This window comes from Mobula birostris, chromosome 7, assembly GCF_030028105.1.
Source record: "Mobula birostris isolate sMobBir1 chromosome 7, sMobBir1.hap1, whole genome shotgun sequence".
Lineage (NCBI taxonomy): Eukaryota > Metazoa > Chordata > Chondrichthyes > Myliobatiformes > Myliobatidae > Mobula > Mobula birostris.
The window spans coordinates 90,888,750-91,177,107 of record NC_092376.1 but is presented as its reverse complement, the minus strand read 5'-3'; positions in this window follow the sequence as shown (position 1 = coordinate 91,177,107).

Sequence of the window (288,358 nt, the reverse complement as noted above, 5' to 3'; positions counted from 1 at the left end):
GAAGCATCTCGGCCCGAAACGTCGACTGTGCCTCTTCCTAGAGACGCTGCCTGGCCTGATGCGTCCACCAGCAACTTTGATGCGTGACAGTTGTAAAATATCGGTTCTGTTATCTGCATGGTGAATTATTTTGCACGACATTAAATTCTATACTTGGTGTAACATCGGGGCCTGAGCTGTGCACCATACTCTGTGTGCTTTCTAGCCAAAATCATACGGAATAGGAGATATGGATTTCATGGCCTTGGAACCTATCTAGCCCTTCATTGAGATTACAGCTGAACTGATCTTCAACAGAGTTTCAATTTCTCCACTGATCCCAACAACCTTCATATATCAAGCAACTCAGTATTGGAAAATAGAAATCTACAACACATTAGAGGCACAATGTTGTGTCAACCATGTAACCAACTCTAGAAACGGCCCAGAATTTCCCTACCACGTAGCCCTCTATTTTCTAAGCTCCCATCTAAGAGTTTCTTAAAAGACCCTATCATATCCACCTCTATCACTGTCACTGGCAGTGCATTCCACGTACCCACCAAAACTAACATCTAACATCCCCTCTGTACTTACGATGTACTTCCAAGCTCCTTGAAACTATGCCTCCTTGTGTTAGCCGTTTCAGCCCTGAGAAAAAGCCTCTGGCTATCTACACGATCAATGACTCTCATCATCTTGTACATTATTCAATAGACATAATGACTCAGATGCACAGATCTCCATGAGAGACAGCAAAGAAACCCTTAGGAAGAAGAAATATCCCCTCAGCTTAGTTCAACATGACTATGTCACCTAGTCATACAGCAGATTTCTTCACTAGGGAAACACCTTTACAGTATCTATCCAATCGAACACCCAGAGATCTGTTTCAATTATATCACCCCAGTTGTTGGTGTTGTTTCGTATGGCAAGTGTTTTTCTCTTCACACTCATGATGAGGTGTTGTCCGGGAGGGGCAGATGTGAGTCTGTCTGTTCGGGAGCTGGGTTGGGTCAATCTTTTTCATCATCTTATACACTTCGATCAGGTCACTTCTTATTCTCTGTCACTCCAAGGAGAGAAGGCCAAGTTCACTCATCCTATTCTCATAAGGCATGCTCCCCAATCCAGACAACATCCTTGTAAATCTCCTCTGCACTCTCTTGATAGTATCCACATCCTTCCTGTAATGAGGTGACCAGAACCAAACACAGTACTCCAAATGGGGTCTGACTAGGGTTTTGTATAGCTGTAACATCACCTCACGGTTCTTGAACTCAATCCCACAGCTGATGAAGGCCAACACACCATATGCCTTCTTAATACACTGTCAACCTGCACAGCAGCTTTGAGTGTCCAATGGACGTGGATCCCAAGATCTTGCTGATCATTCACACTGCCAAGAGTCTTAGCATTAATATTATATTCTGTCTTCATATTTGACATCCCAAAGTGAACCACTTCATGCTTATCTGGGTTGAATTCCATCTGCTACTTCTCAGCCCAGTTCTGCATCCTATTGTTGTCCCGCTGTAACCTCTGACAAACCTCCAGACTATCCACAATACCTCCAACTTTTGTATCATCAGTAAACTTACTAACCCACCCCTCAACTTCCTCATCCAAGTCATTTATAAAAATCACAAAGAGAAGGGATCCCAGAACAGATCCCTGAGGCACACCTCTGCTCACCAACCTCCATGCAGAATACAAACCATCTATAACCACCCTTTGACTTCTGTGAGCAAACCAATTCTGGATCCACAAAGCAAGATCTCCTTGGATCTCATGCCTCATTACTTTCTGAATGAGCCTCGCATGGGGAATCTTATCAAATGTCTTACTGAAATCCATATACACTACATCCACTGCTCTACCTTCATCAGTGTGTTTTGTTACATCCTGAAAGAATTCAATTAGGCTTGTAAGGCACGACCTGCCCTTGACAAAACCATGCTGACTATCCCTAATCAGACCATATCTCTCCAAATGTTCATAAATTCTGCCTCTCAGGATCTTCTCCAACAACTTGTCCACCATGAAGACTCACTGGTCTGTAATTTCCTGGGTCATCTCTACTCCCTTTCTTGAACAAGGAAACAACATTTGCAACCTTCCAATCCTCTGGAATCTCTCCTGTCCCCATTGATGATGCAAAGATCATCGCCAGAGGGTCAGCAATCTCCTCCCTCGCCTCCTACGGCAGCCTGGGGTACATCTCATCCAGACCCTGGGGATATTAGAGGAAGGTCTTTTTACTCAGAGAGTGGTTGGTGCGTGGAATGCACTGCCTGAGTCAGTGGTGGAGGCAGATACACCAGTGAAGTTTAAGAGACTACTAGACAGGTATATGGAGGAATTTAAGGTGGGGGCTTATATAGGAGTCAGGGTTTGAGGGTCAGCACAACATTGTGGGCCGAAGGGCCTGTACTGTGCTGTACTATTCTATGTTCTATGTTGAAGTATTCATTAAGTACCTCCACTACCCCCTTTGACTCCATACACATTTTCACTCTCACTCCTGATTGGTCCTGTTCTCACACAGCTCATCCTCTTGCTCATCACATACTTGTAGAATGCTTTGGGGTTTTCCTGAATCCTGCTTGCCAAGGCCTTCTCATGGCCCCTTCCAGCTCTCCTAATTTCATTCTTGAGCTCCTTCCTGGCACTCTTGTAATTTTCTAGAGCTCTAACAGTACCTAGTTTCTTGAACCATTCATAAGCTTTTCTTTTCTTCTTAACTAGATTTCCTACATACTTTCTACACCATGTTCTTTCACCCTACCATCTTTTCCCTGCCTTAATGAAACATTCCCATGCAGAACTCCATGCAAATTTCCCCCTACCCCAATTAATTTTTTCCCCAAATTGTCTGTTTCTATACCTCTCCAGCGCTATGGTAAAGGAGATAGAGTTGTGATCACAACGTCCAAAATGCTCTCCCACCAAGAGATCTGACACGTGACAGGTTCATTTCCCAATATCAGATCAAGTACAGGGTCTCCTCTAGTTGGCTTATCTACGTATTGTGACAGGAAACCTTCCTGAACACACATAACAAACTCTACCCATCTAAACCCTTTGTTCTAAGGAAATGCCAGTCAATATTTGGAAAGTTAAAATCTCCCTTCACAACAACCCTATTCTGATTGCACCATTCTGGAATCTGCCTCCCTATCTGCTCCTCAATGTCTCTGTTACTTTTGGGGAGTCAATAAAAAATAACCAGTAGAGTTATTGCCCTCTTCCTGTTTCTGACTTCCACCCACACTGACTCAGTAGACAATCCCTCCATGACTTCATCTTTTTCTGCAGCCATGATACTATCCCTGATTAGCAATGCCATGCCCCCACCTCTTTTGCCTCCCTCCCTGTCCCTTTTGAAACACCTAAAACCCAGCATACTCAGAAGCCATTCCTGCCGTGAGCATCCAAGTCTTTGTATTAGCCACAATATCATAGTTCCAATATCACAGTACAATAGTCTTTGTTTTATTATTTCATACATTGTTATTGCACAGTATTGCACACTGGTAAATTATTATTGAGAACATTATTATTCTGATTTATTATGAGTTAATATTATTATCATTATTATACTTATTATTATTTATTATTTTTGCTGTATGTTTTAAATGTTGCTGCTGTAATGAAATTATTTCCCAGTCGGAAACAATAAAGTACTTATTCTTATTACTATTATTATTACTCTCCTGTTATTACAACCTCAGAGAAAAAAAACTCTAGCAAATTTGCAAACCATGAGTTTTCTTTCATAAACTCATATTGATTCTTCTTAATAATGTTTTCCTAGGTGTCATGTTGGTTTCAATGGATTCATTTTCTGTAACTTCATGCTGCTGACCAGCTTTGGTAACCCATCCCCATAGATCTGCAGGTAGCATTTCCACGCATCCTGCTGCTGCTGTCCTTAGTGGTGTTGAGGGGCTGGATTTGGGAGCAGTTGTAGTAGCTGCTATGTGTTTAGGAAATGGTACACGTTTCAACCACTGAGCATCAGTGGTGGAGGGTCTGCATGTTGATGGAGGCAAATGAGGTTCAGTGAACCAGGTTGCTTTGCCTGGATGGCGTTGAGCTTTCTGAAAATCATTGGCTCTGCAGTAATCTAGCAAGTGGGGAGCATTCCATCACAGTTTTGTCTTTATCTTCAAAGGCCTTCCATGTTAGGAGGTGAGACATAAACAATAGAGCACATCATTCATTTCACGACTGGTATCTGTCTAATATACTTGTAGTTCACTTTTTTTATCCTCTATTCTCCTACTGGAACTTTTTAAATCATTTCAACTGACAATGTGTTGCATAAAAATGGCTGCCTTTGGAAGCCATTTGTGGAAAGCATGGTTACATTTCTCCATTTCAATTACCAGAAAAATATCAACTGAAGGAATAGTTGGTACTCCTCATCATTAAACTCACTGTAAAGTGAAATATTAAAAATGTTTAGCATACTTTTATTGATTAGATAAAATGAAAACCTATGAAATAAGGATGGCTTCTGAAAGTAATTCCTGGTTAACCGTCAGATTTTTGGACATTGTGAGGTTTAGTCACTGTGTTCCCAGAGCTTTGCATGCCATGGGGTTGAGACTTTCAGTAGACTCACACTTTCAGACGCAGGAGGAAGATCTCATGCCATGGGGTTGACACTCTCAGTAGTCTCCCACTTCTAGATGCAGGACAAAGATCACATGCCATGAGATTGACACTTTCAGTAGTCTCACACTTCCAGATGCAGGGGGAAGATCACATGGCATGGGTCTGACACCCACAGTAGTCTCACACTTCTAGATGCAGGATGAAGATCACATGGCATGGGGCTGAGACTTTCAGTAGTCTCACACTTCCAGATGCAGGATGAAGATCACATGCCATGGGGTTGACACTCTCAGTAGTCTCACACTTCCAGATGCAGGATGAAGATCACATGCCATGGGGTTGACACTCTCAGTACTCTCACACTTCCAGACGCAGGGGGAAGATCACATGACATGGGGTTGACACTCTCAGTAGTCTCACACTTCCAGATGTAGGAAGAAGATCACATGCTGTGCCTTTAGTAGAATGAACAGCAACAGCTGGTGCAAAAGCTTGCTAGATTTTCCATGAATAAGCAAACATTGAATATACTGAGCAACACAAACCAAATGATGGAGGAACTCAACAAGTCAGGCAGTACCTATGGAGGGAAATAAACAGTTGACTTTGGGCAAGTGAGGTCATATTACAGCATATGAGCTCAATATATTTGAAAACAATTTTAAATTTCTCTCACAACGTTACTACACATTAATAAAATTCCCCTCTACTGCTGGAAGTGGAGAAGGTGGAAGTAAACCATTAACCTGAACACAAAGCCTGTGAGTTAAAAGTCACTTTCAATGGATGCAATATAATAGTATTATGAAAGTCAGAACACGTCAACTGATCATGGCTCAAACATCTGAACATTCTCAGCATGTTTTATTTATTTATTCATTCTCTCTTAATATTAAAATTAACATTTAGCAGAAATTATTATCTGTTAAAATATGGTGTGAAATTCCTGGGATTCATCAAAACCCTAGGACAGCTGTTTTAAATTGCTAAATGTTCACAGTCTTGAGAACATGAATAAAAATATGCAAATATGATTCTGAACATAATAAATTAACCAGCTTGTAGATTTTTATGATGCAAACAATATCACCGGTCTGCCAGTTTTCTGCTTCCTGTTTAGCAAATCACCATTTGGCCTCAATTGAGGACTTTATGGGGTGAAATCTCAGAACTGTGCATTCAGATCTTCTTTCAAAGAAAGGCATGGGTGACAGTGTTCACTTTTCTGTAGCATATTCCTGATCGGAAGGGCTCCACAATTAATGCTCCAATTTGTAAATATAGCCTTACAGAATATACCACCAAGCAAAATTTTAAGGGCTGGAGCTACATGTCTGCATTCGAAGATGGAATGTCAATGGGTTGAAATTCAGTTATTCCGGCTATAACTGATCTCATCACAAACCTGTTAGCTCAGTCCTAAAATAAATACAGAACATTCTGGAAATATGCAGCAGGCCAAGTAATATCCACAGAGAATGGAATTTTAAAAGACGGTAAGCAAACATAATTTCATGAAAACATTTTGTGGATGAGGATATAAGAATGGTTTTTGTGAACCACCAAGTAGAACATTAACAATAGCCAACATGACAAAACCTGCAGATGCGGGAAATCCAAAGTAACACACATAAGATGCTAGGGGAACTCAGCAGGCCAGGCAACATCTATGGAAAAGAATAAACAGGCAATGTTTCAGGTCAAGACTCTTCATCAGGACTTGATGAAGGATCTCGGCCTGAAACGTTGACAGTTTACTTTTTTCCATTGATGCTACCTGGCTTGCTGAGTTCCTTCAGCATTTTAACAGAATGACCATAAGACATAAATGCAGAATTAGGCCATCGGGACCATTGAGTCTGCTCTGCCATTCCTGGAGTTATCATCGTTAACCTCCTCTAGACTCTCTCCAATGACAACACATCATTTCTGAGATATGGGGGCCAAAAACTGTTAACGATAAGCGAAGCGTGGCCTGACTAGTGTCTTATAAAGGTTCAGCATTATCTCCTTGCTTTAATATTCTAGTTCCCTTGAAATAAATGCCAACATTGCATTTGCTTTCTTTACCAGACTCAACCTGTAAATTAACCTCCTGGGAGTCTTGCATGAGGATTCCTAAGTCCCTCTGTACCTTCTGATGTTTGAATCTTCTTCCCATTCAGATAATAGTCTGCACTATTGTTCCTTTTATCAAAGTGAATTACCATGCATTTCCCAACACTGTATTCCATCTGCCACTTTTTTGTCCATTCTTCCAATTTGCCTAAGTCCTGCTGCAATCACATTGCTTCCTCAGCCCTACCTAACTCTCCACCTATCTTCATATCATCCACAAACTTTGCCACAAAGCCATCAATTCCATTATCTAAACCACTGACAAACAATGTTTAAGTAGTGGTCCCAATACTGCCCCCAAGGAGCACCACTATTCAGTGGCAGCCAACCAGAAAGGGTCTCCTTTATTTCTACTTGCTGTCTTCTGCCTGTCATCCATTCCTCTATCCATGCCAGTATCTTTCCTGTAATGGCATAGGATTTTATCTCGTTAAGCAGCCTCATGTGTGGCACCTTATCAAATGCCTTTTGAAAATCCAAGTAAATGATATCTACTACATATTCACTCTGCTTGTTACTTTCTCAAAGTACTCTAACAGATTTATCAGGCAAGATTTCCCTTTACTGAAACCATAATGACTTTGACTTATTTTATCATCATACTCCTAGTATCTCAAAACCTCATCCTTAATAATAGACTCCAACACTTTCCCCACCACTGAGGTTAGGCTAACTGACCTTTCCTTTCCTTTCCTTTGCCTTCCTCTCTTCTTAAAGAGTGGAGTGACAATTGTAATTTTCCAGTCCTCCAGGACCATGCCAGAGTCTAGTGATTCTTGAAAGATCATGACCAATGCATTCATTCTCTCTTCAGCAACCTCTCTCAGGACTCCAGGATGTAGTCCATCTGGCCCAAGTGACTTATCCACCCTAAGACCTTTGAGTTTCCCTCGCACTTTTTCCTTTGTAATAGCAATGGTACTCACTCTCGCTCCCTAACACTCTCAGACCTCTGGCACACTGCCAGTGTCTTCTAGAGTGAAGATTGATGCAAAGTACCCATTATGTTCATCTCCTATTTCTTTGTCCCCATTACTACCTCACCAGCATCATTTTCCAGTGGTCCAATATCAACTCTCATCTCCCTTTTACTTTTTACATAACTGAAAAAAAACTTTTGGTATCCTGCTTTATATTATTGGCTAGTCTGCCTTCATTTTTCATTTTTTCCCTTCTTATAGCTTTTTAGTTGCCATTTGTTGGATTTTAAAAGTTTCCCAATCATCCAACTTCCCACTCACTTTTGCTACCTTATATGCCTTCTCTTGGTTTTTATGTAGTCCTTGACTTCCTTTGTCAGCCACGGTTTCCTTCCACTTCCATCTGAGAACTTCTTCTGTGGGACATATCTATCCTGTGCCTTATGAACTTCAGCCACCTCTGCTCTGCCATCATTCCCGCCAGTATCCCCCTCCAATCCACCTGGACAAGCTCCTCTCTCATGCCTCTATAATTCCCTTTATTCCATTGCGATACTGATTCATGCGAGTTAATGCTTCTCCCTCTCAAGTTGCAGTATGAATTCAATCATATTATGATCAATGCCTCAGATTTCTTTAAATTAAGCTCCCTAATAAGATCTAGGTTAGTACACAACACGCAATTTAAGATAGCCTTTCCCGAGTAGGCACAAGCACAAGCTGCTCTAAAAAACCATTTTCTAGGCAGTCAGTTCATGGAGATATTTAGAAATGAAAGTGATATTGTTAGCAAACACGTGTACTGTGGCTGTATAAGAGAGCCCAATGTGGGATCAGTAAGTGTAATGGCAATGCTTGGTTGACGTTTGTTGAGAGTTTGGATTCTGATGCAGAGTTCTGGATGGACAGTGAGAATGGGAGCTAGCCAGAAGAACAATGAAATTGTTAATGATTAATGTAACTGCATGAGTCTTGTCTCATTTATTACAAACTTTCAAACCAGGAAAATACATTTACTCTGAAAATCTACTTCACTTGCTTAATTGTTAATAGAACTAATAAGAATAATTCTTGGATAACTCAATGAGAACCTACCTTGTGTGGCATTTATCTTTATCTTACATTGTGGTATACCCTAACTTGAGAAGTGGAAGGTTGTGCATTTTCATGAATGTTGACTATTGTGGGAAACCTAGGGGAGCTGTGACTCTTTGGTGTCTGTCTGTGTACCTCAGTACCGTGGTAATCTGATCCATCTGGCTGCAGGGCAGTAACAAGTGTCGTATCAAGCGTGACAGATTAATGGTCATTGAATGGGAGTACATTTTCAAGGAGCCAATGCTTCTTGACCAACAAAGAAGCATTGTTGGTCAAAAGAAAGATCCTACATTTTTATATCAGGAAGTTCCATTACACTTGCAGCCAAAAGGTTGTTCCTTAACCGATGGGGAAAGCAAATCTGTCAATTACCATCAAGTGAGGAGTCACAAGGTTCTTAGCTGAACTTTCTGTTCTCAGCCTTAGGCTCTCCAAAGCCATTATACATCATACTTCACGTTAGAGGGCTCGTTCAGAGTGACTTGTTCTTTGCAATATTTTTGATACAGAGCTGAATGTAGCATCCGATGCGCTGGTCATCATTGCTGATATCCCTAATGTGCTGACATCTATAGGAATGGACCAAATGCCTTCACTTAGAGAAAGAGCTTTCAATTACTGAATATAGAGATCATCGCAGATTGTAACCAGAATACTCTGATTAGTGCTTAGTTTCCTGGTAGCTTCTATGATCTCTTCACACTTGGTGAGCATGCAGTAACAGTATACTTCCAGCAGCCAATACTGCCTGAGTGATTTTGGTAATGATCCACTTGCATGCATTTTGACGCCTTTTCCTTTTCCCATTGCTCCAGGTAATCATCAATATAAGAATGCTATCAATCTAAAAATGACATTTGAATGTCTTTATGAGACTGAAGGTGCATCCAGCTGATGTGCAGGCTTTTTTGCAGTATGCATTATCTGGTAAACAGAAGACAAAGCTAATTCCTAAGGAAGATCAGCCAGCTGATCTGCTTTCTGAATGTCAGAAACCTCAAGAGAACCAACCATCAAGAGGTACAGAGGGGATGTCAGAGGTAAGTTTTTTATGCAGAGAGTGGTGCATGGAATGGGCTGCAGGCAATGGTGGTGGAGGTGGATACGATAGGGTCTTATAAGAGACTCTTGGATAGGTACATGGAGCTTAGAAAAATAGAGGGCTATGGGTAACATTAGGTAATTTCTAAAGTAAGTACATGTTTGGCACAGCATTGTGGGCCGAAAGGCCTGTATAGTGCTGTAGTTTTTCTATGTTTCTATGCTTTCTAAGTGTGGGGGGGGGTTAACAAAAGTTCCTAGTGGAATAGAACATCAATCTAAGTAATTGTGTTCTCTGTTTAGTCACTCTGTCTGTTTATCTTGCTATCCACATCAAATTTATAAACACCAGCACAGTGCATCAAGAAACAACTGTTCATTGTTGACCAGGAATTTTTCACTGATTACTTAAGTCAAACTGACAATGCTTTATAAAAGTTCAGACCCTTATGCATATTGATGATGAGGTATCATTGATGCTCTTCAGTGTAAAATTAATTTCCTGTAGAAAAATCTGTCATATACTTCGAGGATTGGTCATTTATGCACAAAGAATATGAAGCTATTAAAGTCATAAAGGTTTTAGCTGAAAGTCCAATTTATTTTATTATGAGGCCTTAAACTGTCCGTAATTTACCCTGGCAGCAAACTTTCAAACAACCAGAAAATTAATTGGGAAAGAAGGTGATATTTCAGGACACAATCAAAAGAATCATCTAATTCATTCTGAAACTTTAGTTATATTCATAGGAAATGAAAATGCAAATGATTTTACCAAGTCTATTTACATTCATTGTTTTAATACCATGCCCTTGTCCGCCTTGTATTCTTCACATTCTATCTATCACCACATTTGCAGAACAAAGGCTACAACTTCATTGTATTTTCTTTATACATACTGGTGCTGAAACAATCATTCTTGTATGGGCATTGTTTCCATCAATTTTTTTAAAGCTCAGAATACTCTTCTGATCTGCATTCAATCAATGCCATAACAATTTCTATGGATCCCACTCTTCTTTTCGGTCTGGTGAATGAACACAGTATTTGCCACTCATATTTAATGCTGCTGTTAAAATTTATTAAGGGGATGTAGATAATGATTTCTTCATGTGACCAAACATAACTCTGAAAATTTTTACTGTGGGGAACATTCGCTATTAAAGTTCATGAGAGGCATCACTGCTGTACCTTTCAGCAGATTTAATTAGCTGCAATGTCATGGATTTGATCCCGCTGCCCAAGCTCAACACATATATGGCCTACGTGCTTATTTGCATTAGTTATTTCAGGTACAAGCATGGCTGAACCGATTCTCCATATGCAGCAGCTGTCCCACAAGTCGAGTGGGATAAGGACAGAGATCAGGCTTCAAGTAGATTCTCCTGAGGTTTATGTCCCTGGTCTCCCCAGAGACAAAACCTTTTGATGTCCAAATGTTTTGAATCTCTTAAGAACTTCCATGAGAGTCATTAACATTTAAAAACTGTAGGAATGAACTTAAGTGATATAAAAACTAAAATATATTTAAAAATTATAAATATTAGAAATTATTTAATACACCAAGATCAAATAAAGGAGAGTAAATGAAGCTACTGCACTTATCCTTTACCAGAATGTTGCTGACCCCAATTAAATGAATGAGATTTTGTCTTTTGAACAGGCAATGGATTCTGAACTCAGTGGTGAGTTCAATGAGAGGTGACAGTCAGATGTGTGGCCACTGATTTCCAAAGCTTTCCAATTTCCACATTTCAATGCACAGGTGTGAAAATCAGTGTAGAGATGAACAGAGAATGGAAACAAGCCACTTGTTCTCCAGGGAAACCACTAGCTAAAGACAAGCATGGTCCATCCTAATATCTCAGCTGAAAGATGCCGCCTCTGACATTCTGAAAGAACTACATTAAAAAGGCAGGTGAGATTAAGCACATAAATCTCAGGATACCTATTTTATAACATAGTTTCATTGTACATTCACTTCTTCAGTTTTCTCCTTCTCAGTAATGGTAACATTGGCAGATTCATTGGAAATACACATAAGCAGGGTTTCAGCTGAACTTCCACCTAAATTGTGGCAGTGGAATAAGTAATTTTCCAACCATATGATTCAAATCCCGTGCGTCAATTTATGAAACTAAATTCATTATATTTGAACTAGCAATGGGAATGATAAGACATTGTTGTAAAAATCCAACTAGTCCAGTAATCTCTTACAAGAGATGGTCTTTCTTCCCTATCTAGTCTCGACTACATATTGATTGTGGTACCTCTGATGTTAACGCTACTTCTTTCTGTGATTCTATTTGGCCTGCTGAGTATCCCAACAATTACTTTTTTTAAAATTTCAGATTCCAGCATTTTCAGTATTTCACTTACTGGAAGAGATGCAAGGACTTGTCAATGCCATTCACATGCTGACAATAATCTCAGAAAAAAGGATTAGGATGGTAATTCCAAAATTAAAATCAGAAAAATCATGAGAAATTCAGATTAATGGGCCTTATTAAAATAATGAATGGAAGTAAACGTTAACATTGTGTTGATGCTTTCTCAGATTTTCCATAAGACTAAATAATGTGCATCTAAAATGTAAATTGGACTCAACAAATAAAAACAATGACAGTTTACATATGCTACCTATAAAAATACAATTTGTGTTAATGTCTACTTCCATTCATTATTTTAATAAGACCCATTAGTCTGAATGTTCTCATGATTTTCTGATTTTAATTTTCTCTTTACTCTGACAATGGCAATAGGACAGAAATGATTGTTGTGTATAGAAATTCTGATGAAGTTATTATGTGTGAAGTTGATTTTTGAAAAGCCCAAAATGTGCTTTTAGTCTGCAGTCTTTCTATTGTCCACTATCTGCTTTGCATGGAGCCAACTTTTTATTTTAGTCTGCTAAAGAAATATCTTTACTGACACGCAACACTCCGATTGCCATGGCAGGTTTATTCAGAGTTAATAACAAAGGAAAACTAGCAGATTTCTTTAATAAAAATTTTCCCAATACTAATTATTTAATAATTCCAAGATCATTCAGACAACTCATAAAGCACCAACACAGATTAGCTGCACTGAGTGTTTAGTAATTTCAGTGTAAGAGAAATCTAACTGAATGCATTTTCGAAGATGGATTAACATGCCTGCATTAAGCTTCTGTCTGTATATTATAGAACCCATTACTCCGAACTAGGCTGATAATATGCCAACATGAACATAACGCAAATGAGCTTCATGTAAGAAGCCAAGAAAATGTCAGGTTGAAAGTAACTGGCAAACTGTTGCTTTGTTCACAATATACAGGGTTTACAAAAGGAGCTCTGAAGTAAAATGTAAACATGGTCATTTGATGGAAAACGATCAAGACAAACTGATTACAGGAATTAAAATAACAATAGCATTGAAACTGAAATCATGAACATTAATGTTTGTATTTTAATACTGTAAGCTGGTATCAAATTCATCTCTGTTACTTCTGTAGAAATGTAATTTTATTTAAAAGAAATAGTTAATATTTCAATTTAAATAGCAAGGAGGACAAAATGATGAAGATGCGTTATATGACAGAGGTTAATACCCCAGTCTTATAGGTTCATTTCTGAACCAATGTACTGTACATTCTGATTGGAATAATTATTTCTAGTGAAGTTTCATATGGATTACAACAGAAACTAGACAGATATAAACATTTGGAAGTATTCATTCTACCTTCTCCTCTGGAAATATGTATTTATTAGGTGTCTCACTTTGACAGAAGAACCATGCACTTGTATACGGACTTATCAAATTTCAAGTGTACTGTACCCATACGTACTCCCAGTCCACCAACCCCAGGAAGAGATTGAAATATTCAGGTGAATGCAGAAGGTGAAGGATGGCTCATTGCTGCCTACCTGCCTTTTTAATCACCGAAGGAATCCCTCTGCTGCCAGTGTGGTCTGTCTTTGTGACCGGGGGTTGGCCTTTGTGTTCGAGTGGTGTCTCTCTCTTTTGATAATGTCAGAGGATGTCACCAGGGTTCTGTGTTTACAGATTTGGACTGTGGACTATGGACTTTTTCAGTCTTATGGTTTTTTATATTCTATTTTTTACACCTGTTCTTCCTCGTCTTTTTGTGCAGGGGAGGGGGATTTAGGTGGGTGGGGGAGGTGTTGATGTTCTTGTTGCCTTTTGAAAGTTTTTTGTGCAGGGGAGTTTGGGGTTTTGATGATCATGTTGTCATTTTTTTTGTGTGTGGGGAGGGGGCTTGCTGTTTTTCTTTGAACTGATTTCCATGCTTTTTCTTTGCTTTGCGGCTATCCGGAGAAGTCAAATCTCAGAGTTGTATACTGCATACATGCTTTAATAATAAATGAACCATTGAATTAAATCACCCAGATGAAGGAACAGTGAAAAACTGAATTTGACTCAAAATATACTTTCCAGATTTTTTCATAAGTCAAAGAAACTCATCTAACTTTGTTTGACCTGTGGGACTGCACTTCATCTGTCCCAATCAGCATGAGCCCTGCCCTTTCAGTGAAACAGCATTTACAAAAAGCAGCACCTTGTGAACTTCATGGATCTAGCTTTCTACAGAAGTAAAATAAGACCATGAGACCATAAGATATAAGAGCAGAATTAGGCCATTTGGCTCATCGAGCCTGCTCCACCATTTCATCCTAGGTGGTCTGTTTTACCTCTCAGTCCCAAAAGAGTCAGAATCACAGAGAAGTACAGCACAGAATCAGGCCATTTGGTCCATCTAGCCATGCCCAAGCCATTTAAACTGCCTATTCCCAATGACTTGCACCAGCACCAGGCCCCTCCATATCCCTACTAGCTATGTACCAATCCAACCTTCTCTTAAATGTTGAAATCGAGCTTGCATGCACCACTTGTGCTGGCAGCTTATTTCACACTCTCACCACCCTCTGAGTGAAGAAGTTTCCCCTCAAGTTCCCTTTAAACTTCTCACCTTTCACCCTTAACCCATGACCTCAGTGGAACAAGCCTGCTTGCATTTACCCTATCTATAACCCTCATAAATTTGTATATCTCTATCAAATCTCCTCTCAACCCCCGCATTCAAAAGAATGCAGTCCTAACCTATTCAATCTTTCCATATAACTCAGATCCTCCAGCAACATCTTGTAAATTTTTTCTGCACTCTTTCAACCTTATTTACATCTTTCCTGTGGGTAGATGACCAAAACTGGACATAATACAAGTCCACCTTCACTAATCCGACTACCTGTAATCTGGTTTCTTCGATAATCCGTACTGATTTCAAATTTTCCGTACCACCGTACCAATCTACTGCGCATTGTTTTGGTTGCACTAGATCGGTTCACGTGTTGGCTCACTCTTGTAAGCACAGACAGGCGATTCTTGCTTGTTTTCCTGTATTTATTAATATCATTTGCGTGAGGCGCACCCACCCGTCTCATCCGCCAGTGGCAGGGGAGCTGGCGTGTACTGGGTCAGTCCGCCTTCTCGCCCACCTGCGGCTGGCAGTCGCGCACTGCCCTCCGGTGTCACCCGGCCAGCGCTCCATTCTCTTCTGCCTACGACATCAGATCAGACATGGTGACCCGCTGAATTTAAGCATATTGCTAAGTGGAGGAAAAGGAACTAACGAGGATTCCCTTTGTAACTGCGAGTGAAGAGGGAAGAGCCCAGTGCCGAATCCCCGGCCGCCTGGCAGTCGCGTGAAATGTGGCGTATAGAAAACCTCACTTGAGTGCTGGTAGAGGGTGTGCTTCATTTTTTGCTGGCGGGGAGGGGGGATCGTTGCTCCCTGCCGCTTATACGCAGGAGGGAGGGGAGTGGCAGGGGAGCTTAGGGGTTCTAACATTTAACTGTCATTTATTATTTGGGGCACTCCTCTGTTTTCGTAGATGGTTGCGGAGAAAAAGCATTTCAGTATGTATATTGTATACATTTCTCTGACATTAAATGAACCTTTGAATCCTTTGATACTTTAAAGGTATGATGAGGCGGTTAGCTATTGCTTAATGTGATCTTTCTGTAATTCGGCATTTTCACTAATCCAGCATTCCTCAGGTTGCAATGGTGCCAGATTATAGAAGGTCGACCTGTACTCCAAATTAGGCCTCATTAATGCCTTTTACAAGTTCAACATAAAATCCCATCTTCTATACTCAATACAGACATGAGGAAACCTGCAGATACTGGAAATTCAAGCAACACACACAAAAAATGCATTTTTTGTGTATGTTGCTTCAATACTCAATACATTGATTTATGAAGGCCAATGTGGCAAAAGCTTTCTTTATGACAATATCTATCCATGACACCACTTTCAATGAAACTCCTACCTTCTCCTTTACCCCTTCATGCCCTGACCAGTCAAGAATCTATCAACCTCTGCCTTAAACGTATGTAAAGACATGGCCTCCATGGCTGCTTTTGGCAATGAATTCCACAGATTCACTACTCTCTGGCTAAAGATAATCTTCCTCAACTCTGTTAAAAATGATGTCCCTCTATTCTGAGGCTGTGTCCTCTCCTCCTAGACTCTCCCACCATAAGAAACATCCTCTCTACATCCGCTCTATCAAGGCCTTTCACCATTCCATAGGTTTCAATTAGGTCAGCCCTCATTCCTCTAAATTCTAGTGAATATAGGCCCAGAGCCATCAAACACTCTTCATGTGAAAAACTGTTCAATCGTGGAATAATTTTTGAGAACCTCCTTTGAACCTTCTTCAGTGTCAGCACTGGTCTAATGGTCCAATGTCTCACCTGGATCTGCCTTGCCACCTAACCTAAAAATTCTATCAGCTGGTGATGAAAAGGTGTTATGCACATTTAAAATTGAATTATTATCCTCTGTGTCACCAAGTTTTTTGATGCATCAAGAAAGTATGTTTCTATCTTTAGTTCCTTACCATAGGGTCACTGAGTTATACAGTATCTTATGTTATGTACAGGTTGTCTTTATAGTCGTGACATAACTATATAGATATGATCTTTATCACTTGATCCAACCACTTCAGGTGATCACGAAAATCCATTGGAAGCCATTTCTGTATTTCAATTTAACCACTGAATGTCATGGTTGGATTAAGGTCAAGCTTCCTGTTTCTGCAGCCCTACTTTATGATCTGTATGGATGTAGTTTTAACTTTCAATTTTCTCTCAAGTTCTATTACAAAAGTTTGAGGTTTCTCAGTTTTGAGGAAGGTTCTAGATTACCGTCAGCTTATGGTAGATATTGAGTGGGATTTAATTGGTTAAAATGAACAAAGGAGGATTTTGTCTTATTCAGTGGCAAATTTAGTGGTATATTGAATGTGTCAGATCATTTATTTCTTTCTTCAGACGAGGAACAAGAAAATCTCATCAAATAATCGTATAGCATGAGAAATGGGACTAGAAATACTTTGTAGCCAAATAAGGCATATTTTAGGGAGCAGTATATCTACAGAAGCAGACAGGATTTTAAAGGTAACAGGTTTCAAATCTGAAATGATATGGTAAATCAAAAAGTGGAGAAGAGGTGAGAGTTAGCTAAGTACTTATTAATAATTAATAATCAGTAGCGAAGAGTAAATTGGACCAGGTTAGAGATCAGAAAAATGATTTTGAAATCTACGTGGCATTGAGAGTACACATGGAGTAATCCAACACCTAAGGAATTTCATTTGGCTGGAGACTGTCAGCATGAAGTCAAATCCTGGAGAACTGCTGACTGGTACATTAACTGGCAACTGTAAATTATCCCCAGTGAAGACAATAGAATCCTGGTAGAGCTGATTGGCATGGGAAAGAGAGAATAGGACACCTGGAAATAAACTGGATTTCTCTGAGTGCTGGTATGGACAATGGAATGAATGGTCTCACTTTATGCCTTAAGAAAATATGAAATAATAAATATAGCATGAGAAATGGAAAACTATGTCCCTTCTGATTACCATTATGGAAACATTAGTGCAGAATGAGAGATTCTGTAAACACCATCTTGCATGCACCTGCTAGGTGAGGTGAGCTGGGCAGAATGATTCCAGTTCAAGAATTGACTTGGGGACAAGGTGGCATCTGAATAATGATTGCAGGAGGGATAGTTGGGAATTCAAACTTTGGATCTGAATGTAAAAATTTTGAAGATTTGATTGTTTCATCCAGGGGTGATAATGGTCAGTTGTGGTGGTGAGAAATGTGGGCAAGTGTAGGGATAAGGGATATAGTGACTTTGACAGGGTTGATAATATCATGTGGCATCGGAATAAAGGGGAAATAGTGGGATGGTGGGGCTCAAGAGAATGAGTAGGCTGGGCTTTGGTCATGTTGGAGACAGCGATCAGAAAAATCACTAAACTAAGGCCAACAAATTGCTTGAAGGGCACATGATCAGGGGCCCAAACAATAACAGCTACAGCAGCCTGCAGTGAGAAAAATACTTGTAGTTGGACCGACCTGAGAAAGCTTTGGTTCTAAGAAAGACTTGGAGTTGGCCTTCACTAACAAAGAAGCAGCTATTTGATATTCACAAGACTGAGACTAAACATAGAAAATTGCATGACCTTAATGCAAGGGTTCTGCCATGAACTCTTTGGACAAACAAAGAGCATCAGGCCTCAGGAGGGAACGTAAACATTCTCTTGAGCATTGGTAGACTGTGGTTTGGCAGGGAATTTTTTAGATCTTGAACTGGCTGCGAGGATCCAAGTTCCTAAGTTACTGCTGAACCAGCCACTCACTGCTGCTGTCCTGGACGAGAGATCATTGGGACCTGGACAAATTTCTTAACTTCTGTTTGCCTCAAGTTAGCAATTGGTATGCATGAGGAGACAATTCAGTTCCATCTTATTCACTCCCCAGATGTTCCTCTAACCCTTGGTTACTTTCCCATAATCCGTGTACTAATTGGTCTTCTGGTACCATTCAGATTTGATCAAATCTCTACCGGAATATTTGTCTTCCTAAAGATTCTGAGAGACCAGTTTGAGTTTCTGAGATGTCAGCCCAAATTTCCAAGATGGCAGCACAACTTTCCAAGATACCTGCTGTGGATTATGCCCAGTGTTTGTTTGTAAGTCTTGAGTTACCTTCCAGCTCCTCAGAACTGGATTCTAAGCCAACCGAGTTGTCTAGAGTGCCTCCAGAACATTTGGACTTGCTGGAGTATTTAGCAAGCAGAGAGGCACAATGCTTCTTCCACATAGAGACTTTGGTTGCACTATTGTCTTGCTACCAGGTACTTGTCCTCCTGCGGAATACCATAGGACCATAACACATAGGAACAATATTAGGCCATTCAGCCTAATGAGTCTGCTCTGCCATTCCATCATAGCTAATCCCAGATCCCACTCAACCTCATACACCTTCCTTCTCACCATATCCTTTGATTCTCTGACCAATCAAGAAACGATCAACTTCTGCCTTAAATATACCCACAGACCTAGCCTCCTCTGTTGTTGCATGAATGAAATCGCTGGAGAAAATTACTGGTAGATACAAAGCAGCTTCTTTATTTGACAAAACAAGGTATAGCAGGCATCATATGGAGACACTCTCCGTGGAAATGTCTCCTGGCCCAATGTGGGGCTTGATATTTATTTGCAAAACAAAAAGGACAATTCCATATTTACAAAGTATAGACAATGCTTTCTTTTGAAACTACATACAAACTTCACACCTTCTGATTTGCATCCATCTCATAGACTCCAGCAGCATCTGGACTGGGATCCACAGCTTTTAGGAAATGCATTGTCCCAAACTGAATCCACAATACATTATCAAGGAACAGAAGACTGGTAGCCAAAGCCATTTGTTAAATGTAGATGACCTAAACCTAAAAATCACTCTAACAGTCCCTCCTCTTGACCCTCCTGGACAAAAATAAATTTGTATCAGGAAAGGCCAACCTAGGAGGATATACTCAAATAGGGCAGCAAAAAGGCCCTGCCTCAAAATTCCCTCCCCCAATCTTGTGTGCCTCGATATCTACCCGAGCTTTCCCTAATTGCTACCTACGAAATATTAAGCAGAGAGGTTGTTCCATAAATTTGAACAAGTGTTTAGACATCTGGCTTCTCTCGTGTGCCTGTCGGCTCTTTCCCTGCAGGCTGACTGCAGCTTAATCACATTCCTTTGTCTTCACCCCTTCATACTCTGGTCACTGAAACTCTCCTTCCAGGAGCACCCACAGACCCTTTCATTGATGTACAGGAAGGAGTTGGGGTAATCTCTATGCCAATGACTGCAAGGTCCTCTCCCCAGTAGCACCTCCTTCCGAACTGTCCAGTCAATCACTGGCATGGCTGCTGAAAATGCCCAGCTCCTCGTTCAAACTGAAGGTGATTGCCTTCAGATGCCCTGTGCAATCTGAAATGCCATCGAAGTTGTGGAACTTGCTGTCTCTACTTTAACTTTAAAAAGGTCCCTCCCCATTTATTTTCTGATATCTTTTCTATTCTATGCTATGAAACAAATCATCTCCTTTCAGCAACCAGCCTTCATTACAGAGTGCTGTCATCATCACACTTCAGCAGGCTATTCACGGTTTTCCAACATGTTCTCAGTGTCTTCTGCCACGATCTCTGGGTTTTCTGCCTTTGTGTTTTCTCCGGGTATGTTTTCATCAACTGTGTTCAGGTCTGGCATGGCCGGCTGTTGTTCCTCTCTTAGGTTCTCTGTAATTACATGGTTACTGGGTACACTTGGTTCTCCACTCTGTCTGTGTGAGCAACAAGAGGGTGAGTTGTATGCTTTAACCTGAGCCAAGTGTTTCCACTCGCCGAGTCTATACACAGACACACGTATCATTTGTTAAGAGTACCGTCTGTGGTCCTATCCAGCTGGGGGCAAACCCTGGCCTTTCCGGCAGCACCCTCACCATAACTTGGTCACAGGGCTGTGGAAGGACTGTCCCCTTTCCCCCTGGTTCTCTCTGATCAGCGATTCGCTGTTGTTGTTCCGCTCGATCCTTTAACACTTTAAGTTGGTTACAGAGGTCTTTCACACACTGTGTCATTCTATCCCTGTAAGCCCCAGGCTCCCCACAACCCCTAATTACCCCATCATTAATTCAGAGGGGCTGTGGCCCAACATGTGATTCGAGGTTGCATGCAATCATCAGGATTCCTGGTAATACATCAACCCTTGTCTTTCCTGTCTCAGCTATAGCTTTGGCTAAGGTGTTCATGATTGTTCGGTTCATCCTTTCTATCATCCCTGAACTCTGGGGGTGGTAGGGTACGTGGAACTGTTGTCGAATCCCTCGCAGTCGGCACATTTCCTTCATCATTTTCCCCGGGAAATGTGTTCCCTGATTTGAATCCACTTGAACTGGGGTTCCCCACCTTGGGAGGATTTCCTGAACTAGAATCTGTTCAGTGGTGCTGGTGGTGCCGGAAAAGCCTCTCCCCACCCGGTGAAGTGATCCATAATTACTTGACAGTAGCTTCCCCCCCGTCGCCACTTGCTTTTAGGTTGGGACTGCATGAAATCCATCTGGATATCTTCCCAGGATCCCCTCAGCTGAGGCTGATTTGCCAGCTGTAGCTTTCTGCCTTTACCAGGGTTATGCTGGGCACAAATGATACAACGGCGGCAGAATTTCTCAACATCCCCGCCCATCCCTGGCCACCACCAGTCCTGCTGGAGGGTCATGAATATGTTCTGCCTCCCCTGATCCATCACCCCATGATACCTTCAGCAGTATCTGCCTAATGCGTGGTGGTGCCACAACTCCTTCCTCTCCGCCTGACCAGCTCCCATCTGGTCCTTCCTTTCTTCACCATTTCTCCTTCTCTTCTGCCTCCAGCTCTTCATATAATTTTACTAAACTGCCTTCTGTCCTTTCTTCCTGCACACTTGCAATTTCAATTGCCTCTTGTTCCTCTGCTGCCTTATTCGCAGTAATGTCTGCCCTCAGAGGGACTGGAAAAACAGGCCAGTCAGGATTGTTACAAGGCTCGCCACTATGGGATGCAATCTTGGCATGGTCTTAAGGGCTTGTGTCTACCCCACACTGCTGGGAACTGCTGGCTCCAGTCTCTAATGATCGGGGCAGCTGCGACTATGCTAACCAGGTTATGTATTCTATTGGTTGTATGTGTTTGCTGCCCCGAACTTGTCCATATTATTTCTCTCTTTCCCGAAACTATAACGGCCCCTACTTCCCTTAGGATGTCTATTCCTCATTATTTGGACAGACCCAGAAATACACTGGAAGCTGCACACCCCCAATTTGTAGTACTTGTGACTTGCTTCCTTAAGTTGAGTCTCGAGTTTACTTTGTGCCTGGCTCTTTTGTCTGAAGATCTTGCTACCGGCACAAGAGGTAGAGCTGCAGTGATCCTGATTTGATCTTGTCCTCCAGTGCAGTATGTGTGGAGTTAGGGCAGTATAGTGGCACAGCTGATAGAGAAAGGCACCTTGGCATATCTAGTACAGTCATTGTCTCACAGTGCTGGCAACACAGGTTCATTGTTTGCTTGGGTGCTTTCTGTGTGGAGTTTGCATGTTCTCGTTGTGATCATGTGGGTTTTCTCGGAGTGATCTGGGGTTTCCTCACAAAACCCAAAGATATCTGAGCTTGTCAGTTAATTGACTACTCCAAACTGCCCCGGTGTGTAGGTTAGTGATAGAATCTGGCGGGGGGTGGTAGGGAAAAATAAACTGGGATTTAATGTAGGATTAATGCTATCCACTGGTCGATGGTTGTTACAGAAGGTGGGCTGGATGGCTTTTTCACTCTCTGATATTTACACATACCCCTGTAACCTCATGGAATTCCTCCAGGGGCTTCAGTTTTCCACTAAATTCCAAAGGCATCCTGGTTTCTCGACTAACTGGCTTTCTCTTGCGTCAGGTGAATCAGGGTGAATTGGTGGGCATGTCAGGGAAAATCATTTACAGGAAATCACTGGGGAAGTGGGAATGTCTTGAAAGCCAGCAAAGATGTGAGATTGCAAATGGCCTCCAACTGTTTAGTTAGAAAACCCAAGGCCCAATTGTCTTTATCTGACAGGTTATCTGTTTGATTTTTTTTGTGTTTTCACAATAGGTCATGCACCATGAAAGAACTTATTGACATGTTAACGTGCCATGCTTTGTTAAAATCACATTTCTAGTGCCTGGTATCACTGGCATAGTTAATGTGTATCATTGTAATATTACAAAACTATGGGGCAAATTCATCTCCCTAACAAAGTTCAAAGTAAATTTATTATCAAAGCACATACATGTCACCATATACAATCCGGAGATTCCTTTTCTAGCGGGCATACTGACTAATTCCATAGAACAAAAACTATAATAGAATCAATTAAACGCTACACCAATGTGCGTTCAGCCACTGTGCAAATGATAAAAAATTGTGCAAATACAAAAAAAAGAAATAATAATAATAAATAAATAAGCAATAAATATCGAGAACATGAGATGAAGAGTCTTTGGCAGTGAATCCATCAGTTGTAGGAACAATTCAATGATGGGACTAGTGAAGTTGTGAATTTATCTTCTGATTCAAGTACCTGATGGTTCAGGGATAGTAACTGTTCCTGAACCTGGTAGTGAGAGTCCCGAGATTCCTGTACCTTCTTCCTGAAGACAGCGGTGGGAAGAGAGCATGACCTGGGTGGTGAGTGTCCCTGATGGTGGATGCTGCTTTCGTGTGAGGATGTGCTCATGTGGATGTGCTTAATGGTGGGAGGGCTTTTGCTCATAATCGACTGGGTCATATCCACTACTTTTTGCATGATTTTCCATTCAAGGACGTTGGTGTTTCCATACCAGGATATGATGCAACCAGTCAGTATACTCTTCACTGCACATCTATAGGAGTTTGTTAAAGTTTTAGATGTCATCTTCACAAACTCTTTAGGAAAATAGAGGTGCTGCTGTGCTTTCTTTGCAATTGTACTTACCTGCTGGACCCAGGACAGGTCCTCTGAAATAATAACACCAAGGAAATTAAAGTTGCTGACCCTCTCCACCTCTGATTCTCTGATGAAGACTCACGGGCCTCTGGTTTCCTTCACCTGAAGTCAATAGTCAGCTCCTTGGTCTCGCTGGTGTCACTCCGGCACTCAAACAGATTCAACAAGGTATTCAAATTTTAAAAGTGCAGCATTATCAGGAATCTCTCCTCCCTCTTTTTTTAAATAAACAAAGGCCAATTGAAATAAGAAATAAAATAAACCTGGAAGTCACTCGAAGCAGCTGTGATCCTCTGATAATCAACGCGATATTCTCTTGGTTATTGTCTGAAAATATTAACTCTCCAGAGATTTTCCCTCTCCACAGTTATTATGACATATTTTCTTCTGCATTGCTCTTTCACTATACTAATTTCTCAATACTATCAGAAAGACTACTTTTCCTCTTTCCAAACAATAAGTACTGGCAAAATGTACAAGCCTTCAGCTACATTTCGTGTTACATGGATATTATATGAAAAAGAAGTGACATTATCTCTCCAGGAAAAAATTCCATGCAACTGTAGTTTCCTCCTTTATAATTTATTGTGATCATGTACCCTCATGAGGAGGGAGGTAGCCTTGAATCAACTCCATAATTTAACAGTCAAGGCTGCTGAAGCAAACAGCATAAATGGATTCAAGGTCAATTTGGAGCTACATGTCATTGTTTCCACTGGTACACACAGGACCCTGGAAAAAAAATGTGTATCGATTTCCATTTGCTACTTACTCAGTTTCCACCAGCTCTAAATCTCAGATTATTAGCTTGGCCTTGAAGTTTAATATGATTTAGAAATCCGGAGATGTGGCTCAAGAGATCTTCACCTCAGTGCTTATAAGCATTATATCTCGAGGGTATACTTCAAACGTCATCATTTAAAGTTTTAAAAAACACAATAATTTCCTGTTTTTTTTAAATTTGACTTTGCTATTTCCCAAGGGCTGAAATCCAATGAAATATAGAGAAGGATTAGCCTCAAGGTGACCTGTCTTTCCAGAGAGATTTACCAAAGTATCATCTTAAAGAGGTAAGCCATGCAAAAATGGAATAGCCCCACAATACCCCAGATCAGGCCCTCAGCCACAGACACAAAACTTATAACATACAACACTATGGAATGGTACAATCCCTTCAGCACATGTTATCGGGCCGATCTTTCAATCTACTTTAAGATCAATGGAACCGCGTCCTCCTGCACGGCCCTCCATTTTGTTGTCATTGATGTGCCTGTCCAAGAGTTTCTGAAATGTCCCTAATGTATCTGCCTCTACCACCATCCCTGGCAACCATGGTTCCATGCACTCACTAATTTGTGTAAAAATAGCTCCAACCCCGCCCCCCCCCCCAATGCTTTCCTCCAATTACCTTAAAATGATGCCCCCTCCCGCAATATTATCTATTTGCTCTGTCAGGTTAATCACTCACTTACTGAAACCCATCACTCGTGCTGGGGCAGAGGCTGCTGACAGCAGCTTACCAGAGCCCTCTGTCCTGGGCCTGAATGTCAAATTGCCCCCAGGTGTAGCCCATCCTTCTTCTCTCAGGTCTTTGGAGATTTTATTGGTATTTCTGTAGCTCTGGGTTTTTATGGGATGGGGTTGACGGGTTTGGGACATGGAAAATCTTCTGTTATAATGAAAAAAGCAGACATTCCAAGATGTATGAACATAAGGATAGAACAGGAGCATGTCATGTAGCCCTTCAAGGCCATGTATTCATGAGGTAAGACTAAACCTGGATCATGAGTCCAAGCGACGCCCAGAACAGATACAGGCTGTCCAGGCCACCAAGTCCATGGATAAACCTCTGGGTGCTGACGCAGTGCATCCTTGGACATTGTGATAAGCTAGAGACAAAGTTGTAGAGGTCCTTGTGGAGATAATTTCTTCATCGCTAGCCACTGATGAACTTCCCAAGGACTGAAATATTCTTATACAGTTGACTAAGTCCTTGGTGAGGCTGCATGTGGAGTACTGTGTACAGCTTTCATTACCTTGTTATAGAGAGGGTGTTTTTTTAGCTCTGACCAGTGATCAAACTGGACATCAGAGAGGATTTTGAGCGGATGGGAATTCAGTCAGGTCCACTGACAAGTAGAAAGCGCTGTGGCAGATTGGTGTTTCAGACTGATGAGCAGGAACAAATTAAAGGAAGGCAGGGGCAAGTGCAACAGCCACGGGTGGGGTGGACGGAGTCAGAGTGGTGAGGCTTCAGGCAGAGAAGGCAAAGAGGAAAAGCTCTAGGTAAAGTTGCTTTATGCCTTCCCTTCTTTCCCTATGCTTAGTTAGGACAATAGAGATGTCACGCAAGATTGTTGAATGCTCCTTTTGCGGGATGTGGGAAGGCAGGGAGACCTCCAGTGTCCCTGATGACTACAACAGTGAGAAATGCCTCCAGCTGCAGCTCTAACAATCCAGGTAAGGGAGTTGGAACTGGAACTGGATGAACTCTGGATCATTCAGGGGGCTGAAGCGGTGATAGAGAGGACATATAGACAGGTAGTTGCACCCAAGGTGCAGGACACAGGAAACTGGGTGACAGTCAGCAAGGGCAAATGGGTTAAGGAGCCAGTGCAGAGCTCCCCTGTGGCCATCCCCTTCAATAGCAGGTATATCACTTTGGATGACACTGCCGACTGGATGACCTAACAGAGGAAAGTTACGGTGGTCGGGTCTCTGGCACTGAGTCTACCTCTGTGACTCAGAAGGGAAGGGGAGAGAAACGGTACACTGTGGTGATTAGGGGGATTTGTTAATTAGGGGAACAGACAGGTGGTTCTATGGGCGAGAACGCGATTCCCGGATGGTATGTTGCCTCCCAGGTGCCAGGGTCTGGGACAGCTCGGATCGAGTCCTCAGCGTTCTTAAGTGGCAGGGTGAACAGCCAGAGTTCATGGTCCATGTCGGTATCAATGACGTGGGTAGGATGAGTGGCGAGGTTCTGCATCGGGAGTTCAGGGAGTTAGGTGCTATGTTAATGGGCTGGATCTCCAGGGTGGTGATTTCAGGATTGCTACACATGGTAATGAGGCCAGAAATGGGAAGACTACACAGTTTAACAAGTTGCTAAGGAGTTGGTGTAGGATGAAGTGTATAAAATCTATGGTTCATTGGGCTCTTTTCCAGGGAAGGTGGAACCTGTACAGAAGGGACAGTTTGTACCTGAACTGGAGGAGGGCTAATATCCCAGCAGGAAGGTTTGTTAATGCTGCACAGTAGAGTTTAAACTAAAGCTTCAGGAAGATAGGAACGAGAGTGCCAGGACAGTTAGTGGAGGCAGATGTTGGTAAGACCTCAAAGTCAGGAATCAAAAGTTTGACATTGGTCCGACTGGTGTCCTGAGCTGCGTATATTTCAATACAAGAAGTATCGTAGGAAAGGCGGATGAGCTCTGGGCATGGATCAACACCTGGAATTATGATGTTGTAGCAATCAGTGAGACTTGGTTGCAAGAGGAGCAGGATTTGCAGCTCAGTATTCAGGGATCCGTAGTTTCAGACGTGACAGAGTGGCAGGGATTAAAGGAGGTGAGGTGGCGTTACTAGTCAGGGAAAATGTCATGACAGTACTCCGTCAGGACAGACTGGATAACGCAACCAGTGAGGAGTTATGGGTGGAAATGAGAAATAAAAAAGCTACAACTGTAGCGGTGTGCTACACACAGCGCTAAAATAACCACACGGAGTCGGTGATTCAGAGTTACGATGAAAGAGATTTATTCAAACTTCGCGGCCTGCTTTAAAGCCTTCCCGTTCCCGCCCTCCCTGGGGCAGGACTGCTGTGGGGAATGCATATTCCCAGACCCTTTCCGCGCGCGGGATTTTCCCCCTGCTGGTGAAGATGACCTGGTACCCTTTTTGGGGCCGGCCCTCTGCCTGCACGCGCTGTTGTGAGCCGGTTCGTGTGTGCTAGAAAGTGGATCGCCATATAACCCACCCTCTCCCCCAGAACCGGCGATAGCTCCCCCAATGTCCACAGTCTGGATCGGCCTCTGTTTGGGTGGTCTGCCCCTGCGCCGCGGTGCCTGAGCCTGGACCGGCTGTGCCAAGTCCACATGGGCCAGTTTGAGTCGGTCCACCGTGAAACCTCCTCTCTCCCCCCAGTGTCCAGCACGAATGTGGACCCGTTCTTCCTGATCACCTTAAACGGCCCCTTGTAGGGCCGCTGTAGCGGTGCCCGGTGTCCGCCCCGTCGTACAAAAAGAAACTTACAGTTCTGCAGGTCTTTGGGTACGCAGGTCGGGCTCTGTCCATGCTGTGAAGTGGGTATGGGGGCCAGGTTACCGAGCCTCTCACGTAGTCTGTCCAGGACTGCTGCGGGTTCTTCCTCTTGCTCCCTTGGGGCCAGTATGAACTCTCCTGGGACGACCAGGGGCGCGCCTTACACCAACTCGGCCGACGAGGTGTGCAGATCTTCCTTGGGTGCCGTGCGGATTCCGAGCAGGACCCAGGGAGGCTCGTTCACCCAGTTAGGCCCCTCCAGGCGGGCCATGAGAGCCGATTTCAGGTGATGGTGGAAGCGCTCCACTAGTCCGTTCAACTGTGGGTGGTAGGCAGTTGTGTGGTGTAGCTGAGATCCTAATAGGTTGGCCATAGCCGACCACAGGCTGGAGGTGAACTGGGCGCCCCTGTCGGAGGTAATGTGGGCCGGTACCCCGAAGCCGGCTACCCAGGTTGCGATCAGTGCTCGGGCGCAGGATTCGGAGGTGGCGTCGGTGAGCAGGACTGCCTCTGGCCATCTGGTGAACCGGTCTATCATAGTTAGGAGGTACCGCGCTCCTCACGACACTGGCAGGGGCCCCACGATATCCACATGGATGTGGTCGAACCTCCGGCGGGTGGGTGCAAACCGCTGCGGCGGAGCCTTGGTATGCCGCTGCACCTTGGCCGTTTGGCACTGCATGCACGTTTTGGCCCATTCACTGACCTGTTTACGAAGTCCATGCCACACGAACCTGTTGGAGACCAGCCGGACGGTTGTCCTGATGGAGGGGTGCGCTAAGTTGTGAATGGATTCGAAAACTCGCCGGCGCTAGGCTGCTGGGACGACAGGGCAGGGTTGGCCGGTAGCTACGTCACATAGTAGGGTCCTCTCACCTGGGCCTACAGGGAGGTCTTGGAGCTGCAAACCGGAGACTGCAGTCCTGTAACTAGGGATCTCATCGTCTGCCTGCTGTGCCTCTGCCAGCGCTGCATAGTCCACCCCCTGGGACAGGGCCTGTATGGTAGGTCTGGATAGTGCATCCGCCACGACGTTATCCTTTCCCGAGACATGCCGGATGTCCATGGTGTACTCGGAGATGTAGGACAAATGTCGCTGCTGGCTGGACGACCAGGGGTTGGACACCTTCATGAACGCAAAGGTAAGCGGTTTGTGGTCTGTGAACGCAGTGAAGGACCTACCTTCTAAGAAGTACCTGAAATGCCGGATTGCCAGGTATAGTGTCAATAGCTCCCGGTCGAAAGCATTGTATTTGAGTTCAGGTGGTCGTAGGTGTTTGCTGAAGAACGCCGGGGGTTGCCAGTGACCCTCGATGAGTTGTTCCAGCACTCCACCGACTGCTGTGTTGGATGCGTCCACCGTGCGGGCAATAGGAACGTCCGTTCTGGGGTGCACTAGCATCGCGGCGTTTGCTAAGGCTTCTTTGGTTTTAACGAAAGCGGTTGCGGCCTCTTCGTTCCAGGTAATGTCCTTGCCCTTACCCGACATCAGAGTGAACAGGGGGCACATGGTTCGGGCTGCTGAGGGGAGGAAACGGTGGTAGAAATTCACCATACCCACAAATTCCTGCAGGCCTTTGATTGTGTTGGGTCGGGGGAAGTGGCGGACCGCGTCTACCTTGGCGGGCAGAGGGGTTGCCCCGTCTTTAGTAATCCTGTGGCCCAGGAAGTCGATGGTGTTGAGTCCAAACTGGCATTTGGCTGGGTTGATTGGAAGGCTGAATTCGCTCAGGCGGGAGTAGAGCTGGTGGAGGTGGGACAGATGCTCCTGCCGACTACTGCTGGCTATGAGGATGTTGTCCAAGTAGATGAATGCAAAGTCCAGGTCGCGTCCCACCACGTCCATTAGCCGCTGGAAAGTCTGTGTGGCATTCTTTAGACCAAACGGCATTCGGAGGAATTCGAAAAGTCCGAACGGGGTGATAAGTGCTGTTTTGGGGATGTCGTCCGGATGTACCGGGATTTGATGGTATCCCTGGACGAGGTCTACCTTGGAAAAGATCCTTGCGCTGTGTAGATTTGCTGCAAAGTCTTGAATGTGCGGCACAGGGTAGCAGTCCGGCGTTGTAGCCTCGTTCAGTCTGCGGTAGTCACCGCATGGTCTGCAGCCCCCCGTTGCCTTGGGCACCATATGCAGGGGGGAGGCCCATGGGTTGTCGGACCGTCGTATGATCCCCAATTCCTCCATCTTCTTGAACTCCTCCTTCACCAGTTGGAGCTTGTCCGGGGAAAGCCTTCGGGCACGGGCGTGGAGGGGTGGTCCCTGGGTCGGGATGTGGTGCTGTACTCCGTGTCTGGGCATGGCTGCCGTGAATTGCGGTGTCAGTACTGATGGGAAATCCGCCAGGACCCTGGTGAATTCATCGTCGGGCAGCGTGATGGAGTCCAGGTGTGGGGCTGGCAACTGTGCTTCACCCAGGGAGAATGTTTGAAAAGTCTTGGCGTGGACTAATTGCTTCCCTTGCAGGTCGACCAGCAGGCTGTGGGCTCGTAGAAAATCCGCCCCCAGGAGTGGTTGGGCCACGGCGGCCAGTGTGAAGTCCCACGTGAACCGGCTGGAGCTGAACTGTAGCCGCACCGTGCGTTCATAGGTTCGTATTGTGCTGCCATTTGCTGCCGTCAGGGTGGGTTCCTGTTCTCTGTTGCGGGTGTCATGACTCGTTGGAGGTAAGACGCTGATCTCCGCTCTGGTTTCGACCAAAAAGCGGCGTCCTGACTGCTTGTCCCAGACGTACAGGAGGCTGCCTTGATGGCCAGCTGCCGTAGCCATCAGCGGCGGCTGGGCCTTGGCTTTTCCGGGGAATTTGCAGGGTGGTCTGCAGCGGCAGGCCTCTGTGCCCCACCGCTGGAGGTAGAAACACCATTGCTCGTTGGGCTCCTCACTCCCATCGCCGGGTTTTGTAGGCTCTGCTGCCGGGCCTGGTCTGGTCTGTCGTTGGGTACGCGGCTTGGTGATCTGTGCGATGGATGCCCCTCTCTCTTTCCTGACATTCCACAGCACATCTGCTCAGGCCGCCACCTCCCGGGGGTTGCTGAAATCTGCGTCGGACAGCAGCAGGCATATGTCCTCCAGCAGTTGCTCTAGGAATGCCTGCTCAAACATGAGGCAGGGTTTCTTTCCTTCAGCCAGGGCCAGCATCTTGTTCATTAATGCTGACGGCGGCCTGTCTCCCAAACCATCCAGGTGCATTAAGTGGCGTGCTCGTTCATGCCATTAGAGTCCGAAAGTCCTTATGAGCAGGGCTTTAAATGCTGTGTATTTGGCTGCTGGTTGCCAGTGGTGTTCCACAGGGGCCGTGTTGGGGCCGCTTCTTCTTACATTGTACATCAACAATTTGGATTATGGAATAGATGGCTTTGTGGCTAAATTTGCTGATGATACGAAGATAGGTGGAGGGGCCAGTAGTGCTGAGTAAATGGAGAGTCTGCAGAGAGACTTGGATAGATTGGAAGAATGGGCAGAGAAGTGGCAAATGAAATACAATGTTGGAAAGTGTATGGTTATGCACTTTGGCAGAAAAAATAAATGGGCAGACTATTATTTAAATGGGGAAAGAATTCAAGGTTCTGAAATGCAACGGGACTTGGGAGTCCTCGTACAAGATACCCTTAAAGTTAACCTTCAGGTTGAGTCAGTAGTGAAGAAGGCGAATGCAATGTTGGCATTCATTTCTAGAGGAATAGAGTATAGGAGCAGGTATGTGATGTTGAGGCTCTATAAGGTGCTGGTGAGACCTCACTTGGAGTACTGTGGGCATTTTTGGTCTCCTTATTGAAGAAAGGATGTGCTGACGTTGGAGAGGGTACAGAGAAGATTCACTAGAATGATTCGGGGAATGAGAGGGTTATCACATGAGGAACTTTTTTCCGCTCTTGGACTGTATTGCTTGGAGTTAGAAGAATGAGGGGAGACCTCATAGAAACATTTCGAATGTTGAAAGGCATGGACAGAGTGGATGTGGCAAAGTTGTTTCCCATGATGGGGGAGTCTAGTACAAGAGGGCATGACTTAAGGATTGAAGAGCGCCCATTCAGAACAGAAATGTGAAGAAATTTTTTTAGTCAGAGGGTGATGAATCTATGGAATTTGTTGCCACGGGCAGCAGTGGAGGCCAAGTCATTTTAGGCAGAGGTTGATATGTATCTGAGTAGCCAGGGCATCAAAGGTTGTGCTGAGAAGGCGGGGGAGTGGGACTTAAAGGGAGAATGGATCAGCTCATGATAAAATGGCGGAGCAGACTCGATGGGCCGAATGGCCGACTTCTGCTCCTTTGTCTTATGGTCTTATGGTCTTATGGTATTTGCCGTCCTCTGGGGGCAACTGTATAAACTCCTCAACTTGTGCAGCTGTCTCCTGGTCGAGGGAGCTCAGCACATAGTAGTAGCGAGTGGACTCCGAGGTTATCTGCCGAATGTGGAATTGAGCTTCTGCTTGTTCAAAACACAGACGGGGTCGCAGCGGCCAAAAGCTTGGCAGTTTTAATGAAACTGCGTGAACAGATGCGGCGTCGGTCATCTCTGGTCCATATATCATTTGGGCCTTCAGGGTCACCAATTGTAGCGGTGTGCTACACACAGCGATAAAATAACCACACGGAGTCGGTGAGTTAGAGTTGCGATGAAAGAGATTTATTCAAACTTCGCGGCCTGCTTTAAAGCCTTCCCGTTCCCACCCTCCCTAGGCAGGATTGCTGTGGGGAATGCATATTCCCAGATCCTTTCCACGCGCAGGATTTCCCCCTGCTGGTGAAGATGGCCTGGCGCCCTTTTTGGGGCCGACCCTCTGCCTGCACGCGCTGTTTCATGAGCTGGTTCGTGTGTGCCAGAAAGTGGGTCGCCACACAACCACATTAATGGGGCTGTATTACAGACCACCCGACTGTCCTCGGGATTTTGAAGAACAAATTTGTAGAGAGATTCCAGACTGCTGCAAGAAACACAAGGTTGTTATAGTAGGAGATTTTAATTTTCCATATATTGACTGGGACTCCCATACTGTCAAAGGACTAGCTGGGATAGAGTTTGTCAAATGTGTTCAGGAAAGTTTCCTTAATCAGTATATTGATGTTCCAATGAGAGAGCATGAGGTACTGAATCTGCTATTAGGGAATGAGATAGGGCAGGTGATAGAAGTTTGTATAGGGGAACACTTTGAATCCAATTAACACAATGCCATTAGTTTCAAAGTGAAAATGCAAAAAGATTTGTCTGGTTGACGGGTTGAGATTCTAAATTGGAGGAAAGTTAATTTTGATGGTATCAGAAATGATCTGGAAAGTGTGGATTGGGACAGGCTGTTTTCTGGCAAATGTGCACTGGGTAAGTAGGAGGCCTTCAAAAACAAAATTTTGAGAATACAACGCTTGTAACATGGCTGTCAGAATAAAAGGTAAAGATAACAAATGTAGGAAAACCTGATTTTCATGAGATATTGAGGCCCTGGTTAAGACAAAAAAGAGGTGCATAGCAGGTATGAACAGAAAGGAGCAAATGAGGTGCTTATGGAGTACAAGAAATGCAAGAGAACACTTCAGAAAGAAATCAGAAGGGCTAAAGGAAGGCATGAGGTTGCTCCAGCAGACAAGGTGAAGGAGAATCCTAAGGGATTCTGCAGGTATGTTAAGAGCAAAATGATTGCAAGGAACAAAATTGATCCTCTGGAAGATCAGAATGGTAATCCATGTGTGGAGCCAAAAAAAGGATTGGGGAGATCTGAAATGAACTCTATGCATATTTAATCAAGAGTTGGACACAGAGTCTATAGAAGTGAGACAAAATGGCATCAACTTCTTGAACCCTGTACAGATTACAGAGGAGGAGATGTTGCAACCCTGAGGCAAATCAAAATGGGTAAATCCCATGGGCCTGAAGACGAGTTTCCTTGGACCCTATGGGAGGCAAGTGCAGAAACTGCAGGGGCACTAGCAGAGATATTTAAATCATCCTTAGCAACAGGTAACAGAGGATTAGACAATAGCCAATGTTCTTCCACTGTTTAAAAAGGCTCAAAATATAAACGAGGAAATTATAGGCTGGTGAGTCTGGCATCAGCTGTGGGAAGGTTATTGGAAGATATTCTAAGGGACTGGAAATATAAATATTTGGATTGACATGGACTGGTTAAGATTGTCAGCATAGATTTGTGAGTGATAAGTCATATCTAACCATTCTATAAGATTTTTGAGGAAGTTACCAGGAAAATGGATAAAGGCAAGGCAGAGGATGTTGTCTACATGGACTTTAGTAAGGCATTTGACAAGGTCCCGCATGGGAGGCTGGTCAATAAGGTTCAGTCACTCAGCATTCAGGATGAGGTAGTAAATTGGATTAGACATTGGCTTTGTAGGAGAAGCCAGAGAGGGATAGTAGAGAGTTGCCTCTCTGACTGGAGGCCTGTGACTAGTGGTGTGCCACAGGGATCGATACTGGGTCCTTTATTGTTTGTCATCTATATCAATGACCTGGAAGATAAATATAGTCAACTAGATCTGCAAGTTTTCAGATAACAAAGATAAGTGGTGTAGTGGACAGTGAGGAAGGCTATCATGACTTGTAGAGGGATCTACATCAGCTGGAAAAATTGGCTGAAGATGACAGATGGAATTTAATGCTGACATGTGTGATCTTTTGCATTTCGGTAAGACCAACTAGGGTAGGTCTTATACAATGAATGGCAGGGCACCGAGGAGTGCGGTAGAACAAAAGGTGGACTTCATAAATCAATGTACTGAGTACAGGAGATGGGAGGTACTGTTGAAGATGCATAATGTGCTGGCAAGGCCTAATTTGGAGTATTGTGTGCAGTTTTGGTTACCTACCTACAGGAAAGACTACAATTGCAACCCATTCACCAGGACTTGTACACCAACTTCACTGTTTGCAACCAGATCCATGCAGACCAACACTGGTGTGTCAATAGTCTCAGATACTCCAACATCTGCTTCCGCAAACTCCAGTTTCAGTGACAAGCAACCCTCATATGGGTACTGATCAGTACTAAAACCCCAAATCTAAAGGGCATTGAGTGGTATCAATGATAAATGCATCAATAACCAACTGGAAAAGGATCTAAAGAGCAAAATAACTTGAGAACCTGTGTCAAGTACAGCTCTATCAGAAAAACCTTGAATCCCTATGGATACATCAGAGCTTGGTTCACTAAACCTTAAAGAACAGTGTTTTGCAGTTTAGCACTTTCCTTGATACACGGATTGGAATGTATCTTCTCCGAGATGCCAGCCCTTTCCTTTACTGTAGTTTTGATTCTTTTCTTCTCTGTTTGATAAGAAATAGGAGCAGGAGTAGGCCATCCAATTAACCTCTGAATTACATTTTGAAGATTTTCCTGTCCCTCACAGTCTCGCTTGAAATGTCCATCTTCTCCACAGTTGTAATAGAAAATACCAGTTGCCTCTTTAGTCAAGAGACTCTTTTCAGCAGCAATCCTTTATGTCTTAAGTCCTGCAGGTGGGTGAGGTTTCCCAGTGGACATGTCACATTTAGCTGATCCGTTAGCAGACATACTAATGGTCAATTCAGCTTGAAAGCTTTTCACCTCATTCCTTAAAAGCTCTATCAGGGGCCACTTTAACAGCAGAGGCTATTACTGAAGATACTACAGAGCGTTTGGAAATGTTACGCTTCTCAATCATGTTTTCCTCCTCTGTAACTTGTCTGTGTAACTCGGAAAAAGATGTCGGAGGGTGCATCTTGTGGGTCATTTGAATACATAGAGCAATCATGTCATGTGACAATGCACCGCTCACAACTTGCTCCATCCTCGAGCAATTTCTCTCAGACAGCTGAATGCCCCCTTTGTGGCACAAACAATGCAGCCGTTTCTCCAACGCGAAAAGGTAGGTATAAAGCTTCTTCCTTTCTTCTGGAATGTGTATCTAAACTTCATCATAAGATCAGCAGAACTTCCAAAAAGTATCTTCCAGAGCTTTCAAGTAATTAGCTAACGTGGCTAATGTTTGTTTTTTTCCTTTAGGAACCTCACTACATCAGCCAACAGACCCTTTGAACTTCCTACCTGTCTCTGCTTTTTCATATCATCTGAGCACTGCCACTCATCAGTAACTGAGATGTCTGCTCAGCCCAAGCCTCATATTCTTCTTCCCCACTGGGCGTGGCTTGACTCCAAAGAGCACTCCCAGTCTACGATGACTTTGTTTCTCTGCAGGTACACTGGTATTTATCAACCAGTGATGTAACAGCTGAAACCAACTCAGAATTCACTAAAGGACTCACCAGACCTTTCACATCAGACAACTCTTTCTCCTCACTTCACAGAAATGAGAACAATGTGTCTTTAAAGTCTTCACTTTCAGCATCATTCCCCTCTTCTCTAAAAATGCCCATGGCCCCACCTCTCCAGGTGCCCCTATCTTATCAGGTAGCACAACCTTCAGCTACATCATTGGTATCCTGGGCTAACACAACATTCTTACCCACTGGTTGGTCAAAATGCCATTCAATTGGTGTAACTTTCCCCAATACATTACTACTCAGCACTCTGAGTAGCAGTTCATCTGGAATTATAATATCCACCATGCTCTGAACAGAAGCAAGTCTTGTGGATAACTGCTTGGCATCGCACCAAACCTTAATCCCTGCAGCATTAATAATAAAGTACCTTAATTACAGTACACCGCACTTTCCCCAAACAGTACTTAAACAAACAATAAACCACTTAATCAATCCTTAAACTGCACTGACACAACATCCGAAATCCTGGATGAACCCCCACAAATGCAACCCTCTCACTGGGGCTCATACACCAACTCAGGAGTGAGAAAGCTACCTTTTATAAGCAATATACGTCTAAGGTTGGCATGATTTGGGGTTCAATTACAGGAAAGTCTGGATGTTACAACTAAGGAATGTAGGTTGTAGTGAATGTTGTGTAAACACTGCCCACACAGAGTTATCAGTAGCCCAGAATGACAGATCCTACACCAGTATAAAATTATAAAGAAACTATATTTATCAATTTTTCAGCTTCAAAAAACATTTACAGAAAAAGAAAAAAGGGACCATTTACAGTTAAACCAGTCCAATGTGCACATAAACATTGGCGCTCATTCAGGAGTAGTCGGGGCTGTATCTGTTTACTCACACACTGGGTCATGGTCTGCATGAAAGCACCCACCACATTCCGAACTTCTTTCCAAGACTATCTCCAGTGAACTGGCTCTCTCTCAGGAATATTGGCCATTCCTCCTTGGAGCCATTCATCTGCACAAAGCACTTCTTGCAATGTGGAGTCTCCTTCCATTGGCATTCTACAGCATCTGCTCTTGTGCCCTGTTCTGCAGCTCCTGCCAAGAGACTCCAAACCAGACTACCTTCTTTCAGAAAACTCTTCCCCACAGTGCTCTAGAAACTTTTCTCACATCCCACAATCCTGATTGGCTGACACATGTTCCTAAGTTTGACAACAGAACTCCTATCTTTAGCCAAAGCTAAAATATTCTACCAACTTTTACAAAAAGCTGCTAATATAAACCTACCTCACACCATAGCAGTAGAAATATTAACCACTACACAAGCTGAAAAATGACAGAGAAAATTTACAAGGATGTTGCTGGGTCTGGAAAACCTCAGTTATAAGTAAAGAATGAATAGTTTTGAACTGTATTCTGTAGAACGTAGAAAATTACGAGGGGTATAGATAGGGTTCAGTAAATGCAAGCAGGCTTCTTCCACTGAGGTTGGGTGGTACTACAATCAGAGGTCATCGGTTAAAGATGAAAGGTGAGAGGTTTAAGGGGAGCACGAGGGTAAACTTCTTCACTTAGAGGGTCATGAGAGGGTGAAATGAGCTGCCAGAACAAGTGGCGCGTGCAAGCGCAATTTCAACATTTAAAGCAGTTTGGATAGGTGCCTGGATGATAGCGGCATGCAGATTTATGGTCCCACTCTAGGTTAATGGAAGGAGACATCCACTTGGCATGGACTAGATGGTTCGGAGGGTCTGTTTTTGTGCTGTACTTCTCGATGGCTCTATGACTCCATGGTTAAGCTGGAAAGTATGCAGACAAGATTTACACAGATGTTGCAAGGAATAAAGGACCTGAGTCATAGAGAAGGGTTGGTCAGGATAGGTCTTTATTCCATGGAATATAGGAGAATAAGGGTCAACCATATTGATGTATTTAAAATTACGAGAAGCAGAGATAAGGAGGATGGTAACAGTATTTTCCCCAGGGTAGGGGTATCCAAAATTATGGTGAGAAGAGAAAGAGTTTAAGGGGAACTTTTTTACCCAGAGAGTGTTGAGTGCACCAAATGAGCTATCAGAGGAAGTCATTGAGGCAGGTACAATAGTAACATTTGAGAAGCACTGGATAGATACATGTGGGTGTGGAGCTTACAAGGGTATGGGCCAAATATAGCTGAACTCGCTGTCTGACTCTATGGTCAGCATGGACTATTGAGCTGAAGAGCCTGAAATCATGCTCTATAATTCAATGATTTGTAACTTTCCATGTGATTAAATTTTCATCCTATTCCAAAGCAAATTATTCTATAATCATCAGAGAAAAAGGTAACATCCAGTGCTTCTCTAATGTTACTATTGTACCTGCCTCAACACTTGTCCACCAGATAGCAAATCTGATTCCTCCATAAAAGATGCAAAACATAGAGTGGTGCTGCGGGGGAGGAGTGTGTGTGGTCGACAGCTCACCTCAGCATTCCTGGCAGACAGCACTACTTATTGCTCTTATTTTAAAATGCTTTTGTGGGATTATGGTGGGATGTTCAGGTTCATTTACTGTGACATTTTAGCTCCAGTCCTACAGTTGTTCACTGTGTGGTTGCTGGTCACCCTGACTGTAACCAGGGTGTGAAATAATCACCTTCCCCTCTCTATGTGACTGGGTTGGTTCTCACCGAGCGATGGCACTCTGTCTGTTATTGTGCTTCTCGCAATAAAACCAGCAGTTGAAATAAATGAGCTCTTCTCATTTCTCAAATGCTTGCCACATTGATGTCAGGAGTGGGATTAGAAATTGACGGCAAGATTGAAGAGCTATGACGTTAGATGGATTGCCTTAAGACCTGGGGAATATTGACAGACCGAGTGGTAATGCCTCCTCCGCATCCCCAGGGCTGGGCTCCCAAGGATGGGACAGCAACCCAGAGGAAGAACAATGTGCCTTCCCAGGGAACCCCAATGAGGTGAGCGTACCCTGGGGACACAGTGGAGTGCATCACCTGCCTCCCCTACAGCCTGTGTCGCTGAAGCCATGGGAGGATGGGCAATGAGGCAGGCACTACCAAAGACGCCGGAGAATGAGGAAGACCAATGGGGCCCCAGCAATTAATGCCACAAGATCCACCACGAAGCACCCCAGATACAATGGTATTGGCCACCTGGAGCCTTACCTGGCACAAGTCAAACTTGCCTCATAGCATAACCCCATTGAGATGGCAGAGAACTTTGCCCTGGTGCTGGAGGAGATGCCCTATGGGCCCTCTGCAACTGAACACTGGCTGAGCAGTGGCACTGGAGTGGCGTTTTGGGCAGAGGCCATTGGAGGAAGCAACGAGGGAAGAACAGGGCAGCAAATGGCACTGTGTGGGAGAAAGTCTGAGGGTATTTGTGGCAGATCTCTGTCACTGTGCTCAGCATAGCTACCCCATTTCCCTCCGCGGACCAGGAAGAGCTTGCCCTCCACACCTTTGTAAAGGTGCTGATGGCAGAGTGCCTTTGGCCGCACACTTCCTTGACATCACCATCATCGACCATCATCGCTGGCTGAGGTGCTGGCAGAAGGGACAACCACACAGCGAGCCCGGGCTTATGTCACCGAGGGCAGAAGAGGAAATTGTGCTGGCCCGGGTGAGGATAGCTGAGCATGGGATGATGGCAGGAGTGGGCACAGGTCTCCGCCCTGGATGCAGAGACCAAAACCCTACAGTCTCAGTACGCAGCGGGCAACTTTCCAAGAGTGACAGCCATCTCCTGCAACTGGTCTCAGAAGAGGCCAGGTCGCCAGTCGAGGATGCCAATGCAGGAATACCTGGTGAGCGCCCCTAGTATAGATCTACTTCCCCACCTAGAAGAAGGGGCTATCCCACAAGCTTGGAAATCACTGGAAGAGAGGTGCTCGACTGCATCTGCTGTACAGTATACCGGGTGCGGTTGCCTGAGTGGCTGAAGGCAGTCTTGCTGCACCAGGATTGGCCGGCACTGTATCGGCCTTCGGCCAGTTCTGACCCAGTGAGGCTGAAGGAAGAAAGTAACACTCCGGGTGCCCTGCCTCTTGCCTCTCCTGTGGGGAGCTACAGACACCCCCACCCCCAGCGCCCAAGAAGGCGGCATTAATCACCACCAGAACTTTTGGACCGTGTTGTAGACTCTGGGGTTGCTGGGAATGGCTGCCCCCTCAGGTGGGGGCAGAGTGGCACTCTGAGGGCATAGTTGGCAGCTCACCCCAGCATTCCTAGTGGCTAGTGCTACTTACTGGTCTTGTTTTAAAGTGCATTTGTGGAATTATGGTGGGAAGTTCAAGTCCGTTTAATGTTACATTTTAGCCTGGGTTATAATTGTTCATTTGTGTGTTTGTGGTTCATCCTGACTGTAACCAGGGTGTGTAATAATCACCTCCCCTGTCGGTATGTGACTGGGTTGGTTCTCACCGAGTGATGGTGCTTTGTCTGTTATAGTGCTTGTCACAATAAAAATGGCTGTTTAGATAAATTAGATCTTCTTGTCTGTCATCGTGGACTGAATTCTCGCCAGAATATGGCTGTATATGTTTGTACAACTTGCAGGCTCCAGAAAGTATTCTCTGCATTCTTTTTCCAAGTAATACAATGAAAATTTATCACAATTTGTATCTTGTTTGACTTAGCAGAATAGTCAGTGTAATTCTAGCATTTAAATGAAAGCAGAACATACACTGTGCATATAAAAGTGAACCACCCCTGCACATATCGAGAGCTCACAATCGCGAACAATGATTTGTCAGACAGGGTAAGAAAGGGTTTTGAGATATGAAAACAATTAATTCCTGGGAAGCTGCACTATTTGAATTTGCTAGCTAAACTTGCCTTGCATGCTTTTATTTGCTTTGGAAAGATCAAGTTATTCAGTCAAAAGAAACATTATCAAGTATCCAGAGTGATGAATGAAACCATGGTGTTGCACATAATCCATTCTGTTAGGTAAGAGTGCTTTAAGACATCTGCTCTTGACTTTTCTCAGGAGATAATTTCACTCTTTCTAGTATTTCAGTGACTGAGCATGAATGAAATGAGAAAGAAATTGAAGATCAGTTTTGATTGACATTCCCTCTTCTAATTCTGCTCAGCATTGCTAGCTAAAATTAATGACAGACAATTAATTTGTATTTGGCTTGAAGTTATATTACCACTGCTTCCAGAAATAGTCAAATGCATGAGATCCATTTTTATGTGAGTCTTTAGCTAGCAGCTGGTTTCATGAAGACTGTTTGTTCAGATGTTTGCCTTTTTGATGGTTTGTTCCATACGACGAGCTTGCACTATTTGCCTGACACAGGGCATTATTTGCAGTGATTTAGTTTCATTCCTAAAACAAATTATTGGTTGCATTTCTGAAATCCAGTGTGGCTTTCTTGAGAGGGCATCTTTAGCTTAAACAGTTGAAAAGTTCTGCATTGTTTACTTGCTGGCTGATAAGAAAATATTCATGTTAAGTGCTTGAAAATTACAATCCAGTTCACATTTAGACAAAACTGAGCTGAAAGATCAATAGAAAAGGATTTTCCCATCTTGCTGAAATAAAAAATTGTAGCACCTTACATATTTCTGACACTTTGCTTTCCCTCTGCCCATACACCACACCCACCCCTCCCCCACCATCTCCATCCACCTCTGGGTGTCCACTGCCACAGTCCAGTCCTTGGCTTTGAAATCAGTCTCTGGTTCGAGGTTGTAAATGAGACTGACAACTTGATCCTGTGTTTAAAGGTGTTCAATAACAGAAAAACCTATTTGGAGATAGATATTGTGGCATGCATTTGGTTCATAATAACAGACAAGGAAGCTCGTTAACAACCATTTTATTACGATAGACACAAAACAGACTGGACATTATGACCCAGACAGTGAACCCAACCAGTCTCAAACAGATGGGGGAGGTGACTGGTTACAGTCAGGGTGACCCACAAATACACAAGCAAATAACTGTATAACCCAAGCTAAAATGTAACCATAAATTAACTGGAACTACCCCCATAATCACACAAAAGGATTTTAACACAAGAACAATAAACAGTGCTCGTCATTACAAATGCAGGTGCGGGCTGTCGACCACACTCTGCTCCCCCAAAGCATAACACTGCCCTCAGCCATCCCTGCAACCCCAGAGTCCATAGCTAAGTACAAAAACCCTGGCGGGCGTCGACACTGCCGCCTGTTTGTGTGAGGCAAGAGACAGGGCACCCGGAGTGTCACTTCCTTCCTTCAGCCTCGCTGGGTTAGCGGTGGCCAAGGGCTGGCACTGTGTCCGTCAATCCCAGTGCAGCACAATTGCCTTCCACCACTCAGGCAACCGCACACAATATACACCATCGAAGATGCAGTCGAGCACTTCTCCTGGTCCCAGCCCCTACCAGAGGCTTCCCAGCCGGAGGGAATAATCCCTTCTCCTGGGAGGGGCTGTAGACCCATTCTGGGGCCCCCACCATGTACGGCTGCATTGGTACCCTAGACTGGTGGTCCAGCCCCTTCTGGGATTTGCAAACGTCACAGCGGTGTACAAACAGCTCTACGTCCGGCCTGAACCCAGGCCAGCAGAAGCGTTCACACAGCCTGCCCAACGTCTTTGCAACTCCAAGATGTCCGGCCCCCGCCAGCCCGTGCACTGATCGTAGCACTGTGGCGCAGTGCCTCCGGGAAACCATCAGACAACTACCACCGCTGGAACAGCATCCCGCGTGGAACTCCAGTGTTGCCCATGGTGAATACAGGGCCTTGGTCTTTTGGTCCGGGGGGGGACCTCTGCCCACTCCAGCCGTCGTCCCACACTCAGCCATTCCCTCACCCGGGTCAGCACAGGATCGCTCACCTGTTTGCTGTGCAGCTGCTGGTCCGTGGTATGGACATGGTCAATGGCTGTCACCAGAAGGGCTGTTACCATCACTTGCCCGTGGTTCAGCTCTGTTGCATTGGGCCGCTGCCAGGTATGTTGCACTGCCGCGGGCCACTGTAAAACCGGTGGTGGTTGCTGCCTCTGGTGCGACAGCTTCCTGGAGCTGCCTGGCTGGAGAGTCACGCTGAGATAGAGTGTTGCCCCCGACACATCCACGTGGGCCGCCCAGTGGGACAGCAGGTCCAGGCCAAGGATGCAGGACTCTCGGATGTCGGTGCGCCACACCTCGTGTTCCACTGCGTTTCTCCCCACTGTGATGTGCAGCCTCCTCTTCCCTCGCATTGCCGCACAGTCGCCAGTTGGACTGCCATCGTTCTTCACCCAGGCGGGGATGGCTCGTCTGTATTGGGGAAAACACCGGGATGGATGATGGTGATGGTTGACCCCGTGTCCACCAACGCCCGGCATCTGATCCCCTCCACCATGCAGTCGACGTATAAGCCTTGCTCTTCACCCAAACGGCCCACCCGGAGGGGTGACAACGGACGTATTCTGCTGGAGGACTTGGGCGGCGCTGCCCAATTGGCATCTGATGCCCTCCACCACAGTCCACGTATAAGCTTTGCTCTTCACCCAAACGGCCCACCCGGAGGGGCGACAATGGAGGGATTCACCCGGCGGGGCAACATTGGAGGAATTCACCCGAAGGGACGACCACAGCAGACGGATTCACCCGGAGCGGCCACAACAGACGCATTTACCCGGAGGGGCGACAATGGAGGGATTCACCCGGAGGGGCATCAACAGACAGATACACCCGGAGGGGCGACAATGGAGGGATTCACCCGGAGGGGCATCAGCAGACAGATACACCCGGAGGGGCGACAATGGAGGGATTCACCCGGAGGGGCATCAACAGACAGATACACCCAGAGGGGCGACAATGGAGGGATTCACCCGGCGGGGCAACATTGGAGGAATTCACCCGAAGGGACGACAGCAGACGGATTCACCCGGAGCGGCGACAACAGACGCATTTACCCGGAGGGGCGACAATGGAGGGATTCACCCGGACGGGAGACAACGGAGGGATTTACCCGGAGCGGTGACAATGGAGGGATTCTGCTGGAGGACTTGGGCAGCGCTGCCCGCTCGGCGTTTCGCAATGGCTGCTCTGAGCTGTGGTGTGGTGCCGGTGCAGGTGCGGGGCAATCCTGGGTCAAATGACCTGCCTCACTGAACTGGTAGCAGAGAATGTTTCGTGGCCCCATGGCTAGATCAGCGCGGCACTGGTCGAACCTGTCTCACAGGCTCTTCTGCAGTCTGTGGCAAAGCATTCCACAGATTCACTACTTTTCAGCTCAAAAAATTCCTCCTTACCTCTGTTGTAAAAGGTCGCCCCTCAATTTTAAGGCTGTGCCTCTAGCTCTAGATACTCCCACCATAGAAAACATCCTCTCCACATCCACCCTATCTAGACCTTTCAACATTTGGTATGTTTCATTGAGATCCCTCCGCGCATTGTTCTAAATTCCAGTGAGTACAGGCCCAAGGCTGCCAAACACTCCTCATATGGGGCTCAAAACTGTTGACAATACTCCAAGTGCGGCCTGACTAGTGCCTTATAAGGCCTTAGCATTTTCCCCTTGCTTTTATATTCTATTCCTCTTGAAATAAGAGCTAACATTGCATTTACCTTCTGTACCACAGGTTCAAACTGTAAATTAAACTTCTGGGAGTCTTGCATGAGGACTCCCAAATCCCTCTGCATCTCTAATGTTTGAATTATCTCCTCATTTAGATAATAGTTTGCATTATTGTTCCTTTTACCAAAATGCATTATCATACATATCCCAACACTATACTCCATCTGCCACTTTTTGCCCATTCTTCCAATTTGTCTAAGTCCTGCTGCAATCACATTGATTCCTCAGCACTACCTAACCTTCCACCTATCTTTGCATCATCTGCAAACTTTGCCACAAACCGAGCAATTCCATTATCTAAATCATTGACAAACAATGTGAAAAGTAGCAGTCCCAATACTGACCCTTGAGGAACAGCACTAGTCACAAGCAGCCAACCAGAAAAAGCCCCATTTATTCCCACTTTCTGTCTCCTGTCTGTCAGCCATTTCTCTATCCATGCCATTATCTTTCCTGTAATGCCTTAGGATTTTATCTTGTTAAGCAGCCTCATGTGAAGCACCTTATCAAACGCCTTCTGAAAACCCAAGTAAATGACATCCACTGCCTCTCCTTTGTCCATCCTGCTTGTTACTTCCTCAAAGAACTCTAACAAATTTGACAGGTAAGATTTCCCTTTACAGAAACCATGCTGACTTTGACCTATTTTATCATTAGTCTCCAAGTACCACAAAACCTCATCCTTAATAATAGACTTCAACACCTTCTCAACCACTGAGGTTTGATTAACTGTCCGATAACTTCCTTTATTTTGCCTTCCTCCCTTATTAAAAAGTGGAGTGACATCTGCAATCTTCCGGTCCTTCAGGACCATGCCAGAATCAAGTGATTTTTGAAAGATCATAACCAATGTATCCATTATCTCTTCAGCAACCTCTCTCAGGCCTCTGGGATGCAGCCCAACTGGCCCAGGTGACTTATCCACCTTAAGACCTCTGAGTTTGCCTAGCACTTTTTCTTTCATAATAGTGTTACATACCCCGTAACTGGGTTGTCAAACCAGCAGAAATGGATCACTCAGTTGGAGTCTGGATTACTAGAACTAAGAAAGTTTTATTAAAGAAACAAGCAACACAGTACTCTAATCAAAAGGATAATAAATGCAACAGTTCAGCAATGATAAACACACATGTACACAGAATTAGGATAACAGGATCAATCAAGCTCTATCGTTGTCTAGGGGTAAATGACCAGTTTCAAAGTGACGCAAAGTTCAGTTCAATTTAGTTCAGTTCAGTTCGCAGTAATCGCTGCTGTGGGAGATGGACAGTGTGGGGGAAGGAGAGAGAGAGCAAAACGAAAGAATATTCAACACAGCTTCCACACAGACCTTCGCAGTCAGCTTTCGGGCGAGTCCTTTGTGATGTCATCTGAGGTCACCGACCGTGACCCCTCCGTTTCCAGATACAACTGTTTCCCTGCAGTGAACCTGGCACCCAGGCAAGGGTGGACACACACCAGGTTCCCGCCGATCGTGCCTTTCCACCCTGTGCGTTTATGGCCCGGTACTTTCCACCGACTTGTGAGAGACGCACCGCTTCCAGGGTCTTGTTACCTCGGGTGTCGTGTGTGTGTCCTGCCTTAGCAAACCTGTCCCTTTTTATCCCCCTGCTGGGGTATCGCCTGTCCATCACTTCAAACAGTTCAGGGTTCAAAGGGGGAGCCGCTCTTGCCAGCTCTCCTTCCTTCATTAACATCTCCAAATGCTGCTCCATTGTTTTCCTTATCTCTCTCCTCCTGAAGACAGGTGGCAGACCAACTGCTGATCCCACCAGTGCCGGCACAGGACAGCTAACATCTTAATCTATGTGTATTCTTGTCACACTTCCCCCCTTTAAGGATTTTTACCGGGGGTAAAAATTACAAACATGAATACATTATTTGGTACACACACAAATATACATCTTTATCAGCTATTTGGCTAATACAGCGAGTTTGAAGTTGCCAACACCTGACAGACAGTCAGCCATCACATTCCTGTTCCTTTTATATGTTATTAATAATCCCTTAGACCAGGCTCCAACTTAGCAAACTTCATAGTGGCCAAAAACACTGATGAATTGCGATCAATATAACCTCTCATTTGGTTTTGTTCCTGACCACAATAACAAAGGTCGTCCCATTCCGACTTAGTTTTCTCTCGCAAGGGCTTAGTAGGAGGGGGAGGGGTAGTGACCGCAGAGTTATTGCAAAACTTCCTACAGTACCCCACCATCTCCAAGACTCTTCTGAGGGCCCTCTTGTCTGTCGGGGTTGGGAGGTCAGCGATAGCCTGCACTTTAGCTTGCATAGCTGCCAGCTGCCCCTGTGTCACCACAATTCCCAGGTAAGTGACCCTCGTGTGGCCGAACTCATTTTTTTCAAGGTTCACTATCAAGCTGGCTTCAGACAGCCGTATTACATTGCCAATACACACCTCTGTGTTCGCCAGCCCTTTTGTCACTGAATTACTCATTCTATATGATGTTGCTCGCTAGGCTACCCTAGTGTAACAGACACCACCCAACGTCCCAGTTCTTTGCATCGCTTCGGGACAATCAAACACACATGTGCGAGTCGTTTAATTACTTCTCCTAAAGAGTCGCTTTGTTCGGGAATTAAGGGAGAGACTTTATCAGCAGAACTGGCCAAAACAATAGCCTTCTCCCATCTGGTCGATACCATACTCATCTTTTCAAAATGTTTTCTTTCTCTTATCGGGGGGACCCTAGCTTCATTGATTTCCGCGCTAACACCGACTAGGTTTGTTAGCATATCAAAAGCCTGTGACCGTCTCAGTTCGCGTCGGCCATAATCAATAACATCCTTCCTCCTGTGTAGCCAGTAAACCTCTTTCATGATTCCACCAACTGTTCCCTCCAGTACCGCAAAATGTCCACCGGGGGGTACCTTGTGGGCCAGGTTAAAAACCTCATCCCCATAACTCTTTTGAACCACCCCCCATTCCTCATCTGCGGGCACGGTATTTGGTCTCCCTTGCTTCCTTAGCACTTCCTCCTCCACCAAAACCATCAGCCCCTTGTCTCGCTCCTGCGCCTGTACAAATTCCTTCCTGGCTAATGCTAAGTCTGTCTCAGCTCCCTCACTACCTTCTGTTTCACTACACTCCTTCTTTTCACTTTCTACCCCCTTCTCGTACAAGGCTGGCAGAAACGTCTCAGCTAAATTTACTACCGCAGTCCCGTGATGAACCTGTGAGTCCATGGGCGGGGCCTCAATGCTGGCAGGCTGACCTGTCAATCTCACTGCTTCGAACACGATTCCCACGGCGAGGTCATTACCGAGCAAGACTTCCACGCCTTTCATTGGTAATTCGGGCCTCACCCCGATCGTGACTAGTCCAGAGGCCAGGTTGCTTTGTAAGTGTATCTGGTGCAAAGGGACTGACTCTGTCCCTTCCCCAACACCTTTGACCTTTACCTCCCCAGTCTGGGTCTCTGAGCTAAACTCTAATACACTCTTCAGTATCAGTGACTGACATGCTCCTGCGTCTCTCCAGATCTGCACTGGAACTGGTTTTAACCCCTCCTTCACCGACACCAATCCGGCCGAGATAAACCTCTCGCGCCCTTCCTGAACTTTGGCAGACCTGTCCTGTCCTAGCGGTTCGTTTACCAGCTCGATACAGCCAGTCAAAATCGCTGGTTTCCCTTTTCCCGTCTCCTTCTTTGGGGCAAAGCACCTGGACGCAAAGTGTCTGACTTTCCCGCAATTATAACAGACAACCCCAGGAGACTTCCTACCAGACTGCTTCCGGTCTACCTTATCCTTCTCACTAGTCCCCAGCTTACTTTCTGACTTTTCTGGCGGACTCTCCCCGCCATCCTGACTACCCTTCTGGTAGCCTTTACTCGGGCCAAACTTCATTTTATGCGTCAACGCATACTCATCCACTAACTTAGCAGTTGCGGCTAATGTGGCTGCCTCTTTCTTATCTAGGTAGGGTCTCATACCCTCGGGGACACAACCTTTAAACTGCTCAATCAGGATCAGCTGTAGCAGTCTGTCATAATCCCCCTCTACCCCCTTCGAGGCGCACCAACGCTCACAATATGTCTGCATCTCACGGGTAAACTCTAAACACGTGCGGTCCCACTGCTTCCCCGCATTCCGGAACCTCTGCCGATATGCCTTCGGGACCAACTCATAAATCCTGAGGATGGCCTCTTTCACCACCTCATACCTCTGGGCATCTTCTGCGGACAAGCTGAGTAAGCTTCTTGGGCTTTCCCTTTCAGTACACTCTGAAGCAAAACAGTCGACTTATCCCTCGGCCAGTCCTGACTTATAGCCACTTTTTCGAAATGGAGAAAGTACTGATCCACGTCGGTATCGTCAAATGGGGGAACCAGCCTAACCTCCTGGGTCACCCGGAACCCTCCGCCTTAGTTCAGCATGGGCCCCTGCTCTGCCCTTATCTTTAATTTCTCCAGCTCGAATTCCCTTTCCCTCTGTTTCTCCTCTCGCTCCAGCTGTCTCTTTCTCTCTCTCTCCTGCCTTTCTAACTGTTTCTCTTTCTCCCGCTTTTCTAACTGCTTCTCTTCGTGTTCTAACTGCCGTACCCGGAACTCATGCTCGAGTCTCAGTTTTTCAAGCTGCACCTGTACCGTGTCTCCAGCAGATTTTTCAATAGACACCACCCCCAGCTTGCCTTGGGGAAACACATCTTTTGATACGTAGTGCTCTACAATAGCTCTGTGTATCTCCTCTCTCCTCATTGTCGACTTCCCCTTAGCAAGATTCAACCGTTTGGCCACAGCTATCAATTCCGATTTCCTGGCATCCTCTAATGCCTCCAAGGTCGGCGCCTTTATAATCTCCTCAGCCTCCATTTCTGCTGTTTGTCTTTTCTTTCTTTCGGGAATTTTGACCCAATCAATTTACTCCATCCCAAATTTAACTTTCAAAATCCCGGACGAGCCCCCACTTATGTTATGTACCCCGTAACTGGGTTGCCAAACCAGCAGGAATGGATCACTCAGTTGGAGTCTGGATTACTAGAACTAAGAAAGGTTTATTAAAGAAACAAACAACACAGTACTCTAATCAAAAGGATAATGAATGCAACAGTTCAGCAATGATAAACATACATGTACACAGAATTAAGATAACAGGATCAATCAAGCTCTGTCGTTGTCTAGGGGTAAATGACCAATTTCAAAGTGACGCAAAGTTCAGTTCAACTTAGTTCAGTTCAGTTCGCAGTAGTCGCTGCCGTGTCGATAGACAGTGGGGGGAAGGAGAGAGAGAGAAAAACGAATGAATATTCAAACGGCTTCCACACAGACCTTCGCAGTCAGCTTTCGGGTGAGTCCTTTGTGATGTCATCTGAGGTCACTGACCGTGACCCCTCCATTTCCAGATATGACCGTTTCCCTGCGGTGAACCCAGCACCCAGGCAAGGGTGGACACACACCAGGTTCCCGCCGATCGTGCCTTTCCACCCTGTGCATTTATGGCCCGGTACTTCCCACTGACTTGTGAGAGACGCACCGCTTCCAGGGTCTTGTTACCTCGGGTGTCGTGTGTGTGTCCTGCCTTAGCGAACCTGTCCCTTTTTATCCCCCTGCTGGGGTATCGCCTGTCCATCACTTCAAACAGTTCAGGGTTCAAAGGGGGAGCCGCTCTTGCCAGCTCTCCTTCCTTCATTGACATCTCCAAATGCTGCTCCATTGTTTTCCTTATCTCTCTCTCTCCTGAAGACAGGTGGCAGACCAACTACTGATCCCACTGGTGCCAGCACAGGACAGCTAACATCTTAATCTATGTGTATTCTTGTCACAATAGCAATGGCACTGACTCCTGCTCCCTCACACTTATGGACCTTTGGCACACTGCGAGACTTCCACAGTGAAGACTGATGCAAAGTACACATTAAGTTCATCTACCATTTCTTTGTCCCCCATTACTGCCTCACCAGCATCATTTCCCAGTGGTCCAATATCAATTCTCACCTCCCTTTTACTCTTTATATAACTGAATGAAACTTTCAGCATCCTGCTTTATATTATTGGCTTGTTTGCCCTCATATTTCTTCTGATGGTTTTTTAGTTGCTTTTTGTTGGATTTTAAAGGTTTTGTAATCGGCCAATTTCCCACTCACTTTTGCTACCTTTTATGCTCTTTCCTTTCTTCTTCTTCTGTGGGACATATCTATCCTTCATCTTGTGAACTAATCCCAGAAACTTCAGCCATCTTTGCTCAGCGGTCACGCCTGCCAGTATCCACCTCCAATCCACCTGGGCAAGCTCCTCTCTCGTGCCTCTATAATTCCCTTTATTCCATTGCAATACTGACACATGTGAATTATGCTTCTCCCTCTCAAATTGCAGTATGAATTCAATCATATTATGATCACTGCCTCCTAAGGGTTCCCTGATGTTAAGCTCCCTAATAAAATCTGGGTTAATAAACACCCAATCTAAGCTAGCCTTTCCCTGAGTAGGCTGAAGCACAATCTGCTCTAAAGAGCCATCTCATAGGCACTCAACAAATTCTCTCTCTTGCAATCCAATACCAACCTAATGTTTCCAATCCTTTTGCATATTGATCACTGGGTGCTTTCGAGGCAGAGTTTTAGAATGATAAGTGGGTTAAGTGCTGGGTGAGTGGGGCCAGTAAGAGATAAAAAGAATCAGCCATGGTCGAATGGCAGAGTTGACTCGGTGGGTCAAATAAGCAAATTATGCTCCTTTGCCTTATGGTCTTGACATGTAATTTTCTGAAAAGGTAGCTAAGATTACCTTGCATTCCCAATACAATAGTGAAAATCAGTAAGCTGTTTGTCTTCACCAGAAGTTCTTCCTTTCTTTTGTGCATTGAGTGTGCTCCCTCTCTCTGGGTTTCTATCCCCTCATTCTGAAACGGGAAAATGAACAAACTTATGAGGAACTGTAAACGACAAATCAATACAGAGAGTGGGATCAGATACCTGATCAGATAGATGTAGCTCTGTAAACTGCAGTATGATGCTGGGTCTAGCTTCATATGGAAAAAGGTATGTGGAAGTGGCACTAGGTAATTAAGATGCATCAAGCAATGAATCAAGGAGAAAGCTTTATTTACTCACATCTAACCATGCCTTCTCATGGCTGCAGCAGATTTCTTCCTCCCAATGCTGAGAAGGAGTCAAAGGTCACCATCCAAAGTCTCTCCCCATGACCATTCCTCAAAGAAGTATCTGAAGTGAGGTGTAGTCTTTGAACAGCTTGAGACCAGGGCGAGTAATGTGGAAGAATATTACCACACACTTAATTTCCGTCCATAGAAACAACAATATATGTCCTGGAACTTGAAATAAATTGAAACAAAATGAAGAGAATAGCTTTTAGTTACTTACACAAAAATGATTTGTTTTAAAAGTAAATTCTGGGATCTATTGGGAAAAAAACTTTCAATGAATATAATCAAAATAACAGAAGCATCTTCTCTTGAACAGACAAACTGGGCATTCATCTAATTTGCATCGTAGGAGATTCCTTTTTGTGTATAATTTGCATTATGTAGGAGTTCTCCACATAAGTTTGTGACATTGTATAAGAATAAATCATCCATTGAACATGTACTTAAGGGCCAATTCTTTTTCTCTTGTATTGAGTGTGAATAGATGCATATAATGTGGGGTTGACCTGATGGCAAATAATGATAAAATTAGCAATATAAGCCAAATAAGATCAAGAACATGAATTAAGTGGGAAAACAGTGTTTCACATAGGTGCAAAGTGAAGGGCATCGCCACCTCAGGACTTCAGTTACACTGTCAAATTGAACAAGCCTCAATATTTTGGGCATGCTAAACCATCTGCTGAGCTAGCAGCAACCAAATGGCCAGAATTCCACGCCAAACTGTCACACCTATGGCCTTTTGATCGTCAATAATTTTTAAAAAGTCTTTAAAAATTCCGTTTAGAACCAAAAGAAGCCAACCTGGCTTTAGTGAGAATGAGATTTCACAGATTAGAAACATGGAAGAAAGCTAAAAAAAAGGTGGGACACAGCTGTCTCGAGGCTCCATAGATCTGGATGTTACACTAACATCTGGCACTGCCTTTGTGGAACTTGGACATTGGTTCTGTGACTTTATAGGATCCTCCCAGAGGTCTTGATTTGTTCCATTTTGCAAGTTGCTTCTGGTACTGGGAGCCGGAGTAATGGTGCTGAGGATGAGGTAGACGGTTTACAAACAGAGTGTAGTGAGCAAGGACAGGCTGATGACTGGGCAACATTGCAGTCAACAGGATGAGTTGCAATGTAAAAGGCGAACAAAATTGAAAAGAGTGAATACAGGACTGAAGGTGTTATATTTCAAATGCACACAGATCATGACTGAAAGAAGAAGACTATAGCTGGAACTGAACATCCGAGGATAATAATAAAGGCATCCGTTAGTCTTGCGAGACCATGGATCTGCGCCTGGAAAGTCTTCACTCTCCAGGGCGCAGGCCTGGGCAAGGTTGTATGGAAGACCAGCAGTTGCCCATGCTGCAGGTCTCCCCTCTCCACGACACTGATGTTGTCCAAGGGAAAGGCATTAGGACCCATACAGCTTGGCACCAGTGTCGTCAGAGAGCACTGTGTGATTAAGTGCCTTGCTCAAAGACACAACACGCTGCCTCGGCTGGGGCTCGAGCTCACATCCTTCAGATCACTAGTCGAATTCCTTAACTACTTGGCTACGTGGATATACATTGTATCAAAAGGACAAGCAGGTAGACCGAGGGCATGGTATGGATCTGTTGGGTAAAATATGAAAACAAATCATTAGAAAGAGGTGACATAGGGTCAGAAAGTGTTGAATTGTTGTGGATAGAGCTAAGGAACTGCAAGGGTGCAAAGATCCTGATAGGATTTATGTAGATTTCCCAAACACTAGTGGCGATATGGTCTACAAATTACAAGGGGAGATAGAAAATGCATGTCAAAAGGGCAATGTTGCAAGAGTCATGGGGGATTTCAAAATGGAGGTAGATTGGGAAAATCAGGGTGGTGCTGGATTCCAAGAGGGGGAGCTTCTAGAATGCCTTCACAATGGCTTTTTAGAGCAGCTCGTGGTTGAGTCCATTAGGGGATCAGCTATTCTGGATGGGTGTTGTGCAACGAATTGGAATTGATTCGAGAACTGAAGGTAAAAGAACCCTTAGGGGAAAGAGATTATAATATCATCAAATTCACCCTGAAATTTGAGAAGGAGAAGCTTAAGCCAGATGCATCAGTATTGCAGTGGAATAAATGGAATTACAGAGGCATGAGAGAGGAATTGGCCAGAATTGATTGGAAAAGAACACTGGCAGGGATGATGGCAGAGCAGCAATGGCTGGAGTTTCTGGAAGCAATTTGGAAGCACAGGTTATATACATCCCATAGAGGTATAAGTATTCTAAAGACAAGATGATATAATCATAGCTAAGAGGAGAAGTCAAAACCACCGTAAAACCAATGTAAGGGCATAAAATAGAGCAGAAATTAGTGGGATGTTAGAGGATTGGGAAGCTTTTAAAAAACAACAGAAGGCAACTTAAAAAAACACCAAGAAGGCAAATATGAAATATAAAGTAAGCTGGCCAATAATATTAAAGAGGATACCAAAAATTTATTCAGATACGTGGTGTAAAAGAGAGGCAAGAATGGATATCAGTCCAGTGTAAACAATGCTGGAGAGATAGTAACGGGGGACAAGGAAATGGCAGACTTTGCATCAGTCTTCACTGTGGAAGACACTAGCAGTTTAGTGGAAGTTCCAGAGTGTCAAGAACCATGAAGGATGTGAAGTTGCCATTACTAGGCAGAAGGTTCTTAGGAAACTGAAAGGTCTGAAGGTAGATAAGTCACCTGGACCAGATGGTGTACACCCCAGGGTTCTGAAAGAGGATGCTGAAGAGGTTGTGGAGATCTTTATAGCATCACTATATTTAGCCTGTGCTGGGACTGCTTCTTTTGACATTATATGTTAATGACCTGGATAATGGAATTGATGGCTTTGTCGCAAAGTTTGTGAATGGTACGGAGATAGGTGGAGGGGCAGGTACTTTTGAGGAAATAGAGAGGCGACAGAAAGACTTGGACAGATTTGCAGAATGGGCAAAGAAGTGGCAGATAGAATATAGTGTCGGGAAGTGTATTGTTGTGCATCTTGGTAGAAGAAATGAAAGTGACTATTTTGTAAGCGGAGAATAAAATCAAAAATCTGAGGTGCAAAGGAATTTGGGAGTCCTTGTGCAGGATTCTTTAAAGGTTAATTTGCAAGTTGTTTCAGAGATGAGGAGTTCAAATACTATATTAGTGTTTATTTCAAGAGGACTAGAATATAAAAGCAAGGATGTACTGTTGAGGTTTTATAAGGCACTGGTGAAACCTCACTTAGAGTATTGTGAGCAGTTTTGGGCTCCTTATCTCAAAAAGGATGTGCTGAATCTGGAGAGAGTTCAAAGGAGGTTCATGAAAATGATTCTGCTATTGAACAACTTGTCATTTGAAGTGCGTCTGATGGCTCTGGGCCTATATTCACTGGAGTTCAGAAGAATGAGGGGTGACCTAACTGAAACCTGTCGAATGGTGAAAGGCCTTGATAGAATGGATGTGGAGTAGATGTAAAGAGAATGGTTCCTCTGGTGCAAGAGTCTTCAACCAGAGCATACAGCCTCAGAATAGAGGAGCGTCCTTTTAGACAGAGATGAAGAGGAATTTCTTTACCCAGAGAGTGATGAACCTGTGGAATTTATCTTCATATATATTCAAGGCAGAGGTTGCTATATTCTTCATTGGTCAGCGCATGAAGGGATACAGGGCGAAGGCAGGAGACTGGGGCTGAGGGGGAAAATGAATCAGCCATGATGAACTGGCCAAGTAGATGTGACGGGCCAAATGGCCTAATTCTGCTCTTATATCTTATGGTCATCGTCTTCCTATGGTATTTGTAGGTGGCCAATAAACAGGGAGAATTAATGGGGATGCAAGAGGAAAGAGTAGAATTAGTACAAATGAGTCCTTGATGCTTGGCATGGAACCAGTGAGCTGATGGGCCTGATTCCATTCTATATAACTTAATGACTTAAAGTGAGATTCAAAAAGCCATAGAATAGATAGATTGCATTTATCCAAACATTGGATAATTAACTGTAAACAGAAAGCTTTTAGAAATAATGTAAAAGAAATCACACTGTACTTTATTTCTGAACAATTGAACATTGTCATTTAGATGCCTTTGTCACAATTTTCTAAATCACGGCAATGATCAGTGTAATTTCAATTATGAAGTTACATGAAGTAGTAAATATTTAAACAATATTTATAATAATTTGCAGAGTGGTTTGAGCTATGCTTGCTGGTAAAAAGTGTGAATGTATCCTCCATTTGGTTTTGTGTGCAACAGTCCACTTTCACTAAATTATTTCAGAAAATTGTCAAACCAACAATGACTTGACACTCCACAAATTGTTTCACATGATATTCAGTCCCACCATTGTCCCGTTGAGTGGTGCAACTGTTTTGATTTATATTTATATTCAAATTTCCATTAGTTACCTTAGTCTGTTGTAGATTTTGCTGCAAAAAGTAAAGTTTGGTATTTGCACTAAGGTTGCAGTGAGTGCTTTAATACAGAGACTCATCAAAGGTCAGTGACACCCACACACTGTTTCAAAGTAAGGGCTTACTCAAAAACCCAGGGGAATATAACAGGATAATTTGCCCCCTTTACCCAGGAGTTTCAGGTTATCCAAATATGTGACCACTTTTTCTGGAATTTGTTACATAAATATTATCTGGAAATCCTTCTGAGACCAAAGAAGTGGATAAAATGTTGATTAAAGTAATTAAAAGATTAAGTTTCAAACCAGCACCTCACACATTTAAAATTACCTAATAAAATTAGAAACAAGTGTTTAGGATTTGGATTTCATTCATCCATTTCTGGGGCACTGGAGCAGCTCACAAGGCTCTTCAGACTAGGGCAGGTGAAATTTCTTAAAAGTGTGTGCCAAAATTTGCTGATGACACAAAGGTTGGGGGTGTTGTGGATAGTGTGGAGAGCTGTCAGAGGTTCCAACGGGACATTGATATGATGAAAAATGGCGCTGAGAAGTGGCAAATGGAGTTCAACCCAGATAAGTGTGAGGTGGTTTATTTTGTTAGATCAAATATGATTGCATAATATAGTATTAATGGTGAGACTCTTGGCAGTGTGGAGGATCAGAGAAATCTTGGGGTCTGAGCCCACAGGATATTCAAAAGCTGATATGCAGGTTGACTCTGTGGTTAAGAAGGCATACAGTGCATTGGCCTTCATCAACCATGGGATTGAGTTTAAGAGCCAAGAGGTAATGTTACAGCTGTATAGGACCCTGGTCAGACCCCACTTGGAGTACTGTGCTCAGTTCTGGTCGCCTCACTATAGGAAGGATGTGGAAACTATAGAAAGGATGCAGAGGAGATTTACAAGAATGTTGCCTGGATTGGGGAGCATGCCTCATGAGAATAGGTTGAGTGAACTCAGCCTTTTCTCCTTGGAGCGATGGAGAACGAGAGGTGACCTGATAGAGGTGTATAAGATAATGAGAGGCATTGATCGTGTGGATAGTCAGAGGCTTTTCCCCAGGACTGAAATGGCTAGCACAAGAGGGCACAGTTTTAAGGTGCTTAGAAGTAGGTACAGAGATGTCAGGGGTAAGTTTTTTACGCTGAGTGGTCAGTACGTGGAATGTGCTGCCAGCGACAGTTGTGGAGGTGGATACGAACGGGTCTTTTAAGAGATTCCTGGATAGGTACATGGAGCTTAGAAAAACAGAGGGTAACCGTAGGAAATTTCTAAAGTAAGTACATGTTCAGCACAGCTTTGTGGGTCGAAGGGCTTGTATTGTGCTGTAGGTTTTCTATGTTTTTTTTCTAAAATTGCTGTTAAACTGAAAGAAAAACTATTTTATGACCATAGGAACATAGGACATAAGAGCAGAATCAAGCCATTTGTCTCATCGTGTCTGTTCCACCATTCCATTATGGCTGAATGATTATCCTGCTCAACCCATTCTCCCACTTCTCCTCACAACCTTTGACATGCTTACGAACATTAACCAACAGTGAAAAAGGATCTGGCGCATTCCCAACATATATGATGAATAAACTCTTCTCAGGTTTCGAACTGGCTACAGGTATCAATTTTAACCGATGTTTCAATGACAAACTCTGCTATCTTCATCAGGGATGATGCCTAGGTATGTCTAGTCTGGCAGTCCTTGTCATCTATCCCTCCTGATTGGTTAGTCCTCATCCAGTCAGGTTTCCACTGACCAACCTTGTTTACCATTAAATTCCTGTTCTTAATTAGAGAGAGACCTTTGTCTTTGTTAAAATTCTATGTCTCTAGTTCTGTTTCAATGACTTCCTTCCCCAGGTGGTCCCAAAAGCCATTAATCTGGCACAGTAGTTTTGTGCCATCAAAGTCAATCCTATAGCCATTGCCAATACAATGTTCTGCTATTGCTGATTTCTCCGGGTAACCCAAACGGATACACCTCCTGTGTTCCTTGATGCGGGTCTCCTCTGTACATCCCATTTGGCTGATAGACGCTGCTCCGTATTCACAGGGAATGCTGTAAACACCAGCCGACCTGAGTCCCAGGTCATCTTTGACCCACGAAAGCTGTAACTTGAGCTTCCTTATGGGTGTGTGGGTGGTATTAATCCGGTATTTCTTCACGATCCTGCAATCTTCCATGAAACTACAGAGATATAGGAAAAGCATGCCTTGACAACACTTTCATCCTCATTGTTAGGTTCTCTGGTTTTTCCATTGGCACTTTTAAGAGCTCGATTGATTTCCTTCATAGGAGGCATGGTGGAAAATGACACCTCAAAGTACAGGAGGTGTGTCAATTTGCGTTACCCAGAGAAATCGGCAATAGCAGAATATTCCATTTGCAATGGCCATAGGATTGGCTTAAATGGCACAAACTACTGTGCTGTGCCAATGCTTTTGGGACAACCTGACGAAGGAAGCCATTGAAATAAAATGAGAGGAAAAGAACTTCAACAAAGGTGAAGTTCTTGCACTAAGAAAGAACTGGAATTCGATTGTAAATAAGGTGGGACAGCAGAAACCTGATTGGATGAGGACTAATCATAAACAAGAGAAGATCTGCAGATGCTGGAAGGTCTTGATGAAGGGTCTCGAACAAAAACATTGACTGTACTCTTTCCGTAGATGCTGCCTGGTCTGTTGAGATGCAGAGTTTTGTAAGTGTTGTTGGATGAGGACTGACCAATCAGAAGGGACGGATGAAGGGGAATGTTAATACCATCACAAACAAGAGGGAATCGGCTGATGATGGAAATCCAAGCAACACACACAAAATGCTGGGGGAACTCAGCAGGCCAGGCAGCATCAATGGAAAAGAGTACAGTCGGCGTTTTGGGCCGAAACTCTTTGGCAGAACTGGAGAAAAGAAGCTGAGGAGTAGATTTAAAAGGTGGGGAGTGGGGTGTTGAGAGGAGGCAGAAACACAAGGTGATGGGTGAAACCGGGAGGGGGAGGGATGAAGTGAAGAGCTGGGAAGTTGATTGGTGAAAGAGATACAGGGCTGGAGAATGGAGAGTCTGATAGGAGAGGAGAGAAAGCCACAGGAGAAAGAAAAGGGTGGAGGAGCACCAGAGGGAAGCAATGGGAGGGCAAGAAGATAAGATGAGAGAGGGAAATACACGGGAAATGGTAGGGCATTGAAGAATGTTGCAGAACAGAGAGATCTAGGAATAATAGTGCATAGTTCCCTGAAGGTGAAATCTCATGTGGATAGGGTGATGAAGAAAGCTTTTGGTATGCTGACCTTTATAAATCAGAGCATTGAGTATAGGAGTAGGGATATAATGTTGAAATTGTACAAGGCCAGATTTGGAGTATTGTGTACAGTTCTGGTCACCAAATTATAGGAAAGGTGTCAACAAAATTGAGAGAGTACAGAGAAGATTTACTAGAATGTTACCTGGGTTTCATCACCTAAGTTACAGAGAAAGGTTGAACAAGTTGGGTCTTTATTCTTTGGTACGTAGAAGGTTGAGGGGGGACTTGATAGCGGTATTTAAAATTATGAGAGGGCTAGATAGGGTTGACTTGGATAGGCTTTTTCCATTGAGAGTGGGGAAGATTCAAATAAGAGGACATGAGTTGAGAGTTAAAGGGCAAAAGTTTAGTGGTAACATGAGGGGGAACTTCTTTACTCAGAGAGTGGTAACTGTGTGGAACGAGCTTCCAGCAGAAGTGGTTGAGGCAGGTTCAATGTTGTCATTTAAAGTTAAATTGGATAGATATATGGGCAGGAAAGGAATGGAAGGTTATGGGCTGTGTGTAGTCGGTGGGACTAGGTGAGGGTAAGAATTCAGCATGGACTAGAAGGACTGAGATGGCCTGTTTCCGTGCTGTAATTGTTATATGGTTATATGGAAATAGGGATGGGAAATGGTGAAGGAGAGGGGGTGTTTGGGGGCATTACCGGAAGTTTGAGAAATCGATGTTCATGCCATCAGGTTGCCTCTTGTGATGCTGAATAGATGATTACAAACATAAGAATTAGGAGGATGTACTCTTGTTTCACAAGCTTGTTCCAACGTTGAATAGGAACATCACTGATCTGATTGAAACCTCAATTCTGGATTCCCTTTTATCTTTGATAATCTACTGTTCCCTTGTCAACTATCTACTGAAAACAGTCAGCTATTGTGCTTCCACTGCACTTCTAAAGACCTGTGACCACCTGTCAGACAAAAAGAATTGACTCCTCTAGCTTACCCTTATTCTTATCCTGTCCTCCACCCTTTGTATTCTCACTCTTTAACATTCTTTATTTTTAGACATATGCGCATTTACTCTTGCTAACCACCTCATTAACCCTCTGTAATCTATCTCCACGGCCAGCCTGGCCTTAACTTATATAACCATATAACAATTACAGCACGGAAACAGGCCATATTGGCCCTTCTAGTCCATGCCGAACTCTAACTCTCACCTAGTCCCACCGACCTGCACTCAGCCCATAACCCTCCATTCCTTTCCTGCCCATAAGTCTATCCAATTTAACTTTAAATGACAACATTGAACCTGCCTCAACCACTTCTGCTGGAAGCTCGTTCCACACAGCTACCACTCTCTGAGTAAAGAATTTCCCCCTCATGTTACCCCTAAACTTTTGTCCTTTAACTCTCAACTCATGTCCTCTTGTTTGAATCTTCCTCACTCTCAATGGAAAAAGCCTATCCAAGTCAACTCTATCTAGCCCCCTCATAATTTTAAATACCGCTATCAAGTCCCCCCTCAACCTTCTACGCACCAAAGAATAAAGACCCAACTTGTTCAACCTTTCTCTGTAACTTAGGTGATGAAACCCAGGTAAAATTCTAGTAAATCTTCTCTGTACTCTCTCAATTTTGTTGACATCTTTCCTATAATTTGGTGACCAGAACTGTACACAATACTCCAAATCTGGCCTTGTACAATTTCAACATTATATCCCTACCCCTATACTCAATGCTCTGATTTATAAAGGTCAGCATACCAAAAGCTTTCTTCACCACCCTATCCACATGAGATTTCACCTTCAGGGAACTATGTACTATTATTTCTAGATCTCTCTGTTCTGCAACATTCTTCAATGCCCTACCATTTCCCATGTATTTCCCTCTCTCATCTTATCTTCTTGCCCTCCCATTGCTTCCCTCTGGTGCTCCTCCAGCCTTTTCTTTCTCCTGTGGCTTTCTCTCCTCTCCTATCAGACTCTCCCTTCTCCAGCCCTGTATTTCTTTCACCAATCAACTTCCCAGCTCCTCACTTCACCCCTCCCGCTCCCGGTTTCACCCATCACCTTGTGTTTCTGCCTCCTCGCAACACCCCCCCCCCTCACCTTTTAAATCTATTCCTCAGCTTTTTTTCTCCAGTTCTGCCAAAGAGTTTCGGTCCAAAATGCCGACTGTACTCTTTTCCATTGATGCTACCTGGCCTGCTGAGTTCCCCCAGCATTTCTCAGAGCTACTCTCATTGTTCAAGCCAGGCCTGCACGACCACCTCTGCATTGAAACAAAGTTACTTCCTCTTTCAAAAACAAGAGAAAATGTACGGATGTGGGAAATCGGAGCAACACACACAAGGTGCTGCAGGAACTCAGGCCAGGCAGCGTCTATGGAAAAGAGTACGGGCGACATTTCGGGCTGAGACCCTTCAGCAGGACCGGAGAAAAAAAACGAGGAGCCAGAAGGTGGGGGGAGGGGAGAAAGGAACACAAGATGATGGGTGAAAGTGGGAGAGGGAGGGATGAAGTAAAGAGCTAGGAAGTTGATTGGTGAAAGAGATACAGGGCTGGAGAAGGTGGAATCTAATAGGAGAGGACAGAAGGCCATGGATGAAAGAAAAGGGGGAGGAACACCAGAGGGAGGTGTTGGGCAGGTAAGGAGATGAGGTGAGAGATGGAAATGGGAAAGGGGAAAGCTGAAGTGGAGGGGGGGGGGCATTTCCAGAAGTTTGAGGAATCGATGTTCATGCCCATCAGGTTGGAGGCAACCCAGATGGAATATAAGGTGTTGCTTCTCCAACCTGAGTGTGGCCTCCTGCCACATTACAAATGACATTTTTTGAGCCCTGCCCCACATAAAATATTGTGTTGGTCACAGTAAACAGAAGATTAGACACTAGCCAAGGGGTGCTTATTTCACAGGATGCCTGTAGCCAGTGGTGGTTCTGAGGGGTGTCTATTTCATAGTGGTGATTCTGAGGGGTATCTGTTTCACAGTGGTGATTCTGAGGGGTGTCTATTTCACAGTGGTGATTCTGAGGGGTGTCTGTTTCACAGTGGTGATTCTGAAGGATCAATGTTGTGACATTAGTTGTTGGTGACAAGTTCAAATGATTTGGATGACAGCACATTCCAGTCACCCACTACTATGTTAAAAAAAATCTTGTCTCACAAATCTCCTGTGAACTTATCCCCTTTCACATTATGTGCATGTCCTCTATATTAATCTCAGGAAAAAGATATAGGTTGCCTGATAATCTTTTAAACTTCTATCAGATAACCCTCTGAGTGTTGTGCCATTCTGATGACTGCATTATAGGAAGCAAGTTGCAATTTTAGAGAGGGTGCAGCAGACCTTCAGCAGGATGTTGCATGAATTAGTATAATCTATAAGAGACATAGATAAATTCGACCAATTCTTTCTCTTAGGGTAGAATTGTCAAATACTCAAGGACAGAGGATTAATGTAAGAGGAGGAAAGTTTAAAGGAGGTTTATGAAGCAAGTTTTTCTTTCCACAGAGAGTTGTACATGGGATTAGTTAGATTGGCATCTCAGTCCGCACAGATGTGGGGACCTGAGGAGTCTGTTCCTGTACCACGTTGTTCAATTCTGTATCCACCATCATGACCGTGTTCCCGGTCCACACCTCAGCCAGTGGGGTCTTTGTTTGCAGACGAACTCTCCGACTGACTGTAATTGAAGGGAAGCAGTGAAGCTCTTACATCTGCAGCACCTGAGAGGAATTCAGAACAAAATTACTCCAAGGTCAAATTCATGTGGCTCAATTAAATAAAATGTTTTCCACTTTGATTTTCCACTTTCATTTATGATTTCTTATAAAAATGAATTTTACACATCTGATTACTCGATACAAAAGATAAAATTAAACAGCTAAACAAAAAATAATTTAGAAAATGTAATTAGGTTTTGAATTGAGGAATGAAAGGTTGAAAAATATTTTATCAAATTTAAATGATCACATAAGTCATTTACACATTCTATTGTTCACTGTCGTATAAAAGACTTTGTGTGACCAGGATTGCAATAGTAAACAAAACCCATAAAGCAACTTCTATCTCATTCATTTTCACTGATTAATTGACATTTAATATGGGTATTAAAAAATCCATCATTTTCATTCCTCACAAATCATTATGTGCTGTTTCGAAAACGTTTAAAGAGAATAAGTCTATCATCGGGTAATTGCCACAAAGGAATTAAAGACATTTCATAGAACTGGTATAATAATATTAATAAAAGGCCAATCTTATTTTGTCAAAGGCCTCCAAGGGGAGAAAAAAAAGATATTTCAGCTAATCTTATTAGGTTTGGACAAGTGTGTCAGCCAAGTAACGTTGATCAAGTGCAGAAAAGTAACATTGATCAAGTGCATGAAGGATCCAGGGCTTCCCCAGCATAAATGACAAATAAGCTCTTCTCGGGTTTCCAGCTGGGTACAGGTTTTGATTATAACCAACGTTTCAATGACAAACTCTACCATCTTCTTCAGAAACCCTGGGGAAATAGGTGGTAGCAGAACATTGCATTTGCAATGGTCATAAGATTGAATTTGATACACAAACTACCTTGTTTGACACAGAAACAATGGCTTTTGGGACTGCCTGGTGAAGGAAACCATTGAAATAAAATTAAAGGAAAAGAATTTTAACAAAGATGAATGTCTTGCTCTAAATAAGAACAAGAATTCAATTGTAAACAAGGTGGGTGAGTGGAACCTAAATAGATGAGGACCAACCAATTTATACGGGGGGGGGGGTATAAATGCCACCAGATCAGACATGCCCAGGTATCATTCCTGATGAAGATGACTGAGTTTGTCATCAAAATGTTGGTTGTACTCGATACCTGTACTCAGCTAGAAGCCCAAGAAGAGTTTATTCAACATTATCATGATAAACATATTACAGTTGCAATCTTCAGTCAATACTTAGCAACTTTCATATTGCCACAGAAGCTCAGCGTACACTAAGTACAGTAAATAAAATCAGTTGGAGACACATGGTCATATTTATGGATGTCAGAAAGGTGAGAAGTCTCTCTCTGTGTCTGATTCCGAATCCGAGAACTTTGGCTACTGTTTCTCATTTTTGATGAATATGACACTTCCCTTTCAGAGTAGTCACGGCTGTGGTTTCCTTTTATCAGAGCCTTTTCATCTGTATAACTTTCAAATGCCCAGTGAAAAGTCTTGTGATCACCTTACATGCCCCTTTTCTCAATTTTGGTGTATATCTTTATAAAGATATCCATTGAGAGGTTAATATATTATCTTGTCAGTTTCCAAACATATCTCTTAAGAGGCTTCCCAATATGAGCCAACACTCTGCTCCTTTCATTGATAGCAACTGTGTATCAGCTGTCCTTGCAATTTCAAAACCAATTGCTGCTTTTAAGTTACATTTATGAGCAGTTTTTATGCTGGTTTTGTATAAATGGCTACTTTATTATCCACTGTCTACGGCTCATTACTTCCAAACACTGTTCAGGGAACAGTGTTAGCTTTTCATTCAGGTTGCTGTCACACATTTAACAGTGAAGAAAGCATTGAAAATGAAGGTATACCTCTTTTATATTCCAGCAGGGGTCTTACCACCTGGTTTTGTATTATTTGCTAGTTTACACTTGTATTCTCTTTCCTCACTTTTTATAACTTCTTTAGTCATTATTTAGTTATCATTTCATTTGGTCATCAGGATGAAAGGCCTCAGCCCAAAACATCAGCTTAGTATTTCCTTCATTACATACTGCTTGACCTGTTGAGTTCCCTCAGCATTCTGTGTGCGCTCTCAAGATCTCCACATCTGCAGAAACTCTTGCGCTTTCATCATCATTTGCTGGTTTCTAAAATAATTTCCAGTCCTTTGTCCTACAATTGATCTTTGTAACATTTTGCTCTGATTTGATATCATCCTTAACTTCTTTACTTTGCCACAAATGGTGCAAACTTCACCTAAAGTCTTTTTATTTCACTGCATGCACATTCATGTCTTTAAAAAATATTTCCTTCGCATCTGGCATTGCCAATCTTACTTTTTAATCTATTCCCCCAGTCTACTTTATGCAATTCTGACCACAAGTTACCTGATTGCCTTTTGGACATGTTTCTGACATTCGAACTGAATTTGAAATTGTACCATGATTTGATCATTTTTTCCTGAGGAATTCTGCACCATGAGATTATTTACGACTCCGGTCTCATTAAGTAATGCGGAAGTTGGCAGAAGTTTCAGAGCCTCCGTGTCTGGCACATAATTTTCCGAAACTTCTGCCACCACCAACAGGATCCCACCACCAAGCACACTCAGGTTGGAGGAACACCTTGTACTCTGTTTGGGTAGTCTCCAACCTGATGGCATGAACATCGATTTCTCAAACTTCTGGTAATGCCCTCCACCCCCTCACCATCTTCCTTCCTCTTTTCCCTCTCTCACCTTAATTCCCTGCCCACCCATCTCCTCTCTCTGGTGCTCCCCTCTTTTTCTTTCTTCCATGGCCTTCTGTCCCTTTCACTAATCAACTTCCCAGCTCTTTATTTCATCTCTCTCCCCGCCAGGTTTCACCTATCACCTGGCGCTTCTCTCTCCCCTCCCCCCGCCTTTAAAATCTACTCCTCAGTTTTTTTCTCCAGTCCTGCCGAAGGGTTTCGGCCCAAAACGTCGATTGTACTTTTTTCCATAGATGCTGCTTGGCCTGCTGAATTCCTTAATTTTGTTTACCTCTGTCAAGGATACCTCCATCTGATCTCCCCTCACTGTTCTATGCCAGTGGTCCCCAACCACCAGGCCACGGACCAGGACGGGGCCACAAAGCATGTGCTACTGGGCTGCGGGCCATGAGGAAACAAAATGATTTGGCAATATGAAATGATATAAGTCAGCTGCACCTTTCCTCATTCCCTGCCACGCCCACTGTTGAACTTTAACACATGCGAGGTCATTAGGGACGAGGTCATCAGTGACCCAAGACATGCAAAGGAATGGGTCCGTGACCCATTTGTGAATATTTCCAGTGAATCTTCCATGTCAGCATGGGAAAAAGATCAACTTCTCGAACTTGCAAATGATGGTGGGCTGAAAAGTATGTTTGACATAACATCTCTGCAAGGACATCTCCTTTGTCCTGGAATGAAAAGCCTCATCCTGAGAGCAGATGCGACAGAGACAGAGGAATTGCAAGAAGGGGGTGCCCTCATTTCACGCACATCTGCTCTCACCCCATCCTCCCACCACCTCACTAGGAATAGGGTTCCCCTTGTCCTCACCTACCACCCCACCAGCCTCCGAATCCAACATATAATTCTCCGTAACTTCCGCCACCTCCAACGGGATCCCACCACCAGGCACATCTTTCCCTCCGCCCCCTCTGCTTTCTGCAGGGATTTCTCCCTACGTGACTCCCTTGTCCATTCATCCCCCCCATCCCTCCCAACAATCTCCCTCCTGGCACTTATCCTTGTAAGCGGAACAAGTGCTACACATGCCCTTACACTCCCTCCCTCGCTACCATTCAGGGCCTCAGACAGTCCTTCCAGGTGAGCCGACACTTCACCTGTGAGTCGGCTGGGGTGATACACTGCGTCCGGTTCTCCCGATGTGGCTTTCTATATATTGGCAAGACACGACGCAGACTGGGGGACTGTTTCGCTGAACACCTACGCTCTGTCCGCCAGAGAAAGCAAGATCTCCCAGTGGCCACACATTTTAATTTCAGGTCCCATTCCCATTCTGATATATCTATCCACGGCCTCCTCTACTGTAAAGATGAAGCCACACTCAGGTTGGAGGAACGACACCTTATATTCTGTCTGGGTAGCCTCCAACCTGATGGCATGAACATTCACTTCTCTAACTTCCGTTAATGCCCCACCTCCCCCTCATACCCCATCCATTATATATTTATTTTATATATATATGTATTCTTTTTCTCTCTCTGCTTTTTCTCCCTCTGTCCCTCTCACTATACTCCTTGCCCATCCTCTGGGCTTCCCCCCTCCCCCTTCCTTTCTCTCTTGGCCTCCGGTCCCATGATCCTCTCATATCCCTTTTGCTAATCAACTGTCCAGCTCTTGGCTCCATCCCTCCCCCTCCTGTCTTCTCCTATCAATTTGGATCTCCCCCTACCCCTCCCACTTTCAAATCTCTTACTAGCTCTTCTTTCAGTTAGTCCTGACGAAGGGTCTCGGCCAGAAACGTCGACTGTACCTCTTCCTAGAGATGCTGCCTGATCTGCTGTGTTCACCAGCAACTTTTATGTGTGTTGCTCGAAATTCCAGCATGTGCAGATTTCCTCGTGTTTGCGAGAAGCTAATCAATTTGCTTGTTTATTTCTGCTTTTTTTTCTTAAAGATGTGCTATGTGCACTCCGGCCACTGCTGTACCGCTGCATTCTTTGCAGTAATGTATCGGCCCACGGCCCGGAGCTTTGGGACCACTGTTATAATTGACTTATCACTACGTTCATGCGAGGAAAATATGCGCTGTGTATTTAATATTAAATTTGTTAGATAAACCCCTTTAGAAACGAAATTGAGTGTATTAGCCACTGATAAGTGACTTATAATTGACTTATCACCCATATTCTGGTCATGATTAACACCACCCCGCCCCCCCCCCCCCGGGTCGGCTGGTCCACAAGAATATTGTCAATATTAAACAGGTCCGCGGTGCAAAAAAGTCTGGAGACCCCCTGTTTTATGCTGTAGAGAATCAAGCCTTAACCTATTCAACCTGTCCCTATAACTCAGGCCTCAAATCCTGACAAGATCCTTGTAAATTTACTCTGCACTCTTTCAATCTTTCTGACATCATTCCTGTAGGTAGGGAACTAAAACTGCACAATGCTTCAAATTAGGTCTCTCTAATATCTTATATAACTTCAACAGAACACTCCAACTCTGGTACTCAGTACTAAATGACTTATGAAGGCCAATGTGCCAAAAGCTTTCTTTACAACCTTGTGATGATTTTTCCAATGAATTATGGATCTGTATTCCCAGATCCCGCTGTTTTACTGCACTCCTCAGTGCCCGACCATTCACCGTGTAACTTCTTCCCTGGTTTGTCCTCCCAGAATGCAACACCACACATTTTTCTGCATTAAATTCCATCTGCCTTCTTATCAGCCCATTTTTCCAGCTGGTCCAGATCCCACTGCAAGCTTTGATAGCCTTCCTTGTTGTCTACTACTTCCCTAATCTTGGTTTCATCCACAGATTTGCCGATCCAGTTCAACACATCATCATCCAGATCTTTGATATAGATATTGATATAGATGACAAACAACAATGGACTCAGCACTGACCCCTGTGGACACACCATGAGTCACAGACCTTTAGTCAGATATTCAACCATCTACTACCATTCTGTCTTCTCCTGTGAAGCCAATGTCTAATCCAATTATTACCCCATCTTGAATGCCACATGAATGAACCTTCTTGACCAAACTCCCATACGGAATGTTATCAAAGGTTTTGCTAAAGTCCTTGTAGACAACATCCAGTCTTGCATTCATCACCTTTCCAGGTAACTTCCTTGAAAACTCAATAAGATTGGCCCCAGAATCCTGTGAGCAACACTTTATGAAGGGAACTGGCAAATCTCACAAAGAGTGGATTTTTTTAATACACCTACAGTATATCTATAGTGATGATTGCATTTCTTTGTGATAGATCCAGCTTTGGAAATTTTGTAGCTAAGACTTAATGAGGGGAAGATTAAAGTTAGCCTCCAGAGCTACGTAGGTGAAAGAGCTTTTGTAAGCATTTCTCCCATTAAATTTCATTGAATTCAAACATTTTAAAATGTGACTTATTTTAGTCTCTCTCTCTCTGGCTATCCATCCCATAGGATGATGATGATGCCTTTCAGTCAGTTAGTGGGGTTTGATATGTGCGTCTTGGAGTGGCTGTACAAGCCGCTCCTTGACAGGTACTGCTTGCCACATGGCAGGTGAGGCCTGGAGGGGCAGCAGGGGCAGAAGCTCTGTTGTGGCGCTTCCTGTGCCTTTCCTCTGTTGCCTCGTTGAGCTTGTTCTCAGCAGCATCCACACCTTTTCTGATGGCGTCCCTCCACTGTGAGTGATCTTGAGCCAGATCCTCCCATGTTGATGGGGCAATGTCAGCTTTCTTGAGGTTCCTGTGCAGAATGTCCTTGTACCATAGTCGTTGGCCTCCTCGTTTTTGGGTACCACTGGACAGTTGGCTGTGCAAGATGTCCTTGGGCAGTCTTCCATCAGGCATTCTGATAACATGTCCTGCCCAGCGCAGTTCAGCTGAGATCACCAAGGTTGAAACTGCTGGCATTCTGGCTCGAGAGAGGACCTCAGTATTGGAGACCTTGTCTCACTAGGTGATCTTCATCAGAGAGCGTAGATGACCATGTCTCACATCCGTATAACAAGGTTGATATGACAACGGCCCTGTATACCTTGCCAAACTGACGTTCTGTAACCAAACTCCATCTTTCAGCTCACCAAAGACAAACAGGCTTTTCTGGTTCTTGACTCAATCTCTACATCCAGAGAAGCTGAGGATGTCATTATACAGCCCAGGTAGCAAAACTTGCTGACAGCACTGAGACGAGTATCATCAATGAGGACAGTTGGTTCTTCGTAGCTTGAGCCAGCAGCCAGTTCGTACAGAACTTCCATCTTTTTCAAGCTGATTGTCAGTCAGAAGCTTTTGGCTGCACTGCCAAAGCAACTGGTGATCTCCAATAAGTCTTCGAGAGAGTGGGCAACCAGTGCACAGTCATCAGCAAACTGTAGCTCATGCGCCACAATGTCCCTGACTTTTGTTTTTGCTCTCAATCTTGCAAGGTTGAGGAGCCCGCCATCAGCCCTTGTTTGTAGGAAGACCCCTGACTTCAGGTCTGATGTGGCATCCTGAGGAACAGTAGTGAAGAATAGTCCAAGCAGAGTAGGAGCCAGAACACAACCCTGTTTTACGCAGTTGCTGATGGAAAATGGGTCTGACAACTCACCACACTTGTTGACGTGGTCTTCCATGCCTTCGTGGAACTGACGGATGATGTTGGTTAGGTGTGGGGGGCAACCGAATTTTGGTAGGAACTTCCACAGGCCACCTCTATCAACAGAGTCAAAAGCTTTGGTTAGATCAAATGTGACATAGAGACTTCTCTGCTGCTCAACACATTTCACTTGAAGCTGCCTCAGTGAAAAGATGATGTCCACTGTACTACAGCCTGTTCGAAAACCACACCGGCTTTCTGGAAAGATGTTGTCACTGATGTTGAACACCAACATCAGTGACAACACTGATATTTTATTACGGTTATATTGTCAGAATAACTGCATATTTAAGTGAAAACACAAAGAAAATGATGGACTTTAAATTACAAGCTGAGGACAACAGCTCAATGTTGCTTGGCTGCAGGAAGCCACGTACTCACAATTCTTTCATCTGCAAACTCCCACCCTACCTGAAGCAGATCTTCCAGCAACAATCTGGTCCACAAAACTACTTCTGAAATGATGGCAAATCAAGACTGAGCACATCAATCCCTTTTGTGTTCATGTCCTGAAAAGGGAGGCTGAGCAGCCAAAAGTCATGGTACATATTAGTACCAACAACATAGGTAGAAAGAGGGAGGAGGTCCTCAAAAGAGAATACAGGGAATTAAGAAGGAAGCTGAGAAGCAGGACCTCAAAGGTTGTTGTCTGTGCCATGTGACAGTGAGGACAGGAATAGAATGAGGTGGCAGATAAATGTGTGGCTGAAGAACTGGAGCAGGGGGCAGGGATTCAGATTTCTGGATCTTTGGGACCTCTCCTAGGGCAGGTGTGACCTGGACAAAAGGGATGGGTTGCACTTGAATCCAAGGGAGACCAATATTCTTGCAGATAGGTTTACTAGAGCTGTTGGGAATGGTTTAAACTAATATGGCAGGGGGATGGGAACCAGTATGACAGAACTGAGGATGAGCCAGCAGGTTTACAGGTAGATGTAACATGAATGTAAGGAAGGTCAAGCCAATGATTGGGTACAACTACAGACAGAGCAAAGAGTTAAATTGTAGCACAGAGGCAAAATTCAAAAGGGCAAAGAATGGAGAACTGAAGGTGCTGTATTTAAATGTGCATTGTATTTGTAATAAGGTGGATGAACTTGTGGTCGGTATTGCGTTGTGGACATCACTGAGAAGCGGCTGAAGGAAGGGAGCTTAACATCAAAGGATATACTTCATATTGAAAGGACGGGCAGGAAGACATGGATGGTGTTGTGGCTCTATTGGTAAGAGGTGGAGTTACACCTTCAGAAAGAGGTGACATAGGGTTGAATCTTTGTGGGTGGAGTTAAAGGAAAAAAAAATATAAGAATCATACATAGGCCTCCAAATAGTAGCCAAGATGTGGGGTTGAGATTGCAAAGGGAACTGGAAAAGGCATGTAATAAGGGTAATGGCACAATTGTAATGGGGGACTTCAATATGCAACGAGATTGGGAAAATCAGATTAGTATCAGATTGCATGAGAGGAAATTTGTTGAATCCATATGAGATAGCTCTTTAGAGCAGCTTGTACTTGAGCTTACTTGGGGAAAGGTTATCTTAGATTGAGTGTTGTGTAATAACCCGGAGATTATTAGGGTACTTAACGTAAAGGAACCCTTAGGAGGCAGTGATCATAATTTGATTGAATTCATACTGCAATTTGAGAGGGAGAAGCATAACCCACATTAGATTAGATTATGAGGACACTCAGTCCTCGTTAATTGTCATTTAGAAATGCATGCATTAAAAAATGATACAATGTTCCTCCAGAATAATATCATAAGAAAAACAGGACAAACCAAGACTAAAACCAATAAAACCACATAATTATGACATATAGTTACAACAGTGCAAAGCAATACCATGATTTGATAAAAAACAAACCATGGGTACGATAAAAGAAAGTCTCAAAGTCCCGATCGACTTATTATCTAACGCAGGTGGCAGAAGGGAGAAACTTTCCCTGCCATGAGCCTCCAAGTGCCGCCAACTTGCCGATGCATTGGAAGCACCTGACCGCAGCCGACTCTGAGTCCGTCCGAAAACTTCGAGCCTCTGACCAGCCCCTCCGATACAGCCTCTCCAAGCACCATCCTCTGCTGAGCGCTTCAACCCTGCCCTGGCCGCTGAGCAACAAGCAAAGCCGAGGACTTGGGGCCTTCCCCTCCGGAGATTCTGGACCACACAGCAGCAGTGAAGCAGGCATTTCAAAAGTTTCACCAGATGTTCCTCTGTGCTCTCACGTCTGTCTCTATTAAATCAGGATTGTGCATGGCACCTTACTTGACAAATAACAGACATCACCACCGGAGTAGCCACTGCGAGCTGCATCATGTTGCTATCTTCTCCTCCCTCCCTCCCTCCTCTTCTCCTCACATGTATCAGTATCACAATGGAATAAAAGGAGTTTCAGAGACATGAGAGAGGAGCCTGCACAGGTGGATTGGAGGGGGAATACTGGCGTGGATGATGGCAGAGCGGAGATGGCTGAAATTTCTGGGAATTGTTCCAATGAGCAGGATAGATATGTCCCACAGAAGAAGTTCTCAAATAGCAGTGGTAGGCAACCATGGCTGACAAGGGAAGTTAGGGACTGAATAAAAGCTAAGAAAAGGGAATATAAGGAAGCAAAAGTGATTCGCAAGTTGGATGACTGGAAAGCTTTTAAAATCCAACAAAAGTCAACTAAAAAAGCTATAAGAAGGGAAAAGATTAAACATGAGGGCAAACTAGCCAATAATATAAAGAAGGATACTAAAAGTTTTTTCAGCCATATGAAGAGTAAAAGGGAGGTGAGAGTTGATATTTGACCACTGGAAAATGATGCTGGTGAGGTAGTAATGGGGGACAAAGAAATGGCAGATGAACTTAATGGGTACTTTGCATCGGTCTTAACTGTAAAAGGCACTAACAGTGTGCCAGAGGTCCGACAGTGTCAGGGAGCAGGCGTGAGTGCCATTGCTATTACAAAAGGAAAATGTGCTAGGCAAACTCAATGGTCTTAATGTGGATAAATCACGTGGACCAGATGGACTACATCCCAGAGTCCTGAGAGAGGTTTCTGAAGAGAAAACGGATGCATTGGTCATGATCTTTCAAGAATCACTTGATTCTGGCATGGTCCTGGAAGATTGGAAAATTGAAAATGTCACCCCACTCTTTAAGAAGGGATGAAAGCAAAAAAAAGGAAATTATAGGCCAGTCAGCCTAACCTCAGTGGTTGAGAAAGTGTTGGAGTCTATTATTAAGGATGAGGTTTCGGGGTACTTAGAGACTAATGATAAAATAAGTCAAAGTCAGCATGGTTTTGTGAAGGGAAATTTTGCCTGGTAGATCTGTTAGAGTTCTTCGAGGAAGTAACAAGCAGGGTGGACATAAAAGAGATAGTGTGTGTCATTCACTTGGATTTTCAGAAGACATTTGATTAGGTGCCAACATGAGTCTGCTTAACAAGATAAAATCCTATGGTATTACAGGAAAGATACTGGCATGGATAGCAGAATAGCTAACAAGCAGGAGGCAGTCAGTGGGAATAAAGGGGGCCTTTTTAGTTGGCTGCTAGTGACTACTGGTGTTCTCCAGGTCAGTATTGGGACTGCTACTGTTTCTCAATGGTTTGGAAAATGGAATTGATGGCTTTGTGGCAAAGTTTGCAGATGATTCAAAAATAGGTGGAGGGATAGGTAGTGCTGAGGAAGCAATTTGACTGCAGCAAGACTTAGACAAGTTGGAAGAATGGGCAAAAAAATGGCAGATAGAATACAGTGTTGGGAAATGTATGATAGTGCATTTTGGTAAAGGAACAAATGTGCAGACTATTATCTAAATGGGGAGAAGGTTCAAACATCAGAGGTGCAGAGGGACTTGGGAGTCCTCGTGCAAGACTCCCTGAAGTTTAATTTACAGGTTGAGTCTGGGTAAGGAAAACAAATGCAATGTTCGATCTTGTTTCAAGGGGAATAGAATATAAAAGCAAGGAAATAATGCTGAGGCCTTATTAGACACTAGTCAGGCCACACTTGGATTATTGTCAGCAGTTTTGGGCCCTACATCTGTGAAAGGATGTGTTGACATTGGAGATAGTCCAGAGGAGGTTCAGGAGGATGATTCTGAGAATGAAGGGGTTAACATATGAGGAGCGTTTGGCAACTTTGGGCCTGTATCCACTGGAATTTAAAAGAATGTGGAGAGATCTCATTAAAACCTACCGAATGTTGAAAGGACTAGATAAGGTGGATGTGGAGAGGATGTTTCCTATGGTGGGGTATCCAGAACTAGAGGGAAAAGTCTCAGAATTGAGGGTTGACCTTTTAAAACAGAGATAAGGAGGATTCTTTTCAGCTAGTGAGTAGTGAATCTGTGAAATGCTTTGCTATAGACTGTGGTGGAAGCCAGGTCTATAGTACATTTAAAGCAGAAGTTGATATTTTCCTGATCAGTCAGAACATCAAAGGTTATGGTGAGGAAGCTGGAGTATGGGTTTGAGTGGGATCTGGGATCAACCATGATGGAATGGTGGAACAGAGTTGAGGGGCTGAATGGCCTAATTCTGCCTCTATGTCTTATGGTCTTATGGAGGTCATTCTCCTTGTGTGATGAAGTAAGACAAGAGGGACACTGAAACAACAACCTGGTGGAGACTGGTTGTGGAAATGGAAAACTGTTGAATTTGTTGATCACTCAGATGAACCAAAAGTGCAAATAATTTCCATATATTTATTACCTGCAACTCTGGAGCACCGACAATCATTCCACAGTCAAAAGTCACATAGATCACATTTCTTCCCCATTCTGATGTTTGGGCTGAACAACAACTGAGATTCTTGACCAAGCCTACATGCTTTTGTGCATTGAGCTGCTGCCATGTGATTGCAGGTGTATTTAATAAAGTTGCCACTGAGTGTATAATTCCAGTTTGACCATATTTGAAAAAATAACAAAACCTATTGAAGCTAAGCAAGAGAGTATATCAGGCACTATGTAGCAGGTTTGAATGGCTAACTGTTCCCTGTTGCAATTCGAATTGGGTTTAGAAGGCAATGTGTCCATTGAAGATGAGGTGTTATTCCAATGCATACAGTTACAGTACAGGGTGCTGTGGAGAGATGGGTAGGAGAGGAGGTGGGTTGGAGAATAAAGTAGCAGGCATCTGGAAACTCAAGCTGTGGACTGAGTGTTGATGTGACACAAAGTGATTGTCCAAGCTGGATTTAGTTCCTCAATTGGGAAGTTACAATGAATCACAGCTTCATCTGAAAAGATAGTTTGTGTCCCTTCATGATGGCAAGGGAAGAGGTGAAGGGGAAAGAGTTGCATCTGCTGAGTTTCCACGCAAGTAACTTTCTGCTTCTTACTGAATATTAAACACTCCAAGTTGAGGTAGTTGATTTTTCATCATTTGGCCTCAGCTTTACTTATCCTATTTAAATAGCGTGGTCTGCTGGGCACATCACTTGGCTCTCCATTTACACATACAAACCCAGCAGCACAATGCACGAGTAACTACCTCCGTTAATCCACTTGGAGGGATATTTCATTTGTTCTATTCATCTTTCCCCCAACTAAACTATCTTGTTTTCTCTCTTTCCCACTTCTGATGGAGGGTCCCAGGATCATTAGTGTTGTTTTCAAAACTACTGTCTGACCTGCTGAATGCTTCCAGCCGTTTATGTTTTCATATATGTTATGTCTTAGCTTGGACAAAGCTATACGTAATGAAGTACACTTCATGAAACCAGAACTGAAAATACACTTTTGTGTTATGGTAGAGAACTTTAGAAAGAGAAACACAAGCTCGAGGGAAACAACTTAAACTGCCATGTCTTTTACTGACCTGCAGCTCCATTCATCACCTGCTCCGATTAACTCTGGGCAATTTTGGATTATGTATGAAATGGGTTTTTTTTGCACTACCTTACTTTCCCTTTTCTATTTTTTATTTATGATTTATAATTTAAATTTTTTATATTTACTATCGATTTGTACTCCAGGGAGCACAAAGAGCAGAATCAAATATCGCTGTGATGATTGTACGCTGTAGTATCAATTGTTTGGCGACAATAAAGTATAAAGTATAAAAGTATAAATTATAACTGTAAGATTTGTCAGTTCATTATACTTTACAGCCTACTCCCAGAGTATAAACAAGCATTATCCAGTATGATTACTTTCATTCACTTTCTCTTCCTCTAATTCTGGAAGTATGAACTAACCATGCTAGGTGTTTGATTGCCCAACTCTTCAGTAAAGTTCATACAAGTCTCCACACTTCAGTGACACACTGCAGACTAAAGCAATGTTCAGCGAACCTTGAAAACATTTAAAAATTGCATATGATGACTGTAACTGCACTGTGAACGGAGAAGTGATCAAGTCTACAGCAGGATAAATTCAATTTTTTGGGGAAGATAACCAAACAAAGGTGGGAACGAGTTCAAGCAATATTGAAATTACCAGAGCAGACCAAGTGAATAATCTTTCAATAATACTGAAGGGCTACACTGAAGGATCAGGTAAACGGTGTTAGGCACAGGGTACTTTTTTTTGTCACTAAATTTTAGTTGTAACAATTGTTGTCTCTGTTACTCATCTCACTTCAGTGACGAGGAATGAAGGAGTCGACTCAAAGCACCAGTGACTATGTAGTCACTAGATGGAAAGCTGTGAATGTATTATTCAGAATATAAAATGCGTAAGGATTTGGAAAATCATTTAATGGTGCCTAAAGCAACATATTATTGGCCATCGTTACATATTCAAAGGCAAAATTAATCAATAACTATTATCTTATTAAAATACCACAAATGCTGTGAAAATGTTCTGATTATCTGTAAAATCGGAGCCTAACGTAAACCTGTCAGCATCCTATTCCGAGATACCGATCAACACATAGGGATTGGAAAAGCTGTCCGAGGCTTGCTTGTGCAATTAGTCACCGTCACAGATTTACAAAGTACAGAAGTAGGCCCCATGTCCCACCACCTGGACAGATTTACACATCTAATCAAATTCCATTTGGCCACATTATATCTGTGCCCTATGTTTGCCCACTAAATTGTCCGTATAAATGTCTTGGCGCAACAACATGTTACAGTCTTTCACCATTCAAGTGAAAACCTGATCTTCTGTTTTTTTCCCTTCCAATGAGAATGACCTTGCATTTACCAACTGTTATGAAATGCATCCAACCATGCTAGCTTCTGGAATTTCAATGCTCCATCTCTCTGGAGCATGGATAGCTGGATTCAGGACCATCCTGTGAACTGGCTACCATGTTTTGATGCCCGGAATTCAGTATCTAAGGAGGACCTGAATCAGTGCTGAATCGTAAGCTCATCTTGGGTTATCATCTTGTTTAGTGCTTGTTTCTCATTTCAGTCTCTTACCGCGCCTCGATCCTAACCTTGGATACTCCAGCACTTGGGTCAAACCATCCTTGTAAAGGTCTCTCATCACAGTGTTATTGAGCATACATGGACCCAGTGAGGTATCAGAGTCTTTCGTCTGCTGTGACCAGCCGTAGCAAAAGGATTTCTAGACAGAAACAGGAGGAAATATGCAGATGCTGGAATTCCAAGCAACACACATCAAAGTTGCTGGTGAATACAGCAGGCCAGGCAGCATCTCTAGGAAGAGGTACAGTCAACGTTTCCGGCCGAGACCCTTCGTCAGGACTAACTGAAGGAAGAGCTATTAAGAGATTTGAAAGTGCGAGGGGGAGGGGGAGATCCAAAATGATAGGAGAAGGCAGGAGGGGGAGGGATGGAGCCAAGAGCTGGACAGTTGATTGGCAAAGGGGATATGAAGAGGATCATGGGACGGGAGGCCAAGGGAGAAAGAAAGGGTGAGGGGGGAAGCCCAGAGGATGGGCAAGGAGTATAGTGAGAGGGACAGAGGGAGAAAAAAGAGAGAGAGTAACCATGTAATTACAGAGAACCTAAGAAAGGAACACCAGCCGGCCATGCCAGACCTGACCAAAGCTGATGAAAACATACCCAGAGGATATGTGAAGGCAGAAGACACTGAGAGCGTGGCAGAAACCCAGGAATAGTGTGAAGAGTGATAGTGATGGTACTCTGTAATGAAAGCTGGTTGCTGAAGGTAGATGATTGGTTGAACAGCATAGAACAGAAAGATATTGGAAAATAGAAGGGAAGGGATTTAAGCTGAAGCAGAGACAGCAAGTTCTACAACTTTGATGGCATGACAGACCAAGGAAGATCACACACAGCATCAGAAGACAATCACCCCCAGTCTGAATAAGGATTGAATACAAATGAGCTGGGCCCTTTTAGCAGTCAGGCCAGTGATCGACTGGACAGTTCGAAAGAAGGTGTCACCAGGGAGAGGTCCTTGCAGTCGTTGACATGGAGACCACCCCAACCCCTTCCTGTACAACGATGAGAGTGTCTGTGGGACCTCATGCACTTACTTTGCTGGTGTCCCTGGAAAGCGCGTTTTTGCAACCAGAGAATGAAGGGGTGAAGACGAGGAATGTGATTAAGCTGCAATTGGCCAGCGGGGGAAGAACCAACAGGCATACGAATGACGACACATTTCCTAAGACTGTTCAAATTTCTGGAGCAATCTCTCTGCTTATATTTTGTAGACATCAATTTTGAAGATACTGCTCAACCGGCTCAAGGTCATCTCAGAAGATGTGCTTCCTGAAAGCCAGTGTGGCTTTAGGGCTGGAAGAGCAACCACTGACATGATTTTTACTTTGAGGCAACTCCAGGAGAAGACGGCAGAACAGCAGCAGCCATTGTACATTGCCTTTGTTGATTTCTCACAGGCATTTGATACGGTGGACAGAGAAACACTCTGGGAAGTGCTCAAAACTTATAGCTGTCCAGATAGGCTGGTTACGATGTTCAGGTTGTTTCATGAGAACATGTCTGGCAAAGTATCTATCGGAGGGGATGTCAACAAAGCCTTCACCATCAACCTCGGGGTAAAACAGGGATGCATTCTTGCTCCAACTTTGTTCACACTATATCTTGCTGCCGTTTTGAAAATAATGGACCGTAATTTGGACAAAGGTGTGTACATCAGGACTCACTCAGATGAAAAATTGTTCATCCTGTCAAGACTCAAAGCCTCGACCAAATCAAAAGAGATTTGTGTCAGAGAGCTTCTGTATGCAGACCACTCAGCCCTGATTGCTACTGATGTTAATATGATTCAAGAAATTGTAGATTGTTTCTCGTTTGCTGCCACTCTTTTTGGCCTAAGAATCAATGTCTCTAAAACCGAACTTCTGTACCGGCCTCCTCCTCTGTGCAGTCCCAGGGAGACCCAACCACCAGTCATATTGGTCAATGAGGTAGCGCTGAAATGCTCTGACATGCTTAGGAAGTGCTGTGACCAACAACAGCTTTTCAGATCTGGAAATTGAGAGGAAAATTCAATCAGCTACAAAAGTCTTTTGTGCTTTGCGGAAGCGACTTTGGTCTTGCTACGACATTAAAGTGGCAACCACAGTCAAAGTGTATAACAGAGCTGTTTTACCATCTCTGCTTTATTCAACTGGAACAATGACATTGTATCGGAAGCACATCAAGTAATTGACCAAGACACAACACAGGCATTTACGCCAAATATTACACATCAAGTGGCAAGAGAGGGTACCAGGTGTGGAGGTGCTCAAACATGCTGGGACAGTCAGCATAGAATCGCTCATTGCAGCTTCTCAGCTGCGTTGGACCGGTCATGTCACAAGAATGAGCGATGATCGTTTACCCAAAGCTGTTTTCTATGGCGAACTACATGAAGGAAAGAGGAAGCATGGTGGTCAGAAGCTGTGCTACAAAGATGTGCTCAAGCTCCATCTGAAGAACACTGACACGAATGTCATCACCTGGGAGAAAGATGCTTTGGACAGAAGAAGTTGGCACTGCATTGTCAAGAAGTCAATCCCAACTATCGAGGAGAAAAGGCAGAAGAAATATAAGGCAGGTCATGAACGCCAGTCAAATCACAAATTCAAGCGATGTGGGAGCCAGTGCCGATCCAGTGCTGGTCTTGTGGCCCATAAACATGCCTGCAGAGACTAAACTCTCAGCACAGTCAACACCGAAATTGATGGACAGCTGAAGAAGAAGTAGATATCAATTGGAGATGATAGGGTAGATGTAGAGGAACATAATGTAATTAGTTGTGGGCGGGGGGTGAATTCTGAGTCGGGGCATTTTTGCTGCCCTGTTCAAGAAGATCCTCTGAGGTGGCCTTTCCTGGTACAAATTTATTTCTGTCCTGGTGGGCCAAAAGGAGGGACTGTTAGAGTGTGACGAGAATACACATAGATTAAGATGTTAGCTGTCCTGTGCTGGCACCAGTGGGATCAGCAGTTGGTCTGCCACCTGTCTTCAGGAGAAAGAGAGATAAGGAAAACAATGGAGCAGCATTTGGAGATGTTAATGAAGGGACGGGAGAGAGTAACGGAAGGAGAGAGCTGTCAAGATCCGCTCCCCCTTTGAACCCTGAACTGTTTGAAGTGATGGACAGGCGATACCCCAGCAGGGGGATAAAAAGGGACAGTTTCGCTAAGGCAAGACACACACGACACCCCGAGGTAACGAGACCCTGGAAGCGGTGCGTCTCCCACAAGTCGGTGGGAGGTTTTGGAGGGCTTGGTCGCGGGACCAAGCCATAGACGCACAGGGTGGAAAGGTACGCTCGGTGGGAACCTGGAGTGTGTCCGCCCTTGCCTGGGTGCCAGGTTTACCTCAGAGAAACGATCGTATCTGGAAACGGAGGGGGTCACGGTCGGTGACCTCAGAAGACATCACAAAGGGCTCGCCTGAAAGCTGACTGCGAAGAATATCGAAGGTCTGTGTGGAAGCCGTTTGAATATTCATTCGTTTTTGCTGTCTCTCTCCTTCCCCCCACTGTCCATCTCCCACGGCAGTGATTACGGCGAACTGAACTGAACTCAATTGAACTGAACTTTGCGTCACTTTGAAACTGGTCATTTACCCCTAGACAACGATAGAGCTTGATTGATCCTGTTATCCTAATTCTGTGTATCTGTGTGTTTATCATTGCTGAACTGTTGCATTTATTATCCTTTTGATTAGAGTACTGTGTTGCTTGTTTCTTTAATAAAACTTTCTTAGTTCTAGTAATCCAGACTCCAACTGAGTGATCCATTTCTGCTGGTTTGGCAACCCAGTTACGGGGTACGTAACATAAGTGGGGGCTCGTCTGGGATTTTGAACGCTAAATTTGGGACGGAGAAAATTGATTGGGTTAAAATTCCCGAAAGAAAGAAAAGACAAACAGCAGAAATGGAGATTGAGGAATTTATAAAGGCGCCGACCTTGGAGGCATTAGAGGATGCCAGGAAAGCGGAATTGGCAGCTGTGGCCAAACGGTTGAATCTTGTTAAGAGAAATCGACAATGAGGAGAGAGGAGATACACAGAGCTATCGTAGAGCACTATGTATCTAAAGGTGTGTTTCCCCAAGGGGAGCTGGAGGTGCTGTCTATTGAAAAACCTGCTGGAGACGCGGTACAGGTGCAGCTTGAAAAACTGAGACTCGAGCACGAGTTCCGGGTGCGGCAGTTAGAACACAAACACGAAGAGAAACAGTTAGAAAGGCAGGAGAGAGAGTTAGAAAGGCAGGAGAGAGAGAGAGACAGTTGAAGCGAGAAGAGAGGCAGTTGGAGAAACAGAGGGAAAGGGAATTTGAGCTGGAGAAGTTAAAGATAAGGGCAGAGCAGGGGCCCGTGCCGAACCAAGGTGGAGGTTTCCAGGCGACCCAAGAGGTTAGGCTGGTTCCCCCATTTGACGATACCGATGTGGATCGGTACTTTCTCCATTTCGAAAAAGTTGCTACAAGTCAGGACTGGCCGAGGGGTAAGTGGGCTGTTTTGCTTCAGAGTGTACTGAAAGGGAAAGCCCAAGAAGCTTACTCAGCTTTGTCCGCGGAAGATGCCCAGAGGTATGAGGTGGTGAAAGAGGCCATCCTCAGGATTTATGAGTTGGTCTCGGAGGCATACCGGCAGAGGTTCCGGAATGCGAGGAAGCAGTGGGACCGCATGTATTTAGAGTTTGCCCGTGAGATGCAGACATATTGTGAGCGTTGGTGCGCCTCGAAGGGGGTAGAGGGGGATTATGACAGACTGCTACAGCTGATCCTGATTGAGCAGTTTAAAGGTTGTGTCCCTGAGGGTATGAGACCCTACCTAGATGAGAAAGAGTCAGCCACGTTAGCCGCAACTGCTAAGTTAGCGGATGAGTATGCGTTGACGCATAAAATGAAGTTTGCCCCAAGTAAAGGCTACCAGAAGGGTAGTCAGGACGGCGGGGAGAGTCCGCCAGAAAAGTCAGAAAGTAAGCCGGGGACTAGTGAGAAGGATAAGGTAGACCGGGTAGTCTGGTAGGAAGTCTCCTGGGATCGTCTGTTATAATTGCGGGAAAGTCGGACACTTTGCGTCCAGGTACTTTGTCCCAAAGAAGGAGACGGGAAAAGGAAAAACGGCGATTTTGACTGGCTGTATCGAGCTGGTAAACGAACCGCTAGGAGAGAAAAGGTCTGCCAAAGTTCAGGAAGGGTGCGAGAGGTTTATCTCGGCCGGATTGGTGTCAGTAAAGGAGGGAGTAAACCCAGTTCCAGTGCAGATCTGGAGAGACACGGGAGCGTGTCAGTCATTGATATTGAAGAGTGTATCAGAGTTTAGCTCAGAGACCCAGACTGGGGAGGTTAAGGTCAAAGGTATTGGGGAGGGGACAGAGGCAGTCCCTTTGCACCAGATACACCTACAAAGCAACCTGGTCTCTGGACTAGTGACGATCGGGGTGAGGCCCGAATTACCGATGAAAGGCGTGGAGGTCTTGCTCAGTAATGACCTCGCGGGGGGAATCATGTTCCCAGCAGTGAGATTGACAGGTCAGCCTGCCAGCATTGAGGCCCCGCCCATGGATTCACAGGTTCATCCCGGGACTGCCGAAGTAAATTTAGCTGAGACGGTTCTGCCAGCCTTGTACGAGAAAGGGGTGGAAAGTGAAAAGAAGGAGTGTAGTGAGACAAGAGGTAGTGAGGGAGCTGAGACAGACTTAGCATTAGCCAGGAAAGAATTTGTGCAGGCGCAGGAGCGAGACAAGGGGCTGAAGGTTTTGGTGGAAACAGCTCTCTCTGATGCAGAATTAAGAAGGGAGCCAGTAGGCTATTGTGTGGAGGAGGAAGTGCTAAGGAGAAAGGGAGACCAAGTACTGTACCCGCAGATGAGGAATGGGGGGTGGTGCAAAAGAGTTATGGGGATGAGATTTTTAACCTGGTCCACAAGGTACCCCCCGGTGGACATTTTGAGGTGCTTGAGGAAACAGCTGGTGGAATCATGAAAGAGGTTTACCGGCTGCACAGGAGGAAGGATGTTATTGATTATGGCAGACGTGAACTGAGACGGTCACAGGCTTTTGATATGCTAATAAATCTAGTCGGTGTTAGCGCGGAAAGCAATGAAGCTAGGGTCCCCCTGATAAGAAAAAAAAACATTTTGAAAAGATGAGTATGGTATCGACCAGATGGGAGAAGGCTATTGTTTTGGCCAGTTCTGCTGATAAGGTCTCTCCCTTAATCCCCGAACAAAGCGACTCTTTAGGAGAAGTAATTAAACGACTTGCACACGTGCGTTTGATTGTCCTGAGGCAATGCAAAGAACTGGGACGTTGGGTGGTGATTGTTACGCTAGGATAGCCTAGTGAGCAACAGCCCTATAGAATGAGTAATCCAGTGACGAAAGGGCTGACGAACACAGAGGTGTGTATTGGCGATGTAATATGGCTGTCTGAAGCCAGCTTGATAGTGAACCTTGAAAAAAATGAGTTTGGCCACACGAAGGTCACTTATCTGGGAATTGTGGTGACACAGGGGCAGCTGGCAGCGATGCAAGCTAAGGTGCGGGCTATCTCTGACATCCCAACCCCGACAGACAAGAGGGCCCTCAGAAGGCTCTTGGAGATGGTGGAGTACTGTAGGAAGTTTTGCAATAACTCTGCGGTTACTACCCCTCCCCCTCCTACTAAGCTTTTGCGAGAGAAAACTAAGCTGGAATGGGACGACCCTTGTTATTGTGGTCCGAGACGAAACCCAATGAGAGGTTACATTGATCGCAATTCATCAGTGTTTTTGGCCACTATGAAGTTTGCTAAGTTGGAGCCTGGTCTAAGGGATTACTAATAACACATATAAAAGGAACAGAAAATGTGATTACTGACTGTCTGTCAGGTGTTGGCAACTTAAAATTCGCTGTATTAGCCAAATAGCTGATAAAGATGTATATTTGTGTGTATCAAATAATGAATTCATGTTTGTAATTTTTACCCAGGTAAAAATCCTTAAAGGTGAAAGGTGTGACGAGAATACACATAGATTAAGATGTTAGCTGTCCTGTGCTGGCACCAGTGGGATCAACAGTTGGTCTGCCACCTGTCTTCAGGAGAGAGAGATAAGGAAAACAATGGAGCAGCATTTGGAGATGTTAATGAAGGGACGGGAGAGAATAACGGAAGGAGAGAGCTGTCAAGATCCGCTCCCCCTTTGAACCCTGAACTGTTTGAAGTGATGGACAGGCGATACCCCAGCAGGGGGATAAAAAGGGACAGTTTCGCTAAGGCAAGACACACACGACACCCCGAGGTAACGAGACCCTGGAAGTGGTGCGTCTCCCACAAGTCGGTGGGAGGTTTTGGAGGGCTTGGTCGCGGGACCAAGCCATAGACGCACAGGGTGGAAAGGTACGCTCAGCGGGAACCTGGTGTGTGTCCCCCCTTGCCTGGGTGCCAGGTTTACCGCAGAGAAACGATCGTATCTGGAAACGGAGGGGTCACGGTCGGTGACCTCAGAAGACATCACAAAGGGCTCGCCCGAAAGCTGACTGCGAAGAATATCAAAGGTCTGTGTGGAAGCCGTTTGAATATTCATTCGTTTTTGCTGTCTCTCTCCTTCCCCCCACTGTCCATCTCCCACGGCAGTGATTACTGCGAACTGAACTGAACTCAATTGAACTGAACTTTGCGTCACTTTGAAACTGGTCATTTACTCCTAGACAACGATAGAGCTTGATTGATGCTGTTATCTTAATTCTGTGTACCTGTGTGTTTATCATTGCTGAATTGTTGCATTTATTATCCTTTTGATTAGAGTACTGTGTTGCTTGTTTCTTTAATAAAACTTTCTTAGTTCTAGTAATCCAGACTCCAACTGAGTGATCCATTTCTGCTGGTTTGGCGACCCAGTTACGGGGTACGTAACAAGAGTGATTTTTGGGTTTAGGACATATACATTTAGCAATTGACTTTGGCTACCAGTCATCACATCTGAATATGTATTGTGGATTTAATTTAGAGAGCAGCTCTGAACAACAGATTCCCAAAAGCTGTGAATCCCAGACCAGACAATGTTGATTAACATTCATATGGATGTCTGTGGTGTGCATGTGAACCAGGAGGTGTGAAGTTCGTGTGCAGTATCAAAGAAAGCATTGTCCATCATTGCTACACACATCAAAGTTGCTGGTGAACGCACTAGGCCAGGCAGCATCTGAAGGAAGTGCAGTCGACGTTTCAGGCCGAGACCCTTTGTCAGGACTAACTGAAGGAAGAATGACACGTCCCATTCTGACATGTCCCACATCCCATTCCCATTCTTCATGTCACACATTTTAATTCCACATCCCATTCCCATTCTGACATGTCTATCCACGGCCTCCTCTACTGTAAAGATGAAGCCACACTCAGGTTGGAGGAACAACACCTTATATTCCGTCTGGGTAGCCTCCAACCTGATGGCATGAACATCGACTTCTCTAACTTCCGCTAAGGCCCCACTTCTCCCTCGTACCCCATCTGTTACTTATTTTTATGCACACATTCTTTCTCTCGCTCTCCTTTTTCTCCCTCTGTCCCTCTGAAGATACCTCTTGCCCATCCTCTGGGCCCCCCCCCCTTGTCTTTCTTCCCAGACCTCCTGTCCCATGATCCTCTCGTATCCCCTTTTGCCTATCACCTGTCCAGCTCTTGGCTCCATCCCTCCCCCTCCTGTCTTCTCCTATCATTTTGGATCTCCCCCTCCCCCTCCAACTTTCAAATCCCTTACTCACTCTTCCTTCAGTTAGTCCTGACGAAGGGTCTCGGCCTGAAACGTCAACTGCACCTCTTCCTACAGATGCTGCCTGGCCTGCTGCGTTCACCAGCAACTTTGATGTGTGTTGCTTGAATTTCCAGCATCTGCAGAATTCTTGTTGTTTGTGTCCATCATTGCTTATCACATACAATATCGAGCCCCACACTGGGCAGCCAAACCTTTCAACCTTTCAGCCAAATATGATGCCTTCTGTGCCTTGTGTTGTCAGATAAAGAAGCTGCTTCGTGCCTACTGGTACTTTTCTCTGGTGACTTTATTCATTCAACAACAGAGGGTAAATTTTTTTGGAATCTCATGTGGTTGGCGAAGTCTAAGTTAACCAATCGTCCCATATGGGTGAAGGATGAAAATGACTGTGGCCTGCTGACTGTTGGCACAGTAGCATAGTGATTAGCACAACACTTTAAAGTACCAGAGAGCTGAGTTCAATTTCCCCAGCCCTCCTGTATGGAGTTTGTATGTTCTCCCTGTGACCATGTCTGTTTCCTCCAGGTGCTCCAGTTTCCTCCTGTACCGGTTGGTAGGTTAATTGGTCATTGTAAATTATCTCGTGATTAAGGTAGTGCCAAATTGGGAGTGGCTTGAAGGGCTGCATCTCAACAAATAAATAAGTAGAAATCATTATCAAGAAATGCCCTATTGAACCTGGATGTCATTCTGTACACAGGTGGCTCCTCGACAATAGATGGAGAGTTCGTATAGTTGTTTGTGAAGCCTAAATATTGACATCAGGAAGCATGGCTCCTGGTACCTCTGCACGTCAGACAGAACTGAGAGCCCTGACTGAAGCCTGTAAGGTGGCAGAAGGAGGATCCGGTAATATCTGTATGGATTCTCAGTGTGCTTTTGGAGATGTTCACAACTTTGGACACTTATGGAAGCCAAGGGGATTTCTTACAGCTGTCAGGAATACTAGTGAAGAATCGTCAGCTCGGACATACATTTGCCGTCAGAAGTGGCCGTATTAAAATGCAAAAAATGAATTTGATAGATGGGCATGGGAATACATGCACAGATGGAAGTGCAAAACAGGCAGCATGGGAAGGGGTAAAAGAAGTAAAGGGGGCAAAAGAAATAAAAAGGGTAAAAGAATGAAAAGAAATACAGAGAACACATGAAGTGAACTAAGCAACTCAAGCTATGGACTGACTTTTAATTCTTTATCACAGACAAGCATACAAAATATTAGAGAAATGCAATCACTAGCTGTAAAGAATTAAAGTGGTTCTGAGTGGAGAATGATGCTGAATTAAACGGTGCTGGAGCGCGGCAATATGGTCTTAATCATAGACGAATAGCTACAACCACATTGTTTACATACCTGGTACAGCAGATACACTCACTAGGACGTTTTGGAGTGAGCAAATTTGATCAATAGATTTTCTCAGTGGTGGTGGAATCCAAAGGATAGGACAAAAGCTCGACAAACATTGGCAGTCCTGATCTCAGAGATGCTGATATATGTACAGTAATATAGCAAACACTTCAGTTAACTACTGTGTGAAATTAACCCAAACTGTACTTCCCATAAGGTTTCTGCTGCTTGGAATGATCCAACAGATGGAAGATGCTCCCTGATTCCTGGTAAATGGGTTCTGAATAAAAAAAGGATACTTTTGCAGCCACTAGGTGCTTGACGGGGAGGTCCTTATCAAATGTTGTTACTTACTAACTCAGCAATTATAATAGAAGTTAACAGTAAGTCAATACACGTTAACCACTGCAGGCTAGCTAAGGAGTTGTCTGATAGGGTCTGAAGTTAATCTGTTAGTAATCTCTGATTCAGTGCCTACACTGGTGGGCTTCAGTGAACAAATCTCTAACTAGTCAGAAGCCATCAAACGTAGTTGATTCTTACTGGGCATTCAGTTTATTCTGATATAATTTATTATATTTTTACCAATTTTTAAAAATTTAACAAGTTTTCTGCCTCTGAATTTTCAGATGTAATGATTCAGATGCAATATAAACTGTGATTTAGAATCAAAGTATGGAAATGTTGGATTGGGCTGTAGAATTGTTATTTTTCTTGTAGTTTAACTCTTATGCTTGCTGTATTTTTATATAAGATCATCTATACACGTGCAATTGTTCAGTGAGTTTTTCAGTGGTCACAGTTGCCTCTATGGCTTCAGTATGGGTATCACATTATTTGAATCTGTCTAATTAATTGGTTGACTGCTATCTGTTGTAATTTCAATGGAATCTGTGGTCTGGTATAAGAGGTCTGGTCTAAGACAGCGAGACCACATTTGTTCCTTCTCTTTCCACAGTTACTCTTTCTCTACTCTTTGCTTGGTCTTTTGTTTTTCCCTCTTCAGCTCTCATCACACTTCTCCCCTCATTTCCCCTGTTCTTATAACGTTTAATAAATTAATCGGAAACAACAAGTTTTATGTCTCATTCATAAATTCTGAATTTTGAATTGCAAATGCACCAGGATACAACACCAATACAGGGAAACAGAGATTTTATTCATTAATGCATCATCATTATCATCAACAAATAAAACTTTTCAGCAAGTTGAATTTCAGGTAATAATCTAGAACTCATGACAGAGCAAGACAGTTTCTGAAATCCAGTGAGCTCCCATGGTAGGTTACACATAATGATATAGTTTATTGTGACCATGTAAAATGGAATGTTATTGATGTATTATTTCACAGACAATTAAACATAAAGATCATTAATTGAGTTTACATTAACAAGTGTCTTTTTTTGATGAAGGAGACTTCTACAAGTATCCAACTGAGCCAACAATACATTACTGCAGGAACAAATGAATGAGGTTTTCTTTTTCCTTGTATTTACATCACCATAAAAGCAGTGGCTGAAGTGGATCTGAACCGTTCACCAAACTGAAATGTATTTCTATAGTTTTCAGGACCCAAGTGACATTCTCATTCTGAATTCTCCTGTTTTGTGTCAGGTAGAGTAGACCTGTACTGTAAGCATGATAGAATTGATTCTGAGAAATTCAATTGCATATTATTGTTTTGTTCAGTTCTTTGCAATAGAAAGAAGTTGGTATTTTTACAGACTGAAGTACAGAACCTTTCTCCGGACACATGTATCACTTCTGAAATTTTACCAATTGGTTGTGAGAGTGAGTCAATTCTCACGCTTTGTTATAATTTCCACTTCAGATGTGCTTTGGGTGACATCAGTGTCATTCAGCATTTTTTTTACTGCATTTTAGGGTAATTTAGACAATCTCATCTGAGGAACAACTATTATTAGACCTTCCCAAGACAGTCTGATCTTCTCAGCCCACTGCTTGGCGAGGACATACGATAGGTAAATCAACTAATTATTTTGCATACCTGGTGGGCAATGCCCTCCAAGCCTCAGTATCCATAATACCCCAAGACCTTGTCCCCATTCACTGTGCACAAGCCTTTCAGTCATTCAAGACCAAAACCTGAGCAGCTATACCCCTGACCCCAAACATAGAATCATAGAGTCATACAACACAAACCCTGCAGCTAACCATACCCATACTGATCATCTATTAGCAGTCTCCTTTGTCTGTCCTCTGTCATTAACCTAAGTCATAATAGCTGGTAACACATACAAGATGCTAGAGGAACTCTGCAGGCCAGGCAGCATCAGCGGAAAAGAGTACAGTAGATGTTTCGGGCCGAGACCCTTCAGCAGGAGTAGTTGGTTTCTGTTTGATATAGGAACTCTAACTTTTGAATCTCAACAATGCTCTCAGCTGACTGAGATGAATATCACACTCTCTGGACAAAACATAGCTTTTATAACAGCAGGTAACACGGAGCTTTCACAGACCTGATCATTTGCAATCTGTCTTAATGTTAACCTCCTCTTGAACTATTCCTAACATTATGTTAAATCTTGGAACTATGAATATTTTTGCTAATAATTCTTGAGGATTTATCATGGCTGACATTAAATGCAAACAAAATCCTTTAATTAGTGTTAATTTGAATATCACTAAATTCTTCCACAAACGTATACTTTGCAGGCTCATTCATCTGATCTCATATTAATCCTTTTGTCATATGTTACAAGTTTAAGAATAACATTCATTAACTTAGTATTTCATTGTTACTGAATTAATGATGAACTGTGAACAGAATAGCTCTCATATATTGGCTTTAATGTTTCTGAAATCTTTTGATATATGGGGTATCATTTATCTAATTGTAAAGCTTAATTATGGCATTACACTGACTTATCCATTTGTGTCTTCTAATACTGTTAAGATTTTGCAGATATTTATCTTTATATATTTATGTGATGGAATAAACATGCAATTTTTAAAGATTTCGAGAACATTTAGTACTCAATGAGCTGACAAGTGTCTACAAACACAGCAGCACATAATGCTTCTTCAAAACACAAATGTCCACTGGTGACCATGAGAATTCCCACTTTATTTACTGGTGCAGGAGATACTGCAATGGCAACAAAGTTGAGTGTTAATTGCACCAAGGCTTACTCATTCATTGAGCACTTGTGTAAAAATCAATTCCACTGAATCAAGGAAAAGATGACGGATAATTTTCATCGCTGAATATTGCATCTTCTGATTTTTTGTATTGATGTGACACTGTGGAATAAATCAGAACTCTAATGTAAAATGCCTAGGAGTCAAAATTGCAACAAATAAACACAATGGGCTGAACTTCTGTATCTGGCAACTTGAACTTTATGGTGAAGGCATCCAGATCCCTCATGGCTTGGTTAGAAATGACAAGGATCTAAGGGAGGCATCAATCATATGGGAGTCTTGGATCAAGTTGTCAAATCCCTTTTACTCCTGCAAAACTGCTGAAGAATTCTGGCATCCAGCTAAGTTACACAGGCTTCTCAGTGATCGGTCAAACTGGTTAATATCTGTATTTCACACTGAGGAACATTCCAAGATTCACGACGTATTATACATAAATCAAACAAATAATCATTTTAAATATATAGTAGAATCTGGAAAACTGAGAGAAAACCTCAAAATTTCTCAGTAACATGCAAAAACAATTAAAATACAGGATCCACTGTGGCATAGCCTTGTGTATTCAGAGTTGGCTTGCTCAAAGAGGACAGGGGATCAATGGGTCTTAATCTTGCTGGAGGTTGGTGATGAGTGGTGTTCCACAGGGATCCATACTGGAACCTCTACAGTTTGTGATATTTACAAATGACTTGGTTGAAAATGTGGATGGGCAAGTTAGTAAGTTTGCAAGTGATGAGCGTAGGATGTTGCCAAAGGATGCAGTGAGATCAGTTTGCAGACATGGCAGATGGAACTTAAGCCAGCAAGAGTGAAATATTACACTTTAGGATATCAAGTATAAAGGAAAGTTCACAGATAATGGCAACAACCTTAACAGTGCTGATGTAGAGGGGGACTTTGGGGTTCAAGTCCAGAACTCCCTGAAAGTGGCACACAAGTATTAGGTGAAATCAGGTTTGTGGGTTCGGTGAGTGTAGATGGAAGACACTCGCTACTGGTAAGCAAGTTAACTATTTACTTACAGGACAAGACAGATACTAAACATTCAGTAAACCCTTCAAGTTACATCCAGTTACCAATACTTTTCTAAAGCGTGTGTTCAGGCCCGATTACACTACAGCGCACTTCCACTGTCCCACAGCACCAGTCGCACGGCAGTCCGTCAGTGTCCCAGAGCAAAAAGTCTGGTCCTTTCAGTACGCTACATACATACTCTGCCGATGACAGCTAATGATGTCATGTATTTCAGAAATTGTTTGTAATTTGGAAATCTTTTATACGTTTGTATGATAGAAATCCTCTGTGAGTTATAAATGTGTTTTAAGAATGTTGTTTAAATTTGAAACGTTTATCACTGAAAATAAACTAACTGTGTTTAAATGACTTTATTAGCTGGAAGTATCTCCTCCTTAGTCGGGTGGTATGGGTAGCTAAACTCACCCATGGACGATAAAGAGAGGAATGAACTAGTCTTCACGGTCAGCCCACCATGGTCGCTCTTCAAGTCAGAGACTGGAATGATGAGGGGATAGAACAGAGTAGGATGCAGTTAGACAGGCCGAACACCCTATGTTCTGAAAGAGGAGCAGACAATTCAATGCCAAATTATAACATCATTCAAGTCAATAAACAAGCGGAGCAGACAGTGAAAATTAAAATTGTAGGCTTACATAGAAATGAAGTCCAGTCCCCAATTTATAAAGTTCCCATACAGATACACAGGATTAAACAAACAGTAGAATTAGTTGTAAAGTTTTTGTACCACGAAGAAGGCGGAGCTTAGGAGGGTTAATGGCACCTAATGGTGACTCCATTGTTTGCTTCTTCAGAAACAGCTCTATTTCTATCTTTAATATCTCTATTCTTCCCTTTCAGGGTTCTTTTGAAGACCCTGACCTGGAATTACATGCTGACTTCGGTTCTTTGCTGGAATGGGACCCACTCTCTGGGTTCCATAACTGGCTGTTGTTCAGCCAAAGGTTCGTCCTAAGAGTCTGGCTCAAATTCAGAAGCCTAGGATCTCAGGACTCTGGAAATGGGCAGATTGAGGGTCAGTGTCATGACAGGACACCCGTATGTCATCAGAAGAGTTGGGATATCTGCTGTGTGCCGAGAGACCCAGGATCTTTGTGATCTTCAGGCACAAAGCTTGAAAAACGCGATGTAACAGACTTTTAACATCCTAAACCAGTGAGTTGTTTGTTATGTCTCCATGCTCACTGTGAAAATGGAGACGTCTCTTTCTCCCTTATTAGGGAGAGGGAGAATCTGCGGTATGTTGAATATTGGGTGAAATGCAAAGTCTTTGGGGTAACTGCAAGTCTGTGTCTTTGCTGTTGCTTTGCTCACGCTTGAGTGCTCGGTGGTGGGTGCCGTGCTTGCTTTTTGGCAGTGGGGGGAGGGGGATTGTTGATTGCTGCTGCTTACGCGCAGGAGGGAGGGGAGCGTGGGGGACTTTGGGGTTCTAACATTTAACTGTTGTTCATTCTTTGGGGCACTCCTCTGTTTTTGTGGATGGTCGTGAAGAAAAAGCATTTCAGGATGTATATTGTATACATTTCTCTGACATTAAATTGTACCTTTGAAACTTTTGAACCTCTGATACCAGTTTACCTCAGATTGTAATAAACTAGCACTTTTAATAGGAACACTGGATACTTCCTGTTAGGTTCATACACTAATCAAACCACAACCGATGCAACTGCACTGGATGAGTAAGATTTACATATTCAGAAACAGTTGGACTATCATCAGAACCAAATGGAAACATTCAGTATAACTACCTGAATGACTGTGGAGTGCTTGATGTTGAGCCAACTACATTAAGGTGCAATCCTTTCCCACACCAGAAACAGTGGCACATTCCTGGCCATAGAGGAAAGTAAATCTACAGGAAACTGTAGACTTCCAATACAAACAAGGTGTTTTGATAAAAGAACCTTCTCGATTTAACTCTCCCATGTTCAGCGTAGCAAACGCTGATGGATAATGGTAATTGATCATTGACTACATTGTCCTGAATAAACACACAGAACCTAGTTCTGCCCAGCAACAGGCATTACAACAAATGCTGCAAGGATTGACTCATAGAAACTATAGACCTTGCATAGATCTGGTGAATGGCATAGAGTCCCACTCAATTCTTGAAACACGTTTAAAGCACCCAATAGCTCGGGTTGTCAGTGGACCAGACTGTCACAAGGTTTACGGAATAGCCCACAGATATTTGTTGCATATTCAGACTCTACAGGAAGAGCAAGCATTTGTGTATATACTGCACAGCTGACACAATGGATAAGCATTTAACACAGAGACCCTCATTAAAAAGTTGACAGACATAGGTAATGTAATCAACATTAACAAATCTCAACTCTGTCATACAGAAGTAAATTTCCTAGATATGACAATTAGTGATCAGAGATGTGATTTACCCTTGAATTTAAACAGGAAGTCACTTAAGTAGGATTTCCAAAGACCCTAAAAGCCTTACCCTAAACCTTACGCTAGAGCTTTCATATCTGACTATGCTCAGTCATTAAAATCACTATTGGACAGATGTACACTAAAAAATGAAAAACCTTTTGCTTTTACCCCAGAAGTTTATAAGGTACGAGAGAAATTGATGAATACAATTCTGCAAGCAAAACTCCTCCATACAAGAAGCAAATACACAAAGAAACAAATACTCCTCCACACAAAAAACTCAACAAAATCTCTTCTGCGAATTTGTGCTTCTCCAAAATTTTCTGTAGCCATCTGTTATAATAAGGGAGAAGAAATGCAAGCCCCCATACACTATGTCCTATATAGCTTCACCCCTCAGAACAGATATTTGCTGCCTTACTGTGGTATTCCATACACTTATTGCAATAAGACCACTGCAAGGGAACTAACCAATTATTATAGAAACAGATTTTGCATTTTTGAAAAATGATAACAAATTACTAGACCACCTTCAATTTACCTACTGACACAACCAATCGACAGATGACGCAATAGCCACGGCTCTACACACCGTCCTTACACATCTGGAAAAGAGAGATGCTTATGTGAGAATGCTGTTTCTGAACTACTGTTCAGCATTCAACACCATAATTCTATCCAGGCTCGATAAGAAGCTCAGAGCCTTCGTTCTTCCTTGTGTGGCTGGATCCTGGACTTCCTGTCAGATCGCCGGCAAGTTGTAAGAGTGGGTTCCCTCACCTCTGGCCCTCAAAACAGGTGCCCCTCAGGGCTGTGTCCAAAGCCCTCTCCTTTACTCTCTGTATACCCATGACCATGTTGTCACCCACAGCTCCAAACTGCTAATTAGATTTGCTGACAACACTACACTGATGGGTCTGATCTCAAATAATAATGAGGCAGCCTACAGGGAGGAAGTCATCATGCTGACACAGTGGTGACAAGAAAACAGCCTCTCCCTCACTGTCGCAAAAACAAAGGAGCTGGTTGCAGACTACAGGAGGAATGGAGGCAGGCTAACCTCTATTGACATGATCTGGGATTAAGAGGGTGAACAGCTTTAAGTTCCTTGGCATACACATCACCGAGAATCTTGAGTGGTCTGTACATACCGGCTGTGTGGTGAAAAAGCCACAACAGTGCCTCTTTCATCTCAGATGTTAAAGGAGTTTGGTATGACCCCCCCCAAATCCCAAGGACTTTCTATAGGGGCACAAATGAGAGCCTCCTGACTGGCTGTATCACTGCCTGGTATGGGACCTTAATCACAGGACTCTGCAGAGAGTGGTGCGGACAGCAGTGCATCTGTAGATGTGAAGTTCCCACTATTCAGGACATTTACAAGGACAGGTGTGTAAAAAGGGCCTGAAGGATCATTGGGGACCCGAGTCACCCCAACCACGAACTGTTCCAGCTGTTACCATCCAGGAAATGGTACCGCAGCATAAAAGCCAGGGCCAACAGGCTCTGGGACGGCTTCTTCCACCAGGCTGTCAAACTGTTTAATTCATGCTGACACACTGTATTTCTATGTTATATTGACTGTCCTGTTGTACATAATATTTATTATAAATTACTATAATTGCACATTGCAATTTAGACAGAGGCGCAACATAAAGATTTTTACTCCTCATGTACTTGAAGGATGTAAGAAATAAAGTCAATTCAATTCAATTTAATTCAATTCAATTCAAATTACCAGCAAATGAATGGAGAGCTACCATAGATATGGGAAATAGCAAACAGTTTTACAAACCCGTACCTTAAAGTGGGAATCCTTTCTGAGTGTTGTGACTTACAATCCTTAACTTTCATGGAAGACACAGAATCATGACCCAATGTTGCACAACATCCTTCAGAGCATGATTCTCAAATATGGTCTGTGATGGATCAGCAATGAAAATCCAGAAAGATGAATCCACTCAGCAACAGGCAGGAACAGGGATTAACATGAAAAAAATATTGGAACCATGAGTTGCTATCCCATCCTTTTGGGGATCATACAGCTCAATCTGCAGAAGCTCAAACCCTGGAATTACTGTAAATTCAAAACAACTAAATACTACAGAACCAATCTTGAGATGTACTGACTTTAATTACGTTAGGAATTGTAGAAATAGATCTTCCCATCTGGTCAAGTACCAGATGGAGAACACAGAGAGGTTTACAATGTTGGATAATGATGTTTTTAATCCAAGATTATTTCAGAAGTCAGGAAGGAGTCACAAAACTTGTTGCTTCATGATCATTTTATTCAACATGAACCAAAGAAAATCAAGAAATGGATTGTAACAAGAGCAGAGGCTAGTAGCAGAAGGGAGAAAGAAAAAAAAGATGGAGCACCTCTTTGTATACTACAAAGAAAAGAAAAAAAAACATTAAAATTTGCAGATAAAAGTCAACCAATCAGAGCCCTTACTGACATAATACAGCACTAAAGCTCTCAGAACTTCCTAGAATCATAAAAATGTAGCCATATGTGTACTGAATGCACTGTTTAGCAATATGCAAATGTATACTAAACAACTGTATGTACATACTGTGACCACAAGGAAACATACTAAACAGCTGTATATACATATTTTTATAAAATAAAAGCAGATAATTAATTATTAAATGGCAAAGAAAATAAAAATTAAACAGCTGTATCCAACAAACCCCCTTTGGTTCTAAATCACATGTTCAGAATCGTTACATCTGACAATTCGGAGCCAGTAAAACGTGTTAGCTGTGTTACGTATAAAATAATAAAAAAACTATTTAAATTATGAAAATATCGAAGGGTGTATATTCTTTAAAGTATTCATGGGATTAGGTCTTGGATAGGCAGATTAGTAGGCACACTTTCATGATGACCCTTATAGAGAAAGAAAAATACGAGTGTGAGTATCAGTACTCATTGGAAAAATGGAAATTTGGCAAAAACATGACAACAAATGACATTAGAATAAACAATAAAATGTCCAACAGTTGTCGACTTGCTTGAAGTCTTCTGGCTGGTTAGTGATTTGCTCACTGTAGCCAAGCAGTGTAAGCACTGGGTCAAGAAGTCACTAAAATGAGAACATCTGTAGACTCTGGAAATCCAAGCAACAAACACACAGTGCTGGAGGAACTCAGCAGGTCAGGCAGCAACTATGGAAAAGAATAAATAGTTGACATTCCGGGCTGAGACACTTCATCAGGACTGGGAAAAAAAGGATGAGGTTAGAGCAAGAAGGTGGGGGGAGGAGAGGAAGAAGTACAACGTGAATCTCGTAGAATTTTTTGAGGATGTAACTAGTAGAGTGGATAGGGGAGAACCAGTAGATGTAGTATATTTGGATTTTCAAAAGGCTTTTGACAAGGTCCCACACAGGAGATTAGTGTGAAAACTTAAAGCACATGGTATTGGGAGTATGGTATTGATGTGGACAGAGAATTAGTTGGCAGACAGGAAACAAAGAGTGGGAATAAATGGGACCTTTTCAGAATGGCAGGCAGTGACTAGTGGGGTACCGCAAGGCTCAGTGAAGAGAACCCCAGTTGTTTACAATATATATCAATGACTTAGATGAGGGAAGTAAATGCAGCATCTCCAAGTTTGCGGATGACACGAAGCTGGGCGGCAGTGTTAGCTGTGAGGAGGATGCTAAGAGGATGCAGGGTGACTTGGATAGGTTAGGTGAGTGGGCAAATTCATGGCAGATGCAATTTAATGTGGATAAATGTGAGGTTATCCACTTTGGCGGCAAAAACAGGAAAACAGATTATTATCTGAATGGTGGCCGATTAGGAAAAAGGGAGATGCAACGAGACCTGGGTGTCATTATACACCAGTCATTGAAAGTGGGCATGCAGGTATAGCAGGCAGTGAAAAAGGCGAATGGTATGCTGGCATTCATAGCAAGAGGATTCAAGTACAGGAGCAGGGAGGTACTACTGCAGTTGTACAAGGCCTTGGTGAGACCACACCTGGAGTATCGTGCCCAGTTTTGGTTCCCTAATCTGAGGAAAGACATTCTTGCCATAGAGGGAGTACAAAGAAGGTTCACCAGTTGATTTCTGGGATGGCAGGACTTTCATATGATGAAAGACTGGATCGACTAGGCTTATATTTGCTGGAATTTAGAAGATTGAGGGGGGATCTTATTGAAACATATAAAATCCTAAAGGGATTGGACAGGCTAGATGCAGGAATATTGTTCCCGATGTTGCGGAAGTCCAGAACGAGGGGTCACAGTTTGAGTTTAAAGGGGAAGCCTTTTAGGACTGAGATGAGGAAAAACTTCTTCACCCAGAGAGTGGTGAGTCTGTGGAATTCTCTGCCACAGGAAACAGTTGAGGCCAGTTCATTGGCTATATTTAAGAGGTAGTTAGATATGGCCCTTGTGGCTGAAGGGATCAGGGGGTATGGAGAGAAGGTAGGTACCGTGTTCTGAGTTGGATGATCAGCCATAATCATACTGAATGGCGGTGCAGGCTCGAAGGGCTGAGTGGCCTACTCCTGCACCTATTTTCTATGTTTCTATGATAAGTGATTGATGAAACTGGGAGAGGGGGCGGTGTGAAATAACAAGCTGGGAAGGTGATAGGTGAAAGAGATAAAGGGCTGGAGAAGGGGGAATCTGACAGAAGAGGGTAGAAGAGTATGGAAAGAATGGAAGACAGAGGAACACCAGAGGGAGGTGATGGGCAGGTATGGAGATCAGGTGAGAGAGGGAATGGGAATGGTAATGGTGAGGGGGGTCATGATTACTGAAAGTTCGGGAAATCGATGTTCATGCCGTCAGTTTGGAGGCTACCCAGACAGAATTTAGGGTGTTGCTCCTTTAACCTGAGTGTGACTTTATCATGACCTGTCAGAATAGGAATGAGAAGTAGAATTGAAGTGGGTGGCCACTAGGAGATCCCACTTTTTCTGGCAGACAGAACGTAGGTGCTTGGCGAAGTGGCCTCCCAATCTACATAGCATCTCATCGATATACAGGAGGCCACACCAGGAGCACTGGTTACAGTGCCATACCTCAGACTCACATGTTTCACTTGCAAAGATAAGATCCAGGAGGGAGATCATTGGGGAGGAATGATTGGACAAGGGAGTCATGTAGGGAGAGATCCCTGTGGAAAGCGGAAAGTGGGCAGTGGGTGAGAGAAGGGAGAGATGTGCTTGGTGGTGGAATCCCATGGGAGGTGGCAGAAGTTATGGAGTATTATGTGCTGGGTGTGGAGGCTACTGGGGTGGCAGGTAATTGGGGTAGATTTTCTGCTGCTCCAGGATCTATTCTCTGGCATGTCATGCTTCTTTCAAATGTTGGTCAAGCTTGTGCGCTGAACTTTGGATTCCACTACTGCTGGAAGAAACTATCAATCACCTTATACTGCCATGGTCCGGTCCGTGAAGTCCACATTCCGGATCATGGCCTGGTCTATCGATCCTTGTTCCAGGTTTTCCTATTTTCTCCCTTGTTCCATTAGGTGACTTAATTGAGGCACCTGATTCTTGTTATGGGCTGGCACATAAATGCCTCTCAAACCAAGGATTCCCTGCTGGACTGTTCCCTTCCCTCTCCCTTCCTTCTGAAACCTTCACCAGTATCCCCGTCAAGTTCAACCGCTGGAGTGAGACCAGAGCCTTGCCACACCAAGACAAGGAACTATCTATTGTTGAGTTAGGAACTGTCTCGTTGTATCCCATGTTTAGTGTCCGTGTCTAAGATGAGTCCTGGCCCTACGTCCTGTTCCCAAGGAGGGGTTCTGGCTCTGTGTTCTGTGTTCCTGTGCTCCAAGACCAAGTCCAGGAGTTCTGTTCCAGTGCCGTCCAAATCTGAGCTTTGTGTCCTCATCTAGTTCCGGTCCCTCGCCCAGCCCAGGAGTCCCTCACCCAGTCCTGTGCTGGAGATTCCTCGTCCTGTGCTAGGGTAGCTCATCCTGTCCTGTAGCCACGTCCTGTCCTTGCGAAGATCCTAGTCCCGAGTCCTAACCTAGGCCCTGGTTCTGGTTCCAAGTCAAGACCCAGGTACCGGGTCCTTGTCCAGGCTATGGTTCCGGAGGTCTGCGTTCCTAGTCCAGGCTCCTCATTCCTCGTTCCCCATCCAGGTCCCGTGTTTCTCGTCCAAGTCCTAGCCCAGGCCCTGAATCCTAGTCTTGTCCAGGACCTGTGTCAATGTCCAGCGTCATTTCTTCCTTACTCACCTTGCTATCTTGATAAACCTAGTCCTGTTCCTAGAACTTCAGTGTCTGTGTCTTGCATTTGGGTCTGCTCTCATCGCCCCCCTCCCCCTTGTAACATATGCACTCCATTATGTTCTGGGGAGTGTATCTGCTGTACCAGATTCGGAAGCAATGTAGTTGGAGCTACTAGTCTATGACTACTGCCGTATCTCCATACTCCATCATAGTTTAATTTGGCACCATGGAAAGCACTGAGCTTGCATCACTTAAATATCTTGTATATTTAAAAGGGAGAAAGTAAAGTCTGACGTAGCAGTATTTCAGTGGAGTAAAGGCATGAGAGAGGAACTGGCCAATGAAAATTGGAAAGAGATGCTTTCAGGGATGACAGCAGAGCTGCAATTGCGTGCGTTTCTGGGAAAAATGAGGAAGGTGCAGGACATGTGTATCCCAAAAACAAAGAAATACTCAAATGGCAAAATGGTACAACCATGTCTGACATGGAAAGTCAAAGCTAATGTAAAAGCAAAAGAGAGGGCACACAACAAAGCAAAAATTAGCAAGCAGATAGAGGATTGGAAAGCTTTTAAAAATCGACAGAGAGAGTCTAAAAGAATCGTTAGAAGGTGTGGTGTTCTCGTGCAGTGTGTTGAAACTCTGACTAAACACTAAGTTAAGCCAGAGCCAATGAAGACAGAATCGTAGTAAGGTTAACCATTTACTGTTCACTCTTCCACATTAACATCGTATGGTGAAAACTGTTGATAAAAAAATACAAACATATACAAACATAAGCGTCTGTTTCATTCTGGAGACTACGCGTGCTCTCTTCTTTTAGCAAGTGTCTCCAGCCGCCCTGAGTAGCGGGCGAGGGGGGGTCCCATCAAACCGCCGCCGGGCTCGAGCCCACCCTGCATTTGAAATTGAAAAGCCGACACGCGCGCCACCCAAACCGCCGTTTCCTTAACAGAAACCGCGTTAATATTTTTACTTCAAATACTTTCATAGGAACTTACGGCGTTGCTTCTATAATGTTTCTTTATGGGTAGACACGGAGTTCTTCATGATCATGCTGCACGCATGGCACCCACCTTTCCCCTTGCCGAGCCAGAGGTTACATATAAGACACGGTGAAACCAGAGGTGACGTCATCACATGCTGCAATATACCATAGACAATAAATTTACCTTTGTTATACTGTAACTTAATTATCAACCTTTAACTTTAACTAGAAAATAGTCACAAACAAAACATTTAAAACATAGACCCAACAAAGCCACATAAATGCCTTAAGGGCAACACAGGAGAAAAAAGATGAAATATGAAAGCAGACTAGCAAACAATATCAAGGTGGATAGTAAAAGCTTTTTCAGATATGTAAAATATAAAAGAGAGATGTGAGTGGATATAAGACCGCGAAAAAATGAGGCCAGAGGAATAATAATGGGACAAGGAGATGGCAGATGAACTAAATGAGTATTTTGCATCAGTCTTCACCGTGGAAGACACTAGCAGTGTGCCAAATATTGAAGGGTGTGAGGGAAGAGAAGTGATTGCAGTTACCATTACAAGGGAGAAGGTGCTCAGAAAGCTGCAAGATTTAAAGGTACATTAGTCACACAGACCAGATAAACTGCAACCTATTGTTCTGAAAGAGGTAGCGGTAGAGATGTGAAGGATTTAGTAATGATCTTGTCAAAGATTGTGGAGGCATTAGAAATGATCTTTCAGAAGTCATTGGACTCTGGTATGGTGCCAGAGGACTTGAAAACTGCAAATGTCACTCTTCTCCTTAAGAAAGGAGGAAGACAGCAGAAAAGAAATTATAAACCAGTTAGCCTGAACTCAGTGGTTGGGAAAATGTTGGAGTTGATTGTAAAGGATGAGGTTATGATAATAATAATAAGCATTTTATTGATCCTGAGTAGAAAATCCTTTTGTTACAGCAGCAACATTTAAAAACACACTTAGCAGTGTGCAAACTTAACTAATAGTAAAGTACTGAATAATAATATACACAATAAAAATTTACCAATATGCAATAATTTGTAATACTATGCAATAATAATGCATGAAATAATAAAACAGAGACTATTGTACTATGAAGTATGTTCTCCTGTCGCACAGAGATGAACTGTTGCATATGCTTATTGCATTTGGCACTTGGTATTATGGAGTACTTGGTGACACAGGACAAGATAGGATAAAGTCAGTATTGTTTCTTTCAGAGAAAATCCTACCTCATGAACCTGCTGGAATTCTTTGAGGAGATTACAAGTAGGATAGATAAAGGGGATGTAGTGGATGTTGTATATTTGGACTTTCAGAAGGCCTTTGACAAGATGCCACACATGAGGGTGCTTACCAACTTAAGAGCCCATGGTCTTACAGGAAATTTACTGGCATAGTTAGAGCATTGGCTGATTGATCCACAGGGGTTGGTGTTGGGACCGTTTCTTTTTATGCTGTATATTATTTGATTTAGATGATAGAATGGATGGCTCTGTTGCCAAGTTTAGAAATGATATGAAGATTAGTGGAGGGGCAAATAGTGTTGAGGAAACAGGTAGGCTGAAGAAGGACTTAGGCAGATTCAGGAAATGGGTAAAAAATTTGGCAAATGAAATGCAATGTTGAAATATGCATGGATATGCACTTTGGTAGTAGAAATAAATGTGTGGCGTCATGTACCCCGTCACGGGTGAAAGAACCAGCAGAAATTGAAAACACTTTGGAGTACGGTATTGCTATTAACTAATGATATTTATTAGTAACTACGCAATACAGTAATATAAATGCAGATAAATCTAACAGATTAGCAATGAGTATATATAAGTAAGTGTGGAATATATAGGAAAACCGAGCTTATTCAAGTCTAGAGGTAAATAGATAGTCTTACGATAAAGAGTAAAGTTCAGTTCAGTTCAGTTCATGGTATTGAATTGAGTAGTGATGGAGAGAGGGAGGGAGAGATTTGAGTCTTCAGATGAGCTGATGCCATTGATCTTCCCGTTGTCCTGTGAAATCCTTTAAAAGTCACTGACTGCAACTTCAAAAAAGGGGAACATTCTTCAGTGCTGGAATCATCAACCCAGGCAAGGATTGGACACATGGACAACTCCCCACCGGCCACTCCCTTTTCTCACTGCAAGAGCCACTGATCGATCCTCCAAAAACCCACTTTTCCTGTGGGCACAACAAAGCTCATTCAGTGTCCAAAACATGTATTGCAGGTCTATTATCTGACCTCCTATTTATTTCACCATACTGAGTACCAACTGTCATTCAAATAACTCCTCCCTTCTCTGTATGTGTAAGGATGCACTAGCAGGTTATGTCCTTGGGAAGTATAAACACGCTCCAGAGAAACCATGACATCAATTATCCATCAAATAACCCCGCCCTCAGTCACCATAGCACTTACGAGCTGCGCGTTGTCCTCTCTCTCCGAACTCAGCAGAAATCCAAAAGTTAGTATCAGTTCTTTCTTGTGCCTTGAAGTGACAGTCAACAGGAAATATGAACCTTAGGCGTTCATAACACCATCTCAAAGCAGTCTTCGTCTCCCTCTCTCTCTTAGAAACAAGATGTAGGTGTTAAATAACTCTCTCTCTCTCTTTTCAAAAGCACAGTTCATAGGGGTACTTCAGGACCCCGTCACACCCCCTTTCTTCAGAAATTTTTTTTTTTACGAAGGCAAATTTTTTTTAGCTTAAATGTAAAATACAGAGTTTGAAACAATACATGTGTGATCATCAGATGACAGAGTAAAAACATGTACAATTTCCAACTTACCATCTGGATAAACAACCAGCTATAATATTGTCAATATCTTTCACATGTTTGATTGTCAGGTCATATGCTTGCAATATCAGACTCCAATTTAAAACCTTCTATTCTTATCCTTCATCTCAGTTAGAAACATCAACAGATTGTGAGCCGTGTAAACCACAAGTGGTCTCTGGGCAGGACAAATATAGACTTCAAAATGTTGTAAAGTCAGAATAGGTGCTATAATTCCTTTTCAATAGTTGAATAATTTTTCTGGTGCCCATTAAATTTCTTTGAGAAATAAGCTGCTGGATGCTCAATGTCATCCACACCCTTCTGTAACAGTACTGCCCCAGCAGCTTCGTCACTAGTGTTTGTTGCTATCGAGAATGGCTTGGAAAAATCAGGTGCTTTGAGCACAGGATGATAACACAGGATTGTTTTCAGACATTCAACTGCCTTCTGGCAAAGATCATTCCATACAAATCTTTCACTTTTCCCTAAGAGTTTTGTTAGGGGGAGAGCGATGTCAGCAAAGCTCTTACAAAACTTACGATAATACCAAACCATTCCTAAAAACCTTCTGAAAGCTTCCTTGGAAGCTCAGCAATAGCTCAAACCTTGGCCTCTCCAGGAGCCAAGTAGCCCTGGCCTACCACATAGCCGAGATATGTAATGTTGGCATGGTCAAACTAACTTTTAGCGAGGTTCACAGTAAGATTTGTCTTGGAATGTCTGTCAAACAGTTTTTCAACTGCTGTAATATGCTCTTCCCATGTGTCATTCCAGACCACTAAATCATTGATATAAGCCCCTGTATTTTCTAAACCTCTAATCACAGAATTGATCTTTCCTTGAAATGTCCCTGGAGCATTTTTCATCCCGAAGGGCAAAACATTGTATTAATACAGTTCAGACGGTATCACAAATGCTGATATCTCTATAGCCCTCTCTGTCAAAGGAACACCCCAGTATCCTTTCAACAGGTCAATCTTTGTAAGGTATTTAGCCTTCCCCACTCTATTAATGCAGTCATCCATCCTCTTTCCTTGTTCTTTCTTGTTTCCAATTTCTTGTTCAACCTTTTTACTTTTCTCAAAGTTCACTCTGTAAAGATACTGTTTTTATGGGCTGGGCTGAATTTATAATGACGTGATGCACTGCACCTGTGCACCATTTCCAAATGTCAGAAAATAAATCTCCATGCTTGTCAATTAGTCCTTTCACTTGTTTTTGCGCTGTAGGGTCCAACTGATGGACCTTATCAGTAATATTTTTGAAAAGAATGGAATTCTGACATCTTAGTGATACCAGATTCAGTGGGTAAACATGCTTCTTCACCCCATTATCAGATTCCACGACTACAATTTTTTTTATAACAATTCTCCCAGGTGCCATCCTAGCAAACAAGTGTTTTACTTTAATTTGAACATTCTGTAAACTCTCCTCTGCAAGGTCACAAATCTTATTAAATCTTTTCCAGAATTTTAAAACATGATTACGCACACTGACACATGTTTCCAAATCAGACCATGTTTCTCTGAGTAGGGTCAAAGGTCCTTTTGGCCTGTAACCGATCACAGGTTCCAACAGACTACCTGCCAATGATTTTTGAATTGAATCTCCAAAAAAAAAAATAAGAGTAGGGGAACCCCTTCATCCCAGTTTTTCGTATTTTTCACACAATATATTTTAATCATGGTCTTAAAAGTGGAGTTGAACTGTTCCAAGGATCCCTTGGACTCTGTGTGATATGCAGATGATATCATGTGCTTAGCTTCCAATTTTCTAAATATCCGCTGGAATGTTCTTGAAGTGAAGTTACGACCCTGGTCAAATTGAATTTCTTTGGGCAGACCTACCAGTGTGAAAAACCTACTGAGTGCTTTTACCATAGTCTTGGTCTTGACGTTTTCAAAAGACACGGCTTCAGGGAACCTAGACACAGCACACATAATTGTTAGCACATACTGATAACCAGCTGCAGTGTTTGGCAATGAGCCTACACAATCTACGATGACCCTAGAAAAAGGTTCACCAAAAGCAGGTATCGGTTTAAGTTGTGCTACCTGAATAACCTGATTACATTACCCCTCAACTTGACAGGTATGGCAAGTCCTGTAAAAATTCACATCTTTTCTTAAACTAGGCCAGTAACATTCCTTCATAATCCTGTTCATTGTCTTTCTCACTCCATAATGACCACCTAAAGGCATACTGTGAGCCATATTTAAAATTTCAGCCCTGTAAACTTTCGGAACCACCACGTGATGTTCAATAACCCAGTCCTCACTTGCACACACAGTGGCTGGTCTGCACTTCCTCATCAATGCCCCATCTTTAAGGTAATATCCCACTGACTTTCTCTGAACCTCTTCTCCTGTGAGAGCTATCTCCTTCAAAGCCTCCATTTCAGAATCTCGCTTCTGTTCCTCAAAAATTCCTTCCTCAATAAGGACAAACCTTTCTCATATACCTTACTCTCATCAGCTTTACTACCGTATAAGTCCTGCTGAAATCTGGAATGTAGAAAAGTCTGTGACACATCATCATAATTTAAACCTCTGGTTTTGCTATCATGGGCCTCAGCAGACTTCCTAAACATGCTTCGAGTATCTGCGCATGGGGGATGAACATCAGTCTTTCTGTGTGGTTCTTTAGCAACAGCTTTGCTCGTCAGTTGAATTGTTAAGTCACCCTTATCTTGGAGAGCTGACAACCTTCCCACATTGTTTACTAAACTTAGCACCATCACTAGACTTATAAGAATCACGTATATATTGTGGAAGAGGCCAAACAACCCATTCATCCGATTCCTATGACCTTCACTTCGACGTATCTCTCTAGCAACTCCTACCGATAATCCCTCCTGGTCACAACAACACTCTAAGTTTTGTCTCTCAAAACCCCAAACTTGAACAACATCACCATGAATAACATCATAACCTTGCAGGTGTTTACCTCCAAATGTTAAAATTCAACACAGTAGCACATCCTTCCTCAACAGGCCGTTGACCTACAAGCAGGGTCAAAGATCACGCAACCAATCCAACCTTTCCCAGCACTTTACTCAAAAGTCCAGGAACAGCACTTTTCCCCTTATTTTCAGTAAAACTTACCTCACCAATTTTCACCTTATCACTAACTTTTAGCTCACTGTCTAATACAAATGACTGAGAATCCTCACTTTCCACTGGTACCAGGGTTAACCCCTTATTCACTGAACCAAGATCATCTGACACAAAAAGCTGCATTTCTTTCCAACTAACCTCAGACCTTGACTGAGGTTCAACACAATGTTCAGAACCCTGTGGATTCACAGGTACTTCAACAACCTGAACACAGGCAATCGGGACAGCTGCCTCTTCTGGGCTGTCATCACTTGTCCCAGTTTCAAATTCAAGGTTACCCCGAACCTCCCAGCTATTCTCCGGCAAACTCTTGTCTGGAGTAAACTCAAGATAGTGGGTTAAAACAACTTTGTTTGCTTTCTTAGCAGACCCCTGCAGGGTGTCGGCATCCTCTGCATTCAGTTATACCCTTACATCATCAGGAACACAACTTTTAATTCATCAATCACAACAAGCCCTTCACTAAACCTGTCAGCTGCCACATCTCCCTTTTAAACTGTCTCTGTCTTTCTGCCTCTTCTCTCCATTTTGCTGCCTCTTCTCTCTATTTTTCTGCTTCTGTTCTCTGTTTTGCTGCCTCTCTAGCCTCATGGATCCTCTGCCTTTCTGCTTCATCAGCCTCCAGCTGTTTTAATCTCAATTGCAATTGCAACTGAACCTCAGGTACCTTACCTTCTGCAAATAACTCTAATGCCTCCTCATCAAATGTTTCCTTATCTATATAATGCTGGGCTATTATCGTCGGCATCTGAGCTTTCCTCATCTTAGTGGTCACCTTTAGTCTTAACTTTTGAGCAATTCCCAACAGCACATCCCTGTTAGCATCGTTCAATGCCTCAGGGGTTGGTTCTGCCACAAACTTATTAATCTCAAACTCCATTTCTGCTGATATTCCGCACAACCAAATCAAAAGGGATTTTCCCCAATCAATTCAAACAAGCCTCCCAAACAATTTGTTCATATGACGGACGCAGGCCCCAATTTTGTCATGTAGCCCGTGATGGGTTAAAGAACCAGCAGAAATAAAAAACACTTTGGAGTCCAATATTGCTATTAACTAATGATATTTATTAGTAACTATGCAATACAGTAATATAAATGCAGATAAATCAAACGGATTAGCAAGTGTGGAATATATAGGAAAACCAAGCTTCTTCAAGTCTAGGGGTAAATAGATAGTCTTACGATAAAGAGTAAAGTTCAGTTCAGTTCATGGTATTGAGTTGAGTAGTGCTGGAGAGAGAGAGAGAGAGAGAGATTTGAGTCTTCAGATGAACTGACACCGTCAATCTTCCCGTTGTCCTCCGAAATCCTTTAAAAGTCACCGACTGTGTCTTCAACAAAGGGGACCATTCTTCAGTGGTGGAATCATCAACCCAGGCAAGGATTGGACACATGGAAAACTCCCCACTGGTCACTCCCTTTTCTCATTGCAAGAGCCACTGATCGATCTGCCTGATCGATCCTCCAAAAACCCACTTTCCCTGTGGGAACAACAAAGCTCATTCGGTGTGCAAAACATGTGTTACAGGTATATTATCTGACCTCCTATTTATCTCACCATACTGAGCACCAACTGTCATTCAAATAACTTCTCCCTTCTCTGTCTGTGTAAGAATGCACTAGCAGGCCATGTCCTTGGGAAGTATAAACACGCTCCAGAGAAACCATAATATCGATTATCTATCAAATAACGCCACCCTCGGTCACCATAGCGACTTACGAGCTGCTCTGTGTCCTCTCTCTCCAAACTCAGCAGAAATCCAAAAGTTAGTATCAGTTCTTTCTTGTGCCTTAAAGTGACAGTCCACAGGAAATATGAACCTTCGGGGTTCATAACACCATCTCAAAGCAGTCTTCGTCTCTTTCTCTCTCTTTCTTTCTCTCTCTCTTAGAAACAAGGTGTCAGTATTAAACAACTCTCTCTCTCTCTTTTCAAAAGCACAGTTCATCGGGGTAATTCAGGACCCCTTACAGTAGACTATTGTCTTAATCGGAAAAAATCCAAAAATCTGAGATACAAAGGGATTTAGGAGTCCTTCTGCAGAACACCTTAACGGTTAAATTGCAAGTTGAGTCAGTGCTGAGGAAGGCAAATTCTGTGTTAGCATTCATTTCAAGAGGTCTAGAATACAAGAGCCAGGATGTGATGCTGAGGCTTTATAAGGCACTGATGAGGCTTGACCTTCAGTATTGTGGCCAGTTTTGGATTCCTCATCTTAAAAAAAGGTGTGCTGGCATTGGAGAGGGTCCAGAGAAGGTTCACAAGGATAATTCCAGGAATGAAAGTGTTATTATATGAAGAATGGTTGATGGCTCTGGACCTGTATTCACTGGAATTTATAAGTATGAGGGAATGGTTTCATTGAAACATTTCAAATGTTGAAAGGCTAAGACAGAGTAGATGTGAAAAGGATGTTTCCCATGATGGGGGAGTCTAGGACTAGAGGGCAAGGTTTGGGATAAAGGGGCATCCATTTAAAATAGAGATGTGGAGAAATTCCTTTTGCCAGAGAGTGGTGAATCTGTGGAATTTATTACCAATGGGCAGCAGTGGAGGCCAGATCGTTGGGTGTAATTAAGGCAGAGGTTGATAGATTCTTGATTGGACATGACATCAAAGGTTATGGAGTGAAGGCCTGGGAGTGGCGCAGACGTGGAGGTAAAAAGTATCAGCCATGATTGAATGGTAGAGCAGCCAAATGACCTAATTCTTCTCATATGTCTGATGGTCTTATATTCATCCGTGATTCAGAGTTCAACTACGTTTCCATAATTCCAGTCATCAGATTCACTGCATGTGTTCTCCTTTACCCTTTCCATGCTGCCCTTTCTGCAAAATCATCTGTGAATGCATGTCCAAACTTTTCCATTGTAGTCACTTTGGAATGGCTTTTTATATTTTAATACAGTGTTACGTACCCCGTAACTAGGTTGCCAAACCAGCAGAAATGGGCCACTAGTTGAAGTCTGGATTACTGGAAGCTATTAAAGTTTTATTAAAGAAATAAGTAACACAGAACTCTAATCGTACGGATATAAACGCAACAGGTTAGCAATGATAAAACACACATATGCACAGAGCTAGGGTAATAGGAATCAATCAAGCTCTATCGCAGTCTAGGGGTAAAATGATCAGTCTTAAGTGACACAGAGTTCAGTTCAGCTTAGTACAGTTCGCAGCAATCGCTGTTGTGCCGTTGGAGGGAGAGAGAGAGAGAGAGAGAGAGAGAGATATGCAAATCTGATTCAGCAGACCTTTGATGGTCTTCGCAGTTAGCTTTCGGGCGAACCCTTTTATGTCTTCTGTGGTCACCGCTGTGACCCCTCCGTTCCGGATACGACTGTTCTTCCGCGGTGAACCCAGCACCCAGGCAAGGGCGGACACACACACCAGATTCCCGCCAATCATCCCTTTTCACCTGTCAGTCTATGGTCGGTTCCCTTGAACCAGACCTCCAGCACTCACCAACTTGTGGGGGCACACCGCTCTTCCAGGGTCTCGTTATCTCGTGATCTCGTGGTGCGTGTCATGCCTTAGCGAACCTGTTCTTTTTATCCCCCTGCTGGGGTATCGCCTGTCCATCAAACTTCAAACAGTTCAGGTTCAAAGCAACTGGTCTGTCAATATTCTGAGAAGTGTCTCTGTCTCATTAATCTCTCTCTTCTCTCTTATTAGCATTTTGAATGTTTCTCCATTGTCTCCCTTATCTCTCTCTCATTAGCATCAGTCTTCTGATAACTTGGTTTTTCGTCACAACAGTAACTTCTGGTGGTAGTTGTACTAGTTTGTCATTCTTGATTGGGGATCTTACATCTGTAGGAAATCCCCTTTGTCTCCATGATTTTTTTAAAATCATGCACAACTCTAAAAGCATATCGGGAATGAGTGTACATATTAGCTCATCTTCTATCTGCCAAATTACAAGCTTCAATCAGAGCTTTTAATTCTGCTTGTTACTCAGAGTTACCAGGAGCCATGGTTCTTGATGCCAGCACTTCCATTCCGGAAATAACGTCCCATCCCTTCTTGATCATTGAGGAGCCGTCCATGTACAGTATCAGATCTGGGTTCAGTTATAGCATTTCTTCGTAATAACTTTCATCTTCATGGCATGCTGTTGTTCTTGCACACCATGCAGATGATGTGCTATTGCAGAGATCCTCCGAAAACATTTCCAAAGTCCTTAGTACTTTGACAGATCACATGCAATCAAGACCGTGGGGATTAACCTAATAAAGTATAGGGCTCAACTACTACTGTTCATTTTCTAGGAATACAATGGATTAAGGGAGATAAGATAATTCCCAATAAGGTCAGAAATAAGATCCCAGATATAAGACCATAAGAACAAAAGACATAGGAGCAGAATTAGGCTATTTGGCCCATTGTGTCTGCTCTGCCATTTCATCAAGGCTGATCCTTTTATCCCCTCCCATGTAACCCCCTATGACAGAACAATAAATCCAATGCTTTGTTAGCCTTTTGGGATACTGGCAGCATCACATATCCCATTTGACTATTCTTTCCAACGCCTGTAGCTGTGAGCAGAAAGAAATTTAGTTTTGCATGGGGCCCTGAGCAACAGTCAGCTTTCGAGGCTGCAAAGGAAGCTGCCGCCATGGACTTTCCCCTGTGTTCTTGTCGAATAGGCCTCTCCTTTGAACTGCAAATTTCTGTTAAAGATAATGTGGTTATCTGGAGCTTCTGGCAGTATGGAAGAAAGATATGCCTCTGGGTTTCTGGTCCCGAAAGCTTCCTGATGCTGCTACCAGATGCACTGCGTTTGAGAAATAAAATCATGCTTGTTTGGGCTTTAGTGGAGACTAAAATACAAATGGGGTTTCTCTCATTTCCCACTGCCCTAACCTTCTCTTTATGGAATGAGTACTCACAGAAACACTCTTCCATTATGTAGGGCATGCACAATGCAGTTCAATTGTCAAGTGGAAGTGGTATATTTCTGAACGAGCATCAAAGGGAAAGGGAGCAGATAGAATAGGTAAAATACATGAATTGGTGGCTGAGTCCACTTCACCCACGCCTGCAGCTAGCATTACCTTTGATCTTCTGGCTCCTGTATGGCAGCAACAGGCCTGGTTCCCCGGTGGCTCTGCAATATAGAACAGGCCTGGTTCCCCGGTGGCTCTGCAATATAGAACATAGAACATAGAAATCTACAGCACATTACAGGCCCTACGGCCCACAGTGTTGTGTCGACCATGTTATCTACTCTAGAAACTACTTAGAGTTTCCCTCCCGCATAGCCCTCTATTTTTCTAAGCTCCATATACCCATCTAAGAGTCTCCTAAAAGACCCTATTGTATCTGCCTCTAGAATTTCTCTGAGGCCCAGAGCTGAACACAGTGCTATTGGTCTGGTTGCTGCTGCCTTGCCCAGATAGATCATCCCCCGCAGCAGTATCCAAAGGGGTATAGCTGTGGCTGAGGGGAATGGCCACAGGGGGACTCTGCACTGACTTCCTTCACCTTTACCTCTCGGTGTTCACTCATCTACTCCCCGAATTCTGCACTCTGGGTGTAACCACCTGCTCAAAAGTTGTATCTATTAAATGCTCTGCCTCCGGGATGATCCTAAGTTCATCCAACTCCATTTCCAGCTCCTTAATGCGGTCTTTCATGAGCTGGAGTTGGCTGCATTTCCTGCAGGTGTAATCATCGGGAAGACTATCACGTTCCATGAATTCCCACATCTTGCAGGAGAAGCATTCCACTGCCATATCTGCCGTCCTGCCTGCACTGTACAATGGGCAACCAAGAGCAAATTGTCTAACCTATGTCTTTGGCCTCAGTCTCTTTTCGTCAAAGCCTTCTCTCACCGCTGGCCTACTCCCAACAATGGCCACCCCGCTTGCCTTATCTGTAGTTTTATTTAACTAGCAGTGCTCTGCTCCCAAAGCTGATTGGATCTCTGGAATGTCTGAATGCCTACGAAGCTCTACTTTTATATAAGATTTGCTGACCTGTGGTGACCCACTTTCTAGCACGCACGAACCAGCTCACAACAACATGCGCAGGCAGAGGGCCGGCCCCAAAAAGGGCACCAGGCTATCTTCACCAGCAGGGGGAAAATCCCGCGCGCGGAAAGAGTCTGGGAATATGCATTCCCCACAGCAGTCCCGCCCAGGGAGGGCGGAAATGGGAAGGCTTTAAAGTAGGCTGCGATGTTTGAATAAATCTCTTTCATCACAACTACAACTCATCGACTCTGTGTGGTTATTCTAGTGCTGTGTGTAGCACACCGCTACAGCCCTGTGAATAACCTCCTCCAAGTGTTCTGCTCCCAATACTGATTGGATCTCTGGAATATCCAAACACATGCAAAGCTCTCTTTTTATACAAGATTCGCAGACCTGCAAGTAACCTCCTCAAAGTGCTCTGCTCCCAATGTTGATTGGACCTCTGGAATGATGGCCGTCATTATTGGAAGTCTGTTGCCTTTAACCCTATCACCTAACACGTTCTGAAGAAGAAAGGCCCTGATTCTGATTCTGATGGCTCGAGTCTATATGCAGAGTTGTAGCAATGTATGAAACCGAAGAAGCCCGTATTTTTACAGATTCTTGGGCTGTTGCTAATGGATGTTGTCTGGTTGCCCCGATCGAACCAGCAGTCTTATACTGTTATGGGTCATCCCTTATGGAGAGCAGGTTATGGAAGGACATTTGGTGCAGATAATCACATGTTACCACTACAGTTTACCATGTCAATGCCCATTTGAAAGATGATTTGCTGATGACAACATTGCTGACAAACTTGCTTGTGTTCAAACAGTGACATCTAGCGCTAAACCTCAAATGCCTTTATTGTCACTCGCTCAGTGACGAACAGTGTTCTGCAGTGTTCACTGTTCGAACCACTTCTCTTTTTTGTTGCATATCAATGATTTACATGACAGAATTGATGACTTTGTGACCAATTTTGTGAATGATACAAAGACAGGTAGAGGGTCTCCTGGAGGGTGTTGAGGAAGCAGGGAGTCTACAAGTGGACAGACAGATTCAGAGAATGGACAAAGAAGTGTCAGATGGAATGCAGTGTCGGGAGGTGTATGGTCACGCACTTTGGTAGAAGGAATAACAGCACAGACTATTTTATAAATGGAGAGAAAATTCAAAAATCCAAAGTGCAAAGGGACCTGGAAGTCTTCGTGCAGGATTCCTTAAAGATTAACTTGCAGCTTGAGTGAGGTGAGGAAGGCAAATGTGATGTTAGCATTTTTTTTGAGGGGACTAGAATAGTTAAAAATAGGGATGCAATGTTGAGGCTTTATAAGGCACCAGTGAGGCCTTACTTGGAGTATAGTGAGCAGTTTGAGCCTCTTATCTAAGAAAGCATGTGCTGACATTGGAGAGTGTTCAAAAGAGGTTCACAAAAAATGATTCCAGGAATGAATGGCTTACCATATGAGGAGTGTTTGATGTCTCTGGGCCTGTACTCACTGGCATTTAGAAGAATGACGGGGATCTCATTGAAACCTACTGAATATTGAAATGCCGAGACAGAGTTGGCATAGAGAGGATGTCTCCTATAGTGGGGCAGTCTAGGACAAGAGGCCGCTACCTCAAAATAGAGGAACGTCCATTAAGAATGGAGATGAGGAGGAATTTTGTTAGCCAGAGGTTTGTGAATCTGTGGCATTCATTGCCACAGGTGGCTATGGAGGTCAAGTCATTGGGTGTATTGAAAATGAAGGTTAATAGATTCTTGATAAGTCAGGGCATGAAAGATTACAGGGAGAATGCAGGAGAATGGGGTTGAGAAATAAATGGTTGAGACTCACTGAATGGCGCAATTCTACTCATGCCTTATTTGAATGTGTTTGCTATTCACTTACTCTTTGGGTACAGCATCCTGTATGTGGTACTGGTACATTGCAACAAGTCGGACCACTAGGCCTACCAATACTACTATTTATGTTATAAGACAATCTATGTATTTCATTGACAAAATCTCCTGGTCTGACACAACAGATTGGGTAGACCTTGCTCAGTTAAAGTTTTCTGGGAAAACACAAAAGTTGGGAAGATGAGTCACCTCTTCTCAGTCAGGCCCAATGCTTCCGATGTAAAAGGGGAAAGGGCCTGGACAACTACACCCAGAGACTAGAATCACTAAAATAGGAAAAGACTTCTACAGACAGAACAATTGGTATTAAAATGTCAAGCTGCAGCATACCAGTGGAGGTTCACTGTCATCACCAATCTCTATGCCCTGACATCTTCTTTCTGGGTGTTCCAAATGAAAAGTACAGGCCAAATCCTGAATAGGAGAACTGTATGCTTCCTTACCTATATAAATGTACCACTTCCATGCATATTATTATATTGTGAAATTATATTGCTGATGATTATAATTTTCTATAACTAAAATGTAAGATTAGCAATCCTAAGGCAAAAGATGATAGCAATACACTTTCAGTAACTTGTTTACAAGACTCATTTTCAGTAAACCAGAATAAAATCATGCACAGCATCCAAAGAAATGCACAGTCTTCAGCTCAGTGAAAGACAGTGCTAACCTGATGAGCTAAGATAATGATCCAAACTTGCATCAAGGAAATGACAAGAACAGTTTGTGAGGAAGAAGATCGTAAAAATGGACTAACATGGACATTAATGCATAATTTTCGTGCATTTATGGAAAGAGTATAATGGTGACAATCCTTCAAGTTTCAGAAATGTGAGCAGCTGAGATTAAGAAAATAAATACTCTTTAGAGTACATTGAGAAATACTCAGTGAGTTTTTTTTGAATATCGGATCAAGGAGAGCTATTCTAGCACTAGTAACCTGCAGGAACAGTTGTTGGAGTAATAGTCTGCTCCCAAGAGGAGGCTTGGCAGGAGTCTGATCTCAAAACTGATATTCAGAGGTTAGAAATCTACATTTAACAAGAGGGGTGTATGATGGATATACATTGAGGAGGATAAACAGGAGAGTGAGCTCGGCTTGGAAGATTGGGTGGTTACAGTATAACCTTCCTTTAGTGCGGGTACTCATAGCTATATATATCAGTTAGGGACTAAAATTTTCATCTGAGCTTGGAACTTAGCAATCTCAATACCATCGCAATACAATGGGACAAGGTTAGTTGGAATGGACTACTCCTTCCCGGCTTCTCCCAAAATAGAAGCCGGACAATGTTCCTGAACAGTCATGTTCTTCTTCGTTAGAGGGCATTGGTAACAGCTTCACCCAGTTTGGTTTGGCACCATTATGCAGGTCCAACAGTCCAAAGCATAGATGTGGTTTGTATATTCTTATGCCATACATAGGAACGTGCTGTAGGTTCTCACACTGACCACTATCATCAGGATCCACAACTTTGTCGTGCTGTAATGCTGGAAGAGACACACGCTCACTCCCACCTGGTTAGTCGTGGAGTGCTTAGACTGGCTATCACCTGATTAAACTTAAGTTTAAATTTCATTCAACCATACACATGAATATAGCTGTGCGAACCAGTGTCCCTGTACCAACAATCATGCACAGCACATACAATTACAATAGCAGTACAACATACAGTTACAAAACATAAAATAGCGCAGGTCTCTGAGTGTAATGGCCTGTAGATTGATGGTACATGGGATGCTGTTCTCGAGCCATGTTTCAACAAGAACAAGTATACAACAGTTCATCATGGGCTGTGGGCTGAGTGCAGGTCGGTGGGACTAGGTGAGAATAAGAGTTCGGCACAGACTAGAGGGGCCGAGATGGCCTGTTTCCGTGCTGTAATTGTTATATGATTATAGCATCACACACTAGTGCTGCTGCAGATGGAAGCAATCTAGCTTGTCTTCCACCAAGTGAACCCTGGAGGGCAGCCTGCAGTCCAGCTGTGCCACACTGCCTCGGGCATCTTCTCCCCTCAGTGGCTCCAAAAGGTGACCCTGAGGCATGGGAACTTTGTCCCTGCAACAGCTGAGGCTATGCAGCTGTTGACGCCTTCCTTTTTGGGTGACTGTAGCAGATAACACGATACACAGCAACTCGTAACTCACTGATCTGGTAGGCCTGCAGTGCTTGATGTTCCTAATATCGAGCAGTGTCTTGTGATCAGAAAAGTTTGTAAAGGACGAACAATTACACCTTTGCTTGGACACAGAGGGGCTGCTGCGGCTGACTGTGCCACAACCTTACCAGAAACTGGGTTCTCTCAAAAATGCCACCCATCTTGCATTCTTCAGAACAGATATCACAATCTCCGCCCTGCTCTGGTGGACCCTGTGGGAATGGTACACAAACACAGATCTTTTCCGATTCCTCCTCCACCTCCACCTCTTCCACCTTTGGAGAATCTGAGACTGCCATGTGCATTGGGGACGCTGCCAAGCCGACCAGTCAGGAGTTCAGCTTGTCCATTGCCTGCCACAGCACACTGAAAGGTGCAGGTGTGGATCAATAATTTTCAACAGCCTGTCCATCTGCCCGATCAGTCCTGCAGCCTGTTGGTAGAATGGGATGTAGAACATCCATAAAATGCTGCACTCACCAGCCCATTCCTGGAGTTTGGCTCCTGTAAAATGTGAGCCATAATCCAAATGGATCTTGCAGGAGTCCCATACATGGATGACAAATGCTGCAGGGGTTTATTGTGCTTTCCTAGTCAGCATGGCCACATAGCACCACCACTAGGATCCTGGAATATGTGTCTGCCATTGTGAGCACAGATCATTTCTTGTTTTGTGGCAGCGGCGGCCCTCACATAACCTATTTTCCATATTGACCATGTTTCATCTGATGTGTCCTGAGGGACCTATTGGCCAAACCCTGGGCTGAACCTGTTGACATGTAGGGCAGCTCACAGCCACTGTCCAGGCCTCTTCAAGTGTCAATGCCGCCCTTGAGCTTCTGCCCATCTCCTTGTTCCTTCACCACCACCCCCCCAGGTACACACTCGTCTGATGTGCCCATACCACCAGACACCTGTGGTCCGCCTCTTGGTAAAGCACTGGCCGCCACAATCTGTGTTGCTTGAACAACAACAGTATGTCCTCCTCAGTGTCCCGAGAGGTGTGGGTATCAATCTACATGGTAGACTGTAATGGTGTGTCGATGCCCATCCTCCCAGGTGTGTTCTCAATTGCAGTGGCCCCAGAGGGGTTGCCCATGCACCTGCCAGTACTACTCCATGTCTATGAGACATCTACACTGCCATGCTATTAGCCACTGCCCAGGCACCTCTGTTCTCCAATTGATGTGTCCCAAGGGACCCACTGGCCAACCCCGGGCTTAACTTGCTGGCATGTAGGGCAGCTCACAGCTGCTGTCCGGGACTCTTCAAATGCCAATGTCTCATAGAATAAAAATATCTTACTCTCATTTGGAAGGTTCTAATGAGATTGGAATGTTGAACAGGTTCTGTAAAAATGGTGTACGGGGTTTCTTCTTTGTTAGGTTAAAATTAAAATGGCCTCTTTGTTATATTAATCTTTTAAGCTGCTGCGTATGTGAATGAAAATGTCTTCTATATTATGTTAAATGCTGAGAAGGTCTCGAGCTAGCAGTTTGCTTGGGTTATAACAGATAGCAGATGCACTATCAGCCAGTGGGTGAGCAGTAAAGATGTCAGGAAAGACAGGCAGGTGATGGGGCAAATTTGTAGCCATTGGGATAAGTTGCAGTGCAATAAAGTTGCAGTGAAATCAAAGCAAAAAGTATCAAATACTGGTCTTAAGGTGTTATACTTAAATGCACGCAGCATAAGGAATAAGGTGGATGATCTTGTTGTACAGCTACAGATTGGCAGGTATGATATTGTGGCCATCACTGAGACCTGGCTAAAGGATGCATGTCTCTGGGAGCTGAATGTCCAAGGATACACGGTGTATCGGAAGGATAGGAAGGTAAACAGAGGGAGAGGCGTGGCTTTATTGGTAGGAAATGATATTAAATCATTAGAAAGAGGTGATATAGGATCGGAAGGTGCAGAATCTTTATGAGTTGGGCTAAGAAATAGCAGGGGTAAAAGGACCCTGATGGCAGTTAGTTATAGGCCTCCAAACAGCTGCAGTGATGTGGACTACAAATTACAACTGGAAATAGAAAAGACTTGTCAGAAGGGCAGTGTTATGATAATTGTGGGGGATTTTAACATGGGAGTAGATTGCAAAAATCAGGTCAGCACTGGATCTAAAGAGAGAGAATTTGTAGAATGTCTGTGAAATGGCTTCTTAGAACAGCTTGTTGTTGAGCCCACTAGGGGATCAGCTGTACTGGATTGGGTATTGTGTAATGAACCGGAGGTGATTAGAGAGATTGAGGTGAAGGAACCCTTAGGAGGCAGTGATCATAACATGATTGAGTTCACTGTGAAGTTTGAAAAAGAGAAGCCGAAATCTGATGTGTCGGTATTTCAGTGGAGTAAAGGAAATTACAGTGGCATGAGAGAGGAACTGGCCAAAGTTGACTGGAAACGGGCACTGGCAGGAAAGACAGCAGAGCAACAGTGGCTGGAGTTTATGCGAGTAATGAGGAAGGTGCAAGACAGGTATATTCCAAAGAAGAAGAAATTTTCGAGTGGAAGAAGGATTCAATTGTGGTTGACAAGAGAAGTCGAAGCCAAAGTTAAAGCAAAAGAGAGGGCATACAAGGAAGCAAAAATTAGTGGGAAGACAGAGGATTGGGAGGTTTTTAAAACCTTACAGAAGGAAACCAAGAAGGTCATTAAGAGAGAAAAGATTAACTATGAAAGGAAGCCAGCAAATAAAGTCAAAGAGGATACTAAAAGATTTTTCAAGTATATAAAGAGTAAAAGACTGGTGAGAGTAGATATAGGACCGATAGAAAATGATGCTGGAGAAATTGTAATGGGAGATAAGGAGATGGCAGAGGAACTGAATGAGTATTTTACATCAGTCTTCACTGAGGAAGACATCAGCAGTATACTCAAGGGTGACAGGAAAGAGAAGTGTGCGCAGTCACAATTACGACAAAGAAAGTACTCAGGAAGCTGAATAGTCTAAAGGTAGATAAATCTCCCGGACCAGATGGAATGCACCCTCGTGTTCTGAAGGAAGTAGCTGTGGAGATTGCGGAGGCATTAGCGATGATCTTTCAAAAGTCGATAGATTCTGGCATGGTTCTGGAAGACTGGAAGATTGCAAATTTCACTCCGCTGTTTAAGAAGGGGGCAAGGAAGCAAAAAGGAAATTATAGACCTGTTAGCTTAACATCAGTGGTTGGGAAGTTGTTGGAGTTGATTGTCAAGGATGAGGTTACAGAGTACCTGGAGGCATATGACAAGATAGGCGGAACTCAGCATGGATTCCTTAAAGGAAAATGCTGCCTGACAAACCTATTACAATTTTTTGAGGAAGTTACCAGTAGGCTAGACAAGGGAGATGCAGTGGATGTTGTATATTTGGATTTTCAGAAGGCAATTGACAAGGTGCCACACATGAGGCTACTTAACAAGATAAGAGCCCATGGAATTACGGGAAAGTTACATATGTATTCTGGTTGGCTGCCGGTTACCAGTGGTGTTCCACAGGGATCAGTGTTGGGGCCGCTTCTTTTTACGTTATACATCAATGATTTGGATTATGGAATAGATGGCTTTGTGGCTAAGTTTGCTGATGATACGAAGATAGGTGGAGGGGCCGGTAGTGCTGAGGAAACAGAGAGTCTGCAGAGAGACTTGGATAGATTGGAAAAATGGGCAGAGAAGTGGCAAATGAAGTACAATGTTGGAAAGTGTATGGTTATACACTTTGGCAGAAAAAATAAACGGGCAGATTATTATTTAAGTGGGGAAAGAATTCAATGTTCTGAGATGCAACGGGACTTGGGAGTCCTCGTACAGGATACCTTTAAAGTTAACTTCCAGGTTGAGTCAGTAGTGAAGAAGGCGAATGCAATGTTGGCATTCATTTCTAGAGGAATAGAGTATAGGAGCAGGGATGTGATGTTGAGGCTCTATAAAGTGCTGGTGAGACCTCACTTGGAGTACTGTGGGCAGTTTTGGTCTCCTTATTTAAGAAAAGATGTGCTGACATTGGAGAGGGTACAGAGAAGATTCACTAGAATGATTCCGGGAATGAGAGGGTTAACATATGAGGAACGCTTGTCCGTTCTTGGACTGTATTCCTTGGAGTTTAGAAGAATGAGGGGAGACCTCATAGAAACATTTTGAATGTTAAAAGGCATTTTGAAAAGGGCGTACGAGTTGGCTGAGGCAGCAGCCACCAAGCAGAACCAGCGGAATAAAAGGAGGTATAATCAGAAGGTAAAGTTTGTCCAGCTATTGCCAGGAGACCGAGTCCTTATCCGGAATTTAGGACTACAGGGTAAGCACGAGTTGGCAGACCGTTGGGCACCCACCCCCTATGTGGTGGAGAGTCAGATGCCGAATCTCCCGGTTTACCGGGTGAGACCTAAGGGCGGGCAGGGGCCTGTCAAGGTACTCCATCGGAACCACCTGTTGCCTCTGGGTCGAGAGGTGAAGATGGACCCAGAGCCCGAATGGGAGTTTACAGCTAGTACGAGGACTCTGCGAGGGCACGGGGCGCAGGAAGAGCCCACTGCGAAGAAAACGGGGCCGGTCCCCACCTCGAGAAGGGATACGTCATTGGAAGATGATGATTCGGACGTGTGGAACCTGCTTTCGTTCGCTGATTCCCCGGTGCCGGGAGAAGAGACTCCTGGCCCTTCCATCACTGAGTCAGGGGAACCGAGGGAGGGTGTTGCAGAGCCGCCTGTATTACAGCCGGGATTGGGGGAGGAGAGGGTGGAGGCAGAACCCGAGCCAGAGGGCTCACAGGGGCAGAGGGATCCCGGTGAAGGGGAAGGTCCATCAGATAGGCTCGAGGGGTCAACTGGGGTGTCTGAACAGGGAGAGACAGCAGAGGAAGTCCAGAGGCCTCAGAGGAGTAGGCATCCCCAGGAAAGACTCACTTATATAGCGCCGGGAGAGCAGGGTGTGATCTCTACTGCCCTGCAAAGTTATGTCACTGCGTTATGCACCTGGGTTGGGTTTTGTGTGTTACAAGGAGCACCGGTGAACTCTGTTAACGTCATGAGGGCATAACTTTTTGAGGTGGGGGGAGAGTGTACGGGGTCTTTCTTTTGTTACATTTAAAATGGCGATTTTGTTATGTTAATCTGTGGAATGCGGCTTTGTTGTGTTTTAACGCTGCAGAGAGTTTGCGCTAACAGTTTGTTTTACTTTAAATGAGATAACCAGGTTCTATTAGCCAATGGATGGTTATGTATCGTTTTGTTTTCGGATGCCATGCTGTATGATATGACTGTGGACTGATTTTTGGCGGGGAGTCGGAGGAGAGACGAGGAGGATGGCGGACGTGCGGAGAGGCTCCGGTCGATCACTCTGGGTGGTCCCGAGCCGTGGGTCGACGGAAATCGGGTGGTCGTCTGACGTCGAACTGAGCTCCAATGGTAGCGCGCGAAGAACTTGGACTTTGATAAGTGTTGGCGCCTTTTTTTTTCATTACTTTCCTCTCTGTATCGAATGCATATTAATGTCATAGAATTAGTAATATCTATAAAGTGTATGTGTTAAAATTTACTGGGTGTGCTGGCTGATGATTGATGTTTGTGATTGATTCGGGCGACGATTGACCCTGAGGGGAGTGTTGAAGCAGGTGCTGGGCAGGATTTCCCCTAGACATTCACGAGCCAATATAACGGAACGTTACACACTATTTAAATATTTGTTTTTACAATATTTCTGCTTGTAACCTACAGTAATTTTTTTAATGTACTGATGGTACTACTGCTGCAAAACCAGAAATTTCACAACATATGCCTGTGATATTAAACCTGATTCTGAATTTTGATGTACTGTTTAACACTGTATTGCTAAGCAAAACGACAAATTTCATTTCACATGGCATGATAACAAACCTGATTCAAAGTTCAAAGTTCAGCTCTGAGATTCATCTCCTTACAGGCAGCCACAAAACAAAGAAGACCAACAGAAGAAAAAGCCCGTTAAAAAAAAGACCATCTAACACCCAATGTGCAGAAAACAAATTTGTGCAAACAATAAAAGTAAGCAAATAACATTCAGAACTGTAGTTCATGAAGGTGAGTCCACAGACATAAACTCAGTCACAGCCAATCCAGGAGCTTGTTATTTGCAGGACAATGTCTCAGTTCAATGCAAAAACAAATAAATCTCACTGAACAGTGAGCCGAACACTGGCCCTGTTACGTACCAACAGCAATAGATCACACATTGAGACAGGTTTTAATGTTAAAACCACTATCTTTATTAGTATCTATTAAAATATAAGAAATTAAACAAAATAAACAGAAGTTAACAGTGTTATGTGTGTGTGTGGCTCGTAAAATGTCAAGCTTAGGAACAGTTCTTAAAGTCTTAAGATGGCAAAGTAGAAAAGTCCAGTAAACCACGGAATAGATGAGGGAAGAGATTTGTAAATCCACGTTAAAATGTTGAGAGAAGGTGATTACGAAGAATTCCACAGGTTCCACGCTAGGAAAACAAAGTAACAGTGGCTGATGGTCTTGTCCGTTGAGTCGTTCTGAAATCCACATAGAAACATCACAAGGTGACAGTCACAGAATATACCTCCGCACAAGTGGTTACCACAGAACACACTCGAATCCAGGTAAGGGTTAACAAAAGTGGTTTCTACAGGAAATTCCAACAAAAATCCACGTAAGGATTATACGAAGTGACAGTCACACATCCAGTGTGCATTATGCACCGTTACTCAACTCAGTCCTTTGCACATGGGAAAGTATCAGACTGTATTGTCTGATATTGTAGCGAGCTGAAGTCCTGACAGCCTGCTCTCTCTCTCTCTCCTTACTCCAGAAAAATCCCAGCAGTCCATCGCAGCTTGTTTTGCTGACATAGAAACATAGAAAATAGGTGCAGGAGTAGGCCATTCGGCTCTTCGCCATTCAGTATGATCATGGCTGATCATCCAACTCAGAACCCTGCACCAGCCTTCCCCCCATACCCCCCGATCCCTTTAGCCACAAGGGCCATATCTAACTCCCTCTTAAATATAGCCAATGAACTGGCCTCAACTGTTTCCTGTGGCAGAGAATTCCACAGATTCACCACTCTCTGTGTGAAGAAGTTTTTCCAAATCTCGGTCCTAAAAGGCTTCCCCTTTATCCTCAAACTGTGACCCCTCGTTCTGGACTTCCCCAACATCGGGAACAATCTTCCTGCATCTATCCTGTCCAATCCCTTTAGGATTTTATACATTTCAATAAGATCCCCCCTCAATCTTCTAAATTCCAACGAGTATAAGCCTAGTTGATCCAGTCTTTCATCATATGAAAGTCCTGCCATCCCAGGAATCAATCTGGTGAACCTTCTTTCTACTCCCTCTATGGCAAGGATGTCTTCCCTCAGATTAGGGGACCAAAACTGCACACAATACTCCAGGTGTGGTCTCACCAAGGTCTTGTACAACTGCAGTAGTACCTCCCTGCTCCTGTACTCGAATCCTCTCGCTATAAATGCCAGCATACCATTCGCCTTTTTCACCGCCTGCTGTACCTGCATGCCCACTTTCAATGACTGGTGTATAATGACACCCAGGTCTCGTTTCACCTCCCCTTTTCTTAATCGGCTACCATTCAGATAATAATCTGTTTTCCTGTTCTTGCCACCAAAGTGGATAACCTCACATTTATCCACATTAAGTTGCATCTGCCATGAATTTGCCCACCCACCTAACCTATCCAAGTCACCCTGCATCCTCTGAGCATCCTCCTCACAGCTAACACTGCCGCCCAACTTTGTGTCATTGGCAAACTTGGAGATGTTGCATTTAATTCCCTCATCTTAGTCATTAATATATATTGTAAACAACTGGGGTCCCAGCACTGAGCCTTGTGGTACCCCACTAGTCACTGCCTGCCATTCTGAAAAGGTCCCGTTTATTCCCACTCCTTGATTCCTGTCTGCCAACCAATTCTCTATCCACATCAATACCTTACCCCCAATACTGTGTGCTTTAAGTTTGCACACTAATCTCCTGTGTGGGACCTTGTCAAAAGCCTTTTGAAAATCCAAATATACCACATCCACTGGTTCTCCCCTATCCACTCTACTAGTTATATCCTCAAAAAATTCTATGAGATTTGTCAGACATGGTTTTCATTTCACAAATCCATGCTGACTTTGTCCGATGATTTCACTGCTTTCCAAATGTGCTGTTATCACAACTTTGATAACTGACTCTAACATTTTTCCCACCACCGATGTTAGGCTAACTGGTCTATAATTCCCCTGTTTCTCTCTCCCTCCTTTTTTAAAAAGTGGGGTTACATTAGCCACCCTCCAATCCTCAGGAACTAGTCCAGAATCTAAAGAGTTTTGAAAAATTATCACTAATGCATCCACTATTTCTTGGGCTACTTCCTTAAGCATTCTGGGATGTAGACCATCTGGCCCTGGGGATTTATCTGCCTTTAATCCCTTCAATTTACCTAACACCACTTCCCTACTAACATGTATTTCCCTCAGTTCCTCCATCTCACTGTACCCTCTGTCCCCTACTATTTCCGGAAGATTATTCATGTCCTCCTTAGTGAAGACAGAACCAAAGTAGTTATTCAATTGGTCTGCCACGTCCTTGCTCCACATAATCAATTCGCCTATTTCTGTCTGTAGGGGACCTATATTTGTCTTAATCAATCTTTTTCTTTTACAGTCAGTTTTTATGTTCCCTGCCAGTTTTCTCTCATAATATTTTTTCTCTTTCCTAATTAAGCCCTTTGCCCTCCTCTGCTGGACTCTAAATTTCTCCCAATCCTCAGGTGAGCCACTTTTTCTGGCTAATTTGCATGCTTCTTCTTTGAAATTGATACTATCCCTAATTTCCCTTGTCAGCCACGGGTGCACTACCTTCCCTGATTTATTCTTTTGCCAAACTGGGATGAACAATTGTTGTAGTTCATCCATGAGATCCTTAAATGCTTGCCATTGCACATCCATCGTCAACCCTTTAAGTGTCATTTGTCAGTTTATCTTAGCTAATTCACGTCTTATACCTTCAAAGTTACCCCTCTTTAAGTTCAGAACCTTTGTTTCTGAATTAACTATGTCACTCTCCATCTTAATGAAGAATTCCACCATATTATCCTCACTGTTACCCAAGGGGCCTCTCACGACAAGATTGCTAATTAACCCTTCCTCATTGCTCATAGTCCCACCTCATCCAGGTTTTAAAGTGACAGCCAAAGTAAACGAAACCATGGTCAAGTAACAACCCCACTACCCTAATGTTTCCAAACTGGCCTGGCACTTAAATCAGTAAAGCATCAGCTTGTTACCCACTCTCAGGCCTGATCCTGTCACCTTGATTCAGCCTGCACATTCACTGCAAACATCCTGCACCTATGAGATTTCATTTCACACCACAAAAATGCCAGGTCCTACAGGTGAATCAAAAGTTCGCCTCCAAAATGGAAGTTAAAGACTATTGATTGCAGACCATTTTCAATAAAGTGTGTGATTAATAAGCTAGTTCAATCACAATCAAAAGAAAATCTGCAGTTTTGCTTGCTCCCAGCAAGCCGTCACTGTGCTTCACCAGTGCCTTCATAAACCAGAACCGGACTCCGATCCTGATTCTGAATTGTTACGTCTTTGCACTGTACTTGTCCTGCAAACCAACACACTTCATAGCATATAAATCAGTGACGCTAAACCTGATTCTGGTCCTGCAAGTATGGAAAAAAATAAACCAATCTAAATCCAAACCAGGTTTAATGTCACCAACATAGATAATGAAACTTGTTAACTTTGCAGCAGCAGTACAATACAATACATGAATATAGAGGGAAAAACAGTGAATCAAAGTGAGTACATATATATTGAATAGTTTAATAAGTAGTACAAGCATAGAAATAAAATAGTAGTGAGGTCGTGTCATGGGTTCAATACCCATTCAGAAATCGGATGGCAGAGGGGAAGGAGCTGTTCCTGAATCATTGAGTGTGTCTCTTCAGGCTTTTGAATTCCAAAGTCAGGTATCTATTAGACTAAAAAGCCCTAATAAAAGAAATGTCAATTGGCATTAAGGATAAGGTATTCAATGGCTGAAGTCATACCTCCCACACAGGAAATTAGTTGTATTTGTTGAAACTGAATCATTTCCTGACATCCGCATTTTGACGGAGAAACTTGCAAAGGTGAATGAGAGCCTAGCACGCAAAATGGCCACACAAAATGAATTTGATAGAACTATTGCAATTTTTCTGCAATCAGCTTCAATCACAACAGTGAGAAATGTCCTCAACAGATCCCTATCGTACAGTTTCAAATAACACCTCTATCAGGGATTTTTTGATTCTTCAAAATATGACTTCAGTTTGTAGTGTTGCGTTGTAATAAAGTATATACTGTAGATAAGAAAAAAAAGAAACTCAATCTTTTCTGCCTAGGATATCACCACAGAAGTGTCTCATGGCCATGGCCAAGGCCCAAATATCACCTGTACCTTCCTTCTATCACAGAGTTATGAGTGTGGATGTTTGCCGGTGATTGCTGACTGTTCAGTTTCATTCACAACTCCTTATCAATTGGAGCAGTCAATACAAGCATTCAACATAGGGAACTTTCAGGAATGGTTTGATAAGGATCAATAAGATCCAATTAGATCCAATATCCATGATGTCACACAATGACCATCTGCAAAGAGAGCTGAGTTCTCCTTGGCATTTAAATCCCACCTTTAAAATCCCAGTGGTCACCATTGTTTGGAAAGTTAACTGGATCAGCCAGGCAAACACAACAGCTTCATGAGAAGTTAGAGGGTAGGTACCTCCACTGAGCAACACACCTGCATATACCACAAACCTCTCGTCCTTCTACAGTTGAGTACTCCATCAAGAACATGATACAAATTCTGCATTTATCTGGTTGAATTCAGTACAAGTATCTCTCAAAAAAAACTTGGTATTATCCAGGACAAAGAAAGTCGTCTCAGTCGCACCTTTTCCTCATCCTAAACATACATGTTCTTCACCACGATGCACAGTAGTAAATGCTCTTCATCATTGATGCACAGTAGTACCTGTTCTTCATCATGATGCACAGTAATACATGCTCTTCATCATGATACACAGTAGTACATGCTCTTACACTACACTTACTCAGCTAATCTTGCCTGACAGAACCTTCCAAACCCTGTGACATCTACTGGCAAGAAGAGTAAGAGCTACAGGCATGGAGGAATATTTAACCTGCAGTTACCTCTTCAAATCTCACATCATCATGATTTGAAAATATTTTGCTCATCCCTTATCAACACTGAATTTAAACCCTGAAATCCTTGATCAAATAGCATTTTAATGTGTACCTAAAACACTGCCACTTTTCAGTAAGATGCCTCACAAATGACTCCAACTACATTTATGTTGGGCAGTTAAATCTGGCCTTGAGTTATAGAGTTACATCACAAAGACAGGCCCTAGTATCTTGTCCATTGCTTCCTGAGCTAGTTCGATCTGGCGCACATCCCAAAATCATTCCTATCTATTAACATGTTCAAGTTCATTTAAATGTTGTAATTGAGCACATCTGTATCATTTCCTCTGGCTGCTTGTTCCATATATCCAGCAACAAATTGTCTCCTTATATCCTTATCCTCTACTTTAAACATATGCCTTTTAGTTTTAAGTTCCCCAATGCTGACAAAAGGACTATGACCATCCAACTAATCTACATTCTTCAAGAATTTATAAGCCTCTAAAAAAGTGACCAGTTAACATCCTTTACTCAAGGAAAATGGTACCAGCCTATCCAGTCTTTCCAGTAACTCAGCAACATCCCCACGAGTCCATCTTGCACTCTCTTTGGCTTAATTTATTCTTCTGATAGTAAGTGGACCAGAACTGCACAGAACGTTTCAGATGTGGTCTCACCATTGAGTTGTACAACTGCAAACCTATGAAGAAGGGGACAATGGGTGGGACTGAAGAGTTGTTCATGCAGTGCTGTAACCATTCTATGATCAGAGGAACATAGTAGCAATTTTTTTGCTTATATCCTAGTGAATTGTCCGTGTATTCTAACAATCAAATAATCTCATACAAATTTGCAGCAACTTCCAGTCGACTTGAAGCATGCATTACTGATTGTCAAAAATTTATAGAAACATAAAATGGTTACAGCGAAGACATCGTTGGCAGATCTCCATTTGCAACCTTTCTAGATAAGCAATGAGGGATCTGCAGAATTCCTGCACCTATGGTATCTGTCTCATAATAAGAACGCTGTATTTCCTGAGGAGACCGAGGTCCTTTAACATCTGTCGGACGATGCTGAGGATGTTCTACGAGTCTGTGGTGGCCAGTGCTATCATGTTTGCTGTTGTGTGCTGGGGTAGCAGGCTGAGGGTAGCAGACACCAACAGAATCAACAAACTCATTCGTAAGGCCAGTGATGTTGTGGGGATGGAACTGGACTCTCTGACGGTGGTGTCTGAAAAGAGGATGCTGTCCAAGTTGCATGCCATCTTGGACAATGTCTCCCATCCACTACATAATGTACTGGTTGGGCACAGGAGTACATTCAGCCAGAGACTCATTCCTCTGAGATGCAACACTGAGCGTCATAGGAAGTCATTCCTGCCTGTGGACATCAAACTTTACAACTCCTCCCTTGGAGGGTCAGACACCCTGAGCCAATAGGCTGGTCCTGGACTTATTTCCTGGCATAATTTACATATTACTGTTTAATTATTTATGGTTTTTTTACTATTTAATTATTTATGGTGCAACTGTAACGAAAACCAATTTCCCCCAGGATCAATAAGGTGTGACTATAACTATGACTATGAACCTTGCTGCTGTGCTTAAGATCATTTGTAAAGATATTGCCTGTCTACTCTATCTATGCCTCTCATAATCTTATAAACCTTTATCAAATCTCCCCTCAGCCACCACCGCTCTAGAGAAAACAACCCAAGTTTGTCCAACCATTCATGATAGAATGTGCCCTCTAATCCAGACAGTATCCTGGTAAACCGTTCTGCACCCTCTCCACTGTCTCAACATGCTTCCTATAGTGGGGCAACCAGTACTGTGTGCAATCCTCCACAGGTAGCCTAGCTAGAGTTTTACAAAGCTGCAACACAACTTCCTGAATTTTGAACTCATTGCCTCAACTCATAAGAGTAAGCTTGCCATATGCCTTCTTAACCATCCTATCAACATGAGTAGCCACTTTCAGGGACCTATGAACTTAGACCCCAAGATCTCTCGGTTAAGGATCGTGACTGACTATTTGCATTTGAGCTACCAAGGTGCAATACTTCACATTTGGTCAGGTTAAAATTCCATCTGTTATTACTCCACGTATCTGCAAATGATCTATATCTCATTGTATTCTTTGTCAGTCTTCTACGCTATCCAGAACACCACTAATCTTCATTTCATCTGCAAACTTATTTAGTTTTTCACCCATTTAGATTTTCAACCATGTAATTTATAGACATCACAAACAGCAGAGGTCTCGGTGCAGATGCCTACTGAATAGGTCCCTTTAACCACCACACTCTATAATTAAATAGCATCACATTTAAAATAGCCATACAGATTCTTTGAGAAATCTTCTCAGTCAACACCAAATATATTGTGGGACATTCTGTTTGACAATAAGATATGTCATCCAGCAAGCAAACATCATGCCCAACTTATGGACAGGGTTGTAGTTTCATTTTATATTTACGATGCTGGGACGCTTTGGGGCAATTATAGTGTCCTGCATGATGCATAACATAGGAATGGACCCTCTTCTCTTCTAATGAGAATTCGCTGTCGCATAGAATGATGGATTTGCCAAAGTTTGACCAGGCAAGCACGTTGATGTTTGGGAGACTAGGGATTCATCAATGGCTCCATGATTCATTTAGTTACTTCAAATTAATCAAATTTATCAGAAATTAATCAGAATCAAATTAATTAGCATGTCTCCTGCCTACTCCTTGCCACTAATTACTTAAACGGTCCCATACAAAGTAATTACATAACTATACAAATTTACCTCTTGGCTTCCATTGATACAGTTCGCATCTCATTCCAAATTAATTAGGACATTTAAACATCTCCACCTCCCCCACCCCCTATACTGGGGAGACAATGAAGCAGCTTTATTCTGAATTTAGCCTGAACGTGGCTCAGGTTGTTTGATGTTCCATGCTAACAAGTAGTGAAGTAGTACCTTCCTAGGCAATTCTCTCTTTTGTTAAAATGAATAAATATAAAAATGAAAAGATGGACATCTAACCTTGCAATCTATTCATTATGACCTTGCATCTTCTTGTCTACCTGCACTGCATTTTCTCTGTGATGTAACACTTTGCTATTGCTTTTACTATTTCAGTGCACTGTTGCAATGAATTGATCTGAATGAACATTATGCAAGGTAAGTTTTTCACTGTGCCTCAGTACATGTGACAATAATGAATCTCTTGACCATTTTGCATTTCTTCAACGTATATTGTAAATCATTCATGAACAATACACAAGCCTAATTGGATGGGCTGTCTAAGTCTTTGCATATGATTGAGATTTGGATCACTGAATCTTGAGTGTTCACAGACACAGTCTGATTAACATTTTTATTTCTCTCAGCTTGCTAACAAGTCTTTGTGTTCTGATGTAAGATTTATCCTTGACATAGAATAGCTTTTCTTAAGCCTCCAGACCAATGATTTTCAAATAGTGTGATCAGTTGGAAAGTAATATAAGTGCAAATTTGGTTGAGACAGCAGGGATGTCTAGCCCTGCTTGAAAGGCTTGGTGCTGTCTTTGGTCCAAGGGATGTAACTGGGATTATCCCTCTAAACAAGAATGTTTGTGTGGAATCTGTGTTTTAATAAAAGATAAGCCAATTTGAGAACTACACTTAGCAGTATCAACATTTTTTGAGAAGATGAGCAGGATGGCAGGATTATTTTCAAAATGTGTAGAAGAATCTGTACTTGCATGTTCATATAATTTTCTGTCAAGTACAGAAAGATAGGCAAATACATTTGTTATATTTACCGACTTTCTGAACAATCAGAGATTTTCACTATTTATTCTGAATGAAATGTGATTAGATACATTAAAATGTGCCAGATATGAAGGGATGTGGGCACCAAAGCACACGCTATAATCAGATCAGCATTTGTTCGGTGACATTATCAAATAAATTCATAGAAGTCTTGGCTTCAAAAATTGACCTTAATCGCAGCAGCTATTCTTTGTGTACTTCTTCCTTAGTTTATAACAAGATATTAAGGGTCGAGTGAGTCTGAGCTGACTGCCAGAACAATCCCATTCTCCTATTTATTTCCCTGAAATCTATTCTTTCTTGCTTGCGTATTAATTCCACTCTGATTCTTCAGCTACCCATAAATACTCAGGCTGATCTACATCAATCAATCAACCTGCTAACTAGTATGTCTTTTGGGATTTTGAAATAATTTTTTGAAGTGGAATATACCATATAGCAAATTGGCTGCCTGCAAAGTGGGTGCCTGTTTCTTCCCCACTATAGCCATCCGGAAGACAGTGTACATTGAAGTGATGTGTCATCTGTAGAGTACAGCTCCAACTGGAAGGGTGCCTTTCACTACCAGACAAGCAAGCTCCTGGTGCTTATTGGTCAGATCTGGTGGTGACAAGCAAGCTCTTGATGCTTATTGGTGAGATCTGATTGGCCCTCTGGAATATAATTTGGATTATTTGCCCGGGGAACACACCCACAGAGTCTGTTGTGTCCCTGTCCTTGTGTGTCTGCAGTACCTTCTATGTTCATAATTGCCTGATGGACTTGTGGTTAAATGTGTTTGCTTGGAAGAACTCTTCCACAAAGGACAGGTGGTATGGAAATCTACAGATGACTGGGGTGTCATACAATAACATAGCTAGGCCTATCTTTCATAAGCACACGGACAGGTAGAATCTCAGTACCTAGTGACACTTGGTGCCCACATGATTTTTGTTCACATACCACCAGATGTAACCACACATCAAGGTGGTCATCAAGATGAGGGCAATGCCTCCATTCTCAGGGGATTTGTGCATCAAGACCCATCGCACTTTTCCCTCAGGTAAACTGGAAGACGTACCATGTTACTACTGAAGGAAAGGAGTGAGGAACACCTTTGCCAATACAGCAGCTCTCAGAGAATATCATACCTGATGACCAACTTCTTCCCTGTTATTGACAGAGAGCACCATTGCCACAAACCCAGTTCGCTCCAGTCAGTTCTAGTTACATGCCTCACCCCGCTGAAACACATTCCAGTACCTTCAGGTAGAAAGGTCTGACAGAGAAAAGAACAATGGATTGGTCTGATCAGCTAATGGTCAGCAGGTCTCACTCCTCCTGTAGCTGACTCAGGACCCAGATGCCAACTCTCTTAGGGATTATACTGGAATATAGAAATTATGTGAATATAGCACATATTAAATCAAGCAAGAACCAATTTCCAGTTCTTCGTGTAAATTGTAAGCAGTAATCAGTCTGAGGTTAAATGGACAGCTTTGCAAGATGTAGCACTGTGGGCAGAGATTTGGTTTGAAAAGTGAAATGACCATAAGACATTCTCATATGCATGAGCCAAATGTAAGTCAATATGGGTATGTTAAATGGCCTGATGACGTGAATTAGGAAGGTGTAATCTTTGTTCCTGTTCTGACCTGTGGCTTCAATTATTCTGCATCCACCATTTCCCAGAGCTGGGGTGCACCAGACACTATTCTGCTCCTGGTCTTGTGGAGTTGGGGTGCACAGGACACTGTTCTGTTCCTGGTCTTGTGGAGTTGGTGTGCACCAGACATCGTTCTGCTCCTGGTCTTGTGGAGTTGGGGTGCACCAGACATCGTTCTGCTCCTGGTCTTGTGGAGTTGGTGTGCACAGGACACTGTTCTGCTCCTGGTCCTCCCATAATTTGGGGCTGATGGTCTCTGTGCTGCTCCTGGTCTATCTGAGCTGGACAGTGGAAGGCAGAATTTCTTCCTCCTCCATATTTTCCTGGAGGCTCCCCCTCCTCTTTGTCCCTCTATATTGGTTCTTCTTCTGTCTGCTTCATTGGTTTTCAATATTTGCTTGGTCTGCCAGGGAGAAGAAGTTACTGGCATCTGTCTGTCTCCTTGTCCTTTTCTTCTTATTCTATAGGGATAACTCTCAGCAGCCTGTTATCTCTTGGGAGGTGTCTTCTGTGACTTGTTTTCCTTTTCACCACTTGCCATTGACTTCTCTTCTTAGGGAGGTGTCTGGGAGCTTGTAGCTGATGTTTGGAAACTCAAGGGATTTGCCATTTCCTTAGCCTTGGTTTCAGTCTCAGTCTCTGCACTGAAAGGGGATGTGTCAGCATTCCTTTGGGTGTTATTCCCTCTTATTAGCTGAGCAATAGGTACAGTCATGAAGTACATCGAGCTGAACTTCTAGCAATCCGTGCTAAGGAGCTGGAGCTGGAACTGGATGAACTCAGGATCACTTGGGAGGCTGAAGGGGTGATAGATAGGACTTACAGAGAGGTAGTTACATCCAAGCTGCAGGACATGGGAAACTGGGTGACAGTCATGAAGGAGAAAGGGGTTAAAGAGCCTATGCAGAGTACCTCTGTGGACACCCCCCCCCCAATGATAGGTATACCACTTTGGATACTGTCGGAGGGGGTGTGGGGTGACCTAACAGAGGGAAGGGGGAGAAGAGGCAAACTATGATGATAAGGGATTCATTCGTTTGGGGAATTGACAGGAGGATCTAGGGGTGAGAGCGAGATTCCTGGTTGGTATGTTGCCTCCTTGGTGCCAGACTTCAGGATATCTTGGATTGAGTCCTTGGCATTCTTAAGTGGGAGGGTGAACAGCCAGAAGTTGTGGTCCATGTAGGTACCAATGACATGGGTAGGACAAGTGACAAGGTTCTACATGGGGAGTTCAGGGTGTTAGGTGCTAACATAAAGGTCAGGACTTCCAGAGTTGTGATCTCAGGATTGTTACCAGTGCCACGTGCTAGTGAGACCAGAACTAGGAAGATTATACAGTTTCATATGTGGCTGAGGAGTTGGTGTAGGAAGGAGAGCATTATATTTTTGGATCATTGAGCTCTCTTCCAGGAAAGGTGGGATGTGTACGGAAGGGACAATTTGCATCTAAACTGTAGGGGGAACTAATATCCTATCAGGAATTTTTTTTTTATTCTACACAGTGGGATTTAAACTAGAGTTGCAAGGGGATGGGAACCAGACTGCCAGAACAGTTAGTGGAGAGATTGGTAAGACCTTAGACAAAGTTAGAAATCAAAAGGTTAAGCATGGTGTGACTAGTATCCTGAGCTGCCCATATTTCAAAGCAAGAAGTACCATAGTAATGATGGATAGTAATAAAAGTGGATGACCGTAATGAAGATGAGGTAGCTGGTTACAAACAGAGGCAATGTGTAGTGTGGAGAGGCTGTTGATGGGACAAAATTACAACCAACAGGATGAGTTGCAATGTAAAAAGGGGGACAAAATCAAAAAGAGTGATGACAAGACTGAAGGTGTTGTATTTGAATGTGCGCAGTGTATGGAATAAGGTAGATGAACTCGCAGCACATTTGCAGATTGGCAGGTTGAGGCATCACTGAACCATGGCTGAAAGAAGATTATAGCTGAAAGTTTAATGTCCCAGGATACATATTGTATTGAAAGAACAGACAGGAAGGCAAAGGAGATGCATGGCTCTGTTGTAAAAAATGAAATCAAATCATTCGAAAGAGGTGACATAGGGTCAGAAGGTGTTGAATCATTGTGGATAGAGCTAAGGAACTGCAATCGTGAAAAAAGATCCTGATGGGAGTTGTGTACAGACCCCCAAACAGTCTTAAGAATCTGATTTACAAGTTACAATGGGAGATAGAAATGAATGCCAAAAGAGCAATGTTTCAATAGTCGTGGTGGATTTCAACATGCAGGTAAATTGATAAAATCAGGTTGGTGCTGAATTCCAGAACAGGAAATTTTCTAGAGTGCCAACAAGAGCAGCTCATGGTTGAGACCTTTGGGGATCAGGTATTCTGGATTGGGGGTTGCGCAATGAACCAGAATTGATTAGAGAGCTTAAGGTAAAGGAACCCTCAGGGAAAAGTGATCATAATATGTTCAAATTCACCCTGAAATTTGAGAAGGAGAAGCTGAAGTAAGATGTATGTGGATTCATGGGAATTACAGAGACATGAGAGAGGAGTTGGCCAAAAGAACATTGGCTGGGATGACAGCAGAGCAGCAGGAATTTCTGGGAGCAATTCAAAAAGAACGCAATATATAATCCCAAAGAGGAAGAAGTATGCTAAAGGAAAGATGACACAACTATGGCTAATGAGAGAAGCCAAAGAGAGGGCATAAAATAGAGCAAAAATTATTGGGAAGTTCGTGGATTGAGAAGTTTTTAAAAATAACAGAAAGCAACTAAAGAAGTCATTAAGAAGGTAAAGATGAAATACCAAAGTAAGCTAGTTAATAATATTAAAGGTGATACATAAAGTGTAGAAAAAGAGGTGAGAATGGATATCAGGCAGCTGGAAAATGATGTTGTGGAGGGAGTAATGGGGGACAACAAAATGGTGGATGAACTAAATAAGTACTTTGCATCAGTTTTCACTGTGGAAGACACTAGCTGTATGGTGGATGTTCCAGGTGTCAGGGGTCATGAACTGTGTGAAGTTATCATTACTAGGGAGAAAGTTCTTGGGAAACTGAAAGGTCTGAAGGAAGATAAGTCACCTGGACTGGATGGTATGCACTCCAGGGTTCTGAAGGAGGTGGCTGAAGAGATTGTGGAGGTATTAGTAATGCTCTTTCAAGAATCACCAGCTTCTGGAATGGTTCTGGAGGACTAGAAAATTGCAAATGTCACTCCAGTCTTCAAGAAGGGAGAGAGGCAGAAGTAAGGAAACTATAGACCAGTTAGTCCAGCCTCAGTGGTTGGGAAGATGTCGGAGTTAAATTTTAAGGATGAGGTCTCAGGGTACATGGAGGCACATGATGAAATAGTCTGTAGTCAGCATAGTTTCCTCAAAGGAAAGTCTTGCTTGACAAATCTGTTGGAAATCTTTGAAGAAATAACAAACAGAATAGACAATGATGTTGTGTACTTGGATTTTCAGAAGGCCTTTGACAAAGTGCCACACATGAGGCTGTTTACCAAGCTATGAGCCCATGGTATTACAGGAAAGACTCTAGCATGGATAAAGCAGTGGCTGATTGGCAGGAGGCAAAGAGTGGGAATAAAGGGAGCCTTTTCTGGTTAGTTATTGGTGACTACTGGTGTTCCACAGGGGTCTGTTTTGGGTCTGATTCTTTTTACGTTATATGTCAGTGATTTGGATGATGGACATGATGGCTCTGTTGTACAGTTTGCAAACAATATGAAAATAGGTGGAGAGGCAGGTTGAGGAGTTAGAGAGGCTACAGAGAGACTTCGATAGATGAGGAAAAGGAGCAAAGAAATCACTGATGAAATACAGTGTCGGGAAGTGTATGGCCGTGCAGTTTGTTAGAAGAAATGAAAGGGTTGTCTATTTTCTAAATGGAGAGAAAATACAAAAAACTGAGATGCAAAGGGACTTGGGAGACCTTGTACAGGATTCCCTAAAGGTTAATTTGCAGGTTCAGTCTGTGGTGAGGAAGACAATTTCAAGAGGATTAGAATATAAAAGCAAGGATGTAATGTTGAGACTTTATAAAGCCCGGGTGAGGCCTGACTTGGAGTGTTGAGAGCACGTTTGGGCCTTTTATCTTAGAAAGGATGTACTGAAACTGGAGAGGGTTTAAAGGAGGTTCATGAAAATGATCCCAGGATTGAATGGCATGTCATATGAAGAGCAGTTGATGGCTCTGGGCTTGTATTCACTGGAATTCAGAAGAATAAGGGGTGACCTTAATGGAACCTATCAAATAGTGAAAGGCTTTGATAGAGTGGATGTGGAGAGAATGTTTCCTGTGGTAGACAGTCTAAGACCAGAGGACACAGCATCAGAACAGCGGGGCATCCTTTCAGAACAGAGATGAGGAGGAATTTCTTTAGCCAGAGAGTGATGAATCTGTGGAATTTGTTACCACAGGCAGCTGTTGAGGCCAAGTCTGTGTATATATTTAAGGTGGAGGTTGACAGATTTTTGATTGGTCAAGGCATGAAGGGATATATGGAGAAGGCAGGAGATTGGGGTTGAGCGGAAAAATGGATCAGCCATGATGAAATGGCGGAGCAGACTTGTTGGGTCAAGTGGCCCAGTTTTGCTTCTATGTCTCATGGTCTTATGGCCATTCATAGTTTGGTCATCATAGTACTAGCCAGCCTCTTTGACAGGTTGGAAATTTTGCTTTCTCTGCAGTACTTGGTCTGATGGTCCCCTACTGCAGTTCTTACAGATAACTACACTATACTGGGCTGCAGCATGTCCAGGACTGTTGGGTTGTCTGGCATTTCCCAAGTGGACACATTTCCCTCCAATAGCAAACACTGAGGGTCATTCACGTTTACCCTTAGCTTGACCTTCACCTGCCACTTGCTGTTCCTGATTGTGAACAAATCCTGTTCCTGTTCAGTTTCCTGTTCCATCGATTCGATAAGGCAGGAAGGTGAGAATATCCACATCTGGGTTGTGGACATCTGGAAAGGTGGTTCTTCATGTGCTTCTTCTGGGAGGGTGGGTGAAGTAGGTCACCAATTTGAGTGGTCCCCCAGAAGAAATGTTTCGCTCACTATCAGCAAAAACTGAAGAAGTGTTTGTTGACTTCAGGAGGGGAATGAAGATGAACACATCAATTTACATGGGGGTGGTGGTGGAGAGTGTCAGAGTTTTAAACTCCTGGATGTTAATGTATCAGATGATTGGTCCTGGGCCTAGCACATACTGTACTGTGCAAAAGTCTTAGACATATATATACAGCTGGGTGCCTAAGACTTTTGCACAGTACTGTATTTATCAACATGGAGCAGAGAGTGAGGTTGTAAATCTAGCAGGAGCAAAGGATGTTGGGAATGGCAAAGATGGAGTACCATGGGAGGGGTGTGGGACAGGTGGCAGAGAAGGAGGGGGTTGTGTGGGAGCAAACACACCCAGCCCTGAGACACCAGGCAAAGTCACTTAATTCCAAACATCTAGTTTATTGATCACTACAGAATGTTTCTCTGATCTCTTCCCTCTCCCTCCCCTCTCCCTCCCCCATTTCCTAACATGATTTCCTCTCCCGGCCCCCTTCACACTCCCAGTCTACAATAGAGACCCGTATCAGAATCAGGTTTATCATCACTCACATATGTCATTGCCTTTGTTTTTGGCAGCAGCAGTACAGTGCAATACATAAAATTACAGCAGTACTGTGCAAAAGAGTTAGGCACCCTAGCTCTATATATGTGCTTAAGAGCTGCACACTCCTGTAGATGCAATCATAATGAAATTGTGTGAGCACCTTTACTTCTTTAGGGGGCTAAGGTGGTTTGGCTTGTCATTGAATTCTAATAAATGTCCTCAGATATACTATTGAAAGATCCTGAATGATGCATCAGGGTCTAGTATGCAGTTTATACACACAGGAACATAGAAGCTGCAAAGTGAAATTTACTCCGCCCAGTCCATGACAGGTACAATTTCTCTACTACTGGCAGTAGCTGCACAAGGTGCTGCTTCGAGAAGCCACCATCCTTCATCAAAGTCAAAACCATCTGGGCCATGTATCTTCTCACAGCTACCATTGAGCAGGAGGTACAGAAGCTTGAAGTCACAATCGCCAGGTTCAAGAACAGCCACTTCCCTTTATTCCTGATGAAGGGTCTCGGCCTGAAACCTCGACTGTACCTCTAGCTAGAGATGCTGCCTGGCCTGCTGCGTTCACCAGCAACTTTGATGTGTGTTACTTCCCTTTATTCATTCAGTTATTGAACCATCCAGCAAAATCTAACCACTGTGGTTCAGCAACAATTTGATTACTGACATATTTCTATACATGCTGACAGCAGGGTATCCGAACTGGTTGCATCAAGGCCTGGTATGAATACAACCATGCCCAGCAATAGAAAGGGCCACAGGAAGTGGTAGAGCCAGTCCAGTCTATCACAGACAAAGCTCTCCACCAGTGAAGACATTTACACTGTTGAAGAAAGCAGCATCCATCATTTAAAGCATCACTCCTCTCTCATGGTTACCATAAGGCAGGAGATACAAAGGTCTTAAATCCCACAAGCTCATGTTCAGAAACTTTAATTACCCTAAACGATCAGGCTCCTGAATCAGTGTAGGTAACTTCATTCACCACTTCTCTGAACTGATTTTAAAGTGTGACTACAGACTCACAGACATCTCACCTCTCCCAGCAGTTCGAGGAGTCTCTTGCATATTAATAGCAGCTCCCTGACGCCCGCAAATTATATACAATATCCCGGAAATGAGAGGGAGAGCGGGAGTGGGATTGAGGTCGAGAGCGGGAGCGAGATCGAGAGTAGGAGCGAGAGCAAGAGCGAGCATCCTGATTGGTCTCTTTGTGCTAAGTAGACCTATCAGTTTTCTCTGTGGGCAGGCTTTACAGTCGACCTCTGTCTCTCCATCAGTTCAGTTTCGTGTCGTGCACTGCCATGGCAGAGTGTTTCAAAAAAAGAAAATATAAAACGCCCTTCACCCCAGACTACACTAAAGTGTACCCCTGCCTAATAGGGGTCAAAAATAATGACAGTGTTGCTCGCTGCACTGTTTGCAACAGTGACTTTTCTATTGCCCATGGTGGGTTAAAATGTAAAAGACATGTTGAGGTGAGTTTAACAGGTGTCATTCGTTCATCAGCATAGCTAACGTTATTTAAACTAGCTGGCTAGCTGCTAAGGAGCTACTCTATTGATGTCCTATGTGATGAGGCCAAACTCCCTGTAGACGTGCTTAAAGTTGTAATAGAATTAAAAAACGACTCCATGATAATATATAAGTACATATTTTAATGTCACATTTTCTGCATATACCCAGTTTACAGATTACAGATTGGTTTACAGATTAGACAAAATCACTAAACAAAGTATTACATAAGACAATATAATAAGGATACACCTTATGCTTTTATTTCTTTTAGGGACCACAACATATTAGGGAGGCTAATCGCAGGGAAGGCTGCTCAAGTATTTCACAGTTCTTTTCAGCAGAGCCACGTCACAGTACAAGGAAAGTTTGCAAAGAAATAGAAAAGCTATTTGCATTAGCATTGAGATTGCCAACAAAATACTCAACAAGGAACATATATATGTGTGTGTGTGTGTGTGTAAATAGTTTCAATATGTGTCAAACAAATTGTTGTGTTCTTTCATAATCAAATGTCCCGTATACATGCGCCCTTGGGGGTCGACTGGGGATGGGGGGGATATGGGGTTGCGGAGGGCGGGGTGCTATCTCCCTGAAATGAGTTTTTGCAGGCTGGGATGTCTGGACTCACTTTCAGCAACTCTTACTCTTTACAACTCACATTCTTGGTATTTTTTGGATTTGTGCAGCATGTCTTTTTTTGTACATTAGTTGTTTTCTATCTTTGTTCACTGTATGTGCAGTTTTATTTTGTAAATGTTCTATTGAATTTCCTTTTCTCTGTAAATGCCTGCAAGAAAATGAATTTCAGGGATTTATATGGTAACATACTGTGTATGTACTTTGACAATAAATTTACTTTGAACTTTGACCACTTTGCACTAAAATTGACTTTTTCGTTTAAATTGTGTTTTCTTGAAAAATTGTGCATAATTTATGTTTTTCTGGTAATTGATGTTTTTCCTTGTGAATAATGTTTACACGATAATGTGTGCCTGTGGAAGTTGCTGCAAGTAAAATTTTCCAAGCAGAAGCAGAAAAATGGAGAGCTATGTAGGAAGGAAGTCTTAGATTGATCTTAGAGTAGGTTAAAAGGTCAGCACATCATCATGGGCTGAATGGCCTGTACTGTGCTGTAATATTGTAACTATGCATTCATGTACTCATGCATGAGAATATACTCGACTTTGTCTTTGAAATTGCTTTGCTGAAGACCTCTACTTAGACTTCATGCGATTTCTGGCACTCGTAACTCTAAATTTCATTCTCCATTCTAATCCTTCTCTGTCGGCAAATTGTCGCACTGTTCCGATCAATTTAACCAGAAACTCAAGAGCTGCAGTGCATCTTTCTACTAAGTAATTTTCAAAACTATTGATTTGACAACTTTAAATTAAACCTTTGACCCTGACCTTGACCTTGATATTTTTTACTTCATGGAAAAGAACTGCAGCTGCACTATTACAATAATTGGACTGCTTCTGGAGCCAGAAATCACTTGCAGAAGGCTTGGCCAGTGGGCTGGTTTGTGCATCTCGACATTACTAGTCTTTCTTCAGTAACTCTTATCATTTTGACCATTCCTTGCATTTCTGGTTAACTGTTTCTCTTTCCATTGCTGCTGTTCAGCATTTCCTGAAGTATTTCAGTCTTACGAGATTTCTAGTCCCCATGATATTATGCTTTATAGGTTGAGTTAAAACACCTACCACTTCCTTACGTTGCTGACACATTTTAAAACATTGATAAAATTCATAATGAATACGTTGAGACATTTTACTGTTTCAGAGGCAATACATTTTTACCAGCTTCTGTTAGTGCTGTGGTTTGTTCAGTCAAATATGCATCAATGTGACATGTTCATGTGCTTCCAATATCACTCAACTGGCCAAGCATTTGAAGCTTTTATCCTCAATCAAGAGAACACAGGGGCAGATCATTTGCGGTCCAAAGCCACTAACTGTCTGTTGCTATTCCAGTGTGCTTTTCAGATGGACTGGACATTCAGTTGCCAACATATCAGTGTGGCTCAGTGAAGCACAGGGCTGTCTCAGCAATGGCAACTGGTGACACTAGCAGAAGGTCTTTGACAGCTGTCAGGGAACAGTTCACACATGGGCACGGGTGTACATGCACACACATCAGACTTGGAGTGCTGAAGTTATGATTGTGGGCTTTGACATTCAGAAATATTCATTAACATTTAGAATGTGTAAAACAAAACTATTGTTAAACATTTTTGAAACATTTTTAAAATTTGGGAAATTGTTCCCAAACTGAAAGCCGTGGATGAACCAAGAGGTACATCGTCTGCTGAAGGCTAGATCTGTGGTGACCCAGGTCTGCACCAGAAAACCAGGTGTGATTTGCGGAGGGCTATTTCAAGGGTGAGGAGACAATTTTGAACGAGGTTGGAGGTGACATCGGATGTACGACAACTCTGGCAGGGTTTGCAAGACATTACTTACAAAGCGAAACCCAATAGCATGAATGGCAGCGATGCTTCACTACCAGATGAACTCAACACCTTCTATGCCCGCTTTGAAAGGGAGAACACAACTACAGCTGTGAAGATTCCTGCTGCACCTGATGACCCTGTGATCTCTGTCCCAGTGGCTGAAGTTAGGCTGTCTTTAAAGAGGGTGAACCCTTCCTCACAAGGCAGAAGGTCCCAGTGGAGTACTTGGTTCGGCCGTGAAAACCTATGCCAACCAACTGGCAAGAGTACTCAAGGACATTTTCAACCTCTCACTGCTCTGGGTTTAAGTCCCCACTTGCTTCAAAAAGGCAACAATTATACCAGTACCTAAGAAGAATAATGTGAGCTGCCTTAATGACTATCGCCTGGTAGCACTAATATCTTTGAGAGGTTGGTCATGACTAGACTGAACTCCTGCCTCAGCAAGGACCCGGACCCATTGCAATTCGCCTATCACCACAATAGGTCAATGGCAGATGCAATCTCAATGGCTCTTCACACGGCCTTAGACCACCCGGACAATAAAAACATCTATGTCAAGATACTGTTCATCGACTATAGCTCAGCATTTAACACCATCATTTCCACAACCCTGATTGATAAGTTACAGAACCTGGGCCTTTTTCAACTCCCTCTGCAATTGGATCCTTGATTTCCTAACCGGAAGACCACAATCTGTGTGGATTGGTGATAATATCTCCTCCTTGCTGACGTTCAACACTGGTGCACCTCAGGGGTGTGTGCTTAGCCTATTGCTCTACTCTCTCTATACCCATGACTGTATGGCTAGGCATAGCTCAAATACCATCTATAAATTTGCTGATGATACAGCTATTGTTGGTAGAATCTCAGGTTTCGACAAGAGGGCATACAGGAGCGAGATATACCAACTAGTGGAGTGGTGCCGCAGCAACACATACCCATCCTCACAGAGGGATCAGAAGTGGAGAGAGTGAGCAGTTTCAAGTTCCTGGGTGTCAAGATCTCTGAGGACCTAACCCCCAGCACCCAGGGCATGCCATTTTCTCACTATTACCATCAGGTAGGAGGCACAGAAACCTGAAGGAACAGTGATTCAGGAAAAGCTTCTTCCCCTCTGCCATCTGTCCTAAATGGACATTGAACCCTTGAACACTACCTCACTTTTTAATATATATTATTTCTGTTTTTGCATGATTTTTGATCTATTCAATATACGTATGCTGTCAAATCTCTTATTATCTCTTCTGTCAGTTAGTCCTGATGAAGGGTCTCGGCCCGAAACATCGACTGTACCTCTTCCTAGAGATGCTGCCTGGCCTGTTGCGTTTACCAGCAATTTTTATGTGTGTTGCTAGACGTATACTGTAATTGTTTTATTTATTTATTTTCTCTCTCTCTCTCTCTCTCTCCTATATTATGTATTGCATTGAACAGATGCTACTGAGATAACAAATTTCACGACACCTGCCAGTGATAATAAACCTGATTATGATTATCTAACAGCAACATGCTAAATACTGATTAAAATAATTTAAACTTTCATAATAAATAGTTTCATCATAAGTGCATTCATTTCTCCTTAGAGGAATTAATTCTTCGAATGAAGGCTGTCATTTTTAATTTCACATGAGGCATTATTTGCGTATCTACGACAAAGCAGTATGTAAGATGCATATGCCATATTTCACTCTAGCAGTGAATCAATGTAAATTAAATTTATAAATACAACTTTTTTTTTCCATGTCTCACTTTTGATTAAATCACTAGATTCTGACATCATTCTGGAGGATTGCAAAATTGCAAATGTCACGCTTCTCTTCAAGAAGGAAGGGAGGCAGAAGAAAGGAAATTATAGGCCAGTTAGTTGGGAAGATGTTGGAGTCGATTGTTAAGGACGAGGTATCAGTGTACTTGATAAAATAGGCTGTAGTCAGCATGGTTTCCTTAAAGGAAAATCTTGTCTGACAAATCTGATGGAATTCTTTGAGGAATTAACAAGCAGGATAGACAAAGGAAAATTGGTGGATGTTGTGTACTTTGATTTTCAGAAGGCCTTTGGCAATGTGTCACACTTGATGCTGCTTAGCAAAATAAGAGCCCATGGTATTACAGGAAAGATTCTCGCATGGATAGAATATTGGCTGATTGGCGGGAGGCAAAGTATGGGAATAAAGGGAGCCTTTTCTGGCTGGCTGACAGTGACCTGTGGTATTCCACAGGGGTCTGTGTTGGGACCACTTCTTTTTATGTTATATGTCAATGATTTAGATGATAGAACTGAAGGCTTTGTGTCCAAGTTTGCGGACGATATGAAGATGGGTGGAAGGCAGGTAGTGTTGAGGAAGCAGGGAGACAGCAGAAGGATTTAGACAGATTAAGAAAATGGGCAAAGAAGTGGCAGGTGGAATACATTTCTGTGAAGTGTATGGTCATGCACTTTGGTAGAAAGAATAAAAATGCAGACTATTTTCTAAATAGGGAGAAAATTCAAAAATCTGAGAAGTAAAGGGATTTGGGAATCCTCATGCAGGGTTGAGTTGGTGGTGAGGAAAGCAAATGCAATGTTAGAATTCAAGAGGAATAGAATATAAAAACAAAGATGAAACACTGAAGCTTTATAAGGCACTGGTGAGGCCTCACTTGGAGTATTGTGAGCAGTTTTGTGCTCCTGATATTGGAGATGGTTCAAAGGATGCTCTCAAAAATTATTCCAGGACTGAAAGGCTTATCAGATGATGAACATTTGATGGCTTTGGGCCTGTACTCACTGGCATTTAGAAGGATGAGGGGTAATCTCATTGAAACCAATTGAATGTTGAAAGGCCCTAAATAAAGTAGATGTGGCAAAGATGGTTCTTATGGCAGCTGAGTCTAGAACCAGACGGCACAACCTCAGAATAGAGAGATGTCCATTTAGAATGAAGATGAGAAGGAATTTCTTTAGCTAGAGAGTGCTGAGTCTTTGGAATTCATTGCCACATGGGGTTGTGGAGGCCAAGCCGTCTGGGTGTATTTAAGGGAGAGGTTGATAGATTCATGATAAATCAAGGCATAAAAAGTTACAGGGAAAATGGATCTGAGAAGGAATGGATGGAATGGATTGAATGGCAGAGCAGACTTGATGGGCTGAATGGCTGAATTCTGTTCCTATGTCTTGTGGTCCTATGGTGTAAAAAGTACTCTAAAAACAGATAATGATTCAATGTGGTTCCAGAAGTCAAGAGTTTCTCTGTTGCAATAATGCAACATGTTCTGTCACAAACCACCTTCGATTAGGTGGCAACTATATAATGAAAACAACTACATATGGTTCTAATAAGATATTGACGAAATATAAGTGGAACACACCAAGGGCGTCTGGCAAGAATTCTGGGTCACCAGAGATTTGCTGATCTCATCTTTAATCAATAAGTTTTTTATACCCCTTGTCAAAACTGACAATATAATCAGTTACAAAATCATAGAATAATTGCCCGTAGAGATGTCTTTCCAGTGGAATTTATCAGAAGAAGCTCAGACTAATAAGTTTGTTAATGATACTTCAATCTTAGATGAGCTCATAAATATATCATATCTGCTTGTCGAACATAATTATCAACACAATGCTGCAAAGAGCTTTTTACTTTCACACATTAGGCACCAATTTTTCAGTGCACATTACTCTCTGACATCAGTAATTCTTTTTCTACAACCAATTGAAAGTAGATACTCTGGGCAGCATTTTATTTCTGTGTTTTTATTATTTGTCTACACCTCTAAAAAAATTGTCAATAATTGAAATACAGTAGATTCTGGTTAATTGGGACCAGTATATTTCGGCCAAATTAAGCTACTGCCCCAATTAGCCAAAGTTTCATGGAAGTAGTTAAAAAGGTATAAAAAAAAGACAAACTAAGTAACAAATTATATATTTAAATGAAATACAGAACAAATTTGAATACTATCAATACTAAAACAATACTATAAAACTGTGTCACAAACAAGAGAAAATCTGCAGATGCCAGAAATCCAAGCAACACACAAAAAATGCTGGAGGAATCCTGGCCTGCTGAGTTCCTCCAGCATATTGTGTGTGGTGCTATAAAAGTCTGGAGTTTCTAGTGGCTATTGATGGAGAATTTCATCCAGTGTACGCTGCTGTGTTCATTTGACTGTAAATGAAGACACCTACTGCAGGTAGTGGACTGCCTTCATACAATGCTTTCAACAGTCTTCATTTTCATTGTATCAGTCATGGTGATTGCCAATACCTTCAAATGTTTGTAGTTTCTCACTTGCTGAAGTCGTGAAATTGTTTCATTTTCACTGGCAGCCGTTCCTGGCATTTCCAGGTCTGATTGCTTGAAACCACAGTGAGCAACTATCAGTGACAAAAATCACAGATTCTGACGCAAACATAAGTAACTGGCACTATTTAAAAGCTCTTTGCTCTAAGCCTGGTGTAGTTCTAACAGGCACTGAAACTATTCAAAACTTTGGCAACAGTCTCCTGTCCCAATTAAGTGGCAGAGTGCCTCAACTAAATGAAGGGAATCCTAGCTATTATCTCAATTAGGTTTTGTTCTTTAAGAGTTGTCTCGAATAAGTGGCTGCCCCAATTAACTGATAGCGCAATTGACCACAATCCACTGTAAATACACTGGCTCATTTTAAAATCGAGATGATAAACTTTTGAAAAATTAAATGAAATGATGGCATGACATATTTTTGGAAATGGTTTTTAAGTGTAGACAGTTGCTCCTTTTCAGGCTCCCGGTTAATCAGGTCAAGATGATTTCTGACAGATGGTGTCTTTGTGCTGTTTACTTCTACCTCAAAATTGTGGTTAATGTCTCAAATACATCATAGTGCAGTTGACTGACCTGTTGCAAGCGGCTGTCTGCTTGTAACAGCAGGATGCACTGACCATTCATCAAATTAACAGAGTGACAAGTGACCCAACATCCTTTCCAGGCAACTCAAGCAAAATGGAACCTTAAACAACCAATAAAGAAAGCTGGCATGTGACTTCTACTTTGAAATTTTGTATTTATATTTATAAAGTATGCTGACATGTGACTTCCACGCTGAAATTTTGTTCTTGAAACTCAATTTGCTCACATTTTGTTCAATATGTTTATCACTATCTACAGCAATCATCAGGAAATTCCTTTGTTACAGACCTTGCTTTTCCCCTGTATCTGAGTTTGTGACTCTTCATAAATTACTTATGGTTTGTTGCTCTGAATAATGGTTACATCGCCCTGCATTGTGTTTCTGTATTTTGACTTTTTTAACCACGAGTAAACAAAACCAAATACTCAAAGAAGAGGTCAAGTGTGGTTGAAAGAAGCCTGTTTAGGATTCATTATATTGAGCGTATGCAGCCAAGGGATTTGAATTTTGCAGCCATCATCTATTAGATCACTGTTCAGATTAACAGCTTAAATAATCAGTTTTGAATCCAATGTAATAGTAAAATGCATTAAGTGCTGTCTCAGAGCTCTGTTGCCTGAGTAAATTTGACAGTTCGGAAAAAAAAATGAGGTGACCGTAGGCCAAGTCACAGTAGCTTGCCACAGGAGTTAATACTCATGCATCACTGGCTGGCGCTAAGCCCTGATGGGATACTTGCAAATTGCTGTGTGACAGCTTTAGTTCAGGAGGGCAAAGTGCACGGAGTGCAGATTCGTACTGGATAAAAGTGTCCTATCATTTCCTTCTCTCAAGTTCATCATCAGAAAGCAAAATGAAAAATTAATCGGATATACTGCAATATTTGGGCTTTGATTCATCCAATCGATTTAGGAAAATAAATTCAAATCATCACACAAAATAAATTCATCCTTTTTTCTAAGTCTTATGGGCTGGTTCTGTTTGGGGTTATTCAGAATCTGATGGGCGTGCAACATAACAGAAGCAAATGCTTAACATTTGCTTAAAGCAGAGTATTCTTTCATTTCACAGTATTAAAATTAGAAGAATTGGCAGCAGTTTTCCCTGAGGCTTATGTGCTACAGAAAGGGTAGGGCCATAATTTGTGATACTGAGATCAAGAGAAATGTCATCTCTTAAAGTGTTCATAAGTAAATTAAAACTCAGATGCTCTATAAAAACAATCCAATACGTGAAAGAAAAGATATTGTTCTTATGCTAGTCTTATTCAATCCCATAGGCTGCAGCATTTCTTCTCTTCAGAATTTCCTCAAATTCACACTTCACTATTCTTCACTCACCAGTTTTTTCAGTCGGGATGAGGTGATGGAAGGTGGAAGGTCGGTGCACAGGGAATGCCTGTAGGTGGATCAGCAATATCCTTTTAGAGGCTCATGTCAGCAAGTGAGGTATGACAATAAGATGCGTAGGTCTGACAGAGTCATGGTGCACCAGGGTGCAATGATGAACAAAGTTCTGTCCTCAGCAAGGGCCTTTGTCCCTGTTCACATGCAAAGTCGTGAGTTCTGGGTCCACCACAATGCCTAGCTCTTCTTCTGCCCCCTCTGTCTCCAAGCACACTTCTTTGGCAAGGATTCCCCAATCTACATCAATGACCCTTCTTCCATCTCCAACCTTCCTCCTCTTCTTGTACACCCCACTTTGGATCTCTGCCTGCTCTCCATCTTTTCACCTCTAACTGCTGATGAGACTTCAACCGGCTCGACTTCCATACTGCTCTTTCCTCCTCAAACCTTACCCCCTCTGAATGCACTGTCCTCCACTCTCTCCACACCAACTCCAACGTCACCATCAAACCCTCAGGCATAAGGGGTGCTGTTGTACTGTAGCGAAATGACCTGTCACCTTACTGAAGTCAGGATGCACAGGATCCAGGGAATCCGGTCTACTTGGATTCAAAACTGGCCTGCACACGGAAGGCAGGGAGTGGAAACAGATGGCTGACTAGCTGCAGTTTGCAGGGATCTGTTCTGGGACACCTACTCTTTGTGATATTTATAAATGATTTAGATGAAGAAATAGAAGGTTGGGTTAGTATGTATGCAGTTGACATGAAGGTTGGTGATGTGGATAGTGTAGAAGGTTGTTGTAGGACATTGATAGGATACAGAAGTGGCAGATGGGGTTCTATCAATGAAAGTGTCAAATTATTTATTTTGTCAGGTCAAATGTGAAAGTAGAGTACAATGTTAATGGCAGGATTCTTAGCAGTGTGAAGATACAGAGAGATCTTGGGGTCCACGTCCATAGATCCCTCAAAGTAGATAGACAAGTTGGATTTCCAGCATCTGCAGATTTTCTCTTGTTTGTGACAAAAGTTGACATGGTTTGTGTGGTGTGTTGACCTTCATTCGCTTGGGGACTGAGTTCAAGAGCCACAAGGTAATGTTACAGCTCTATAAAAATCTGGTTACACCACACTTGGAGTTGGCATATTAAAATAAGCAGAAAATTAGCTCGATCAAATACAGTACTGTATATTAGATATAAATTAGAGTCAAGCATGCATCTAAATGCTCTTTCCAAATTAGTTATGAACTATGTACAGTTTTTGTGTTTGCTATTCCAAATTACAATAATTTTATTTATTTTTCCATGCAGTGTGGAGTAGGTCCTTCTGGCCCTTTGATCCATGCCACCCCAGCATCCACACATCCCCGATTAACCCTAATCTAATCACGGGACAATTTACAATGACAATTAACCTACCTGCTACGTCTTTGGACTGTAAGAGGAAACCAGAGCACCCGGAGAAAACTCACGCATTCTGATTTGTTCCTTTTGGTTGCTCAATAATGATGTTGTCAGTCATTCAGTTCATTCCCAAATTCATTCAAGAAAATAAATCTCAGGCTTGTATATGGTGACATAAATGTACTTTGATAATAAATTGGCCTTGAGCTTTGAACCTTGAACTTCAAAATGCCTGAGCATTCTTTTGCATGGTGAAACGGCAAACACACTGAGGGTCACAGAATCATATAAATCATCTTCCAAAGCATCCTCTCCTGACATGCTAACCATGTCTCCTGACATGCTAACATGAGAACATTTCGGGAGAGCAATGTTATGTGTTTTACTGAAACGTGGCTGCACGAGGACATACCCGACCAAAACTTTTCCATGGATGGCTTCCAGACCATTCAGGCTGACCGGAAGTGCACAGAAAGCGATAAGCTTAAAGGAGTTGCGGGCTTGTTGTTCTGGTTAACAACGGATGGTGCAATCCTGGTCATATTACAATCGAGGAACGTGTTTGTAGACCGGATATTGAACTTTTTGCTATTGGACTCCGGCCATATTCCACCGAGATACAACACTGGACGTCATGGGAGGTTGTTCCTGCCTGTGGTCATCGAACTTTGCAGCTCCTCCCGTGGAGGGTCAGACACCCTGAGCCAGTAGGCTGGTCCTGGACTTATTTCCATCTGGCATAGTTTGCATATTGTTGTTTGATTGTTTGTGGTTTTTGTATTGCTATATTTATGCTCTATTCTTGGTTGGTGCAGCTGTAACAAAACCCAATTTCCCTCGGGATCAATAGAGTATGTCTATCTATCTATCTATATGAATATATGCACTTAATACAGTGTCGAATGAGAACAGTACAGCACAAGAACAGGACCTTTAGCCAACTGTATGCCAATCTAGCTAAACCAATCACATGAAGATGCCTCATATTTCTCTTTTCCACGGATGCTGCCTGATCTGCTGAGTTCCTCCAGCATGCTGTGAGTGTTGCTTTGACCCCAGCATCTGCAGATTATTTTGTGTTTTCCATATAAAATATATATTTGTGCTGGATATTTTGTTAATTTGAGCTAATGTCCTTTAATCCTAGGCAAGTGATTTTGCTTGAATTTGTGAGAAAAGAGAAATTCCATATATGGGTATCTAAGTAAATCACATATAAAGTTGCGAAATTTGGTGTACAAGTGTAGCAAAAAGCTGGCTGAACAAAATAAATTAATTTCCTGTAGTTGTCAAAAAAAGAATGTTATTTATTTCCATTTTTGAACAAATGACAGTGTAGAATCTAAACTTTATAAGGACAAAATTTCAAAGAAGGAAAACTGTTCCTGTGTTATCTTTCACCTAAATAAAGATGAATTCAGTTCTGAGATAATAGTGTCTAGACATGTGGTATAACAAGGAATTCCTTTTCCCAAAGAATGTTGAATGAGTGGCACTGTGCAAACAAATAGGTTTCAGCTTTACATCAACTCAAACATATCACATGCTCCTTTTGTTGAAGCTAATGTAGTTTTCCTGAAAGACTTTCTCAGATAACATCATTTTGCTGTCACTGTTTATGGAGCTTTTTAACTAAGCTGTGATTAAAGCCTCTTCAATGTTTGCCAAAGATGTGTGTTTGTGTTGATAGTCAGTCCTGAGAGCCTACCACTGAATGATTGAAACCTGGATAAACATACCCGTATTAATCAGCTTTCTCCTGGCTATAATAGATAAAGAAGAGGGAGCATTGGATGTTTTACAACTATTGGTTCATTTAGAGCATGAAAGGACTCATTGTTCAACAGAAAATATCAGTGCCTGGAGTGCCTGCCAGATTTTATTCTTTGTCTCGGCAGAATTTGTCTATAATTGGCATAAATTGTGCAGTTTGAAAAGTGCATCTGAATTAGTGTATATCCAGCTCTGTGATATTTCCATTGTTTCAAAAGTACTAAGAGCAACTGCTAAAAATGAGCAGAGGAGATATATTTCTCACAAAATGGAGATTCAATTTTAAAAGTGCATTATAATACTCCATCACCTCTATTTGTTGTCTCTCTTTCCCTCCATAGAGGAGGCTGGAAAATAAAACGGTGGCGAGAGGCACAGAATTGGAGATAGCTCTCCAACCATCAGCCCAATTTCCAACTAATAATCTGTCGCAAGTGTCAATTGAGGCATCAGAATGCATGGTATTGGAGCTGCTGGTGTTGGTGGTGTGGTCTCTGACCTACATCCAAACACATTACAGTCAATATTCATGAAAGTGGTGCATTGTCAGCAAATAATTTAAAGTAATTATGTGTATAATGAAAACTTTAAGCAGGTCGGCCTTGAAAGTTTCAATTCATAACTTCAAACACAAACAGAACTTTCAACGCTCTCCCAAAATGTGCAGCAGGAAGACCATAACAGTCTTCAGCCTCAGAGAGGCTGAAGCATCATACATCTTATAACTTATGCTAACACAAGTGCAGATAATCACTCTTATATGACTATACTAAGGGAGATAGATCAGTTTTCAAATGGTCACTCATACGTTGCAGTCAGAAGGAGGAGGCTGTAGTGATGGCTGGACTATGATCTGGACTATGAATGTCACCTTTGCTAGATGGCCAAGCTTTGGCCATTCAAGACATCGGCAGGTCAGACATTGTGGATCTTTGAGTCATGGTTCAAAGGAAGTCACCAGTGTGAGGATTCTGAGAAGGTCTTAGACAGACAGAGAGAATGAGAAAAGAAGAGGCAGATGAAATACAGTGTTGGGAAGTGTATGGTCATGCATTTTGGAAGAAAAGACTATTTGATAACTGGGGAGAAAATTTAGAAATTGGAGGTACAAAGGGACTTGAAAGTCCTACTGAAGGTTTCCTTCAAGGTTAACTTGCAGGATGAGTAGCTAGTAAGCAAGGCAAATGAAATCAACGCATACAAAATGCTGGACAAACTCAGCAGGCCAGGCAGCATCTATGAAAAAGAGTACAGTCGATGTTTTGGGCCAAAACCCTCCATTAAGACTGGAGAAAAAAAGATGAGGAGTCAAAGTAAGAAGGTGGGGAAGGGGAGGAAGAAACACAAGGTGACAGGTGAAACTGAGGGAGGTGTAATAAAGAGATGGGAAGTCGATTGGTGAAAGAGATATGGGACTGGAAAAGGGAGAATCTAAATAGGGGAGGACAGGAGGCCATGGAAGAAAGAAATGGAGGAGGTGCACCAGGGGGAAGTGATAGGCAGGTGAGCAGACAGGGTGAGAGAAGGAAATGGGAAAGCTGAAAGCAGGAGTGGGGGGGGTCATTACTAGAAGTTAGAGAAATCGACGTTCATGCCATTAGGTTGGAGGCTACCCAGACGGAATACAAGGTGTTGCTCCTCCAATCTGAGTATGGCCTCATTGCAACAGTAGAGGAGGCCATGTCGGCATGGGAATGGAAAGTGGAATTAAAATGGGTGACCACTAGAAGATCCTGCTTTTTCAGGCGACAGAATGTAGGTGTTCGGTGAAGTGGTCTCCCAATCTATATCGGGTCTCACTGATATACAGGAGGCTACAACGTGAGCACCAGACAGTAGATGACCCCAACAGGTGATATATTGCCTCATCTGGAAGGACGATTTGGAACCTCAAATGGTAAGGAGGGAGGAGGTGTAGGGGCAGGTGAAGCACTTGTTCTGCTTACAAGGATAAGTGCCAGAAGGGAGATCAGTGGGGAGGGACGAATGGACAAGGGAGTCACGTAGGAAGTGATCCCTGTGGAAAGCAGGAAGTTGGGGGGGAGGGAAAGATGTGTTTGGTGTTGGGATCCCGCTGGAGATGGCAGAAGTTACAGAGAATTATATGTTGGACGTGAAGGCTGGTGGGGTGCTAGGTGAGGACAAGAGGAACCCCATCTCTGGTGGGGTGGCAGGGGATGCGTGTGAAATGGAAGAGATGTGGTTGAGGGCAGCGTTGTTGGTGGAGGAAGGGAAGCCTCTTTCTTTGAAGAAGGAGTACGTCTCCTTCGTTCTGGAATGAAAAGTCTCATCCTGAGAGCAGATGTGGTGGAAACAGAGAAATTGAGAGAAGGGGATGATGTTTTTACAAGTAACAGGGTAGGAAGAGGTTTAGTCCAGGTAGCTGTGAGTGTCAGTGGGTTTACAATAGACATCAGTAGATAAGATGTCTCCAGAGATAGAAACAGGAAGATCAAGAAAGGGGAGTGTGACGTTGGGAATGGACCAGGTAAATTTGAGGGCAGGGTGAAAGTTGGAGGCAAAGTTGATGAAGTCCATGAGTTCCGCGTGGGTACAGAAAGCAGCAACAAATGAAGTCGTCGATGTAGCCCAGGAAGAGGTGGAGAAGTGATGCCGGTGTAGGCTTGGAACATAGACTGTTTCACATAGCTGAGAAATAGGCAGGCATAGCTAGTACCCCATATGAGTGCCCATGGCTAACCCTTTTCTTTGAATGAAATGGGATGACCCAAACGAGAAACTATTTAAAGTGAGAACAAGTTCCACTAGGCGGGGGAGAGTGGTGGTGAAGGGGAACTGTTTGGGTCTGGTGTCCAGAAAGAAGCGGAGAGCTTTGAGGTCTTCCTGGTGGGGGATGGAGGTGTATAGGGACTGGACATCCATAGTGAAAATAAGATGATGGGGGCCAGGGAACTTGAAATCCTTGAAAAGATCAAGTGTGTGTGAGGTGTCACAGATGTAGGTGGGGAGGGTCTAATCCGGGGGGATAAAATAGAGTCGAGGTTTGCAGATATGAGTTCAGTGGGACAGGAACAAGCTGAAACAATGGGTCTACCTGGACAAGCAGGTTTGTGGATTTTGGGTTGGAGGTAGAAACAGGAGGTGTGGGGTGCGGGAACTATGAGGTTTGTGGCAGTGGATGGGAGATCCCCAGAGTCAATAAGGTTGGTGCTGGTTTGGGAGACCACAGTACGTGTGCTTGCAATACTGTGTGTCCGACAGAGTGATCATCAACACTGGGGCTCCATAGGGGACTGTCTTGTCTCCCTTTCTCTTCACCATTTACACCTCGGACTTCAACTCCTGCACAGAGTCTTGTCATCTTCAGAAGTTTTTGGATGACTCTGCCATAGTCGGATGCATCAGCAAGGGAGATGAGGCTGAGTACAGAGCTACGGTAGGAAACTTTGTCACATGGTGTGAGCAGAATTATCTGCAGCTTAATGTGAAAAAGACTAAGGAGCTGGTAGTAGACCTGAGGGGAGCTAAGGTACCGGTCACCCCTGTTTCCATCCAGGGGACCAGTGTGTACATGGTGGAGGATTACAAATTGACAATAAACTGGAGTGGTTGAAGAACACTGAGGCTGTCTACAATAAGGGTCAGAACCATCTCTACTTCCTGAGGAGACTGAGGTCCTTTAACATTTGCCGGACGACGCTGAGGATGTTCTATGAGTCTGTGGTGGCCAGTGCTATCATGTTTGCTGTTGTGTGCTGTGGCAGCAGGCTGACGGTAGCAGATACCAACAGAGTCAACAAACTCATTTGTAAGGCCAGTGATGTTGTGGGGATGGAACTGGACTCTCTGACGGTAGTGTCTGAAAAGAGGATGCTGTCCAAGTTGCATGCCATCTTGGACAATGTCTCCCATCCACTACATAATGTATTGGTTGGGCACAGGAGTACATTCAGCCAGAGACACATTCCACCGAGATGCAGCACAGAGCATCATAGGAAGTCATTCCTGCCTGTGGCCATCAAACTTTACAACTCCTCCCTTGGAGGGTCAGACACCCTGAGCCAATAGGCTGGTCCTGGACTTATTTCATAATTTACATAATACTATTTAACTATTTATGGTTCTATTACTATTTATTATTTATGGTGCAACTGTAACGAAAACCAATTTCCCCCGGGATCAATAAAGTATGACTATGACTATGACAATGGCCTGGTGTTCTTTACTGGGGTCCTGTTCGAGGGGCAAGTAAGAGGAAGGTTCTGAGAGTTGTCGCTGGGCCTCAAGAAGGTAGAAGTTAGTCTGCCAGACTACTACAGCTCCCCCCTTATCTGCAGGTTGATGGTGAGGTTAGGATTTTTGCGGAGGGAGTGGAGAGCCAAGCGTTTGGAAGGGCTGAGGTTGGAATAGGAGAGAGGAGTGTTAAGTCTAGATGGTTAATGTCCCATAGGCAGTTGGCAATGAAAATGAAAATGTCCAGAACAGGCAGAAGACCAGGGTGGGGTGTCCAGAAAGAGGAGGAGGGCTGGAGATGGGAGAAGGGATCATTGGTGCGGGGTGGAGAGTCCTTGTGAAAGAAATAGGCTCAGAGACGGAGGTGGCGGAAGAAGAGCTCAGCATCATGGAGGGTACGGTACTCACTGGGTTGTGGGTGCAGGGGGACAAAAGTGAGGTTCTTATGGACTTAAGTCGGAGTTGGAGGTTGTGCAATCAGCACTTTGAAGGTGTGCAAGGTTGCTGGAACCCCCATTTATGGAGGTGGAGTCCAGATTTTGAATTTGCTCAGGATTGTTAGAACTGTTGAGGTCAGCAGCAGGGGACGTGGTTTGGAGACATCCGTGCTTGCTGGCATAAAGAAGGTTTTCAGGCCAACCATCTCAAAGACCTCTTCACTCAAGTCCTCTGCTGACGACGTCGTCACTGTTAAAGTGATCTTTGGGTTTAGCACATTTACCTTTAGCAAATGACTTTGTCTACCAGGCTTCACATCTGAATATGTATTGTGGATTTAATTTGGAGAGCAGCTCTGAACAGTAAGTTCCTAAAAGCTAAGAATCTCAGATCAGACAATGCTGATTAAAATTCATTTGGATGTCTGTGGTGTGGTTGTGAATTGGGACGTGTGAAGTTCGTGTGTAATGTAAAAGAAAGCATTGTGATAGATTGCATTAATGGAATTGTCCTGTGATGTTTATCACATAAAATATTGAGCCCCATGATGGGCCAGCCAGACATTTTGACCAAAAGTGTCTCCGTATGATGCCTGCTGTACCTTGTTGAACAAAGAAGCTGCTTCGTGCCTACCAGTACTTTTCTCCAGTGACTTCATTCATGCAACAACACTCTCTCTGTGTTCATGATACCTCATGTTCCTGTGTACCACCAACCCGAACAGCTTCAAATGTGAGCGCTAACTTTAAAAATACTCACCCATGGACTGCCAGGATCACTGGCCACATGATGAGTCGCATGATGCAGCGTAAATCAAGTCCAAGAGAAATGCCGGGAACAGAGACAACCAGAGTACAAAGGCCTTCAACCTGGTCAGCAGAAAGGGCTTCTTCCCGCTGCTCCAAAAGCTCCTCAGGATGATCATTTCTATCCATGAAGACATGCAAGACACTGTCCAGTTTATTGGCTCATCCTCAAATCCCTTCCCAATCAAGGCTGGCATGTAGCTAGGGCTGCCTACTGGCCCCTATGCTCTTCAGCATCTTCTTCTCCCTTCTCCATGCCTTCAGTGCATCAGAGGACAGCCTATGACTACACACCAGGAGTGATGGCAGGCATGTCTAAGAGTAAAGACCAAGGTTTGACCTAGGGGGTTGCTGTTTGCAGATGACGCTGCCCTGACATCACTTTCAGAGCAAGCCCTCCAGATTCTCATCACTCAACTGCAGACACTCTCATTTGACTATCAGCCTCAAGAGGACAAACATCGTGTGCTAAGGTGTCAACAACGCACCAATCATCTGCAGTGGCAGATGTGGTGGATGAGTTCACCTACACTGGTGTAAAGAGGAGCTAGCAGAAGAGAGAAGAGCAGCAGGGAGCAAAGAGAGAGCACAGATGGCCAAAGGAAATATCAACCGCAACACCTCCACAGTCTGGGGCAACACTCACTCTCAGAAACCTCAACACCTCCACAGCCTGGGGCAACACTCACTCTCAGATACCTCAACACCTCCACAGCCTGGGGCAACACTCACTCTCAGATACCTCAGCACCTCCACAGCCTGGGGCAACACTCACTCTCAGATACCTCAGCACCTCCACAGCCTGGGGCAACACTCACTCTCAGATACCTCAGCACCTCCACAGCCTGGGGCAACACTCACTCTCAGAAACCGCAGCAAGACCCGTCACTCCAAAATTGGACTGCACAGCCTTTGAAGGCATTGCAGCTTTACAGCGGACTGACCAATAGCGCACACAATATTTTTATCATCCTTCGAGACAGGCAGATGTCATCATCATCGTTGATCAGACTAGACTTGGAGTATTGTGAGCAGTTCTGGTCCCAGTTCTAATCAACAGGCTCCTAAACCTGGACCTCTGTACCTCCCTCTGCAACTGGATCCTTGACTTCCTCACCAGGAGACCACAGTCAGTGTGGATTGAGAATAACATCTCCTCCTTGCTGATGATCAATACTGGCGCACCTCAAAAATGTGTGCTCAGCCCACTGCAGTACTCCCTCTGTGGCTTATTATTTTACAGCTTATTGTTAGTTATTGCTAAATTGTCTCTGCGGCTCTGCATTTGGGTCAAGTCTCCAGACTTGCCGACCTTGGATGAGCCTGATATTGCAGATATATACTGTTGTGTTGCTGTAGATGATTGACTGATGACCAGTGTCCATTCTGAATCTACCCTGGACTTCATGTTTGTAATGTCACACTACATTATGCAGTGGGACTTTGTCGGCACAAGATCTTTGTTGTGGTCATTTCTACCAGTCATGTCATGGACAGATGTATCTGGCACAGGGTGGTTGCTGAGGATGAGAGCAAGGTAGGTTTATCACTTGTGTTTGTTCAGTTGTTGACTCCTGAATTCTTCTGGACTCAGACAGCTTGGTCAGTGACTGTGCTGCCATGCCTCCATATGAAGTTTCCCACTTTTTTGCTATATTATCCTTTCCTCTTTTCAAAATCTTCAATGTGGAGCAGCACTGATTCAGCAAGTTAAGAGAATGATAGATGGCAAACGGGAAGCATTTGCCTTGCCTTTATTTGACCTGATGGTGTGAAGTCAATGCTGAGGATTCTCATGTCTGCTCTCTCTCATGTGGATATCACTGTGCTGCATCACCCAGCTACTTAGAGGCTGGCATGGAGTCTCAGTCTATGGCAACAACTCTGTCATGTTATTCCCCACATAGCTTGTGGACAGCTCATGGCAAATTGACACCAGGTGTTAGAAATTTGTGTAACAGTGTTAAAGGATCTGTTTCAACTACTTTGGCACTTTCTAAGAGACAAATTTGTATGTAGTTAAACAGAGTAGCAAAATCAATCTAAGTTATTGAAAGCACAAGGGGTAATGTTTTGCCCTGAATGTAAAACAGCCACATTGATTGTTTTTAAAATGGAACTGCTACAGTAGGAAGTTTCCATCTACTTCAAAAGGGCAACAATTATATAATTGCCCAAGAAGAGCAGGGTGAACTGCCTCAACATTATCTTCCAGTAGCACTCACGTCTACGGTTAGTCCTGACGAAGGGTCTCAGCCTGAAACGTCGACTGTATCTCTTCCTAGAGATACTGCCTGACCTGCTGCGTTCACCAGCAACTTTGATGGGTGTTGCTTGAAATTGCGGCATCTGCAGAATTCCTGTTGTTTGCACCTTCAAGGAGCAGTGCCTTGGGAAGACAGCGTCCATCATTAAGGACGTGCCTTCTTCTCACTGTTACCATCAGAAAAGAGGTACAGAAGCCTGAAGGCACACACTCAGGGATTCAGGATCAGCTTCTTCCCCTCTACCATCTGATTTCTGAATGGTCATTGAATGCATGAACTTCTTTATTTCTGTTATTTTGCACTATTTATTTTAACTTGAATAGACAGATATGTACTTAATGTAACTATTCTTTTCAATGTATTTGTTGATGTATTTCATTTTACTGTTGTGAAAAGTTAACATTTTTATAACATATTCTGGTGATATTAAACCTGATTCTGATTCGACGATCCATTCAAAGATATTTATCCAGCTATAAGGTACTTGTATTTGGACAAAATTTCAGGATTGTTTGGGCACTGTGTGCAAAGTAGGTTCAAATGGAAGGAGAGCTAAACAAGGTCAATGACTTGGTATAATTGTTTAAACTGTACAAAGTAACTGGACAATATTGATTTCTGCCATGCTTACAGCTAAAAGCTGCTCAGCTTTATGGTATTAAAAATGAAACATCAACTGAACAATACATTTTGCCAGTGAAACAGTTTTTGTATGCTGATGTGGCAGAGGTCAGTTGCATCTATCACATATACGTACACAAGTAAATGAGGCTAAAGAAACTTGGGCGTAATATGTCGGAGAATATTTCCTAGGTTGAGCACATTGAATCATGAAGAAGGCATGCCATCGGTATACTTCATTCAGCGTGTGAGGATATCAGGTATGTCACCCACAATACTTAACTTTCTGCACAAGTACATGAAGAGCATTCTAATGGGTTGCATTGCCACCTGGTATGGAACTTACATTGCACAGGATTGCAAGAGGCTTCAGACGATTGTAGACTCAATTAGTTCCATCATCCATACCCCTTGCCAGCATCAAGAGGTTTTTTTGAGAGGCAGTACTTCAATAAGGACCCTCACAATCTGGGACATGCCCTCTTCACAAACTACCATTGGAAAAGAGATATAGGAGCCTGAAGATGCCCATTCAATGTTTATGGGACAGCATCCTCCCTCTTCCACAAGATCTCTGAATGGTCACTGCCTCATTATTTGTCCCTTCCACTATTTTGTAGCTTATCGTACTTTTTTATATATCTTGCACTGTACTGCTGCTACAAAACAACAAGTTTCATGATGTTCATCATTGATAATAAACCTGATTCTGATGCAATACTATCAAAACATTAATATATATGGGCTTTCTACTAAAGGGCCTAATGAAGTGATAGCTTCATCCAAAACATTTTGGGCCAGAATAGACAATATTTTAAATAGACTTATTTGTGATGGCATTTCTTATAAACCAAAGAATAATGGCAGAACTTCATTCAGAACATTTTTTTTGCGTTTGCAACATAGCAGTTGTTTTCATAGTTTCATCCACTGGCCTAGTATAATCCAGAATCTGGATGACATAGCCCAGAAATTCATAATCTCAAATTACTGCTAATCCGCCATCAAGAGAACCACTCCAAATTTGGAAGGGATTGAGACCAATGTGTTCACATAGTCGACTGTGAGAATGGAGTTGACGATTTGCTGGTGAAAATGCACTCAGGTAAAGCAAGTGGGTCCACACACCACCACTGATGACAAGGAAGTAGAACCCGGATCCATTTTTGGGAAATGTTGTTCATGGAGATTTTATCTGATGGTGGTTTGCAAATTTGACATTTTGAAACAAATTAGGATTAAATATCTCTTCACATGCCCTCATTTAGTCTTAAATGGAAAAATTGAAAGATCAGTATATATAGTGAAAGAGGTACTATAGAAAGAAGTAATGCAAGAATGTCTTTCTTTGAAGCATCATCTGCTGATTTTCTTTTAAGCTCTAGTTAACTTGGTACTCCATAGCAGAATACACAAGATTCTGATGGACAAAAAACTCAGCGCATGCTGGAGTCTAGTTCAACTGAAACTGACAGGAAAATATAAGAAACGTAGCTGAAGTGAAACAAGCAACATCATTTCTAAAATGGGAAGAGATTCAGATTACGTGATGACCTTTGTGTACTGAGATGACAAAGCAGGTTTGGGTTGAAAAAGGAGGAATATTGTATATATTACCAACATGAATTTCTAAATGAAACCAGGGTATTTAGAGATCAGTTGAACTCTGAGTAAGCTACTCAGGAGAATTAATGAGGACAATTACAAGATTGATCACATACCTTACAGTTATTGAAGAAAAGTTGACACAACATGACTGAAGAGACTTGAAGACTGTAAACTTCATTGAATGAAGAGATGGATGTGACATGAGCAACATCCAGGGTCAAAACCAGGAGCACTAGTACAATTACGAAGGCTGTGAAGAATTCAAAAATCTAGTTAATGGACAAAGCAAGATGTGCACTACTTTTAATCTAGGATATACCAATTACCCATCATCTTCTGCTGTGATGGCCTCTGCTTTCTCAATTCTTGTTCTGACGTGTTACAGAAGCTCAGCATTTGCTTGTAGATCTATTGAACAGACTATTGCATCCTGTGAGCTGGCAGCTGAACACATCTTGAGTGTATCCAGAGGTGTGTGAGACGCTGTATCCAGGAATCTTGTAACTTTCACCCTACTCTTTACCTGCAGTCCATAATATTAGTAAGTGAACAGTACCAATCATGACAGAGTTGCAGTAAGTAGGAAGATTCAGATGTGTTGACAAAACTAACACTGATTCTCTCAAACAAAAAATTCAAAGTGTAAGAAATAACCACCAGAATATCTATAAAGAAAACTTAACACAGATTACAAGAGCACTATTAAGGTGTAGTGTTCAGAGTGAGGTTAGTTTGTTAACCCCTTTGCTTTTATCTAACAATATTTAGCTCCTTAGTCCTTTCATGAATTTTAAGAGCTCTGGAAATCTCTGCACTCAGAGTAAAATTCATTACTGTTACATCCACTCTTACTGAGTGATTAATAATTTTCAATTGGCAACCCTCATCTCACAAAGGAGTTTCCCTGTCAATGCCTAACATGCTTGGGTTAATTGGAAGTTGGATCGTTACAACCAACAATCTTCTGGGGACTTTCATCTTCTCCACCCTCCATACCTGATACTAAATTTATCCACTCTCAGAGATTAAATTCCTTCCTCATGTTGTGAACCTGCCCTATCAACATTTCTCAGTCAATTATTTTGAATTGTCCACTAATTGTGTGCTTCCAGCCTTTGCACTGTATAATCCTCTTGGAGTTACCTATTTATTGAGTGAGCAAGGGCACTAATCAGTATGTTCAAAAGGTTCTAAAAATCTATTTGTTATTAAATTGCTGCACTCAATATAACTAGAAAATGCCTCTGTTTAGTTATCTTACAGTCATTTACAATTTTATTTTGTAGCCTGGGAAAAATACACAAAGACAACAAATACTTTTATGGGTCTTTAATTCCTTTAGATGTTGAAAGAGGGTATCAAAATAAAAACAACAAAATGAAATTTTAAAAAACAGTTCCTGCTTTTAAAATGTCCGGTTAATTTCAGTCCACACACTTGTGTATCAACTAGTTATGTATGCAGTATGAAAATAAATAAAATACAATATACAAAGTCAATATGGTAGCGCCAATTTTTGACACACACGTGCTTAACTTCCAAACACATACAGGCTAGACCCTGAAACGAATTGTCCTCACTCATGCTGCTAGGCAATAAGGAACTTTGCACAACCACGCTATCCACACTGATACCTTATCGGCGAAAATCTTTCCTCACCATATGACCAGTATTCCTGGGGGATAAGCTGCTCCTGGTACTTGATGTTCTTTCTAGAACATTGTAACTCGTCTTTTAACTCTGCATGTGCATAATAACATCAGCATTTTCTCTTAAAGGAACAGGCAGCTATTTTAGCATTACGAAGGTGAATGCACAAGAGCACTTCAAGAATAAAAAAAAATTCAACAGTCACCTGGTTAAATTTAAATTTTGCCCAATCTTAAAATGTAATTGAAAGAATTTGCAATTGTTTTCAAATATGGACTATGTCTAGATATTGAGGAGAATGACACTTAATATTTGTAAGATGCCTTTAAGATACAAAAAAAATTATACCGAGGCAACAATTTGCCAAAGGAGATGTTAAGTGGAGCAACACAAATTTGTCAAGGATGTCAGACTGTAGGGAATGTATTAAGGTAAAATAGGGAGATTTCAGGATGAAATTACAAATACACTGTATAGTTGAAAGATGATATGCCTATTAATGGATTGGAAAAGTAGAGAGATGAACTGTAGGTATGGTGTACGTCAAGTGTATCACATTTTTAGACTAGAGCAAACTGCATGCAGAATATTAACCAGATATTGTGGGTTACATAGTTTTGATGAGCACTGAAGCTATCAGATATGAGAATATTTCATGCTTTCAATGAAAATTAAAATTGGTCTCCAAATTCAAAAAGCTGTCTGATTTTTGCAAGAAAAAGAAACAAGCATCATTCAGCTCCAGCAGGCACCAGAGAGAAAAGAGTTAAAAGAATCAAGCAACAAAGATTAATTACTGAGGAGCTGTGAAGTGGTTAAATGTTTAAGTGTATTAAAAAGCATAGTAATATAGCAATAGTTCTGAAGAACTCAGTCATATTTAATGAAAACAAAGGGAATAGTTTGGATAAGTAGCATTGTTAGCATATTTTATGAATAAAATATTTTTTTTTGTAAAGTATCTTGCACTGGCGCTAATTGTAGAAAATTGTAGAACTTGCTATTTGTAGAAAATTGCAGGTTAGGATTATACTTTGTTCTTACAATCAAAGAAATAAATGTAAAAAAAATGTAAGAAATGTAAGAGTGTGGATATTGAGGGTATCGGTGTTCCAATACCTAGAATGAAGATAAATGTGCAGTCTGCAGTTGACATTGCATTGCCGTAGATATGCAGGTGTTTCAGCACTTCTGATGTCATCTTCGAGAATGTCTATACTAACTTACTGAGCACAGGTCTGTATGATTGCAATGCACACAAAGTGCTGGAGGAACTCAGTAGGCCAGGCAGTAAACAGTAAACAGTCAACATTTTGGGCAGAGACCCTTCATCAGGACTATGATGAAGGGTCTCAGCCTAAAACATTGACGGTACACTCCTTTCCACAGATGCTGCCTGGCCTGCTGAGTTCCTGCAGCATTTTTCATGTGTTGCTTGGGTTCCGATATCTGCAGACTTTCTCATCTGTAAACTAATGCTGGCAGCCATCGTATCATTGGAAGTGTCCATTAAATAGCATCTTCGTCCAGAAATCACAGCAGTGGAAAAAGCGGTGATTGTGATAGATATTATCAGAATCAGGTTTATTATCACCGGCATGTGACGTGAAATTTGTTAACTTAGCAGCAGCAATTCAATGCAATACATAATCTAGCAGAGAGAAAAAATAATAATAAAAAATAAAATAAAACATAACAAATAAACAAATAAATCAATTGCATATCTTGAATAGATTTTTTTAAAAATGTGCAAAAACAGGAATACTGCATTTTAAAAAAAGGGAGGTAGTGTCCAGTGCTTCAATGTCCATTTAGGAATTGGCTGACAGAGGGGAAGAAGCTGTTCCTGAATCGCTGAGTGTGTGCCTTCAGGCTTCTGTATCTCCTACCTGATGGTAACAGTGAGTACAGGGCATGCCCTGGGTGCTGGGGGTCTTTAATAATGGACACTGCCTTTCTGAGATTTCTCCCTAAAGGTGTCCTGGGTACTTTGTAGGCTAGTACCAAGGGTGGAGCTAACTAGATTTACAACCCTCTGCAGCTTCTTTTGGTCCAGTGTAGTAGCCCCTCCATACCAGACAGTGATGCAGCCTGTCAGAATGCTCTCCACGGTACAACCATAGAAGTTTCTGAGTGTATTTGTTGACATGCCAAATCTCTTTAAACTCCTCATGAAATATAACCGCAGTCTTGCCTTCTTTATAACTACATTGATATGTTGGGACCAGGTTAGATCCTCAGAGATCTTGACACCCAGGAACTTGAAACTGCTCACTCTCTCCACTTCTGATCCCTCTATGAAGATTGGTGTGTGTTCCTTCATCTTGCCCTTCCTGAAGTTCACAATCAGCTCTTTCGTCTCACTGATGTTGAGTGCCAGGTTGTTGCTGCAACACTCAACTTGAGAGATACTGGACATGTCTTTATTGATCACAACTAGCAGGCAATCTTCTGGAGACATTCATGGCAGACTCTCTCAAACTCAAAAGTACATCACATTTTCACCTGCCTCCACACCAGCCTTCACACCCGACACATAATTCTCCCACAACTTCCCGCCTTCTTGAATGGGATCCCACCACCAAACACATCTGTCCCAGCCGCCCCCCCCACCACCACTTTCTGCTTTCCGCAGGGATTACTCTCTACATGATTTCTTTGTCCTTTCACTCTTCCCCACTGATCTCTGTCCTGGTAGTTATCCTTGCAAGTGGATCAAGTGCTACAGCTGCCCCTACAACCCCTCCCTCACCACCATTCAGGACCACAAACAATCCTTCTAGGTGAGGTGACATTTGGGGTCACCTACTATGACCTCCTCTATATTGATGAGAACTGACGTAGATTGAAAGATTGTTTTGCCGAATGTCTATGTTCTGTCCAACAGAAAGAGTGGGATTTCCCAGTGACCACCCATTTTAGAAACATAGAAACATAGAAAACCTACAGCACAATACAGGCCCTTTGGCCCACAAAGTTGTGCCGAACAGGTCCCTACTGTCATGGTCCGGTCCGTGAAGTCTACATTCTGGTTTACAGTCCAGTCTGTGGACTCAGGACTCCGGGCTTTCCAGCTGTCCCTTGTTTGATTGAGTTAAGCATAGGCACCTGATTCCCATCCTGAGGCTTTGAATATAAGTAGCCTTGGGGTTGAGTGTGGACTGACAGTTTGTCTTGTCAGTCCCTCTTGGAGAAACCTGCTGATGGAAGGCTAGTGAAACCATTTGTGAACTGTAGGCCTGGTTGGAGGACCACTGCTTCATGGAGCCTTGTTGCCACTTGTTGGAGTAGTCTTTGTGGGATGGATTTGACTGTTTCCCGGGCCAGCTGAGTGGCTGTCAGCCACTCTGATCTAGGTAGAGATGTGGCTGTTTCTGTAGCCAGCTGAGGTTGCTGGCTGTAACTGTGACTTGAGCAACCCCAAAGCAGAGATGGAACTGTCTGTTGTTCTTTGGTGTTTGTCTCTTCTTGTCCTTGCCTCTGTGGGGTAAGTCAGGCTGTTCTGCTGTTGCCCTACAGGGGGACATGTCTTGTCTTGCCTTTGCTTCTGTTGGGTAAGTCTGGCCAATCTACTGTTACCCAACAGTTGGACCTGTCCCACCTTGGTGTGGAGAGGTTGAGTCCCGGCTTGTCTAAGTATAAGTCCCAGCTCAATGTCTATGTACTGTCCTGTCTCATGTTGGTGTCATGTTAACAATGAGTCCTGGCTTTTCAAAGGACAAGTCCGGGCTCTATGTTGATGTTTAGTTCCCAGTTGGTTTCTTAGCTCCAGCCTCTGAGTTATCAGCCTCTGCATTTCAAGCACCCAAGCCCCGAGGATACCGCAGCCAGGCTCCAAGCACCCAAGATCAAAGACTCCAGCCTGTCTCCAAGCTCAGGTCTCTAGACCCCAGCCACAACCTGTCCTGAAGCCATGGATTGTCCTTTCATGTTTCTGGCGTCCGAGCCCGAGGCAAGACCCAGGTTCTGGGTCCTTGTCCAGTCTCGGGCTCGGAGTCGAAGCCTTGTCTCCTAGTCCATGGTTTCTAGTCCTGGTCCTACTTTCCCTAGCCCAAGTCTGCATTCTTGTCCCTGTCACGTCCTGTTCCTTGTACTTCAGTGTCTGTGTCTTGCCTTTGGGTCCGTTCCCAACGCCCCATTGTGACACTTACCAAATTACCAGATTTACCCATAGCCCTCTATTTTTCTAAGCTTCATGTACTTATCCAAAAGTCTCTTAAAAGACTTATAATTCCACTTCCCATTCCCATTCTGACATGTTAGTCAATGGCCTCTTCTACTGTCAATATGAGGCCATACTTGGGGTGAAGGAGCAACGCTTTATATTCCGTCTGGGTAGCCTCCAACCTGATGGCATGATCATCAATTTCTCAAACTTTTAGTAATGCCCCTCCACCTCTCCTTCTCAATTCCCTATCCTCTTTTCCCTCCCTCACCCAATCTCTTTACCTGCCCATCGCCTCCCTCTAGTGTTCCACCCCCTTTTCCTTCTTCCATGGTCTGCTGTCTTCCATCAGATTCCCCCTTCTCCAGCCCTGTATCCCTTTCACCAATCAACTTCCCAGCTCTTCACTCCTCCCCCCACCCCCTGCCAGCCACCCAGTGCTTTTAGCTTCAATTTACTACAATAACAACTGAAGACTGGTTCTTGCTTGAATTAATATCCACTACAATACATTCACAATACATACTCCAGAATACTCTCTAACAGTATCCAGTGGATACTATTTACTATAAGGCAATACCAGAAGACATAGGAGTATAATTAGGCCATTTGGCCTATCAAGTCTGCTCTGCCATTCCATCATGGCTGATTTATTAACACTCTCAACCCCATTCTCTTGCCTTCTCAGTGAAACCTTTGACACCCTGACTAATCAAGAATCTTTCAACCTCCACTTTAAAAATACTTAATGAGTTTGCCTGCACAGCCATATGTGTCAATGAATTCCACAGACTTGCCACCTTCTGGCTGAAGAAATTCCTTCTTATCTCTGTTCTAAATAGATGTCCCTCTATTCTGTGCTGGTGCTCTCTGGTCCTATACTCATCCACTATTAGAAACACCTTCTGCACTGTAATTCTGATACACCTGACTTTAGCATCACCCTCAATAACTGCAGGGTAAATGCTATCCTATTTGATCACTGCATCCTAAGGGTTCCTTTACTTTAAGCTCCCTAATCAAATCCAGTTCATTGGACAACACCCAACCTAGAATTACTTTTCCCCTTGTGGTCTCAACCAGAAGCTGCTCTAAAAAGCCATCTCTCGGTATTCTACAAATTCCCTCTTGGGATCCATCACCAGCCTAATTTTCCCAATCTGCCTGCATATTGAAATCTCCCATGTCTGTCATATCATTGCCCTTCTGCAAGCCTTTTCTATCTCCCATTATAATTTATATGCCACATCCTGGTTACTGTTAGGAAGCCTGTATGTAACTCCCATCAGGTTCTTTTTACCCTTGCAGTTTCTTAACTACCCACACTGAGGTTTCAGTCTCATCTATGAGCTAGGTTGCTTTTGATAACTTGTGCTGCCAAATAATGAAATATCAACTGTAGGTGTGCATTTAAGATTGGGGTTAGTAAGACAGAGGATCAAGAAGATGGGTAGGTTCAAGGTCAGAACTGGGCCAAAGTGTGGTTTGGATTTGCTGCTGAATTTGAGGTTAAGTCGGAAATGCAGGTGGGGCAGAGGGCAGAGCTGGTGTTGAAGTGTGGGCTAGGCAGGCAGCTAGTGTCAGAGTCATGAATAGTGGAGGTCAGGAGCATTGGTAAATTTGTAGCCTAAGGTGAGTTCTGTATTGTAGACTTGGTGTGTGACTACATCTGGGGTTAGGCTTGTAGTAAGGAACACCAGGTATTAGAGACATAGATAGGTATGTGTCTGTATGCAGGGTCCCCAGTGCTTGTATGCTTAAAAAAAAAAAAAACAACAACAAAAAGATGAACATCCTGAGGATTCAGTGGATCAAGCAGTATCTACAGTGGCAAAAGGATGGCCAATGTTTCCGGTCAAGACCCTGCATCAGGACTGAGAGTGAGGGAAGATTGCCAGTCTATAGAAATGAGAATGGAGGCTGAGACACAGGGTGGGAAATGATAGGTAGAATCATGTGAGGTGGAGATTAATGGGTAGATGGAGCCTGGTGGGAGAGGGGCACATTTTGAAATGGAGGGCTGTGGATCCATTTGACAGGCTACAAGATCTACAGAAAGCACATGGCCTATTTGATAATGAGGACAAGTATCATATCCACGAATGGAAAGGTAGAATTTGTATGTGCTTACCTTTGCAAGAAGTATTCTTGATTCATAAATATCATTGCTGAGACTAAACACAGCTATTTCCTGGTTGTTGTTGAGACTGTAAACACGCAGATCTATTTCCTGGATGTTGTTGAGACGGTAAACACGCAGATCTATTTCCTGGATGTTGTTGACACGGTAAACACGCAGATCTATTTCCTGGATGTTGTTGAGACGGTAAACACGCAGATCTATTTCCTGGATGTTGTTGAGACTGTAAACACATAGATCTATTTCCTGGATGTTGTTGAGACGGTAAACATGCAGATCTATTTCCTGGATGTTGTTGAGACTGTAAACACATAGATCTATTTCCTGGATGTTGTTGAGACTGTGAACACACAGATCTATTTCCTGGACGTTGCTGAGACTGTGAACATGAAGAGCTATTTCCTGGATGTGGGTGTGACTATAAACATGCAGAGCTATTTCCTGGATGTTTTTGCCCAGTATGGACAGCAGAGGAAGGTAATGGGAAGCAGATTTGGAGACCATGGTGAGCTAACAAAGAGAAGATAACAAAATGCTCATGGGGCATCAAAACAAAATAACCACAATCAGAAGGAGCAGAGCGATATGTATTCAGTGGAGTAACATTAACTGGTTTGTGGACCTGAGAGTACAATGAGGAGAGATGAATTTTAATTCCATAACATTAGTTTAAAATGATGTGGGCTGGCTGGAGCACCTTGAGGTATTCCTTTGCTGTCCAAAGTCCATAAGTAACTTTCTACTGGTACTCTAAGCAGTTTCAGGCCAGATGCAAATATGAAGTTGCTTAATTATGAAAATTGATGTCCCAGGTGTTTACAAATGAGCAGAGCCAATGATTGACAAAATGAATATTCCTCGGGGACTGGCAGTTAACAATGAAATTAACCAGAATATCACAATGCCCGCAAATACACTGATACAATTGTTCAGTAAAGCAACTACTGGATTATTGGATTGATATTAAAATGCTCTTTCAGAAGACGAGCCATTATCCCATCCTTACTATCTCATTTAAAGGGGTTACTTTGGTCACTGGTGTGATTGATTAAACTGAGTTACATGGAAACTGAATTTGGGAATATAAAGATCTTCCCAAATACAAAAGAAATATAAAGAAATTCAGTCAGAAAAATTGAGGAGAGTCTGAGAGGATCTCACTCTTCTGACATGATTTTTTATACTTTAACACAAATATTGCAATAAACTATTAACTACAGATTCAATTGCTATTATCACTGACTTAAGAAACATCTTGAATATAGTCAGGTAGCTTTGCAGAATTACGTATTTACAATGGTGGCATATCCCAATTAGCAGGGCCACGTTGAAAATTCTCTTCCAAAAGCCGCTGAACACACACTCTAGAAACCCAAAATATACCCAATTAAAAAGATTGTGCAGATGCTGGCAATCCAGGGCAACACACACAAAACCTAGAGCAACACAGCCTGTCAAGCAACGTCTATGGAGGGGAATACACAGTTGACAATTTGGGCTGATACTTTTCATCAACTGTGATCAATTCTTTAATGCACTTTAGGGAAGGAAGTCTGCTATTCTTATATGGTCTAGCCCATGTGTAAAGTTGTACAGCAAAGTGGTTGACTCTGAGCAGTGCTTTGAAATAGTCAGCTCAGAAATAGAGGCAGCCAATAGATGCTGATGTCACCAGCAATTCCTTTAATCCCCAAATAAACTGGTTTAAAATACTCTAGATCACTAACAACTATTCAAAGTTACTCTATATTTGTCAAGAGGAATTACGTGGAAAAAAATAAGGCCCCATTTTCTGTTCAAACTGCATCTAAGTGATCCTGTTAAGGCTGTGTTTGGGGGAATTACAGTGCAGCCACCTTGGGAATAAATTGATTTTGAAAGGTTAAGAATTTATTGGAGGCAGTCTCACACATCATACTTATTTTTTTAAGAATTTCTATTCATTTCTTTTCATTTCCATATCCGCCCGATCTGTAGGTAACATCTATATTATCCATATTTTCTGCTGTTGTTTTGTTTCAACTAAAACACGTCTAATAGACCCCGAACTCTTTCTATATATTATGCACAGAATTCTGCTTCTTTTTCTCTGCAGTGGCCTAGAGTTGGAAATGATGCAAAGTTGAAGTTTTATGGAGACGTTTGAATTAAAATTGAAGATTTAAGAGTCTCTTATTATCTAAAGTATTATTCAGTCCATTATTTCACTGAATTTCACACAGATGAGGTGCATCAATATCAGTGGCAGAAAGCAACATGTAATGTGGTGGATGTAGTTCTGTCTGTTATAATGCAAGAGTTAGCTGGCTGTCAGTGCAGTTTTCATCTCCCTCTAAATGGTTTTTGAATTTAAGTTAAAATAAAAAATAGGTAAGATGTAAACAAACCATTAATTGGCTATCACTCATTACATAAAGTTGTAGGAAGTCTAGATGTACCCCCATGTATCGGAAGTCAATTCACACTTTTGTAGTGGAATGAAATTACTTAAATTATTTTAATAGTAAGTTACTTTAGCATCTATGACTGAAACAGATATGATCATACTGTAATGGAGATTAATCATATGTGGAATCTTAATCATAAATTTGCAGAGTGAAGGGAATGAAGGCATTGGAGCCTGGTTCTTGCGGGTAATTTTTAGCAGATCATCTCACCTTGGAATCAGCAGATTGTGTATTCACGATTTGCTCCAGAGACTCAAGAGCACAATCCAAGCTGTCACTTCAATGTGGTACAGAGGAATGGAGCATTCAGAGACTAATCTGTCTGTAGGATGACATTTTACAATCCTGCCGACTATCTCAGGTGAATCCCAGGGCACTACTTTGAAGATGAGGAAGTGCTTCATTATGTTTTAGACATGAGGTTGAATGCAATATTTTAGTTTAACATCTATCTCTTTAAAATTTTCCTTTTCCCCCAAAGAAAGAAGCTATGGCTAGAACACAGGGATCATGAAGAGATTTCTGGGGATGACGTCGCTGCAGTCTTGTCAACAGACAAATGAAGACTGATAATACATTTACTTTGTATATATATCTGTACAAAGTAAATTTATTATCAGTCTTCATCTGTCTGTTGACAAGACTACAGTGACATCATCCCCAGAATTCTCTTCAAGATCCCTGTGGTTTAACCAAAGCTTCTTTCAAAGTACATATCTGTTACCACATCCTACCTGGAGATTCATTTTCTAAGTTTAAATTTAATTATCATTCAACCATATATGGATACAGCCAAATGAGACAGCATTACTCTGGGACCAAAGTGCACAAGACAGTACCAAAAGTCATACACATCTCAAGGCATGTTTAGTACAGACAGACAAACAACCAGTGCGCAAAAGAAGAAAAACTGTGCAAATGATAAAAAAAAACAAACTGAGGACAAAAATACCAACGTAAAGATTCCTTGAAAGCAAATCTGTGTGGGCTGTGGGGGGAGGGAGGCAGGTTCATATGTCATAGAATCAGGTCAGAGAAGTGTGGAGTTTGAAGTTATCCATGTCCTTTTAGGAGCCTGATGGTTGGATGGTTAAGGTTGCTGTACAACCTGCCAAATGGTAGTAGTGAGAAATGGGTATGGCCTGGAATGGTGGGGGTCTTTGATAGATGCTTATATATTGCATCAGCAAGATCAAATATCAGTGGTTACTGATCCTGTGTCAAACAACCCAGCTAGAATTTGGTGATTGAGTTATACCTACACAGAAATACTGACTGCTTGGATTTGTATTTTAAATCAATCACATGACACATAAATAAGTGCTGCTTTTTTGAATTTGTAGGTCATTTACTACTGATAGAGCTGCAAAACTCTTATTGATGTCCTCTGTGGCACGGTGCAGAACAAATGGAATGACATCGTTCAAAGGAGTAATTGTTCCCTCCCTCCTTTATGACTCCAAACAAAATCGATAAATGAATCTGAGAAAACTCCTGGTTGTGGTGTTACAGTGAGGAAACTGCAATTTGCAGTGGGAAATGCAACACCAATCCTAATGAGTTTTCTCTTTCACTGGTCACGTTAACGCCTTCTGAGGCAATGAACCAAGGATGATGTATTGGTCTTGTTGGATCTCATTGTAACAAATTTACTGCATCTCTGAGACACCTACAGTTCCAGCACCTTAAAGATTGTAATGAAGTAACCAAAATGCAATGGGGTAATGGCCAATTTTTGAGCATTGTTTCACCAGAAACAAAATTCAACTGTAATCAGTGTAGAATTTTCCTTACAATCTCAAAGTGCAGAAGACTAAAACCATGTATGGTCTGTTCAATGTATTGACATTGGAAAGACTATCTGCAACTCACAAGGAGAAAGGAGTCTGATAAACCATGTAATACAACCAGGCCAGTGCAACAAGATACCAATACACTAAGTGATTATGAATGGCTGTCAGTAAAGAGAACTTAGCCTGGCAATCAGCAACTGGCCATATTGCTAATCATATCCTCACACAGCTAAAGAGAGACAAGAACATTTTTATTGCAGGTAGAGGAGCTAAAATGGCCAGTGGAACTATAAAAATATACAGAACTGCTAAGGATCCGGCCTGAACACTGGGTCGAAGGGCCTCTGCTGGTAGCTCTGGGTCATGACAGTCTTTAATTTCTGTTTTCTTTCACCTGGCCATGTGGGTTCTGGCCCAGCCCTTTTCCTTTTTTTGGACCCCCTTCAATTACCTGCTTGTCTCCTCATTTGCACCCACCTGTGTCTAATTTTCACTCATTACCCCGTCCATTTAAACCCTGCCTTGACTAGCATCCTCTGCCAGTTCGTCCCAGTTCTGACCTGTGTCGTTCCAGCCTGTCATTGTGACTTCTTCCAACTGATTTTGCCTGATTCTGTGTTTTGGATTTTGCCCGTTCTTGGACCTGATTTTTGCCTGTGTTCTCTGGATTGTCTGCCCTTGCCTGACTGCCTTTTCTGGTAAGACCTCTGCCTGCCATTTTGGATTTGTGCCTGCCTTCTGTTTTTGAAAGACTGTTGCCTTTGTAATCCCCAATAAATCCTGGTGAAAAAGTATTCATCGGTCTGCACTTGAGTCCCACCGAAACTGGACAGAACCTGACGGAACAAACTGGCCAAGATGGTCTCAGCGGACCCCAACCAGATGCGTGAGGCCCTCTCCCGACAGGGCGTGTTGTTAGGGAGACATGAAATGCAGCTCGCCTCTATCAACCGGCCAATGGAAGCCTTCTCCGCCACTCTGACCAGCATGGCCCCCAGCTACAGCAGATTCAGCTGGCGCTGAGCTCTAACCCGCCTTCTCTTACTGCACCATCAACCGCACAGACTCCAACCCAACCAGCCCGAGAGCCCCGTTTACCTCCACCTGAACCTTACAATTGTGAACCAGGCACCTGCAGACCCTTCCTGTCTCAATGCTCACTGATTTTTGAGCTGCAGCCCACTACCTTTCCCTCTGATCGATCCCGTATTGCTTATGTTATCACGCTGCTGTCAGGAAGAGCAAGACAGTGGGGTACGGCTGTGTAGGACAGCAGAGCCCCTTTTTGCCACACGTTTAAGGAGTTTTGTAAGGAGATAAGAAGAGTCCTTATCCGTTCCCAGCAGAGGCAAGAGGCAGCAAGGGAGATGTTGCGAGTTTGTCAGGGTAACCGTTCTGCTTCGGACTACGCCATTCAGCTCCGTGCATTAGCCGCCACTACCAACTGGAGTTCGGTAGCCCAGACTGACGTGTTCCTCTGTGGGCTTAGCCAACAGGTTAAGGATGAACTAGCCACCCGCGACCTGTCTGCTGGCTTCCAAGAGCTGGTCGATTTGGCCATTAAGATTGACAGTCGCATAAAACAGCATCAGCAGGAGTGTGATGTCCAGGGGTCACGAAGAACCACCGGGGGCATCTGACCTTTTGCCAGCCAGCACCCAGATCCCCTTCCCCGAGTCCTCAGTCACTCCCATCCAGCCCAACAGCTCATGCAGATTGATCGTACCCGTCTGTCTCCTTCGGAAAGAAGGAGGAAAGTCAGTACTAACTCCTGTCTGTATTGTGGTCAGGCTGGTCACTATGTATCTACCTGTCCCGTAAAAGCCAACGCTTGCTCATAAATAAGGGACTATGGGCGAGCAGTACTTCCTACCCCCGATTCCCCGTCACTCGAACCCTGCTACCTGCTTTTATACTGGCTGAAGGGAGGAGACGCGCCGTTTCAGTTTTTATCAACTCTGGGGCTCAGGGAGACTTTATCAGTTCCAGTTTTGTGGCCAGTCTCGGGATGCCACTCTCCTGTCTGAAGCAACCCCTGGAGGCCAGCGGCTTAACCGGAGTGAAAGTTGCCACCGTTACCCACTCTACAGCTCCGGTGAGTCTCCTCGTTTCTGGCAATCACCAGGATTTCCATGTGATAGATTCCCCCAAAGCTGAAGCTGTGTTAGGCCACCCATGGCTAGCTCAGCACGGTCCACACACTGATTGGGCTAATAACAGAGTGTTAAGCTGGAGTCCTTTCTGCCTAAGTCATTGTCTACGTGTTGTTCACGCTACTCAAAGTCCGATTCCTCTGCTTACAGAAGAGTTTCCCGATCTGTCCTCTGTACCCCTGGAATATCTGGACCTAAAGCTGGTATTCAGCAGGACTCGGGCCACCACCTTACCCCCATGTTGCCCCTATGACTGTGCTATAGATCTCCTTCCGGGAACCTCGTCACCTAGGGGCCGTCTGTATTCCCTGCCTCCACCTGAAAAGGAGGCGATGGATGAGTACATCCAGGAGGCCTTGGCTACAGGAATTATCCATCCCTTTTCCTCCCCAGTAGGCGCAGGGTTCTTCTTTGTAGCCAAGAAAGACGGGTCCCTGCATCCTTGCGTGGACTATAGAGGTCTCAATGAGATCACCGTCAAGAACCGCTATCCTCTTCCTCTTATGTCATCTGCATTTGAATTGCTCCAGGGTGCTTCTACCTTCTCCAAGCTCGACCTCCGCAATGCTTACCATCCGGTCCGCATAAGGGAGGGAGAGGAGTAGAAGACAGAGTTCAATACGTCACCTGGTCACTACGAATATCTGGTAATGCCTTTCAGGCTTTCTAATGGTCCTGCTGTGTTCCAGTCCCTGGTGAATGATGTCCTCAGAGACATGCTAAATCAATTTGCATTTGTGTACTTAGATGACATTCTGATATTTTCTAGGTCCCTCTCTGAACACATCCAGCACATCCGTCGGGTGCTCCAACGACTCCTGGAGAGTCAATTGTTTGTGAAGGTGGAAAAGCGTGAATTTCACCGGAGTTCAACTTCGTTTCTGGAATATGTGGTCAGCGCTGGAGGAATCCAGATGGACCCTCAGAAGATCAAGGTGGTATAAGAGTGGCCACAACCCGCCTCTCAATGAGATGTCCAATGCTTTCTTGGGTTTGCCAACTTCTATCGCCAATTCATTCAAAATTTCAGCATCCTGGCCGCCCTGCTGACTGCCCTAACTTCCTCCAAGTCGAAGTTTGCCTGGAATCCAACGGCTGAGAAAGCCTTTTCGGATCTGAAGATTTGTTTCACCACAGCACCTATCCTCCTTCAGCCGGATCCTACCAGGCAGTTTCTTGTAGAGACTGACGCCTCTGATGTAGGAGTAGGGGCTGTACTGTCACAGCGTGCAGCAGAGAACGACAAGCTACACCCGAGCGCCTTTTTTCCCACAAATTTTCATCGCAGAACGCAACTATGACATCAGCAATTGAGAGTTATTGGCTGTTAAACTTGCTCTTGAGGAATGGCGGCATTGGCTGGAGGGAACGACGACTCCTTTTCTAGCCTGGACGGATCACAAGAACCTGGAATATATCCATTCAGCCAAACACCTCAACTCCCACCAGGCTCGGTGGTCCCTGTTTTTCGCCCATTTCAGATTCACCCTGGCCTACCGTCCTGGCTCTAAGAACGGCAAGCCTGACGCGCTCTCCGGGCAGTTTCCAACTGAGGTTACGACCATTCTCCCCAAGCAACGTCTGGTCGCCGCAGCACAGTGGGAGATTGAATCTGTGGTCTAGTCTGCCCAGCAAGGTGAGTCTGTTCCTAGTGCCTGTCCTGCTAATCTATTGTATGTTCCCCAGTCTGTCTGCTCCCAGGTTCTCCAGTGGGGACACGCCTCCAGACTGGCATGTCACCCTAGCATCAGACGCACGACAGCTTTCATCAGTCAAAGATTTTGGTAGCCATCCCTGAGGAAGGATGTTGAGACCTGCCCAGTCTTTGCACAGAACAAGACCTCCAGTCAGCCCCCAACTGGTCTCCTGCAACTCCTGCCTGTTCCTAAGAGGCCCTGGTCACACACTGCACTGGACTTTGTCACCAGACTCCCTTCGTCCGACGGTAACACTACCTTTCTTACCATAGTGGATCATTTCTCCAAATCGGTCCACTTAGTTCCCCTTCCCAAGCTGCCCTCTGCCAAGGAGACTGCCAACCTGGTGATTCAGCATGATTTCCGTATTCACGGTCTCCCCGTTGAAGTGGTATCCGATAGAGGTTCGCAATTTACCTCCCACTTTTGGAGGGCTTTTTGCAAACTACTCGGGATCAGGGTTAACCTCTCATCTGGGTTTCATCCACAGAGTAATGGCAAGACCGAGCGGGCTAATCAGCAGATGGAGGTGATGCTCCGTTGTATGATGTCTCAGGAATTGTCCTCCTGGAGTCAGCAACTTCCCTGGGTCGAGTACGCCATTAATTCTTTGCCTTCTGCTTCATCAGGTTTATCACCATTCCAGTGCTGGCTTGGCTATCAGCCCCCCTTATTCGCATCTCAGGAGGAGGAAGTGGGCGTTCCCTCAGCTGAAGCGTTTGTCCAGAGGTGTTCACGGACCTGAAGATGAGCCCGAAAGGTGCTGCTTCAAACTACAGCCAGAATGAAGCAGCAAGTAGACCGTCACCGCATTGAGGCCCCCCGTTACCGCCAGGGTCAGAAGGTGTGGTTATCTTCGTGTGACATCCCCTTGAAGGTGGACTCCCGCAAGCTGGTGCCACGCTACATTGGGTCTTTCCCTAGCACCAAGGTGATCAGCCCTTCGGTATTACGTCTAAAACTACCCCCTACCCTTTGCAGAATCCATCCTACATTCCATGTACCAAGGATTAAGTCTTTGTCTGCAGCCCCCTCCCCCTCCCCGTCTCATCGATGGCTCAGAGGCCTTCACCGTGTGCCGATTACTGGATGTTCGACGCAGAGGTCGTAGACTGCAATACCTCGTTGATTGGGAGGGCTATGGCCCCGAAGAGAGGTGTTGGGTTCCCGCTCGAGCCATCCCATACCAGCAAGAAGGGCGTTTGGAGACGCCTGTGGGGGGTGGTACAGTTAAGGATCCGGCCTGAACACTGGGTTGAAGGGCCTCTGCTGGTAGCTCTGGATCACGACAGTCTTTAATTTCTGTTTTCTTTCACCTGGCCATGTGGGGTCTGGCCCAGCCCTTTTCCTTTTTGGACTTCCTCCAATTACCTGCTTGTCTCCTCATTTGCACCCACCTGTTTCAAATTTTCACTCATTACCCCGTCCACCTAAACCCTGCCTTGAATATCATTCTCTGCCAGTTCGTCCCAGTCCTGACCTGTGTCGTTCCAGCCTGTTATTGTGACTTCTGCCAACTGATTTCGCCTGATTCTGTGTTTTGGATTTTGCCCGTTCTTGGACCTGATTTTTGCCTGTGCGTTCTGGATTGTCTGCCCTCACCTGACTGCCTTTCTTGGTAAGACCTCTGCCTGCCATTTCGGATTTGCCTGCCTTCTGTTTTTGAAAGACTGTTGCCTTTGTGCTCCCTAATAAAGCCTGGTGAAAAAGTATTCATCGGTCTACACTTGAGTCTCCACCGAAACTCAACATAACCCGACGAGAACGTTGATTGACAATCTGAGGACCATTCATATGCAGCAACCACCAGCTGAATTATCATCTCAGAATTGAACAGTTCAAATGATTTGAAATTAATGTTTTAAGTGATTACCAATCATGTTATGATGATTAATATTATTTGTGGGAGATAGAACACTCAAATCGAATTAAGCTATTTGATTAAGAGATTCTGTCTTGTAAATCAGGTTTAACTTCTTTAAGTGGCAGAAAGTTTGATAACACGCAGGAGTTGCAGCTTTCACACTGGAAAATGATGGACTGCTCCATTTCTCCAAAGGCCAAACATGGTAGATTGGCCAAGGGGACAGGTAGTGGTGGGAACTTTTAACCAAAGGCTTACTGGCTCTTATAAAAGTGGTGTGCGTCAGGTAGGTTGGAGGGGAGCAACCAGCTGGTAGTTGACGAGTTGATTGTTCGAATAACGTGCCAAAGAGATTAGCTAGAGTCAGGGAAAGGCAGTGTAGAGGTTATTGAATGTGGTGGTATTAATGGGGTTGGGATGCCTCTTGGAGATGGGGGTAGTATTTTGGGGGATTGGGATTTTGGCCAAAATTGGAAAAGCCTTTTGTTTGCCTGTGGATATCATGGTTCAGAATTGAACTGTGGTGGTGAAAAAAGGTTGTCTAGCAGTGTTCAATACTTCTCAAAGTCCAACCCTACATCCCAGTCGTGAGAAGTGGAAAAGGTAAGGCCAACCAACGGAGATCGGGTAAAGCTGTATAGTCCAATCTCCTGGACAGTGGATAGAATGGATTACAGAAACGTCAATGAACTCCGACCATACCTTTGAATTTGGGAGAAGAGGCTCATCATCGAGTGAGCACATGACGCAGGGCAGGGAAAGTCGATAGGATCCTGCACAGCCAAAAACTCTTCATGCAAGCAAAGTCCATATCTACCCTGGGTACCTAGAATGTGAGAACCATGTACCAGGCAGGAAAATCCTCCATCATAGCAAATGGAATGAAAAGGTTCAAATTGTCAATTCGTGGATCGAGATGAGATGTACGTTATCTGGAGAGACTTGACTGAGAGACAGGATAAGTATCATCTACTCAGGCCATCAGAGCAATGATGCACCACATACAGAGAGTGTAGCCTTCATGAAGACATTAGAAACATGTAGAGCCATGAAGATATCTGTTCCAGAATCATCACTGCTGGCTTTAAAATCAATCACAAGAAGATATCAGCTAAAATTACCCAATGTTACACACCAACAAACAGCACAAATGAAGACAAGGATAGGTTCTACAATGCACTCAATGAAGTCATCAGTAGAGGGAAGGAGAAAGACCTGACCATTGTCAAGGGTAGATTCTAATGCTAAAATAGGCAGGAGTAATGCAGGATATGAACAGTTGATGGGGAAACATTGTCTCGGAGAAATGAACGAAAATGAGGAATGATTTGCTGGAATGTGCTAACTTCAAGCTAGGTATTGGAGGAAGCTTATTCCCACACAAGGCAAAATGAATGTCACCAAACAAGGTAACAGAGAACCAGATGGACCATGTATGCATCTGACACAGGTTTCGAAGATCACTCCATGATGTATTGCGAAAAGTTGTGCAGATGCAAGATTAGACCACCATCGTCCGATCACCAAAGTACAGATGAAGCTAAAAAGAAACTACGCACCTCCCAGTCAGTGACCGAAGTACAATGAAAGTTACCTGAAAGACAAAGAGACAGCTCAGAGATAGGCCCTCATACCTTCCAACAGGTTCCAGGCACCTGAGCACCTTAATTTTGAAGATGAAGGGACTGCTATCAAAGAGGCAAGAAATGAAACTTGTGAGGAAGTGTTGGGAAAAAGGACATGTGAGCATGAGGAGTGGATTACACCAGGAATGATGGCAACAACAAAAGGAGGACACAAAAAGAAAAATGCATTAGAAGCAGAACTAGGAATGAGAAAGCAGAGGAACAGAGGGAATATGGCAGAGTGCAGAAGGAAGTAAGGAGAACTATTGAGAGGAACAAGGGAGAGTACCTCAACTCCCTGCCTCCCAAGCAGAAGCTTCAGCAAAAGGGAATATTAAAGAATTATATGATACTACCATGAAGCTAGATAGCAAATTTATCCAGATCAACACCCAAGTGAAGGATAACTAAAGAGGACAACCAGTTCCAATGTTGGGCACAAAACCTCAATGAATTTCGGAGCAGACCACCTCCTTCAGAATCTCCTTTAATTCCAGAAGCATCATCATACTTGGATGTCAACTATGCCAAGCCATCAAAGAAGGAAATCATACAAGCAATCAAGAGGCTAAAGTCAGGAAAAGCAGTTGTCCTAGACAGTATACCACCGCAGATGTCAAAGGCAGACCCTAAGCTTTCAGCAGATATCCTACACCCACCTTGTCGTGCAACATCTGGGACAAAGAAGAGATGCCTGAGATGAAACTGTGGAGGCAAACTACATGTTGGAGAAGCAGGTCTGCTGTCTCAGCAGCTGATGGAAGTTTGGAGAGGACAATGAAGTGAGCCGTGGAGAACTGGTCCACCACTGTCATGATCACTGCTGATCATGATGACTTTATTTTTTATAGTGCTCAGCTAAAGTATATTCCAATTAAAAGCAAAGTCAGTTAGGGTGGGGACAGCCAGCCTTGGATAACTGAGGAAATAAAGGAAGGCATCAAACTAAAAGCTTGTGCCTACAAAGTCACCGAGAGTAATGGGAGACTGGAAGATTGGGAAAACTTTAAAAAGCAACAAAAAACCACTTAGCGAGCAACAAAGGAAGAGAAGTTAGATTATGAAAATTAGTTTGCACAAAATGTAAAAATGGATTGTACATAATTATATATAATGGAAAAGGGTGGCTAAAGTGAACGTAGATCTCTTGGAAGACAAGAAGGGGGAATCAATATTGGGTAATGAGGAAATGGCTGAGGCTTTGAATGATTATTTTGCGTCGGTCTTCACGGTGAAGGACACATCTAACATGCCAAAAAGAGATGTTATGGATGCGATGGGAGGTGAGGACCTCAATACAATAGCTATCTAAAGAGGTAGTGCTGAGAAAACTTGTGGGCCTGAAGATAGATAACTCCCATAGTCCTGATGGAATGCATCCCAGGAAGAAATGGCAGAAGTTATAGTAGAGGCTTCGGTCATAATTTACTAAAATTTTCTGGACCCTGGGCAGGTCTTGGTGGATTGAAAGAAGGCGAATGTGATGCCATTGTTTAAAAAAGGATGTAGGCAAAAGGCAGGTAATTATAGGCCAGTTAATTTAACATCTGTAGTTGGGAAAATCCTTGAAGAAATAATGAGGCATCTGTAGAGAAATAGATCCATCAGGCAGATGCAGCATGATTCAGCAAACGCAGGTCCTGTTTGACAAACCTACTGGAGTTCGTTGAGGATATAATGAGTGCAGTGGATAGAGAGGAACAGATGGACGTTAGTTACTTGGATTTCCAGAAGGCATTCGTTAAGGTGCCACATAAAAGACTTACCATAAGATAAGGATGCATAGAGTTAGGGCTGATGTATTAGCATGGATAGAGGATTGGTTAGCTAATAGAAAGCAGAGAGTTGAGATACATGGGTGTTTCTCTGTTTGGCAATCAGTGGTGAGCAGTGTGTTGCAGGGATCGGTGCCAGGCCCACAACTGTTCATAATACACATTAATGATCCGGAAGAGGGGATCACGTGTAGAGTATCTAAGTTTACTGATGATACTAAATTGAGTGGAAAAGCAAATTGTGCAGAAGTTACGAAGAGTCTGCAGAGAAATATGGATAGGTTAAGTGATGTCATCCATTTTGAAAGAGAAAATGAAAGAGCAGATTATTATTTAAATGGTAAAATAATTGCAGTTATTCAGAAGGATTTGGGAGTGCTTGTGCATGAATCACAAAAGGTTGATTTGCAGGTGCAGCAGGTTATCAAGCAAGCAAATAGAATGGTGACCTTCATTTCTCGAGGGATTGAATTTAAGAGCAGGAAGGTTATGCTCCAACCGTACAAGGTACTGGTGAAATGCACCTGGAGTACTGTGTGCAGTTCTGGTCTCCTTACTTGAGGAAGGATATGCCGGCTTTGTGGAAGGTGCAGAGGAGGTTCACCAGGTTGATTCCAGAAATGAGGAGATCAGACTATGAGGAGAGATTGAAATGCCTGGGACTGTACTCACTGGAATTCAGAAGGATGAGAGGAGATCTTTTTGAAACATATAAAATTATGAAAGGGCTAGATAAGATAGAATCAGGAAAGTTGCTTCCACTGGTAGATGAGACTAGAACTAGAGGACATAGCCTCAAGATTTGGGAGAGTAGATTTAGAATGGAGATAGGAGGAACTGCTTTTCCCAGAGGGTGGTGAATCTGTGGAATTCTCTGCCCAATGAAGCAGTGGAGGCTACCTCAGTAAATATATTTAAGACAGGGTCGAATAGATTTTTGCATAGTAGGGGAATTAAGGATTATGAGGAAAAGGCAGGCAGGTGTAGATGAGTCCATGGTCAGATCAGCCATGATCTTATTGAATGGTGGAACAGGCTCGATGGGCCAGATGGCCTACTCCTCCTATTTCTTGTGTTCTTATGGTCTTGTGTTCAAATTGTGGACCCCAATCTGACACAATATCCTGAGAGAAACTGTGGAGGCAAACTACATGTTGGAGAAGCAGATCTGCTGTCTTAGCAGCTGATGGAAGTTTGGAGAGGACAAAGAAGTGAGCCTTGGAGAACTGGTCCACCACTGTTATGATCACCATAATCACTCATGATGGGGCTGATGGTTGACCTCCATTTCAGCTGGGTCAAACTATCGTGCCAGGATGTCTGAAGCCTTAGTATTATAACCATATAACAATTACAGCATGGAAGCAGGCCAGCTTGGCCCTTCTAGTCTGTGCCAAACGCTTACTCTCACCTAGTCCCAACGACCTGCACTCAGCCCATAAACCTCCATACCTTTCCTGTCCATATATCTATCCAATTTAACTTTAAATGACAATATCGAACCTGCCTCAACTACTTCTGCTGGAAGCTCGTTCCACACTGCTACCACTCTTGGAGCCAGGTTGGTGAAGATGGTGAAGTTGAAAATAAGTGTCCAACAAGCCTTGCGTGGGTTGTGTTGGCAGATCTGTTGTACGGATAAGACATTCTGATGGTCAGTGCAGAGCAGGAAGAGCACAGTATCTTTCATCAGTCGATGTCTCCATTCCTCCAAGGCCCATTTAATGATAAGTAGTTCCCTGTCTCCTATTCCATTACCACGCTGTGTGGAGCTGAACTTGCACAAGAAGTATGTCTTTCTGTCTGCTCCTCGCTATGAGAGAATGGGCTTGGTATGCACATCAGATACGTCTGCCTCTAGCACAAGGTCAGGAGAGGTTTGGATGGCGGAGAATGGGAACGGTGGTGAGGCAGTTCGTATCCCTTGAAAGCATAGCCCATGGCAGCAGACCAGGTTATCCTTGACGTAGGTGACTTGGTGAAGGAGGTGAGGTTGCTGTAGTCCCTGATAAAATAATTTTGAAGTTTGGGAAGCCTAAAAAGCACTGCAGCTCTCTGAGGGAGTGCGGTTGGGGCCATTCAAGGACAGCACATGTGTTCTCTTGGTCCATAGGGTGAAATGGTGTAACCCCGGAAGGTAATAGCTGGGGTGTGGAAATTGCATTTCTCTGACCTGCAGCTGAGTTGGTTTTTGAAGAGACGTTGAAGGACGGATCGGATGTGACAGTCGTTGTCTTGGAGCATTTAAGAGAAGATGAGAATGTCGTCAAGGTAAATGAGCACATACCTGTATAACAGGTCTCAAAGGATCTCATGATGGAAAGCTTGGAAAATGTCAGGACTTTGGGAAATTCTGAAAGGCATTACCTGTCATGGTCCGGTCTGTGAGGTCTGTATTCCGGTTCACAGTCCGGTCCATCGACCCTTGCTCCAGGTTTTCCTGTCTACCCTGTTTCTGTTCGTCTTAAGCACTAATTAAAGCAGCTGATTCTCATTGGGGCTGGCTGCATAAATACCTTCAGAGACCAGGGTGTGGCTGCTGGATTGTTCTTGTCTTTTTGTATCCCTTCCTCTGCCTTCTGTTTCCTCGCCTGAAGCCCTGTCTTGTCTTGCCGGTAACTCTCGCCTCTCCTCAAGTCTCCTGCCTCCAGCCTCCAGCCTCGCCTTGCTTCATGTCTCGTCTCAAGTCTCCTGCCAAGCCTCGCCTCTAGCCTCAAGCCTGAAGACTCCAGCCTCCTGGTCCTGCCAAGCCTCACCTCTAGCCTCAAGCCTGAAGACTTCTGCCTCCCGCCTCGTCTCAAGTCTCAAGTCTCTTGCCATGCCCAGCCTCAAGCCTGAAGACTCCAGACTCCAGCCAAGCCTCGCCTCGTCTCCTGCCTCCTGCCTCATCTCCAGCCTCACCTTGCCTCGTCTCAAGTCTTGTCACCTGCCAAGCCTAGCCTCAAGCCTCAAGCCTGAAGACTCCAGCCTCCTGCCAAGCCTCGCCTCTAGCCTCAAGCCTGAAGACTCCAGCCTCCTGCCAAGCCTCGCCTCTAGCCTCAAGCCTGAAGACTCCAGCCACGTCCTGCCTGCCTACCAAGCCTCGTCCTTGCCTAGTTCTGGGGTCCAAGCCAGAGGCAAGACCCAGGTACTGGGTCCTTGTCCAGTCTCTGGCTCGGAGTCCATCCTGTCTCCTGTCAAGCCTCACCTCTAGCCTCAAGCCTCAAGACTCCTGCCTCCTTCCAAGCCTCACCTCTAACTTCAAGCCTGAAGACTCCAGCCTCATCCTGCTTGCCTGCTAAGCCTCGTCCTTGCCGGGTTCTGGGGTCTGAGCCAGGGACAAGACCCATGTACTGGGTCCTTGTCCAGTCTCTGGCTTGGAGTCCAAGCCCGGGCTCCTAGCTCTCTTGTCAAGTCCTGTTCCAGGTTCCTGGTTTTCCTGTCCATGTCCTTGCCATCGCCCTGTATCGTAGTCCTGTCCCCAGTACTTCAGTGTCTGTGTCTTGCACTTGAGCCCGTTCCTAGTCCCGCTTTATGACATCACCCAGTATTCATACTGGCCAGTGTGTGTTATGAACACTGTCTTCCACCCATCTGCTGCTTCACCCTAGCAGATGAGGATCAGATTGCACACATTCTGTAGATCCAGATTGATGAAGATCTGGGCCTGTGGAGTGATTTGAATACATTATCCATCAAAGGGATAGGGTAACGTTTCTTAATGGTGATTTTGCTGAGTCCACAGTAGTCAATACAGGAATGAAGATGCCATCTTATTTTGTGACAAATGAAGTCACCTGTGGTGCTTGGGTGACGTAGTCATTCATGGCTTGAATCTCAGGAGGAGAGAGGGAGAGCAGATGACCTAGGAGAGGAGTGATGCCCAGACAGAGGTTGATCGTGTGGTCAGTTAGTTGCCAAGTGCTGGCTTCCCTCTTATTAAAGGAGATGGCAAGGTTATTCTATTCCTCTGGGAGTTTGGTGAGGTTGAGGGATTCCACTGTCTCCAAATATTTACGGGGTGTAGTCAACTGAAGTTGCAAGCAGGTGATCTGACAGATGGGTCCCAACTCAGCAGTGAACTACATTATCAGGAAAATTGTTCCCAACTCAGCAATGAACTAGATTTCCAGGCAAAGTGGAGGGAGGGCCAGAGGTAACCCAAGATGAGAGAAATTTTGAGTGAGTCGATAAGGAGGAATTGGATGGACTCATGGTACTTTCCGATGCTCAAGTGCACAGACCATGGGCACGCTCCAATCATCCCAGACCCCAAGGGACATCTGTCAGTGACCGTGATGCAGAAAAGATGAGCAAAAGGCTTGGTAAGGAATCCAAGCTGCGCACACAGAGCCTGGTCCAGAAAGTTACTTGCTGTGCCAGAATCCACCAGAGCCTCTTATGCACATGGAGCTGTTGGGGTGTGGAGCAGCACAGAGTAAGTCAGGATATGGTGTTGCATGGAGAGGCTGGAGGAGTTTGGTCCTTCATCTCTATCTGGTGGTGTCATTTCCTAGACGCAGTGGACATTTGATATGGGTGATCAGCTATTCCACAGTAAGTGCACAAGCTCCACCATCACTCGTGTTCTGGGGGGGAGTAAAGCAGTTTCCCTAACTGCCTGCATTCTGCATGTGGAGGGTCCTGCAGCCTGGCCAGGTGCTGGAAACTGAACTGGGGTTCTGGCTGATGATCTGCAGGATCATTCCATAAGACACCTGTTAATACAAAGAGCCAGAGTGATGAGATTCTTGAGATCGGTGGGCATCTCCCAGGTAGACAGCTTGTCTTTCAAGTGCTCCGAGAGGGCTTGATGGTAAAGGTCCAGCAGTGCTTCTGTATTCCAGCCGCAGTCCGCCACGAAGGTCCTGAATTCCACAGTGAATTCCTCATATTTATTGCAAATAGTGTTTTTATTGTCCAAGTTGGTAGCAGCCCAGGTCAGAGCTTGCCCAGTCAAAAGAGAGGTGATGAGTGCAATCTTGGTTTGGCTTGGTCCATAGTATACAGAGACTGCGTGAGCTCAAAGTGTAAGAGTCACTGGGACAGAAAGTTGACCATTCATTCGGGGATCCATCAAAGTGTTCAGGCAGTGGAATCTGTGGTGCTGAGGGAGGAGGTCGAATGGTGTGAGGTTGTTGTAATTAGACAGAGTTGGTTGAGAGTGGCAAGTGGTCAATGATTTCCCGCTGTTTCTGGATCATATGTTTGTGTTGATGGACAAGCAAGGTCTGCTGGATCAGTTGCTTGTTCACCCATCAAGGTAGAGGAGGCTTGAACGAAAAGCAGAACAGCAGAGATGATTCAGCGATGAAGGGTAACTTTAAGAATCGTCTGCAAAATAACAAGCTATGACAAATCATAAAACAGAGGAGAACAGATATTAATTACCACAGGCAACTAGCTATCTGAAGGCTAGGAGCAACTAATTGAGGCTGGTTGGTCCAATGGGTGAACAGGAACTGTGAATGAGAGCTGGGATCAGATAGGCTGCAGGTGTTGAGTTGGAAATCAGTGGGTGGGTGACTCCTCTTACCTGTTTTCTGGTGGAAACTGGAAGGTGCCTGATTGTTCAGGCCTGACAGGTTTCTTTCAAGCTGCTGTTTCAGGAACAGATGTAAAATCACAAAGGTATATCCCTGAAAGTTGCCTCACAGGTGGATAGGGTAGTTAAGAAAGCTTATGGGGTGTTAGCTTTCATAAGTCGAGGGATAGAGTTTAAGGGTCGCGATGTAATGATGCAGCTCTGTAAAACTCTGGTTAGGCCACGCTTGGAGTACTGTGTCCAGTTCTGGTCACCTCACTATAGGAAGGATGTAGAAGCATTGGAAAGGGTACAGAGGAGATTTACCAGGATGCTGCCTAGTTTAGAAAGTATGCATTATGATCAGAGATTAAGGGAGCTAGGGCTTTACTCTTTGGAGAGAAGGAGGATGAGAAGAGACATGATAGAGGTGTACAAGATAATAAGAGAAATAGATAGAGTGGATAGCCAGCGCCTCTTCCCCAGGGCACCACTGCTCAATGCAAGAGGACATGGCTTTAAGGTAAGGGGTGGGAAGTTCAAGGGGGATATTAGAGGAAGGTTTTTTTACTCAGTGGTTGGTGCGTGGAATGCATTGCCTGGGTCAGTGGTGGAGGCAGATACACTAGTGAAGTTTAAGAGACTACTAGACAGATATGTGGGGGAATTTAAGGTAGGGGCTTATACGGGAGGTAGGGTTTAAGGGTCGGCACAACATTGTGAGCTGAAGGGCCTGTACTGTGCTGTACTATTCTATGTTCACAGTTCTGGTCGCCCCACTATAGGAAGGATGTTGAGGGTTTGGAGAGGGTGCAGAAGAGATTTACCAGGATGCTGCCTGGTGTAGAGGGCACATGTCATCAGAGGATGAACAAACTGGGGTCATTTTCTCTGGAGCGCCAGAGGCTGAGCAGAGATCTGATAAAGGTTTATAGGATTATGAGAGGCACAGATAGCGTAGGCAGGGAGTATCTGTTTCCCAGGTTAGAAATGACTAATCCCAGAAGGCATGCATTGAAGGTGCGAGGGGGATAGGTTGAAGGGGATGTGAGGGGTAAATTTTTCACTCAGAGTGGTGGATGCCTGGTACACGTTGCCTGGTATGGTGGTAGAGGCAAATAAATTTGAGGCTTTTAAGAGATGTTCAGATAGGCGCATTTGAGAAAGATGGAGGGATATGGACATGTATAGGTGGAGGGATTGGTTTTTGGATTTGCAATTTAGCTGGTTTGGCACAACATTGTGGGCTGAATGGCCTATACCTTTTCTGTACTCTTCTATGTTCTATCTTAGCGGATTATACAGCACAGGTTGTTGTCTGAGATAAGTATCCAGGGATTTAATTTAATTTAGTTTTCATGAGACAATGCATTACTGAATTATTGAGTAGTAGACCAAAGTGGAGTATATTGAGTAGAGCTGCTTATGGAACAACTTTCACCAGCTACATTAAGGCCTCTCTCATATGTATAATATTATCATTATGATGCACAGTCTGCCTTTCACGTTTGATCTGCAGCAATAAGGTTCATGTTCATTTGGACCATATGGTTGAGCGAAAGGAGCAATCCAAAAAGCTCATGGGGCATATTGAAGTGTCTACAATTTGACAATTTGACAGGTGCCTTACTTTGAATTAGGAGTTGAAATTTCATTCATTTGTTGGTTTAATAGATGAATTGCAACAGCTCTCTTTGGGCCACTAGATGGAACACTTTATTTCCTTCTAAATTCAGCAAGAACATCAGAAATTGAATATGGAATTGAATTGATCTGAGCCAAATGCAGTCAACAATAAAGTTAACTATTGGTAATTAAAGTAAGAAAATTGCAATTCTTGTGATTAAATCTTGCCAATTTGTTAATGAATCATTTTTGTATGCTAAAATCAGAGGCATATCAAGTTCAGTAAATGAGAAAAGTTATAGTTCAGGATCAAGTTTGTTGCTTGACATTCTTCAGTACTGAACTGAAAAGGAGAACAAAATGATTGTTACTCCAAATCGGATTAAAGATAAAACAACAGAAAGAATAAAATAATAAAAACAAGAAAAAACACAATAAATTTAGATATAAAAACATTCCTATAAAGCACAATGCATGAGTAACAGTTTGAGTGTGGCCATACATAACATTAGCTTACTGTATATACGTAGATTGACCATCTGCACGTAAAGTGATGCTGTTGGTTAATGGGTGGAGGGCGTCACTCAGCCTGACTGCTTGAGGGAAGTAACTGTTTCTGAGTCCAGTACTCCCGGTGTGGTTGCTACATAGAATGTTCCCTGATGGGAGAGGGACAAACAGGTCATAAGCAGGGTGGAGGGGATCCTTTGTGATGCTACTGACCTTTTCCCAACACCTTTCTGTATATCTGTCCCTGATAGCAGGGAGGCTGATGCTGGTGAGGCGTTGGGCACTTTTAACTACCTGATGTAGAGCCCTCCTGTCCATTACAGTGCAGATGCTGTACACTATTGTGATGAAGCATTTTAGGATGCTCCCAATTGTGCCTCTGTCGAAGGGAATGAATGTTAATAGGCATAGTCCATCTCTCTTCAACTTCCTCAGGAAACAGAGGTGTTGGTGAGTGTTCTGGGACTATGAGAGATTGTGTGAGATGTGCACTCCCTGGAATATAAAACTGCTGGTAGTTTCCACTGCTGTGCTACTGTTGTAAAGGGGGATGTGGCTGGTATAGTTTTTCCTGAAGTCGATAACTATCTCCTATGTTTTGTTGACATTGAGGAAGAGGCTATTTGCCTAGCACCATGCCTTGAGCTCTTCCACCGTCTTTCTGCAAGGCATTCCATCATTATTGCTGATGTTCTGTCATCAGTAAAAATAACAATCTGATTGCTCGGGTGGTTGGCTGTGCAGTTGTGTGTAGGCAGAGTGTACAGTAGTGGGCTCAGCACACAGCGCTGGGACACCCATGTTGAGGATAATGTGGAGGGAGAACAGTTCTGCATCTGACTATCAGAGATCTGTCCGTTAGGAAGTCCAACGCCCAGTTGCACAGAGGTGTATTTAGACCGAGGAGTAGGAGTTTCTTCGCCAAGGTCTGTGGGACAATAACTTTGTTGTTGAATTGAAATCCAGGAACAGTATTCTGTCGTAAATGTCCTTGTTTCTAGGTGTGTCAGGTTTGTCTGCATGACAAACACCGTAGCATCTGTCTTAGAGAAGCTCTGTGGGTAAACATCTTGGCCATTGTCTAATGTGGCAGGATTGGAGTTTTTGATGTGTCCTATGACCAGCAGTTCAATGTACTTCATGATTAGTGTCAGTGCAGGGGTAATAGTAGCTGAGTTGAAGCGTGTGGGGAAAGCAGCCTGGATGAGTGATGTGTTGAAGATGCCGATGAGGATGTCATTGCACTGGTGTGTGCACTCCCTGAGAACTTGGCCTGAGATGTTGTTTGGGCAGGCAGCCTTAGGGGGTTTGGCTCTCTGCAGAAGTGTACTGGTGTGCGCACTCCCTGAAAACTCGGTCTAGGATGGTGTCTGGGCAGGCAGCCCTAGGGGGTTTGTCTCTCTGCAGAAGCAACAGCGTGTCGCTGCTGTGACAGACAGTGGCTGTTTTCCTGTAAGGAGTGGTAGCTTTCGTGGCTGGTGATGTGTTGCATGCCTCAAATCCTACATTAAATCTGTTTAGAGATCAGGGTGGAAGGAATCACTGATACAGCCAACACTGTTTCTCCTCAAGTAGTCAGTAACGACCTTGAAGCCCAGCCACTTACACCATGAGTTACATCTCATGCCCACAGGACCACTTGATAGATACAAATGCAATATAACCATGCCAAGAAAGTCTCCATTGTGTCTTGTATTCAAAGGCGGATATAAACAGTACACATTGTGAAATGGTCACTGTCTTTCTTTAAATCCTGGTCCACCTTGAATATCTGATCATTATTAACTGCAGTTTCTTCTCTTTGTTGCACTGTCTGTATTCTGAATTAAAATGCTCATCTTCTGTTCCCATAAATGGAGATAAGATTTTAACTTGTGAGAATAAAAGTAGCTCATCTACTCTCCTCTTTAACAGCAAGTCATGTTAGGCTGCTGTTTATTGATTACATCTTGATATTCAATGCAACCATTCCCTTAGTATTAATCAGCAACTGGATCCTCCATTTCCTTGGCAGGTGACCACTGCTAATTGATAATGACATAGATAGATAGATACTTTATTGATCCCAAAAGAAACACAGTAGCATTACAAGTACACAGATATACAAATATTAGAAGAGAAGTAAGAATAAATTAAAAAAACATGTTACCTTAAAAATAAGATGTAATCTTTGACTTGTAAATCTTGCACAAGATTTACAAGATTTCCCAGTTCACACTGATAAGATGGTAGTGCAAGAATTACCGTAATGTTATACAGCAATCGGTGCACGTTCACGCTGTCCAGATAAGAAGTGATGGTGAAGATTTTTACTGCTAGGCTGTAGATATTACATTTTAGCAGCTCTGTAAGAACAGTCAGCTCTGCTTTCAGAGTTTGTAATGTTCATGCTTAGGAATGTACAGTCATGTCATCCAATCAGAATTGGGAGAAGGTTTTAGAGAACACTGGGTGGAGAGGTTTTGGTAACGACACTTTGTGTGGGTTGAGGTCTTTTTGGCAGGAGCTGGGAGAAGACAGGAGGGAAGATGGGAGAGGATGCCATCGCTGTTGCACAGGTGCCTTGAGCAGATGAATCACTTCAAGCAGGAAGGACCAATACTCCCATGGGAGCCCAATTGTTTGAGGTGGATTTTGAGGAACATTCAGAAGGTGGTGCATGCTTTCATGCAGACTGTGGGTCCAGCGGGTGAGTTAAAGAGAACTTTAAGATGAGCTCCAACATGTGCATATTTGGACTGGGTTAACTGTAATGGGCCCTTCTCATTTCATTTTTTTCTTTTTCTTTTCCTACTAACTGTTCAATAAGCTGAAGTTTGTAAATGTATTTTTATAATTGTACGCAGTGTACGATCTGTTATTTCTTGATGATAGGAAATTGCAAGCAGGCAACATTTACACAGTATTTGCTCAGACTGGGGTGTGGGTGGTTGAAATATCCTGGCTCTCCCGGTCTGGTGGGTCCCAAGTCGTATCATCCCCAGATATATGGAGATCAAGAAAGCTGTTTTTCTCACTACTGAGTCCATTGGCTTGTTAGTGGGAAGCTAACCATCTACGTTTGTAAAGATATCCGGTGGAAGGGTTTCAGTACTATTGCCCAGGGTGTCTGCGATAAATAGAGGTAAACAGGGCTTAAACAGAGCTCTGGTAAACAGAAGTTAATAACAGTCTAACAGGAGAGGGCATCTCTTTCCCGGCTATAGATTGACTCATTATAGAGCCTAATGGCTGAGGGTAAGAATGACCTTGTATAGCGTCTTTCGAGCAACACAGACAAAAGTGGCATGCAGAGGGTCAGAAACTTTATCTAGAATTGCCAAGATTTTACGGATGTTGTTTTGTTTTACTACAGTCTTCAGTGTGTCCAGTTTGACTCCCATAACAGAGCCAGCCTTTCTAATCAGTTATGGAGACTGTTGGCATCACCCGTGTTGATGCCATTGCCCCAGCACACCACCGCATAGCAGATTGTACTGGCAACAACAGACTGGTAGAACATGTGAAGGAGAGGCCTGCACACTCCAAAGGACCTCAGTCTCCTCAGGAAGTAGAGGCGACTCTCGTCCTTCTTGCACACAGCCTCTGTGTTGGTGTTCCACTCAAGTCTGTCATCCAGGTGCACCCCCTGGTACTTGTAGGTCCTCATTACATCCACGTCTTCACCATCAATAGTAGTAGGGAGCAGTGCAGGCTTAGTCTTCCTAAAGTCCATCATCACCATCTCCTTTGTCTTACTAATGTTGAGCTGCAGATGATTCAGCTTGCACCATTTGACACAGTCCTCCACCAGGGCCCTGTATTCATCCTCCTGTCCTCCCTTTAATACAACCAAATATTGCTGAGACATCAGAGAATTTCTGCAGATGACATGACTCAGTGTTGTATCCAAAGTCTGAGGTATGCAGGGTAAACAGGAAGATAGCCAATACAGTCCCCTTTGGGGCCCTGGTGCTGCTTATAGCCGTATCTGATACAGTTCTGAAGCACCACAAACTGTGGTCTGCCAGTCAGGTAGTCTATTATCCAGGATACAATGGAAGTGCCAACCTGCACTGAACGGAGCTTTTCCCCCAGCAATGAGGGTTGTATGATATTGAAGACAGTTGAGAAAATCAAAAACCTGATCCTCACGGTGCTGCCCTGCTCATGGAAATGGGAGTAGGCTCTGTTCAGCAGGTAGATGACAGCATTGTCGACTCCAATGTGCTCCTAGTAGGCAAACTACAGGGGATCAAGAGCTGATCTGGCCAGGGGTCAGAGGCAAGCCAGGACCAGCCTCTCTTGGGACTTAATGACTTGTGAGGTCAGGGCCACTGGACAGTAGTCATTCAAGACTTTTAGTTGGTCCTTCTTGGGTTCTGGGACCACACATGATGTATCCCCTATAGATGGATCCCTTTCCAGGCTGAGACTCGGAATGAAAATGCACTGGAGAAATGCACACAGCTGCTCAGCGCACTCCTTGGGGACTTTGGGGCTCACACCATCTGGCCCTAATGCCTTGCCATGTTTGAGTTTACCCAGAGCCCTTCTCACCCGCTTAGTAGTGAAGGTATATCCATGACGACTGGGGAGTTGGTGGAAGGTGGGGGCTCAGGGTGGTGATGAATGAGACAATAGCAATTGATATGTGAAGGTGTGGATGGTAGATGCAGGAGATGGAGGAGGTGTAGACAATGGTAGCCTGTGTTGTTCATCCACGTGTTGAACTGGAGGGGGAGGAGGGAGGCGTTGGTGCTGAGGGAGCACCAGGTGCCTTGGCATCTGGACTGGTGTGCTGGGGGGGGGGGAGGTGAACAGGAGGGCAACTGAAGAATTGGTTCAACTCATTAGCCCATTCATGGCTGCATTCCACATTCTAACTTTCTACAGCTAGGCTGATCTAGGCTGATGGAAACCAGTGATGTTCTCCATGCTTCTCCACACCTCCTGTGTGCAACTTTGTCCAAGCTTGTTCTCCAGCTGTCTCCTCTACTCCTCTTTAGCCACCTTGATCTTCTCCTTTAGCTCCCTCTGCAGATTTGTCAATTCCTCCCCATCTCCTGATCTAAAGTCTCTCTTTTTGCGTCTGAGAAGAGCCTTCAGATCACTGGTGACCCATGGTTTGTTGTTAGGGAAGCAGTAAACAGTCCTTGATGGCATTACAGTGTCCACACAGAAGCTGATGTAGCCAGTGATGCAATCAGTAAGTCCATTAATGTCCTCCCCATATGGTTCACAAGGCACATTTTAGTCAGTAACCTCAAAGCAGTCCTTCAAGGCCTCAATGGCTCCTGGACACCATTTCTTTTCTATCTTGGTGGTAGCCAGCTGCTGCTGTACTTTGGGCTTATACAAAGGCACAAGGTGAACCAGGTTGTGATCTGATCTTCCAAGTGGGGGGAGAGTCGTGGAGCTGTATGCATCTTTAACATTGGCATCCAAGAGATCTAGTGTTTTATATTCTCTCGTGTGACACTTGACAAACTGATCGAAGGTGGGTGGAGTTGTTGAGAGAGAAACGTAGTTGAAGTCTCCTGATACACCAATGAATGCACTGGGGTGTTGAGTCTGGAATCCCGTGGTGGTGGTGGCAATGACATCACACGCAGCATCAGGACTGCATCAGGAAGGCAGAATGTAGACAACAAACAATATGGCATGGCTGAACTCATGCAGTAGATAAAACAGATGCAAACTCACAGTAATCAGTTCAATGTCCAGACTGCAGATTCATTCTTTCACAGAAATCTGACTAGGATTACACCATCTGTTGTTCAAGAGCACAGCAAACCCACCTCCCTTCCTCCTACCACACTGTGTCTGCTCATAGCATTGGAATTCGGAATTTGCTCATGTAGTCATGTCTTAGTAAAACATAATGCTGCATTCCTGATATTCCTTCTGTATCCTTATGAGTACTGCAAGTTCCTCAATATACGTGCCAGCAAGCTTACATTCCCCACAATAATAGATAGGAGATATGATCTATACCCAATCTGCAGCCTCAGTATCTCAGTCTCCCTCATCTGGAATACTGAGCGGCTGCTAGTAGTCACTCCCTCAACTATACAATTTTGCCTGCACAACTAGTCACAGCGCTCGATGAAATAAGGTATCTGAGAGCCAGAAGGATGATGAAAATTTTCTCAAATGGATTAATGTCGTTTGTTATTTCTCAGTATTACAAGCCAGTACAAAGACAAACATAAGGAACACGCTAACTAACGTTGAGGCAAACACAACCTACATTTGGTGAACACCTCCTCCTCACTTGCAATCAACAATGGCACACCATAAGGATGTGATTAGACTACTTCCCTACTCTCTTTACATTTATAACCAAGTGGCTAAGCTCAGCTCAAACATCTATAAATTCACTGATGAAACCACTGTTGTTGATAGAGTCTCAGATGATGACAAGCAGGGATGCAAGAATATGATAGATCCACTGGCTGAGTGGTATGACAACCACAATTTCCAGAAACATAGAAAACCTACAGCACAATACAGGCCCTTTGGCCCTCAATGCTGTGCTGAACACTTACGAAGGAATTACCTAGTGTTACCCATAGCCCTCTATTTTTCTGAGGTCCATGTACCTACCCAGGAGTCACACAAAAGACCCTATTGTGTCCGCCTCCACCACCATCACCGGCAGCCTATTCCATGCACTCGCTACTCTCTGCATAAAAAAACTTTCCCCTGACATCACCTCTGTACCTTAAGGTGTCCAAGCACCTTAAAACTGTGCCCTCTCATGTTAGCCGTTCCAGCCCTGGGAAAAAAACCTCTGACTACCCACACAATCAATGCCTCTCATAATCTTATACACCTCTAGCAGGTCACCTCTCATCCTCTGTCGCTCTAAAGAGAAAAGGCCTAATTCACTCTATCTATGCTCATCAGACATGCTCCCCAATCCAGGCAACATCCCTGTAAATCTCCACTGAACCCTTTCTATAGTTTCCACATCCTTCCTGTAGTGAGGTGACCAGAACTGAGCACAATACTCCAAGTGGGGTCTGACCAGGGTTCTATATAGCTGCAACATTACCTCTCAGCTCTTAAACTCAATCCCACAGTTATTGATGGCCAATACACTGCATTCCTTCTTTAGATTATGAGAACACTCAGTCCTCTTTTATTGTCATTTAGAAATGCATACATGCTTTAAGAAATGAGACAGTGTTTCTCCAGAGTGATATCACAGAAAACAGGACAAACCAAAGACTGTGATATCACTCCGGAGAAACATTGTGAACTACAGAGTCAACCTGCATAGCAACTTTGAGTGTCCTATGGACTCGGACCCCAAGATCCCACATTACCACATTACCAAGAGTCATACCATTAATACTATATTATGCCATCATATTTGACCTACCAAAATGAACCACCTCACACGTATCTGGGTTGAACTCCATCTGCCACTTCTCAGCCCAGTTTTGCATCCTATCAATGTCCCGCTGTAACCATTGACAGCCCTCCACACTATCCACAACATCCTCAACCTTTGTGTCATCAACAAATTTACTAACCCATCCCTCCACTTCCTCATCCAGGTCATTTATAAAAATCAAGAAGAGAAGGGGTCCTAGAACAGCTCCCTGAGGCGCACCACTGGTTACTGGCCTCCATGCAGAATATGACCCATTTACAACCACTCTTTGCCTTCTGTGAGCAAGCCAATTCTGCTGCTACAAACCAAGGTCCCCTTGGATCCGCGGCCTCCTTACTTTCTCAATAAGCCTGTCATGGGGTACCTTATCAAATGCCTTGCTGAAATCCATATACACTACATCTACTGCTCTACCTTCATCAATGTGTTTAGTCACATCCTCAAAAAATTCAGTCAGGCTCTTAAGGCACAATCTGCCTTTGACAAAGCCATGCTGATTACTCCTAATCATATTATGCCTCTCCAAATGTTCATAAATCTTGCCTCTCAGGATCTTCTCCATCACCTTACCAACCACGGAATTAAGACTCACTGGTCTACAATTTCTGGGCTATCTCTACTCCCTTTCTTGAATAAGGGAACATCTGCAACCCTCCAATGCTCCAGAACTTCTCCAATCCCTATTGATGTTTCAAAGATCATTGCCAGAGGCTCAGAAATCTCCTCCCTTACCTCCCGCAGTAGCCTGGGGTACATCTCATCCAGTCCCGGAGACTTATCCAACTTGATGCTTTCCAAAAGCTCCAGCAAATCCCTTTTCTTAATGTCTATATGCTCAAGCTTTTCAATCCACTATAAGTCATCCCTACAATTGCCAAGATCCTTTTCCGTAGTGAATGCTGAAGAATGCTATAGATGTTGCCTGGCCTGCTGCGTTCACCAGCACTTTTTGTGCATGTTGCTGTGGTAAAGGAGATATAGTTGTGATCACTATCTCCAAAGTGCTCCCTCACTGAGAGATCTGACACCTGACCAGGTTCATTTCCCAATACTAGATCAAGTACAGTCTCTCCTCTTGTAGGCTTATCTACATATTGTGTCAGGAAACCTTCCTAAATACACCTAACAAGCTCTACCCCATCTAAACCCTTTGCTCTAAGGAGATGCCAATCAATATTTGGGAAATTAAAATCTTCCAGCACCACAACCCTGTTATTATTACACCTTTTCAGATTCTGTCACCCAATCTGCTCCTTGAAGTCCCTGTTACTATTGGGTGGTCTATAAAAAACACTCAGTAGAGTTATTGACCCCTTCCTGTTCCTAACTTCCACCCACAGAGACTCATTAGACAATCCCTCCATGACTTCCTTTTTTTCTGCACTATCTCTGATCAGCAGTGCGATGCTCCCACCTATTTTGCCTCCCTCCCTGTACTTTCTGAAACATCTAAAGCCTGGCCCTCTTAGCAACCATTCCTTCCCCTGAGCCATCCCAGTCTCTGCAATGGCCACAACATTATAGCTCTCAGTACTGATCCACACTCCAAACGCATCCACTTAGTTCATTCACAACACGCTGGAGGAACTCTGCAGGTCAGGCAGCATCCATGGAAAAGATCGGTCGACGTTTCGGGCCGAAATCCTTCGTCAGGACTGTAGGGGGAAAGGGCAGAGGCCCTATAAAGAAGGTGGGGGGGAGGGTGGAAAGGAGAAGGCTGGTAGGTTCCAGGTGAAAAACTAGTAAGGGGAAAGATAAAGGGGTGGGGGAAGGGAGGCAGGGAGGTGATAGGCAGGAAAGGTGAAGAAAGAATAGGGGAAAACACAACGGGTAGTAAAAGGAAGCAAGTATTTAAAGATCGCATGGATGAATTACAACAATTGTACATCCCAGTTTGGCAAAAGAATATATCAAGGAAGGTAGTGCACCCGTGGCTGACAAGGGAAATTAGGGATAGTATCAATTCCAAAGAAGAAACATAAAAATTAGCCAGAAAAAGTGGCTCACCTGAGGACTGGGAGAAATCCAGAGTCCAGCAGAGGAGGACAAAGGGCTTAATTAGGAAAGGGGAAAAAGATTATGAGAGAAAACTGGCAGGGAACATAAAAACTGACTGTAAAAGCTTTTATAGATATGTGAAAAGAAAAAGATTGGTTGAGACAAATGTAGGTCCCTTACAGACAGAAACAGGTGAATTGATTATGGGGAGCAAGGACATGGCAGACCAATTGAATAATTACTTTGGTTCTGTCTTCGCTAAGGAGGACATAAATAATCTTCCAGAAATAGTAGGGGACAGAGGGTCCAGTGAGATGGAGGAACTGAGCGAAATACATGTTAGTAGGGAAGTGGTGTTAGGTAAATTGAAAGGATTGAAGGCAGATAAATCCCCAGGGCCAGATGGTCTGCATCCCAGAGTGCTTAAGGAAGTAGCCCAAGAAATAGTGAATGCACTAGTGATAATTCTTCAAAACACTTTAGATTCTGGACTAGTTCCTGAGGATTGGAGGGTGGCTAATGTAACCCTGCTTTTTAAAAAAGGAGGGAGAGAGAAACCGGGGAATAATAGGCAGGTTAGCCTGACATCGGTGGTGGGAAAAATGCTAGAGTCAGTTATCAAAGATGTGATAACACCACATTTGGAAAGCGGTGAGATCATCAGACAAAGTCAGCACGGATTTGTGAAAGGAAAATCATGTCTGACGAATCTCATAGAATTTTTTGAGGATGTAACTAGTAGAGTGGATAGGGGAGAACCAGTGGATGTGGTATATTTGGATTTTCAAAAGGCTTTTGACAAGGTCCCACACAGGAGATTAGTGTGCAAACTTAAAGCACACGGTATTGGGGTAAGGTATTGATGTGGATAGAGAATTGGTTGGCAGACAGGAAGCAAAGAGTGGGTATAAACGGGACCTTTTCAGAATGGCAGGCAGTGACTAGTGGGGTACCGCAAGGCTCAGTGCTGGGACCCCAGTTGTTTACAATATATATTAATGACTTAGATGAGGGAATTAAATGCAGCATCTCCAAGTTTGCGGATGACACAAAGCTGGGCGGCAGTGTTAGCTGTGAGGAGGATGCTAAGAGGATGCAGGGTGACTTGGATCGGTTAGGTGAGTGGGCAAATTCATGGCAGATGCAATTTAATGTGGATAAATATGAGACTATCCACTTTAGTGGCAAAAACAAGAAAACAGATTATTATTTGAATCGTGGCCAATTAGGAAAAGGGGAGGTGCAACAAGATCTGGATGTCATCATACACTAGTCATTGAAAGTGGGCATGCAGGTATAGCAGGCGGTGAAAAAGAAGAATGGTATGCTGGCATTCATAGCAAGAGGATTCAAGTACAGGAGCAGGGAGGTACTACTGCAGTTGTACAAGGCCTTGGTGAGACCACACCTGGAGTATTGTGCCCAGTTTTGGTCCCCTAATCTGAGGAAAGACATCCTCGCCATAGAGGGAGTACAAAGAAGGTTCACCAGATTGATTCCTGGGATGGCAGGACTTTCATATGATGAAAGACTGGATCGACTAGGCTTATACTCGTTGGAATTTAGAAGGTTGAGGGGGGATCTTATTGAAACATATAAAATCCTAAAGGGATTGGACAGGCTAGATGCAAGAAGATTGTTCCCGATGTTGGGGAAGTCCAGAACGAGGGGTCACAGTTTGAGAATAAAGAGGAAGCCTTTTAGGTCCGAGATTAGGGAAAACTTCTTCACACAGAGAGTGGTGAATCTGTGGAATTCTTTGCCACAGGAAGCAGTTGAGGCCAGTTCATTGGCTATATTTAAGAGGGAGGTAGATATGGCCCTTGTGGCTAAAGGGATCAGGGGATATGGGGGAAAGGCTGGTACAGGATTCTGAGTTGGATGATCAGCCATGATCATGCTGAATGGCGGTGCAGGCTCGAAGGGCCAAATGGCCAACTCCTGCACCTATTTTCTATGTTTCTATGTTTCTAACCAAGAGGGAGGTGGTAGGCAGCTGGGGGAGGGGACAGAGTGACATAGGGATAGGGGAAGGGAGGGGGAGGGAATTACCGGAAGTTGGAGAATTCTATGTTCATACCAAGGGGCTGGAGACTACCTAGAAGGTATATAAGGTGTTGCTCCTCCAACCTGAGTTCAGCCTCATCATGGCAGTAGAGGAGGCCATGTATGGACATATCTGAATGGCAATGTGAAGCAGAGTTGTAGTGGGTGGCTACTGGGAGATCCTGTTTGTCTTGGCCGACAGAGCGGAGGTGCTCAACGAAGCGGTCCCCCAATCTGCGTGGGGTTTCACCAATGTAGAGGAGGCCGCACCGGGAGCACCGGATGCAACAGATGACCCCAACAGACTCACAAGTGAAGTGTTGCCTCATTTGGAAGTACTGTTTGGGGCCCTGAATGGTGGCAAGGGAGGAGGTGTAGGGACAGGTGTAACACTTGTGCTTACAGGGATAAGTGCCAGGTGGGAGATCCTTGGGGAGGGATGTGTGGACCAGGGATTAGCGGAGGGATGGATCCCTGAGGAAGGTGGAGAGGGGTGGAGAGGGAAAGAAGTGCTTAGTGGTGGGGTCCTGTTGAAGGTGGCGGAAGTTGTGGAGGATAATGTGTTGGATCCGGAGGCTAGTGGGGTGGTAGGTGAGGACAAGGGGAACCCTATCCCTGTTGTGGTGGCAGGAGGATGGGGTGCGAGCCGAAGTGTGGGAAATGGAGGAGATGCGGGTGAGGGCATCATTGATGACAGCAGAAGGGAAACCACGATCCTTAAAGAAAGAGGATATTTGAGATTGTCCTGGAACGGAAAACCTCATCCTTGGAGCAGACTGAGGAACTGGGAATAGGGAATGGCATTTTTGCATGTGGCGGGGTGGGGAGAGGTATAGTTGAGGTAATTACGAGAGTCAGTAGGCTTGTAGAAGATGTCAGCGGACAGTCTGTCTCCAGAGATGGAGACCGAGAGATCGAGAAAGGAGAGAGAAGTGTCCCAGATAGACCAAGTGAATTTGAGGGCTGGGTCGGAGTTAGAAGTAAAGTCGATGAAATTGATGAGCTCAGCATGGGTGCAGGAAGCAGCACCAATGTAGTCGTCAATGTACCAAAGGAAAAGTTGGGGAGCAGTACCAGAATAGGTTTGGAGCACAGATTGTTCCACATAACCAACAAAGAGGCAGGCATAGCTAGGGCCCATGCGAGTTCCCATAGCTACACCCTTGGTCTGTGCTTTGACCCCAGCATCTGCAGATTATTTTGTGTTTACGATCCGCTTTGTTCATGATGCTTCTTGCATTAAAATAGACCCATCTCTATCACCTGCCTATCCTCTCTCTCACACTGTCTCCAAGCTTTCACTATACAGTATGTGAGCCAACCGTGTTCGGCTCCCACCTCCCGGCAATTCTCGTTAAAACTGTCCCCAAGTATCCTAGCAAACCTCCCTGCCAGGAAATTGGTCCCCCTCTGATTCAAGTGCAACTGGCCCTTTTTGTACCGGTGACACCTGCCCCAAAAGAGGTCCCAGTAATCCAGAAATCTGAATCCCTGCCCCCTGCACCAATCCTTCAGCCACGCATTTATCCTCCACCTCATTCTATTACTATACTCTCTGTCGCGTGGCACGGGCAGTAATCCAAGATTACTACTCTTGAGGTCCTGCTTCTCAACTTCCTTCCTATCTCCCTGTAGTCTTTTTTCAGGACTCCACCCTTTTCCTACCTATGTTGTTGGTACCAATATGTACCACAACCTCTGGATGTTCAACTTCCCACTTCAGGATATCGTGGAGGCGATCAGAAACATCCCGGACCCTGGCCCCTGGGAGGCAAACTATCATCCATGCTTCTTTCCTGCATCCACAGAATCACCTGTCTGAACCTCTAACTATAGAGTCCCCTCTCACCTGCTGCCACCCTCTTCCTTTCCCTACCCCTCCGAGCCAGAGGGTCAGACTCCGTGCCAGAGGTGCAGCCACTGTTGCTTTTCCCAGGTAGGCTGTCCCCCTCTCCCCCCAACAGTACTCAAACAGGAGTACTTATTGTTCAGTGGGACAACCACAGAGGTACTCTCTAGTATCTGCCTCTTGCCCTTCCCTCTCCTGATTGTTACCCACTTACCTGTCTCCCAAGGCCCCAGTGTGACTACTTGCCTATAGCTCCTCTCTGTCACCGCCTCACTTTCCATCTTATTGAATGTCAGTGATACCAAAGAATTAATGGTGGACTTCAGGGAAGTGAAGTCAGAATAACCACCAGTCATCACTGAGGGGTCAGCGGTGGAAAGGGTGAATAGCTTCAACTTGCTGGGCATCACATCTCAGAGTATCCATGATGAGCCCAACACCGTGATTTAATCACAAAGAAGGCATGCCAGTGGCTCTACTTCCTTAGGAGCTTGAGTAGACACAGTACATCACCAAAGACTCTTCGAAATTTCTATAGGTGTTTGGTGGAGAGCATGCTCCTGGTTACATCACAGCTTGGTGTGCAGGCTCCAATGCTCAGGATCACAAGAGACTGTAGAGGGTTGTAGATTCAGCCAGTTCCATCATGGACACTACCCTTCCCCCCACTGAGGACATCTCCAAGATGCAGTGCCTTTAGAAAACAGCATCCTTCACTCAGAAGCCACACCATCCAGACATGTCCTTTTCCCATTGCAATCATCAGGGAGGAGGTACAGGAGCTTGAAGACTCGTAGTCAATTGTTCTGAGATAGCTTCTTCTCCGCTGTCATTCTATTAATAAACCGTCCATAAATCCATGAAATACATCTCATTAATTCTTTATTGCACTATTTACTTATTTTGTAATTTATGATTATTTAATGCCTTTACACTGCACTGCTGGCACAAGATAAACAAGTTTCCAAAAGTCATAAGGTTAAAGATGAAACATTCTTTTCAACATTTTAAGCAAGATTAGTGTATTATTTTTGTTTTGTACAATTTTAGAGTGAAGATAAGGAAAGCAGCATCATGCAAAGGTTTGGGCACCCCAAGAGATTTGAGCTCTCTGATAACTTTTACCAAGGTCTCAGACCTTAATTAGCTTGTTAGGGCTATGGCTTGTTCACAATCATTGTTAGGAAAGGCCAGGTGGTGCAAATTTCAAAGCTTTGTATATACCCTGACTCCTCAAACCTTGTCCCAATAATCAGCAGCCATAGGCTCCTCTAAGCAGCTGCCTAGCACTCTGAAAATTAAAATAAATGATGCCCACAAAGCAGGAGAAGGCTATAAGAAGATAGCAAAGCGTTTTCAGGTAGCCGTTTCCTCAGTTCGTAATGTAATTAAGAAATGGCAGTTAACAGGAACGGTGGAGGTCAAGTTGAGGTCTGGAAGACCAAGAAAACTTTCGGAGAGAACTGCTCGTAGGATTGCTAGAAAGGCAAATCAAAACCCCCGTGTAACTGAAAAAGATCTTCAGGAAGATTTAGCAGACTCTGGAGTGGTGGTGCACTGTTCTACTGTGCAGCAACACCTGCACAAATATGACCTTCATGGAAGAGTCATCAGAGGAAAACCTTCCCTGCGTTCTCACCACAAAATTCAGCATCAGAAGTTTGCAAAGGAACATCTAAACAAGCATGATGCATTTTGGAAATAAGTCCTGTGGACTGATGAAGTTAAAATAGAACTTTTGGCCGCAATGAGCAAAGGTATGTTTGGAGAAAAAAGGGTGCAGAATTTCATGAAAAGAACACGTCTCCAACTGTTAAGCATGGGGGTGGATCAGTCATGCTTTGGGCTTGTGTTGCAGCCAGTGGCACGAGGAACATTTCACTGGTAGAGGGAAGAATGAATTCAATTAAATACCAGCAAATTCTGGAAACAAACATCACACCGTCTGTAAACAAGCTGAAGATGAAAAGAGGATTGCTTGTACAACAGGATAATGATCCTAAACACACCTCAAAATCCACAATGGACTACCTCAAGAAGTGCAAGCTGAAGATTTTGCCATGGCCCTCACAGTCCCCAACCTAAACATCATAGAGAATCTGTGGATAGATCTCAAAAGAGCAGTGCATGCAAGACGGCCCAAGAATCTCACAGAACCAGAAGCCTTTTGCAAGGAAGAATGGGTGAAAATCCCCCAAACAAGAATTGAAAGACTCTTAGCTGGCTACAGAAAATGTTTACAAGCTGTGATACTTGCCAAAGGGGATGTTACTGACCATGCAGGGTGCCCAAACTGTTGCTTTGGGCCCTTTTCCTTTTTTGTTATTTTGAAACAGTAAAACATGGAAATTAAAAAGTAATCTTGCTTAAAATAATAAAGTAATGTGTCATCTTTAACCTTCTGCCTTTTGGAAATGAGATCATCTTTTACTCGCTTGGATATTCACAGTAACAGAAACTTTGACCAGGTGTGCCCGAACTTTTACATGCCACTGTATGTAAGTGATGATAAAATTCATTCTGGTATGGATCTCTATTGTGGACCGAGAATGGGAAGGTGGCAGGGAGAGGGGAGGGGGCATGAAGGAGGAAGCACCACAGAGACATTCTGTAATGATTAATAAACCAATTGTTTGGAATCAAGTGAACCTGCCTGGTGTCTTAGGGCTGGGCGTGTCTGTATCCAAGCACCCCGCTTTCCCCTGTCACGGCACTCCTCTCTGCCACCTGTCCCATACACCTCCCACAGAGCTACGTCCTTGACATTCCAACTTTCCTTTGCTCCCACCAGATTTACAAATTAATTCTCTGCTCCACATTAACAAATGCAGTGCAGTGTAGAAGTCTTAGTTTCCCAGCTCTCGTTTGCTCTTTCTCTCATATATATATATATAGAGAGAGAGAGAGAGAGAGAGAGAACTTATGTGCCTGAGACTTTTGCACAATACTGTCCACGTCAGTGATATTAAACCTGATTCTGATGGTGATTAGAAACATAGAAACATGGAAAATAGGTGCAGGAGTAGGCCATTCAGCCCTTCGAGCCTGCACCGCCATTCGGTATGATCATGGCTGATCATCCAACTCAGAACCCTGTACCTGCCTTCTCTCCATAACCCCTGATCCCTTTAGCCACAAAGGCCATATCTAACTCCCTCTTAAACATAGCCAATAAACTGGCCTCAACAGTTTCCTGTGGCAGAGAATTCCACAGATTCACCACTCTCTGTGTGAAGAGGTTTTTCCTCATCTCGGTCCTAAAAGGTTTTCCCTTTATCCTTAAACTGTGACCCCTCGTTCTAGACTTCCCCAAAATTGGGAAGAATCTTCCTGCATCTAGCCTGTCCAATCCCTTTAGGATTTTATACGTTTCAATCAGATCTCCCCTCAATTTTCTAAATTCCAATGAGTATAAGCCTAGTCGATCCAGTCTTTCATCATATGAAAGTCCTGCCATCCCAGGAATCAATCTGGTGAACCTTCTTTCTACTCCCTGTATGGCAAGAATGTCTTTCCTCAGATTAGGGAACCAAAACTGCACACAATACTCCAGGTGTGGTCTCACCAAGGCCTTGTACAACTGCAGTAGTACCTCCCTGCTCCTGTACTCGAATCCTCTTGCTATGAATGCCAGCATACCATTCGCCTTTTTCACTGCCTGCTGTACCTGCATGCCCACTTTCAATGACTGGTGTACAATGACACCCAGGTCTCGTTGCACCTTCCCGTTTCCTAATAGGCCACCATTCAGATAATAATCTGTTTTCCTGTTCTTGCCACCAAAGTGGATAACCTCACATTTATCCACATTAAATTGCATCTGCCATGAATTTGCCCACTCACCTAACCTATCCAAGTCACCCTGAATCCTCTTAGCATCCTCCTCACAGCTAACACTGCCACCCAGCTTCGTGTCATCCGCAAACTTGGAGATGCTGCATTTAATTCCCTCGTCTAAGTCATTAATATATGTTGTAAACAACTGGGGTCCCAGCACTGAGCCTTGCGGTACCCCACTAGTCACTGCCTGCCATTCTGAAAAGGTCCCGTTTATTCCCACTCTTTGTTTCCTGTCTGCCAACCAATTCTCTATCCACATCAATACCATATCCCCAATACCGTGTGTTTTAAGTTTGCACACTAATCTCCTGTGTGGGACCTTGTCAAAAGCCTTTTGAAAATCCATATATACCACATCCACTGGTTCTCCCCTATCCACTCTACTAGTTACATCCTCAAAAAATTCTATGAGATTCATCAGACATGATTTTCCTTTCACAAATCCATGCTGACTTTGTCCGATGATTTCACTGCTTTCGAAATATGCTGTTATCACATCTTTTATAACTGACTCTAGCAGTTTCCCCAGCACCGATGTCAGGCTAATTGGTCTATAATTCCCCAGTTTCTCTCTCCCTCCTTTTTTAAAAAGTGGGGTTACATTAGCCACCCTCCAATCCTCAGGAACTAGTCCAGAATCTAAAGAGTTTTGAAAAATTATCACTAATGCATCCACTATTTCTTGGGCTACTTCCTTAAGCACTCTGGGATGCAAACAATCTGGCCCTGGGGATTTATCTGCCTTTAATCCCTTCAATTTACCTAACACCACTTCCCTACTAACATGTATTTCCCTCAGTTCCTCCATCTCACTAGACCCTCAGTCCGCTACTATTTCTGGAAGATTATTTATGTCCTCCTTAGTGAAGGACATAACCGAGGGTGGGGAAAGTAAAGATGAAACTGGCTAAGGAACAGCTGATGGATAGATAACTGATGGAGTATGAAACATGGACCAATGGAGAAGAAGCACAGACAGATAGGCTAATCTTCTTGTCTTTGATGTAAATACTGATAACTGCACAAGATACTCCATCCACAATTATTTCATTTTAGGAATGCGCTGAGAAGATCAAGAAAATCAACAGAAGCCATTAGTTTAGGTTAGGTAAGGTCAGTTCCAGTAATCACTTCTCAACCTCTGACATAATTGCTGCTCTCATCTGACAAGCAACTGTATCTCCCTATCGCCCACTAGTTCTTACTGCATTGCCTTCCCACCCACGAACTTTATATAACACACATCAAAGTTGCTGGTGAACGCAGCAGGCCAGGCAGCATCTCTAGGAAGAGGTGCAGTCGATGTTTCTGGCCGAGACCCTTCGTCAGGACTAACTGAAGAAAGAGTGAGTAAGAGGTCCGGGAAGAAAGACAAGGTGGGGGAGGGAAACCCAGAGGATGGGCAAGGGGTATATTCAGAGGGACAGAGGGAGAAAAAGGAGAGTGAGAGAAAGAATGTGTGTATAAAAATAAGTAACAGATGGGGTACGAGGGGGAGGTGGGGCATTAGCAGAAGTTAGAGAAGTCAATTTCATGCCATCAGGTTGGAGGCTACCCAGACGAAATATAAGGTGTTGTTCTTCCAACCTGAGTGTGGCTTCATCTTTACGGTAGTAGGTGTTCAGCAAAGCGGTCTCCCAGTCTGCGTCGGGTCTCGCCAATATATAAAAGGCCACATCGGGAGCACCGGACGCAGTATATCACCCAAGCCGACTTACAGGTGAAGTGTCGCCTCACCTGGAAGGACTGTTTGGGGCCCTGAATGGTGGTAAGGGAGGAAGTGTAAGGGCATGTGTAGCACTTGTTCCGCTTACACGGATACCCGACGCAGGCTGGGAGACCGCTTTGCTGAACACCTACGCTCTGTCTGCCAGAGAAAGCAGGATCTCCCAGTGGCCACACATTTTAATTCCACATCCCATTCCCATTCTGACATGTCCATCCACGGCCTCCTCTACTGTAAAGATGAAGCCACACTCAGGTTGGAGGAACAACACCTTATGTTCCGTCTGGGTAGCCTCCAACCTGATGGCATGAACATCGACTTCTCTAACTTCCGCTAATGCCCCACCTCTCCCTCGTACCCCATCTGTTACTTATTTTTACACACACATTCTTTCTCTCACTCTCCTTTTTCTCCCTCTGTCCCTCTGAATATACCTCTTGCCCATCCTCTGGGTGCCCCCCCCTTGTTTTTCTTCCCGGACCTCCTGTCCCATGATCCTCTCGTATCCCCTTTTGCCTATCACCTGTCCAGCTCTTGGCTCTACCCCTCCCCCTCCTGTCTTCTCCTATCATTTTGGATCTCCCCTTCCCCCTCCAACTTTCAAATCCCTTACTCACTCTTCCTTCAGTTAGTCCTGACGAAGGGTCTCGGCCTGAAACGTCGACTGCACCTCTTCCTACAGATGCTGCTTGGCCTGCTGCGTTCACCAGCAACTTTGATGTGTGTTGCTTGAATTTCCAGCATCTGCAGAATTCCTGTTGCTCACAAACTTTATATACTGGCTTTCTCACCTCTTACTTCCCAGTCCAGAGGAAGGGCTTTGCCCCAAAATATAGACTGCTCTTTTCCCTCCATAGATGTGCCCTGACCCATTGCATCCCTCCATCCCTCCATCCCTCCATCCTTCCATCCCTCCATTCCTCCATTCCTCCACCCCTTCACCCCTCCACCCCTCCACCCTTTTTTGTGTTCCTCCAGACTCCAGCAACTGCAATCTTTTGTGTCTCTTGTCAGGCAAGAAATTACTTCTGGAGTTTTTGAAGTTAAAAAATTCTCACCGCTGGTACAAAGTGCAAAGCAAATTTATGTTCAAAGTATGTACATGCCACCATATACAACTCTGAGATTTTTTCCCCTGCAGGCATTCACAGTAGAGCAAAGAGATGTAATAGAACCAATGAAAAGATACACAGAAATTCTGACAACCAATGTGCAAAAGAAGACAAACTGTTCAAATTCAAAAAACCCTAATAAATAAATAAATAAACAAACAAACAAACAAAACTGAGAACATGAGTTGTAGAGCCCTCCCAAGGGAGTTCATAAATAGTAGAATCAGTTCAGAGTTGAGGTGAGTGCAGTTATCCATGCTGGTTCAGGAACCTGATGGCTGAAGGGCAATAATGTTTTCTGAACCTGGTGGTGTGCCTCCTTGCTGGTGGCAAGCACTGAGAAGACAGCATGGTCTCGATGTTGGGCTCCTTGAAGATGGATACTGTTCTCTTGTGGTTGCATTCATTGTAGATGTGCTCACTGATGGGGAGGGCTTTTCCTCTGACGGATTGGGCTGTATCCATGACTTTCTGCAGGGTTTTCCGTTCTTGGGCAATGGTCTTTCCATACCAGGCCATGATCCTACCAGGCTGCGCACTCTCATTGCAGGTTTAAAAGCATATCTTAGACACAGGAAATGCTGCAGAGTATTATGTCTACACTGCTATGATGTCTTTAACAGCAGCTTGTAACAATATTATTAAGCTAACTGGTGTATGGTGTTGCTCTTTTCCTCCTACTCACTTTCTAAAAAGAAATCAGTTACATTTACTGCTTTCTAATCTAAAGAAATCTCCTGTCACTTCTGCTTCAAATCTGGGGAATTTTGGAAAAGTTAAACAAATGCATCAACTAAGAACTATGTAAAGCATGCTGATAAACTCCATCATGTCGACATTAAGAAAGCAGACGTACTGGATCTTTTGATTACCATGAAAATAGATATTGACAGTCACCAGGGCCGGACAGGACATACCCTGTCCCCAGTCTTCTCTGGGCAGAGATGGAAGAGAATGCTGCACCTTTGGTGATGACCGCTATATCTTTACTGCCACAGGAGTGGGACTGTTAGAGTGATTTTTGGGTTCAGGTCATATTCATGTAATAATTGACTTTGGCTACTAGCCTTTACATCTGAATATGTATTGTACATTTAATTTGGAGTGCAGCTCTGAACAATGGGTTTCTAAAAGCTGTGAATCCTGGTCCAGACAATGTTGATTAACATTCATTTGGATGCCTGTGGTGGGGAGGTGAATCAGGAGGTGTGAAGGTTGTACGTAGTTTCAAAGAAAGCATTGTAAATATGGAGTGGTGCTTTGACGCTTGCCACGTAAAATATCGAGCCTCACGTTGGGCCAGCAAGACCTTTCGACCGAAAGCCTCTCCATATGATGCCTGCTATACCTTCTTTTGTCGAATAAAGAAACTGCTTTGTATCTACCAGTAATTTTCTCCAGTAACTTCATTCATGCAACAACAGTTCTAGATGATTGGAGACTAGTAAATGTTATTCCTTTGTTCAAGAAAGGAAGTAGAAATGACCATGGGAATTACAACCAGTGAGTTCTACTTTAATGGTGGGCAGATTATTGAAGAGGATTCTTAGTGATGAGATTTGTGAGAAGCATAGTCTGATTAGTACTAGTCAGTACGGCTTTACTAAACCTCGTGAGCCTGGTTGAATTCCTTGAGAATGTGACAAAACGCATTGATGAAGGTAGAGCAGTGGAAGTGGTATTAATGGATTTTATTATGGCATTTAATAAGGTTCCCTATGGTAGGTTTATCAGAAATTCAGGAGGCATGGGGTCCAGGGAAATTTGTCTGCATGGATTCAGAACTGGCTTGCCCGTAGAAGGCAGAGAATGGTTGTAGATGGAGTGTTTTTTGCCTGGAGGCTGGTGATCAGTTGTATTCTGCAGGATCTTGATCTTGGTGATTTCAATAATGATCTGGTTGAGGAAGTGGAAGGGTGAGTTAGTAAGTTTGCAGATGACAGGAAGGTTGGTGGAGTTCTGGATAGTGTTGCCATGAGTTACAGCAGGACAGTGACAAGATGCAGACCAGGACTGAGAAACTGCAGGAGGAGTTCAATACAATAGTGATTCCCTTCAGAAGGTCTACATTTGAGATGGAATATGGGGTAAATAGCAGGAATCTTAGCAGTGTGGAGGAACAGAGGGATCTTGGTATTCACGCCCATAGGTCCCTCAAAGCTGCTGTGCAAGTTGGTAAGGTTGTTAAGAAGGTGCATAGTTTGTTGGCCTTCATTAGTCGGGGCATTGAAGAACCATGACGTGATGTTGCAGCTCCACAGACCCTCGTTAGGCCACCCTGGAAATATTACATTCAGTTATGGTCACTTTATAATGGGAAGGAACTGGAAGCTTTAGAGAGGGTGAGGTGATTGACCAGTATGCTGCCTAGATCAGAGTGCGTGTCTTGTAAGGATAAATGAAGTGAGCTAGTGCTAGGATAGCTTCCACTGTGCAGCTGTAGAAGACTGCCAACATTTTAGATGACATGCCATATCTGTGCAAACTTCTAAGAAAGTACAGGTACTAATGTGTTTTCTTTGTGATGGCCCTTACATTCTGCTCACAGGACAGATCCTCAAATATGATAACACTAAGGAATTTAAAGTTACTGATCTCTCCACCTCCAATCCCCTGAGGTCAGGTTCTTCCATCTCCAGTTTCTTTCTCTTGAAGTCAATAATCAGCTCTTTAGTTTTGCTGACAATATGAAAAGTTGTTTTTGTGGTGCCACTCAGCCAGATCTTCAATCTCCCTCTTGCATGCCGAATTGTCACCACCTTGGATTCAGCCAACAGCAGTGATATCATCAGCAAACTTAAATATGGGATTAGAGCTGTACCTAGCCACACAGATCGAAGTATAAAGTGAGTAGAGCAGGGGACTAAGCATACAGCCTTGTGGTGCACCTGTGCTGATTATGATTTGAGAGGGGATGTTTTTGCCAATTCAAACTGACTGGGGTCTGCAAATCAGAAAATTAAGGATCCAGTTGCACAAGGAAGTATCAAGGTCTAGATCTCAGATCTTAATAATTAGTTTTGAGTGTATTCTCATGTTTCAGCTGAATTGTAGTCAAAGAAGAACATCCTAATATATGTACCTTTGTTGTCCATATGTTCCAGAGATGAGTGAAGAGCCAATGAAATGGCATCTGCCATTGACCTGTTGTGAAGGTAGGCGAAGTGGAGCAGATGCAGGTCACTCGTCAGGCAGGAGTTGATATGTTTCATGACGAATCTTTCAAAACAGATCTTCACTGTGGATTTAACCATAGAACTGTAGCCCCCCCGGCCACCCTCAGGGTCGCTCGGCTCGCTGTCATCTAGGGAAACAGCCTCGGCCCCGGCAAACTGGGTAGTTCGTTTGTGTGGATGCTGTGTGAGGTACCCCACCCCGCCCAAATAACAGACAATACACCAGATACAATTAAATGATTTACAGTTTATAGATATTACTGGAACTATATAATTAAAAGAGAATAAAATATAAAAGGAAAATAAAAGGCGCCACACTTATCAAAGTTCAATCTCTTCGTGCACAAAAACCGTTGGAGCTCAAGGACCTTCTTCTTCACCCTGCGACCCCTCGGACCACCTCGACCGGCCACCTGGGACCAACAACGGTGGTCGACCAGACGCTCCAAATGAGTCCGTCTCCGTCTCCTCGCCGAACGTCCCGCTCGGGGACCCCGTTAGCGGACTCACAGCACCTGGTCCATCCTCTGTCTCGCTCACCCGCCTTCTGCCCCAAAACCCCACGCATACAGTATCTTCAAATACACCAAAACCATAACAACTATCCCAATTGGTTAATAGCACTCTCTTATCACACTCCAAAGCGAAAAACAAACGGCTAGCGCAAACTTTCTCAGCATTTAACACAACAAAGCCGCATTCCCCAGATTAACATAACAAAGACGCCATTTTAATTAGCCTCCGCAGTAACATAAAAGTCGAAACCCCCTTACAGAACCATAGAAACAACAGCACAAAAACAGGCCTTTTGGCCCTTCTTGGCTGTGCCGAACCATTTTCTGCCTAGCCCCACTGACCTGCACACGGACCATATCCCTCCATACACCTCCCATCCATGTATCTGTCCAATTTATTCTTAAATGTTAAAAAAGAACCCGCATTTACCACCTCGTCTGACAGCTCATTCCATACTGCCACCACTCTCTGTGTGAAGAAGTCCCCCCTAATATTCCCTTTAAACTTTTCCCCCCTCACCCTTAACCCATGTCCTCTGTTTTTTTTCTCCCCTTGCCTCAGTGGAAAAAGCCTGCTTGCATTCACTCTATCTATACCCATCATAATTTTATATACCTCATTCTTCTACGCTCCAGGGAATAAGTCCTAACCTATTCAACCTTTCTCTGTAACTGAGTTTCTCAAGTCCCGGCAACATCCTTGTAAACCTTCTCTGCACTCTTTCAACCTTATTTATATCCTTCCTGTAACTTGGTGACCAAAACTGAACACAATACTCCAGATTCGGCCTCACCAATGCCTTATACAACCTCATCATAACATTTCAGCTCTTATACTCAATACTTTGATTAATAAAGGCCAATGTACCAAAAGCTCTCTTTACGACCCTATCTACCTGTGATGCCACTTTTAGGGAATTTTGTATCTGTATTCCCAGGTCCCTCTGTTCCACTGCACTCCTCAGTGCCTTACCATTAACCCTGTATGTTCTACCTTGGTTTGTCCTTCCAACGTGCAATACCTCACACTTGTCTGCATTAAACTCCATCTGCCATTTTTCAGCCCATTTTTCCAGCTGGTCCAAGTCCCTCTGCAGGCTCTGAAAACCTTCTTCGCTGTCTACTACACTTCCAATCTTTGTATCATCAGCAAATTTGCTGATCCAATTTACCACATTATCATCCAGATCATTGATATAGGTGACAAATAACAATGGACCCAGCACTGATCCCTGTGACACACCACTAGTCACAGGCCTCCACTTGGAGAAGCAATTCTCTACTACCACTCTTTGGCTTCTTCCATTGAGCCAATGTCTGATCCAACTCTCCATGTATACCTAGCGACTGAATTTTCCTAACAAACCTCCTATGCGGGACCTTGTCAAAGGCCTTAATGAAGTCCATGAAGACAATATCCACTGCCTTCCCTTCATCCACTTTCCTGGTAACCTCCTCGAAAAACTCCAATAGATTGGTTAAACATGACCTGCCACACACAAAGCCATGTTGACTCTCCCTAATAAGTCGCTGTCTATCCAAATGCTTGTAGATTCTGTCTCTTAGTACTCCCTCCAATAACTTACCTACTACCGACGTTAAACTTACTGACCTATAATTTCCCGGATTACTTTTCAATCCTTTTTTAAACAACGGAACAACATGAGCCACTCTCCAATCCTCCGGCACCTCACCTGCAGACAGCGACATTTTAAATATTTCTGCCAGGGCCCCTGCAATTTCAACACCAGTCTCCTTCAAGGTCCGAGGGAACACCCTGTCAGGTCCCGGGGATTTATCCACTTTAATTTTCCTCAAGACAGCAAGGACCTCCTCCTTTTCGATCTGTACAGTTTCCATGATCTCACTACTTGTTTCCCCTAATTCCATAGACTTCATGCCAGTCTCCTCAGTAAATACAGATGCAAACAACCTATTTAATATCTCCCCCATTCCCTTTGTTTCCGCACATAGGCGACCACTCTGATCTTCAAGAGGACCAATTTTATCTCTTACAATTCTTTTGCTTTTAACATACCTGTAAAAGCTCTTTGGATTATCCTTCACTTTGACTGCCAATGCAACCTCATGTCTTCTTTTAGCACTCCTGATTTCTTTCTTAAGTATTTTCTTGCACTTCTTATACTCCTCAAGCACCTTATTTACTCCCTGCTTCCTATACATGTCATACAACTCCCTCTTCTTCTTTATCAGAGTTGCAATATCCCTTGAGAACCAATGTTCCTTATTCCTATTCACTTTGCCTTTAATCCTGACAGGAACATACAAATTCTGCACTCTCAAAATATCTCCTTTCAAGGCTTCCCACCTACCGATCACATCCTTGCCAGAGAACAACCTGTCCCAATCCACGCTTTTTAGATCCTTTCTCATTTCTTCAAATTTGGTCTTCTTCCAGTTAAGAACCTCAACCCTAGGACCAGATCTATCCTTGTCCATGATCAAGTTGAAACTAATGGTGTTATGATCACTGGAACCAAAGTGCTCCCCTACACAGACTTCCGTCACTTGTCCTAACTCGTTTCCTAACAGGAGATCCAATATTGCATCCTCTCTAGTTGGTCCCTCTATATATTGATTTAGAAAACTTTCCTGAACACATTTTACAAACTGTAAACCATCTAGACCCCTAACAGTATGGGAGTCCCAATCAATATATGGAAAATTAAAATCCCCTACCACCACAACCTTATGTTTCCTGCAGTTGCTTGCTATTTCCCTGCAGATTTGCTCTTCCAATTCTCATTGACTACTGGGTGGTCTGTAATACAATCCCACTAATGTGGCCATGCCTTTTCTGTTTCTCAGCTCCACCCATAAGGACTCAGTAGACAAGCCCTCTAATCTGTCCTGCCTGAGCACTGCTGTAATATTTTCCCTAACAAGCAATGCTACTTCCCCACCTTTCATTCCTCTGCCTGGATCACATCTGAAACATCGGAACCCTGGAATATTAAACTGCCAGTCCTGCCCCTCCTGTAGCCAAGTTTCACTAATTGCTATAACGTCATAATTCCACGTGTCAATCCACGCTCTCAGCTCATCCACCTTCCCCGCAATACTCCTAGCATTGAAATATATACACCTCAGAAGATTTTTACCACCACTCACAACCTTTCTATTAGCGGATTTGCTTGGACTTTTAACAACATTTATTTTCACCCCAGCACACTGTCAGCTCTAGCACTCAGTTTCCCATCCCCCTGCAAATCTAGTTTAAAGCCTCCCCAATAGCACTAACAAACCTCCCTGAAAGGATATTGGTCCCCCTGTAGTTCAGGTGTAACCCGTCTCTCTTGTACAGGTCCCACCTGCCCCAGAAGAGGTCCCAATTATCCTGAAATCTGAAACCCTGCCACCTACACCAGTTCCTCAGCCACTTGTTCATCCTCCAGAGCATCCTATTCCTACTCTCACTGGCACGTGGCACAGGTAGCAATCCTGAGATTACCACCCTCGAGGTCCTGCTTTTCATCTTCCTACCAAGCTCTCTATACTTACTCTCCAGGACCTCCTCACTCTTCCTTGCTATGTCATTTGTACCGATGTGCACCACGACATCTGGCTGATCACCCTCCCACTTCAGAATATCATGCAAGCGATCAGAGACATCCTTGACCCTGGCACCCGGGAGGCAACAAACCATTCTCAATTCTCTGTCACGACCACAGAACCTCCTATCTGCACCTCTAACTATTGAGTCCCCTATCACTACCGCTCTCCTCTTTTTCCAACCTCCCTTCTGCACTGCAGAGCCAGGCTCAGTGCCAGAGATCCGGCTACTGCAGCTTGTCCCAGGTAAGTCATCCCCCCCAACAGTATCCAATGCAGTATACTTGTTGAGGGGAATGGCCACAGGGGAACCCTGCTCTGCTTGCCCTTTCCTCTTCCCTTGCCTGACAGTGACCCAATTTCCTGTCCTCTGCTCCTTTAGCGTAACTACCTCCCTGTAGCTACTATCTATAATCTCCTCATTCTCCCGAATGATCCGCAGGTCATCCAGCTCCTGCTCCAGTTCCCTAACGCAGTTTGTCAGGAGCTGCAGCTGGATGCACTTCTTGCAGGTGTCGTTGTCAGGGACACTGGAGGGCTCCCTGACTTCCCACATCCTGCAAGAGGAGCATTCCAACATCCTGCCTGGCATTCTCTCTACTCTAAACAATCTGAACAAAAAAAACTTAACAGAACCTACCCTGGCCTCTGCCTGTTCTCGCCGAAGCCTGTTGAGCCAAAGCCATCCCACTCTGACTCAGTCCACTCCGACGATGGCCGCTGTATATGGTGGTCTGCTTTTAAACCTTGGCGAGCTACATCACGCGCCTGCGCAGTGCAGACCCTTCTCCTCCAGCAGTGTTAAAAAAAAATGACATTTTCTACCCGATTTCTTCCACTAGCTTCTTCAGCTGCTTGCTTCGACTGAAACAAGAACCGTTGAAATTTTCTCTTTTTAAACCTTGGCGCGCTACGTCATTTAAGTGTTACTAGGCGACAGTCATTGAGGTAGGTTACCACTTTCTTCCTGGGTACCGGTATATTTGAAACCTGCTTGAAACAGCCAAGATGAATTCATTCAGGACAGTGACCCAATTTACCAGTCCCTATCTGCAACAATTTATTCAAGTAAAAAGTACAAAATATACTGTATACAGTAGTGACTATGGTGTATTGGATTTTCAGAAACTGCTGCATGAAGCTTATAGCTCATAAAGTTCATAGTACATAATTCACAGAACCCTAAGGCCTTGCACAGAAAGGGTTGTTCTCTGTTGAGTGTGGAAAATGGTAATTCATTTGATGGCGTGTTTTGTTTCTTTTTCCTTTGAAGGCTTTGGATGTGGATTATAAGTGATTGTCAACGTTATATAAATTTAATTGCATTGCAATACAAGACACTATTTCTACAGTCCATATGAACGCACAACAAAGCCTAAGTTTTTAAATGCCTGCATCTAATGAGCTATAACTGATTAAAAATAGTTTTCTTGAAAATCACTGACAATAACTTAACAATAGTTAGACTTCTACAAGGCTATGACAGAGTTTAGAAGTATTATAAAGTTCGATAAAACTGCAAGTGTGAACTGTAAACACAAAACAATCTGCAGATACTGGGGTCGTAGGTGTGAACTGGATAGGGGAAATACAATGAGAAAAGGTGCTGCAGATTAACCAGCATCTGAAACCTACAAGATTAATACTTGGCACATAATCAATCAGCAGAGGAAAATTCAGAGTCACTTACACTGGAAAAGTTAATCTTTTCATTTTCAATTTTCTGCATTCTGGAAATTGTTTTAATTATTATTTCTATTTGGACAACTGCAGACATTGAGACATATAGTACAGAAACAGAGTCTTCAGCCGATCAATTGATGTCAACTATCAACAATCTATCCATAATAGTACAATTTCTAGCGTGGAGCCTACTGTACTTCAAGACTTGTCTTGAATATTGAGATTGTGTTTGCGTCCTTCTCCTCCATAGACCAAGCACACCCTGGGTGAAAACAATTCTTCCATAGATCCCTTCAAAATTTCCTCTTGTTTAGAAATTTGAATCTGAAATACACTGTTTGTCATGGCATGTCATGAGAATGTGAAATGCTAACTTAAAGGCAAGTCCTTAATATTGATGCATTCAATTTTCTTGCATGTTGTATTATTCCTTAAATGGTCAGGGTCACGTTAATAATGTAACATGTCAATATTGTTTTGATTAACCATAAGCGTCATTTAGGTGCGCCTGGATGGCGCGTGGGATGGAGTTGTTGAGGGGCGCCAGGAGGAGGCGTGTGGATGGGTGATATAACAAACGGCAAATGGGTATAGGCTTTTTCTAGTCCATTCGGGAGGTTTCTGAAAATTTCTCCAGCTAAGCAATACAATGGACTGTGAGCTACCAGTGAGAGAATGAGTTGAGTTGAGTTAGTGGAAGAGTTCACTACAGCAGTGGGTGATCCCGATATTTCCCCATGTCCGGAAGATTGTGATAAGTCGCAGCACACAGTGCATATTAGATACATGACTGTCACTTTGTCTGATCCACATTTGGATTTCTGGAGTATTCTGTGGCGACCACTTTTTGTTAATCCATACATGGAATAGGGTGCGTTACGTGGTGACCACTTGTGTTAAGGAATATCCCGTGACTGTCACCTTGTGATATCCCCACATGGATTTTGGAACTTAAGTGTCACTTTGTTATCCTTGCGTGGACTCTAGTTTTAAGTGACGACCACTCGACTTCTGGAATCTTCTGTGACTGTCACCTTATTATCCTTGTGTAGATCCAGTGTGTTACATGACAATCACTTGTCCTCTGGAATTTTCCATGATCGTCATCTTGTGTCATCTTAATGTGGATTTAGGAACCCTTCCTCACAGACACCCGTACCTGTTCCCATGGATTCCAGGACCTTCTGGATTGCCCTCCTAGGGCATACATTTGGCAATGCGTATGGGATTCAGGGAGTAATTAATCAAATCAATTATCAATCAGTCCATAAGCTCCAATATGGGCAGATCCCAGACGAGCCCCCAGATTTATGTTACATGCCAGCAGCAATAGACCACAGATGCAGATTTTAATATTAGACAAATATATTTGCAGTACCTACCCAAAATATAGACAATTAAAACAATTACTCCCCAAACCAAGAATTAACAGTGCAATGCAACTTAGCTTACAAACTGTGAAGGTCTGGAAATAGTTCTTCCCAAGTGTCACTCAAACAGAGTCCTAGAACGGCAATCCAGAAAGTTCTGGAATCCACGGGAACAGGTACAGGTGTCTGTGAGGAAGGGTTCATAAATCCACATTAAGGTGACACCAGGTGACGATCATGGAAAATTCCTGAGGACAGGTGATCGTCACGTAACACACTGGATCCATGCAGGGATAACAAGGTGACAGTCACAGAAGATTCCAGAAGTCGAGTGGTCGTCACTTAAAAGTAGAGTCCACACAGGGATAGCAAAGTGACGCCTAAGTTTCAAAATCCACGTAAGGATATCACAAGGTGACAGTCACGGGATATTCTTTAACACAAGTAGTCACCACATAACACACCTGAATCCATGTATGGATTAACAAAAAGTGGTCGCCACAGAATACTCCAGAAATCCAAGTATGGATCATACAAAGTGACAGTCATGTATCGAATATGCACTGTGTGCCGCAACTTATCACAATCTTCCGGACACGGAGAAATATCAGGATCGCCCACTGCTGTAATGAACTCTTCCACTAATTCAACTCAACTCACTCTCTTGCTGGTAGCTCACAGTCCGTTGTATCGCTTAGCTGCAGAAATTTTCAGATACCTCCCGAATTGAACAGAATAAGCTTACACCCGTTTGTTATATCACCCATCCACACGCCTCCTCCCGGTGCCCCTGACCAACGCCAACCCACGTCCCATCCAGGCACACCTAAATGACGCTTACGGTTAATCAAAACAATGTTGACAAGTAACAGTAATGAGATTTCACATGGACATTGGTTTAGATTCCAGAAACAAGTTCCCCACAACACCTGGTCATCTCGCTTCCCCTGATCTGCTTACATTGAATATGCCTTTTGCAATTCAATGCAGTGTCCCAGCTCCAGAACTTATCCTGAATCCATCTTCTACTTTGCTTTGCCCACACAAAACATTTATTCTGGTTAAGCGCTTCTGAAGCATGCCTAAAAATAATTCCAACTAAGAACAAGATAAGTAAAAAAAACTTATGATTTCTAATACCTTTGACGTGGACAGGGAGCAGATTTGTCTAAGTCTAATCTGTTTCAAGGATTAAAAATAAAACTTCAGTGACCATTTTGATGTTAGTGTATGTGTCTTCCATTCAGAATATAACTTTAATCAATTCTTGCAAAAAAAGAGTAATTTTATCTTTCTTTAAACTTAAATCTCTGGCTGCCATATCATTCTAATAGGCTTAAGGGGGGTAAGAACCTGTCATCAAAAGCATTTGCTTTAACCTTGATGGTTTCAATGAACATAACAACAGAACTAGCTTATTACAAGAATTCATTAAATTCTCTTCATTACACTGGTTCAGCTCATGATACTCTGAACCAAGCTCCTTAGCTCCCATAGCTCCTTACATCTAAATATAAAGTACTTCCTTGTTGTACTTTATCTCGGACATGAGGAAATCAGTGCTGAAATATTTGGGTTTGAATCACAATACGGCATGGAATTAACCTGCACCCATTATTTACCAATATTGGACTACTTGTTTAGATGATAAATTTCCAGCTGGTTAAACAGACTCATCAATAAGAGGAGGCAGAGTTGCGAGAATATTTAGTGAAGTTGAAAGCTCACACTTTGCACTACATGGTAACCATAGCAGACTCATCACCAAGTGTCTTGCAGTGCAATCACTAACATAGTTCTCTCATCCCCACTGTAGGAGGTGGGTTGGCACGCAAACAATGAAGCTGCGGGACATTACTGAGGCCATGCTGGCAGAGCAATTGAAGCTCTCAAATATGACAGTACCCTGTCAAAACCCCTTTATACCCCTAACCTACCAAAACCCTAATCCCTTTTGGTTACCTGCAGACGATGTAAACATGTACAGTTGATGAATAGCAACGCTCTGTACCTTTCCTCTTTCCTATACAAAAGGACTATGAGCTGAGCATGTGGGGAAATACAGAATCAAGACAGAAATGATGAAGACCCAATGTCGTCTGCTATCTGACTTCGCAGTCTGAACCATTATGTTTCCAACTAACCATACATGTAGGAACAACCTGCACACAGCAAACATAAGGTGCAAGTTCACTCATAGTGAACAAGTTCCAATGCCCAGTAAGGCAAAAATCACAGAAGGGAAATCAGATGAGCGTTTAGATGGGGCTGAACAGAGAAAGGCAGTGGAAATGCTTATTTACTGGGAAGACTGCCTGAAAGCCTTTATTCAGTTACATGTATTTAGTCCATAGACTATAAGATACAGAGGCAGAATTAGACCATTTGGCCCATCGAGTCTTCTCCACCATTTCATTATGGTTGATCCATTTTTCCTCTTAGCCTCAGTCTACTGCCTTCTCCCTGTTTCCCTTTTTTCCCTGATCAATCAAGAATCTATCAGCCTCTGCTTTATATGTACATAAACATGTGGCCTCCATAGCTGCTTGTGGCAACAAATTTCACAGATTCACTACTCTCTGGCTAAAGAAGTACTTCCTCATCTCCATTCTAAAAGGACTCGCTCTATTCTGAGGCCGGGTCCTCTGGCCTTAGACTTTCCCACCACAGGAAACGCCTGGTGTTTCTCTCTCTGCTTCACCCACTTTTCAAATCTACTTCTCAGCTTATTTTCTCTAGTTCTGCTGAATGGTTTTGGTCCGAATCATCTGTAGTTTTTTCCATAGATGCCATCTGGCCTGCAGAGTTCCTCCAGATTTCTGTGTGTGTTGCTCAGATTTCCAGCATCTGCAGATTTTCTCTTGTTTGTGATAGGAAACATCCTCTCCCCATCCACTCTATCAATGGCTTTCAACAGTCAATGGGGTTCAATAAGGTCACCCCTCATTCTTATCGGTTCAAGTGAATACAGACCCAGAGCCATCAAATGCTCTTCATGTGACACGCCATTCAATACCACAACCTTTTTTGTGAACGTCCTTTGAATCCTCCCATTTCAGCACATCTTTTCTAAGATATGGTGCCCAAAACGGTTCACAATACTCCAAATGAGGCCTCACCAGTGCCTGATAGAACCTCAAACTTACATCCTTGACCTTATATTCTCATCCTCTTGAAATGAATGCTAACTTCACATTTACTTTCATCACCACAGACTCCCAAGTCCCTTTGCACCTCAGTTTATTGCATTTTCTCTCAATTTAGAAAATAGTCAACCATTTAATTTATTCTACCAAAGTGCAGAACCATACACTTCCTGACACTGTATTCCATTTGCGACTCCTTTGCCATTCTCCTAATCTGTCTAAGTCCTTCTGTAGCATCTCTGCTTCCTCAAAACCACCCATCTTAGTATCATCTGCAAACTTTGCAACAAGGCTGTCAATTCCATCATCCAAATCAATGATGTCGAAAGAATTGGCCACAACACAGACCCCTGTGGAACACCACTAATCACTGGCAACCAAACAGAAAAGGCTCCCTTTATTCACACACTTTGCTTTCTAAAGCCACTGCTTTACCCATGCTAGAATCTTTCCTGAAATATGATGGGCTTGCAGCTTGTTAAGCAGCCACATGTGTAGCACCTAGTCAAAGGCCTTCTGAAAATCCAAGTATGCAATATCAACTGATTCTCCTTTGTCTATCCTGCTTGTTATTTCCTCAAAGAATTCCAATAAATTTGTCAGACAAAATTTTCCCTGAAGGAAGCCATTCAGAATCAGAATCAGAATCAGAATTCTGACAGGCTGCATCACTGTATGGGGCGGGGGTGGGGGGGGGGGTGGCGAGTTCTACCATATGGGACCAAAAGAAGCTGCAGAAGGTTGTAAATCTAGCCTACAAAGTACCCAGGACATCTTTAGGGAGCGGTGACTCAGAAAGGCAACATCCATTATTAAGGACCTCCAGCACCCAGGGCATGCCCTTTTCTCACTGTTACCATCAGGTAGGAGATACAGAAGCCTGAAGGCACACACTCAGTGATTCAGGTACAGCTTCTTCCCTTCTGCCATCTGATTCCTAAATGGACATTGAAACTTTGGACACTACCTGACTTTTTTAACATACAGTATTTCTCTTCTTGCACATTAAAAAAGATCTATTCAATATACATAATTGATTTACTTGTTTATTCATTATAATATTTTATTTTATTTATTATTATTACTTTTTTCTCTCTGCAAGTATGCATTGCATTAAACTGTTGCTGTTAAGTTAACTAATTTCATGTCACATGCCGATGATAATAACCCTGATTCTTCTATCATGTGCTTCCAAGTACAACGCAACCACATGCTTAACAGTAAACATCTTCACAACCACTTAGGTCAGACTAACTTGCTTATTATTTCCTTTCTTCTGCCTCTCTCCTTTCTTGAAGAATAGAGTGACATTTGCAATTTTCCAGTCTTCCACAACCATTCCAGAATCTAGTGACCTTTGGAAGATCATTACTATTGTCTGTACAATCTCTTCAGCCACCTCTTTCAGAACCCTGAAGTGTGCACCATCTTATCTACCTTCAGATTTTACAGTTTCCCAAGAATCTTCTCCCTAGTTACTAATGGTAACTTCACACTCTTCAAGGTCCCTGGCACCTAGAACTTCAACCAGACTGCGAGTGTGTTGTACTGTCTGATACAAGATACTTATTCAGTTTGTTTGCTATTTCCTTGTCCCCCACTATTACCTCTCCAGCGTCATTTTCCATCGATCCATATCCACTTTCACCTCTCCTTTACACCTTATGTATCTGAAGAAACTTCTGATATCCGCTTTAATATTATTGGCAAGCTTCTTTTCATAGTCCATCTTTAACTTCTTAATGAAATTTTTAGTTGCCTTCTAGTGGATTTTAGAAGCTTCCCAATCCTGGAATTTCCAACTAATTTTTGCTCTGTTGTATGCCTTCTCTTTGGCTTTGATTCTCTTGCCTTTAGAATACTGTTTCGTCTTTGGGATGTACTGGTTTGTTTTTGACTTCCCTTGTCAGCTAAGGTTGCATCATCCTGCCTTTACAATGTTTCTTCTTTGGGACGTATCTATCCTGTGACTTCTGACTTGCTCCTAGAATCTCCAGCCATTGCTGTTCTGCTGTTATCCCTGTTAGTGTCCACTTTCAATCAACTATGGCCTCACGTCTCTGTGATTCCCTTTTCTCCACTGATACATCTGACTTCAGCTTCTTCTACTCAAATTTCAGGGTGAATTCGATCATGTTATAATTACTTGCCCTTAAGAGTTCTTTTACCTTCAGCTGTCCAATCAATTCTGGTTTATTACACAATGACCAATCCAGTATAGCAGCCAGTGGGCTCAATCATGAGCTGCTCTAAAAAGCCATCTTGTAAGCATTCTACAAATTCTCTCACTTGGGATCCAGAACCAATCTCATTTTCCTAATCTACCTGCTTATTGAAATCCTCCATGACTATTTTTATCTCCCATTGTGATTTGTAGACTACATCCTTACTACTGTTTGACAGTCTGCATATAACACTTATCAGGATCTTTTTACCCTTGCAGTTTCTTAGCTCTATCCACAGTGATTCAATATCTTCTAACTCTATGTCACCTCTTTCTAGTGTTTTGATTTCATGTTTTGCCAACAGAGAAATGCCACCCTCTCTGCCTTCCTGTCCGTCCTTTCAATACAGGGTGTATTTTGGAACATTAAGCTCCCAGCTATAATCTTCTTTCTGCCAAGATTCAAAGATGCCAACAACATCATACATTCAAATCTGTAACTATGCGACAAGTTCATCTACCCTATTCCATATTGCATGCATTCAAATATAACACCTTCAGCCCTGTATTCATCCTTTTGATTTTGTCTGCCTTTTACAGTGCAACTCATCCTGTTGACTGTAACTTTGCCCCATCATCAGCCTCCCCTTGCTAGGAGTCTTAATACACATTGCCTCTGTTTGTAAACCAACTACCTCATCTTCAGCACTAACTCTTCGGTTCCCAACCCCCTGCCAAATTAGTTTAAACCCTCCTGAACAAATCTAGCCAAACTGTCCACAAGGATATTGGAGCCCCTTTGGTTCAGGTGGAACCCATCCCTTTTGTACAGGTCATACCTTCCCCAGAGGAGATCCCAATGACAAAAAAATCTGAAACCCTGCCCCCTGCATTCCTTGGCCACACATTCACCTGCAAAATCATCACTGGCACATGTCACAGGCAGCAATCCAGAGATTACTACCCTGGAGTTACTGTTTTTGAGCTTTCTACCAAGCTCCTTAAGATCTTTCTTCAGGACCTCCTCACCTTGTCTACCTACAGTGCCTATAAAAGTGTTCATGTTTTATTGTTACAACAGTGAATCAGTGGATTTAATTTGGCTTTTTTGACACTGGACAACGGAGAAAATGTCAAAGTGAAAACAGATTTCAAAAGATTGCACGAGGATCGTGAGTGAACAGCCCTTTTCAAGTCCAGCCACAAATTCTCAATTGGATTGAGATCTGGACTCTGACTTGTCCACTCCAGACATTAACTTTGTTGTTTTTAAGCCATTCCTGTGTAGCTTTGACTTTCTGCTTGGGGTCATTGTCTTCCTGGAAAACAAATCTTCTCCCAAATTGCTGTTCACTTGCAGACTGCATTAGGCTTTCCTCTAGGATTTCCCTGTGTTTTGCTCCATTCATTTTACCCTCTACCTTCTCAAGACTTCCAGGGCCTGATGCGTCACCATCTCAAGACTTCCAGGGCCTGTTGCAGTGATGCATCCCCACCGCATCATGCAGCAACCACCATGCTTCACGGTAGGGATGGTGTGTTTTAGATAATGTGTGAGCTTATGCCAAACATAGCGTTTAGACTGATGACCAAAAAGCTCAATTTTGGATTCATCAGATCATAGAACCTTCTTCCAGCCGACTTCAGAGTCTCCCACATGCCTTCTGGCAAACTGTAGATGAGATTTCATGTGAGGTTTTTTCAACAGTTGCTTTCTCCTTGCTACTCTCCCATTAGGCTGTGACTGGTGAAGAGCCCGAGCAACAGTTGTTGTATGCGCAATCTCTCCCATCTCAGCCACTGAAGCTTGTAACTCCTCCAGAGTCATCATAGGTCTCTTGTTGACCTCCCTCACTAGTCCCTTTTTTGCACCGTAACTGGGTTGCCAAACCAGCAGAAGTGGACCACTTAGTTGGAGTCTGGTTAACAGAAACTAATAAAGTTTTATTAAAGAAATAAGTAACACAGTACTCTAATCGTATGGATATAAATGCAACAGGTTAGCAATGATAAAACACACATGTACACAGAACTAGGGTAATAGGAATCAATCAAGCTCTATCGCAGTCTAGGGGTAAAATGATCAGTCTCAAGTGACGCAGAGTTCAGTTCAGCTTAGTACAGTTCACAGTAATCGCTGTTGTGCTGTTGGAGAGAGAGAGAGAGATAATATGCAAATCTGATTCAGACAGACCTTTGCTCTTCGCAGTTAGCTTTTGGGCGAACCCTTTTAATGTCTTCTGTGGTCACCAACTGTGACCCCTCCATTCCGGATACGACCGTTCTTCCGCGGTGAACCCGGCACCCAGGCAAGGGCGGACACACACACCAGGTTCCCGCCGATCGTACCTCTTCACTCTGTGCGTCTATGGTCGGTTCCCACGACCAGACCTCCAAACTCCTACCAACTTGTGGGGGCACACCGCTCTTCCAGGGTCTCGGTATCTCGTGATCACGTGGTGTGTCATGCCTTAGTGAACCTGTTCTTTTTATCCCCCTGCTGGGGTATCACCTGTCCATCAAACTTCAAACAGTTCAGGTTCAAAGCAACCGGTCTGTCAATATTCTGAGAAGTGTCTCTTTCTCGTTATTCTCTCTCTTCTCTCTTATTAGCATTTTGAGTGTTTCTCCATTGTTTCCCTTATCTCTCTCATCAGCATCAATCTTCTGATAATTTGGTTTGTCGTCACACCCCTATCTTTCAAAGGATTTTTACTAGGGTAAAAATTATGAGCATGAATACATTATTAGATGCACACTAATATGCGGGGTCATCAGCTATAAGGCTAATACAGAGAACTTTAGATTTTCAACACCTTGACAGACAGTCAGCAGTCACATTTTCCGTTCCTTTTATATGTTTTATTTTAATATCCTCTAAGACCAGGCTCCGACTTAGCAACCTTTTGTTTTTATCCCTCATAGTGGCCAAAAACACTAATGGGTTGCGATCAGTGTAAATTCTCAGTGGTTTCCGTCCCAGACAGATATAACAAAGGTCGTCCCACACCGACTTAGCATTCTTTGGCAAGAGCTTAGTAAGAGGGAGGGTAATATCCGCAAAGTTTTTGCAAAACTTCCGATAGTACCCCACCATCCCCAAGAACCTTCTCAGGGCTCTCTTATCTGTCGGGGTTGGGACGTCAGAGATAGCCCTCACCTTAGCCTGCATCGGTGCCAGCTGCCCGTCTTACCACAAATCCCAGATAAGTGATCTTTCCGTGGCTGAATTCACTTTTTGCGAGGTTCACTGTCAGGCTAGCTTCAAACAGCTTTTTAAACAGCTCCTCTACTGCCACAACGTGCCCCTCCCACGTGTCACTCCAGACCACTAAATCGCCAATATACGCTTCTGCGTTCTTTAGCCCTTTTGTCACTGAATTAATCATCCTATAGGAGTGTTGCTCACTAGGCTGACCTGATGTGACAACAACACCATGTACTGGCTCTTTGCATCGCCTTGGGACATCCGGACATACATGTGCGTGCCGGTTAATTATCTTTCTCAGCGTTTCACTCTGTTCGGGGGTTAAGTGAGCAAAGTTGGCCAAAACAATAGAGTTCTCCCATCTGGTCGGCACCATACTTATCTTTTCAAAATGGGTTTTCCCCTTATCAGGTGGCACCCTAGCCTCATTAATTTTTGTGATAACACCGACTAGGTCTGCTTGCCTATCGTGGCAGGCTGTTAGCATATCAATAGCCTGTAAATGCATTAGCTCACGTCTACAATAGTCAATAGCATCCTTCCTCCTGTGCGGCCAGTTGTGTACATACATCTATTGATGCTTCTGGACACACCTTCAGTGATGTTCCTGGAATTATCGGGTGTTTCGGGTCTTTCAACATCATACAACCTCCTCCAGGTGACCCAGCCGGGGCTGATCAGACCCCAGCTTGTGTCCAGGTGGCTAGCTACTTATGACTCCATGGCTCCCCTCTTTTGAGCCACAGCCATCTTGAGGCCCTCTCTGCCGCATCGATGGTATTGCGGATGGCTCTCCTCTTCCTCTCTCTTTTGATGCCCAAAATGCTGAAGGCTCTAACTAAAACTCTTCCATGATTCTATCGACTGTCTTCCTCACCCCAAAATGTCCACTGAGGGGTATCTTGTGGGCCAAGCAGGTTGAAAATCTCATCCCCATAAATTTTCGGCACTATCACCCCCCATTCCTCATCTGCGGGCACGGTACTTGGTCTCCATTTCCTCCTTAGTACTCCCTCCTTCACATAATAGCCCACTGGCTCCCTTTTTAATTCTGCTTCGGAGAGAGCTGTCTCTCTCAAAACCATCAGCTCCTTGTCTCGCTCTTCTGCCCGTATAAATTCCTTCCTTGCTAATGATAAGACTACCTCAATGTCCATTTCACTACACCCCTTCTCACTTTCTAACCCCTCCTGGTACAAGGCTGGTAAAAACGTCTCAGCTGAATCTATATTCACTTCAGCAGCCTTTCTGGACATGCGCCGAGTCACTGCGCAAACAGGATAAGCCTGTGAGTCCATGGGCGGGGCCTCAATGCTGGCAGGCTGGCTTGTCAGTTTTACTGCTGAGAACACATTTCCACTGGCGAGGTCATTACCAAGTAAGACTTGGTAACATCTTCCATCGGTACTTCGGGCCTCACCCCGATTGTGACCCATCTGGAGGAGACCAAGTCGCTTTTTAGGTGTATCTGATGCAAAGGTACTGCTTCAGTCCCTTTCCATCTTTTATCACACTAACCTCCCCAGTCTGGGTCTCTGAACTAAAGTCTAAAACACTCTTTAAGATCAACGTCTGAAAAGCTCCAGTGTCTTTCCAGATCCGTACTGGAACCAGGTTTAACCCCTCCTTCACCGACACCAGTCCGGCCGAGATAAACTTCTCGCACCCTTCCTGAACTTTATCAGACCTCTTCTCCCCTAGCGGTTTGTTTGCTAGCTCAATACAGCCAGTCGGAACTGTCCCTTTTCCTTTCCCCGTCTCCTTCTTTGGGCCAAAGCACCTGGACGCAAAGTGTCCGGCTTTCCCACAATTATAGCATACGACCCCAGGAGACTTCCCACCAAACTGCTCCCGGTCTTCCTTATCCTTCTCACGAGTCCCCGGCTTACTTTCTGACTTTTCTGGCGGACTCTCTCCGCCCTATTGACTACCCTTCTGGTAGCTTTTACTCAGAGTAAACTTTGCTTTGTGCATTAACACGTATTCATCCGCTAACTTAGCAGTTGCGGCTAAGGTTTCTGCCTCTTTCTCATCTAGATAGGGCCTCATACCTTCAGGGACACAACTTTTAAACTGCTCAATCAGCATTAGCTGTAGCAGTCTGTCATAATCCCCACTGACCCCTTTCGAGGCGCACCAACGCTTACAATACATCTGCACCTCACGGGCAAACTCTAAATACGTGCGGCCCCACTGCTTCCTCGCATTCCGGAACTTCTGCCGGTATGCCTCCGGGACCAACTCATAAATCCTGAGGATGGCCTCTTTCACCACCTCATACCTCTAGGCATCTTCTGCAGACAATGCCAAGTAAGCTTGTTGAGCCTTCCCTTTAAGTACGCTCTGAAGCAAAAGAGCCCACTTATCCCTCGGCCAGTCCTGACTTGCAGTGACTTTTTCAAAATGGAGAAAGTACCGATCAACATCAGCCTCCTCAAATGGGGGAACCAGCCTAACCTCCTGGGTCGCCCTGAACCCTCCACCTTGGTTCGGCATGGGCCCCTGCGCTAGCGTCATCCTTAACTTCTCCAGCTCAAGTTCCCTTTCCCTCTGTTTCTCTCTCTCTCCTCGCTCTAACTGCCTGTCCCTCTCTTCTCGTTCCAGCTGTTTTAACCGGAACTCGTGCTCGAGTCTCAATTTTTCAATCTGCAGCTGTACTGCTTCTCCACCAGGTTTGCCCATAGATACCACCTCCAGCTCCCCGTGGGGAAACACACCTTTAGATACATAATGTTCAATGATAGCTCTGGGCATCTCCGCTCTCCTCATTGTCGACTTCCCCTTAAAAAGATGCAACCGTTTGGCCACAGTTGCCAATTCTGATTTCCTGGCATCCTCTAATGCCTCCAAGGTCGGCGCCTTTAGAAATTCCTCAATCTCCATTTCTGCTGTTTGCCCTTTCTTTCTTTCGGGAATTTTAACCCAATCAATTTACCCAGTCCCAAATTTGGCATTGAAAATCCTGGATGAGATCCCCACTTATGTTACATACCCCGTAGCTGGGTTGCCAAACCAGCAGAAATGGACCACTTAGGTGGAGTCTGGTTAACAGAAACTAATAAAGTTTTATTAAAGAAATAAGTAACACAGTACTCTAATTGTGAGGATATAAATGTAACAGGTTAGCAACGATAAAACACACATGTACACAGAACTAGGGTAATAGGAATCAATCAAGCTCTATCGCAGTCTAGGGGTAAAATGATCAGTCTCAAGTGACGCAGAGTTCAGTTCAGCTTAGTACAGTTCGCAGTAATCGCTGTTGTGCTGTTGGAGAGAGAGAGAGAGAGATAATATGCAAATCTGATTCAGACAGACCTTTGTTCTTTGCAGTTAGCTTTCGGGCGAACCCTTTATGTCTTCTGTGGTCACCGACTGTGACCCCTCCGTTCCGGATACGACCGTTCTTCCGCAGTGAACCCGGCACCCAGGCAAGGGCAGACACACACACCAGGTTCCCGCCGATCGTACCTCTTCACTCTGTGCGTCTATGGTCGGTTCCCACGACCAGACCTCCAAACTCCTACCAACTTGTGGGGGCACACCGCTCTTCCAGGGTCTCGTTATCTCGTGATCACGTGGTGTGTCGTGCCTTAGTGAACCTGTTCTTTTTATCCCCCTGCTGGGGTATCGCCTGTCCATCAAACTTCAAACAGTTCAGGTTCAAAGCAGCCGGTCTGTCAATATTCTGAGAAGTGTCTCTTTCTCGTTAATCTCTCTCTTCTCTCTCATTAGCATTTTGAGTGTTTCTCCATTGTCTCCCTTATCTCTCTCATCAGCATCAATCTTCTGGTAATTTGATTTGTCGTCACAACAGTCATTCAGTTTTTGAGGATGGCCAGCGCTTGGCAGTTATACAGCTGTGCCATATTCTTTCCATTTCTTGATGATTGACTTAACTGTACTTCAAGGGATATTCAAGCAACACACACAAAATACTGGTGGAACACAGATGGCCAGGCAGTATCTATAGGAAGAGGTACAGTCGACGTTTCGGGCCAAGACCCTTCTTCAGGACTAACTGAAGGAACAGATGGTAAGAGATTTGAAAGTGGAAAGGGGAGGGGGAGATCGGAAATGACAGGAGAAAACAGGAGGGGGAGGGAAGAAGCTGGGATCTAGAAAGTTGATTGGCAAAAGGAATACAGAGCTTGAGAAGGGGGAGGATCATGGACGGGAGGCCTAGGGAGAAAGAAAGGGGCAGAGGAGCCCAGAGGAATAGGGAGAGCAGGCAAGGAGTGATTGTGAGAGGAACAGGGAGAGAAGAAAAAAAGGGGTGGAATCAAAATAAATTTGGGATGGGGTAAGAAAGGGAGGAGGGGCATTAACAGAAGTTAGAGAAATCAATGTTCATACCATCAGGTTGGAGGCTATCCAGACGGAATATAAGGTGTTGTTCCTCCAACTTGAGTGTGGCTTCATCTTGACAGTAGAGGAGGCCATGGATTGACATATCAGAATGGGAATGGGATATGGAATTAAAATGTGTGGCCTGGATATCTCAGCTGGATCTTCTCCAACTCTGTATCCCTTTTGCCAATCAACTTTCCAGCTCTTAGCTTCTTCCCTACCCCTCCTGTCTTCTCCTATCATTTTGGATCTCCCCCTTCCCTTCCCACTTTCAAATCTCTTACTATCTCTTCTTTCAGTTAGTCCTGACAAAGGGTCTCAGCCCGAAACGTCAACTGTACTTCTTCCAATAGATGCTGCCTGGCCTGCTGCGTTCACCAGCAATTTGTGTGTGTTGCTTGAATTTCCAGCATCTGCAGATTTTCTCATGTGTTCAAGGGATATTCAGTGACTTGGAAATTTTCTTGTAACCATCTCCTGACTTATGTTTTTCAATAACCTTTCATGGAGTTGCTTGGAGTGTTCTTTTGTCTTTATGGTGTAGTCTTTGCCAGGATGCTGACTGACTCACCAGCAGTTGGACCTTTCAGAAGCAGGTGTATTTTCACTATAATCAATTGAAGCACCTTAACTGAACACAGGTCTCAAAAAAAAATTTCCATTTAAAGAATTATGTGACTCTTAAAACCAATTGGTGACACCAGTGATGATTTGGTATCATATTACAGGGGATGAATACTTATGCAATAAATTATTTTGTGTTTTATATTTGTAAATAATTTAAATCACTTTGCAGAGCTCTGTTTTCACTTTGACAAGAAAAGTCTTTAACTGTTCATCAGTGTTAAAAAAAACAAATTAAATACACTAAGATTCAATGTTGTAAGACAATAAAACATGAAAACTTCTATGGGGTGTGAATACTTTTTATAGGCACTGTATGTCATTGGTGCCAATATGTATAAAGACTTTTGACTGCTCACCCTTGCAAATGCCATGAACTTGATCTGAGATGTCCCTGATCTTGGCATCAGGGAGGCAACATACCATCCAGGTGTCTCTGTCACGCCCACAAAATCAAATCTCTGTTCCTCTTACTATGGAATCTCCCATCAACACTGCAGTCTTCTTCATCTCTCTGTTCTTCTGAGCCACAGCACCAGACACAGTGCCAGAGACCTGGTCACTCTGGCTCCTCCATGGTCAGTCGTCCCCCTCAATAGTACCTAAAGTTGTACACTTATTATTGGGAGGAATGGCCACAGGTGTACTCTGCACTGGCTGTGCATTTCCCCTCCTTCTGACAGTCACCCAGTTACCTGTCTGCTGCAGCCTAGGGGTGACAGCCTTCCTGTAGCTCCTGTCTATCATCTCCGCATTCTCCTGTATGAATTGAGGGTCATTGAGCTACAGCTCCAGTTTCTTAAAACATTCTCTCAGGAGCTGCCACTCAATGCACCTGGTGCAGATGTGCTTATATCTGGGAGACTAGAGGTCTCCCAGACTTCCTACATCCCACACAGAGTACAAAACACTACCCCTGGAGCCATTCTCACTAAACTAGAGAAAGAGTGAAAACTAGCAGATACTTTGCCCGATGAGCCAAAGCCATTGTTAGATTGGTTCACTCAAACGACTGGCTGACTGTTCCGTTTGCACCTGAGCTTTTTTTTATTGGCTATTTCTAATAAAAACCCCTTACTGATTGGTTGCTTCTCAACTCAGAGAAACTGCCATGAAGCTCAGCTTTTTAAATCTTGATCATGGTCCTAATTGAAAGTTTTTACGCACTGCCTCCTGCTGATTGAAAGCCTTCTCGAAGCTCTGCCTCCGCTATCTCCTCTCTGCATGCTGACTCATTATTGTTGCTGATGAGACTAATCATTCAGTGGGCATAATGATGCTTTAGATCTAGCAGTTGAGTCAAGTGTCAGCAGAGTGGACAGCAGCAGGCTGAGCATGCAGCCCTGGGGGCAAGGTGGGTGGGTACCGATACTCATCCTGATGGAGTTAGTGATGTTGCTGTCATTACAGATTGTCTGAAGTCTGCCCGTCAAGAGGACCAAGACCCAGTGAACTGCATTCTGATGTAGAGACACCATTGTTGAGGTGGGACAGAATCGAGTAGACGGCAAAGGCTGTTGCATCATGGGTGGGCAGATCTGGGTGATTCACAGGCTGGTTAGGGGTCCAATGTCATGGCAAGACAGGATTTAATGACTAGCTGCTCAAAACACCTCATTATTATTGAGGTCAGTGCCACTGAATGGCAGCCGTTAAGGCGGGGGATGATGGTGGTGCTTTGAAGCTTGCTGTGATGGTGGACTGTTTCAGACAGATGTTAGGGTGTCCATGAGAACATCTCCTAGCTGGGCCGGATGGTCTCTCAGCACTCGATCAAGGATATTGTCAGTTATGCGTGAGCTGACCCTGACTAGGTTCTTGCTTATATCAGCCGTGGCAAAACAGAGAGTCCCCTCCTCAGGAGGAGGGGCATCTCTCTCACCAGCACATCATTCTCTCCAGAGGAGTCATTCAAGCTATCAGGGAGAGAGGTGTTACTGTCACTGATGTGCAGTTTGCTCTTATAATCAGTTATGGTCTAACATTCACCGTGTGTCCCTGGTATCACAGGAGTGGCTGTCGATTTTCTGTGTGTTTGGTCTGAACAACAAACAAACCTCGTGACCATGTCTGCATGCTTTTTTGCATTGAGTTGCTGACTCATGATTGGCTGATTAGATATTTGCATTTACGAGCAGGTATACAGGTGTACCTAATAAAGTGGCCACTGACTGCATACAGCCACAATCAACAGTGGCAGTGAACTTTATTGGTAATAGTAGAGCCTGCACTTCAGTCATTCACATTAATTCTGTGAACATCTCACTCTATTGAGCCCACATTCCAATAAAGAGACTGCAGATTATATACATTTATAGCAGCCATTAGCTTGCATGTGGGAGAAAACTAGAGCACCTGAGGACCAGGGAGAGCATAGACACCCAGTTCAGAATTGAACGCAGGTCACTGGTGTTGCAAGGCAGTGGTTTATTAAATGTATTGTGCTTTCCTTGTTCTGTGTGATTGCTGCTCATCCTGCCTTTTTTGTTTCAAAGAGCTGTTCTAGCAACTTGCTTGTGCAGGTCTAAATTAATCTTAAAAGTCCTTAGTACCTGCTAAGCAGCTCCTTGTGAGTGTTTGCAACTTGGAACAATCTAGAAGCTACTAAATGTGTGTAATTTTGGAAAAAGCCAGATGGAATGAATTAACAAGTAGTAAATGTTCTTTTGAAATGATGCTGATGGACAGTTCATCCAGCTGCAGAATTTGTGTTCATCTCTACAAGGTTAAGACAATGTGCAGCTTTGTATTGCCTGTAGTTTTTCCTAGCATGTTTCTGAAATCAGTGCCTTCCAACTCTTCATGCCCTGATGGATGTTCTGTTCCTCATCGATAACCAGTGACATGATTTGATACACAAATGTTCGACATGACCCACTGGACTTCTCAGTGAACTCAGACACCCAAAGTTTAGATTTTTGTGATTTACTGACTATATCTTATTAATGCTTGGAATATGGCTATTTTTGCTAAATATATTTTTTGACCAACGCTACTTGCCCTTCAAAATGTGATGGAGCACCCTTAATACAAATACATTAAGAGACAAAATAATAATTCCTGTAAACTATTTGATTCACTATACCATGAGTTAATGTGCCAAATATTTGGAAATTAATTTAACAAGAGAAAATCTGCAGATGCTGGAAATCCAAACAACACACACAAAATGCTGGAGGAACTCAGCAGGTCAGACAGCTTCTATGGACAAGAGTAAACAGTCAATTGTTTGGGCCAAGACTCTTCATCAGGACTGGAGGAGAGAGAGTAAGAAGGTGGAAGGAGAGGAGGAAAAAGTATGGGGTGGTATGTGATAGGTAGCTGGGAAGTCAATTGGTGAAAGAGATAAAAAGGACTGGAGAAAGGGGATAGAAGACCATGGAAGAAAGGGAAGGGGAGGAGCTCCAGAGGCAGGTGATGGGCAGGTAAGGAGGTAAGGTGGGAGAGGGAAATGTAAATAGAGAATGGTGAAGGGGGGGGGTGCAATTACCAGAAGTTCAAGAAATCAATGTTCATGACACCAGGTTAGAGGCTACTCAGATGGAATATAAGGCGTTGCTTCTCCAACCTGAGTGTGGCCTCATCGAGCAGTAGAGGAGGCCGTGACTGACATGACTGACACTTCCTCCCTCTCCACCATTCAGGGCCCCAAACAGTCCTTCCAGGTGAGGCGACACTTCACCTGTGAGTCGGCTGGGGTGATATACTGCGTCCGGTGCTCCTGATGTGGCCTTCTATATATTGGCGAGACCTGACACAGACTGGGAGACCATTTCGCTGAACACCTACCCTCCGTCCGCTAGAGAAAGCAGGATCTCCCAGTGGCAACGTATTTTAATTCCATGTCCCATTCCCATTCAGATATGTTTACCCATGGCTTCCTCTACTGACAAGATGAAGCCACGCTCAGGTTGGAGGAACAACACCTTGTCTGGTGTTCATGACACGTCTGGGTAGCCTCCAACCTGATGGCATGAGCATTGACTTCTCAAACTTCCACTAATGCCCCACCTCCCCCTCGTACCCCATCCGTTATTCACTTATTATTATTATATATTTCTTTCTCTCTCTTTTTCTCCCTCTGTCCCTCTCACTATACTCCTTGCCCAACCTCTGGGATTCCCCCCTCCCCGTTTCTCCCTAGGCCTCCTGTCCCATGATCCTTTCATATCCCTTTTGCCAAACAACTTTCCAGCTCTTGGCTTCATTCCTCCCCCTCCTGCCTTCTGCTATCATTTTGGATCTCCCCCTCCCCTTCCCACTTTCAAATCTCTTACTACCTCTTCTTCCAGTTAGTCCTAACGAAGGATCTCGGCCCGAAACATCGACTGTACCTCTTCCTAGAGATGCTGCCTGGCCTGCTGCGTTAGCCAGCAACTTTTATGTGTGTTGCTTGAAATTCCAGCATCTGCAGATTTCCTTGTGTTTGCGTTTTTAAATTCACTACTGCGAAGCCTCTTCCGGTGATGCCTACACTGAAGAAGTTTAAATCTGCTCTTCGATGGGAGTTTAGCGAAACCATCTCTCATTGCTCCCCATCTTTAATTTGTTCGGCCCTTCAACTTTTCAACCACCTTTTGACTCAGTCTTGCTATTACAGCCATATATCCTTTCTCGGAATGTGTTTCCGCTACCAACTTACTCCAGTTGGCTTTAGGATTCGTTTTTCAGCCTCTCAATTTGGACCTTCTGAGGATCCCAGGTGCTCACATTTTATTGACTCTGCCTCCCATCAAGCTCTGAAGGCGACCCTCTCCGCCATGAGGAGGTACTTGGTGTCCCTATCCCAGACCCTTTCACACCTCAGGGACACTTTCTTTGCTGTTTGTAATGGTCCTACCCGTTATTTCATTCTCTGTCAGATCCATGCGTGCAATTGCCGTTTTTTTGACTTTGTCATGTTAGGCAAAGATCGCAAGATCTTCCTTCTGCAGGCCTCAGAGCCTGTTGGCCCCGACGCTAGCAGGCATGAACTTCGGATCGCGGCCCCTGCCATTGATCTCGCCGGCTCCAGCACTCCAAGACATATTCAAAACCTGGACTCCAGCAATGACCATGGACACCTTCAAAGTGATTGCGCAACCACCAACTGTGACTCCAGCCTTGAACTCCAGGCCGGGTCTTTAAGTGCTGCTATCGTGACTCCCGTCTCCCCTTCTCCCACCACCACTCTGCAACCCTGTATCCCTCAGATCCCATCATCAGCTCCTGGGCCCTCAGAGGCTCCACCTTCCTCTCACCCAACCCTCCCCTCTCCACTGACACCCCCAGCCTCACCCCCCAACCCTCTGATCCGAGCTCTCAAGATTCCAGCCTTAAACTCGAGGCCGGGTCTTCAAGTGCTGCTATTGTGACTCCCGTCTCCCCTTCCCTCATCGCTACTCTGCAATCCCATCTCCCTCTCATTCCATCATCTACTCCTGGGCCCTCAGAACCTCCTTCTTCCTCTCACGCCAACCCTCCCCTCTCCACTGACACCACCAGCATCGCTCCCCCTCCCCCCTCTGATCCCAGCTCTCATCCATGCCAGGTCTTTACCATGCCCTCTGACCTTCAACTGTCTGAGGCAAAGCGCTCTGTCCTCAGTAAGGGCCTCACCTTTGTCCCCCTTCGCCCACACCTCAGCGAGTTCCATGTTCGCCATGATGCTGAACTCTTCTTCCACCGACTCCGTCTTCAAGCCTACTTCTTCAGCAGGGACTCTCCCACCACCAACGATGACCCCCTTCTCCTGTCTTCAACCCTCCTCCTCTTCATGGACACCCCACTCTGGTCTTCTGCCTGCTCTGGATCTCTTTATTGCTAACTGCCGACGGGACATCAACCATCTCGACTTCACTGCACCTTGTTCCCATTCCAACCTCACTCCTTCCAAACGCTCTGCTCTCCACTCCCTCCGCACTAATCCTAACCTTACTACAAAACCCGCCGATAAAGGGGGTGCTGTTGTAGTCTGGCGTACTGACCTCTACCTTGCCAAGGCACAGAGTCAACTCGTGGATACCTCCTCTTCTTTACGCCTCGATCATGACCCCATTAAAGAGCACTAGGCCGTTGTTTCCCACACTATCACCAGCTTTATCCGATCAGGGGATCTCCAATCCACTGCTGCCAACATTAAAATTCCCACACCCCACTCTTCCAGTTTCTACCTCCTACCCAAGATCCACATACCTGCATGTCCAGGTAGACCCATTGTCTCAGCTTGCTCCTGCCCCACCGAACTCATTTCTGCATACCTCGACACGGTTTTATCCCCCCTCGTTCAATCCCTTCCTACCTATGTTCGTGGCACTTCTCACACTCTGAAAATTTTCGATGATTTTAAGTTCCCTGGCCCCCACCGTTTTATTTTCACCATGGATGTTCAGTCCCTATATACTTCCATCCCCCACCAGGAAGGTTTCAAAGCTCTCTGCTTCTTTTTGGATTCCAGACCTAATCAGTTCCCCTCTACCACCACTCTCCTCCGTCTAGTGGAATTAGTCCTCACTCTTAATAATATCTCCTTTGGCTCCTCCCACTTTCTCCAAACTAAAGGTGTAGCTATGGGCACCCGTATGCCTGCCTTTTTGTTGGCTTTGTGGAACAATCCATGTTCCAAGCCTATACTGGTATCTGTCCTCAACTTTGCCTTCGCTACATCGACGACTGCATTGGCGCTGCTTCCTACACGCATGCTGAGCTCGTTGACTTTATTAACTTTGCCTCCAACTTTCACCCTGCCCTCAATTTTACCTAGTCCATTTCCGACACCTCCCTCCCCTTTCTTGATCTTTCTGTCTCTATCTCTGGAGGCAGCTTATCCACTGATGTCTACTATAAGCCTACTGACTCTCACAGCTACCTGGACTATTCCTCTTCTCACCCTGTCTCTTGCAAAACTGCCATCCCCTTCTCGCAATTCCTCCGTCTCCACCGCAACTGCTCTCGGGATGAGGCTTTTCTTTCCAGGACGAAGGAGATGTCCTCCTTTTTTAAAGAAAGGGATTTCCCTTCCTCCACCATCAACTCTGCTCTCAAACGCATCTCCCCCACTTCACGCACATCTGCTCTCACCCCATCCTCCCGCCACCCCACTAGGAATAGGGTTCCCCTTGTCTTCACCTACCACCCCACCAGCCTCCGGGTCCAACATATAATTCTCCGTAACTTCCACCACTTCCAACGGGATCCCAACACTAAGCACATCTTTCCCTCCCCCCCCCCCCCGCTTTCTGCAGGGATCGCTCCCTACGCGACTCCCCTGTCCATTTGTCCTCCCCATCCCTTCCTACCAATCTTCCTCCTGGCCCTTATCCTTGTAAGCGGAACAAGTGCTACACGTGCCCTTACACTTCCTTCCTCACCACCATTCAGGGCCCCAGACAGTCCTTCCAGGTGAGGCGACACTTCACCTGTGTGTCGGCTGGAGTGATATGTCTATCCACAGCCTCCTCTACTGTCAAGATGAAACCACACTCAGGTTGGAGGAACAACGCCTTATATTCCGACTGGGTAGCCTCCAACCTGATGGCATGAACATTGACTTCTCTAACTTCCATTAATGTCCTACCTCCCCCTCGTTCCCCATCTGTTATTCATTTATTATTATATATATATACATATACAAACAATGCATTTTTTTTCTCTCTCTTTTTCTCCCTCTGTCCCTCTCGCTGTACTCCTTGCCCATCCTTTGGGGCTCCCCCCACCCTTTCTCCCTAGGCCTCCCGTCCCATGATCCTTTCATATCCCTTTTGCCAATCACCTGTCCAGCTCTTGGCTTCATCCCTCCACCTCCTGTCTTCTCCTATCATTTTGGATCTCCCCCTCCCCCTCCCACTTTCAAATCTCTTACTATCTCTTCTTCCAGTTAGTTCCGATGAAGGGTCTCGGCCTGAAACTTCGACTGTACCTCTTCCTAGAGATGCTGCCTGGCCTGCTGCGTTCACCAGCAACTTTGATGTGTGTTGACTGACATGTCATAATAGGAATGGGAAGTAAAATTGAAGTGGGTGGTCAATGGGCGATCCACTTTTCCTGGCAGATGGAGCAAAGATGCTCATTGAAGCAGTCTCTCAATCAACATCGGGTCTCACTGACTGTATGAGGCTACCCTGGGAGCACCGGATACAGTAGATGACCCCCAATAGATTCCTGAGTTGAGGAGTGACCAATCAGCAGCAGGCAGTGCAGAAAAAGAGCTGCCTTTCAATCAGGACTGCGATTAGGTCATGAGGGAGGAGATGTAGGGGCAAGCAGCATCCTGCTAAACTTCTGCACCCTCCAAAATCCTCAACACCCTTTCTATAGTGGGGCGATGAGAACTGTACACATTACTCCAGATGTGGCCTAACCAGAGTTTTTTAAAAATGTAACGTAACCTCCTGACTTTTGAACTCAGTGCCTCGAATAATAAAAGTAAACATTCCATCAGTCTTCTTAACCACCTTGTCAACCTGTGTAGCCACTTTCCAGGAGCTATGAACTTGGATTCCAAGATCTCTCTGCTCAGCAACACAGTTCAGGATCTTGCCCTTAACAGTGTACTGTCTCCTGGCATTTGCCCTACCCAGGTGCAATGTCTCACATTTATTTAGATTAAACTCCATCTGCCATTTCTCTGGCCATATCTGCAACTGATCTATATCGCGCTGTATTCTTTGCCAGTCTTCTACACTATCTACAACTTCACCAATCTTACTATCATCTGCAAACTTACTAACCCACCCATCTACATTCTCATTCAGATCATTTATATACATAACAAATAGCAAAGGGCCCAGCACAGGTCCCTGTGGAACACCACTAATTACAGAATTCCAGCTTGAAAAAGTCTCTTAAACCACTACCCTCCATCTTCTATGTGCAAGCCAAGCAGCCAATTCACCTCACATCCTATGCATCATAATCTTCTGGATTAGCCTACCATGAGGGTCTTTATTAAACACTTGACTAAAATCTATGTAGACAACATCCACTGCCCTACCCTCACCAATCTCTCTCTGCACTATGTCAGGTTGGTAAGACACGACTTGCCCCACACAAAGTCATGCTGGCTTTCCCTAATTAGGCCACTGTTTTCCAAATGTTCATATATCCTATCTCTAAGAATTTTCTCCAGCAATTTCCAGACAACTAACATGAAGATCACTGGTCTATAGTTCCCAGGATTTTCCCTTGTTCCCTTCGTAAATAGAGGTACAACATTAACCACTTGCCAGTACTCTGGGATCTTGTTAATGGCTAAAGAGGACACAAAGATACTGATCAAAGGCCAAGCAATTTCATTTCTTGCCTTGTTCAATAACCTGGGGTAAATCCCATCAGGCCTGGGGACCTATCCACCTTAATACTCATTAGGAGCCCCAACACTTCCTCCTCCTTGACCTCTAAATGCTCTAACATGTTAATACACCCAGCACTGATCTCCTGGTCCTCCATATCCTTTTCCTTGGTAAATACCAAAGCAAGATACTCATTAAGTACCTCACTCACATTCTCTGCATCCAAGCAACTGTTGCCCCCTTATCCGTGAGTAGTCCCACCCTCTCCCAAGTTATCATTTTACTCTTGATGTATGCATATAAAGCGTTTATTTGGCAGCTCAGGCGACAGGAGTGAGTATGGGGTCAGAGACCTATGGAAGTCAGGAGAAAGGATAAAGTGAGCAGATTCAGGCAAGACCGGTCTTTTTGGGCAGCGCAAGCACGGAAAATGTTGGCGTTAGAGGCCAGCTGCAAATAAAAGGAAGGTAGGCTCAGCAGAGTGGTCATTGTCAGAACGGCCATTTTCAGACTGTACAGTTTCAGAGTGTGAAGGCTTTGGCTTAATAGGTGGAGTCGATAACAGTTGAGGGGATAATAGGTGGAGGTGATAACGGGTGGAAGTGATAACAGGCAGAGGCAATAACAGGCTTTGGCGAAAACAGGAGGAGACAGAGTTAAGAAGAGGCAAGCCTCAGCATCAGAAGCTCCTTCTGTTAGATGTGGAAACTTGGGATACCTGACAGTTCCCCTGTTGACTACATCTGCGGGAAATGCACCCAGCTTCAGTGTCTGACTGACCGGGTCAAGGAGTTGGATGATTTCAGGATCATTCGGGAGGTCAAGGATATTATAGATGAGACTTCATAGCAGCGACCCTTGAAATAGCACACATGAGACAGTAACAAAACAGGAGCTTAGTTTCAATGAGAATTGTCCCAAGTATATGCAACTGCACACATCGAAGGGACACAAACAGAAATACGGTGTTAAGTGACTTTGGAGGGTTCAGGACTGTTGGGTAATATACACAATTTTGAACCATTGAGTCTTTAAATGAGTCTTTGATTTTGCTTGGAGCCTAAACCCCTTTAACTCACTGATAAATCCCAATAGTTCCAGAAGGAGCTGCCAGTATTTATTTAAATTAATGCCAGTGATTTCAGGACATGGGGGTAAAAACTGTACACCACAATATGCTCAATGTTGAAAGACAAACTTAGTGCAAGTCCCCAACATTGGTGCTGAGGAATCTGTTACCCGATCCTGCGCCAGGATTTTGAGTCTTTCATTTTAAGGTAGGTTTCACAGCTGCCAGAATAGAATAAGATTTTTAAAAATCATTTGAGTGTTGTAATAAGTTTAGCTATGTAGTTATCATGTTTTCTCCAGCTGAGGTGATTCAATTTAATGAATTATTTATTTGATTGTAATAGTTTTGAATGCTTTTAAATATTAGGAACTATAAACTACCCAGCTGAGAGCTTTCATAGATAGAAACACAGAAACATAGAAAAACTACAGCACAATACAGGCCCTTCAACCCACAATGCTGTGCTGAACACGTACTTACTTTGGAAATTATCCAGAGTTACCTATAGCCCTCTGTTTTTCGAAGCTCCATGTACCTGTCCAGGAGTCTCTTAAAAGACCCTATCGTATCTGACTCCACCACCGTCGCCAGCAGCCCATTCCACGCACTCACGACTCTCTATGTAGAAAACTTAGCCCTGACATTTCCTTGGTACCTACTTCCAAGCACCTTAAAACTATGCCCTCTCGTGCTAGCCACTTCAGCCCTGAGAAAAAGCCTCTGACTATCCATATGATCAATGCCTCTCATCATCTTGTACACGTTTAGCAGGTCACCTCTCATCCTCTGTCACTCCAAGGAGAAAGGGCCGAGTTCACTCAACCTATTCTCATAAAGCATGCTCCCCAATCCAGGCAAGATCCTTGTAAACCTCCTCTGCACCCTTTCTATGGTTTCCACATCCTCCCTACAGTGAGGTGACCAGCACTGAGCACAGTACTCCAAGTGGGGTCTGAGTAGGGTCCTATACAGCTGTAACATTACCTCTCGGCTCTTAAACTCAATCCCACGGTTAATGAAGGACAGTGCACCGTATCCCTTCTTAATCTGCATAGCAGCTGAGTGTCCAAAGGACTCGGACCCCAAGAACCCTCTGACTCTCCACACTACCAAGAGTCTTACCATTAATACTATATCCTGCCATCATATTTAACCTCCCAAAATGAACCACTTCACACTTATCTGGGATGAACTCCATCTGCCACTTCTCAGCCCAGTTTTGCATCCTATCGATGTCCTGCTGTAACCTCTGACAGCCCTCTACACTATCCACAACACTCCCAACCTTTGTGTCATCAGCAAATTTACTAACCCATCCCTGCACATCCTCATCCAGGTCATTTATAAAAATCATGAAGAGAAGGGGTCCCAGAACAGATCCCTGAGACACATTACTGGTCATCGGCCCCCATGTAGAATATGACCCATCTGCAACCTCTCTTTGCCTTCTGTGGGCAAGCCATTTCAGGATCCACAAAGCAAGGTCCTCTTGGATCCCATGCCTCCCTACTTTCTCAATAAGCCTTGTATGGGATACCTTGTCAAATGCCTTGCTGAAATCTACGTACACTACATCTACTACTCTACCTTCATCAATGTGTTTAATCGCATCCTCAAAAAATTAAATCAGGCTCATAAGGCACGACCTGCCTTTGACAAAGCCATGCTGACTATTCCTAATCATATTATGCCTCTCCAAATGTTCATAAATCCTGCCTCTCAGGATCTTCTCCATCAACTTACCAACCACTGAAGTAAGACTCACTAGTCTATAATTTCCTGGGCTATCTCTACTCCCTTTCTTGAATAAGGGAACAACATCTGCATCCCTCCAATACTCTAGAACCCCTCCTGTCCCCATTGATGATGCAAAGATCAATGCCAGAGGCTCAGCAATCTCCTCCCTCGCCTCCCACAGTAGCCTGGGGCACATCTCATCTGGTTCCGGAGACTTATCCAACTTGACGCTTTCCAAAAGTTTCAGCACATTCTCTTAATGTCTATATGCTCACATTTTTCAATCCACTCTAAGTCATCCCTACAATTGCCAAGATCCTTTTCCGTAGTGAATACTGAAGCAAAGTATTCATTATGTATCTCTACTATCTCCCCTGGTTTCATACACAATTTTCCACTGCCACACTTGATTGGTCCTATTCTCTCACATCTTATCCTCTTGCTCTTCACATACTTGTAGAATGGCTTGGGGTTTTCTTTAATCCTGCTCCCCGAAGCCTTCTCATAGCTCTTTCTGGCTTTTCTAATTTCATTCTTATGCTTCTTCCTGCCAGCCTTATAATCTTCTTGATCTTTTTCTTTTCTTTCTTTTTCAATATTTTTATTAATTTCTACCTAGAGGAATACAGGATACACAAAGGTATATATTATAAGTCAAAAAAAGATAAAATAATACCAAATACATTATATTTGAGTCACACTTGCAATCTCATTACCCCATATTCATGTTGTTCGTCCATCGTTGACGTCGATGAGGACCTTGACACCATAATGATGGTGTTGAGACTAGTGCGTGATTTGGATTTAAGTGAGGGAGAGTTGCGCAGTGTCAGCCTCACTCTCTCTTCCCAATTCCCATCTGGATCCAGTGGCAAGACAGAGTCTAGACGGCTGGAGATGGGACTAGGCGCAGTGGATGACCAGGACATCTTCTGTGTCTTGTCCTGCTCTACACGTTCCACGACGCTTGCAGAGACCGCCTTCTTGACCACTGGACCTTCCATTGGTCTCGTCTGCTCAATCTGCCGGAATTTGTCTTCACATGCTGGGATAGACAACTCCCTATCTCACCGAGGGTTTGAGACCCGTCGGCTACCCTCACCTGGTTTAACCGGCTTGTCGAAGCCATTGCCCGGGGTGTGGCCGCTGTCGCATGCAAACAGCTACGGGGAGCCACAGGTGAGAGCTGAGTGCCAGGTGGGGACCAAAGGTGGACTAACCGCCTTGAAAAGGACGCGACATGTTACCCCACCAGAGGTGCTACCCCTCCCTGACACCCCATACACCCCCATATTCATGTAAATTAAATTAAATGGTAATACTGAAATGTGATAATTTTATTATACATAAAAATAGAATCTAAACCCACTACCAAGATCGAAGCTGTTTGGTAAAGAAAAAATAAAGAAAAAAAAACCTTATCGTATAGTGAAATATGTTATTAGCCAATATCTGTACTTTAACAGCAAATCAAAGGTTTTGAAATAGTTCAAAAGTGGTCCCCACAATGTTTGAAAGTCTTGGCTAGATTCAGAAATTGAACAACGGATCTTCTCTAAATTTAAACATGACATATCATCACGTAACCTTTGAGCGTGAGTAGGCGGAAGGAGATCCTTCCAGTTAAGCAAGAGTACCCTCCTAGCTAAAAGAGAAATAAAAGCCAAAATGTGCAAACCAGATGTCTTCAAAATAATATCCTTTCCTCCAACAGTACCGGATAAGACAGTCAAAGGGTCAGACTTAAAATTAACCATGAAACTTGTTTTATCTCTCTGTACTGTTGTTGGAGGGGAATGGAGTCGTCGACACTAAGGTTTTCTTCTTTTCCATTTTTAAGTTTTTCATTTTGCCCAAGGCTTTTAGTTTAGTTGATTAATTTTGTTTTTCTTTGGGGATGGGGTTAGTTTTTTTTTTGGTATTGTTTTGTTTTTCTTTTTCATGCTTTTTTTCAAGTTTTTTTTTGGATTTGTATTATCCGTTGTTAGTTCTACACGATTGGAAGCTTTGTCAAATTACAATATTTGATTTTACATTTACTTTTCGTAAGTGTAATAAGATATCTCCTACTATTTGTATTATTGCTATGTTTTGTTTCTATATTTTGAAATTAATAAAAAAATTGAAAAAGAAAAGAAAAGTACAGAGAAAGTTTGAAATACTTCCTTTCAAAATATTTCAAGACCCGGACATATCCAAAACATATGAATTAGTGTTCATATGTTACATCTATCACAATAGGGGGATATATCTGAATAAAAACAAGATAGCATATCCTTAGTCATGTGGGCCCTATGGACCACTTTAATTTGTAGGAGGGAGTGGTGGGCACATAACAATGTAGTGTTAACAAACTTTAAAATTTCATTCCAAGTTTCCTCAGAAACTGAAGCCTGTAAATCTTGTTTCCAGAGATTTTTAATTTTGTCTTAAGGAGCATTTCTCATTCCCAGCAATATGCCATAAATATTGGATATTGAACTATTATGAAACAGTTTCATATTAGAAATTACATCTAATAAGTTTTTATCGGGACTTTTAGGAAACATATATAATTGAGATCGCAGAAAGTCTCTAATTTGTACTTCTGTAGATATCGAAAAAAGTGGCTAATGGTGATAGGACAACTGACCATTTAGAAATAAATGATACCTTTAGAGAATTTTATTCTAAACTTTATAGTTCTGACCCTCCTAAAGATAATACTGTAATGAATAATTTTTAGACCAATTAAACATTCCTACACTTTCTGTTGATAACCCAAAACAGTTGGATCAACCTATTTCTTATGAGGAAATTGCTGAGGCTGTACGTTCATTGCACTCGCGGAAGGCTCCTGTTCCTGATGGATTTACTGCAGAATTTTATAAGGCGTTTTCCTTACTGCCTATACCTCATTTATGTTCAGTTTTTTTTCGGATTCCATCAAGTTGGGTATGTTGCCACAGTCTTTCTATGAAGCTTCTATTTCACTTATCCTTAGAAAGAATAAAAGCCCTTATTGAATGCTCTTCTTATAGACCAATTTCCTTACTAAATGTTGATACTAAAATCCTATCCAAAGTTCTGGCGCGTAGGATTGAAAATATTTTATCATCTATCGTTTCTGATTATCAGACTGGATTTATTAAAATTCGATATTCTAATTTCAATATTTGTCACTTATTAAATGTTATCTATTTTCCTTCTAAGGAGATACCGGAATGTGTGATATCCTTAGACGCTGGGAAGGCTTTCGATCAGGTTGAATGGAATTATTTATTTAAATCCTTAGAAATATTTAATTTTGGGCCCGATTTCATTCAATGGATTAAATTACTTTATTTATCTCCCTCTGCTCAGGTTCTTACTAATTTTCAGAATTCCAAACCATTTAAACTTCAATGTGGTATCAGACGAGGCTGTCCTTTGAGCCCTTTGCTCTTTGATCTGGCCTTAGAACCCTTAGCCATTGCTTTTCGAGAATCTAGAGATATCTCTGGTATTTTTAGGAGAGATGCTACCCTCAAGTTCCGCTCTATGCTGATGACCTATTGCTTTTTATTTCTAATGTTGAGACTTTGTTATCTCCTGCGCTTTCTTTGCTCTCCTGTTTCAGCCAGTTTTCAGGATATAAAAGAATTTAAAGAAAATGTCCTTACCCTACTGAATTATGTAAAAAGGGCACTATCAAACTGGTCGCCCTTTTCGTTATCGTTGATTGGCCGAATTAATTCTATTAAAATAAATATCTTCCCTAAGTTTATATTCCTTTTTTGGGCCTTACCCATTTTTATTCCTAAATCCTTTTTTGGCTCTCTTGATTCTATTCTATCTTCTTATATATGGAAAAACAAAAATTTTTGACTAAATAAAGTTCATCTGCAAAAAGTTAAAAAGAATGGAGGTCTTGCTTTACCAAATTTTAGATTTTATTACTGGGCAGTCAATATATGAAATCTTACATTTTGGTCGTATTGTATTAACTGTGAGGACTGTCTGGTATGGGTTTCTTTAGAAGCTAACTCTGTTAATAAATTTTCTATCATTTCTCTTCTTGGATCCTCACTTCCTTTACCTTTGAGTAAATGAACTGACAATTTGGTAGTTAAACATACTTTGAGGATCTGGGTACAATTTAGAAAATACTTCGGTTTATTGAGATTTTCTCTTTCAAGTCCCATTTTTTCTAATTTTTTTTAAACCTTCTATGAATAATCTAGTTTTTAAAGAATGGGATAGACTGGGTATTAAATGCTTCCAGGATTTGTTTGTGGAGGTAGTCTCTTTTCATTTGAGCAATTGTCAGTTAAATATAGCTTACCAAAAACCCTAAACGTTTGCCACATTTCTGTCGTGCATTTCTCTGAGAACATCTGTTCCTAATTTATGCTTCCAAGTTCCAGCCTGATAGCCTTGTATTTCTCCTTACTCCACTTAAACGCTTTTCTAACTTGTTTGTTCCTATCACTCTCCAATGCTATGATAAAGGAGATAGAATTGTGATCACTATCTCCAAAATGTTCTCCCACTGACGGACCTGACACCTGACCAGGTTCATTTCCCAATACCAGATCAAGTACAGTTTCTCCTCTTGTAGGCTTTTCTACATATTGTGTCAGGAAACCTTCCTGAACACACCTAACAAACTCCATCCCATCTAAATCCCTTGCTCTAAGGAGATGCCAATCAATATTTGGAAACTTAAAATCTCCCACCATGACAACGCTGTTATTATTACATCTTTCCAGAATCTGTCTCCCTATCTGCTCCTCGATGTCCCTGTTACTATTGGGTGGTCTATAAGAAACATCCAGCAGAGTTATTGACTCCTTCCTGTTTCTATTTTCCACCCACAGAGACTCAGTCGACAATCCCTCCATGACTTCCTCCTTTTCTGCAGCCATGACACTATCTCTGATCAACAGTGCCACACCCCCACCTCTTTTGCCTCCCTCCCTGTTCTTTCTGAAACTCGAAGTAATCATTCCTGCCCCTGAGCCATCCAGGTCTCTGTAAGGGCCACCACATCATAGCTCCAAGTACTGATCCTCATTCTGATAGTGATGTTCATAGCCATGGCATCATTTCCTGCCAAAGGTTTTCTCAGCTGTTTCATCAAAAAGATTTGATCTGGCCTAGCACAGAACAGCAGTTACACAATCAAAACCCTGCAGCTATGCGTGTCCTGTTCAGCAACATGAACATTCTGCTTGCAAATCGGGTGAGTACAGGTCAATGACACACCTTGGCAATGCTGTGGATGATGAAAACCTTAAATAAAATCTAAGCATATGACTGATAGGGTGCCATTCTTTTTCCTTTAGTCAATGGATTTACATAAAATTCCAATCTTTTCTTTTAATCTTTGGAACAAGCAGCTTTTGGATTTTCAGACTGTGTTAATAGCTTAATTCTGGCTCTTGTAATGATGTACACAATTTCACAGAAGGCACAACAAATTCCTGACGCATCCTTATTGATTTGGAAGTTCAATGTTGTCTACAAATACAGAAGGACCATATCTGTACAGCTTTAAACATCTCCAGCTGGTCATGAAAAACATTTTCTTTTGTTGTATATCCATAGTAACTCATCACCGTGGAAAAGGATTGCAATCTTGGATCAAATTGAAAATATAAGAGTAGAAATGCATCATAGCCAGGGAGTATTTCCAACTATAGAAAGCAGCATGCTTCCTGATGATACTGCACTGCAACTCCAGGTTGCAATTTGTTGCGTAACCAGCAACAATGAATGTTAATCGAGACAGGTTATATAAAAACAACAAAACATTTAGTAAACACTTGTAAACGATAAGGGAAAAATAACAAAGGAAAACTTTAACCAGAAGTTAACGGATATGCAGCCGTTCACCAACTCCGCTCGGCTCTGGTTCTTAAAGCATTAAATGCGAAAACAGTTCTTAAAGCGATACAGTTAGATATAGTTCTTAAAGTGATAACTTTGAAAGTCCAGCAGATTTACACGTTCAATTGGGAGAGATTTCTCTGGAGAAAGATTTCTTCACAGACGCACCTTTACTGCTGGTTCTGTCCACAGGATTCACGATGCCGAAAATAAACAGTTTAAATCGACTGACCTTAAATTCCTTTAGAGAGAGAGAGTACCTTTTTGCATGAACTCATTGCCCTTTTGCAAAAGCTATCTCGATGCAGGTTTTCTGCCAACAAAGACTCAATAAGGTTGATTCTTTATGAAACTGCCAAACGATGCTGACTTCTTTCGATCCTTCACTTCGATGAATTCTTCACTCTCCCTTCAACTGCTGGAATTGAGTAAATTGGCACATGCAGCCACAAATTTCCAGTCCAATAATATGAAACCTTGCAACAGAACGCACAATCATTTTAAAAATGAAACTGCATCACAAAAACAAGCACGCAACAGAAACAGAGATGCAGCACGTCCTACCTGGAAATCTACAAACTCAAAAACTAACTGAGTCACCTGGGTCGACCCTTATATAGTCCCGGGGCACATGTCATCACGTGACCTCACATCGGCAGGAAAATCACATCAGGTGACCTCCAAAAGACCATTCCATCATTCTCACAAAAAAAACAGATCTCCTTGAGCATGTAACACCTCCCTTCAAAAAAAAATTTGGTCTCTTGAAGAACAAAATTTTAACAACTTATACAAAAAAAATACAAAGGTATAAAATTTACAAAATACACAATATATACAATCTTATCCTTCAGCCCTTTACAAACTAATGCTACAAGGAGTGCTACAAATGATAAAATATCACTCCAAAAAAAACCAAATTTTCATTGTACATTTAACATCTAGACAAACAATCAGCAATCACATTGTCTTTACCCTTAACATGAGTGATCAAAATATTGTACTCCTGTAACATTAAACTGGATTATTAAATTGGAGTTTAATCTGCTTAACCCTTTTCCTTAACAGTCACAGTGGTATGACCAAATTCACTTTTTGCTAAGTTAATAGTTAAGTTAGATTTTGAAAGTCTTTCAAGTAATTTCTCCACCGCCGCAATATGTGCTTTCCACGTATTATTCTCTGTAACCAGATCATCAATATAGGTATCTGTATATTTTAATCCCTGAATCACACCATTAATCATCCTCTGGAAAGTACTTGGTGCATTTTTCATCCCAAATGGAAGAACATTATATTCAGATAACCCAGATGGGGTTACAAATGCTGAAATCTCTCTACCTCTATCCATCAATGGAACACACCAATAACCTTTTAACAAATCAATTTTTGTAAGGAATTTGGCCTGTCCAACTTTATCCACACAATCATCTACCCTAGGGATTGTATATGCATCAGTTTTTGTCACAGCATCCATCTTCCTATAATCCGTACAAAACCTAATACTATTGTCTGGCTTAGGCACCATAACACACGGTAAGCTCCAATTCCAATTAGAATGTCTAATAATATCATTCTCTAACATATACTTAATTTCTTGTTCAGCAAGTTCACATTTTTCCCTGTTCATTCGATATGGATGTTGTTTTATGGGATTTGCATCTCCAACATCTACATCATGTGTAGCTACGGTGGTTCTTCTAGGGACGTCTGGAAATAAATCTCTATACTTAAAAATTAACTGTTTCATCTGCTCTCTCTAATCTGGCGGTAAATGAGCTAAGTTTTCATCAACATTTTCCAGAATTTTTGAATTGGCAACCTGGCTGAAATAATGTTGGGTTTAAAATGAGTTTCGGATGAATCCTCCAATAAGTTTTCATCAAGATCAGACTCATTATTGATCACAACAGTCATAGTAGCAACTTCTCTTTCATAATACGGTTTTATCATATTTATATGACACAGCTATGTTGTCTTTCTCCGATCTGGGGTTTTTACCACATAATCTATCTCATTTACCTTAGATTTAATCTCCTAAAGACCATGGAATTTGGCTTGTAATGGGTTTGTTTGCACTGGGAAGAGAACCAACACCTTATCTCCAGGCTTAAATGACCTCATCTTAGCTTCCTTACCATACCACATCCTCATCTTCTCCTGAGCTAACTTTAAATTTTCCTTGGCCAAACTACAATCTTTGTATAATCTGTCTTTAAATTTCAAAACATAATCTAACAAACTAGTGTGTACTTCTTTATTAATCCACTGTTCCTTCAACAAAGCCAAAGGTCCTCAAACTCTATGTCCAAACACAAGTTCAAAAGGACTAAAACCTAATGATTCCTGTACTGCCTCCCTTACTGCAAAAAGGAGTAAATGTATACCTTCATCCCAGTCCTTTTCATTTTCCACACAATATGTCCTAATCATAGCTTTTAGTGTAGAATGAAATCTCTCCAAGGCTCCTTGTGATTCTGGATGATAGGCTGAGGAAATAATCTGCTTTGCTCCCAGTTTATTAACTATCTGCTGAAACAACCCAGACATGAAATTACTACCTTGATCTGATTGTATTTCCTTAGGCAGCCCAAAATAAGTGAAGAAGTTTATAAGAGCTTTTGTCACAGTTTTAGCTCTTATATTCCTAAGAGGTACTGCCTCTGGAAACCTAGATGCTGTGCACATAATAGTTAATGAATACTGATGTCCAGTTTTAGTTTTTGGCAAAGGACCTACACAGTCTACAATGATTTTCGAGAACGGCTCACCAAATACAGGAATTGGTTGCAGTGGAGCCACTGGAGTAACCTAATTAGATTTACCAACAATTTGACATGTATGACATGTTCTACAAAATGTCGCCATGTCTTGTCTTAAACTAGGCAATAAAAATGTTTAGAAACTTTGTTCATAGTTTTTTTTACCCCTAAATGACCACCCAGAGGAATACTATGAGCCATAGTCAAAATCTCATTTTGGTAAATTTTAGGAACTACTACCTGATGATTAACTTCCCATTCCTCACTAGCAGGAATTGTAGGTGATCTCCACTTTCTCATTAATACCCCCTTTTCAAAATAATATCCTACTGGTACTTTTCCAATTTTACTATCTGGAAGAGCTTGTTCTTTTAATTTAACTATCTCAGGATCCCTACCCTGCTCTGCTATCATTTCCTTCCGCGACAAAGACAAATCTTCCTGATCAGACTTACCATCAAAATCCTGATCAAATAATGTAGGAAAGAAAGTTTCTGATACATCCTTAAAATTCGAATCTTGATTTCAATTGCCATGGGTAACAACCTCATCCTTTACATCGGTCTCTTTAGCCATAGCTCTTGTTACAACACAGGAAGAATCTGTGTTAGAATCCCTCTGTGGTTCCTCAGAATTTGAATTTATTGTCAAAAGCACTTCAGGAAAAACTTGTCCACCTGCTAAATCATTCCCTAACAAAAGAGAAACATCATTCACAGGTAAACTGGATTGTAATCCAACTTTAACAATCCCTGTAACTAATCCTGATCTTAATTTTACTCTACCTAAATGTACTGGCATAAGGGCACTCCCTACTCTTCTTATATAATTTACCTTACCAATGTCAGACTCATCACTAAACCTTAACACACTATCTAATATTATATGATTGTGAAGCTCCAGTATCTCTAAGTATCCTTATCGGTACTGCATTGGATCCTTCTTTCAAGGATACAAATCCTTCTGTTATAAAACCTTCATATCCCTTCTTAACTTGGTCAGACTCTGACACATCTTCATTAATATTTTCTAAACCCTGTGATTTTACAGGTTTTCTAATATGCTGCACACAAGCATCTGGGGCCACTTCTTTCTCTTTCCATTTCAATTGGAAGCAATTAGCCACTACATGTCCAGGTTTCTTACAATAATTACTAATAATACCAAAATGTCTTTCCTTCACATGTCTCCCTTCATCCTTACTTTTCTCACTAACTTCAAATTTAACTTCTGATTTACGTTGACTCTCTGTGCTAGTTTTCCTTTTAAAAATTTTACCTGGAGAAAATTTATTCTTGTGAATTAAAACATACTCATCAGCCAATTTAGTGATCTCCTGCAATGTAGCAGTGTCCCGTTCACTTAAGTATGTTCTCACTTCAACAGGAATGCTCCTTTTAAATTCCTCCTGCAAGATCAGCTCTTTTAATTTATTATACTCCCCATTCACATTTTTAGAGGAAACCCATCTCTCAAAACACACAGATTTCTCATAGGCAAATTCCACATAAGTTTTTTCCACTGATTTCTTTAAACTTCTAAATCTTTTTCTACATGCTTCTGGAACCATCTCGTATGCCTTTAATATATTCTGCTTAACAATATCATAATCTAGTGCTTGTTCAGCATTTAAAGCTGTATAAACTTGCTGTGCCTTGCCTTTAATTACACTTTATAACATCACTGGCCGTTGGTCCTTCGGCCACTTTAAACTCAGAGCAACTGTTTTGAAATGTTAAATACAGTTAGATATAGTTCTTAAAGTGATAACTTCGAAAGTCCAACAGATTTACATGTTCAATTGGGAGAGATTTCTCTGGAGAAAGATCTCTTCACAGACGCACCTTTACTGCTGGTTCTGTCCACAGGATTCACGATGCCGAAAATAAACAGTTTAAATCGACTGACCTTAAATTCCTTTAGAGAGAGAGAGTACCTTTTTGCATGAACTCAATGCTCTTTTGCAAGAGTTATCTTGATGCAGGTTCTCCTCCAACGAAGACTCAATAAGGTTGATTCTTTATTAAACTGCCAAACGATGCCAACTTCTTTCGATCCTTCAATAGACAATAGACAATAGGTGCAGAAGTAGACCATTCCGCCCTTCGAGCCTGCACCGCCATTCTGAGATCATGGCTGATCATCTACTATCAATACCCGGTTCCTGCCTTGTCCCCATAATCCTTGATTCCCCTATCCATAAGATACCCATCTAGCTCCTTCTTGAAAGCATCCAGAGAATTGGCCTCCACTGCCTTCTGAGGCAGCACATTCCACACCTCCACAACTCTCTGGGAGAAGAAGTTCCTCCTCAACTCCATCCTAAATGACCTACCCCTTATTCTTAAACCATGCCCTCTGGTACTGGACTCTCTCAGCATCTGGAACATATTTCCTGCCTCTATCTTGTCCAATCCCTTAATAATCTTATATGTCTCAATCAGATCCACACTCAATTTCCTTATTATATTCCTGTGTGTACAAGCCCAGTCTCTCTAACCTCTCTGCGTAAGACAGTCCAGACATCCCAAGAATTAACCTAGCGAACCTACGCTGCACCTTCTCCACAGCCAGGATGTCCTTCCTTAACCCTGGAGACCAAAACTGCACACAATACTCCAGGTGTGGTCTCATCAGGGCCCTGTACAAATGCAAAAGGTTTTCCTTGCTCTTGCACTCAATTCCCTTTGTAATAAAGGCCAACATTCCATTAGTCTTCTTCACTGCCTGCTGCACTTGCTCATTCACCTTCAGAGACTGATGAACAAGTACTCCTAGATCTCTTTGTATTTCTCCCTTACTTAACTCCACACCATTCAGATAATAATCTGCCTTCCTGTTCTTGCTCTCAAAGTGAATAACCTCACACTTATTCACATTAAACGCCATCTGCCAAGTTTCTGCCCACTTACCCAGCCTATCCAAGTCACCTTGAATTCTCCTAACATCCTCATCACATGTCACACTGCCACCCAGCTTAGTATCATCAGCAAACCTGCTGATGTTATTCACAATGCCTTCCTCCAAATCATTGACGTAAATCGCAAACAGCTGTGGTCCCAATACCGAGCCTTGTGGCACCCCACTAGTCACCACCTGCCATTCTGAGAAACACCCATTCACTGCTACCTTTTGATGAATTCATCACTCTCCCTTCAACTGCTGGAATTGAGTAAATTGGCACATCCAACCACAAATTTCCAGTCCAATAATATGGAATCTTTCAACAGAATGCACAATCGTTTTAAAAATGAAACTGTGTCACAAAAACAAACACGCAACAGAAACGGAGGCACAACACGTTCTACCTGGAAATCTACAAACTCAAAAACCTACTGCATCACCTGAGTCGACCCTTATATAGTCCCGGGGCACATGTCATCACATGACCTCACGTCGGTGGGAAAATCACATCAAGTGACCTCCAAAAGACCATTACATCATTCTCACACAAAAAAAAACAGATCCCCTTGAGCATGTAACAAATTCAATGATCACTAGAAGCTGCAGAACTTAAACTGTTCTTGCTGTGGTTATTGACGGTCAGCTCCAGGCACTTTGGTGTCACAGAACTAGTCACAAGTGATCATTGGGTCAGTTAATCAGCATCATGAGAAACATCACACTCTGAATCTTTTCAATGATTTTAAGCTCCCTGGCTCCCACCGCTTTATTTTCACCATGGATGTTTAGTCCGTTTATACCTCCATTCCCCACCAGGAAGGTCTCAAAGCTCTCCACTTCTTTTTGGATTCCAGACCTAACTAGTTCCCCTCTACCACCACTCTGCTCCGTCTAGCGGAATTAATCCTTACTCTTAACAATTTCTCCTTTGGCTCCTCCCACTTCCTCCAAACTAAAGGTGTAGTCATGGTCACCCGTATGGGTCCCAGCTATGCGTGCCTTTTCGTTGCCTTTGTGGAACAATCCATGTTCCGAGCCCATAATGGTATCTGTCCCCCTCTTTTCCTTGGCTACATCGACGACTGCATTGGCGCTGCTTCCTGCATGCATGCAGAACTCGTTGACTTCATTAACTTTGCCTCCAACTTTCACCCTGCCCTTAAGTTTACCTGGTCCATTTCCGACACCTCCCTCCTCTTTCTTGATCTTTTTGTCTCTATCTCTGGAGACAGCTTATCTATTGATGTCTACTATAAGCCTACTGACTCTCACAGCTACCTGGACTATTCCTCTTCCCATCCTGTCTCTTGCAAAAATGCCATCCCTTTTTTGCAATTCCTCCGTCTCTGCTGCATCTGCTCTCAGGATGACACTTTTCATGCCAGGACAAAAGAGATGTCTTCCTTTTTTAAAGAAAGAGGCTTCCCTTCCTCCACCATCAACTCTGCTCTCAAACGCATCTCTCCCATTTCATGCACATCTGCTCTCACCCCATCCTCCCTCCATCCCACTAGGAATAGGGTTCCCCTTGTCCTCACTTACCACCCCACCAGCTTCTGGGTCCAACATATAATTCTCCATGAGTTCCGCCACCTCTAACGGGATCCTACCAAGAAGGTCATCATTTCCTACCCCCCCTTCTGCTTTCTGCAGGGATCGCTCCCTACATGACTCCCTTGTCCATTCATTCCCCCCCCCCGCCATCCCTTCCCACTGATCTCCCTCCCGGCACTTAAGGCCCCAGACAGTCCTTCCAGGTGAGGCGATACTTCACCTGTGAGTCAGCTGGGGAGATATACTGTGTCCGGTGCTCCTGATGCGGCCTTCTATATATTGGCAAGACCCGATGCAGGCTGGGAGACCGTTTTGCTAAACACCTATGCTCTGTCTGCCAGGGAAAGCAAGATCTCCTAGTGGCCAAGCATTTTAATTCCATGTCCCATTCCCATTCTGGTATGTCTATCTACGGCCTCCTCTGTTGTCAAGATGAAGCCACACTCAGGTTGGAGGAACAACACCTTATATTCCATCTGGGTAGCCTTCAACCTAATGGCATGAACATCGACTTCTCTAACTTCCGTTAATGGCCCTCCTCCCCTTCACACCACATTCCTTATTTATTTATTTAATATATTTTTTATGTTTTCCCCCTTTATTTCTCTCTCTCTTTTTTCTCCCTCTGTCCCTCTCACTAGAACTCTTTGCCTGCTCTCCATCCTCCGGGCTCCCCTCCCCACTTTTCTCTCTCCTCAGGCTTCCTGTCCCATGATCATCTCCCCTCTCCAGTCTGGTATCCCTTTTGCCAATCAACTTTCCAGCTCTTAGATCCACCCTTCCCCTCTTGTCTTCTCCTATCATTTCAGATCTCCCCCTCCCCCTTCTAATTTCAAATCTCTTACTATCCCTATTTTCAGTGAGTCCTGACGAAGGGTCCCAGCCTGAAACGTCGACTGTACCTCTTCCCATAGATGCTGCCTGGCCTGCTGCGTTCCACCAGCATTTTTTGTGTGTGTTGCTTGAATTTCCAGCATCTGCAGATTTCCTCGTGTCATGAGAAACAAGTTGAGGCCATACAAAGTCATACTCAGAGATTCGATTTCATACTTATTTGCTCTGCTGAAAGAGTACTGTTTTAGTTTAATGTCCAGTCACTTCACCTCCAAAATGCACAATGTTGTGAAAATTTACCTTAGGAAACTAATTGGGAAGTTCTTGCTAGACCTGCTGCATTAAAATGCCACTGAAGTTTCTCAATGGTAACTACCTCACTTTAACAGATTGGAGCCTTGGGAAGCAAGACACAGCCTCCCCCATGGTAGCCACTGCATGACAGTATAAAAGGCTATCAGGAAACATGGGGGAGGAGGAACCAGTCTGGAAAGGCTTGAACAAATTTCCCGATTGTTGCAATGTGACTCACAACTGGTTTCAATTGCATTTTACTCTTTGTAAAACCAATTTTCCATCTCTTGACCATTGGAAATGTGATCTAAAATACCCATATATTTTAGATTTACAATACTTGATCATGAAAAGAAAAGGTAATTTGTTTTATGGAAAGCTGATGGTGTTATGAATGAAATCAACTATTGCTAACTATGGTAAAACATTTGCAACATCATTTTTAATGCTTCAAATGTTTCACTGAAGATTTTCATATAGAAACTTGAAAGAAACAAAGTTGTTCTCTGTCTAGGTTCATGAGAAGGTGGCTTTGGAGCTTAGACCAAAGGACAGACTGCAGTGCAGCAAGAAGTTTAGTGACTTCACACTAGTGGTAGAGATTAGTGAACATAGATGTCATCAACAGCAAACTTCCCAAAACTCACCCAAAAACAACTTAATGTATAATGATTTATTCCAGATGTTCATATGCTCTACCACATCCTGGAGGTAAAGGTAAGACAGACATCATACTCATACTAGTCAGGTTGTGAACAGAGTTGGCACTTCAACAATGGCAACATATCACCTAAACTTATTGAACAAAGCTATCAAACACAGTTTCCACTCTCATGTGGGATAAGAAAAAAATAGATCACAAGCAGAAGCAGCAGGAGATGTTGGAGAGATGTACTTGGATATTTCATCCCTCTGGGAGAGAGGGTGACTGTTTAACTGCGGCCCTGGGTGAGGCTGAATCCAATGAAGATGATGATACCCAGACACCTTGTTTCTCTTCCCACGTTACATCTTACACCCCCCTCATTCTGAAATTACTTGCAGTGGACTGAAAGGCTTGAGCATATAGACATTAATAAAGAAGATGTGCTGAAGATTTTGGAAAGCATCACGTTGGATAGGTCAATGGGACCAGACGAGAAGTACCCCAGGCTACTGTGGGAGATGAAGGAGGAGATTGCTGAGCCTCTGGCGATGATCTTTGCATCATCAATGGGGATGGGAGAGGTTCCGGAGATTGGAGGGTTGCAGATGTTGTTCCTTTTTTCAAGAAAGGGAGTAGAGATAGCCCAGGAAACTATAGATCAGTAAGCCTTACTTTAGTGGTTGGTAAGTTGATGGAGAAGGTCCTGAGAGGCAGGATTTATGAACATTTGGAGAGGCATAATATGATTAGGAATACTCGGCATGGCTTTGTGAAAGGCAGATCATGCCTTAGAAGCCTGTTTGAGTTTTTTGAGGATGTGACTAAACACATTGATGATGGTAGAGCAGTAGATATAGTGTATATGGATTTCAGCAAGGCATTTGACAAGGTACCTCATGCAAGGATTATTGAGGGAGCAAGAAGGCATAGGATCCAAAGGATCCTTGCTTTGTGGATCCAGAAATGGCTTTCCCACAGAAGGCAAAGAGTGGTTATAGATAGGTCATATTCTACATGGAGGTCTGTCATCAGTGGTGTGTCTTGGGGATCTGTTCTGGGACCCCTTCTCTTCATGATTTTTATAAATGACCTGGATGAAGAAGTGCAGGGATGGGTTAGTAAATTTGCTGATGGCACAAAGGTTGGAGGTGCTGTGGATAGTGTGGAGGGCTGTCAGAGTTTACAGTGGGACATTGATAGGATGCAAAACTGGGCTGAGAAGTGGCAGATGGAGTTAAACACAGATAAGTGTGAGGTGGTTCATTTTGGTAGGTCAAATATGATGACAGAATATAGTATTGATGGTAAGACTCTTGGCAGTGTGGACGATCAGTGGGATCTTGGAGTCTGAGTACGTAGGACACTCAAAGCTGATGTGCAGGTTGACTCTGTGGTTAAGAAGGCATACAGTGTATTGGCCTTCATCAATTGTGGGATTGAGTTTAAGAGCTGAGAGGTAATATTACAGCTATATAGGACCCTAGTCAGACCCCACTTGGAATACTGTTCTGGTCACCTCACTACAGGAAGAATGTGGAACCATAGAAAGAGTTCAGAGGAGATTTACAAGGATGTTGCCTGGATTGGGGAGCATACCTTATGAGAATAGGTTGAGTGAACTCAGCCTTTTTCTCTTGGAGCGACGGAGGATGAGAGGAGACCTGATAGACGTGTACAAGATGATGAAAGGCATTGATCGTGTGGATAGTCAGAGGCTTTTTCCTAGGGCTGAAATGGCTAACACAAGAGGGCACAGTTTTAAGGTGCTTGGAAGTAGGTACAGAGGAGATACCAGGGGTAAGTTTTTTACGCAGAGAATGGTGAGTGCGTGGAATGGGCTGCCAGCGATGGTGGTGGACGTGGATACGATAGGGTCTTTTTAGAGACTCCTGATTGGTATATGGAGCTCAGAAAAATAGAGGGCAATGGGTAAGCCTAGGTAATTTCTCAGGTAAGGGCATGGTTGGCACAGCTTTGTGGGCCAAAGGGCCTGTATTGTGCTGTAGGTTTTCTATGTTTCTATGTTTCTAACTCTTTTGACATACAATCTACAGATAGGGTAAGCATGGACTCCTTTCTTTTTCTTGTCACTACACTATTATAGTTAACCTCTTTTTACTTCATATGTACGAGAGCTGCAATATCGTTAGGCTTTAGATGACAACCATGAGAAACAATAAGATGTGTCATTGAGTTTCCAACTTGAAGCCACCAGCTCCTAATGCCATGATCCCAACACCATGAGCAACAATAATCAACTTGTTGAATGATGGCAATTCGATTGATTGATTCTTTGATTTATTTATTTGTTACTATGTTTGCAGTTTATAGTAATTTAATGTTTTTTCACTGTACTGCTGCTGCTGCAAAACTAACTTCATATCATTGAAGTCTCTGACAATAAATCTAATTCTGAATTCTAATTCTGATAGAAATCAAAGATAGTGATGGATGGGTGTAATTCTGACTGAAGGACTATGACTAGTGTTGTTCCACCAGGATCAGTGCTGCTACCATTGATGATCTGGATGAATGTGTATTTGTATTTGTTTTGCTTTATTATTGTTACATGTACTAAGATGCAGTGAAAAACCTTTGTTTGGTGTGGTATCTTTTGATCGATCACACCATACATAATTAAGCAAATTAGTAAAAAAGACACTCAGAATGCAGAATATAGAGTTGCAGTTACAGTATATGTACAGTGCAAGTAGGTGCAAGCTAGATTGGAAAATCAAGTATCCAAGATTTCATCTTTTCATGTATAAGAGGTCTGTTCAAGGGTCCGATAATGGTTGCATAGAAGTTGTCCTTGAGTCAGGTGAGATATGCTCATAACTTTTTGCATCTCTTGCTCAATAGGAGAGGGGAGAAGAGAGAATGACAGAGGTAGGAATTGTCTTTGAATCTGTTAGCTACCCTCCTGATGCAGTGGGAAGTATAAGAGGTCAATGGAGGCAGATTGGTTTGCATGATGGAGAGGGCTTTGTTCACAGATCTCTGCAGGTTCTTAAAGTCTTGGGCAGAGTAGCCATCATACCAACTGTGATGCAATTGCACAGGGCGTTATCAATGGTAGGTTGACTTGTAAGTTTGCCGATGACTTGGTGCATTTTCATCGGCATTTGGTGGCGTCATGGATTATGAGGAAGATTGTCAAAGGAACATAAGTACAAATCAGAGGGAAATATTGGGCAGTTAAATAACAAATAGAGTTTAATTCAGACAAGTATGAACTGTTTCACATTGGAAAATCACAAGCAAGAGTAATATACAATCTCTCCCCGTGTCATGAATGCCTGAATTATGTTCGGAAAAATTACAGGTTACCAACAATTCACAGAATGAGAACCCTTGAGTAAACTGGAAAGGACCTGTGCTGTAAATGGTAGGACTCTTGGGAGCACGGATGTCCTGAGGTATCTTGTGGTTCACGTTCATAAGTGGTAATCCAAGCAGATAGAATGGTGAAGAAGATGGATGGCATTGCTTGGGACATGGAGGATAAAGGCAGGGCAGTCATGATGCAGATGTGTATAACCTTGGTTATGTCATATTTGAGATATTGTGTGTAGTTCTGGTTGTAAAAGAGGTTCACCAGGATGCTGCCTGGATTAGAGAGAGCTGTAAAGAGAGAATGGACAAATTTGGATTTTTTTTTTCTGGGATGTCAAAGCCTGAGAGGATATAAAATTATGAGAGGTTTAGAAATGGTAGTTAGAGGCTTTATACTAGAAGCTATAGCTTTAAGGTGAGAGAACTGAAGCATAAAGGAGACCTGCCAGTTTAATTTTACACTGAGAATGGTAGATGCTCGTAATACACTGTCAGCAGAGGTGCTTGGAGCACACACAATAATGTTTAAGAGGCATACAATATGAACATACAAGGTATAAAGGGACATTACACCATATGCAAGCAGATGTGGTGTCGTTGTGAGCCAGTGGGGCTGTCCCTGTGCTGCTGCTGCTCTATGCTGTATAGATTGTACAATCCCTGTCTGATAGTGCAGGCCTTCAGCACATGGATGTTACTGATATAAAATGGTAGAGTTACAGAGTTATACACTCACAGAACAGAAATCCACTTTGTCTAGGCCAATAATCAAATATCTATCATAATCCCGTTTACCAGATATTGGTTCACAGCCTACTGCAGCTTGGCAGTTTGAGTGCGCATCCAGATGCTTCTTAAATGTAATGAGACTTTCTCAATTCAAAGGCAATTAGGTATAGACAATAACTGCCAGCAGCAACAAGTATGTACATGGGGATAAAGTAGATGGCACTTTTTAAACAAATCAGCAGGATGATCCACCCCTCCAGAAATTTACCTTCCAGATGGTCATGCACATTGCTAGGGCTCTGCCCAGGTCAGGGACGATGGCTTCACGCATTATAAAGCTGTGTAGAAGCGTTTGTAATCACATGCAATTTCTCTATTGCCCATTATGGCCCCGGCATTTAGTACAGTAATGAAGACTCTCCATCTCGGGTGGTGTACAGGGCTTCTTTCATCGTGTCGGTAGCTCAGTTTTCATTATTGTCAGCCATGCTAGTTCTGAATGGAGACTCAGGGACACAGTCATACTCAGATGAAGAAGGATTCTTCATTGCTGTTTCCATAACAATTTTGTTTTACCAGTCAGGGTTCTTAGCTCTGAGATGAACCACAAACCTGTTTTGTTTTATTTTCTCTTTCCATGAGACTGTACTGCTGATACTACCACTACTGCCAAGTGCTCAACAAACTCACAGTCAAAGCAACAAAATCTCTTCATGTCTGCTCTTTTCCAGCAAAATTTCATTTCTGGTTTCCTTCCCAAAAGCAAACTCTTAATCCATGCACTAATTCTCCCTTTGTTTTTTTTTTCAGGACATATTATAATTATACTCTCTTGCTGATTGTTCTGACTGATGAAAAAGTGCTCAATTACCTCCTCTGGAATTTAGTTATGAGTAGCAAACTTGTCACTTCAATATTTCAACCCATGTTGCATTAAAGTATGCACTTATTTTCTCAGTCATTTCAGCAAATGGGAGTTATTGCACTTTGAGTCTGCTGGTGTTGCTTAATTGTCAGAGTACACTTCCACTGTCAAAGCACTTTGCTTCTTCTCATAGATGTCGACATTTTGCCTTTCGCCATGTTTTGACAATAGCCACTGTTCACCTTGAAAACATGCCCAGCTAAGTAACACTAATCATGCTGCTACTGAGCTTTCCAAAATACGCAATTTGTATTCTTACTGTCATCTTCTTCCTTTCTCTTGTGCTTATCTTGTTTCAGCTTCAAGTGAATGTCTTTTTTTCACCATTAATTTGAAACTGTGCAAGCATAACCAGTCTCACTGTGTTTAACATGAATAGCTTTGGACTTTGATATATCCCATTTTGGTATCAGTTTCATGTTTACTGGCATACTTGTATTCTGTATTTGAATTTTACACAAACACTCTTTGGTTAAGCATATCAAGCATTTCTTCTTCCTACTAAAGCCACATAAGTTCAGACAATTAATTCCTCAATTATAATGAAAAGTAAAACCACGATCTGCAGTTGGTGCATCGGTTTGATTTCTTTTCCATGACATCTGTGGGTACAGCTTAATTTCTGCCTTTCATCTCTCTCTTTTTCCTTTTCAAGGCGGATGGGATTCTGTTAAAGACCCTGACCTAGAACTGCAGTCAAACCTTGGTTTTTTACAATGTTGGTTCCCGCTCTCTGGGCTCACAGACCAGCCCTTTTTTGATATCCAAGGACGAGGCACGGGAGATTAGCGCACCTATGGGGTTCCAAGGCTTTGCAACTCTGAGATAAGTCGATTCTAAGCTGGTGCCACTGACTGAAGCACTGCAGGAGGAAACAGAATACTGGAATCAGTGGATCGGGGGCTCTGGACTCGGATTGCCCTCTCTCTCTCATACGTGAGGAGTTTTTGCTGCTGATTCCTGAGTTAGGAAACTTGAGAAAAAGTGATGTGGTAGACTTTAACATCATAATTCGATGAGTTGTTTTGTTTATGTCTCCCCTTTTGCTGAATACCACCTTTCTGCCACTTTATTAGGGAGGAAGAGCCTGTGGCATGTGGAATTGTTGGGTGAACAACTGTTTTTTGTTGTACTGCAGATCATGGTCTTTACTGGGGGCTTTGCTAAAACTTGCTTGGTGGGTGGAGGGTGCTGATGTTTTTTGCTGAAGTAAGTGGGGAAGGGGAAGGGTTGATGCTTTGCTGCTGTTTTGCACGGGAGGGAGAGTAGAGCTTTGGGTTTCTAACATTTTTGCTGTCACTCATTCTTTGGGGCACTCTTTTGTTTTCGTGGATGTCTGTGAAGAACAAGAATTTCAGGTTGTATATTGGATACATTCTCTGACATTAAATGGAACGATTGAATTATTAATAGTAGTGTGATCACTCGAGTGGAGTATGATATTCTCCCAACTGGTTGAGTTTGTTTAGGTGGTTATGGAGGCCACACTGGGATTTTATATTCTGCCTTTAATGAGAATGTCTGTGCGTGACTTTGTTTAATGGGGGAGGCTGATACACAGGCAGCTACCACATGGTCCTTGACAGATCAGGGCCAGAGTCTCAACGGCATAGACTGCAAGGTGATTGGTGACCTTTCACCTGATGATGTGATGTGTCATCATTTGCTCCAGCTCCACCAACAAGGTCTTGGTTGGATTGCTCTGTCTGGAAACATCCCTTGACCTTACCACCATGGCTGGTATTTCTGAATAACGTAGCCTTTTCTGCTCAAAGACTCCTTGCCCTTAAGCTGGAAGATTCATATTTTCCAGTTTAAGATCTTCTTCACGGCATCAGCTTTATTTATTCATTTCTGTCAGGGGGTGATCTAGATCTGTCTGTAAGAATTGATTGAGTTTGATGCATCATCTTTCACACTATAAAAATGTGAAAAAGCTGAAAAATTGCATTTATGAATTACTACTCGTTAGGGAGACGGGAAAGAGAGAGAGAGAGGTTCAGAGGGTAGAGTTAATCAGAATCATCAAAAATAAATAAGCAGCAACCTCCAACCTCCTTCTATCACACAACCCCAAGTCTTTTCACAACACACATAAAAAATGCTGTTGAATGCAGCAGGCCAGGCAGCATCTATGGTAAGAGGTACAGTCGACGTTTTGGGCCGAGACTCTTCGTCAGGACTAGTTCCTCGTGTTTGCGTTTTTAAACCCGAAGTCTTCTATTGATTTTACAAGCGTAATTGGCAATTGAAATATGCAGGGTCGATGTGTATCAGTTAAAATGGCAGTTGTGTCATGTAAACAGTCAGCAGCCACTGAACAAAGCTGCTGCTTGAGATTAATTACAGTACTTATCCAGATCCAGGTTTGTTAGAGTAAAGTTGCGATGGGAAGTGTCCACCTTTTCCAAATCTTTATGTACATATGTAACCCCCTGGTAAAGGGCTTCCTGCTAACGTTGTAGGGTGTTTCATGTAATGGCTTTCTGTAGAAGCAGTGTGTTCTGCTGGGTAGTGCTTGGATTACCATTAAAGGTAAAGGATGCTTAGGAATGTTGTGTCTTCCAGTCGGGAGGGTGGAATTAGGAGAAGGTTCTAGAAAATGCTGGGAGAGGGGTTTTATGACAGACACTAAGATGGGTCGAGGTTGTTTTCACCGGGAGATGGAGAGAGAAGAAGCTCAAGAGAACTGGCTGTAGGATTTGATCCAGCAGGAATGTGTGAAGGGGTAATTCTACTGGGGATCAATGAATATGAGTTGGTGCCGTGAGTACACCGAACACGTCAGCCTTTCAGAAGATTTGAGTACCAACCTGTGCACATTTGTCTGTTAATTCTAATGGGCCCTTGTGTTTTGTTTATTTAATGACTCTGGTTAAGCTAACATTCATAAATATAATTCCTTTATGATTGTATTCAGTGTTGGGTCTGTTATTTTTTGCTACAGGCAACGGCATGAGGACAGTAAATTACACTGTATTCACACAAATTGGAGTTCGGGTGGACGAGACATCCCAGCCTCATGGGTTTGGTGGGAGCCAAGTCATATCGACCCTAGACGTACGGAGCCTGGGAAAAATGGTTTTCTCACCGCTGAGTCCGGTGTCTGTTAGCAAGGGGCCAATGAGCCACATCTCTAGGGATGCCCAGTAAAAAGGGTTTGATATATACATATATTCATTCATAACGGAGAGGGGCAGTGAAAGACACATGGCCAAATGTGCAGGGAACAGAAAACATTACATTGAGATAGACAAAGGACTGAGATAACACATCCACAGCAACAACTTGAAAGGTGCATCAAAACCTGAGGCAGGGCACGGTGTGCAGAAACAGGATTTGTAAGCACAGTGAACAGTTGTCCAATGTGTAAGGTTGCTGAGAACAGCCACTGATTAGGAAGCAGACTCCATAAAAGTAAAGCAGGTAGCAGGGGCACAATGTATTAAAATACATGGGACACTTGTTATATGGAAATAAGAAGAAAGCCCTTTGTCCCAGTCCTATGAAGAGAATGATGGGAAGTCTCAGACTGCCACTTTTTCGCCATCGTCAACAAAACAGTCATGGTCACATCTGATAGCCGCTTAGTAACATGTTATATCTTGATTCTCAGAAATAATCTCCCATCTGATCTCCGCTGTATGCAGTTTGAATTGAGATTAAGTTAATGCTTATTGCAACTACTGCTTCTATAAAATGCAGTTCATGCTTTAGTCTGCTGAAAAAGTCTTCAGAACTGATGACATAGCATCACTATTATTGTGCAGGCAAGTTTGAAAGCCAATACTTGTACAAGGTCCCATAATAACAGAGAAATAATGGTTGGAGTAGACAGATGCTTTCAGAAAATGTAAGTGTCAGATATAGTCAGTCAACTCTCTTTCTGACACTGCCACAGGATCTTTATACATTTCAAATAATCCATTTCCTTATTCCTACGAAAATGAAGAATCAGAATCAGAATCAGGTTTATTATCACCAGCATGTGACGTGAAATTTGTTAACTTAGCAGCAGCAGTTCAATGCAATACATAATCTAGCAGAGAGAAAAAATAATAATCGCATTAAAATAATAATAATAATAATAAATAAACAAGTAAATCAATTATGTATATTGAATAGATTTTTAAAAATGCAAATACTGAAATACTGTATATTAAAGAAAAGTGAGGTAGTGCCCATTCAGGAATCGGATGGCAGAGGGGAAGAAGCTTTTCCTGAATCGCTGAGTGTGTGCCTTCAGGCTTCTGTACTTCCTACCTGATGGTAACAGTGAGGAAGGGGCATGCCCTGGGTGTTGGAGGTCCTTAATAATGGAGGCTGCCTTTCTGAGACACCGCTCCCTAAAAATGTCCTGGGTACTTTGTAGGCTAGTACCCAAGATGGAGCTGACTAGATTTACAACCCTCTGCAGCTTTTTTCGGCCCAGTGCAGTAGCCCCTCCATACCAGACAGTGATGCAGCCTGTCAGAATGCTCTCCACAGTACAACTATAGAAGTTTTTGAATGTATTTGTTGACATGCCAAATCTCTTCACACTCCTAATAAAGTATAGCCGCAGTCTTGCCTTCTCTATAACCACATCGATATGTTGGGACCAGGTTAGATCCTCAGAGATCTTGACACCCAGGAACTTGAAGCTGCTCACTCTCTCCACTTATAATCCTTTTATGATGATTGGTATGTGTTCCTTCATCTTACTCTTCCTGAAGTCCACAATCAGTTCTTTCGTCTTACTGACGTTGAGTGCCAAGATGTTGCTGCAGCACCACTCCACTAGTTGGCATATCTCACTCCGGTACGCCTTCTCATCACCACCTGAGATTCTACCAACAATAGTTGTATCATCAGCAAATTTATAGATGGTACTTGAGCTATGCCTAGCAACACAGTCATGTGTATACAGAGAGTAGAGCAGTGGGCTAAGCACACACCCCTGAGGTGTGCCGGTGTTGATCGTCAGTGAGGAGGATATGTTAGCACTAATCTGCGCAGATTGTTGTCTTCTGGTTAGGAAGTCGAGGATCTAATTACAGAGGGAGTTACAGAGGCCCGGGTACTGCAACTTCTCAATCAGGATTGTGGGAATGATGGTATTGAATGGTGAGCTATAGTCGATGAACAGCATCCTGATGTAGGTGTTTGTGTTGTCTAGGTGGTCTAAAGCCGTGTGGTGAGCCATTGAGATTGCATCAGTCATTGATCTATTGTGGCGATAGGCAAATCGCAGTGGGTCCAGGTCCTTGCTGAGGCAAGAGTTCAGTCTAGTCATGACCAACCTCTCAAAACATTTCATCATTGTCGATATGAGTGCTACCAGGCGATAGTCATTCAGGCAGCTCACATTGTTCTTCTTAGGCTCCGGTATGTGTCATGAAATTTGTTAACTTAGCAGCAGCTGTTCAATGCAATACATGATGAAATCGAAAGAAGAAATAAATAAATAAGTTACAATAAGTATATCTATCAGACTATATAAAAAGGAAGTGGGTAGGAGCACCAAAGGGAGGTGATGGGCAGGCAAAAAGAGAAGGTGAGAGAAGGAAAAGGGGGTGGGGTATGTTAAAGAAGTAAGGGGGGAATTACTGGAAGTTCAAGAAATCGATATTCATGCCATCAGGTTAAAGACTACCCAGATGAAATATAAGGTGTTGCCCCTCCAACCTGAGTGTGACCTCATCACAACAGTGGAGGAGGCAATGAATAGACATATTCAGAATGGGAATGGGAAGTAGAATTAAAATGAGTGACCACTGGGAGATCCTGCTTTTTCTGGTGATGGAGCTCAGGTGCTCAGCGAAGCGGTCTCCCAAACCGCCATGAGTTGGTACTTGGTGTCCCTATCCCAGTCACTTCCACAACTCCGGGATTCTCCCTCCGCCACCTGTAATAGACCTGTATGTTTCTTCATTCTCTGCCGGCTCTACGATTTCAATCGCCGGTTTGACTTTCTCTCGTCCTGCAAGGATCGGAAGGTCGCCCGTCCACAGACCACAGAACCTGCTGACTCCAGTGCGGACAGGCTTGAATTCCAGACGGCGATCTCTGCTGCTGACCTCAATGGCTCTAATTGTCCAGAGCAGATTCTGAACTGGACTCCGCCGCTGTTAATGGGGGTTCCAGCAACCTCGGTCATCACCAAAGTGCCGATTGCGCAAACCTCCAACTCTGACTCAGGCCCTGACCCTCTGCACCTCCAGGCCAGGTCTTCACGCACTGTCGCTGGAACCCCCGTCTCCCCTTTCCCCCCCACCGCTCCACAATCCCGTGTCTCTCAGGTCCCACCACCAGCTCCTGGGTCCTTGGAGACTTCATCTTCCTTTTACCCCACCATCCTCGAACATCCCAAACCTCCCTTCCCCTCAGACACTACCAACCCCCTTTCCCCTCCGATCCCAGCTGTCATCCATGCCGGTTTTCACCATTCCCTCTGACCTTCCCCTCTCCGAGGCAGAATGTTCAATCCTCAGTAAGAGCCTCACCTTTGTCCACCATTCCATCTGACCTTCCCTTCACTGAGACAGAACGTTCTGTCCTCAGTCTGAGCCTCACCTTTGTCAGCCATTCCCTCTGACCTTCTCCTCTCTGAGGCAGAATGTTCTGTCCTCAGTAAGGGCCTCACCTTTGTCCACCATTCCAACTGACCTTCCCCTCTCAGAGACAGAACGTCCTGTCCTCAGTCTGGGCCTTAGCTTTGTCAACCATTCCCTCTGACCTTCCCCTCTCCGAGACAGAATGCTCTGTCCTCAGTAGAGGTCTCACTTTTGTCCTCCTGCACCTATGACTCAGTGAGTACTGTACCTGCGATTTTGCTGAGCTCTTCTTCCACCACCTCCATCTCCGAGCCTATTTATTTCGTTGGTAAGGCCTCTCCACCCCGCACCAATGATTCCTTCTCCCATCTCCAGCCCTCCTCCTCTTCCTGGACACCCCACCCTGGTCTTCTGCCTGCTCCGGACCTTTTCATTGCCAACTGCCTATGGGACATTCACCATCTAGACTTAACTCTCCTCTCTCCTATCCCAACCTCAGTCCTTCGAAGCACTTGGCTCTCCACTTCCTCCGCACTAATCCTAACCTCACCATCAACCTGCAGATAAGGGGGGAGCTGTAGTAGTCTGGCGAACTGACCGTTTCCTTGCCGAGGCCCAGGGCCAACTCTCAGACACCTCCTCTTACTTGCCCTTCAAACAGGACCCCACTAAGAAACTGCACGGCATTGTCTCCACACCATCACCAACATTTTTGACTCTGGGGAGCTCCCATCCACTGCCACAAACCTCATCGTTCCTGCACCCCACTCCTCCTGTTTCTAACTCCTACCCAAAATCCACAAACCTGCTTGTCCAGGTAGACCCATTGTTTCAGCTTGTTCCTGTCCCACTGAACTCATATCTGCAAACATCTACTCTATTTTATCCCCCCGGATTAGACCCTCTCCACCTACGTCTGTGAAACCTTACACACTCTTGATCTTTTCAAGGATTTCAGGTTCCCTGGCCCCCATCATCTTATTTTCACTATGGATGCCCAGTCCCTATATACCTCCATCCCCCACCAGGAAGGCCTCAAAATTCTCTGCTTCTTTCTGGACACCAGACCCAAACAGTTCCCCTTCACCACCACTCTCCCCCGCCTAGTGGAACTTGTTCTCACTTTTAATACTTTCACCTTGGGCTCCTCCCACTTCCTTCAAACAAAAGGAATAGCCATGGGCACTCGCATGGGTCCCAGCTATGCCTGCCTGTTTGTCAGCTACGTGGAACAGTCTATGTTCCAAGCCTACACTGGTGTCTGTCCCTCACTTTTTCTACGCTACATCGATGACCGCTTAGGTGCTGCTTCATGCACCCATGATGAACTTGTTGTCTTCATCAACTTTGCCTCTAACTTCCACCCTGCCCTCAAATTTATCTGCCCCATTTGCAGCACCTCTCTCCCCTTTCTTGATCTTTCTGTCACTGGAGACGGCTTATCTACTGATGTCTATTACAAATCCATGGACTCTCACAGCTCCCTGGTCTATGCCTCGCCCCACCGTACTACTTGTAAAAATGCCGGCCCTTTCTCTCAATTCTTCTGTCTCTGCTGCATGTGCTCTCTGGATGAGGCTTTTCATTCTAGAATGAAGGAAATGTCCTCCTTTTTCAAAGAAAGGGGCTTCCCTTCCTCCACTATCACTGCTGCCCTCAATGGCATCTCTTCCATTTCACACACATCTGCTCTTACCCCATCCTTCTGCGACCCTACCAGGGACAGGGTTCCTCTGGTCCTCACCTACCACCCCACCAGCCTCCGCATCCAGCACAAATTCTCGGGAAATTCCGTCATCTCCAATGGGATTCCACTATCAAGCACATATTACCCTACCCTCCCCCACTTTCTGCTTTCCACAGGGCTTGCTCCCTAGGCGACTCCCTTGTCCATTCTTCCCTCTCCACTGATCGCCCTCCTGGCACTTGTCCTTGCAAGTGGAACAAGTACTACGCCTACCCCTACACCTGCTTCCTCACTACCATTCAGGGCCCTAAACAGTCCTTCCAGGTGAGGCAACACTTCACCTGCAGGTCTGTTTGGTCATATACTGTGTCCAATGCTCCCAGTGCAGTCTCCTGTATGTCGGTGATAGAAACATAGAAAACCTACAGTACAATACAGGCCCTTTGGCCCATGATGCTTTGTCAAATACATCCTTACTTTAGAAATTACCTAGGGTTACCCATAGCCCTCTATTTTTCTAAGCTCCATGTACCTATCCAGGAGTTTCTTAAAAAACTCTATCGTATCCACCTCCATCACCGTCACCAGCAGCCCATTCCACACTCTGCATAACAAACTTACCCCTGACATCTCCTCTGTACCTGCTTCCAAGCACCTTAAAGCTCTGCCCTCTCGTGTTAGCCATTTCAGCCCTGGGAAGAAGCCTCTGACTACCCACACAATGATGCCCGACGTAGATTGGGAGACCGCTTCGCTGAGCACCTATGCTCCATCTGCCAGAACAAGTGGGATCTCCAAGTGGCCACCCATTTCACCCATTTTAATTCCACTTCCCATTCCGGTATATCAACCCATGGTTTCCTCCACTGTCATGATGAGGCCACACTTAGGTTGGCTTATATTCCACTTGGGTAGCCTCCAACCTGTTGGCATGAACATCGATTTCTCGAACGTCTGGCAATGCCCCCTCCCCTTCTTCACCATTCCCCATCCCCTTTTCCCTCTCTTACCTTATCTCCTTGCCTGCTCATTGCCTCCCTCTTGTGCTCCTCCCCACTTTTCTTTCTTCCATGGCCTTTCTGTCATCTTCTATCAGAGTCACCCTTCTCCAGCCTCGTATCCCTTTCACTAATCAACTTCCCAGCTCTTTACTTCACCCCTCCCCCATCAGGTTTCACCATCACTTTGTGTTTTTCTCTCCCTACCCCCCACCTTTTCGATTTACTCTTCAGCTTTTTTTCTCCAGTCCTGTCGAAGAGTCTTGGCCAGAAACATCGACTGCACTCTTTTCCATTGATGCTGCCTGGGCTGCTGAGTTCCTCCAGTGTTTTGTGTGTGTTGCTTGGATTTCCAGCATCTGCAGATTTTCTCTTGTTTGTGATTGGCTCTCCACTTCTGATCCCTCTATGAGGATTGGTATGTGTTCCTTCATCTTAGCCTTCCTGAAGTCCACAACCAGCTCTTTCGTCTTACTGACATTGAGAGCCAGGTTGTTGCTACGACACCACTCCACTAGTTGGTGCATCTCACTCTTGTATTGCCCTCTTGTCACCTCCTGAGATTCTACCAACAATGGTTATATCATCAGTAAATTTATAGATGGTATTTGAGCTATGCCTAGCCACACAGTCATGTGTATATAGAGAGTTGAGCAGTGGGCTAAACACACACCCCTGAGGTGTGCCAGTGTTGATCGTCAGTGAGGAGGAGATGTTATCACCAATCCATACAGATTGTGGTCTTCTGGTTAGGAAGTCGAGGATCCAACTGCAGAGGGAGATAGAGGCCCAGTGTCTGTAACTTATAGATCAGGATTGTAGGAATGATGGCTATAATCAATGAATCTCACCCTGACATAGGTGTTTGTGTTGTCCAGGTGGTCTAAAGAAGTGTGGAGAGCCATTGAGGTTGCATCTGCCATTGACCTATTGTGACGATAGGCAAATTGCAGTGGATCCAGGTCCTTGCTGAGGCAGGAGTTCATCCTAGCCAGTACCAACCTTTTAAAGCATTTCATCACCATCGATGTGAGTTCTACTGGGTGACAGTCATTACACATCTCACACTGATTTCCTTAGGCAGTGGTATAGTTTTTGCAGCAGGTGGGAACTTCCAACAGTAGCAGTGAGAGATTGAAATGTCCTTGAATGCTCCTGCTATCTGGTGACACAAGTTTTCAGAGCCTTACCAGCTACTCCATCGGGACCTGTTGCCTTGCAAGGTTTCACCCTCCTGAAAGACAGCCTAACATCAGCCTCTGGACACAGATCACAGGGTCATCAGGTGCAGCTGGGATCTTCACAGCTCTAGTTGTGTTCTCCCGTTCAAAGTCGGTATAGAAGACGTTGAGTTCATCTGGTAGTGAAGCATCACTGCCGTTCATGCTATTGGGTTTCATTTTGTAGGAAATGATGTCCTGCAAACCCTGCCAGAATTGATGTACATCTGACATGGCCTCTAACCTCACTCAGAATGGACCCTTCACCCTTGAAATAGCCTGACACAAGTCACACCTAGTCTTCTTGTACAGACCTGGGTTGCCAGACTTAAAAGCCACAGATCTAGCCTTCAGCACACGACGTACCTCATTGTTCATCCATATCTTTTGGTTTTCCTTAACTTAATAGTTAATTCCACTCATTTAACTGTCATGTAGTTATGGACTACAAGTGTAGAAGTAAAAGTGAACTTTGTGAGATGTGAATTATACATTATTATTGCATGCAGAGCCAAGGGAGATGTCTGTTTGATTGATTGAATGTAGATTTTTTCAACAGCTTTTTAAAGTAGATTCCCAAGTTATATCCAAGTTGGTCTAATGCACCTTTATTAGAGCAACATTCTCTTAAAATGCAATGAAGAATCAGCTTGCACTAATAATATCAAATGGTTGGCAGCAGGAGGTAATGTATTTGACCTCCCTATCCCTTAAGACAGGTCGATTATATCATCCTTTGGATAAATATTTTTTATTTATTCATTTTCTGAGTGTCACTCTGACAAAGGCAGCACTTGTTACTCATGCCTTGTTGTCCCCTGAGAAAGTGTTGGTGAGTCACCCTCTTGAACAATTTCTCTAGTGAATGGCGTGACAATAGTATATTTGAGTAGCTTTCCTCCCCCTCCACAGCTTGTGGTGCATCAGGCAGCAATTGCCATTTCTTTAGGATTTGTCTGCTTTTTACAGCATTCAACCCAGCATGGATTTGAACCAGAGACCACTCACCTGGAAGTCCGTAGTAGGAAGGTACTGGGAACAAATTCTGAGCTAAAGTATGTGGGGAGGCAGGGGTTAATCAGTGATAATCTTTATGGATTTTTTTAAGAGGTCTGTCTGACTAATTTTGTTTGATTGATTTTTTTTTTCTCTAACAAGTAACCAAGTGTGTCGATGAGGTTAAGTTGATTGATGAGGTCTACATGGATTTCAGTAAAGCCTTCAAAAAGTACCACATGGGAAGTCAAGCCTATGGGACACATGGCAATATGGCAAATTAGATCCAGAATTAGCATGGTGATAAGAAGCAGTAGATGATGTTGAAGGTTCTTTTTGTGATTGGAAGTCTAAGATCTGTGACGTACTACAAGAAACAGTGTTACACTTTTTCGATTTGCTATATAAACAGCCTGGATAGAAATGGAGAATGTATGACTATTGGTTCAAAAATGACATCATAGTTGGTGGAACTGTTGATTGTGAAGAGTGAAGTCTTCAGCTAGAGAATGATATTGATGAGCAATGTTCTCTCTGAGGTATGTGTGTGCTCACAACTTTTGCTGCCGGCACACAAAGGAATTTAAACTGCGCACAGACGTTGTCACCTTCTACCTCGTTGGCCTGTTAAGTATATTTCACGATCGTACACAATTGCATTTCTTTTTCTGCTTTCTGGTGTGTATGGTGTTGGCAATGTGGAGTTTGTGATGATTTGTCTGCAGATTTTAGAACTGGCTTATTGATTCACTATCTTGAATTCCAAAGAAGCAAGGGGTGTGAAGTGCAAAAGAACTGCTAGTTCATTTAAAGTGGAATGAACTTAATGAAACAGTAGAAACTGCTACACTGAAAGCTCATGAGGTCAGGAACATGCAGCTACGAGAAACATTTATGTGCAATACAGAAACTGGTGTTACCTGTGTGTATTGTCATGATGAAAAAGTTGCTGGAGAATTTGCAGTTGGGAAGAAGAGGAGTGATATTTGGAAACTTGTCTTTTTAAAGCATCATTTAGCAAGCTAATCACATATGGATGGTGTGCAAAAGCTGCAATTAGTAAATCCTTCATTACCCGCTACAGGCCAGCAGTGTATGTATGTGAGAGTGCAGGTGAATGAGAGTGAAAACAATCAAACCCAGAGAAGATCAAAGTTCTTATTGACAGTGTTTGCTAGCTGCTAAAATGAATACCTCTATATATAAAATCCAGTGCGCACATGTTGTTGTCACTGGGCAAAAATTGCACAGCACAAGATTTTTGCGCACACTGGTCATTACAAGTTAGAGGGAATATTGTTGATGAGTTGGTAAGAAGGACAGAACATTAGTAGATGGAATTTAATTCTACAGGTGCTACAGAATGAATGGTAGGACCACAGGAAGTAATGATATGAAATGTGTGAAATCCTGAAAGTAACAGAACAAATAGATAAAATGTTTATGGAGGCTTATGAAATATTAGCTTTCGTTAGCTGGGACATTGGCATTGAACCCTTGAGCTAGGAGGTCATAGCACCACTAAATAAACGATTACCAAGGTCATAATTGGACTAATGTGTACAGTTCTGTCACTGTTTTATGGGAAGGATGTGATTGCCCTGTGGAAGGAACAGAGGAGATTCCCCAGGATATTGCCTGGTTTTTCTAGTTAGGAGAGGAAGGTGGATTTGATTTCCATAGAGTGAGGCAGACTGATGGGTGGGGGAAGATGGGGTTATGACTGTCGTTATGAAGAGCATAGCAGAGGTAACTATCAATAAGCTTTTAGAAAGGGATAGAAGATTCAAAGGAGTTTAGAGGATAACATTTTGTTTGGTCAGGGGGTGTTTGACAGTGGAATGCTTGAAAAGGTAATGGAGGTGCTACTTTCTCAGCCTTTGGGAAGCATTTAAGTGAGCATATGAAATAGATGGAACAGAAGAAATTAGATTAATACGGACACAGTGGGCCAAAGGATCACCTTACTGTGCTCTGACTCTCTAACTGATCAGACATATTTCCTTCAGACATAAAGTTGCTTATAAATTTATGCTTGTTTTCAAATTTTCTCCCATTTTTTTCTACTCAACCGGTTCTCTCTTATATACAGAACTGTGTAACAGTCTAAGGCACATGTAAAAAAAAAATTGTAAAGCAAAAAAAGCTTAAAAATCAAATTGAAAAGTTACTAAATATCAAAAAAATTACTATAAAGAGCAGCAAACTATTAAAAAACAAAGTCAAAACAACATTTGGTGTGACCTCCTTTTGCCTTTAAAACTGCATCAATTCTTAGGGACACCATCATGCAGTTTTATCAGAAAATCGGCTGGTAGATTGTTACGAACATCTTGGAGAATTTGCTGCATTTCTTCTGTAGACTTTGGCTGTCTTGCTTGCTTCTGACTGTTGTCTCATCAATATCTCATACAACTTCAACATAACTTCCTATATCCTTTACTCAGTACTTTGATTTATGAAGGCAAATGTGCCAAAAGCTTTCTTTACATCCCTATTGTCACATACCCCGTGATGGGAATAAAGAACCAGTAGATGGAAAACACTTTGGAGTCTGGTATTGCTATTAACTAATAATATTTATTAGTAACTACACAATACAGTAATACAAATGTAGATAAATCTAACAGGTTAGCAATGATTATATATATATATATGTAAATGTATCACTAAGTGTGGAAATATATGAAAACCAAGCTTTTTCAAGTCTAGGGATAAAACGGTACAGTCTTACGATGATCAGTAAAGTTCAGTCCAGTCCATGGTATTGAGTGGAGTCGTGAGAGAAAGAGAGAGAGAGGGAGAAATTTGAGTCTTCAGGTGAGCTGACGCCGTCGGTCTTCTCGTTGTCCTCCAAAATCCTTTAAAAGTAACCGACTGTGACCACAACAAAGGGGATCGTTTTTCTGTGATGGATCTATCAACTTAGGCAAGGGTGGACACATCGACAACTCCCCACCAGTCAATCCCTTTTCTCGCTGCAAGAGCCACTGATCGATCTGCCTGATCAATCCTCCAAAAACACACTTTTTCTGTGGGCACAACAAAGCTTATTCAGTGTCCAAAACATGTGCCTGAGGTCTATATCATCTGACCTCCTATTTATCTCACTGTACTGAGTACCAACTGTCAGTCAAATAACTCCTTCTTCCTTTGTCTGTGTAAGAAAGGCACCAGCAAGGAAATGTCCTTGGGAAGTATAAACATGCTGCTGAAAAATCATAACATCATATGTCTACCAAATAACACCGCCCTTGGTCACCATAGCAACTTACGAGCTGCTTGGTCTCTCCAACTCAGCAGAAATCCAGAAGTTACTCCCAGTGCCTTAAAGTGACAGTGCAAAAGTTATTCCTTGTCTCTCTCTCTCTTTGTTCCGCTCTCTCTTTTCAAAACAACATGTCAGTGTTAAATAACTCTGTCTCTCTCTTTTCAGAAGCACAGGTCATAGGGGTAATCCAGGACCCCGTCACACCCCCTTCCTTCAGAGAAAGAACTTTTGATGAAGGCAAAAATTTTTTTTAGTCTAAATGTAAATTATAGAGTTTGAAACAATACATGTCTGATCATCAGATGACGGAGCAAAACGTGAACAATTTCCAACTTAACATCTAGATAAACTATCAGCTAGAATATTGTCAGTACCTTTCACATGTTTGATTTTTAAGTCACACTCTTGCAATATCAGACTCCAATTTAACAACCTTCTATTCTTATCCTTCATCTTAGTTAGAAACACCAATGGATTATAATCCATGTAAACCACAGGTGGTCTCTGGGCAGCAGAGAGATTTTGAGGTCTCTGAACATAGACCTTAAAATGTTGTAGGCCAGAATAAGTGCTAGTAATTCCTTTTCAACAGTTGAATAATTTTTCTGGTGCACATTAAATTTCTTTGAGAAATAAGCTCCGAGATGTTCAATGTCATTCACTCCTTCCTGTAACAGTACGGCCCCAGCAGCTTCATCACTAGTGTCTGTTGCTATAGAAAATGGCTTTGAAAAATCAGGTGCTTTGAGCGCAGTATAATAACACAGGATGGTTTTCAGATGTTCAATTGCCTCCTGGCAAAGGTCATTCCATACAAATCTTTCACTCTTCCCCAGGAGTTTTGTTAGGGGAGAGCGATGTCAGCAAAGTCCTTACAAAACTTATGATAATACCCAACCATTCCGAAAAACCTTCTCAAAGCTTTCCTGCCAGTCGGAACAGGAACCCCAGCAATAGCTTGAACCTTGACCTCTATAGGAGCCAGTTGGCCCTGGCCTACTACATAACCAAGATAAATAAATGCAGCATGATCAAACTCACTTTTAGCGAGGTTCACAGTAAGACTGGCCTTGGAAAGTCTGTCAAACAGCTTTTCTACCGCTGCAATATGCTCTTCCCACATGTCATTCCAGATTACTTAATCATCAATATAAGCCTGTGTTTTCTAAACCTCCAATCACAGAAATGATCATTCTTTGAGCATTTTTCATCCCGAAGGGTAAAACATTGTATTCATACAGTCTAGATGGTGTCACAAATGCTGACATCTCTTTAGCCCTCTCTGTTAAAGGAACACCCCAGCATTCTTTTAACAAGTCAATCTTTATAAGGTATTTAGCCTTCCCCACTCAATCAATACAATCATCCATTCTCTTTCCTTGTTCTTTCTTGCTTCTAATTCCTTCTTCAACCATTTTACTTTTCTCAAAGTTCATTCTGTAAAGATGCTGTTTCATGGGCTGGGCTGAATTTATAATGACGTGATGCACTGCACCTGTGCACTGCTTCAGAATGTCAATTAGTCCTTTCACTTGTTTTTGTGGTGTAGGGTCCAACTGATGGACCTTATCAGTAATATTTTTCAAAACAATGGAATTCTGACATCTTGGTGAGACTAGATTCAGTGGGTAAACGTGTTTTTTCATCCCATTATCAGATTTCACAGCCTTTACGACTCCATTCTGTTCCATAACAATTCTCCCAGGTGCCATTCTAGCAAACAAATGTTTTATTTTAATTCGACCATTCTGTAAACTTTCCTTTGCAAGGTCACAAAGCTTATTAAATCTTTTCCAGAGTTCCAAAACGTAACTAAGCACACTGACACGTTTCCAAATCAGACTATAGTTCTCTGAGTAGGGTCAAAGGTCCTTTTAACCTGTAACTGAACACAGGTTCCAACAAACTACCCTCCAATGGCTTTCAATCCCCAATAATAAATGAGAGGAGGGGAACCCCCTCATCCCAGCTTTTCCCATTTTTCACACAATATGTTTTAATTATGGTCTTAAGAGTTGAGTTGAACCATTCCAAGGCTCCCTTGGACTCTGTGTGATATGCAGATGACAACAGGTGTTTAGCTTCCAATTCTCTAACTACCCCCTGGAATGTTCTTGAAGTAAATTTACTGCCCAGGTCAACTTGAATTTCTTTGGGCAGACCTACCAGTGTGAAAAACTTACTAAATGACTTCACCACAGTTTTGGCCTCGACGTTTTCAGAAGACACTGCTTCAGGGGACCTAGACACAGCACACATAATTGTTAACACATACTGATGACCAGCTGCATTCTTTGGCAATGGGCCTACACAATCCACTATGACCAAAAGCAGGTATTGGTTTAAGCAGTATGACTTGAAGAACCTGATTAAATTTCCCCTTAACTTGACAGGTATGGCAAGTCCTGTTATAATTCACAACATCCTTTCTCAAACTAGGCCAGTAAAATTCCTTCATAATCCTGTTCACTGTCTTTCTCACTTTCTCACTCCATAAGGTCCACCTAAAGACATTCTGTGAGCCATGCTTAAAATTTCAGCCCTGTAAACTTTTGGAACCACTACTTGATGTTCAATAACCCAATCCTCACTTGCAAGCACAATGGCTTACTAACACCCCATCTTTAAGGTAATATCTCACTGACTCTCTCTGAACCTGTGAGAGCTATCCACTCTAAAACCACCATTTCAGAATCTCACTTCTGTTCCTCTATAAATTCCTTCTTCAATAAGGCCAAACTTTCCTCATACACCTTACTCTCATCAGCTTTACTACTTTCTAAGTTCTGCTGAAATCTGGAAGGTAGAAAAATCTGTAACACATCGTCATAATTTAAACCTTTGGGTTTGCTATCATAGGCCCCAACAGGCTGCCTAAACATACTTTGATTATCTGCGCATGTGAAATAAAAATCAGTCTTTCTGTGTGAATTCTCAGCAGCAGCTTTGCTTATCAGTTCAACAGCTATATCAACCTTATCTTGGAGAGGTGTCAACATTCCTCCATTGTTTACTAAACTTAACACTATTACCAAGCTTATAAGAACCCATGTATACATTGCGGAAGAGACAAAACAGTCCATTCATCTGATTATGAACTTCACTTTAACTTGCTTCCATAACAACTTCTACCTCAAAACCATAACAAATCTCCTTCTCCACAACACCGTAACCTTGCAGGTGTGTACCTCCAAATGTCCAAACAAAATTCAATAGAGTAGCACATACTGTCTCAGCAGGCCCTTGTCCTGCAAGCAGGATCAAAGGTCGTGCAACCAATCCAACCTTTCCCAGCACTTTATCCAAAAGTCCAGGAACAGTACTTTTCCCATTATTTTCAGCAACACTAACCTCACCAATTTTCACCTCATCACTAACTTTTAATACAAGTGACTGAGAATCCTCATATTCCACTAGTACCAAGGTTAACTCCTTATTCACTGAACCAAGATCATCTGACACAAAAAAACTGCATTCCTTTTCAACCAAATCAGACACCTCAGACTTCAACTGAGCTTCAACACAAGGTTCAGAACCCTGTGAATTCACAGGTACTTCAACAACCTGAACACAGGCAATCAGGACAGCTGCCTCTTCTGGACTTTCATCACTTGTCCCAGTTTCAAATTCAAGGTCACCCCGAACCTCCCAGCTATTCTCTGGCAAACTCTCATCTGGAGTAATCTCAAGCTCGTGGGTTAAAGCCTCTTTGTCTGCTTTCTTAAAAGACCCCCACAAGGTGGCAGCATCCTCTGCATCCAGGTATGTCCTTACATCTTCAGGAACACAACTTTTAAATTCATCACACAAAACAAGCCCTTCTGAGCTGCAAACATCATCAGGGTCTAACACTAAACCTCTTTGCTGCAACTTCGCTCTTTGCCATTTCTCCCTCTGGAGCTGTATCTGTTTTTCTGCCTCTCTAGCCTCTCTCTTAAGCTGTATTAATTTCAATTGCTCCATCTTTAATTTTTCCAACAGAAGCTGAAGCTCATCCTCAATAGGTTTACCTTCCACAAACATTTTCAACACATCCTCAGCAAATTGCTTCGTAAAATATAATATTCAATTATTTATCTTTGAATTTCTACCTTAGTCATACCCTTCTTTACCTCAATTCTCAATTCTTTAGCAAAGTCCCACACATCATCCTTTCTAGTTAAGTTCAAGATCACTGGGTCTGGTGATTTCAGAAAGTCCCTAACATCCATTTCTGCTGTTTTTCCACACAACCAAATCAAAAGGGATTTCCCCAATCAATTCAAACAAGCCTCCCGACCAATTTGTTCATATCCTGGACGAGGTCCCAATTTTGTCATGTACCCCATGATGGGAATAAAGAACCAGCAGAGATGGAAAACACTTAGTTAGTATGAAAACCAAGCTTCTTCAAGTCTAGGGGTAAAACGATACAGTCGTACGATGATGAGTAAAGTTCAATTCAGTCCGTGGTATTTTGTGGAGTAGTGAGAGAGAGAGAGTGAGAGATTTGAGTCTTCAGGTGAGCTGAAACCGTTGGTTTTCTTTTTGTCCTCCGAAATCCTTTAAAAGTAACCGACTGTGACCACAACAAAGGGGACCGTTTTTCTGTGATGGAGCTATCAACCCAGGCAAGGGTGGACACATGGACAACTCCCCACCGGTCAATCCCTTTTCTCACTGCAAGAGCCACTGATCGATCTGCCTGACCAATCCTCCAAAACCCCGCTTTTTCTGTGGGCACAACAAAGCTCATTCAGTGTCCAAAATATGTGCCTGAGGTCTATGTCATCTGACCTCCTATTTATCTCAGTGTACTGAGTATCAACTGTCAGTCAAACAACTCCTCCTTCCTTTGTCTGTGTAAGAAATGCACTAGCAGGCAAATGTCCTTGGGAAGTATAAACACATTGCTGAAAAATCATAATATCAATTGGCCATCAAATAACTTCGCCCTCGGTCACCATAGCAACTTACGAGCTGCTTGGTCTCTCCAACTCAGCAGAAATCCAAAAGTTACTCCCAGTGCCTTAAAATGACAGTCCAAAAGTTATTCTTCATCTCTCTCTCTCTCTTTCTTCCTCTCTCTCTTTTCAAAATAACATGTCAGTGTTAAATAACTCTCTCTCTCTTTTTAAAAGCACAGTTCATAGGGGTAATCAAGCACAGTTTATAGGGGTAATCCAGGACCCTGTCACACTAGCTACCTGTGCCTCTTCTTGCAATGAATTATGAATTGTATTCCCAGTGCCCAGCCAGTTTAACACCTACCCGAGTTGGTCTTACCAAAATGCAACATCTTGTTTGTCTGCATTAAATTCCACCTGCCATTTTTCAGCCCATTTTCCCACCTGGTCCAAATCCTACTACAAACCATGATAGTCTTCCTTGCTGTCCACTACACCCCCAATTTTGATGTAATCTCCAAATTTAATGATCCAATTAATCACATTATTATTGATATAGATGAGAAACAACAATGGACTCAGCACCAATCCCTGCAGCTCCCCATAGTCACAGGCCTCCTGTCAGAGAGGCAACCATTGACTACCACTCTCTGGCTTCTCCCACAAAGCCAATATCTCATCCAATTTACTTCCTCATCCTGAATGTCAAGCAATTGAACTTCCTGATCAACCTTCCGGGCAGTAATTTGTCAAATGTCTTGCCGAAGTTCATGTAGGCAACATCTTCTGCCTTGTTTTCAACTTTCTCGTAACTTTCTCGATAACTCTATAAGATTGGTTAGACGTGACCTACCACAC